General features: G+C 38.4%; 1 protein-coding gene and 1 non-coding gene across 12 annotated transcripts; both read left to right on the top strand.

The window, feature by feature from the left end:
* Nucleotides 1-101,796: 101,796 nt before the first annotated feature.
* TLE1 (TLE family member 1, transcriptional corepressor) lies at nucleotides 101,797-220,427 on the top strand. Of its 11 annotated transcripts, none has more exons than XM_020966925.2 (21): nucleotides 101,798-102,943; nucleotides 103,728-103,811; nucleotides 104,957-105,057; nucleotides 106,491-106,554; nucleotides 106,668-106,712; nucleotides 135,821-135,883; nucleotides 139,364-139,438; nucleotides 160,586-160,787; nucleotides 161,533-161,549; nucleotides 175,590-175,706; nucleotides 179,053-179,106; nucleotides 179,761-179,913; nucleotides 182,237-182,381; nucleotides 183,792-183,979; nucleotides 185,834-185,910; nucleotides 209,342-209,591; nucleotides 211,635-211,882; nucleotides 216,209-216,356; nucleotides 218,715-218,865; nucleotides 219,568-219,644; nucleotides 219,797-220,427. In XM_020966925.2, the coding sequence occupies exons 1-21, from the start codon at nucleotides 102,863-102,865 to the stop codon at nucleotides 219,902-219,904; spliced, it is 2,448 nt and encodes an 815-aa protein (XP_020822584.1). In that variant the 5' UTR covers nucleotides 101,798-102,862; the 3' UTR covers nucleotides 219,905-220,427. The 11 variants fall into 11 exon arrangements, with proteins under 11 accessions (XP_078008794.1, XP_078008791.1, XP_020822584.1 ...); XM_020966919.2 differs by having other exon boundaries at nucleotides 139,364-139,468; nucleotides 183,789-183,979; XM_020966920.2 differs by having other exon boundaries at nucleotides 139,364-139,468; nucleotides 160,583-160,787.
* On the top strand, nucleotides 180,814-180,937 carry LOC144457329 (small nucleolar RNA SNORA17). The gene has a single exon (XR_013486641.1). It is a non-coding gene; the product is annotated as a small nucleolar RNA SNORA17 (small nucleolar RNA).
* Nucleotides 220,428-288,358: the final 67,931 nt, after the last annotated feature.

Genomic DNA, 288,358 nt, shown 5'->3' with positions numbered 1-288,358 from the left:
ATATTCACTTGTATTCAAAATGAATGCAGGGTATTTTGGGGAGGAAGGGAACTGGCAGTTGGGGAAAGGGTTCAGGAGAGGCTTCATGTAGAAGAAGGCACTTGAGTTATCTTTCAAAAAAACCAAAGATTCCAAACAGTAGAGGTGAGGAAGGAGAATATTCTTGGTATGGAGGTAAAGTCACTTAAATTCCTCTTTTTCTTATTCTTCTCTGCGGTGAAATGAAGGGATTACACCAGACAGCATCTGAGGTCTCTTCCCACTCTAAATTTACGATAACCTGAGCAGTGATGTGCTGAGGACCCCTATGAGTGACAACTGTTAAATTTTCAGTAGGAGCATTTATACCTCAGAAACTGGTACGTACTAGAACTCAGAGCTTGACTTACTTTTCTGTTGATTGCCTCGACTTAAGAAAGGGATGGAGAGAATGCTTAATAATGAAGACGAAATTTAAAAGTATAGTCTTTGCACATTATTTTTTCCCCCTGATAGCTAATTGTTAAACATTTACCAGGACACTGCTGGCAAGGAGTAATGACAGGAGGGCTGGGTCTGTGGTCAAGAAACCCTAGGCTTAAACCTCACCACTGAAACTTATTAGATATTTGTCTGTGGACAAAGTCACTTGACCATTCTCAGACTATGTTTCCTCAACTGCAAAATGGGTATAATAGGCACCTACCTCACATGATTGTTTTGAAGCTCAAATGAGATTATGTGGGGGCATTTTGTAAACCTTAAAGTGTTATATACAAAGGACATGCTATTAAATAGGACAGGTAGGTAAGGCAAGGGATAGATAGATTGCTAGACTTGGCATCAGGGAGATCTGAATTCAAATTCTATCTCTGACAGTTACTAGCTATGTGACTCAGGACAAATTGCTTAACCGCCATCTGCCTGTTTCCTCATCAGTAAAATGGGGATAATAGCTCCTAACTCAAGGGGTTGTTGTAAGGATCAAATGAGCTGCTATTTGTAAAGTACTTCACAAACCTTTAAAAGCACTATATAAATGTTAGCTATTATCAAATGATCAGGCCCAACAATCTAAATCCTCCCTCCCCCTAAGGAAAAAAAAAAACTGTTCTGATTTTGTAATCTACTCTGCGTGGAAAGAAGCCAGTCATGAACAGTGTTGCTTTCTCCTTAGAAATGCCTCTACTGCTATTATTTTTTTAAGATAAACTATGTCATAACAGAAAAATCTCTGTGAAGTTCTCCAAAGAGCAATGTTTAGCTTCCAGTTCCAGCAATCCTAATTAGGCAATGCATAATTAAAACAGAAAGAGATTCCTGCCCTGTCAATGTGAGTGCCCCTGTTTATATCACAAAGAGAGAGTAAAATGTACTTAGGAAGGTTGGAGCCAGAGTGTTTGGGAGAGCTCCCTAAACAAGGCACAGCTTTCCAAATCCTGTTCCTAGGTTAGGAATGGGCAAGGGAGCAGGAGAGAGGAAAAGGAGGGGAAGAGAATATGGAGATAAGAGGCAAGGACTGTTTACCTTTTTCTTTTCAACATGATGTAATCTAGTTCAATGACTTCTGCAGCTGGTGTTGACTGAAGTACTGTTGGAGTCTTCAGCTCAGGAGCTATCCTGGGAGCTCTAGGCCTATAATTTTTCTATCCTGGCCTTCAGATGTTCTGAATCAGTACAGTAACATGTGAAGGGTTTGGAGCCATTAGGCCAGAATGAAAATGCGTTCTTGGCATGATGTGATACAAAGAGGATTCTTTTTGCTTGAAGCATGAAAGTCAGTTCACAAGCTCTCTTTCTTTGAGGCTTTCCTCCCAGACTACTGCAGTCCAAACGTGTTAATAATAATAATAATAATAATAATAATAATAATAATAATAATAATGATGATGATGATGATGATGATGATGATGATGATGATAACAGTAATAATAAGAAAAGAATAGAATAAGAATAAAATAAGAATTATTTTTTTAAAAAGGCATTGAGGAAAGGAGGGGGGAAATCCCCTATAAAACAAAAGCACATTATATTTTTTGTATATTTTCAAAATGTAACCACATTAAGCCATTAAATAAGGATCTTGTTTCACAAATTCTGCAAACTCTCCAACCACTAACCCACTCTACCAGGAATGTGGTGCCAACCAAAATATGTCAAGATTAGTAGTGCTCAATAAAATCTTTAAACCAAATGACATGCGTGCTGTATTTCATGATTGGAGTGCTTCCTGATGTCAAGGAACATACATATTAACTTGTTTAAACACAGGGATGGGCTGTCACTCTGTTTGTCAAAAGTACTGGGAAGGGAATGCAGTGCTTACCAAACCCATCCAAATGAAGCTTAACACTTTCTCTCTTCACAGCTGAGCTGAACAAACATCATCTAATTAATCCTCCCATCACCTGGAGGGAAGAGAGGAGGGAGTAGCTATCCTCCCAGTTTTATACCTGGGGGAAAAAAATGAAAGGGGGAGGGATATCATAAACCTAGAGTAGACCTCAGAGGCATTCAAGTACAAACCCCCTTCCTTTTACAGGTGAGGAAATAAGACCAAGCTAAATGACTTAGCCAAGGTCACATGGGTAGAAAGTGTCAGAAGCCAGATGTAAAGGGCATTCCTGTGACTCCAGAGGTTGCATTTATTCCACTGTACCATATTCAACTCCCTTAAGAACTCAGTTCTGGAGCCAGGGTCAGAATTTTAAAATCCTTTTGTTGTTGAAGTGTGTCTGACTCTTTGTGACCCTCTTTGGGGGTTTTCTTGTCAAAGATAATGGAGTAGTTTGCCATTTCCTTTTCCAGTTCATTTTAGAGATGAGGAAACGGAGGCAATCAGGGTTAAGTGACTTGCCCAAGGTCACATAGCTAGTAACTGTCTGAGGCCAGATTTGAACTCAAGAAGATAGTCTTCCTGACTTTAGGTCCAGTGCTCTATCTACTTCTCCATCTAGCTGCCTGATATTTCAGGCCCCAGATCAAAGACTCCAGGAAACACAAAGAATAACTACCTCCCCAAAACCCTAAATACCTTGTTTCTTCAGTACCAAAATGCTCTGAGTTTGTGGAAGATATCTGAAATCTAAAAATGGAGAAGGATAATTATCTCATTCTCTCACTGTCAACAGAAATGAGCTAGTATGTGTTTCTACCTGGCAAGGGAATAGAAGGGAGGGCATTCTCTCAGTTACCAGATACAGAAGATAAGTGATTATGTTAGAAAAAACTTTGAGTGGCTTTTGGCTAAAGAGTAAAATCAAGACCTATTTCAGTCATTAAAAGGACAGTTCAGTGGCCCTTTACTCTTATCGACTGTTGTAGACACAGTGGAGCAACCAGGGTAAAAGCTGCAACCCTGGTGACTAAAATAATCTCTGTAAGAACACAGTCAGCAGGGGCACTCACAGATGACACTGGTTGGCATCCCCTACCTATCTCCTGTCCTTGACACCTCTGCTACTGTGCCACTACTAACACCTTAAACCATTACTGAGCTCCCCAACACTTGGAAAATAATAAAGTTCTACAGAATGGAGCAAGAATTCAAAGATGAGGCTCTTAAAAATGAGTGAGGGGTTAGAGGGAAGAAGATAAAGATTTGAGGAAAGGAAGAGTGACAGCTAGGGATGAAGGAAGAAAGGAAAAAGAAAGCTGCTCAATTTTTCAATCTGACCTTAAGGCTCAAGGCACATTATATTGCTTGCCTCCAGTTCAGTCATTGCCAGGGCAACTTCGGTTTTGGTTGCAGCCATGAAATCTATGCAAACTGTTTGCTTTTTCATTTAATTACTTACCTTGCCAATTTGGTTTAGTTGGATCACATAGCCTGGCTCCCAATATTTCATGTACAGTTCAAGGAGAGTTGTCTATTATTGAAACTGCCATGCAAAGAAGAATGCACTCAATGAAGCATTAGCATACTTTGTACCCAATAAGCCAACAGATCTGTAATCTCATCAAGGTGAGCATTCCTTCCAATGATGTAACTTGCAACCCATCCATACCTGCCTATCTTGTGCAAGCCCCCATGGATGATATCCCATCAGTTCTCCACAAGGCATCTACCCAATGGGCTTGGTGCTTTCTTCAACTTCTCTAGACATCACAAAGATACAAACAGAACTCAAGGTCATCCTGCTGCTTATTTCTGCTCTTGACACATCTTTTTCCATCCTACACTTCTTTGACATCCTTTATTTTGATTCTTCTTTGACGTTCCTTATCTGTTGTGTGTTACAACTTCTTAATAATCACTTTGTGACCAATGTCACTCTCCTTTGCCTTTAAGTGAATCTCATTTTCAATTCTTCAGTAATGAAGTTCTACAACTCAAAGCAACACTGGGAGGTTATTGGCATTAAAAAAGTGGCCTTTTTGTTTTAGAGGGAAGTTTGAGGTTATTAATGGAGTTTTGCAATTTCCCACTCTCAATCTCCTGTTTAATTCCAGGACCAGCTTGTTCTCCTTTTGTCACACACAAGTGTGTTTGTTTGTATGTGTGTGTGTTTGTCTATGTGCGCATACATGCATGCATGTGTATACTGATATAACAAACTCTATAGGTGTAGCATTACCATTTCTCCCATTTTAGAAAGTCATAAATTCATTAAGCTACATTAAGGACAAACATTTTCTTATTCACCATCTCAAAACAATCTTAAAGGTAAAAAGCTTACCCCTGACTGACTTACCTAGATTCAGAACAAAATAGTTAAAGGGATTGATTGAAAGCAACTGTTAATAGAAAGCCTATGTTTAACATAATCTTCTTCACAAGACAATTTTCTCTCCTAGTCCCTGTAATCAACACTGTAATATCAAGCTAGGGATTTTTTATTATCTCTCCATGGAATTATATATCATCCCATGCACAATAATAAACTGATGGATTATCAAGCAAGATTACTGCAAATAAAATCATGTTTCCTGTGAAAAAAAAAGATCAAGCATATGTCACTTTATCTTGCAAAAGAAATATTTATATATATGTGTGTGTGTGTGTATGCATATATATATATATATATATATATATATATATATATATATATATACACACATATACATATATATTTGAGTAATTGAGTATACTTTCTAAGGCCTCTGTCCTAAACTAAATTCACAGTGAGGAGAAAATAGATATATTCCCTCATATTGAGTATTAAAATAAGATTTGGCATCATGGCCCAATTAAAATTAGTGTTCATGGACAGAACTATACTATAAGTCAGAGGGACTTGGCTTAAATCTCTGCCAATAATTACCTATATGACCTTATAAAAGACACTTTACAACTCTGGTTCTCAGTTTCTTCCCTATAAAACGCAGGGGTTAGACAAGATGACCTCTACTGTCCCTCCTGATCCTAAATCTATGACCTACTTAGGAAGAGTTTTCATATTTCTATTATTTAAAGGAATTTAAAGGAATAATAACATAAAGAGCTTGAGAATCCAAAGGGAAGAACAGTAGTCATTGTACCATAGGAAGGAAGTGATTGAAAATGTCTTTAATCCAACAGTCCAATCCAACAAGTATTTATTTGGTACCTACTTACTATACTGAAAAGTACAAAAGCAAAAATGAAAAAAAAATGGCCCCTGCCCTTGATGAGCTTACACTCTACTTCAAAAGTTGGATGCATTCAAATCAGAGAATATGATGATATACATCCTCAGGAATGAAAAGAATTGGAGCACAGCTGAACCAATTAGCTGCCTTGAGAACTCATGGAGAACAAGAAAACTGCCTTGGAGATTGGCAGACCACCCTAGTATCTTTGCCAAGAAAACCACAAATAGGGTCATGAAGAGTCAGACCTGACTGAAAAACAAAAGGATTGTAAAAAGCATTCCTCACAACAGCTTAGTAAGGGAGATAAAGCAAGGTGGTTGGTTTTGTTTTGTTTTTTTCTTTTTATCCCTGTTCTAAGAAATTAAGTGACTTGTCCACATTGAAGACATGAATATTACTAAACCATTCTATCTTATTTTGGTTTGTCCCTACAGTTATCCCTTCCACATGGGGAGGGGCATGGTGACTCCCCACCCCAATCTGGAAAAGCTGAGTGAAATTTTTTGGACCTCCCTTCATACCAGAGAAGAAATCTGTTTTTTCCTTTTACTTTTAGGGGGTGTTTACAGTACCTTGTCGTAAAATTTGGGTTAAGTATTTGGTCATAGGCTCCATGTCCTCTGCTGACCTTTGACTATCATCTTCAGCTTCCACAAAACTCCCAAAAAATTCCCACTTAATTTCTTATGCCGACCCACCCATGATTTATTGAAACTGAGATGGGAAAAATCTCAATGTGAAAGAGATAACTGTACTTTTCTTATACTGCCTTCCACTTCCTTGGACTTTAAGCTCTTTGGTCCTACTTAGGTTACAGAGAGAAGGGGAGACAATGAAGCTTAATTTATTTAGCAGTCAAATGCTAACACAAACACATATGTAACTCGAGCCCTAAAATCTATCGGTGTGAGATACTCTCCTCATTGATAGAAATCAAAGTCCATCTTCTGTGTGAGGGGTAAGACAGAAAGAGAGAGACCTCTTCAGTCTCTTAGCTTTAGTCAAAGAAGACTCTTGGGGCAGCTAGGTGGTACAGTGGATAAAGCACTGGCCCTAGAGTCAGGAGGACCTGAGTTCAAATAAGGTCTCAGACCAGACACTTGACACTTACTAGCTGTGTGACCCTGGGCAAGTCACTTAACCCCAATTGCCACACACACACACACACACAAAAGATTCTCAAAAGAAGTTCAGCTTGGACAGAGAAGATGCACATAGAGAGCCAAAAAGAGCAACTGTCTCAAAAAGAGTGACTTTCTAAAGTCTTATGCGTTTTTTAAAACATCAGCCTTTATCATTTCCAGTCAATCAAATGAGTTTATGCCCAGCCACATGGTAAGGGATAAAAAGTACTTCCACTTTGGGAAATCTGGGCACTGCCAGGCAAGCCACCTTAAAGGCACCACCATATTATGAGATGAGGCAAGCTCTGTCCACATAAAATGAAATCTAATAATGAGATCTATACATGTGGTTTTACCTTGCTACTACTTTCTAGAACCTTCTTTCCACACATCTGGATGCTAGGCTCTCTGACTTGTATCTATTAATAAAACAATCAATGCACAAGTATTTATTAAGAGCTTACTATGTGGCAAGCACTTAACAAAAGCAACAAAATTAAGTCATCTGCTACCTCACAGAGGACAACCCAATGCCACAAAGTTATAAATAACTAAGCAAAACAAAATACAAATAAAGTTTCAAATCGGTGTCCTGTCTATACAAACTATTTTCAGAATACATAAATCTACTGCAGACATGTACACAAATTATAATGAAAAATGTCAGCATCCAATTTGATTCAAAGAGCTTTTTACTAAAAGTGCATAACGACTCATGCTGAGAAGATACAGGTATACTTAATTGGATATAATTAAAATAATGATGTGTACTTAAAATAATGACATATTAAAAAAATTTAGATACAAGTGGCTGAAGAACCTATAATAAAAGTCAAAGTGATAACTATTTTTTTTGATTACCTGATTATTCAAAGAGCTAACACTTTCTATTTAAAAAGTAAAGGTGGTAAAGCCTGAATAATGTACTACAGATTTTCAGGAAGCCCCACAGGTAATATGGCCCCATGCTCTCCTTCTTTCACACTCGGTCCTTCCCTTCTTCTTAACTCTTCCCACCACACTGGCTTGTCCTTAACCAACAGATGCCTCGCCTGACATTATTTTAACGCAGGTTCGGTCAGATTTTAAAACTCTACTTTGGGCCCATATGGTGAAAAGTGCATGAATTTTTTTGATTCCACACTTTAGTGCTGATGTGAATGTACTAGGGCTCAGCTGAAGATTGAGCACTCACTTCTGAGAAATACACAGATAACTAACAAAGATAAATTGCCAACACTTAACCCTGTAGTAATTCAACTATAAGTATGGTTTGCACCTCTACTCATTTTCAACTATACCCCTTCCTCCAACCACACTTCTTCACTTGGGCCTATGAGGAATGGTGTGTTCTCTCTCTCTCTCTCTCTCTCTCTCTCTCTCTCTCTCTCTCTCTCTCTCTCTCTCTCTCTCTCTCTCTCTCTCTCTTTCTCCTCCCCTTCCCCCCCACCTCTCTGAATAGCCTAGGATCCCCTCAGAATGGTCACTGATGTGACAGTGTCTTAGACAACAAAGTCCTTACTTAGTTTCTGTCTTTTGATGACTTGGAGTAACCCCAAACCAAGCTAATTTCAGCTTTTCACCCACTTACCACAGATTGAATGTAGTGTCCTTGAAACCAGGAGCTATAATTGTTGGTCAGCTCTTGAGAGGACTTGGGACAGGGACTCCTCTTTTGCGTGCTCAAGAGGCTTCATTTCTGGTGTCCTTCTAAGCTTCAGAAAGAAAATTAGGCCTATGAGGAAACTATCACTTGCCTTTCTTAAGTGTGGAGGCTACACATACTTTATGCTTTGAGTAGTTCCCAATTTTGTTCATTTCTTAAATTTTAAATGAAAATCATAATTTTTTGCACAGGAGGAAAGGCAAAAAACTTTTTTTTTAGGTCAGGGCCCAGGATTTTGCAATTACTAAACTTATGGTGGGGAAATTCCCTCCCCTGATGTAGCTGTACAATTTATAATCACCTTTTTTGAGTCTTATAGAGTTGGGGCCTTGAGGTAGTGTTGGGGTAATAAATAGAGTAGCATTGGATTCAGGAAGACACATTCTGACTGTGTGACTATGAGCAAATCATTTAATCTCTCTATGTGCTAGGCTATAAATTGCTGAAAAAGCATGGACCTGAATTGGTTGAAGGAGTTTCCTAATCTATGAGTGTTCCCCCCACCCCTATCCCAAATCAATGAAGTTACAAATCAATCCCTATACCCAAATGGCAATCCTGTCTCTCTATCTCTGTCTGTCTGTCTGTCTGTCTGTCTGTCTGTCTGTCTCTCTCTCTCTCTCTCTCTCTCTCTCTGTTGTTGTAGTGATTCAAACCTATGATTTTACCTGTGTAGAGAATCATTGTGTTAAAATTCTCTAAGTTATGACAGTAACTCATCTGTAATTCATTTATTCTTTTACAGATGCCTAGAGCATTGGGAGTAATATGGTTTGCCTTTTGTCATACAGCCAATGTGTGACACAGACAGGCCTGTGAACCCAAGTCTACCAGACGCCAAAGTTAGGCCCCTATCCATGCCACCATGATTTCTTTTATTCAATCATTCACAGTATTTAAGTTCATCTTTAATATTCTAAAATATCTCTTCTAAATTGAAAGGAAGCTTGGTATAGGGTATTTAGATACTGTATTTGGATAAAACATACTGGCTTTAGAGTCAGAATGACCTGGATTCAAAGTTTACCTAAGACACATAATGGCTAAGTGATTATGAACAAGCTGCATAATCCTTCAATGCCCCCAGGCAACCCAGTAAAACTAAAAAAGTTACAGATAATTTGTTGATCTATGTCCACAGAAGGGATTTCCATACAATGAGTTTCTTACACTGGCAAAATTATAGAAGCCTCAAAAAATAATTCTGAACTATTTTTCAAAAATCCTAAAAAGATGCTCACTTTGGTGTGGCAGAAAGAGCTGGTGAATGAGAGGACCTAGGTTCAAATACTAACTGTGTGACCTTGGGCAAGTCATTTAACCTCTTTTATTTTCTTTTTCTGTAAAATAAGAGTACTAGACTAGATCAATCAATCAAGAAGTGTTTATTAGGTAGTGTCAAGCATTGTATTAGGTTCTGGCAATACAAGTACAAAGCATGAAATCATTCCTACTCACAAGAAGCTTACATTGTAATGGAGGAGACAAGTACATATGAAAAATACACATATATATCATATAAATATGAAGTCAATAAATACAAAATATATACAAGGTAGTTTGGGAGGGAGAGCACTAGCATTTGGTGGCATCAAAAAAGGCTTCATGCAGAAGATGATACCTCGAAGAAAGAGAGTAGGAAGGAGTGAATTTCAGACATCTGGAATAGCTAATACAAAAGCAAGGAGTGGGAGAAAGATCATCGTGTGTGAGGAACATAGAGAAGGCCAGTTTGTCTGGATTGGTAAAATGTCGGAGGTGAAGTAATATCTTTCCACATTTTGCTAGTATCTCAGGCCTGGAGTCAGCAAGACTCACTTTCTTGAGTTCAAATCTGGCCTCAGATACTTAGTAGCTGTGCGACCCTGGGCAAGTTATTTATCCCTGTTTGCCTCAGTTTCCTCATCACTAAAATGAGCTGAAGAAGGAAACGGCAAACCACTCCAGGATCTCTTCCAAGAAAATCCTGAATGGAGTCACAAAGAGTTGAACGTAACTGAACAACAACAACAAAGTAATATGTAATGAAGCTGGAAAGATGGGTTGTAGCCAGCTTAGGAAGGGCTTTGAAAGCTAAACAGAAGAATTCATGTTTTATTCCAGAAGCAATAGATCTCTGATATCCTTTCCACGTCTAAATCTATGCTACTGCGATCCTACTGTAACACCTAGAATTTACATATTATAGCACTTAACTTTCATTATATTATTTCAACCCTACCAAAAGTATGAGGGAAATAATTGCAGGTATTACTATTCCCGTTTTACAGAGGAGGAAATTAAGGTTCAGAAGGTTTACATTGTTTGCCTATGGTCATGCGGCTAGTAAGTGTTAGAGGCAGGATCTGAACACAGGTGCCCCCTAATCAAGTCTTTCTACTACTCCATACTGTATCCAAGAAAATATTTATTGTGTTTTCACTATGAAGAGGAAGTTTAATATAATGGAAAGGACAGAATTTTGAGTCAGAATATCTGGGTTCTGATACCATCTCTACTACTGCTATCTGTGTGACCTTAACCAAGTCACTTTACCTTTGGACCTTAGTTTCCTTATCTATAAAATGAGGGAGTAAACTAGATGCCTTCTGAATTTCCTCCTAGTTCTATACATAGGATGTCCCAAAAGTTTGAGTGCCATTTTAAGCATAAAACCAAACTAAGAATTTTAGGACGCTATACCATGATATTACGTACATTCTTAAATATGACATTTAAACATAACACAGAAGAGAGGGGAAGGCTGATGACTTTGTGAAATTTTGAACTCACTTAAATCCAATTCATGAGGGAGTCAAGACATAACCCTGTGATGTCATTGGTCCTATTCCAAAATGAAGCATGAACAACAAACTACAGAAAAGAGCTGGAAGAAGTCACACAGAAGACTGACTCAGTACAGTATAGATTTGTTATTCAACTTGAAATGGGCTTTCACTGAAGCAAGGCAGGTTTTTTTTATTCATCCATAATCAATTCTCTATCCACAATATCTATTCCAAAACTCCTCTTCCCTATTTAAGTCTTTCTTGCCTCCCTGGAGTTCCTTTGCCTCAGTTAAGAGCCTTGCCTCTCAATTTATTTTGAAGAATTGAGGCCATTCTACATGAGTGAGATCCCTCTTCTCCCTTTTTCTCCATCTCAAAACCCTATAATGTTACTTCCCACTCTTTCCTATTCACTCTAGTCTTTGAGAAAGTAGACCTTTTCTTCGTCAAAACCACTACTCTATGTATTCACTTGATCCCATACCCTCCCATTTTCTCCAGAAAATTGCAGCCTCAATCATCTTCTCTCTTTTGAATCTCCAATCACTCCCTACCTACTGGGTGCTTCTCTATTGCCTTCAAACTTGCCCAAGTCTTCCTTATCCTTAAAAAACCTCCCCTAGGTCTAACCATCCCCTCAAGATTTTGTTCTATCTCTTCTTTCTTTCACAGGCAAATACCTTGAAAAAGTTTTTGGTTCTTGCTGCCTCAAAGTCCTCTCCTCTCATTTGATTCTCAACCATTTTCCATATGGTTTCTGACTTAATCACTTAAACGAAACTGCTCTCTCCAAAGTTACCAACAATCTCTTGAATGGCAAATTTGGCCATCTTTCTTGGCACTCATCCTTCTCAACTTATCTTCTATATTTCACAGTGTTGATCATCCTCTCCTCCTGAATTCTCTCTTCTGAGTACTCATGATACCACTCTTTCCTAGTTCTCTTCCTACTTGTCTGACTACTTTTTCAAATCTCTCACTGGTTCATCATCTATATCATCTATATCTTCTAATGGTGGGCACTTCCCAGAATTTTGTCCTAGATCCTATTCTTTCTCTCTCTACATTCTCTTTCTTGTTACCCCCATCAGTGCTCATGATATTAACTATTATCTCTATGCAAATGACTCCCAGATGTATACATCCAGTTCCATTCTCTCTTCTGATCTTCATTTTTAAATCATCAATTGTCTATTGGACATTTCAGACTGAATGTCCCAGAGATATCTCAAATCAACACATATACAACTGAACTCAGTATCTTCTTCCCAAAACCCTTCCCTCTTCCAAACTTCACCATTTGTATTGAAGACATTTTACATCCAAATTTCCAGGTTTGGAATCTCAGCATTATCCTTACCTCTTCACTCTCTCTTATCCCCTACATCCAAATTTGTTGCCAAATTTGGCCATTTTTACTTCTACAATATCTCTCACATCCACCCTCTTCTATCCTTTCACACAGCTACCATCTTAGTTTGTCCATCATCATCTCTCACCTAGATGAGATCTCCCTCACAACCTCCTAATTGTTCTCACTAATCCAAATCTTTGACCACTCTAGTGCATCTGATACATTGCCGCCAAAGGCATTTTCCTTAAATGCATATTTAAATTATTCCACTGCACAATCAAGTCAAGTCAATGAGCATTTATAAACATCTACTTTGTCCCAGATACCATGTTAAACACTGGGAATATAAAGGTAAAAACAGTCTCTGCACTCAAGGATCTCACAGACCAGTGGGGGAGATGGCATGCAAATAAATGCATACCAAGAAAAAGATATATACAGGATAAATTAGAGTTAATATTTGAGGGAGGCACTAGCATTAAAGGAGATGGAAAATGATTCCTTATAGAAGGTGGGACTTGAAGAAATCCATAAAATCCAGTGTCTCTCCATTGGACAAAATATGAACTCCTCTGTTTAGTTTTAAAGCCATTTATGACCTGCCCCTGACATATTTTTCTAATTTCACTGGAAATTACTCTCCTCTTCCTACATTATGATCCAGCCAACCTAGTCTTCTCTCTGTTTCTCCTACTTAACAGTCTATCTCTCATCTCCATGAATTTGTCCTGGATATCCTTGAGACCTTGAATGCACTCCCTCCTTACTTCTATTTGAAGAATTCTTCTCTTCCTTTAAAAGCCACTTCAGGTGTCACTTTCTACATGAAGCTTTTCCTGATGCTTCTAACTTTTAGAATCTTCCATCCCAAACTACCTAGCATTTACCTACATTTATTCTACATATATAAGTGCTTGTTGATTTTCACATTAGAATGCAATCTCCTTGTAAATAGAGGTTGTTTCATTCATTATATTTGTATCCTAGCACCTAAGACAATGCCTGGTATATCATAGGGGCTTAATAAATGCTTGCTGATTAATCAAGTGGTGAAAGGAATTTCTACACTGTGCATTCCCTATACCAATCCCAAACACATGGGAGGGGGACGGGGAAGGAATTCATCAAATGGGGAGAGAAAGGAAACAACTCACATTATTTTTTAGGCAGAATAAATGATGTGAGTAAAACACAAAAGTAGAAAAGTAAGTAAAAAGCATTTTTGGGGAATAGCAAGGTGTCCAGTATATCTACAGTGTCAAATTTGTAGAATGGACTAGCATGTACTAAGTTTGGAGAGGTAGGGTAGACCAAAGCACAGAGGGCCTTGAATGCCAGGGAAAGTAGTTTGAAATTTACTCAGGAGATAATAAAATATCACTAAAAAGTTTTGAGGAATGGCATGACAAGATATGTACATAAGAAATATAAGTCTGGCAGGACTATAAAAGATAGAATTGAAGGGAGAGAGAATGAATACCTTGAAGATGTTATTGTAATAGTTAGGTTGATGGTAATAAAGGCTGGTGTCAGTGAGAATGAGAGGAAATGACAGATGCAAATGATATTACAGAGATTTAACATTTCTCAAACCAAGCTTATTAGCTTTCTACCTAAACTTGCTTCACATTTTGACTCAGTGTTTCTGCCATAACAACACCATTTACCCAGGGTCCCATATTCAGAACCTTGGTGTTATCTTTGATTTTTGCCTTTCCCCTCACCTCTCACATACAAAGCAACTTGTCCTTGATTTTGCATGCCTTGGCAACTTACAAGTTGTATATTATCTAGTGTGATATTGTCTTGTGTCATGTGTTTGCACTGTACCTTATACACACTCTTACAGGAAGTTTTCAGACAAAAGCTAGGTGACCAATTGTCTGTATGCCGGAGAAGTAGATTTTTTTCAAGTGTAGGTTGGATTGTACTCCTGATGCCCCTCCCAACTCTAGTTTCTCTGTTGTGTTGTACGGTAGCATGGTGTGGCCTGGCATTGCATTATGTTGTATTGTATCATATTGTATTAGTTGATATCTTGCTTCCCTTAACTACATCTCCCATATAACCCTGTGAAAGCAACTTTGGGGATAGATTTTGAGCTGTAAAGGGACTTAGGTGTCATCTGACCCAACCCACTCATTTTATATACAGGTAAATTGAGACTTGAAGACATTATATAATTTACCCAAAGTCATACAGCTAGTAAGAGACAGAGCTACGATTTGAATCCAGGTCCAATAACGCCAAATCCACACCACATTGACTCCAAATTGATGCCATCTTGTCCCAGTAGTGAGAACAAAGATTAGGAAATATTTTAGCTTTGATTTGTCAAAACAATCCAGTCCTATCGTAGTTAATATAATGCACTCTTGATTATTAATGAAGCACAGACCCTATAACACAGTACATCCCTAATGCATGCTTGTTGATGAATTATTTAGTTGGTCCATGGCTGATTATCCAGATCTCATATTATCTGAGCCCTTCGTTTTCTCCTCTTATTCCTCTCCTTTTTCACCTACCATGTGATTACTTCCCTGCTCACTGGAACCAGGTTGGAAGAGAAATGAAAGGAGATTAAATTCAAGCCAGTCAATTATGCTGATTTTTCGTAGTTTTAATAATAAGTTTCTTTAGAGAAAAGCTTGAAAGTCTTGTATGAAATGAAATTTCTGAATTGTATTTATCCATGCTGTCACTGTCCTGGTAGGACCAGAGAATGAAGAGCTGCCTTTATTTCCTGAGGCAGAAGGACAGAGGAGAGGGTATTTGATTTAGAGTCAGAAGGTCTGGGTTCCAATCCCACTTTTGCTACTTCTTACCGACGACACTTCAGACCATAATTTTCTCAACTTTAAAATGAAGGGTTGGACTAGATGACCTCTAAAGTCCTTCCTGGCTCTAAATGTGGGACCTTATGAACTACTAAAGCTTGGGATCTCTCTCTTCTCAAGTACTGCAGCTGAATTTTCCTTTAAGACTCCAACTAATCTACTGAGGTTGATCCTTCTACAAGTAGTAAGAGAGAGCAGTGGTCTCCACTTACAGTTTTTCCAAGGATTATAATTAAGTGACCAAAACTATCACACTAATCTCGTTTGGTTACATAACAGCCTACACATTTAGTGTATGTATCCATAAACTTGGAAGGTCTTTCTTTCTGTTGTTGCTATTGCTGTTGCAAAAATATTATTGAGTACCAAGCGGCCATTTCTCCATTGTTTTCACAGTACCCCTCCCTAATCCACTATCAGTGAACCACTAAGGGCAGATAGGTAGTGCAGTGGATAGAGCACATGGCCTGGAGTTAGTAAAACTCATCTTTCTAGGCTCAAATCTGTCCTCAGACATTTACTAGTTATGTGACCCTGGGCAAGTTACTTAATCCTATCTGCCTCATCTGTAAAATGAGCTGGAAAAGGAAATGGCAGAAATCCCTAAATGGGGTCATGGAGAGTCAGACATGAAAAATCAGTGACCCAAATCTCCATCACCAGAAGTATATGACAAAGAATGGAGAGATGCACAAAGAAAAGGGAAAATTTAAAGGAGATCATCAGGACCAACAAAACTTTCACTGGGGCCAGAATTTAGAGAATACTACACATGCTACATATGAAATAATACCTAAACATCTACTTTATGGTTAATAGAATTTTCTTCTTTATTGTTGTAAAGAGCAATCTCCAAGTTTTGGAAATTTATCATTTCCAAGGGCACGAAGGAAAAATAGCTTTGATCATGCAAATGTAACAAGAAGCCTTTCCAGGCTCAGAATTACCTTTATTTCATTGGACTCAATCTTCAATTAGTACAACTGTCAATGATAAAACATACTATAAAATTTGTCGTGTGTTTTCTATACATCAATATATCATCCCCACAATGACCTTGCGAGGTAAGTGCTCCAGATATTATCACCATTTTACAGAAGAGGAAATTGAGGCTAAGATAGATTGAGGGATTTGCCAAGAATCACACAGCTAGTAAATGTATGAGGAAGGATTTAAACCCAAGTCTTTATGACTCTGATACTGATGCTGTATTACTGTGACTCCTTGCTATAATGAGGTATCTCATAGGCATCTCAAAGTCCACACACCTAAAATAATCTCATCATCTTTCCCCAAAAAATATTTCCTCTTCACAACTTTTCTATTACTGTCAAGGGCACTGCCATCTTCCCAGTCACCCAGACAGCAAACCTAAGGGTCATCCTCCCTCATCCCACATATCCAATTTGTTGCCAATTTTTTTTTTGTTTTGACCTTCACAACAACTGTTAGATACATCCTCTAGTTTCTACAACCATAGCTCAAGCTGTTATTATCTCTCTCCTGGACTATTACAATAGTGTAATTGGTCTCCCTTCCTCAAATCTCTTCCCACCCCAATCCATCCTCCACTAAGCTGCCAAGTCATTTTTTTAAACCATAGTTCAAACCAAGTTATATTTATTGCTCATTGAGCTGTAGTGATTCTCTGTTACCTCCAGGACCAAATGGAAACCCCTTGTTAGATATTTAAAGCTCTTCTTAACCTGGCTGATTCCTATGTTTTCAGTCTTTATTTTCCTAGCCATATTCTATATTCCAGCAACACTGGCTTACTCATAGTTCCTATAACCCAATATTCCATGCCCCATCTCTGAGCCTTTTCCCTCAGTGTTACCCACACCTCTAACCCTTTATCTCCACCTGCTAGTTTCCCTGGTTTCCTTCAAGACTTAGCTCAATTGGTCCTTTTGAAAACAAAAGCTGAACAACAAAAAACGCAAGTCCCATCTACTCCAGGAGGCCTTTCCTGGTTCCCCCTTTCCTCTCCAACTTCCAATGCCTTCCTCTCTCTAAATTTCTTCCATCTACTCCATATATACCTTGTTCTTTATACCTACTTCTTTATACATTATCTCCTTCTATTAGAATGTTAGCTCCTTGAAGGCAAGGACTGAGTTTTGCTTTTCTTTTCTATTCCTAACCACAGGAACTGACATGTAAAAATGCTTAATAAATGCTTTTTAACTTGTCTTGACTCAAGCTGTAAATAAGATAAACAAGAATTTATAAATCATATTCTTTAATCTGCCACCTCATCCTTTTATATAGTTCCTAATACCAGGATTTCTCAGCTCTGAATAGCTCAATGAACAGGGCAAGTACCTTCAAGATACCATCACACATAAGACATTCTCTGTTGCCCAAATCTCTGCAGCATTCAAAAATAAAATAATGGGTATTTGCTCTTTTCCTTTATTTTCTCTCATTTTATTTCTTTTGTTCTTATGGCTGGTTTCCATCTCAGTTGCTAGAAGTGTGCTTAGTATTGAGGATACAATGACCAAGGAGTTTCCATTCTACTGGGAGCATAATATATATGCAGATAAATAAATACAAAATAAAAATAAGGAGAGTAAATGCTTGTTGATTGAATTTGGTTTTGCTTGGTCATGCTTATTTGTTACAAAGGAAGGCTTTTATTTTTAAACAGACAGTTGGGTGTTGAGGTGCCAATTAGGAGAGGGCAGTGATAGTGATTTAGAAAAATAAGGAAGCCAATAAAACAAAAAATACGAAGAGAGCAGAAGAATTCTAAGAAGTGGACACAAACGGGACAATGTTGGCACTATCATGTCACATTTAATATATACTTTTAAAGTATAATATGTAAAGCATATACATAAGAGACTCATGGTTTCGTATACAACCTGCTTTTCAAATTCTTCTTTGTACATGGAAATATTCATGTTTATTGTTATTTTTCAAGTTTGTAATAAAACATTTTTTAAAATAAAGGATGTGACCTGAGCAAAGGCTATTGGATTTAGCTTTTAAACCATCATTTGTAACCTTAATGAGAACAGTTCAATGGGTTGCAAGCCAAAGTCAAAAAGTGAGTAGCAGGTGAGGCTACAAAGGGCAGCAGGTATAGATAGCTTTTCCCCCAAGGATTTTGACTATGAAAGGGAAGAAAGATCTAGTGAAATAGCTTGACTGTATGGCAGGGTCAAATGAAACATATTTAAGAATGGCGGAAAAAATCATTCAAAAAAAATAAGATCAGGCAGGAGTTTTTACTGAGAAAAATGTACATTAAAAAAAACATCAGCAACTATTGATTTATGCCTCTTTTCTCATCTCTGAAATCTTTTTGAGAATAGTCTATTAACGGGAGCAGCTAGGTGGTGCAGTGGATAGAGCACTGGCCCTGGATTTAGGAGGACCTGAGTTCAAATCCAGTCTCAGACACAAAACACTCACTAGCTATGTGACCCTGGGCAAGTCACTTAATGCCCATTGTCCAACCAAAAAAAAGAAAGAGAGAGAGAATAGTCTATTAACATATTTAGAGTATCCCTTCCTGAAAACAGAAGTGAACCGTCTTTAAAAGAAGTTTTTGTAGAGCAGACCACATCTTCGTAGTCATACAACTAACTGATAATTTTGAAGAATTTAAGAACCTACTACGTCTAACGTTTGGGTCTTTTTTAAGCATTTGAGCCAGAAACAAATTAGACTTCGCAAGCTTTCCTCAAACAAGGTGTCTCCTACACATGTTAGTTAAAGTAATATAGGATTCTATATTATATGTGACTATAGAGATAATTTGATTTGATGACTTGCCAAAGCATTTATATTGAATAAGACATAAAAGAGGAAGACATATAATCTCCAGTGGCGTTTGCCAGGGCTATAGAATGTGAACTGCATGAGGTCCAAATAAAAAAAGAACTTCCAATCAATGCTTCTTCCTATATGCTCCTATTCAATGATGATGTTACTAACTGCATCAAGCTCTGAAACACTGCAAAGCCTTCTCTTTTGAAAAAAAAAATTGTTGATATCTTTTCTTTTTGCACCACTTACATTTCCTAATATATCTTTTTCCCATTCCCCTCCCAGGAAGCTATCCCTTATAACAAAGAATTTTTTAAAAGTTCAGCAAAACTGACAACCATAAAAGTCTGACACTATATTCAGTGTTACACACCAATAGTCCCTGACCTCTGCCAAAAAAAAGTACCTTCCCTTCTTTGAGGCCATTAATAATTTTATGGGAGCAGCTAGATGGCATGGTAGATAGAGTGCCAGCTCTGGAGTCAGAAGGAACTGAGTTCAAATCTGGCCTCAGACACTTATTAGCTGTGTGACCTTGGGCAAGTCACTTAACCTTGTTTGCCTCAGTTCTTCATCCATAAAAAAACGAACTAGAGAAGGAAATGGCAAATCATTCCAGTATCCTTGCCAAGAAAACCCCAAATGGGGTTATTAAGACTGAAACAACTGCACACCAAACAATAATTTCATGGCATTCAGAGTTTTTCTTGTTTTGGTAGTGGTGTTTCCATTTATATTGTTAAATTATGTGTATTGTTTTCCTGGTGATGCTGGCTTCACTTTTCATTAGTTCATTTAAGTCTTCCCATGCTTCTCTGGATTCATCAAAATAGTAACTTCTTATAGCACAGTAACATTCCATTACATTCACGTACCACAACTTGTTTAGTGCAAAGCTTTCTCAATGAAACCTATAATTATTCAAAGAGATTGCTTTCTCTTTGAGCTGTCCATATTACGAGCTGCAGCTGGACACATAGCTCATTGAGCTAGACCATCATAGCTATATTTCTTGGATAAGTGCTACAGATGGACATTTAACTGGCTCCAGAGTTGTGTGGAATGAAAATATTGGGCTGCATCACATTTGAGAAATGGTGCAGGGGTTTCAATGATCATAAATTATTCACTACTGCAATCTCAGAATTTTCCTTGCTGTGAATCATGGAACACCAAGATTTCAGAAAAGCCAGACTGCAGATAACCTAAAGGACAATGCAAAGATGTGTGGCAACTATCAGAAGCAATCAGCAGCATATTGCCAAAGATGACTAACCTGTAAAAGTAACTTGTAACACAAAGTATTATAAAAGGTGACTAGGAAAGAATATGGGATGGTCATAACAGGAAAAGAACCAGAGGAGAGCCTCTAATGCATCCTCCCCGTCATTTCATTTTTAAAATTTAATTTAATTTTTTTGTTATAAGTTCCAAACTGTGTCCTTCCCTCCCTCCCTACCCTGCACTAAAGAAGGCCACCATCTGACACAAATTTATAAATATACATTCAACCATACTACACATCCAATTCTTTATCTGGTGGAAGATACCATCTTCCTTCACAGGTCTTTTGTAGTTCATTTAAGTATTGATAATACTTAGAAAATAATACTTAGACCTTGGTCATTCACAGTTATTCTTCAAACAATATGTCTGTTACTGTATATAATGTTCTCTGGGTTCTACTTATTTCACTTCTCATTATTTCAATGTAAGTCTTTCCATATTTTTATAAAATCAGCCAGCTCATCCTTTCTTATAGCACAGTAACATCCCATCACAATCATATACCACATTTTTAGCCATTCCCCAATTGATGGGCAACCCCTCGATTTCCAGTTCTTTGTCACCACAAAGAGAGCTGCTATAAATAATTTAGAACATATATGTTCTTTACCTTTTTCCCTGATCACCTTGAGAAATAAACTTTTCCTTTCTGTTTTTTTTTTATCTCTTTGGGGTATAGACTTAGTATTGCATGGTTTTATAGCCTTTTAGGCATAGCTCCAAATTGTTCTCCAGAATGGTTTAATCAATTCACAATTCCACCAAAAATGCATTTAGTATCTCAATTTTCCTGCATCCCTTCCAGAATCTGTCAGTTTTCCTTTTCTGTCACATTAGCCAATCTGAGAGGTGTAGGATAGTACTTCAGTGTTGTTTTAATTTGCATTTCTCTAATCGATAGTGACGTAGAGCATTTTTCACAGAACTATAGATAGCTTTGATTACCTCATCTGAAAAGTGCCTGTTCACATCCTTTGACCATTTATCAATTTGAGGATGGCTCTTATTTTTATAAATTTGACTCAGTTCTCTATATATTTGAGACATGAAGTCTTTATCAGAGAAATTTGCTTTAATTTTTTCACAGTTATGATTATTGCGTATTTCTCTTCATTTTATTCCCACCTTCATTTATCCTACTCTCTCTTTCACCCTGACTATCCTCAAAAATGTTTTGCTTCTGACTACTGCCTCCCCCAATATACTCCCGTATCTCAGTCCTCCCCCTTCTCTTAACCTCTTCCCCTCCTACTTTTACATAGGGATAAGATATATTTCTATACCCAATTGAGTGTGTATGTTATTCCCTCTTTGAGCCAATTCCAATGAGAGTAGGGTTCATATGCTCTCCCCCCACATCCTCTGTCTTCCCCTCCATTGTAAAAGTCATTTTGCACCTCTTTTATGTAAGATAATTTATCCCATTCTAATGTCCCTTTCCTTTTCTCCCAGTGCATTCCTCTTTCTCAACCCTTAATTTTACTGTTTTTTTAGATATCATGCCATCATATTCAACTCACTGCCTATATATACTCCTTCTAATTGCCCTAATAATGAAAAAGTTCTTAAGAGTTACAGGTAATATCTTCCCATGTAGGAATGTAAACAGTTTAACCTTATCAAATCCCTTATGCTTCATTATTATTATTTGTATGGCTGCTCTTGAGTTTTGTATTTGAAAGTCAAATTCTCTATTCAGCTCTGGTCTTTTCATCAGTAATGCTTGAAAGTCCTCTATTTCATTAAATATCCATTTTCCTCTGAAGCACTATACTCAGTTTTGCTAGGTAAGTAATTCTTGGTTGTAATCCTAGCTCTTTTGCCCTCCAGAATATTATATTCCAAGCTCTTCCATTCTTTAATGTAGAAGTTGCTAAATCTTGTGTTATCCTGACTATGACTCCATGATATTTGAATTGTTTCTTTCTGGCTGCTTGCAATATTTTCTCCTTGACCTGGGAGCTCTGGAATTTCACTATAATATTCCTGGGAGTTTTCATCTAAGGATCTCTTTCAGGAGTTGATTGGTGGATTCTTTCCATTTCTATTTTATCCTCTGATTCTATGGTATCAGAAGAGTTTTCCTTGATAATTTCTTGAAAGATGGTATCTAGGCTCTTTAAAAAATCAGTAGACCAATAATTCTTAAATTATCTCTCCTCAATCTATTTTCCAGGTCAGTTGTTTTTCCAATGAGATATTTCACAGTCTTCTATTTTTTATTCTTTTTATTTTGTTTTATTGTTTCTTGATGTCTCATGGAGTTTCCACTTGCCCAATTCTAATTTTTATGAATTATTTTCTCTAGTAATTTTTTTGTATTTCCTTTCCAATTTGGCTAATTTTACTTTTTAAGGTATTTTCTTCAGGGGGTTTTATGCCTCCATTACCAAGTTGTCTCTTTTTTTTTTTCATTATTTTCTTACATCAGCCTCATTTCTTTTCCAATTATTTCCTTTATCTCTCTAATTTGATTTTTTAAATCCTTGTTTACTCTTCCATGAATTCTTTTTGTTCTTGAGATCAATTCATATTTTTCTTTGAGGCTTTGGATGTAGCAGTTTTGACTTTATTATCTTCTTCTGAGTTTGTGTTTTGAGCTTCACTGTCACCATAATAACTTTCTATGGTCAAGTTCTTCCGCCCTTTCTTCCTTCCTTTCTTTTGTTGTGGTTTTTGCTCATTTTTTCAAGTCTATTTCTTGGCTTTTAACTTTATGCTACAGTTGGGGTCTACTCTGGGGGTGGATGGGGCAGCTGTTTTCAGAGCTGGTTCTGAGGATCTACAAATTTTCAGTTCTTCCAAGGGGGCATAATCTAAGGAAAGGTGTGGTCACTGCTCTGCTGGCCTGTGCTCTGGTCTGTGAGTGATTACAAGCATTCTTTTTCTACCCTGGAACTATGACCAGGGTCTCTATTCCACTGTGTCCATAAACTGTGGGGTGGTGCTCCTTGCCCTGGGATGGCAACCTAGGACTGCAACCTGGAACTGAGTATGAGAAATACAACAAAGTCCTGCACCTAATGCCAGCAAAGAGACCTTATAATATTCTCCTGACCAGTTTTATGACCCCCTTACTTGAGCGTTCTGGAAGCCTCTGCTGCTCATCCCCAAAGCCCGCTGCTGGCTTGCTGGGGCACAAGAGACCTTTCCTGCTGAGCTTCTAAGTTGTCTTGGGCTGGAAAATTGTTTTACCCCTTTTTTGTGGGTTCTACTGCTCCAGAATTCATTTGAGGCATTATTTAAAGTTGTTTGCAGGAGAATTTGAATGAGCTTAGGCAAGTCCCTGCCTTTTCTCTACCATCTCGGCTCTGCCCCCTCTCATCAGCATAACATAATATATTTTCAAAATGGATAATAACTTTCCATTTATGATCAGACTGTTGGAGAAGATATTCATAAACTTGAATGCAGGGATATCTTATCTGTTTTTGTATCTCTTCCAGTTCTTAGCACAATGCTTTGTACATACTAGTTACTTAATAAATGTTTGATTCATGTAATAATGAATGAAGATATATTAAAGAAAGAAAGAATTTTTCTACTAAGTTCAAATAAAATTCTGTACTATTTCATCTATATTGTACTTTTTCACTAAACCCAGATGTTGCTTTTATGGCTAGCTTGTTTATATAACTTTCTACCACATTAGATTTTATTCTTTTGAAATCCTTCCTAGGCTCCCTGTTACTTTCAATATTTTTCCATTAATCCTAACATCACCCAAAGAGCAATGGAAAAGGCAAATAAGGATCTGACCAGACCACCACATATTATAAACAGAGGCTTGCAAATGTAAAGGAGATTATTAAAGAAATGTTTGAGCAAAAGAAGAAGGGTCTGGTCACATTGCAAGATTGAGACAAAGCCATAAAAAAGTCAATGTACTCTACCTCTGTTGCCAGGTTATCAAAGAGAAATCCAAGATAGCCTCCATGATTTTGGGTGGACCCATTGTAGAGAACTCCTCAGAGGTCTTGAAGAAGTCACACAGGATGGATAAGCGTGGATATATTTCAATTATTATTGGAGAATTGGAAGGATTATCCTCATCAGTAATATCATAGGCCCATTTGGGTAATAATCCAATCCTTATGTGCCCCTTAGAACTCTTGGACCCTCTCATTGGACTGGGCGACTGCAACGAATCCAACATTCACAACAACCATTATTTCTAGACTACTCCCTACTACAAGCAGGGTCAGTCATAGAAAAAAATGTGAAGATATTTTTTCTCAATTTCCTTCCTGCCCTTCTGACACCATCTCCTCTAGCACACAATTCCCTCATGCTTCCCCTTTTCACTTCAGTTTCCTGACTTCCTTCGAGACTCAATTCAAATTCTACCTTCTGAAATGGACTTTTCCCAACCCCTCAGATCCCACTTCCCCTCACCTATACCCATATTAACTGTTAGTGACTTCTCTCTCTCTCTGTCTCTCTCTCATACACACACACTCACTAACTCTAGCAACATTCAAAGTAGCAAATAGCAAGCACTTAGTAAATGCTTACAGACTTCCAGAATGACTTACTCATTTCTGGTGTACCCCATAGACCAACCCTCTCTGGACTATTATCTTTTTGCCAACTTAAGACTTCTGTTAACTCTATATTCTGTTCCTAGTGTTACAGAGGAAATCTTCTAATAAATCAATGAACACCAAGGTGTTAATAGTTGATTAAAGCTCAATGTGTTATACTTTCCCCAGGCTTTTTGTTTGAAAGAGAATGCTTGGAAAATGACTGAAACTCTATTGAGTTACAGGTAGGGTGACAGGTGGGAGAGGAACAAAAGAAAGATACAGTTGGTCAGAAGAGTGTGTTTCCCCATCCTTCCAGATGGCTCCTAGTTCCACCTCCCCTTGAAATCAATCCTAACAATAGAGAGCTCTAGCCATCTACTCCATTCTCAAACATAGTTTCTGAGAGGAAGGTTTTCTGATACAGTCATTACAAATTCCAGCTTATTTTTCTTCTCCACTCCCAACATACTCATACCATTCTTTCCACATCAGTTAGTCATTAGTCCCTAAACATTTATTAGGCTGCTATAAGCCAGGCACTGACTGGGCTAAGTACTGGGGATGTAAAGAAAAGCAAAAACAATCCCCATTCTCCAGGAGCTCACAGTCTAAAAGGGGCAAACAACAATGTATGAACAAGGTATAGACAAGATAAAGTGGAGATAACCTGCAGAGGGGAGACACTAGAATTAAGAGGGATAAGGAAAGGCTTCTTATAGAAGCTGGGATTTGAGCTGAAAATTGAAGGCCAGCAAGGAACCCAAGAGACAGAGATGAGGAAGTGGAGAATCCCAGGCATGGGGGATAGCCAGTGAGAATACTTTCCTCCTATGTCCAGATAAAGGAGAGAATCCTTCTCATGTGAAGTCTCATCAGAAATAAATTCAACCTCTAACCAAGGAGCATTGTGGTACCATTTCCAAAGCAGTGCAGCAAACTCTTACCAAAGGGCCAAGTAACTTGACCCAGGTCCCCAAGGGAACAACCAGAAAGCATGACTACCAGCTCCAGTCCTTTTCAGTTCTCCAAAGCCAAGATTGCTCTGGTCTTGGTTGTTGTTGAAGTGAGATACGTCGCCTGAGCTTAAACAGGCAGCTGTGGGGGTGAGTGAGGGCCAGTTAAGCTTTTAGACTGACAGGAGTTGCTGCAGATTCCCTTTCCTTCTTCCACACAAGTAAGCCTTTGGGAGAGAAAACCAGGCTGACCTGTGCTGGGGGCTACCATTTTGGTCAGGATAAATTTCCTTTCATTCAATTTAATCTCATTTCCTCTCTGCTGTGAAAAGGAAAAGCAAGATATGGAGAAGGGCCCTTCTCTGTCCTCCCAATTCGAGGGTGGCTGCCAACCAATTAATGTCTCCTGAATGTTATCTCACAGCTATGTTAATGTTATGTTAATAAATGCAATTAAGATAACATTCATGAGGTGTTAATTGGTTTGGCAGATGCACATGAATAAGAAGCACAGATATTTTGCTTTCCCTATTTATGGAGGCAGGAAGTGACACAAAGTTGGACAAAGGGAAACTTAATTTGCCTCCAGTCTCTTTGAAACAATTTATGCCTTTTCTATTAAGTAAAATTTGGGATTTTAAGAACATGCATATTTTGGGCATTTTTTTTTTTAAAAAGAGATCTAATGACTGTAGAATATTGCAGAAACAACAGAATTATCTTTTGTAACAGGAATAAACTATGTCATGTTTTCCCTCCTGAATCACAAAACCTGTGTGTATGCTTTCTTTTGTATGTGTCCATTTCATGTATGCATTGATAACAATAGAATTTACATAGCGCTGTGAAGTTTATAAATCACTTTATAAATATCTCATTTTATCGTCACCACAATGCTAGGAAGTAGATGCTATTATTATCTTCATTTTATAGATGTTAAAACTGAAGCAGGCAGAGGTTAAGTGACTTACCCAGGGTCACACAGCTAGTTAATCCCTGGGGAAGGATTTGAACTCAGGTACTCCAGACACAAAATCAAGCTTTCTACTCACTGTAGCTACCTGCCTCAGATTAGTTAGGTTTTTTGTTTTGTTTTGTTTTGTTTTTTGGCAATTAGGGTTAAATGACTTGCCCAGGGTCACACAGTTAGTAAGTGTCAAGTTTCGAACTTGAACTCAGGTCCTCTTGACTTCAGGGCTGGTGCTCTATCCACTTCACCACCTAGCTGCTCCTCCCAGATTAGATTTGAATAAGGTACAGATATGCACACATCTAAATGTAGGCATGTCTTTGCTTTAAGGTGAAAAAAAAATCCTATATAAATACTTTTTCAGAGGTAGGTTTTAAAAAACGTAAAATTTGGGGGAACTTGCTTGCAATTTTTTTAAAAAGGCCCCCAGGTAGATTATTTTAATTGGTTAATAATGACTCCCTAATTTATCCTTTTCATAAGTGCAGTTGTTCCTATATAAGATTTGCTTATCCCTCTGTAATGAGGAATAGTCTTTGTACATAGTATGTTGTAAATTAGGACCTGACACTCAAAAGGTTCACTAAATCAATTAACTTCCTGGGCTGGGCACTGTTGCAAAAACTTGTTGTCCATGCATGCTGGGGAAAGATCAGACTCCTCAGAGTTAGATCTTAAAGCTTTAAGCACAAGGATATACCTAAAACGACCATCAAACTAGGCTTCAAGAACTTGGAAAGTATGTGCATGGATCTTTCTGACTGGCAGAGATCATACCACAACTTCTATCTAAGGCCAGATTTGAACTCAGGTCTTCCTGATTCTTGGCCTAGCACTTTATCTACCAGGCCGCTTAGCTAGACAAAATACTTCTGAAGCAACAATGTAACGGGCAAACAAAATGGCATGCCTACATTAAAGAAGATGCTGCACTCCATGAGCAAAGCAGAATCACAGTATTACAAAGGAAATGTGAGGTGCTCAAATCTAGAGCCATCTCCATCCCAAATATTCAAATGGATTATTTGTGCCCAACTAGTAGTAGGGTCTTCCAAGCTTGTATTGGACTGATCAGCCATGGTCAAACACACTGTACCTTGACCCCAACATCATGTTGTCATTGGTCTTTTTCAAGTACGAAGGAAGAACAACAGAAAAATGTCCTATTTCTCTCTGTCCTTACATGCTGACTACAAGCCGTCCAGTTCTGGTAGAAAGGTTGGTGCCTTTCTCAGAGCTACTGTCAGCAGCTGCTGACAGGATTCCCACTTATTTTTATTGTGTTCACAGTACAGAAGCAGAATCTGAGAAAGGTTTTTCTTTACTTAGGCCCAAGGTGAAGCATATTCTTAGTTCCCATTTTGACTCAAAATAAGCAGATATTTTTACATACAAATGCATACATTTCCAGTTAAGGGTTATCATATATCTCAGATTAAATAAGTAAAATATATTGAATAGAACCGTGGTCATTGACTTCAATAAAATGTATACAATAACAGGCAATGGAACATATTCCAGAAACCTGGGGTTGCTTTATTATGAGTGAGAATAAGGGTTGAATTGAAGATTCAGCTTTCATAATCCCATTTTCCCAGAAAAATATTGATGAAAATAAAGCTTTTCACCAATCCTTTTGCAAACTTGTAAATTTTGATAAATCTGCAATTTTATCAATGTGGTTACTGCCTCCAATAATACAGGTGGCCTTCCATGACTTCTCATTGATGCAACTCTTCCATGCGTACTGCCATAAATCCTCCATAGGAGTTTATCCATTGTCCTAAGAGCCTTCCTTTAGATGTTAAAGTTGCCTGGATACTAATGGAGCACATAAACTGTCCATCAGTCATCCCTTGCTCTTGCCCCATGTCCAGCCCACCTTCCTTGCCAATCAACCATCTCTGATGACATTCTTCACACTGCTTCTCTTATGCAATTCTTTGTTAGCAATACCTTATAGCTTATTCACACCTTCCATATACTTTTCACCATACCCTTTTACATGACTCTCAACTTTAATTCTTTGAAAACATTGTTTTCCATGAGTCAGAGCCATCTAAAAGCACAAGAAGAATGTGTCAGAGTCACATATCTAGAGTTGTCATGGACCTTAGTGGTCATCTTGTCTCATCCTATCATTCTACAGGTGAGAATTTATTTTAATTTAGAATCACATATTTAGAGCTGAAAGTGACCATAGAATCTAATCTCCTTACTTTACGTTAAGGAAATTGAAGCCCAGAGAAGCCATGACATACCCAAGGTCACACAGCAAAACACAGATTCAGACTTGGTTCCATGACTCCAAATTTTAATTCTTTCCTTTACACTACCATTCTGCCTCCCTTATGTTAAAGAAATGATCCTTTGTTTCAGGTAAAAGCTGAGGGCCATTAAAAGCACTGATCAACTTCCCAAAGGCTATCTATACTGCTTTTCTTCTTTTATTCAGTTCTGAGCCCAGATCATTGTCCATGCACAGTGCTGATACATGGACTGATATACCACTCTATGAGTTGTTCATGTACTGAGTATCATAGTCAGTGAGGTGGTTGTTGTTGTTTATTCTTTGTTTCAAGAAGGACCAATGACAGCACAAGGTGATATCTTGACTCATGCATGAGCCTTACTCTCTCTTCCTGAGTCACTGAAATCCAGTGACAGGACAAAAGTCAAGATAACTGGTGATAGCCCAGGACGCAGTAGGTGACCTTGGCATCTATGGTGTCTGACCAAGCTCTAAGCTCTCCACAATGTCCACTTCAGCCCCCTTCATGGACTTTGGAGCACATTGTTCTCATTCACCCATTCCACCAGGAGAGGTCTTCAAATACCTGGGTAGACATCCCCCTAACTCACCAACAGTGCTGAGGCCTGTCAATTACCTTCAACTTAGTTTAACCCATCTGCCAAGATAAGAGTGTGGCCACTGTGCATGCTACAGCTTCTTTGGAGTCTCTGTAAATAGAGTACTGATTGTGTCAGGAAGTGTGTCAGGAAGACCTGAATTCAAATTTGACCTCAGATACCTACTAGAAGTAAGACTCTTAGTGAGTCACTTAACTGCTGTTTACCTCAGCTTCCTTAACTATAAAATGGGGATAATAATAGCACCTGAGGGTGGCAGTGAGGATCAGTTGAGATATTGGTCAAACTTAGCTCAGTTGGCATAGTTGACACTTAACAAATGCTTGTTTCCCTTTTTCCTTCCCTGAATAATAGGCATTCTTCAGCCACTTGGTTTTTCCTGTGTGGATATTTAAATTGAACTCTTTTGAATGGATATAAATATCCTTGAGAGGTTCTGCAATATTCTGAACCTTGATTTAATCGGTACAAAGTCATCGCAAACAGGGATACCATTTGTTTACTTTTTTTTTTAAGTGCTACAAAATGAATTGGGAATGAGCCAGTTATGTAACAGAGATGGTAGACACGCAGGAAAGAATTTCCTTCCCTTTGAAGTCCTTAAATCTTACTTTGTCATCTAGAGTGATAGGTTTCTACAGCTGAAAGGAACCTTAAAGAGTAACTCAGCATTTTATAGATGAAACTGAGGATCAGAGAAGTTGTGACTTACCAAAAGGTTACACAGCAAATTAGTAACTGATTGATTATTAAAATCCAATATTACCTGAAAACTTTATCTGTCCGTTGCTCTTTCCATTATGCTATGCTGCCTTCTCCCCTTTTCTTTGTGTAATGTCCTTGCCCCTTAAGAGTAGTGTAGTAAGACTCTGTTCTTGCTTTCAACATGTATGTATAGGTTGATTATTTCTTAGGTAACAGAGATTTATTGTCTTTATCTATTGCTGATAAGTTGTCAACGAACTTTGTGGTGAAATGTCGTTTCTGTCTCTGTCTCTGGAAGTATTATGGCCAGAAGATAAAGTGTTTCATTTTCCTAGCTCCATTCTGACTGTGAAGGTGGTAGAAATATATCCAGGCTCTGATTACTGACTCAGTGATTTGGAGATGCATCCATTAAGGTTTGTTATATCAGTAGCTCCCAGATGATCCCTGACCTGGATTTCATTGAAGGTAGGGTTTCCAAACATCCCTTTGAGTTTCTTTCAGCAGACTTTCAAGTCAAGTCAACAAGCATTTATTAAGTGCCTACCACATGCCAGGTTTCTCAAATACAGGGTCATTCAGGAAGTCCAAGTATGTAAAATCAGAGAATCAGAATATAAACCTTACTTCAAGGACTTTCATGGCATGAAGGAACTGGATACCTTTCAGGGAACTTTCCTGTATCTATGGTCTCAGATAATTCCACCAAAGAAAACTAGTGAAATCTCTGCAAAGCACCATCCCAAATACTATGATATTCTCTGCATCTATAATACAACATTCACAATGTTACAAAATAAGGTTTACTCAAAAGAAAAGAGAAACCTTCATGAATTAGCCCCCGTTAGTGTCAAGGATTTCAGAATATAAATCCAAGAGTCACTCCATCCCAACCACAAGAGGCTTTTCGGACGTCTCCGTACAAGTCATATTTGCACTCATTGTTTTTCTGCCAGTGAGTTCTCACATTACCACTTCTTATGTCTGTCCCCCAACCCTAGGAGCCTAAGAAAGGTACTTTACTAAGCAGTGGGATATGAAGGCAAAAGACAGCCTTTGCCCTCAAGAATCTCATGATTTAATGGGAGTAATTATATACAAACAACTATTTACAAATAAGGTATTTACAAAATAAATTGGAGCTAAGGAACAGAGGGAAGGCCCTGGAATTAAGGCGAACCAGGAAAGGCTTCCTGTAGAAGGTAAGATTTTAGCTGAGACTTGAAGGAAGCCAGGGAAGTCAAGAGGCAAGGATGGGGTGGGGGGGGGGAAGTGATCCAGTAGTGGTAGACAGGTAGAGAAAATGGTCAGAGTCTGGAGATTGTGTCTTGCACAAGGAGCAAATAACATTTTAGTAATATTGTGACAATACTTTGACCTTATAGACCCCCTTAGAAAGATCTTTGGGACCCTCAGGGGTCCATGGAACCCAGATGTTCTACACAATCCTTAATAAGTAACTATAAAGCCTCTGCTTGAAGTCCTCCAGTTAAGGGGAATTCATTATCTCCTAAGACAGTCTATTCCATTTATAGACAATTCTAATAGAGGAAATAATTGCTTCTCTCCAATTTCCACCTGTTGTTCCTGCTTCCACATTCTAGATCTAAAACAAGTCACCTTCCACATGACAGCCCTTCAAATAATTAAATCATCTATTATATCCCCCTAAGTTTTCTCTTATCTAGGATAAATATCCTCAGTTGTTTCAACTGATCTTCCTAGGGCATGATTTCCAAATTCCTCTCACAATACTGATCATCCTCCTCTGGATACATTGCACATTGTCAAGGCTTTTCCTAGATTGCTGTTCTCAGAAAAGAAGACAATCTCTCTCGTGCATTCTGAACAGATGAGACATAGTGGAAATGCCAACCCTCTTGATTAAAACATGGGTTTCTGATCTAGTAAGGGTGGTATGGTATAAAGAACACTGGATTTGAACTCAGAAAATCTGGGTTTTTAATCCCAGTTCTGCTACTCAATACCTGTAATTGATTCTCCCTGGGCCTCAGATTCCTTATCTGTAAAATGAGGGTGTTGGACTAAAGGAATTCTAAAGTTCCTTCAAGCTCTAAACATTATGATCACATCATATGCAGCCTAAGACTTCATATCCCAAGACCCTTAGTGCACAATGTTACAGTTTTAACAGCTTTTTTAGTCACCATGTTTTAAGTCTTACTGAATTTATAGTTCACAAAAACCCACATATTCTTTTGCACATGAACTAGTCATATCTTCCTCATCCACTCTTTGTGCGGTTGATTGTTTCTAGCCCATGTAATATTTTTTTTTTTATTTCTCCCCTACTAAATTTCATCTTAATAGCTACTGCTCATCATTCCAACCAGTTAAGAAATTTTGGGATCCCTTTTTGACCCCAATGCCATCTGACATGTTCAAACTCCTAACTTAATATTCACTATCTCCAGATCTGAACAATGTGTTATCAGCATTATGTTTTTGGGATACAATAAAGTCAGTGGAGCCAGTTTGGTCCATACAATGGCTAGGGAAATCAGAAGAACTGACCAAATGTGGGCTGCATTGTACCATCATTATTATCATGCAAAGGAATGTTAGATCCTATATTTAAGGAGGTAGGAGTGTTACCATTTACCATTAGACAATTGGGCTAATTTTGTTGCCTTTAGGGAAGTTGTATATGAGAGCCAGAGCCAGATAGATAGTAAATAAGTAAGACCCAGGGACTTTGGAAAATGCCTTATCTAGGATAGAAGAATCCACCTTCTTTCCTTTTTTGAAAAAATCTGAATAGTATCTGCCTTTGTAGTCCTATAGCATGTCTCTCTTTCTCTATACTTTTTTCAAAGATAACAATAATTATCTCCATGTTTCTATAGAACTTTAAGGTTTACAAAGCTTTTTACATATATCATTTCATTCAATCTTTATGACAACTCTGTGATAGGACAGCTAGGTGGCACAGCGGATAGAGAGCCAGGCCTGGATTCAGGAGACCCGAGTTCAAATCCAGTCTCAGACACTTACTAGCTGTGTAACCCTGGGCAAGTCCCTTAACCCTGTTTGCCTCAGTTTCCCCATCTGTAAAATGATCTGGAGAAAAAAAAAACAGCAAATTTGGGAAGACCCCCAAATGGGGTCACAAAGAATTGGTCACAAATGACTAAACAAAAACAACAAATATAATCTAGGTCTAAATTGTACAATACATACCTTATAAGTCATATAGGAGTTCAAAGGAGAGAAGGGATCAATGAGAGCTAAAGCAGTCAGGAAAAGCTTCTAGGAGAAGGAGGAATTTAAGCTAAGTCTTGGAGATGGGGTTAGATATAGGTTGATGGAGAAGAGAAGCAAAGTTCTTATAAGTGAGCTAGGTATATGCTGGTCTTATCTTCTCTATGAGATTGATGATGCTGTTTAGATGTGGCCTCTGTGGATGTAAAAGTAGGCCTGTATTATTAAATATTTTCCCCTTTTACAATTCTGATATCAAGAGGGTTTCTTAGCAGTTAAATATCTAGACATTCCTGGAAGGTTGAGTAAATCTTTAAAAAAAAAATAGTTCTACAACTTGGAAAGCCTCTGATCAATACAGTGGCCAACCAAGATTGCAGATGATGCATGTTACCCACCTGCTGACAGAGAAATGATAGATTGAAGATGCAGAATGAGACAAACATTTTCAGAAATGGACATTGTGGGAATGTGTTTTGCTTGACTATGCAAATTTGTTAGGTTCTTTTTTTAATTTGGTGAAAGAGGTAGAAGAAAAGGAGAAGGTAGGAACAGGGTTGTCCCTCTCCTCCCAAAAAATGAATAAATGAAAGAAAAACCAGTGAATCATTAAAGTATTTTTTTTTATTAAATACATGGAGAACAGAAGGGAGAACAAAAGGAACCACAAAGTAAGGGGGTAGTTTTGAAAGTTACATATTGAATTTGTTATATAATTGAAAAGGAAGATGTACATAATAGACTCATAGTTTCATGTAGAATCCTTTTTTGTGTTATTATGTATATTAAGATAGAAAGGGCAGGGAAGAAAAGGGAAGGGGAAAAAAGGGAAGAGAAGGGAATGTAAGGCAAAGGAAGGGAAGGGAATATACATATTGTATTCAACTAATGGATAGATGAGCTAAGGTCTGGGCCATTATCACTGAGTAGCAAAATAGAAAGGAAAAAATTCATATTATTATGTTTGGAAGAAATCCAGTTTAATACTTGGTACTTAAATTAATACCGAGAAAAGTTAATAGTCTTGCCAAATTCAAGCATTTCCTGAATTTGTTTATGTTATAATTTTTTCCCAATACATTTACTCATAGGCCATGCAAATAACTGCTAAATAATTATTAGACTTTATAAATGTCTTAGTTTGACATGGGTGAAATCTTCAGTAAGAAGTCAATGTACTTTTTAATCAATCTGTGAGGAATAAAATAACAGCCTTCATTACAACACTATGGATTGTTAATTTGAATTTTTCATCTAATGTCAGGCTTCAGATACAGCACCCCACACTGTGCTTTGTACCTAGGAGGCAATCAGCAAATGTCTGCTGAATGATCAAAAGAGATAATGTAGATAAAGTACTTTGAATGAATGAGTGAATAAATGAATGAACATTGTCATAAATTGATCACATATTTCATTTAGGTAGGAAACATGTTGTACTGTTCCTCTTGGCTCTGCTCAGTTCAAGGCTTGGCAAAGAGCTAGAACTAAGTAGGGTCCCTGTTGAGCCCTCACCAATTTTGGGAGTATAGAGAGGGGTACATAAGATATTCATGTAAAGTAAGCAGAACCAGGAAATTAATATATACAATGACCACAAGTAAAGAAAAAGAACACTAAAACAAGGCCAAACACTATGCAATTTCAATAACCAATCTTGTCTCTCCCTAAGAGGTAAGGAAATTAATGTCTTTCCTTTTATTGGAAAAGTCTGGACTATGGGTACAAAACACTGAATACCCAATCTAATGAACCTGCTATATTTTTGATTGGTTTTGTTTAACAGTTTCTCTTTGTTATAAGAGAATGTGCCTGAGGGGCAATGGGGAGGAAGAGAAGACAGAGTAGCAGGGAGGATGCAGCTGGAAATGACTATGATGTAAAACAATGATGTCAAGCTCAAGCAGAAATCCAGGCCAGCAAGTCATACATAAGAATCCCTGTGGGCTACATACTTACTTGGAAAACCACATATTAATATTACTTATGTTTTATAGTATCTTTTCTTATTTTGGTAAATATTTCCCAATTACATTTTAATCTGGTTCAGGCTGCATTCAGAAGTGTTGAGGGCCACATGTAAAACATCAACACTTCTTTTTTTTAAAGAAACTGAACAGGTGGAGGTCAACAACATAGCACAAATGACCTAAAACCATGAGCCAATGAGATAAGTAGAAATTGATGAGAGGCAGAAAGTAGTATCTAAAGCAGACACAAATCCAAAATAAAAAATTACAACAAAGTCTGGTGTTTGGACTGAAAGAGAAAGAAGCAAAGGTATGAGCTAAAAAAAATTTCTTGCACTTGTCTGAAGGGATCATATAAATTTTAAGTTGAAGGGCTGCAAGGCAAGGCCCTACCCTCAACCAATTTCCCTTCAGTTGGAAAACCCTTATCACTACTGCCCACATTAATTTCTGCAGAAATTGCAATGGATATATTTCCTTAAGAATACGTCTAAAATGTCTTGACTTGTTAAGATCACATTTTTATTGTTTTTGAAATCTCTTCTCTGAGACCCGAAATATATACCATTTGATTGCATGTATCTGGTTTGTTACAGTGGGGATTCTTTCTGAATAGTTGGAATGGATAGCCACTGAAGTACCTTCCAACTCTCAAATTCTGTGTTTCTGCATGTGATTTGAAAATGATGCCATTAATGTAAAAATACTCAAACATAAGCAGTGAATGAGACTCCACATCTACATAGCAACTATTTTGACATCTTAGCTTTTTATCCAATTTCTAAAATCCTCTATGTGGTAACATGGTAGTCACCATTTTCATTGTTCAAAATTATGCGTTGGATATGTTAAAAAAAAAAAAGCTAAAAATCTGTCTCTGTTATGCTTTCATATTGCCATTTTGTTTCCCAAAAGAAAGCATGTACAAAAACTTATAGATAGAAAACCAACAGTTAGGGATGTATAAGAGCCAGCTCATAGTGGCTTAAAGAGCTAATTATAAAATTTTCCATGGGAGCATTTACAGGTACCAGATATGACCAGACACAAATCAGGACTTCAGAAAACATTAATAAATTCAAATAAAACTTTAAAATGTATTATGCATACTTTTTCCCCCCAGAAAACCAGTTGTTAAACATTTATAGCATACTACTGTCTATAGTTTTCACATGAAACAGTAATTTTTTTTCCTATGACTTCAAAATTCAACAACCAGATTTTTAAAAGTTCAACCAATGGGATAAAGTAATTCTGAAATTTAACTACTCTAGGCCTTGGATTTTCCAGCTTGAGATGTTGTCTAGCAGTAGTCTGTGGATTCAGTCAATTAGTACTTATTTTTCACATTCAATAAATTTAAGTAGATTCTTTGTATTAGTTCTTGTAATATAGTACTCAATTTTTTAATTTATCATATTCTGCTGAGAAAACTATTATAACACTTAAATTATCTCCACATATACCATCTTCAAGGCCAATTACTCTGACTTTTGTAGAAGTCATGTGTTCTCTCAGTCATTTTCTTTAAATTCTTTTTCACCAAGTTTTCTTCTGCTTGTACATTTTCAAATTCCAAATTTTTCATTCCATGTTTCAGATCCCTTACATTTTTGGAAATATTCTTCACTGTGAGTCCTAAGGTATCTACACTACTGTTTATTGTCATTAATTCTGCTTTGAAATCACTGACTTATGACCTAATTCTCATCTTAATATCTTCTTTAAGAGTTATATTTCTCTTTTGAAGCAATCTGGGGTTCCTTGTTATTTCATGGAATGTTTTGTAGAGTTATCTTTTTCATTGTGTATTTCTTTATCATTCTCCTTCATAGTACAACACTTGTTCAATATGGTACAACTTATTTTTGGAATTTTTACTTATTTTTCCTTCTGTTTTATGAATCTCACTACTAACATTTCACTCTCTTGAACTTTTTGTCTTTTGGTCTTTTTCTTACACTTTCAATAAATTGTCTCTGCTTTTTATCTCTCACTCCTTTTCCCTCCCTTTCCTCTCTCTCCTCCTTCTCCCACCTCCCTTCTACTGCTGCAGTACTGACTTTTTCTCCTGCATAATTCGTTCTCAGCCACCTGAAGTATGGGATCTTGGCCCAGCTGGTTCCCTTCCTGTACTAAGCTTCAGAAGGAAAGGATTGACTTCTACAAAAGTCAGAGTAATTGGCCTTGAAGATGGTATATATGGAGATAATTTAGGTAGTATAATAGTTCTCCCAGCAGAATATAATTTTTTTTAAAATGAGTACTGTATTACAAGAACTAATACAAAGAATCTACCTAAATATTTTGAACATGGAAAATAAAGTACTAATTGACTGAATCCACAGACTACTGCTAGACAACATCTCAAGCTGGAAACTCCAAGTTCAGTTTCTATTCCCTTTTCTCTCAGGGCACAGAAGTCCTTTCTCCTCTTCTCCTCTTTGACATAGCATCTCTCTCCCACCACCTCTCATCCAAATTATACTCTCTTTCCTTCATATGGCTGGGCAAAATCAATGCCATTGTCTGATTCTTTGTAGGATTGGAGTAGGGGAGGAAGTAATGGGGTTGAGGGAGAAAGAGTTAAGACTGGGTTACTGATCAGCAGTGGGCTAAACTGGGGGTAAAGAAAGTGAATTAGAGTTTTAAATATTTAAGTTCTCACATGTTATTTCATGGGGTTCTTATTTTATATGGTGTATTCTTCCTTTTTATCAAATGGACTCAGTTTAAGTTGCCATACATTTGGCACGTACTTCCTTCTTTGGGGACTTTCTAGATTGGAGAGGTTTTTAGAAAACAACTATTCCACCTATTGTTCATCCTTTGTTTTCAAAGAGGACCAATAACATTATGGGGGATATCTTGACAACAACAATAGCAACTCCAACTATTCCACCATCTTATCAATTATACCACCTACATTAAATTTTATAAAGTTACTTAGGAGAGTTTTTGTAAAATGACATTTAGTCAGGAAACCAAGAGCTCTGATTATGGTTTTCACTGTCCTCATTTTTTATGTCTGTCTGCTTCTATAATCTATAAATTTTTTTTTGTTAGAGTTGCTTTTCTGAAATAGAACTAAACCAATATGTCAGACAATTGTTGCTTGCAATCCTGTACACTTCACTAAGTGTCATGGATATATTCAAATTCTTATTCTGGATCCACTTGGATCTTTCTCCCTAGCACTTTCTTGTACCATGCTGAGACTACTAGGGATTCATAACTACTTCATTCAGTTAAAGCATCTGTCAGAGTTTGACATCACTGTCTCCAGTCACAAGAATAGAGTTGTAGAGAGATACTAGGATCAACATACATTCAAACTCACTGGCTTAACAAATAGGGTGGGGGTCTCCTGCCTCTATGAAGTATCTTAATTCTTACTCCTCCCTGGCCTTCTATTTTTTTTTTTTGTCAAACTGCTGGAGCATAGTACATACCAGAACATACTCTCTCTTACATGCATTGACTCGCTCATTATATCCATTGATTCACACTCAGCTCCTACATAATCACATCACTCTCTAATCACTCTCACCCTCCCTGTCTGATACACACTACTAATTACTTCACACATAACACCAACTTTCCATTCTCACCCCATTCTCCAGAGACTTCCTACTCCACAACTTCAAAGGCTGGTTTGGTAGGCAGACCTGCTCCACCAATTTTCAATGTTGAGTTAATCCTGAGTACTCCTTTACATTGGGGGAGGGGAAATGTCAAACAAGCAACTAGGACCCCCAACATAATCCCTGAGGCTGCTTCCTAAAAACCTGTAAACAGTCCCAAGGTATAACTGACAGCCATGGGCAGCTGCGTGCCTTTAAGCCTCTGGCACATAGGTATTCCTCCTTCATTGGCTTCCTCAACCTATAAGACAATAGTTTTATGGTCCTAACTCATGATAACATGCAAAAAGAAATTCTTTATTTCAAAAGTTTTGAGAAAAGTGTATCTTCAAAGAGTTTATGTTGGTTAAATTGAGGGTACTGAAAAAAAATCCAATTCGTGTCTGTCTCTGGACCCATCATGTTTTCATTTGATTGTCAACTGGATAAATATTCTTTCACTCTGCACGTAAGTATTTTGTTTTTCTGTAGCAGGCAAACAAATATTGGTCTCAGAAATATTGTCTTTCATTTAAACAATTTATATCAGTCGTATTCTTGCCAGGTGAAGATGACCTCGTGTTGCCAATTCATTTTCCATTTGTGATTGTGTATGAAATGTTCCTATTTCCCAGCACTTTTACCTCAATGAGCATCAACTTAGTCTTTTTTTTCTCCTGTGCAGACCTAATTTTTGTCTTGTTTTTAAGCCATTTTCCAAAAGAAAACTGAGAAAACCATTTCCCTTCTTAAGTCCTTGCAATCATTTTGGAATTTTTCCAGGTTTTCTCCAACTGGTGCTAAACACATGGCCTTTTTGCAACAGCCAGCGATTTAGGGTTGCTGAAAGCATTGTGAATCATGGAAGAGGGCTATCTCAGAAGAATCAGAATTGCAGGTGATCCAAAGGACAATGGGAAGATGTATAGGGGGTGGAAGAAGGCACAATAACTTATACGAAGGGTAATGATTTATACCAAGAGTGGTGTAATGGTGTAAAAGATGTCATCAAGGAAATACACAAACACACAAACTATATATTCATAAGAGAAGTTGGGCTCTTCTTGTAGCAACAATAAGAAACCATAAATGGACAGCCCAAGTATTGTCCTGGTAACCTGGAGATTTCTGTTGGCTTCCCATACTGATTGAGGAGAATGAGTGAACTAACAAAACCTCACCTCCCCCTTGACTGTCATGGCCCCAGGTTCCCTGACTCAGTGCTTCAACCACATCCCTTATTATCTGCTCCTTCCAACACACACACACACACACACACACACACACACACACACACACACACACACACATTTAGATATAGATTGATAGAGGTAGATATTTTTATGGATATAGATATAGAAAAAGGGCAAGCTTAAAAATAGAATCATCCAAGACTCAATATCTACTTCTACCTATTGAAAAGAATACAAACTCCTCCTTTTTTTCAGAATACCTTCTGCCTACCTCTAAAATAAAAGTTCTTAACTTGGGGTCAATGAACCTAAGAAGAAATTTAGACCTGTATTTTAATATAATTGACTTCCTTTGTAAGCCTATAAATTTCAAATACATTTAAAAAAATATTCTGAAAAGGGCTTTGGCATACTACCAAAGGGGTCCATCACACGCAAACACACATAGTTAGGAATCCCTGGCCTAGAAGAAAACTCTGTTTCCCTGGGACCATTATTAGTCCCTTAGTCCTGCCACCATCACTCCCTCCCCATGAATCCCTACTCTTTGGACACCCCAGCTCCATTCTATTGTTAATAACTGCGCTTCATATCAGACTTCTTCCTTTCACATTCTTTCCATCTTGCACTCACGGAAACCTGTCTCCCTTCCATATTGGGAGAACCTTCTCTCATGAGACCTGACACACCAGACCAGGAAGAAGAGTAGGCCTACATCTTGAATGTCACTGCAACTTACAGACCTTCCTTTTTCTACTATCACTCAGTAACCTGAACTCTTTTGAGGTTTACTCTACCCATCAAGATAACACTACTGAGATCTGAGTTGCTGTTATCTACTGCCTCCCAGGTTATTAATACTCATTTCCCAAGGAGTTCAGTACATGACTAACAGTTCTTCTCTACCCCAGCCCATCCTCTCAGTTCTGAGGACTTCAACACACATATTCCTTCAAATACTTTGATCAGTTCATCAACCATTTCAGCTCTCATGATCTGTAATTTCATTCTACCTTGGGGATTGTCATACCCTTGATCTCACTTCCAGACTACGTCTTTTGAGAAGGTGAACTAGGCCATCTTTTGCCTCAATTCTTACCTGTCCTTTAACCATTAAATGGGTGTTGCCTCAAACAAACTGAGACTTAAGAAATACCTTAGCTTAAAAAGGCCAAGGTCTCCCACTGCATTCTAGGCCATCGCCAAGTGTCTTCACCTGTGTCTTGCTACTGGACTCTGAATGACTCTGGAGGAGAGAGTGAGGCTGATGACTTTGCACAGCCCTGCCTTGTTTAAATCCAATTCACTTGCAAATCAATGCATCACCCGCCTGATGTCATTGGTCCTCAATGTTTATCATTTGACAAACAATAACAAACAACGACCACCCTTGATGTCACTATCAATAAAAATAAGATTTTTTTTAAAAAATCCTACCCATACTTCAAGGTTCAGATCAAGGCTTTCTTCATAAAAACTCTCCTGGTCTTCCTCCTACCCCCCAACCCCCCACCCCCACTCTCCCCTACCCCCGCCCACAATTTGGAAGTAATTCCTTCTTCCTCTGAACATGCATTACACTCTGTTTGTACCTTACTTATGTCACATGCTGGCTTATTTTGTAGGTATTTTTGTACATATCTTACAATTCCTGCTAAATTATACAGTCTTTGAGGATAAGGAGTGTGTGTGTGTGTGTGTGTGTGTGTGTGTGTGTGTGTGTGTGTGTGTTCCTCAAATAGAGCAATTTTAAACAGTAAGCCCTTAGGAAGCATTTGTTATGTAGCTTATTGTTTGAAGCTACCTTGCCAGCCTGGAAGGCTGGGTCCCCAAAAGGTGACTACTATGATTCCTCTCAGGGTTCTAGGACAGATAGTTTTCTAATAATATAACCCCCAGGACCCCATTTGTGGAAGAGGGCAGGGCCCCCCTTCTCCTCAAGATCATCAGATGATATCAATTAGTTAACCAGACTTAATTAGATTTTAGAAGGCAGTATTTACTAAAGTGGCATTATTAAGTACAGCTGGTATAAAACATGTTCCCCTCCAACATCTACCTTCCCCCTATTAAATACAAAATCCAGGAGAAAGGGGGTTTAGACTGAGAAAGCCCACATGGCAGAGGAACAATTCAAAGTTCCTTGTTACTGAAAGTTTGTTCCTTCCCTTTCTGGGGTCCTCATGAAATTACTCTTAGGTATATTGTTGCTTCTCTGCTGGATTCCTTACAGACACTGAAAGTGACTTTTTACAGTGTGTCTAGTTTGTCCTCCACTCAAATGCAGACACTTGTCAGTTATTGGAATGCCAATCCTCTGATGCTGAAGTTCACAAGCTTCTACTCTGGTCAAGGTAGAGGAAGGGGAGGAGACCAGGCTCAAGACCAAGAGTCTCCCCACCCCAACCTCCATCTACCACGTGTTTCCTTGGAGGGGAGGGGGGGACTTGATTAGAAGGGCTCTGCTCCATGTTGACAGACACTCAAACTCTCAATTCTGAACTATTTTTTGTCTGATTTATCCAAACCCCACAGGTATAACCAAGTCTCTCAACCAATCTGAACCTACCTCCTTTTAAGTATAGTTGAACTACCTTTGATTGACTGGTTGATTGATTGGTTCATTTGAGGTATCCAGGATTTTCTCCACATCTAATAAACAATGGAGATTATCCTCACCTGATGAAGTTATCAGAGCATGTAGCATCTTGTCCCTCTCTTTACATGGGGTCATTGGGTGATTGACCCTCACCTTTATAACTCAACAAATGGATGAAATGGATGCTTCTAAAGTCCTTGAAAATAAGCTAACTGCTCCCTAACTATGCCATGATTTCCACAATTTGTTCAGCAAGTTCCTTATATATCTAAAGATAAACCAGCCCAATCCCATGTCATAATTGGCCTAGATTCTGAATAAATCGTATTCTAATAATGAAGGTGTCTGAAAGTGGTAGAGGTCATCAGATGGAGTAGCAAGTATCATTTCAGTGGACTTCTCCCCAGAGGCAACAACTAGAAAGATCACCAGGTCTACTGATGTCTGCTCCTTTAAGAATAAAAATCCCTTACAGAATGCCAAATGGCTAAGACTTCTCAATGTTCTCAAGAGTTTGAAGAATAAAGGGACCAATAGTCTTCTAAGGACACCCTTTGGGCTTTTGTCTACTATCAGTTGGGCACTAGATATGTCACATTTTTCTGGACTGTAATTTAAATGAGAAAGGACTATTATGCCACTCAGTAGTAGAAATTATATAGAATTGGAGTTCTACCATTCAAATAACTAATGGAATTACCTGGGGTCCTTTCTACTTACACATTATAAATCACTAGAAAGGGATAAGAAATAATAATACTTTATACTTACATAGTAATTCCCACATAAGGATCACAGTAGAACCTTGTGAAAATTAACCCTTAAATACTTATCTCCCTCTACAGAGAGGCAGTAGACTAAAAGGGCATACCATTGCACAGATTGTTAGAACAGTTACTGTATCCTTTGTTTATTTATTAAATTGTTTTTCTTCATTTCAGGAGAGGGTTCAATTCCCATAGAGCACCCAAAAATGACTAATATAAAAAACTAAAGATGTCAATAAAATAAATTTATTTAAAAGAAAAAAATAATTTCAGAACAAGTATCATTTCACATGAGATGTGGTGAGTAGATGTATTCCCATTGTACAGATCAGGGAAAAAAAAAAACTAGAGCATAAAATGCCTTGGCCAAAACTTCAAAGTCAGTCTGTGTCGATGCCAGAGAACTGCCTAATTATATAGCTTTAATTTTGTCATAAGACCAATGGAAAAGCCACAATACAAACAGCATGATGACAGTACTAGAAGAAATCAGTGGCTCTAAAATATGACTTGATCCTCTATCTGTGGGCCTTGGTCTCCTGTTTCATATGCTTGTGACTCTCCTTTATGTATTCCCTGCATGTTTTCACTCATCCCACTGAAGATGTGTGTTTTTGTGCAGCCTAGGTTTAGGAGGGAAATTTTTTATTTTTTGCTACTTATTTAATTGTCTTTATTAAATGAACTAATTATGTATTCTGTTGTTTATTAAAGGTAGACACCCTGGTGGGCCCTTTAGTGAGCTATGGTTTTAGGGAATGTAAACCCCCAAAGCACGTTGATCTTAGGGAAACTAGCCACTGGGGATCTTTGACTTGGGTGTTTCCCTAGGCACTACATCTTTGAACCTTTTAAGTTTTACAGGGTATCGTCATCTACCCATTTTTCTTGGGAATATCTAGTTCGAGTTACTGAGTAACTAAGTATTAGGATAACTAAGGTGCTAGTTACTAAGTACTAAAGTAACTAAAGGACTGGTAATTAGTACCTTATAACTGTGTATCCAGCATCATCACTATCTTTCACAAGGTCATAGTTAATACCTGACACATTTAGCTGTCAGACTGAAGGAGACAATAGAAATTCTCCTCCCCAAATACCTTGATAATAAAGGAATGCTCCCCAAATAAGTCAGAGGAATGGAATGTGACCCTCTTGGCTCAGTGATGTGGTCCCCATGAAGATGTGTGGACTGGATAACTATATGGCTTCTTATTCATTATAATGGAGTCAGACTAACCCACCTACAAATCCAGATGTATAAGTTGCTTCTTCTTGGCTGAGCTTCCAAAGTGAATTTCCTCACCCTTGTCGGAGAAGGAAAGGAAAAGTAAACATCACTTAAAGCCTATGACCTAGCTGGACCAGAAGTAGTAGCCAGAGTTTTCTGTCTTTTTGCTCTTTAACCTTGCTTCCTCACTCTCTCTCTCTCTTGACTATCCCCTCTCGTACTTTTCCTTTCCTCTTCAAGCTGTGTATGAAATTGGCAGCCCTCAGCTGAGTTTCAGGCTTTCCCTTACCTCCCTGTGCCTTCCCTTGTGGTGGCTCTGAAGGGTGGTTTCCCTTTGTCTGGGTTCTGAGATTCCATCGCTCTGGGCCGTGGTTGTTGTCCTGGATCTGTTCTGACTTGAATCTGAGTCAAGTAACAGAGGCCTGATTTCCCAGTCCAAGCTTTTAAAACCCTTCACAACCTGGCCCCAACCTATCTTTTCCACCTCATTGTACATTACTCCCCCTCTCATATGCTGAGATCCAGCCAAACTGGCCTTATCTCCGTTCCTCACGTAGGACACTCTAACTCCAAGCCTTTGCACTGGTAGTCTTCCATGCCTGGAGTACACTCCCTCCTCACCTCTGCCACAGAGAATCCCTTTCTTCCTTCCAAACACAGCTCAAACATCACCTTATTACAGAAAGTCTTTCCCATTTCCCTCTCTCCCTCACTAGTGCTCATGTGTTCACACTACTTTGTATTTAACTACTTTTTTACATATTCACATTTATTCTCCTTACTGATTCTGTATATTGGTTTTGCCTCTGTAGGCTGGACATAGTAGACACTTATGATGCTTATAGATTAAATGATTTTTTTTCCTCTGCTTAAAAAAAAAAATCTATGTTCAGTAAGACCATGTTGGATTTAGAATCTAGGATTGTAATCTACCTTAATCTTCTTTACAGAAATATATGTCTGCCTTACATGCATTTAGAGTCCTTGGAAGCTTTTTTGATAGTGGCATGTTTTAAGTCAAGAATTCCCCAAATACAAGATGTGCTATGATCCCTATTATAATCTCAATCTCTCTCTCTCTCTCTCTCTCTCTCTCTCTCTCTCTCTCTCTCTCCTCCTCTCTCTCTCTCTCCCTCTCTCTCTCTCTCTCCCTCTCTCTCTCCCTCTCTCTCTCCCTCTCTCTGTCTCTCTCTCCCTCTCTCTCTCTCTCTCTCTCTCTCTCTCTCTCTCTCTCTCTCTCTCTCTCTCTCTCTCTCTCTCTCCTCTCTCTCCTCTCTCTCTCTCTCTCCTCTCTCTCTCTCTCTCTCTCTCTCTCTCTCTCTTTCTCAAAAAGGTTTGTTTTCTTGTATATCTGGGGGGGGGGAAGGGAAGGTTTATAGAGATGCTGTGGCTATGGTTTAAAAGATCCCAGGAGATTTAAAATCATCCTAAATATCTGCTGGCACGCTAACAGATTTGGAGGGTACAGAAGATTTAATAGATGGTAAAAGTTGGAGAATTCTCTTCTTTTGGCAGGTATGGTAATACAGCATTCCAGTTGGGCTGGCAAAGATTATTATCCCCATTTTACAGATGTGGAATCTGAGGCTAAGAGGTTTGATGGTTTATCAAGAGTCTCACAGGTTAAAAAGTAGCAGCCCAATAACAAGAACCCACTTTTCCTAACTCCTTTTCCAATGCTTTTCCCTCTGCATCATGTTTATTGACTTGATAATGACACAAATAAAGTAGATTCAGAACACATCACCACCACTGCATAAATAATGAATTGAAGAAATATTTCATTTAACTCCTTCTGCTTCTTCCTTTGTTTAGCTACTGAACATGAAATTTGCACATAAGCCTTTATAAATAAATAATTAACATGTTTTTCATACGGGAAGGGGCCACAGTCTTTTGGATGGTGGCAAACCACCAACTTTGCCGCACTCTAATATTTCTAGTGGTTGCTTGTGATTTTTTAACCTCAAGGCAATTTTAATGACCTAGTGCAAGTCACCAGGGAGAATGAAGGAAGTTGGAAAGGCAAATGAAAGGGCTACATATTTATTCACAGCCTCAAAAATTACTCATTGGAGATTCTGATTGTGTGGTAAACACACTGCTTGCACCTTAAGGCGGGTGGACTTCAGTAATTCAATTTAGGTAGGAGTTAAGGTAGGGGGAATCTTCCCTTAACAAGGAAAAAAGTCTTGATATTTTACTGAGATGTTCATTTGCGTACTATCTGAGCAGAGGGCCAATTGTTAAATTGTCATTATGAGTAATAACAATAATGGTAATAATAATTTATACAGCATTTGCTTCATGCAAGGCATTATGCTAAGAGTTTCACAATTATCTCATTTGATCCTTACAACTACTCCAGGAGGTAGAGGCTAGTATCATCCCCATTTTACAGATGAGGAAACTAGGGAAACAGGGGTTAAGTGACTTGCCCAGGGTCACACAGATAATAAATGTCAGAGGCAAGATTTGAACTCAGGTCTTCCTGACTCCAGACCCAGCACTTTATCCACTGTGCCACCTCGCTGCCCCAAGTCCTATTTTTCCAGGTGCTGTTTATACCTTGAGACAGCAAATGCTACAAATCAGGGCTTAGTTTATTGTTTTGTTGGTTGTTTAAACTTAAGAAAGTGATGAAGAAACTGTTAATAATGCAGTTTAAACTGAAAAGTGTGTTGTGAGTACATTTTTGCTTCAGAGAGCCAGTTGTTAAACACTGACCAGCATACCACTATGTCCAGGTCACAACAGAACTGGAAATATGCCGATTAATTCCGAAACATGTTGGCCACAGGCAGTCTCATTTGAACAATTATTGTAACTTCCCTGGGAGATGACTGCAGTTGTATCAGCAGTATCAGCAGAAATGCAAAGTTTCCAAATGACTAATAGAGTGCCAGCAACTGAGTGGCAGGGAAGTTTCTGGACATTGCCAATGAGCTACAGGAGATAGTAGAGTGAGGGAACAACAAGGCACAGAGTCAAGGCATGGATCAACAAACCTAGACCTTACCTTTCCTTAGTGCTGAATCATGGGAATTGTCCACGTACTGAAGGAAGGTTGAACTTACCAGAGAAGAAGTCATCTGGACTCCCTAGAAACCCCAGGTTCTTTCCCCACTTGACAGGTGTCTGAAGCAACTGGGAAGCCTCCTGAGGGCTCTTTAAAATGTCTACAGGCTGGCATAGGAATCCTTTGATTATTCATTGTTAGGTATGATATGTGGCGGATGTTCCATGCTTGTTAGTTCCCAGAGGAACCCTAGCTGGGGACAGAAGCCAGAGAGCGTAATATTACTCTAGGTAGACTGACCATATGTTCTCATTCAACACATACATTGCTGGAAAATTTGGAAATTATATTTCTAGGATTCTATTATGAATACAATTTCCAACTATGAAAACACTACCATTGGAGACATCTCCCAACAGGGCAATATCTCACCCCCAGTATTAACAACAACTACTACAACAACAAAAACTCAAAAGATTTTTGAATAGACATGTAATATTTTAAATGTGGTCCCAAGAGTGATATCAGGAAAGTTGCTTGAACAATGTGTGCTGAGGTGTCTCACTCACTGTTAAATGTGTTTCCATTTATCGTATCCCTCCTTTCCTTCCTTCTTCCTATCCCTCCCTTCCATTCTTAGAGAATAACATGAAGTTTTTATCCTTTCTGTCTTTCATTTGCAAATAAACACATCTCCTCTCTTCTCCTCCCCTATATTCTACTCTTCTCTCCTCTCCTCTTTGTCTTTTATTGCCCCAAAGAGTGAGGAAAGGCTAATCTGCAAGCCCACCTGAAATGTCTTTCCTAAAACCTACTATATGTCCTCTCTCCATCACTGTCATACTTCTGATAAAGGAAATGAGATTGGGAAGAAGAAAGGAATCAGAAATAAAATAGAATTGAAAATTGAACGTTCTGTATTTATCATCCTTCTTCCTTTAGCATGTGTCTCTTGTAACACCCCATCTGCTAAAAATCTCAAAGGTGAGTGTTGTTAACTCTGACTTCTAGGTCTCTTATGAATAGTAGGTTCTCCCCAGATTTATCCCACCCCCTCATTACCCTGAGAGAAGAGGGAGGAAACCTCACATAAGATTTGGAAATTGGGGATGAGATCACCAGGCTTGAGGGAAAAGGATCAGGATGGGAGCACAGATAAGAAGGAGGAGAAAGAGAAGCAGAAACTGTAATCACCGAAATGGAAAAGCCTGGCCACTATGGTGGAAAGCAACCTGGGTGGACAAGGTCATCATCCATGGCAGGCAGATGGGAATGATGCCAGAGAACTAGAAGAAGCCCTAAGCCACAATAGATTCTCCCCAAGAAGTTAAGTAGAGTCTCCCCCCCCCCAGTTTAGGTGATACTTTAAAAAAAATTTTAATTGTATCTCATTTTGCTATCCCAGATACCAATAATAGTTTCTAAGGCTGATTCTCTCTTTTGTAAATAAATTTGTTTCCACTAGTCCAACTGATAAGAATTTACTTAGCACTCACTATGTGCCTGGCACTCTAAGTCCCAGGGGTATAAAGAAAAACAAAAATATGGTCCCTGCCCTCAAAAAGTTAAAATTCTAAGGGAGGAGACAGCATGCAAAAAATTGCACTTGTAAGATATGTAGTGCAAGTGGAAAGTAATCAGTTCTTCAATGCTACAGAAATTTTATATGAAAACCTGGGATTCCTTTTTAAATAATTTAATGGGTGATTGAAGGATGTGCTTAGGCAAGGATTCAATCAATCAAGGGGCTGGTAGTGTTTATTACTGAATCAGGACCCATCTGTCCAGATGATACTTTGTTTTGCTTTCCCTGATGCTAGGCTGGCATAGGCTAGTGAAGAGGATGGGTGCATCACCCATGCCCAAGTGGCAAAGATGGAGCCTGCATCTTTCCAGGGCACACATATTCATTTGTGTGTGTGTGTGTGTTCCTGGGCATCGTAGCCTAAAGAAGTTAGTAAAGTTGGCCTCTCCAGCTACAGAGCTCACAGAAATAACAGAAAACATCTGTATTGGAGGCCCTAGCAGCACAGGCATGATCTATCTATTAACAAGGTTGCATGATGAGCAGGGAGCCAGTGGGGATCCCAGCTTGCAATCAGAGGAATGGCCCTGATGGTTTTTGTATTTACAGTCTATCTACGATAGGACCCTGCAGCTCCAGCACGGGAGTTTAAAATGCCACCCCAGGTGCTATCAAGTCACAATTTAGCTTTCTGAATGATCCTATGACTCTCCCAATCAGAACTAAAATTTAAACTTGGGGCTCACTTAGATTTCCTCTAGACTAGCAGTTAAAGTGTGGTCTGTGGACTGCTAGGGTTTCAGAAGATCCTTTTAAGAGTTCCATGAGGTCAAAATTATTTTCATAATAATATGAAGATGTTTTAATTTCTAATATGGTAAATATTAATGGATATAACTCATATAAACTAAAGTTCTTGGGAAGAGGAGTCCTCAATAATTTTCAAGAAGGTAAAGGGGCCATGAGACCAAATACATATGAGAACTACTACTCTAGAAGCATGAACTGATTAGAGCCATGATACCTCCTAGGGTATGAGTGCTAGTTCCAAAGGCAAAACTCTGGGTTTTACCCTATAAGCAAGGGGCAGCTAGGAGGAACTAGAGGAGAAAACTCTCCTTCCACACTAGAAGCACCCAGAGAACTATTATTTGACATTCCTTAACTTGAAATTATTGTTGAAGAAAATGTCCCTTTCATTGTCCTTTCCTGCTCATAAGGGGTATTATTCAGCTTAGAAATGAAGTTGCAATAAAATTTTCCCCTAACTTTTGCTTTTGAACAATCTAGAGTCATAGGATTTTAGAGATGGAAGGGATCTTAGAGGTCATCCAGCCCAATCCTCTAATTTTACAGCTATAAGTATTACAAATAAGTTTGAAAAAAGTTGACTAGTAGAAATAGGAACCATAAAATTGTCTATTCCCAAAGCCAATTCTTTATTTAAGTATGGGCTTCTGACTTTATCAGGGACATTTGCACATGAAAATATGTTTGCTAAACTTAGTTCCCTAGATATGAAATGTAAGCCAGGAGGAACACAAACATGATTATACAAATGTAAATATGCTTTCATATACAAAAGGCCCTAATGAAAGCAAAGCCCTTACAAAAAAAAAAAAAGAAGAAGAAAAAAGCTTTTGGAATAAAGGCTAAACAAAAGTGAATTCACTGACTTTCCTGTAGAATGACTATTAGCTAGATTCAGTCTTTAATATATTTATACAAACCCAATAATGAAAATAACAAAAGATTATTCTCTGACATACATCCTAGTCATTATTTTTATTCAGACTTCTACCCAGCTATACCATATTTTGAACTTTTATGCTTTGCACCTGCTCTGGGACTTCCAAATAAAACCTGACATTTTCTGGCTTCCAAAGGATAAATATACACATATATACTTGTAAGTGTCATAGCTATAACAATGTGTTGACTCATAGTCAAAGTTTGTATGTTAGCTAACATGGAGATTATCTAGATGATCTCGAGATTAGCCTGATAACCTCAAAGTTGGTTGTAGAAGTAGTGGGGGAGGCTGACAATTTCAAGAAGTTTTTGTTTTCTTCCTTTCTTCTTTAAAAAAAACCCAGAGGGGCAGCAAGGTGGTACAGTTGATAGAGCACAGGCCCTGAAGTCAGGAGGACCTAAGTTCAAATTTGGCCTCAAATCAAATACTTGATACTTACTAGCTGTGTGACCCTGGGCAAGTCACTTAACCCCAATTGCCTAAAAAAAAAATTATTTTTAATTTAAAAAAAATTTTTAAACCAGAAAATTAATTTGTTTTTCTATCACTCCTTCCATAAACACAGCAGCCAGGGAAGTAATATGTATCTCCACCAAAGTATCTCAAAATAACAAACTATCAGAGCTGGAAGGGGATTTAAAGATCATCTAATTCAATCCCTTTGTTCAGTGCATCCCACCACCAACATAACATTTCTTTAAAGTATTGTAATGTGTATATGTGCATGTATATATGTACCAACACATAGATGCATACATACATATGTCAATCAATCAACGAGTATTTATTAAGCACCCACCATGTACCAGGCACTATGCTAACCATGACCAGATTTTAAGCATAGAGAATAACCCCTTTAGTCTTAAAAAAAAAAAAGAGAAAGAGGAAGGGAAGGAGGGAGGGAGTGGGGGGGAAGGGAGAGGGAGAGGGAGAGGGAGAGGGAGAGAGAGAGAGAGAGAGAGAGAGAGAGAGAGAGAGAGAGAGAGAGAGAGAGAGAGAGAGAGAGAGAGAGAGAGATTGTTAAAATACTTTTGTTTAGTTAGCAACCTAAAATCAATTAAAAATACATTAGTTCAATCTGAAAATTAGTGAGACCCAATTTACTAAATTATTTTCTAATTTATGTTGTTTTATTTTTTGTTCTTACTCAGAAATGTTTTTAAAAATCAGTGTCATTGTTTTAAGCTTCAAATCAAGTTCTCCCCTATGGTTGAACAGGACCTGTGCAGCAATTTTTAAATGGGTCACTTTCCACATATGGGTCTTATAAAATAGATGAGGAGTGACTTTTAAGGGAATGTGACTGCTTTTTTTTAAGATAGGACTTCTGCATAAAAATGAGAGCTGTCCTCTTCAAATAGTTACCTTGAGAAGTATCCACTTATTTCAATCATACATTCATTGTTCAAAAAATATTTGGAACTAGCTTCAGATTCCATAACACATTTTAAAAAATATCCCCAGAAACAGCAAATCAGAAATCCCTCAGAGCCAAAATTGGTGATTAAGGTAGATGATCAAGCTGGCTAACACAGTTTTGGTTGAAAACCAAGATGTGGATGTAAATCCCTAATAATGATTTGTGTGTGTGGCTCTGTGGAGGAAAAGTTCCAAAAATAACTTGAGAAATGGCAAGATCATTATCAGAACGAATGATTAACCTCCCCAGGTGACTATTTTTAAAATCCAGCACTCGTTTTGTGGTCTAAGCTCTAGAACAATATTTCAACGGAGCCATGATCTCCTAAGAAAATAGTTTGAGAAGGGCAGCTAGGTGGCGCAGTGGATAGAGCACTGACCCTGGATTCAGGAGGATCAGAATTCAAATCCAGCCTCAGACACATAACACTAGCTGTGTGACCCTGGGCAAGTCACTTAACCCCATTGCCTAACCAAAAAAAAAATGGTTAAAAAAAAAGAAAATAGCTCTAGAGCTGAAAGATACCTTGGGGAATCATCTAGTCCAAACCCATCATTTTCCAGGAGAAGAAACTGAGATCCATTGAGGCAAAACAATTTGCCCAAGGTCACCTAAGCATAAGTAGCACAATGAGGATTTGAACCCAGGTTCTTTGCCCATTGCATCATGCAGTTGTACTCTTGTACAACTTAGAACCTATCCTTTTTTCATCATATGTATCTCTTTGGTTACCTAATATGCTGGGACCTTCTTTTGACTTTCTCTGGGTCCTTTAACTCTGAATTCAGCATTCTTTCCACTGTGCCATGCAGACTCTCCAAGGATACCTTGGAGCTACTCCCAGGTTTAAAGCTTGTGGGTTGTCCTTCAGCTATCCCTTCCTCTTGTTACATAGCTGGTCTACTTCCTTCTCCAGTCACACATTTCTCCAGTGATACCCTTTTTAATGTTTCTCCTGTATCATTTTTAGGCTCATATTGAAAGCTCCAGATTGAAAGCTGGAAGGAACCTTGTATGTTCATGCAGTTCCACCCCCCTCATTTTAAATATGAGGAAACTGAGGTCCTGAGAAGCTAAGTGGTTTCCTCATGGTCACACAGTAGGAAGTGGCAGAGTTGGTATTTGAACCTATGGGCTCTGACTTCAGATTCAGTGCTTTTTCCACAGTCCTGTGTTGCCTCCATGCTGCTTACTGCCTACTCACACCCACCATATGTCTCTCAATTGACTTTTGTGTGACCTTCAACATTCTTTAGAGACTATGCTATTCCATGAGACCATAGCATCACTGGAAAAATGTTGTTCAAAAGATGGACCTCTGTTTCAGAGAGAAGTTTGGTGTTACTAAAAAACAACAAACACTGTTAATGACCAGTATTCCTCTTTCCTTAAGGCTTGGAGGGCAGGGATGGAAAGAAGGAATACAGGTACTGAATGTAATACGCACAGACATATATGGTCACCATATTCGTTGTTTTTGTTGAGTGGTTTTTCTTTGTTACAAGGGAGATTTCTACAGCAAGGGAGAGGTAGATAGAGCAAGTAAATTACTTTAGTGTCAAAACAAAAGGCATCGATAAATTTTTTGTAAAGAACTGCATTTTCCAAAAACAGCCCAGCCTGCTCTCCCCTTCCTATTGTACTCTGTGCCAGGCCCATTTCATTGTTCATCCACAGAGTTTGTCCAAGATACAAACACTGTTGAACCAGCACAGTGGGACGTACACCATCTATATACCATAGTCTCAGAAAGGTACTTCTCATACATTTTGTTTTTCCTATGTGGATAGTTAAGCCAAAACTTTTGAATGATGATGGATTTCATTTAGGAGGCTCTGCAGTATTCTTGGCCTTGGAGCAGTCAGCACAATGCTATCTATAAAACCACAACAAAACAAAACAACAAAAAACCTGAGGCCTTCATCATCTGTAGCAAGGGTTTCTCTAAATTATTTATTTTTTTTAAATTTTCAGGTAATAAGCAAGCAAACAAACCAAAAACCCCAAATCTGTCAATACTTATCTATATAATCCAGCAAAATAAATTCCCACATTAGCCATGTCTGAAAATGTATGATATTTTTACATTTTAAGTTTTTCATACACTGATCAGAATGTTAAAGTATTTCAAAGTTGCTTTTCTCTATAACATTATTATTATATAAATTATACTTCTAGTTCAATAGCAGGGGTTTTTAACCTAGTGTCTATGAACTCTTATTTTTTTTTTAATATAACTGGTTTCCTTTATAATCCTATGTATTTTATGCTTTTTAATTTTTATTATTATTTATTATGCCTTTTTAAAAAAAATGATTATAAGAAAGGATCCAGTGGCTTCACCAGATTGCCAAAGGAGCCTACCTATGTCACAACAAAAGTTAAGCCCTGATCTACATAAGATCTTTCTTCTTTTTTGTGCCAGCCATCCTCAAAGATGCCAAATACCTTCAGCTAACAGTTCTTGTGAGTTAGTTTAAAAAGTGAGACTCATTACCTTATAATTTTGCCTTCCTTAACTTGTGAATGAAATAAATTTCTATATTACCAGAAAAGGGAATAGCAGGCAAAGGGAGAAGAAGAAGAAAGTAAAATAAAAGCAACAACAATAATGAAAGACATCCTGCCTAGATAATAGGGTAAGTTATCTTGATGTCATATTTTTGCTCTTCTTCCATGAGAATGAGTTCAACATAATTCATTGGCATAGGAGACCTCTGGTAAGGAAACTTTCTACCAGTACAAATAGGAAACTGTTGTGTAATTTTTTTTTTTAATACTGTGAGGGTAAATGACTTCCCATGGTCTCACAGGCAGCATGTGTTAGAAGTGGAACTGGAACCAAGGTCTTCTGAGGCCAGCTTTCTGTTTCTTATATCAAGTTGTCTTTCACAATGTCTCATGCTGGTGATTAAAAGCAATCAAAGGAACCTCAAAGAAAAATCTTTCCCAGAGAAGAGGCATGTTCAGGACGCTCAGGGAGAGCAAACTAGATGCCATGCTGAATCAAGGTTAAAGATACCACTTCCAAGAGGCAAGTTCGAAAGTGGAGAAAGAACTTACAAAAGTACTCTAAAGACCAGATAGTCAAAAAGTAATTAGAGGTAATGCACTAGGAAAAGAAGCACCCTCAAGATGATGGCTCATTTCATGCAAATGTATCAATCAAGGCAACATTGCTTTGTTATGTGTTAACACATTATATATAATATATATTATATATATATATAATTATATATGTTAATATTGCTTAGCTATATGTTTAGCAAACTGGTCTCCCATGCCATTATGTAGCCCTTGCCTTTATGTTTGATGAAAGAGTTTGCACTTTTACATCAACTATGTTAATTTTATTGTTAATGCAGAAGGTTAGAAAAGCAATAGGAAAGGTAGATGAATACTTAACATAAACCCAGATGGAGAGCTCTAGCCCCTACTTTGACAGAATAGAATAACAGTGTGCTGTGTGTACCTCAAAATGTTCTATAGCCTGAATAGGCTTAACTTTATTCAAATCTTTTGAGAAATTGCCAACACTTTACTATAATATTTAAATAGTGATATCTAGCAATGTTCTAGCATAGCTCTCATTGAGAAACACACATGCGTAACTTTTTGTAGACCAACCAAAAAACTTGTTAGCAAGTAAATGGAAACAATTTTCAACTTGTAAAGAGAGTCCTTGAGTTTTCTATTGGCACATGGTATTAACAGGAAATGAATTTTTATAGATTTAAAGTTGGAAGGGCTCTTAGAGGTCATCCAGTCTGCTCAGACTCCATTGACAGTTAAGAAAACTGAGGTCCAAAGAGAAAGTGCTCTGCCCAAGGTCTCAGGGCTAGCAGTATGGGACAGATCTGAATGCTGAACTTGGGTCCTTTGGCTCCAAATTAAGCACTTTTGCCACTCTATCATGCAGCCTCTCCAAGAATCTAAGTCCCCATGTCTATATTTTAAATCAAGGAAAGAAATCTATGAGTAGTAAGTATATTCAAGATAAAAATATAATAGTACAGCTAGGTCCTGATTAGAGTGAATAATGAATCCTGTGAAGTGGTCGCAGGTAATCAAATTTGTACTATTCAAGGTTATAATTATGTAAAATATGGCAATTGGTTTCAATCCACTGGAAATATGCAGTGCAAATTTGAATAGTGCAACCACTTTATGGCATTCATTATTCACACTAATAGGAACTTGGCTGTATACTTTAAAAATATTTTACCTTCAAAACACATATTTTCAAAAATGAGATCCTTCTCATCAAAGGCAGATCATTTTGCAAATCTTCATATGCCAAATGCCAAAATTTTGGACAACAGGTAGAAAAAGTACTATATTTTATGTCAAAGGACCTGGGGTCAAATACTTCCTCTGTGACTTTGGGCAATTCCTGAGTGAATGGCTAGACCAAACTCTTTTGAATGATAGGGATCTCATCTAGAAGTTTTGTTATGTTCCATAGAGTATGATCATTTAAAAAAGATAGAAAAGAAAGAATTTAGCACCCACTGAATTGAGTCAATATTTACATTTATACCAGGAGATATTGCTTGATCTAAAGTCAAAACCAAACATTTTTTAACTCTAACACTGCAATACTTTTTTTTAAATCTAGAGTATAAGTACCCCAAAGTTAGGAAATTATAAAGACAAAGAACCTGTGTTGCCCTTAGATTTTAATAAGTAAAAAGCTCAAATGCTCATTAGAATTCATTTAAATCTAGGTAATTCTTTCTTTTTATTGTTATTGCTACTTTTATTTTTCCCTTTTTGTCTGCTATTCCTTTTGGGGTATTGTGCTGAGGTTGAGTGTATATGGACAACCTGAGTGCTAAACCGGTAAACACAAAATATGAAAAGAGCCAGACAGAAGCCTCCAACACATGGAGTGGATCATACCTGGAGGGTTTACAGAAAGATGTAAATGTGAATTGCACAGTATAAGGCACAGAGGAATTCATGTTTGCACCATTAACACAATACACAAACCCCAGAGATCATGAATCCAACAAGGAATATCTGGAACAAGTTTTAAAGAATAAAATTAATTTGCAAAGTACATTATAATAATGTGGAAAAATACAACTATAGAAAGAAGCACATCTTAGATTTCTGAAATACTTTACTGGATGAGAGCATATAATGTCTCACTTCACTTTACTGAGTCAAATGCTTTTTTGTAATCAATAAACACAGTAAGATATTATACTTTTTATATTTTCAGTCAACTGTATGAATGTTAAGATGTGGTTTTCTATAGAAAAATGTTTGCAAAAACCTATCTATTCCTTTTTCATATTTTCATCAAGGATGACTTCAAAATGTATGTAGATTATTCTCATAAAGATTTTACAGTAGTTCTTAATGTCTTCTTGGTAATCTTTATTCATTTTTTTTTGGAAAAATAATATTGTTGGGGCAGCTATTTGGCCCAATGGATAGAGCACTGGCCCTGCAGTCAGGAGGACCTGAGTTCAAGTACGGCCTCAGGCATTTGACACTTGATAACTGCCTAGCTGGGTGACCATGGGCAAGTCACTTAACCCTGATTGCCTCACAAAAAAAAAAAAGAATAAAAGAAAGAAAGAAAAATAATACTGTCTAGGCTGGGTCTTCCCCCATTCTTTTGGTATTTTCCCTTCTTTGAGATAGCTTAAAAACTGATTCCTCAGTGCTTTCAAAACTGTATATTGCCTCCAGCCCTGATTTCCGCTAACTGCCCTTCCCAAATTCATCTTCTTAATACGATCTTAACTTCTTTATATGGAACAGGATAATATAAAGGGCTTTCAAGAGTGAGGGAGTGCTAGCTAGGGAAATAAGGGAAGGCTTCATGTAGGAAGTGTTACTTGTGTTGTGCTTTGAAGAAAACTAGCAACTCCAGCAGTGGAGTTGAGGAGGAAGCACCTTCAAGATGTATGAGACTATTAATACAAAGGAAACTAAGCAAGAGATGGAACTTTTTTGTAAGGGAAACAGCTTGTAACTAAAATGCAGAGTGTGTAAAGAAATTAATATCAAATAATACTAGAAAGGTAGATGAGAGTCAGATTGTGAAGTTGTTGTTTTTTTTTTAATTCTAGGCTGAGGATTATATTTATCCTAAAACAAATAAGGAGCCATTGAGTGTTTTGGGGTAGAGGAATGACATAGTCACATCTGTGTTTTAGGAATGTCAGTTTGGCAATGGTGCAAAGAATTGATTGGTAACTGTAACTGTCCAGGTGAGAGATGATTAGGGCCTGAATTAGGATAGAGATTACATTAGTGAGAGAGAAGACATACATGAAAGATGTTGCAGAGGTAGCACTGAGAAGACTTGGGAAACGACTGAGTAGGGGTTTGAGGGAGGGGGAAAAGTCAAGCATGATTCCAAGATTCTGAACAAGACAGTCTTTGGAAGGATGGTGAGACAATCAATAGAAATGGGGAAGTTTAGAGGAAGGATGGAAAGTTCTGTTTGAGAGATGTTAAGTTTGAGATGCCTTACTAGTTATGTGACCCTGCTTGAGTAATTCAATTAACATTTCAGAATCTGTTTTTGTTTTGTAAAATTAAAATGCCTATATTACATATCTTACAGGCTACATTGGAAGGAAAACATTTGATAAATCTTAACATGTTATATAAACATGAGTTATTATTTTCTTGCTAGACCTTCTCTAGAGGATATTATGTCTATGTGATTCAATTAACCATAAGACCATAAAATACAGGCAGTTTAGATTTGCAGTACTGAAGCGAAGCTCCCCAGTTGACAAACTAGATGTGAGAATGTATCAATAGAAAGAACAATGGAATAGGAGCCAGGAAGGCTTGAGTCCAAATTCTGCCACAGATATGTGTGACCCCAGGCAAATCACTTAACCTCTCTAAGCCTCAGTTTCCTTATCTGTAAAAATGAGAAGGTTGGGCTCAATGTCCTCTAGGTTCCCCTTCAGTCTAAACCTTGATTATATATACTTATGAAGCAAAATGGTATAAGAAGGGATATGACAGTGAAATGGCAATATAAAGAAACATTTCAAGTAGTATTTCCTAGCACGAATTTTCATTACCCTGTACAGAAATGCTTGTCTTTGCTCAATAGTCATCACTTTAAAATGGATAGGAACAAACCAAGCTGCATTTCCTTTTTGGTGTTCTAATTTAAAGCCAATATTTTGAAATTTTCTTTCACTTTCAACTTGGTTGTTCTCATTTCACAAAGAAATCGCCACCAATATATAATTAAAAGAGAACCACAGTAAAGGGTTAAGGTAAGATCAGACACGCTGTGATTTACACATTCAAACAAACATTGGTGTAGAAGATTAAGACCTCAGAAGGTTAAAGGTTACCACTCACATTTATTGACTTGATTGCTGGCTAAGGTAAAAAACTGAAATCAATATCACTGCTATTGCAAGAGTGAAATAACAAATTGATTGTCATCAAAATAATTTTCTCTTCCCAAATAATTGAGAAGCTCTAATCTTGGCCATAAATTTTAAAGTACAGTGAATTTATTTGGAGCTAATATGCTAAAGAAGAGGCAAAGCTTAAATGGACTTGCAAAAAAGTTGTTGCACCCTCCAATGGGATCATCAGTACAAAGCCTTACATATGCTATCTGACTGATCAAAACCAAATATTTTCCTTTTCTTGGATTTTTACTACATGAGAGAGTTTAGTTAGTAGCAAGAGTAGGGAGGAGATGGGGATATAGAAAACAGTTACTGACACTGGTTAAAAAAAGAAAACAATACATTAAACTAGTGGTTCCCATAGAACCACAAGGCTAGAAGGTACCTGCAGAGGTTATGGGATTCAGCCCTCTGCCTTTAGGCAGGATAATGCCTAAATTGTCTGAGAAAGCTGGTGGTTCTCTTTTCTAATAATGTTCAAAATGAGATAAAGAGTCCATAACTTTCACTGGGAGATCTCTAGTACTTAATTATCCTTTTGATCAAAAAATGTTTCTTCTCTATGTCTGACCAAACGTCAGCTTGCGGCAATATATGTAATAACTGAATATATATATATATATATATATATATATATATATATATATACATATATATATATATAGATGTATGTATATATATACATACACACACACACATATACACACACACACACACACACACATATACATAAAAAACTTTAAGATTTACACAGAGCTTTGCATACATTCTCATTTGATCCTTCCAACATGCTATTGTTATGACTACTTTACAGATAAGGAAACTGAGGGACAAGGGACTGATTAGTTTAACTTGTTAATTAAAATAAACATTCTTTGTCCATGGTCACACGGCTGGTAAGTATGTTTGTGGTGAGATTTGAGCCTAGGTTTTGGGGACTTCAAGGCCAACACTCTGCCCATGATGCCACAGCTTTGATCCATCACCATCATCTTATTTTTCTTCATCAGACCACAGATTAATATATTGTGACTGTCCCAGCTTGATACTGAGCCTCTACTAAGGACACTTTCCGTGCCACCCTCTAGATGACAGTGCACCAACCTAATAGTGGCACGATCCAGGCCATCTTGTCCCAGCTTGTTGATATTGTGATAAGATGGAATCAAAATCCTTACTGAAGTCCAGATAAATTATAGCTATTGCTTTCCCCTCTTTCAACCAGGCTCATCACTCTGTAGAGGGAAATTAAATTGGTCTGGCATGATTTGTTCTTCACAGAATCATGTTGATTACTACCCAGCACCTTGTGCTCTTTGAGATGGCTGCAAATTGATCGTTGTATGATTTGTTCTTGTATCTTCCCAGGTAGCCAAGATAAGCTGAATAGTCTCTAATTACTGTAGTTGTCCTGTTCTCTGTTGTAAAAGGAAGGTACTTGCTCTGTCTGCCCATTCCCCAGCTCAGGATCCAACAAAAGTTCCAAAAAATAAGGGCTAGTGGTTCTGCAAGGACATTTGCCAATTTCTTAAGTGCCTGAGGGTGCACATAATCAGACCCTGCTGATTTGAATACATTCAGCTTTTTAAAGTACTCTTCAATCACTTCCTTCTCTCTCCTAGTTTGGCTTCTTACCCCATCACAGATGGCACTCACTCTCGCTTTTCTATCATTGTTGAACATTTTTTTAAAGATGGGTTAAAATCACACCAAAAGCCTCTGCCTTTTCAGAGACATTTGTTAGTAGCTTTCCATCCCCATTAAGGAAGGGGGTGGTGTTTTTCTGGGCCCTCTTTTGCATGATGTTGCAACACAACTTCCCAAATTAAGTATAGTAGATGAGGAGAAAGGGGATGCAGCCTACAAGGTAATTTATAGTTTTTCCTGGCATTTTCTCAACAAATAAACAAATAAACAAATGAGCTTTTCAATAAATGCTTACTCAATTTGGGTGGTATGGTCTTTTTTTTTTTTTTAGGAGGCAGGGGTGAAGAGGTAGAGGCAAGACCACACTTGAAGAATTCTATCTAGCAACCTGGCATGATAGTGATTTTTTTACAGGCTTATTTTTTAAATTTTATTTATTTTGTTTTTAATTTATGAACTAAAACAAGCATTTCCATAACATAGTAGAATTTTTTTAAAAGATGATTGCACAGGAAACTACAAATCTATTATGTACAACTTGCTATTCCTTTTAAATATATAATAAAGTTATCTTGTAAATTTCTTTTTTTCTTTTTTCTTCCCTCCTCCCCCACCCTAGAGATGGCTACCATTAGATACAAATATGTGTGTGTGTGTATATATATATATATACACACACATATATATGTACATATATATGTATATATGTGTGTGTGTATACATATATATATATATATATATAATATATATATATATCATTCTATACATACTTCTGTTTATCAGTTCTTTTTCTGGATGCAGATAGCATCTTCTCTCATACGTCCCTTTGTAGTTAATTTAGATATTTATAATAGTCAAAATGACTTAGTCACTCAAAGATGTCCTTAAAATAATATTGCTGTTACTGTATACAATATTCTCTTGGTTCTGCTCATTTTGCTCTTCATTATTTCAGGCAAGGCTATCCATGTTTTTCCTTTCTTTATTTTATTTTTAACTTATGGAACAAAACAAGTATTTCCATAACATTTTATAGTTAAAAAGAAGATTGCACACGAAACTGCAAATCTACTATGCACAACTTGCTATTCCTTTCAAATATACAACAAAATTATCATGTAAATTTCTTTTTTTCTTTTTTTCTGCCCTCACCCCCACCCCCAGCCCTAGAGATGGCTACCATTAGACACAAATAGGTATATATGTGTGTGTGTATACATATACATTTATATATATACACACACACATACATACACACATATGCTTATACACACATATACATACGTATACATTATATATACATATGTGTATAAAATTATTCTGTCAGTTCTTTCTCTGGATGCAAATAGCATTTTACTTCATATGTCCTTTATAGTTAATTTGGGTACTAATAATAGATAAATAGACAAAATAACTTCTTTGCTCAAAGTTGTTCTTAAAACAATATTATTGTTATCTCATACAATGCTCTCTTGGTTCTGCTCATTTAGCTCTTCATTATTTCATACAAGTCTTTCCATGTTTTTCTAAAATCACTGAGTTCATCATTTCTTATAACACAGTAGTATTCCATCACTATCATATACCACAACTTGTTCAACCATTCTCCAACTGATGGGTATCCCTGCAATTTCCAGGGCTTTGCCACCACAAAGAGAGCTGCTATAAATATTTTAGAACATATAGGTTCTTTTCTTTTTCCCTAGTTATCTTTGGAAATAGACCAAGTAGTGGCATTGCTGGATCAAAGGTTGTTTAATAACTCTTTGGGCATAATTCCAGATTGCTCTCCAGAATGGTTGGATCAGTTCACAAATCTACCAACAATGAATTAGTGTCCCAATTTTTCCATATCCCTTCCAAAATTTGTCATTCTCCCCTTCTATCATTTTAGCCAATCTGTTAGGAATGAAATGATATCTCAAGGTTGTTTTAATTTGCTTTTCTCTATATTATTTATTATTTATCCGTGTTTTTTCTAAAATCAGTGAGCTTATTTCTTATAAATAAAGGAGTTATACAGTCCAGCGTATTTCACAAAGGTTTCTCAATCCTGCATAAATTTAACTACAGTGCAGCCTGACCTCTAGATTAATGCTTATTTCATTCATCTTTGGGCTTACCAGGTATATTTTTAAAAGCAGGCTATTTAGGCCTTTTTTTTTTTCTGTGCTCCTTACTTCAAAGAAGAACCAGATAAATGAAGAAGTAAACATTCATCCTGAGTGATCCAGATAGAGGAAAAGATAGGTGAAAATCCTGAACTCTTTTGCAAATCAATCAAAAAGCATTTTTAAGCACCTACTGAGATGTGCTAGGGTGCTGGAGATATAAACAAGGCATGAAACACTTCCTGCTTGCAAGAGATTTACAGTCTGAGAAGTAAGTAGAATGAGCTTATTTGAACAAGCAGTTTAATACTTCATTGGAGAGATGCTGAAACAAAAACTAGTTGTAAGAAGTAGTCATTTTCTATGGTCAATTTCAGACAGCATCATTAAGGAACTTAACATTGCATTGATATTTCATATAATACCAGTGTCTAGGTTACTAAATTAGGTTGGAAGCTGTAGCAAATCTTTCAGGCCTCCAGGCTTCCAATTACAACACTGAAAAATAGCTTCTTACTAAATACAGCATAACCCTAGAGGCCTAAAAGAGTTCATACACTTACACACACACACACACACAACACACACACACACACACACACACACACACTTCAAGGACAATAATGTTTCCAATATAGGACACAGTTGATAGGCATCACTGAAACAATAATTTGTTAAATACAGTAGTACCTTAGAGGCTTGAGTTACTCCATCTTCTAGCACCACCCCTCTATATAAACCAGAACTTAGGCCCTGGAAAAATCTGGCTCATTATTAATTAAAGTAATAGAAAGGCTAAAGATAGCAAGGGGGAATATTATTCATCAAGCATATAAAAGATAGAATCATAGTATCATAGATTAGAGTTGAAAGGCGCTATAAAGGTCATCTACTGTAGCATCCTTAATTTTTAGAAGAGGAAAGTGAGATCCAGATTGATTTGGACTTGCCCAAATTCACATAGACTAGGATTTGAATCCAAGTCCTCTGACTCCAGATCCTAGAAGAGGTAGCACCTGTGCTGTGTGATTAAGCAAAGGAAGGATTTCAACAGGAAGAAGCACCAAGGAATAGAAGACAAGCTGGCTAATGAAGAGCAATCCATTTTGGCTAGAATATAGAAGGTGAGAAGGAAAGTAAAGGGAGAAGTGTTTGCAGATAGGCAGTGCAGGTAGATTGAAACCAGCTTGTGAAGGCCTTTAAGTGCCGGACTAAGAGACATTTATACTTTGTTCAGTTGACAATGGGAAACCACAGAAGAGTTTTGATCATGGCAGTGCTACGTTTAGACCTGTGCAAAAGGGTGAAGGATGGAAAGGGGCCACAAGAAGACCAAAACCTGAGACTATTACAGGCCACATGAGAGGTAATAAGGGTCTTAATTAGATTGGATGCAGAGGAAGAAGAAAGGAGTGAGTGAAAGAGTTAGCGACTGGTTGGGTATGGGGGAAGAGGGAAGAGTCAAAGATGACTCTGAGAACTCAAACTTGAATGACTGAAGAAATGATGGCTTTGTTAATAGAAATAGCAAAGTTGAGAGGTGTTTTCAGAAAGAAGAGGATAAGTTCTTATTTGGATTTATTGAATTTGAAGTGTCAGAGCAAGATACCAAAGGCGAAAGTAACCAACAGTTCAAAGTACCAGACTGGAATGGGGCTAGACATAACTTTGGAATTCCTATGCATGTAGGCAATAATTGAATTCACTTTAAAATCATCAAATTTTAAAGCTGGAAGGGACCTTTAAGACATTTCCTATCTATGTGAGCTCTCACATTTTTCAGACTGATTGGCTCAGGGATCCACCAAAACTGGGCACCTTCATTAGTGTAAGTCTTGGTAAATGATGAACTTTAAGCTGCAGTCTTGCAATGGACATATTCAAATAAGGTGTCTAGAAACTTCTGGCTCCAAAGCAAAGTATTTGAATTCCCTTAATGTTTAAATTGGACTAGATTTAAATAAATTCTGATATTCAGGAGGCAGCTAAGTGGCACAGTGGATAGAATGCTGGCCCTGGAGTCAGGAAGACCCAAATTCAAATATGGCCCACTAGCTCTGTGAACTTGGGCAAGTCATTTAACTTCTGCTTGACTCAGTTTTTTTCAACTGCAAAATAGAGATAATAGAAGCACTTACCTCCCAAGGTTGTTATGAGAATTAAATGAAATAACATTTGTAAAGCAATTAGCACAATGCCTGACAAAATGCTTAATAAATGCTTATTTCCTTCTCTCCTTATTCAATCAGGTAGACCATTTTCTAGATTACGTAATTCATGGATTGATAAACTTGGTATGCTTACCAATGAAGAATGAGTCAATGAATGAATCCATGAACCAATCAACAGACATATTAACCTCCCACTATGTGCCAGACACCATTGGGTTTTATAGATTTAAAAGATAAAAATTAAACAGTCCCTACCCTAAAGGAACTTACATTTTTAGAGAAGATAAAATTAATCTGGGGGGGAGGCATGAGTAGCTGGGATGAAGAAATGCCTCATGAAGGAAGTACCATTTGAGCTGAGCTCTGAATGAAAATAGAGATTCTATTTTCTTTTTCTCTTCTCGGTGAGGCAATCAAGGCTAAGTGACTTGCCCAGGTTCACACAGCTAGTAACTGTCAAGTGTCTGAGGCTGGATTTGAACTCAGGTCCTCCTAACTCCAAGGCCAGAGCTCTATCTATTGTGTCATCTGGCTGCCCCAAAAACAGAGATTCTAAGAGACAGAATTGCATTCTAGACAGGGCAACAGCTTGAACAAATGTATGGAAACAGAAGTTAATGTTGATCCATTCATAACAAAAGGAGGACCTCTATTTACCTACAATTCACACCTTTAGCACTTTCCAGTATCATTCGCACAGATGACATCCAATATAGTCTCTATTTTGTGTGTGTGTAAGGGGGGGGGAGAGATACACATCTGGATATCATAAGATAATTCTGTATTGATCTTTGGGCCAGCAGATACAACTTCCTTCCCCCACCTTTATTTAGATTGTTAATTTGTTCCTGAATATATGGCCTTATTATCATCCACACAGTCAAGGAGGAAATTCTCCCATTCCTTACCTTAAAGAAGGACTTCCTACAGAACAATAGGGCAGGGTATGGATTATCTCTTGAGGAGACTTGGCATGACTGGATTCCAGAACCTAGCGTCCAAAACTGTTGAAATCTCTGACTGACTGAGCTGGAGAGCCATGAGAGCCTCTGGAAAGAAGGTTGAAGATTATTGAAGAAGTTTTATCATTTTGCTGCTCTTTAAAACATACATCTGTCAGACATGGTTCATATATGTGACTATTACATTTTTATTCTTTATGTATAGAAATTTATATAAATAAATTTATAGTTTAACATTTATTTAGGCAATTTAACATCACAAATTTGGACTTTCAGTGTTTTATAAGTACACACCACAGGTGAGGTCTTGAACCAGACTAAATGTATTTGGGAAATGCTTAATGGAAATAAATAAAAATACAATAAAATGCAATGTTAATTTGTGGTTTCTAAGTCATGATGTAGGCCACAGGGATCTGTTTCTATTTGAGTTTGACACCACTATTCAGTCTCTTGAAGCCCCAAAGAGAGATGACACAGATTTCTCACAACTACCTTAGACCCATTACACTGGCAAAGAGAGAGACAAATTATAAATTTCAATGTTAACAGGGCTATGGAGCAACTACGAGACTGGTATATTGCTGGAAGATCTGTGAATTTGTAAAGACTTTATGAGAAGCATCATACAAAGAGCCACAAAACTAGCCATACTCTTTGACCTAGTAAGACTACTGCTAAGACCATAATTTAAAGATGATATTTTCAATAGTAATAACTAACATCTATATAGTGCTTACTATATGGCAGTCACTGTGCTAAGCACTTTACAATTATTCTCTTATTCAATCTTCACAACAATCCTGGGAGTTAGATGTTATTATATCCATTTTGCAGATGAGGAAACTGAGGCAAACAGAGCTCACCTCTGTGACTTTAGAGTCACATAGTAAATGTATGAGGTTGGATTTGAACTAAGGTCTTCCTCACCCCAGGCATTCTTTTAACTGTGCCATCTAGCTGCTATTTCTACAGGAAAAAAAAAGTGCCACAGAAAAAGATGTATAAGTGTCTGTCAGTTTGAGAATGGTTGAACAAACAGTAGCATGTGAATGTAATAGGAGTATATTGTGCTTTCCTTCTATTATTTCCAATTTATCCTGTCTATATCTTGTTTATACAGTTGTTTTCCTGTTGTCTCCTCCCATTAGATTGTGAGCTCAAGAGCAGGGACTGTCTTTTGCCTTTTTTTTTTTGTATGTCTAACATTTAGCATAGAGCCTGGCATATAGTAAGTGCTTAACAAATGCTTATTGGCTGCTATATGAAATTATAAATACAAAGAATTCAAAGAAATGTGGAAATACTTATATGAAATGATGCAGAGTAAAGTAGAATAAAAACAATACACAATCTAGCCCATGCTAGAGTTATACAGAAAGAAATAATAGATAAGAAAATGAATGAATAAATAATAACACCACATTAAAATGTGGAAAACTTCAAAGGGAGTATGGAAGCAAATAGGATGTTATTGTAATTGTCTTGTCAAAATCAATCTGCACATTTTAACAAACTGAAAAGAATGGAAGTTTGCAATATATATGTGTATACATATGTGTATACATATACATATATGATCTTTTTTATTCTTATTTGAATGTTTATTCAATATTTATTTGAATGTTTTTGTTGACCAAGTTTAGAATAAACAACAATAATAATATTACAATAATAATATTGTAATAATAAGCAGGGGAAAGCTCATGAAGTAATGACTGAAAACTAAGCTGGCTAGAGCATTCAAACATGGAAGGGAAAATCATCTGCACTTCTTCCTTCTGTTAGCCCATCTGTTGCAAAGTAAGAACACTCAAACACTCAACGGCATCCACTGCAGGGATCTAAGCATGGCCTGTCCTTGGACTCAGCAGCATTCCCTCAAAGATTCTCCAGCTGCCTTCTTTCAAAGAGCACTGCTGGAGATTTTGGTCCTGACCAAGTCTTCCTAGTTTAAATCTCCTCATGTGGGTCCATGCAGAATAATGGCCAGAGGCATATTATCTGGCTCAGTTGGCATCAGCAGAGGCTGGCAACCTAGAAAGGTAGGGCAGAGGGGATTTGCCACTGGGTTGGGTTCTTTTTTTTTTTTACCCTGAAACACTCCACGTTACCTAAACATACTACACCCTGGGTAGTCTTTTGTAACACTGTTGTTATTGTAGGTAAACCTAAGTAGGTGGGGGCGGAAATGGCTGACATCAGAACCTCAGTCATCGGCATAGTCTTTCTTACACAATGAAATCTCTGTGGAGCCTTTCCAACTTGAGTGGTTGTGACATGTTGTAGATGCCATTTGCAGCAAAGGAAAATTGTGGCATAGGGGAAATGGTGAATGTGTTATTTCATGTTAAGTATATCAGGTCCTTCCTGGAAGATACTGTTGGGGGACAGTGAAACAGAGGTCCTAGGACTAGCAACAGCTTGTTAATTCCGGGGGGGGGGGGACGACAAAGCACTAATCTTTTTCACACTACCTACTTAAATCTAACATGGAACAAAAAGGAGAGTTGTAAACTTCTCAGAGACAGTTTTTGGGGAAAATTCAAGGAAATGGGTATAGCCTAAGAAAGGAAATCTAATATTATAATAACCATATTCAAAGAAAAATTAAAGAAATGCTATTATTGTCATCATTGTCATTGTAGTTTTTTACTCTGTAGCCCAAAACAGGATTAGCAGACTGGGTTCCTGGACTGACCTCAATAAAATTCCCAAAAGAAAAGTTTAATGCTAATCATTTCAAAGCAAAGGACAATCATACTTTGTCCTCACCACAACCTACTTGAGCTCAGAAACTTGGGCTGTTAGAATTGTCCTGGTGACCTTTCCATTCAAGAAAGAACATGGTGCAGCAGGCCTTGAAAGTAAGCTCATTTACCCTCCACATCCAAGGAGAGTCTGACTGTTATGTCAGGAAGGAGACAGCTAGATGTAGATAAGACACAGTCTGCAATAGAAAGTGGAATCCATACTGGCTGATTCTTCTCTGTAAGGAGGTGCAGTGGAAAGAGTATTGAATTTGAAGTTTGAAGATACATGTTGGATACCTGATTCTGACAGTCACTATCTGTGTGACCTTAGGTCGTCAGTTTGCTCCTATATCTGGCATTGTGATATTTAAACTCTTTTGGAGAGGGACTAAAGTGCAGTGAAATTCTGCCCATTCTACAGCAAACAGTGATTGGAGTGAACCTCTCTTATAATACTGACAATCAGCATAGTGTGGAAGAAAGAGCCCTAGACTAGGGTAAAGTAGACATGTATGTGCTATCTAAATATATAAATATGGCTGGCACACTTGTGGCATTGATAAATATCTAATCTGGGATCTGGTTCACCCCTCTCCAAGGGAGATTGTGATTTCTGCCTTTGAAGGAAGCAAGAAGAAAGCCATAGCTAGACACTTGCTCCTTCCCTTCCGTATCTCAAAAATGGTAGAACTATATCTATCCACTAGATCTCAAATAAATGTATATCTAAAGATACAATACTTTAGGGAAAGTCCAGGATACAAACTGCTTTCCCTGACTGCTCTCAGGGAGAAGGTAATAACTTAATGTCACAAACTTAGCTCTTTCCTACTAAACACTAGATATAGAAAGGATCATCACAAATAGCGAATAATGAGTAAACCTATTCATACAAGCAAAGCAGTTAAACAGAAGTTGTTGTTGATTATCCTTTATTATCAAAGAGGACCATGTCATCAGGGAGGGGATGCCATGCAAAGTTACCAGCCTCCCTTTCTCCTCCAGAGCTATTACAGAGGGGAAGTTAGGAAGAGTTGAGTAGGCCAGCTGTTCTCAAAAGCATGGTCTATGGATCCTGCAGGTCACCAAATCCCTTTCATGGGGACTATTAAATTAAAACTACTTTTATAGTAATACTAAGATGTCATTTGCCTATTAACATATTCCTTCCTTTTCCAGCTACATATCTATATGAGGCTGAATTTTCTTCATATGCTTCAACCAAAATAACATATTATAACAGTTTGAATGCAGATATGAACATTCCGCTGTCTTCTATTAAGCCAGACATTAATGAGATTTACAAAAATATGTAAAACAATGTCATATTGTTTAACTTGCTAAATTTTTTGTTATGGAAAATCATTTTTTTTATTTAAAAATGTTATTTATGGTAACATGCAATGGATTTGTTATTGCTCTTTTAATGAATATGTAATTTTTTTTCTCAGTCTTAATTTCTAATGTTGTAAACATCACTGGATATAACCCACATAACCGAAAGCTCTTTGGGGTCCTCATAATTTTTAAGAGTGTAAAGCAGTCCTCAGACCAAAAAGTTTGAGACCTGTTTGGGGTAGACTAAACAATGTTGTTTAATCATGTCTGACTCTCTGTGATCCTATTTGTGGTTTTCTTGACAAACATGCTGGAGTGGTTTGCCATTTCTTTCTCCAACTCATTTTACAGATGAGGAAACTGAGGCAAACAGGATTAACTGACTTGCCCAGGATCACAGAGATAGTAAGTGTATGAGGTGGGATTTGAACTCAGTAAGATAAGTCTTCCTGAGTCCAGGCACTCTATCCACTATGCCACCTAGCTTAACCAAAGAGAGGGGGAATGATCTTACTATGGGGAGTCCATTCTTAGCAGTCTGTAAGATTGTATTAGAGGTCAAGGAATTTATTGAGGGGACCAGCTTCCCCAGAGGCTCTGAGGGTTCCAATAATCATTCAAAAACTTGTATTTGCCCATCATGACGCCTTGTCTCTAAGTCTTTAACAATTTCCTTTACAGTATCATGTGTGCTCAACACTCTCTGAGCCAATCAGAAGTCAAATCTACCTCCACTTAGATAACGCTATAGATCTTAGGTGGGAAGCTAGGTGATGCCATAGTGCATAAAGCGCTGGGCCTTATCTTCCTGAATTCAAATTTGGCCTCAGACACTTACCAGCTGTGTGAGCCTGGGCAAGTCACTTAACTCAGTTTCCTAATTTGTAAAATGAGCTGGAGAAGGAAATGGCAAACCACTCCAATTCTTTACCAATAAAACCCCAAACCGAGTCATAAAGAGTGGAACAGACTGAAAAAGACTGAATGACAACAGGTATTAAGGCTGGCCCTCAGCAAAGCTGTCCCAGGTTTGGAAAGAAGTAGGTTCTTGTTCTGGCTCTGCCACTAACTTTCCATGTGATCTTGGGCAAGTCATTTTACACCCTCATACCTCAATTTTCTCATGTTAAATGAAGAAGTTGGACTAGAGAATCTCCAGGTCCCTTCTAGCTACAAATTATAAGGTGCTTCTGAATCAAAATGTAGGTCTCTTGGCTCCCAAAACAGCACCCCTCCTCTTCCATGGTCCTTCAAAATGACAACTTATACTAGAGAAAGACTTTCATATTCCTCAGCGAACTTTTAAACAAAAGCTGTTAAAAAAAAATCTCTCAGGACACAAACAAAAACCTCAAGAGTTACTTGGGACAGAGCAAAACACAAATTGGGTGTTGGCTAAATATAAACTTTGTTTTCACAACATCAAGTTGAAGACTGCTTGCCCCAGGGCAAAATGGAAGAAAGCCATCAGTCAGCTATTTTTTGAGAAGTTAAGAATCTTTACAGGAAAAAAGTTAACTATAGCAAACATTATAATGTGGTTGTCTAAACAGGAATTACCTTGAGGCGCTTTTACCTACCCTTTCAACTTAGTTTGAACTTCAATGATGGACCCCCACTCCTGGAGGAGAGACATGGAGAACTTTTAAACTGAAACTTTTTAAACTGAACTGGGGGACAAGTTGAAGTTGCAGGTCACTTTGGACTACTGCCAGTAGAAATGAGAGAGGGGGGAGAGAAAGACAAGAGAGGGAGAGAGAGAGAGTGGGAGAGGAAGACAGAGAGAGAAACAGAGACTGGAGACAGATAGAGGAAGAGGAGAGAGGGAGGGAGAGGGAGAGGGAGAGGGAGAGGGAGAGGGAGAGGGAGAGGGAGAGGGAGGGAGAGGGAGAGGAGAGGGAGAGGGAGAGGGAGAGGAGAGGGAGAGGGAGAGGGAGAAAAGCACATTATCACCCTAGTCCAAAATTATTTCAGTAACTTCCCAACTGGTCCTTCTGCTTCACTTCAAAAATCTCTTTCTGGGAAGGATGTGATGGCTAGCCAAGGGGCTCCAGGGTCCAGGTCTCAGAAGGACAGGAGCAGGGATGGCACAAAACATAAACTCATGGATTCAGAGTTGGGAGGTCAATACTTGCATTTTCTAGATGAACCGGAGGCCCAAATCGGGTGAACCCCGTCCAAAGAGAGTAGTCAAGGCAGAGAGTATCAGGCACTGACAGGTAGATAAGTGACCAGGTGCAGAAGATCACCTAACTAAAAGACTTGAGAGACCAGGGATCCAGAATAGGAGACTCTGGGGGACAAAGGATAATAGCCACTGACATTTACATGGTGCTTTGGGGTTTTGCAAAGTATTTTCTATACAACCTCACTTAAAAACAAGCCTAGGGGGTAGGTATACAGGTATTATTAGCCCCATTTGGTAAATGAGGAAACTGAGGCTCAAAGTGCCTTGCCCATGGTCACAGCTGGGAAGTATCAAAGGCAGGATTTGAACCCAAGTTTTCCTGACTCCAAGTTCAGCAGCACTCTATCCCTTATAACCCCTTGCTATAAATACTTGATCAGGAGCACAAGCCGAAAGAGGTCAGGAAATAAGCAATAGGTCTAATTAACGGGCACCAGCAGTAAGGATAGTAAAAACAAAGCTTGATATTGAACTAGCTGCTTCATCAGGTTGAGGCCCTTTAGGTAAGGACTGAAGTAATCAGAGCTCGGGCCTGCAGGAATGAGCCTTTGGGCAGAGACAAGTAACAACACCTGGCTGGAATGAGGGGGCAGGGGTGCCAGACAGTTTCACATACTCTCCTGCACTTTGTAGGAATAGTATTCTTCCTAAAACATCACAGGCACACCCTGAAAAACTCTCAATGCCTCCCCATTGCCTTTAAGATAAAGCTCAAACCTCTTAGCCTAGCACTCATTTCCATTGCAATTTTTTTTTTAAAAATGACTGGGTTTACCTAAAGTCAAGGCTTTGGTCAACTTCATAACTTTCTCTTCCACTCCTCTCTTACACAAAGCTTCTTCTCTAGCCAGTCTGATTTCTTCACTCTCCAACCAATGTGCTTTGCACTTTCCCACGGATGTGACTCCTCCCCTTTGTGAAATGCAGTCTCTCTTTCTCCCCACCTCTCTTAATTCCAAATTCATCCTTCAAAGTTCACCTCTACACCCACTGTAAATTCTCTCATCTTTAAAGTTCTACGACACTTCTTAAAGTGCCATTTTCCTTTGCTGGCTTTTATTATTATTGAAAGTTTTACTGGCTATATTTTTTTTTCCTCCCAACCACCTGAAAGCAAGAATTGGAGTCCATGTATTGTGTTAAGTGTATTTCAAGATAATTGGTTTCCTTTGTAATACTACAGATTTTGGTGTTTTTGTTTTGTTTTGGGTTTGTTTTTTGTTTTTTTTTTTAATTTAAAAATATGATTCTGAGGAGTCCATCCATAGGTTTCACCAGATGGCCAAAGAGGTCCAGGACACACGAAATGTGAAGATCCTCTACTTTCAGGAGAGCAGGAATCATGTCTTGCCTATTTTTGTGCCGCCCACAGGTGCCCAATACCTAGCAGGTGCTCAAAAATTATTTGTCACTCAACCAACTGAGGGTATTAAGCAGGAGATTCCAATCTCCACTGAGTAAGAAAAAAGAGGAAATGACAGACTGCAGCCTGAAGAATTTATTAAGCTAGGTATGACAGATTTTCTGACAGTGACAGTTTAAAATATATCTGAGTGGGTTTCAAGGAAGACTACAGCCTTTCCTTTGGATTCCTTAAAAAAATATCATTCTCATCTATCTGGAATGGTTTAGGTATAGTCTGTTGCCTGAAGGCAAGGGGATGGAGTAGATAATCTCTCAAGGTCCCAGCCTTAGGTTTTTCTCCCTTTCTAATACTGTACATTCTTTGAAAGAAAATAAGTTAGAGAGAAGGGGCTATTATTGCTAGGGGACTTTGGGTTTCCTACCCATAAGGATATATATTTTATAGTCTCAGTCTCTCACTCTCTCTCTCTCTCTCTCTCTCTCTCTCTCTCTCTCTCTCTCTCTCTCTCTCTCCATATATATATATATAAAATATATATACACACATACATACATATATATACATATATATATTTCCTTCTCCCCCCACCTTCCTAAAAGTGAGTGAGTCTTTCTCAGCCCATGCTCATAAAAACAGATGACCTGAATCTTTATGGTAGCTAATTGTTTGTTTTTAAGTCATAAAAATGAATTCTTGCTTTGTTTTCAAAGGAACATACACTTCACTCAATCTATACAAACCCACAAGTAGGTGAAGTCCAAGATTTGAAAGATAAAACTTCATTTGTTGATTTTTCTGCCCTGAACTGAAAACAATGGGACAAAGGAGCCAGTTTGTTGATATAAGCTCTATAAAACACAATAATATTAGCCATGTAAATAAGAGAAAATAAAAGTGGCTTAACAAGATAAATTACAACAAGTCACCACATTAGAGATTAAAATATTCTGATTAAGCAAACACTAACTGGGCCAAAAGAAAGGATAAAGGAAAGAGTGATAACTTCTGATTTGGAAAACAATGGTTCTCCTTATATCTAAGGCATTGCCTAATAACAAGGATAGCATTCAGAGGCCAGCTCATACCTCCATTTGGGAACCCAGGCTCTGCTGCCATTGTATTATTTCCCACTTTTTATTTAAAAAAAAAAATCACCTCATGGTAAAATCACTGCAACACAAAACCAGCACATTCTCTTTTCTTCCTTCCTTCTCTTTCTTTCTTTTTTTTCTTTCTTCTCTCTCTCTCTTTCTAACAACTGCTAAGCAATCCATTTTGCTTGGTCTGAATTATGTAAGTCTGTGACGGGAATAAAAGGAGTTGGTGGTTTCCAATTCTCTATTTGCATTCCTGCTACTCATAACCAGCTTTGTAATTTGCTGGCCTGACTTTCCACACGATGAACAGCCTGCTGTTCTCAAGCTAGAGGGAAAACAGCCAACTTATCAGTATTTAAGATTATCCATGTACCTGTATGAACAGTAACTTTCTCATAACCTTTTTTTTTTTTGTAAGAACGTTTGAACAATTGAAGTAACAGTATGGGGATTTGCACTATTTAAACGAAAAGCATTGACTAGGCCTATGCCATTTCTTGAGTCAATATTAGATATTTGTATAGTTTTCTTTATTAAAGTGTACATCTATAAATATAAAGAAATAAAACTTCTTGAAACTTTTAACAAGTGAAACCTCTCTGGCTCACACTTCCAGTAGCCTCTTGGCAGGGATGATTACCAGATTCCCAATGACCAAGCCATATAAATAAGAACCAGGCTACCAAGGTCAGAGGTTGCCTTGTAAGGAAATTGTTCCATATCAGGGCCAGGCAGCTCTGCTGCTGGAGGGGTCCAGTTTGATGCACCATTGGTCATCCTCAACATCTCCAACAGATTCCATAGATTGTGGAATTTGGAGCTAGAAGGCATCTTAGAGCACAAAACTTATTGACTGACTAATTCAACCCCGTCATTGTGCAGATAAAAATACAGAAGCCCAGAGCTGGCAGTAGAAAGAAGCAAATAGGTGGTGTAACTTGCCACTCACCTCAGAATTGTACCCAGCTTTTTTTTCAGGCCCTGTCAGGGATATGTTCCTTAACCCCTTTCCCCTCAATCGGGGTTAGAAACCACTTGAAGTCTCTTACCTAGCAATCCTCCCACTCCCACCCCTACCCATAACCCTACCCCGACCTGGACTATGGCAAGGTTCTATTCACTGTTCTATCTGCGCTGCTGTGCTTCAGGGAAAAGAACCCTGGGGAACCTTGGCAGGAACTCTATAGCAATGCAGTAATACAGGCCAGTGGCCAGAGATTACGGGCAAGAAAAATATTGCTTCCATGTTATTAAAGCCTTTTTAAGGACTCTCTTAAGGTATAGCTCCCAGGTAAAAAGAGGTTCAGAGGTTGGCAAACCTGAAACACCATCCCTAGACCAAAATTTTCCATAACTGCTTTAGCAGATAATAGGGGAAGGTGAAATTTCTCTTTAAACTTTAATGTCTTGTGACATATTCCTGTTTGCCTTCCTCACACCTTACGCATGGGCATTGCAGCAGCATATACACAGAAACACCTCTGAGATAAAAGGAGTTGGCAGCAAACTGTGTGTTATAATTTGAGGGTACCAAAAGGCTCATCCTCTCTTATGGGTTCCTGAAACTCCCACCAATGCTTATGCTTAGTTTTGGAGGCTCCTAAGAACATTTCCCCAGTCAAACAATTCAATGAATATATTTTAAGTGCCTTCTGTATTCTAGGCATTTGTGCTAGGCATCAGTTAAAGAATAGAAAATAGTTCTTGACCTTGAGGAGTTTATGTTCTATTAAAGCCCATTATTATTAAAATAATTCTTTGAAAAGTGAGTCTCCTTTCCCCCCTCCATTTCCTTCCTCCCTCCTTTCTCTCTCTCTCTCTCTCTCTCTCTCTCTCTCTCTCTCTCTCTCTCTCTCTCTCTCTCTCTCTCTCTCTCTCTCTCTCTTCTCTCTTCCTTTCTTTCACAATGCCAAAGGATTTCTCCCATACATGATTTATTTGGCAATCAGCCTTTTCCACTTTATACTGTTATTTATCTTTTTATTTTTATCCTACTTAAAGAACACAAAATTTGCTCAAGGGAAAAAAATTAACCTACCATACAATTTTTATGCATAGAAACCAGACTAGACTCGCAATTTATAAATTGTTGGAATATTAGTTACTAAACTCTAACTTTCCCCAACTAGATTATAAGCTCTATAAAGGCAAGGATCACATTGTAAAACTCTTTATATACCTCAGTTTCTTTCACTTTAAAGAAGCAATGAGGTATAGTGCAAAGTGTATTGAGCTGGGATTCAGGAGACCACTATTTGAACTGACACTCAGTAATGGTGTGACATGTATGTCACTTTATCTTTCTACTTCCTCATCTATAAAATGAGAGTAATAATATTGGATCTACTTCAACCACTGCATTGTTGTTGTTGTGAGGAAATCACTGATATCTTTCTATATAAATATGAGTTTGCTAATATTGGGGTGATAATGTTCGTGGGTAATGGTACTGATCTGTTATCTGAAATGGACAACACGTTAAACCATTAACACGTACTGAAACAGCATGAATTATTTCATTGGATTATCCATGGTAATAGTTAATGGAACAAAAAGAAGAAATAAGTGTTGATGGGCATAGGGTCAAGAAAGGGTCAAAGCATTGGGAAATATTCTGGGAATAAGAAGCCTGTGAAGGAAGAGGAAAATGAATGACAACATCAAGATTCTAGACCCCTAAAGGATCACAGGATTACAGATTTAGTACAGGCAGGGACCTCAGAGGTCCTCTACCCAGTAAAACCTTCTAATTTTACAGATAATCCACTGGAGACTATACTGAGTCCTGAGGTAAATATGATGTAGCTGAGAGTGAGTCTAAGACTCATTCTTTCATAACCAGCCTGGCTCCAGATTTCCACTGATCCTCTCCCCCGCCCCATGGCTTGACCATCATACAGGACCATGCCTTTTTTCCTGCCATACCCTTTTCCTCCTTTTTGAGGGATTGATAATCAAATTAACCCTTCCTTTGTTCCTTTGAATGGTGTGACAATATATTGCCCTTTGCCTCCACTCAGAATCCCAGCAATTTTGACTGGTAGGTTGCCCAGTCCAAAGCCACCTTCCATGAGAACCATTTCTTTCCTGCTCTCTCATAGCTATCTATATCAGTGTTATCCCTTCAGTATTCCTATCTCATTCTTTTCCATTGTGCCCTCTAGAATCCCTATTTTATTGTTAACAAACTATCCTTCGTATTAGACCAGGGGTTCTTAACTTTTTTTGTGTATTATGGACTCCTTTAGAACTCTGGTGAGGTCTATAAATCTTTCTCAATATAATGTTTTTTAATGTATGAAATGAAATTCATAAGATTTCAAGGGAAATCAACTATAACAAAATACAATTATCAAAATATTTTAAAAACAAGTTCTCGGATCCTGGGTTAAGAATTTCTTTTTTGACCTTTGACATTCCCCAGGAAATTACTTTGTATATATTTTGAATTTGCCTATATGTGTCCTGGACCCTCTCCCTCCCCCCTCATAGAAAGCTTCTTGAAGAGCTTAGCACATAGTAGGTAGTTAACAAGTGGCTGCTGAATTGAATTGATTTGTCAAGGTTACAAAAGGGACAAAGCCAGAATTCAAACAGGAGCTCTGACTCCAAATCCAGCTCTTTCCAGTTCACCAAAAAAGAAACTTTACAGTTTTGCCCAGAGATAGCTCCCAAAACTTACACCCATTTAGATTTTGTCAGGTCCAGAGTCAGCTCTAAAATGCTTCTGCGTTTCACACTCAGTGTGGGAGATATATTACTTCACAGAATCATGGAATTTCAGACTAGGAAGGGACCAGCAAACTGTTTAAATATAGCCCCCTGAAAAATTCCCATTACAACACACCAAGCACGTGCTCACACAGCTTTTTCTTGAAAAGCTACATTGAGGACAAAAACCCACTGCCACTTGCAGATAGCTCTAATTGTTAGGAGGCAACTGACCTCTTTGAAATTTTCCCCCAAGCTCTGCCTTCTGAGGCCATATAGAGCAAATGTTCTATTCCCTTTCCCACATGACAGTTTTTCAATTACTTGAATACAACTATCATAAGTGTGACCTTGGATGAGTCACTAAATCTCTTTGGGTCTCAGTTTCCTTAACTAAAATGATAAGACTGGATTAGGAAGAGAACAAACAAGATTACATTTGTGAAATTTCGCAGCACTTTTGATGATCCCAAGTTTCACTTTGACACAAAAACACAAATTTGTAACAACAATATTCTTTCAGTGACATACTATAGCTATGGCTATGATGAAATATCAGGCTCAGAAGAATCAAAATTAAAGGGGCCCCAAAGGATAATAGGGAATAAGCAAGCTACAGCATATTACCAGTGATGCCCAAGAAGCGACTCAGGAAATACATGACCAGTAAATCATGTAATCAGGAACGACAAAAAAATTGTTGGAACAATATCAGTTGCATAGATCTCAATAGAAAGTAAAAAGAATTAGAGGAAGGTCTTAGAAATGTTGGCTAGGTTCTAAATGGAGGATTTGTGAGTTATGTCTATGGATGGGTTGTTAGGAACCAGGAGAGATGAGATCACTGATTCCGTGAAGAACTGAAGTATGCCTCTGATCACTCTGTTCCTTCTAGCTAAAATGTTCTTTTTCTGCTTTGCCTATTCATCTCCTAAGAGGTCAAAGGCCCAGCTCAAAGGAAGCCTCCTCCATGAATTTTTCCCTTATTCTACCAGTGAGAACTAGCTTCATCCACCTCTGAGCTAGCACAGTTTGGGACTTCCTGCATTTGCATATCCTACCCTATGTTATTGCTATTTGTACGTGTCTTATTTCACCCATTAAGCTGTAAGTTCCGTGACAGCAGTAACTCTGTCTTCTTCATATCCCTCTTGTGCTTTGCACATACTAGGTATTCAGAGATAATTTATCAAATGAATAAATAAGTTAGTTCATGCAACTGGTGCAATTAAATGAATAAATAAATAATAAACAAACTCAATCCAAGTGAAAAAGGCACTGTTAACAGCATAAAGATACTTTGTCCTTTTCCACTGAGAGTGTTTGCAGACATCTGACATGGCTAGTGCATGAGGGACATTTGGGGTTTGAATAGGGGAAGGGGGAGGAAATTGGTAAAGTCTGCTTACATAAAAGCTGGTGGAATTTTCCTATACAATGTAAGTATTTCATAAATCTCTGAAAACAAAAACAGTACTTGACCTGAAAAGTCAAGAGAATTAACACAATTGTCCAATCTGCATTTTTTGCTTACTGGAAAAAGCCAACCCTGCAATGAAACAGTCTTTGTTTTTTGAGCTTTGAGGGGTTTTTTTTGTGTGTGCCTTTCCAAAGTAGGCCAGATTTCAAATGAAAGATTCCAAATGAAGAGAGACATGTAGAAGAGGTTCTAAAGAGTCTCTCAGTAGACACAGAATTGTTAAATTTAAAGATAATTGAGTTTGACTTCCACCATAGAACAGCAACCCACAGCCATTAGGATTCTTATTTAACCAAGGCTCATCAATTCTCACTAAACCTTATTCACAGATTTGAGAAGCTTCAGCTAATGCTAATAAAATAGCTACTATAAAAGAAAAAGTCTCCCAGGGAAAACTGGAAATTCCCAGATTTCAAAAAATAACCTTGGACTTGATCAACATCCTAAAGACAGCCATGTGAATGGCTAATGAAACTGTATAATTTCTCTATGTGTTTCTCAAGGTCTTTTAAACACAGACTTTCATAGCTGGGGGAGGGGAGGAGAGCTAGTATGACATTCAAATAGAACAAAATTGGGACCTCACGCCATTAACCTTATGTTTGTTTGTTATTATTTTTTCTTATTAAATTATACAAATCGGCAGTGTGAAGCATTCAGACAATAAAAGTGAGGAGCAGTAGTTTGCCTTTCATTGTTTTTTTTCCCCCTTCTTCTCCCCTGCCCCCAAATACATACCTTCTTCTAAAGTAGATGTTTTGTAGGACTTCTTCCATAGGTGTAAATAATACCCAAGATATTCATATATTGAGAAGGGTAGAGGAGGGATGTGGGAGACTGGAGGTGGGAGGTATGGAGACTTTTTTTCCCCTACAGGTGTCAATTTTTATTTTACTCACAAAGCATAAGGAGGCCTTTTCTGAAACTTCTTAATGGGGGTGCATAATTAAAATTCAGGACATAGCCTCCTACTATTATCTTTCTTAGCAAATGGTTTGAGAAATGGGTGGCAATCAGCCTAGAGATGGAATACCCACAATGATGAGCTCTCAGGTCACTGTAGTATCTCCTTGCTATAATTCTCTCTGTTACAATAATTGCTCTTATTTCGTCTCCTCTGCTCATCCTCCTATTTCCCTTCCACCTTATAGTCCCATCTCTTTCAGTCCTTTTCATTTCATCCTTCATTTTGTTTCCCCCAGAGTCTAAGTCTTCTTTCACTTCCTCCATTTTATTTTGGTCCTATTACTCTTTTGTGAGGAGCAGAGTTCTGAAGAAGAGAGATGGATAGGGAAACTAAGAGAACCATGTGAAGAAGAGATATCATGTCATGTGGTTCAATCCATTTGGAAAATATTTTGAAAGCCTGCCTCATTATTCATGCCTCATGTAATGTAGATGAGTGTTTCTGAGATCTGGGCTCATCCCTTGGGCAAAGATATGTTCTCTAAAGTAGGGCATAGGGGTATGAAAAGGGCAACAAGCCTTATTGCTTTCAGGGAAGAGAATGAGAATCAGAGGATTCAGCTGGAACATTCTGGGCACAAATAGAAATAAAATCATTGTACAAGCAAGCGCTGGCTGTTGGCCAGAGTTATGATTCAACACTTCAGGGAATCAGTGATTATCTTGATGTGGGTATTTCCTCCATCAGTGTAGACTGCAATTCATCTATGCCTTCTCATCCTACATTCTTCTTTTCCATATCCTCCCATAGATCATGCCATCTATCTAAAATGCTAGAAGTATTTTTCTAGGTCTTTTCGCATTTTGCAAGTACCCTTGAAACTTTGGGCTGCCTACAATCCCTCTCTCTTTTTCATCACATGATTGTCTTACCTCCTTTTTTTTTTATCATTCATTTTCTCCACAACATCTCTTGGAATCCCATCTGATCCTATGGAATGTCTTCTCCATTTCTTGTCTGTAAGTCATTATTGTAATTATGATGCCACCTACTTGACCTACTCATGTTTCTATTGCCTGTTGGGTTACTAGCAACTTTGAACTTTTAGAGGTCATATTGTTCCAAGATTTGCAACTAAGCAGCACAGCTAGGAGAACTTTTACGTCTAAAAATAAAAATGGGTCCCTGCTTTGGGAAACAAAAATATAGCAATAAGTTCTCAAATATATTTCAGACAGTTATCTTCCCCCTATTCAACTATGGCCCCAAATCACTGTTTATCTGCAATATTTATTCCATATACATATACACATATGCACATACTGAGGTATTAAGTTAATGAATTGACTACCCAACTGTATGTAATCATCTAGACAATAGTAATTTTTCATCCATTTAAGGTTTTCTTTATGTATTTTTAGACCAATTGCTTTCGAGTACTCATAGATTTGTATTGATGATTGTATTGAGCTTGATTCAATTAACATGACAGAATCCATAAAAGCAGAACTTGTAGAGAATCTCATTATCTATATGGAATCCCTTTTCCATTTCTTTAGGACATTCTCCATGTGAGCAGTGAACCCCTTTGGTAAGCGTGTCTTCCAGTTTAAGACCTAACTTGACAACAAACAGAGGGTTGTTGAGCAGGCATCTCAAGAAACCTTGTAGAAGCTTAACATATATAAATATATATACATACACACACATACACACACACACACACACATATACTCATGCACACACACACACACACACACACACACACACACACACACATATGAGGTCTTGTTGGTTGATGGTCTTTAAGGCCCAGTGTTATTCTAGGTAGTCAAATTCTTTTTTGTTAGCGGCAAATAATAAACACATATTGCATTCTCTACACTTTTCAGGTTATAAAGGTGAAGTATTCTGTATAGAGAATATTTTGCAAAAGTCTTCCTATTTATGAGAGAGAGAGAGAGAGAGAGAGAGAGAGAGAGAGAGAGAGAGAGAGAGAGAAAAGAAAAAGAAAAAGAGAGAAGGATGAAAGAAAGAAAAAGAAACAAGGACAGAGAGAAAGAAGGAAAGAAAGTAATAGATTTTTTTGGCGGGGTACTGCTCTATGGAACCATGAGCAGATGCTGGGAAGGCTTCCCACTCCTCAAGAGGAAGGCCATTTGGAAGCATCTTGTTTTAATTAAAAATATTTGATTGCTAGGTGAGGTTGGGAAGAAGGGAATGGTAAACTTTAAGCAAACAGTTAGAAAGCTGAAAAAGATTTTGAAGCCCTTCCCCCTTCCCCAGTTTTGAAGAATCATGTAAAAACTGAAAAAGACCTTAAGGATCATCTAGTTCAGTATTTCCTATTTAGTAGTTTGTGAACCTTTAAATGATGATCACAATGATAGGGTTCACAATGATGATCCAATGGTGTTCATACTAAAATTCCTCTAATGAAACCTCATGCAGTAAAGAATTATCTTATATAGTACAAATACATTTTTCCTCTGTGACAACAATCATATACATGTTTGAAGCATAGGTTTGTTTCTGCAGTGATTCAAAATCATCATGATCACATGCACAATGATTTTGGTATTTTTGCAGCAACTACATCAAACTCTGACCACTTCTAAGTAAGCACAACACATTCTTATGATTTCTCAACCTATCATCAAATTGTTTCCAAACCACCATAAGGATTCAACATTAGATCACAGTTCCCAATGGATGGTCAGACATGTGTTCCCACTACTCATTTGCATTTTATGCACTCTGCCAGTGTAGCTCTCCTTCTATCATCCTGTAATCATATGATATCAGTTGAACAATAGCATAATTGAGATGTTACAAATGTTTACATCCTTGCAGCACAAATGTTAGGCTATTTGAAAACCACGATTACTGAGCATAAGCACTACAAGCGATCCTGAAGTCATCATGAATCATCACAAACGTTCTGCAAAAACAAACCTTATTTTGCCTATTGTATATGCCTATTGCAGTATTAAGGCTGTTTTCCAATTTAAATTTATCCTCTACTTATGTTACCATCCTTCTGCATGGCAGATGTTTCAATGAATTGGTTGGCAACACAGGTCAGTCAATTAGTAGAGTTTCTGTGAGAGTGTAATTGGTATGGCAATTGGAGATAGATGAGAAAAAAGGAGCATCTGAAGAGATTCTTTCCTTACCAAAGTTGGTTTATATATAAACATTATTAAAAAACAAAAGAATATATGCAATTGCTCTTAAAGTATATTTATCATTTAGTATAGCACTTGTCATTATACAGTAGAAAAGTAAATATTTTGTATAATTAGCTATTCATTTTCCTTGACTGGTTAGATAGTTGAAAGTAAAGAAAAATTAATTTCTATCTCTCAGCAAAAGAGCATATGAAATTCTCCTAACATTTTCTGCTACATATTTGTGTGAGTAAGCACTTTCAATTTTTTTGTTGTTTTAAGTTAAGAAAACAAAACAAAATACAAATAAGCTCTATACAAAACCAGATTTAAGTCTGTTTGTTTCATGTTGAGGCAAATATTACAAGTTTTGTTCAGATAAAAAAGTTCAACATAAAAATTAAGTTTATATATGATTATCAATATTATATTAAATGTATTTTGAGTTGTGACTTATTTTGTTAATAATGTTATTTATATATAAATTTTTAAAAATGAAGTTTAATATGAATTCTTACATATAATAGAATTACTGAATTACACAGATTCATTCTTTTAATTCTTATAGAATGTCTCACATAAAATATTTTAAATTATTTTATAATTGGAGTTTTATTATTTTATGTTTAAAGTTTTTTATAATTATAGGTAGAATAAGGTTTATACTTTATAGTTTAATTATAACCATAAATTATAATTCTATAAGACATATAATTATACATTTATTTATATGATTTATATGACTATTTATGTGTATTTTATATGTATATAATTTTGTATAATTTATATTTATATAATTTGTATAATTTGTATTTATATAACATATTTTGATAAATTTGTTTATAAAATTTATGATAGTTTACTTTGTAATATATCTATTTATATGATTATGATATAATTAAGATATAAATGTTAAACTAGAGACTTTTTAGACAAAAGTTATCATTGAAACTATAGAAAGCACCTAATTAATAAATCTCAAAGAATATTATATATTATATATTAAATTACCCTGGACTTTACAAGACATTGTTGCTGTTGTTGTTGAAAGGGGTCTGCAGAACAAAAAGCATTAAGAACTACTGATGTAGTTTAACTTCTTCATTTTATGAAGAGGAAACAGACCCCATAAAAAGGTTAAATGAATGGCTTAAGGTCACTAAGGAAAGTTTATTCAATATTTTTTAAAAATTTAAATTCATCTGAGGTGCAGTCAATGAGAATTTAGTGGGAGATAATGTGATATTTTTAAAAATCCACAAACATTAAAAAATACAAGGATATACTTCAAAATTAACATAAAATATTAATAGCAGGTAAACTATATCTATTCCCCTGACCTCTAATGTCTCTTCCAGCTCTCAATTCTATGATAAAAATGGTCTATCAGTTTAACAGCCCTATCCAAAAAAGGAAACAAGGTTAGTCCAATATGACTCTTTCTTGCTAAAACAAAGCAGGTTCTTCCTGACTCCTGCTTCTTTTCTTAGATATTCACAAACTCTCCTTTTAATATTATATCCTAGAATTTTGCCAGCTACTGAAGTCAAGTTGAATGGCTATAGTGTGTAGAATCTGCTTTATTCCCCTTTTGTGAAATTCAGAAAAGGATTTTCTCTTCATCAGTTCTGCTGCACCAACCATATTCACCATTATGTTTCTACTATTGCCAACAGTGTCCCAACCATCATTTCCACTAGTTCTTTAAGTGTCTTGCCATGCAGTTCACCTGCCCCAGGTGATATGAACTCATGGTAGGGAATAAGCCTATTATGTGCCAGGCACTGTTCTGAGTACTTGATAACTATCTCATTCATCCTCACAACAAAGACAGGTAGATGGTCTCTTATTATCTTCCCGTTTATCTTAAGTATAGAGAGTTGGCCTTAATGCAAGACATATCCCACCTCAGAAACATACTGGCTGTGTGACCCTGAGCAAGTTACTTAAACTCACTGCTCTAGCCAAATCTCTAATTCTGTAAGTTGCAGAAAAGGTGCCCACCTGTATTGATAAAGCAGGTGAATAAATCACAGGTGCAGTTATTATCCCTACAAGCTCCCTATTAGCCAGTTTTGATTCTCTTTTTTCCCAGTCCAAACATCATTCTTCTTTGACAAAGAAAAAGGATGCAATATACTAATTGACCAGCTCTACCTTCTTTCAGTTATTTGTTATCTTTGTTTCATCCACCATGAACAGTCCTATCACTTTGGCATTTCTCCTCTTTTGGTCACTATAACAACCACAAAAATAATAACATCCTATTGTTTTTTCTTGAACTTTCTTCATAAAACTCAGCTCATTCTGAACTATTATTATTATCATCATAGAACTATACTACATTGTACTCTTTTACCAGTCTTTGGTGCATCTTCAGTATGTGTCTTTTAAAATTTTACATTTGTCCTGAGTTCCCCATGCATGCTATTTCTCTTTGAAATGTCAGAATTCTATTTTTCAGGGCCAAACATTTTCCTGGTTGACTTCTATAGAATGCCATCCATTGGCTCTTACCTAACCATGTGCCAGAGGCATTTCAAGGAAGGAGAGATCACAGAGGGATCAACTGGTCAAGTAAGAAGAAGTCAGAACTTCAACTGAGTCTTTAAGCCTGGACAGGTTTCAGAGAAGTGAAGAAAGACATTTTTAGAAGGATGAATGCATATGCAATGATGGGAAATGGGAATATATTAGATTAGATCAGATTAGACTAGATATACTAGAAAAGTCACCAGACCATACATACCCTTTGACCTAGTGATATCACTACTAGGCATATACCCCAAGAAGAACAGACAGAGGGAAAGAGGGGTGTGTTTTTGTGTGTGTGTGTGTGTGTGTGTGTGTGTGTGTGTGTGTGTGTGTGTGTGTGTGTGTGTGTAATAGGAGACAGTCAAGAAACTTCTTGCTGAGATATAAAATTCTTATTGGAGAGATGCTGCTGGGAAAACAGACAAGGAGTAGATTGCGACAGCCAACAACACTAAGTGAAGGAAATTTAATGTTATTCTGTAGGCACTAGGAAGTCATTTAAGATTTTTGAATTGGGGAAGATAGTGGCTGATTAAGATAATAATAGGGCAGCAGTATGGAGAATGGATTAATTGAAATAGTGATGAAAGCTGGGGAAACCAGTTAACATTTTGTAATAACTGAGGTGTGGGGTGATAAGAATCTGAAAAAGATAGTTGGCAATGAGAATTGAAAGGAAGGATGGCTTAAAAAAATACTACACAGGAAGAATCAATAGAACATGGTGACTAATTGAATGTGGGGAACACAAAATAAGAAGCAACCATGAAATTTCTGCCTGAGGGACTCGGGGAAATGATGATACTATTGTTGGAAATTACGAAGTCAAGAGGAAGAGAAAGTTTTAGGAAGGTGATTAGTTCACTTTTAGATACAGTAAGCTTGATAACGCAGTGATATATTTAAGGGGAAAAGTTTGAGGAGAGAGTTGAAGATACAGATGTGGAACTCTGAATCATTCATTTGTGCCTGGCATATAGTAGATGCTTAATAAAGAAATGCTTTTTGATTGATTGATTGATTGATTGATCCACTGAGAGATAATAGTTGAAGCCAAGATAGTAGATAAGTTCTTAGAGACAAGAATTTACTAGATAAATGTTCAAAGGATATTATAGATGGGCAGTTTTCAAAGGAGGAAATAAAAATTACCAATCACTATATAAAAGAATGCTTGAAGTCTCTAATAAGAAGAGAAATGCATATTAAAACAACTCTGAGAATTTGCCTCCCACCCTTCAGATTGGTTTCTTAAAGGTAGGGACTGGTTTGTTTTTTGACTCTCTACCTCCAGTGTCTAACACATTGCTGAATGAATGTGGGAAGATAGACACACTAATCCATTGTTGGTGAAAATGTGAGTTAGTCCAACAGTTTGAGAAAAAAAAAAGTGACATCATACTAGAAAATTCCCCAGACCATAAATAACCTTTGACCCAGCGATATCACTATTAGGCATATACCCCAAGAAGGCCAAAGGCAGAGGGAAAGATATATGTGTGTGTGTATGTGTGTATCTATATGCATTTGTCTGGTATATGTATTTATATACATATAACCACATACCACAGTAAAATACCACACACATGTAGATACATCTATATCTATAATAAATCTATACATGTATATATGCATATGTAAAATCCCATTTTATCTATCTATCTATCTATCTATCTATCTATCTATCTATACATATACATGAAATTTTAAGGGAAGAGTGTACCCCCCTATTTGGGGAAGGTTTTTGTAACAACTATTCTTGCTATACTTAATAAATACCCTTTCTAAAAACTACTTAAATCTAGCTGATAATCAATGGACAGCATACTGGCTAGGAGTTTGCGAATGACAGTACCAGAAAACCCCAGTCCCTTAGTTATACCCTCAGAGTTCTAAGTAGTCATCTTTATTATAAGAGAGGGTTCTGTGGCGTTAGCGGAATACCAAAAAAAAAAAAAGAAAGAAAGAAAGAAAAAGGGACAAGAATTAACCATGTTTGGGTTGACTTGATGAAGTTCAATGGACAGTTTCTCTTGACTAGTGTTGGTTCATCTTTCTTTATCTTCAATATACAAAGACTCCCCTCTGACATATACTGGCTTTGTGACACTGGGGAAATCACTTAAATTCTCAGTGTTCTAGGAGATTTTTTCTAGACTATAAGTTGTAGAGAAGGTGACAGTCTGCCTTAATATAGGGAGTTCCCCAAACCCTTGGAATCGCAGGTCTAACGCCAATCCTCCTTCCCAACAAAAGATTCATTTTCACTCTTCCCCATCGTGCCAACAGCCTGCCTGACTTCAGGATTCATTCTCCGCCCCCCGCCCCCATCAGAACTTAGTATGTCCTTTCGAGTGAGAGATGATAATTTTCTTACAGTTTTTAATCTCTCTTCAACTCTTAGCATAGTCTTGTGTACATGGAAGACACTAAATATATGTTCATTGAATGAATGTTGAATAAGTGAATCAATGAGAGAATTATTATGAGGCAGCCTAAAGGGAAAAAGCACTCACTGATATTCTACAGCTGACATTCTATTCAAATATCTTACCCATAAGTGCAGAAACCTATTATGTTATTGAATTTCATTGGGAGAAAAACTGTTAGGCAATAAGTAAAAGTATTATTTTATTAGGTCTGCTGCACTAGAAGCATGATTTTGTTATGTCTTGGAGGGAAATTTTTTTCTGAGAAGCATACCTCCAATTTTATAAAAAATAAATAAGAAAATAGGATTCAATAGCAGACATTTTCTGTATAGGCATTTTATCATAAATACATGTATCTCTGGGTTCTCAGTATGTGTTCTCTGTGTATATACATATATATGTAGAAAAGCAAGGTAGCAAGAGATTAGAAGAAAAATAAAACATGACTGGACACGTCACTTCCCTTCTCTTTGCTCACATGTAACACTGAAGAAATTGGACAATATGATATCCAGAGTCCCTTCAAGCTCTAAAACCTACACAACTTAAATTCAAACAAACAATAAAATACAACAAAACTGGGCTATCACAGCTGGCAAAAGTTTAGTTTTTCCTAGTCACAGAAAAGTAGATTCTTTAAAGATACTTCCAAATATAATCCTGAGTTTGGAATCTGGAAATCTACTTTTAAAAGATGAGCAACAAAATATAAATATTGTTATTCTTGGTATATGTTCTTCTTCTTGTCTCAGCTTTCTACACTTCAAAATCTTCAGATATGGCATTTCCCAAACTTGGGATATCTCTGTAATTCACTCCTCTAAGCCACATTTCTCTCATTTTCAAAATACTATTTAAACTCACTACCTCTTGACGTTTTCCCCAGATGGACACCACCCAACTCTCTTCTTTCCAGAGTTCATCATATTAGGCTTTGTTGATTTCTTTAGCATGTACACATAATTAGTAGCTTTATGAATTATTCCTCCAATTACATTTTTATTTCCAAAGTAAATTTCTCTTTTAAAAAAATAGTATCTTATGTGGTTTAGTGGATAGAGTGATGGTTTAGGAGTCACAAAGACCTGGGTTCAACACACTTAACCTTGGCACAGCCTCTAAGGCTAACTAGCTAGCTACTGGTAAGTCATGGGACCTCTCAGTTCCCCAGGCAATTATCCAAAACTATAAGCTACAGATATGTTGCTGGGAGTTCCCTGCACCAGTGAAATCACAACTGGCACATAAATGTTTTGGTTGAATTTGACTTCCTGGTGTGAAATGTAAGAGAAAAATTCATATATACTTTTGAAACTTGAATAGTTTTATTTAAAAAGCCATACATAAATCAGAGCAAATCTTCATTGTACCAAATAAGTGTTAAGTAGAGGCACAAAAAACACAACTTGCATATTTATTATTCTGTTTTCACTGTTAGTATTCATCTCTGCCACACAGATTTCTAAAGCTTTTTGGACAGTCTCTGTTCCAGTGGCTTCCTTGACAAAGCCATCACCTAGTTCTCTTCCCACCTCACAATGCAGGTATCCCTGAGGGCTCTGTCCTAGACCCTCTTTGCTTCTCTCTCTAGTTTCTTCCTTGGTGATATCATTTGTTCCCATGGATTCAAATACTGCTGTTGTTAGATTCAAATATTATCTCTATACAAATGACCACCACATCTATATATTGTACCCTAATATCTCCCCTGGACTTCAATTCTTTCTTGTCAATTATCTACTGGATATCTCAAGTAAAAAACTTGGCTGATTTTCATTCATTTTTTTTATCTTTGTATCCCTAGTGCCAACCAAGCACATTGCTTAAAAGCAGTAAGTGTTTAATAAATGCCTGTTGTTTAATTAATCTCTTATTTGAATCTAGGTCTTCTGACTCCACCCAAATCCAGTGCTTTTTCCCACACTACTATGGTCTTCTGACTCCAAGGCCTCTGTTCTTTCCCCTATATAACTCTTGTCTCTGGGATCTCAAGCTGACAAGAAGGTATTTTATAACAATGAGACTAGCTAACATTTATATAGCTCTTTAAAGTTTGCATAAGCACCTTACATACATTGACTCATTTGAATGTCACAACGCTGGACAGTAGGTGAAGTTACCTCATTTTGCAGATAAAGCAACTGAAACCAGGATCTATGAAATATTGCTTACAGCATTCAAACTTAGGTCTTCCTGACTTCAGTCAAGTCCAGAACTCTAGCCATATGCCACGGGGATGATTCAAAACCTTCTAGAAAGCTATATAAATACGAACTCTTAATATAATGTTTAAACATTTGTCATTTTTCATTATTTCTTTGCAAAGGGTCTAACGACTTCTTTATTTTAAATATAATTCAGAAATCTGTTTTTCTACTCTGGTTACAATTAATGCCTCCTCTCTACTTCAATTCCTTTTATTTATAATCTAAGTCTGGCCCACCTATACTCTACAATCCAGCCAAACTGGCCTATGAAAGGCCATATCTCCTACCTCTGAGCCTTTGCAATGGGCTATCCCTTTTTCTTAAAATGCTTTCCCTTCTCACCTTTACCTTTTGGAATATCTAGATCCCTTCAGAGATCTGCTCATTTGCCACCTGTTATGTAAAGCCTTTCCTGATTCTATGCAGTTTCCCCTCAGTTAACTGTAAAGGCCTTGAGAATAAAGATTGTTGCTGTTGTTTCTTTTTTTTGAGGGGGGGTAGGTGGGGAGAAAGGGGTTTGAACCCTCAGAGCCCAGCATACTATCTTTCAAAGAAGTACTTAATAAAAGTTTCTTGATTGAATTTCACATTTTTTCATTGATTGAAATCATCTTCTTTTGTGGATTTGGATGGGACAAAATATGGTCCTGTTATGCTGAGTAGCAAAGCCCCGAAGGTGGTTGTGTTTCTGTTGTGTCTTAACACCATCCCTGAGCCTTTGCTGTCGAGGATCTCTGTCTGCATTGGTAAAAGTGATTTTCTTACTTTGTCTTTGCCATTCTTTGTATTCCCAGTATTTAGCACAGAGACTGACACATGGGTAGGTGCTTAATAAATGTTTATCGACTAACTCAAAAATTCTTAACACCAGTGAAATCACAGATCTGGACCAAACAAACAAAACTCAATTCATTGTATTGTTTGCAGGCATTTCACATTTTTGGAGGGTCAATTTTGCTGTGAAAATACACTCAAACACACACACACACACGTTGTATACTACACTACAATAAATTATGTCAGAATTCACACATCTGTAATTCTGTAAAAAAGAATTCTTTCCCTCCTTGCATATCTAGTCGTTACTTACTTTAGAAACAAGTTTTTGTTCACTGTTACGATAAAAAATATTATTGGGAAATACTTTATGGAAAATAGGATATTTAATGTACTGGTTTATCCATCAACTTTTTCCACACCCAGCAAAAGGGGAGGAGAAGGGAACAAGCATTTATGCAGTGACTACTCTGTGCCAGGCACTGTCAACCCAGTGAGGTGGGTGCTATTATTGTCTCCATTTTTCAGCTGAGGAGACTGAGGTAAACAGGTTAACTGACTTGCCCAGGGTCATATAGTTAGTAAATGTCTGAGGTTGCTTTTGAATTTGGGCCCAATGTTCTATCACACACTGCCATCTCAGCAAGACCCCATATATAGCAATGGGAAAAATCCTGATAATTTATGACAAGGACAACTGATAATGACTTGTTTATGTGGTTAGAATGTAAGCTCTCTGAAGACAGGGACAGTTTGGATTGTTTCTACTTGTATTCCCAACAATTAGAAACTGTTCCTGGAACATAAGAGCTTAAAAAAAATGTTCTCTGCCTCCTCCCGCCCCCCTATCCCACCCCACCCAATTTATCTTCTGTCGGTCCATCCCTCAGCCTCGATGACCTCTGAGGTCCCATCTAGCTATAACATACTAAGATGTAAATGAGGTAACTTCTCTCACACCAGCAAAATCTGGGCCTTACTTTCTGGTGCTTCCTAAGGATATCCTGGTAGGAGTTACCTGAAGGTACTTGTCTCCATAGAAACACTAATTTGAAAGCCAATGATCTAAAGAAAGGTATTATTCCTTGAGGCAGGCTGTTTACATGAATCAACATTTCTCTAATACTTGTCAGTGTTTTCTAACACTTTCTTAAGTGCCAATTGTAGCTTGCCAGTTCTTCTGAAGTGTAGAGGCTGTGAATGGGCGAAACCAGAATGGTAACCAGGTTCCCTTGGGGCTTTTTCTGTCATTGTAATGCAGAAGTTCTTTTTACTGTTTTCATTTTGCATAATCATTAGTTATTTGGAGACTTGTGAGAAGCATGGGACAGATCTATTAAGTCCTGATTAGTCAGTATGCATTAAAAGTGCTTGTTTTCCATTATCCCCCACTTCTTACCCTTAATCCACACCTATTGGAAATATTTTTATCTTGATTTTCTGCATTTGATAGTGCAACTGGAATTTACTTGCTAAAAGGGATCTCCAGGGATTACTTTAGGGGAAAAAAAATATTCTCCTGGAATTAAAAAAATGTTACAAGCATGCTGTAAGGAAACATCTGACTAGAAAAATATATGGGTGGGGCACCCCAATTTTCATCGCTTGAAACTTGTCATTTCCACTGCTCTGCCTGAGAAATATTCATTCATTAGCACACAATCTTTGCCTCTCAGATTTTGAATAAACACAACATTAGAGTCCAAGATTTAATGTGGTCTGTTTTCTCTTCTATCCAATATTAACCTTTAAATCTCAGTACAAGGAGTTATAAACTGTTTTTGCACTGTCTTTCAAAATACTGAAGAAAAAGTTAACCCAGCCCAAATCAATTTACTATTTGTTTTACTGAGGGGGAAAAAGCCAGCAAAGCAACTATGCAGAGGAGCAGCTATGAAAAGAAAATAAACTTTATCTTCCACTTTCTCATGGTTTCCAAATACTTAACATCCAGAGAATTTGTTCTTTCCTTTTATTGTGGATTTGATGGTGATTTTGAACTCCATTCTCCAAGTAACAATGCTCTAGGGGATTGCCAATGTAATGCCCTGATTTATTTAAAGATTTCCATTTTATATTAGTAGATAACCATTGGAGGTAAAATAATCGCTGCAGAAGAATTAAGGAAATAGGCTATGAAAAATCAAAACATAAGAAATGATATAAAAAAATCCAAAGGGAACTCCGGCAGCTTAATGGATTGATCATACTAGGACTCGAGTTGGGAAGACTGGACTTCAAATCCAGCTTCAGATATTTACTAGCTGTGGGACCCTGGGCAAGTTACTTTCACATCTGTCTGACTCAGTTTCTGTATGTATAAAATGGGGTAATAATAGCACCTGCACCCTAGGTTTATTGTGAGGATAAAATGAGATAATACTTACAACATGCTTTGCAAACTTTAAAGTCTTGACCTGACCCTTCATGACCCCATTTGGGATTTTCTTGGCAAAGATACTGGAGTGGCTTGCCATTTCCTTCTTCAGCTCATTCTACAGAAGAGGAAACCAAGGTAAACAGGGTTAAGAGACTTGACCAGGGCCATATAGCTAGTTAGTATCAATCCACTTCAACACCTCCCTGCCCACTAAAAAAGCACTCTATGAATGTACTCTATTATAAAGGTGGTGAACAAAAAGAGGTAATTCAGTGCAAGAATATTTGCTTATGTCAGAAAGGACTTTAGTGTGGTTAGAAAAAAAGATGAGCCTTATTTCTTTTAAATCTTTTTGGTTTAAAACATTATTAGTCAGTCTTTGAACTAGGTGAATTGAATTTCATCTAACATTTAAATTAAATGGGAGGTGAAAGCCACAGGCCCTAAAACTTTGAGATCTTTGACCCCACTCCCAACATAGATCTCTTCCTATTCCTCAGGTCCTCAGGTACATGAGGCAATAGAAAAATGTGCAGGTTCTGGAGTCACAGCACCTCAGCTCCATGCCAATCTGTGATTTAACTACCTTAGGCAAATCATTTAGTCTCTATAGGCCTCAGTTTACTTATCTGTAAAATGAGAGGGTCAGACTAGATGATTTAAATATTTGCAACAACTATTTGTTATTGAATATGAACTTTTTGTGCGTAAGGTCAACCAAAGTTTTGTCTGGTCCCAGAAATTATCAACCACAAGTTTTACATTTAAAGTTTAATGAAAAAGTAATTAAAGTGACATTCCCAAAGCATATACATTCTTTCCACTTAACAGAAAATAGGCATATCTGTTCAACGGTGGTTAAATAAAATGCTGCCAGCCTTTTGGGTAGGAGGCTCATTACATCAAATTCTAAGGGCCATGGTCTGCACTAGTTTTGGACATATGCAGGTCTAAATTTTCCAGAACAAATGTCAAACGAATTTCTCTTCAGCTACTTCTTTTCTTTACTCTGTCCTATACTTTACAGTTTCTGTCGAGCTAAATGCTAAACTGGAGACTGTGGTAGTGGTGGTGGTGGTGGTGGTATGGGAGGAAGAGGGCATTGTAATTACTATCATCAGTCTTTGGAATGGGTTCAGAAAAGGTGCCTAACTTCAGTGAGTCCCATTATTAATGGTCTGTGCAAATGGCATTTTTTCCTACAAAGCCCAAATACTGTCCTTGTCTTTCAAGGGCATCTCATTTGTAGATGTGGAGAGCCCTGGTAGAAGTGCACTCTGCTTGAACTATTTCAAGAAGACTAATCATGTCTCTATTCTATTTGTGTGAAAAATCTTAAATTAATCAGAATATATTAACACTTAGAAGTTACTCAGCCATGTGTATAATATGTAAATACATTTATATTGTTCATATATAGACACATTAAGATGCTGTGATGGTATTTATATCTGTGTGTCTATGCTTATTGCTTATATATACATATTCCTTCTGTTACAATTTATGTTTTAAAATATATAAAAAATTCCTCTCAAAGAAGGCCAAAGGATGATATTTTGAGGTGGTGGTGGTGGTTTTTATTTTATGTCATTGGCATGGTCAAGCATCTTTTGAAAAAAGATGGCTGGATCTTGAGAGTCTTATCAAATTGGAGCCAAATAGCCTAAAATACTGTCTTTGACTAAAGGGTAAATGGATAGCTTTGGGCAAGTTTATTCATCTTTTAAACTGTAAACAAAAGGGTGAGTTGTGAAAACAAACACTTCATTTCCTCGGAGGCTCATTCCTCTCTGTTGAGTTTCTTTTCTTTCCTCTCACACCTTTTCCCTTCCATAAGTCTTCCTTCCTCCTTAGCTTTGTCTCTTGTATCCAGTACAAGTACTGAAGTTGCAAAGGAGATATTTTTAATTATAAGTACTACAGTAATGAATTCAAGTACACTCATTTATCATAAAAGGCTTCCCCATCTGCCTCTAAAGTATGCTTTAAAATGTTGTGTATTTGATAACATTAACACTGAGAATTTTCCATCCGTTAGTGCTAAGCATTTCAGATGCTATTTTTTTTTTAAGCGCATGGAGGTAGTTTCAGGCAGAAACAGTACATTTATCTCTCTGTATGTGAGTGTGTGTGTGGTCTCTTTTCCTAATTTATTTGCACTTCAACCCATTGGGATCAAACTGCAATCCCTGTAGGCAAAAGGAGATTAGGGAGAGGGGACTCACTTCTCCCTCCTCTTCCCCAAAACACACACACACACACACACACACACACACACACACTCACACACACTCTTTCTCACACACCCACTTACACCCCCGAAGAGAAAGCAACTTCTCAAGTACCACAAGTTCTTCTGGCCACTGTACAAATTATTCCTGAGCATGGAGGGTTTCCAAAAGACCTAATTAGCAACTCACAGCAAACATTTCTTTGCATTAGCTAATGATCCGGCTACACTTGTAAGCAAACAGTACCAACATATCTAATCAATGCTGAAAAACCAACCAAATGCCTATTAAACATCTGGATGTAATTTTCTACTTAAAATAAAATGAAAACATGTGCAGGTTCCTTTGATCTATGCCTTAAAAAAGAAATTGTTGATAAAAAACCATACTGACCAGTCAATGTGTCATTTTCATAAAGTCTAGTCGTTTTTCTTCAAATGCTCCCAATTTAATTTTGTTGGTTTCCTGCAATCTCTAATTTTACCATATTGTGCGAAACCACAAGAGATTCTTTGGATCTGATTTTATTTGAGGTTTTACTGCTGCATGGATCTGCTACTGATTTTTTTCTACTTTGCAGTCTTTCTTTTTCCTCTTTTCTGTCTCTTTTAGTAAAGGAGCATGTTGAGTAAAAGGTTATAAAGTAATGCTGAGAAAAGTCCTTCTGGAGCCCTTCTGACAGGGTTAGGCTCAAAGAAAAATTCCTAGCTAAAAAAAATTAAATGATGAATAATGAAAGCAGTAACTATTAACTAGAAAGTAGAGAGGATAATGAAAATGGCTTTTTTAAAAAGCCTGACCCCATTATTATTTGTTTCATAAAAAAGTGGTAATCGTTTTAAGAAGATACATAATTTTTTGGATTCTATGATTAGCTGCCTCAATTAACTTTTTTTTCATTGCTCTGCAATGCAGAACAGTGAAATAAATCACAGGAAAAGATTTTCTCCTATTAAGGAAACAATACTATCTAGTATCTATAACATCTAATATCCATTTGGACATGTAGTGGAAATGCTTGTGTTATTGGTAGGTTGAAAATTTGATAATCAACAACACATGAATGGAAAAAAAAATGAACATGCGAATCTATGGTAAAATGAACAGTACCACAATCCTGCTTCCTGTGCTGGAAAAAAAAAAACTACTGTTCATCAGAAGCTCAGTTTTACATGGAAACTGCACTTAATATTTTTTTTCTAGTAAAAACATCATCCATACGTGAATGTTAAGGTTAAAGAAGATTACGTTTAACAGACTTCAAATAGAAGAGTAGAAATTATGGATTTGATAAGTGGGCACTCTATTTTCTTTTAAATAATACTGTAGGCAATCTGCACATATATTATTTATTTAAAACATAAGATTAAAGCTGCTTGATTGTTTAAACACCATCATTTGTAATGCAGTTTGATGAGAGTTTTGCAGTATAATTATTACAGTCTGACAATCAAGGAGAAAATACGACCTTGAAAAGGGGCAGAACCTTCTACATCTTGCAGGGATGCTGTTCTGAGAAAAGAAGAAACTGGTGAAAAGTAGCCATCATTAGGGCACATAATTAGAGACTTTCAATTGTAAAAGATAATTTTCCAGAGATAACACAGAAAGTCCTGGTATCTCAACAGCTATAGGTCAGGAAGTAGTTGTCAATAAAGAAACCTAGAGTTTTCCCCAAAACAGCGAGGAAAACTTAGTGATTAAAAACAATTTAATAAAAATATTACAGAACATTATTATGGGGGTGAGGGTAAGGAGAAGGGAGGGAAGAGGAGAGGAGGAAGAATAGAGGGGAAGCAGCACTGTTTTTGTTCCTGTTCCAAAATACACTGTTTTAATTTGTCTGTTTATATCTAATTACCAGCTTGTGCCAGCAGGTTAAAATTCACACCAGCCAAAGCTGGGTAAGCAGGTGTGTTGCTGTCTACCTCATCACTTATTCTCCTATATGCATGTATATCTGTGATATGTTCACACCTTCTGCATAAAACTGAACAAAATCCTATGAGTGCAGAAGAAAAACTGTTATAGATAAAAATGATGGGACAAAATGTGAACATTGCCCATCAAACCAAAATGAATCTTTGATACAGTGACCAGATGTTGCCCTCATGTAAACATCTATATGTCCATAATACAAACAGATGTATATGTATATGCATATATGTCCATATATGTACAGTTGCACTTGAAATGTATTTCTAAAAGGGGGGGAGGAACAAGGCTGAATTTATGCGATCACATAATCTGACAAAAAGATGAAGTGCTTCCAGCGACTTTATTTTCCATGTAAACAAGACAAATAGCAATGTTTGTGATTATTCATGAGTGAAAATTCCACTTATTTAGTAGACTGCAGAGATGAAATTCTGAATGTTTAAGAATTTACTATAGCCTTCAAATATACAGCCTAAAAATGTTTGTTTTTCATTTATAATTGAAGTTTGAGGCTTGATACAATCATGAAAAAATCAATCTTATAAATGTTTTAAAACTGCAACAGTGAAAGATGTTGCATAAAATGATCCTTTAAATATTTTAAGAATGATCTTTGTAAATGCAAGAATCTTTAAATAAAATGAATCTGTTTAAATAGCAAATGCCTAAAAAAAGACTTAAGTCTTTAAGAGTTTTTAAAGAAGACAATTGGGATAAAGCAGTCATTAATACTAAAAGACTCATTAACTAAATTCCACCATAAGATTCAGGTTTGTCAAACAAGTACATTTCCAATGGAAGGATATGTTACTATTTGACAAAGATAACATTCACATATGGGGCAGGTGGAAAGAACTTTATTGAACTATACTATAAAGAAAACTGAAAGCTCTGCAAAATTAAAGATTTTCAAGTTTGTATTCATACATTTGCACTGGTAGAACTGAAAACTTCCAATGCATCCTATTTATACAAAGACCTTTGAGCTGAAATTCCATCTTCTATGAATTCCAGCTATGTCACTTACCCAACACTCTCCAGTTATTACCTGAAATATTTCAGTGCTCTTTTACCATCAAAACTATTTGGGGGAAAAACAGGTTTGTCAGCACACAAGGCTGAGTTATAAGATTTCTTCCTTTCTTTTCAGCTTTTGGAAAGATTATGGTGGTAAATGGGATGTAGGGCTCTTAAGAGTTTGAGGCTGATTCACAACATAGGCTGGTTAAAATTTTCAAACTGGGTGAGTTCATCCTAAGCAAGTAACAGGACTTTTCTTCGGACACTTGTTAATTTGTGTCACTTGTCCTTTTTCTAGCTTTCTGCTAAATAAAACCACTGTGGTTTTTAAAAAGTGCTTTGAGATCCTAAAAAAAAATGCTACGTAATTTCAACGGGGGTGTCGTATGTAAAAATGCCTAGGAATGAGGCGTACAGCCACGTCTTCTCCATTATGCCTTTTCATCAAGTGCATATGCTATCCTTTTTTGTCCGTGAAAAGGTAACTATTGATAAAAACAAATCTTAAAGACATTGTTGAATGTGACCTCGCTTTCAAAGTAATGATATCAAACGAGTGGCTTCCGTGAGGGGAAAAAAATATGTTCTCCTTTAACTCCCCTCAATTCCCAATTTATAACGAGATTCTTTGCCTCACTGGGTTACTCTCACAGATATCTGAAGGTTTGCTTTTTTTTTTTAAGTGGAAAAAAAAAACCAAAACGATAGAATTTTAAAACCACACACTCCTACTGACACTGCCCCTCGCCCCCTCTCCCCTTCTCCCTTTTCTCTCCAGAACGCGCCCGCGCGCTCACTCTCCCCACGTTACTTTGATTGACAGTTCAGTACTGCCGCTCTCCTTCCCACCGACCTTCCCATCCTCCGTGCCAATCTCAGCATTCCCCCGCTTTCTATTGGCTGGCCTGGGCGTCCCGCAGCTCCTCCAGGAACGCTTCCTCGCGGAGCCCGGGAGGACGAGGCTGGAAGGAGGGGGGCGGGAGAAGAGACAGGGGAGACAGTGCCGATGGAAGAGAGAAGAGGAGGGAGAATGGTGAAGTGTGGGTGTGGGGGAAGGACGAGGCTGGTACTGCCCTGCCATAGGACGATGGGAGGCGTGTCGTCAGGATCCCACGTTGGGTCTTGGAAAGGACGATTGGTTGGGCCGGGATTCCCTCCTCCTCCTTCTCCTCCCACCCTCATCCACACGGACTCCGTCCTCAGCTCTTCGCCCCCCTTTCCCTCTCCCCGCCCGCGCCAGGGTGGGCGGGGCCGGCCGCTGGTTAGCTAGAGGAGTGTGAAACCGCGTGTTAATGTTACCAGCGCGAGAGGCGCAGGCGGCGGCGGCGGAGGTTTGAGCAGGAGCAGGAGCAAGAAGAGCAAGAGCCGGAGCTGGAGCAGCAGCGCTGGATACATTGTGTCCCGCTTCTTGAGAGGCGGCTGATTGCTACCCGCTCGGTGCCATTGATTTAGCGAGCAGTGGCAGCGGCTTCAAGGGCCGTCGAGACCCTTCCCGGCTGAGCATTCCAATTCACCTCTCCCCGGCCCCTTCGTCACTCAGTGACTCTCGATAGCCAAGAGTTTTCTCCTTGCAAAGGGGAAAAAAAAAAGGCAAAGAAGATCACCAGAGAGCGAGCGAGTGGAACAGGCTTGCTGCGTGGATTCTTCCCAATCGCACCTCGGTTTATGGATGTTTTCCCCGGGATTCCCGGGGAACTTTACTTGTGGCTGGAGCGTCGATTGTTAAAACATAAAAAGGGCGGGGGGCGCAAGGGTGGCAAAGGAAAAAAAAAGCACAAGAAGGATTAGCAGCAGCCGAAGGCATCAGGGCTGTGGGGCCGTGCGGGTGTCTATGAATGTGAGGAGATGCTGGGGCTGCGGCGGCGGCTGCTGCATGGGTGTGTGTGAGAGTCGCTCCCCGATGTGTTCCAGGCGCGAGGAGGCGGCAGCGGCAGCTGGGAGGCTGCTGCACCCAGGAGGGCTGCACCCTTCTGAGTAACTGAGAATTGCCCCAGCTGGTTTGCTTTTTCTGCTAGTAGGATTTTTCTACAACGACACAAGAATATTGCCTCCTTCTACTACCACCAACCACCTCGTCCCTCGCTTCGGCTTGTTTTAGTTGGGCTTTTTTTTTTTCAATCTTCACTCCGAGACTGCTTGAGTGCATATGCTGTGTGGCCACCCCTCCTCTCTTGCGCGCTCGCTCTCTCTCTCTCTCTGCACTTTCCTTGCATCATTACCCTTCTCTCTGTGGTTGCTGGTGATCACTTGGCTCTGAGCCTCCACCCCGGGCTGTGTGTGTGTGTGTGTGTGTGTGTGTGTGTGTGTGTGTGTATGCGCGCGTGTGTGTCCCCACCTCCTCCCGGGAGCGCCTTTGAGCCTAGCCGGCCCGAGTACGGATGTGTACGTTTATATGTGAGTGATCCTGTGTTCCCTTTTGCACCCACCAACCCCTGTCTGGGCGGCGAGGGTTGACAATTCCTTCGAAATTGGCCTCCTGGCTGCTCTTCCTGGATATCGTCTTTAACCCGAGAAGTCACCCGGCTTGCTTGGGGGTTTCCGGTCCCCTGATTGTTAGTTTGTTTTTGTTGGGGGGTGGGGCAGCGTTCTTTTGCCACCTGCAAGTTGCCCCCCACGGAGCAAGGGCGTGTGTGGGGGGGAGAAAGACTGGATTGATTTGCCCTGGACCTGCGCAGCTCGCGCATCAGAGGGGAGTGGTTGCTGGTGGGGGAGTTAACCTTGGTCCCGGCTTTGGCCGTCGGGGAGAAAGACCTGTGCGCCCACCCTCTCTCCCACCTCACCCCCGGAACTGGGTGATTCTATTGTCCACCTCAGGTCCGTCCTCTTCTTTCCGAAGCCCAGAAACTCTCCTCTTCCCTCCCCCACTCTCCGAGGCCGGGCGGCAGACGTTGGCCCCAGTGGGAGGTGGGGGCGGTAAGCAGGAAGAGAGGGAAATGTGGCTCTGAGCTCGGGGAGGCAGCGACTCACCCGGCGGCCCGGCCTTGGGGAGCCCAAGTGGCCCAACTCCGGCTCTGGTCCTGCCTGGCTGTTGTGCGTGCGTGTCTGTATGTGCGTGTAATGTCAGTGTCTGTGCGCGCGCGCTTGTGTGTGCATGTCTAACGCGCACCCCCCCACCTCCTCCTCTTGCTTGGATCTTCTTTCTTTCTTCCTGTCTTAATTTTTCTCGGCGGGATTAAAGTTGGAAATTGAGCGGAGAATTGAGCTGCCCAGGAGCAAGGCAGCGGCTGCCGTCAGAGCGATGTTCCCGCAAAGCCGGCACCCGGTAAGGAGCGCTGGGGCCCCGGGGCCCTGGGCGTGTGCTTGAGGGTGCATGTTGGGAGGAAGTAGGGGAAGGTTTTGAGGCTGGGGGAGGCGCTGTTCTCGTGCTGTGCTGGGGTATCTATTACATTTGCCCTGCGTTTGCTCCGCTTTCCCCCTGCGGGCATCGGGGCTGCTTAGGTTGGGTTCTCAAGAGTTCCCGGCCCTATTTCCCGCTTTGGGTGCGGGGGTGGGGGGGGAGAGGAGTGGAAGATGCTTTGTGGGTTTTGTTTTGGTTTTTTTACTTCTTTGACTAATTGAGTAGAGGCAGAAATTGCTTTCAGACGTTTAGCACTTTTTACTCCTGGCCAGCTCCCCCCCCCGACCCCACTTTTAATTCCTTTCTTGGCACCTCTAAAGGCGGCACATAGGCCAGTGGGGTGGGGGACGGGGACGGGGAAGCTTCTTAGATTTCTTCTCCTCATCCACGTCCCTTCTTTTCCTATCCACTATATGAGAGGGAGGTATGTAGTTCTCTCTCCTCCCCCCACCCCAGTAGCTGGCCCCCACTCAGTTCCCCCTTTGTTCAGTGTCTTATTTACATGTCAATTGCAGCCCTGGATCCAGTGGGGCCGGGGATGGCCCGAGTCCTCTTGGGTGACTCCGGGAACTGGGAGTATGGGGCCGGGGTGTTTGTTTCTCCACTTCTCTCCCTAGGCTATTATCTTTATTGCCTATAGGAGTGGCTGGCACCCATCTTTTCTACCACCTTCCCAGGCCCTTTAGGAGAAGGGTGCTACTTCTGCCTGAATTACTTAAGTATCTCCCATCTGTGTCCCCAGGAATGGGATGAGGAGGGGCAGGGGTAGATTTTCGACCTAGCTTCTACTGACTGGGAGTTTCAGCAAACCGAGTGGGGGCAGGGAGGAGGTGCTACCATCTTCCTCCCCCAAAGTAAACTGAAAAAAAAAATTAGTTTCTTTTTGTACCTGTGATAGCCGGCAACTTTTGTTTTGGTTTGGTTTGTTGTCTCACCTTGCTCACTTACACTCTCTATCTCTCCTTACCTCCCTCTCTCTCCCCTTCCCCCCTTCCCCTTTATATTACCTCCCTCCCCACCTTTCTCTTATTTCTGTACTTGTATGCACACCCATCCCACACTCCCTCCAGACGCCGCACCAGGCTGCAGGTCAGCCCTTTAAATTCACCATCCCAGAGTCCCTGGATCGGATCAAAGAGGAGTTCCAGTTCCTGCAGGCACAGTATCACAGGTGTGTGCAGCGGGTGCATTAAGTCCTGAGCCGACCCTGTCAGTCCCTGGCCTGGGGGTTGGATGTCAGCGTGGAACGTATTTGACTTGGTGGGGGTTGGGGGGCTATGTGGTTTTCTCTTTCTCCTCTTCACTGTCTTATCCCTGGGGTGGCAGCTGTATTTAGTACTTGTGTCCAGGCGGTGGCGTGTGGAATCACAGTTAAAACCTGTCATTCACTTTTCCCCTTTTTTTCCTCTTTCTTGGGTTTTCTCAGTTCTCCTCTCTTTTTTCTTCATCCCCACCTTCTATTGTTTTGGCCCCCTGTTTGCTGCTGTTAGAATGAACTCTTTTTCTTGTGTTTTGGACTTGCATGAGAACTGTCAATATTTGCCCTTCATTTATTTATTTTGCAACAGGCTGAGCCGAAAACACTGGCTCAATCAATGTATTAGTCTTGGAATGCAGGGGACAAATGCAGTGTTGAAATAACTATTTGGCTGTGTTGGGGGATAGAGTTGTACAAAGCAAAGTTCATTGTGGAAAGTTTACTCCTTTTAAACGTTTATAGTTGTTGGTCCATTTACATTGACTGGAGATCTAAAAAATAAATAGAATTTCTAGTTCTCATCTTCAGAGCTCCATTGAACTGAAGCTTCTGCATATGAAGTTCATTGTAGCACTTGTGTGCAAGTATAGAGTCACTGTCCAAATCGGTGGGAATTTTAAACAGTGGAAGAAACGTTGATATTGTGGCTTGTTAGTTGTTAACAGCTTGAAAGCCAACTTCACACTAAGAAATTGGCTTTTTTACTTTAAAGATAAATTCCGTCACAATTTAAATTCAGGAGAATGTAGAAGGCAAATTACAAATGACCATTTTAATAGAGAATATCAATGAACCTATTTTTTTTTTCAGGAATGTCCAGTATTGTGTTTAGGGCATGTACTTATCTAATCACAGAGTTCCAAAGCTTTAACCATTCCATTGGCTACCTGACAGATTAGGGAATGGTAATTTTTCATTTACAATTTTAAAAACTTAAAGGGATGTTTGAATTCATCGGTCAAAACACACTATATATATGTTTGAAGCTCAAGTTTGTGTTCAGAGGCCGGTTATCCCACACCATGAGCCTAAATTTAAATTTAACTGACCAAGAGTTAACAGAGGATAAGGCTACTTGTTAGTTTGAGAGGTTGACTTATTTTTCCACTCTCTACCTGGGATTGTGTATACTCTAAAAATGGATCAAAATGGAATGAACTGTACATAGAATTCATTTTACTTGTATTCTTCATTAAATACAAGGATAAAGCTTTTGGGTGTTTACTTTGATAGTTTATAGTTTTTCTAAATTGGTCTGTGTTTTTACTCGAAGTGCAAATATGTGAGGCAGATGTTAAAACAAGTGACATAATGTTTATATGAAGTTGCCTGTTTTGTTTTTGTAGCCTTAAATTGGAATGTGAGAAATTGGCAAGTGAAAAGACAGAAATGCAGAGGCATTATGTGATGGTAGGTATTAAAGACTTATTTTTTTTTCTTTTCACATATCATAACAAATATATTTTCTTGGTATTACTAAACATGAGTTAATGAAACTTTTAATCTGCTTTTTTTCTTTACAGTATTATGAAATGTCATATGGATTAAACATTGAAATGCATAAACAGGTAAGATTTTTAAGTAAATTCCAAATTAAGACCAAGAATCAATTTATGGCTCTAATGCTGGCATTTCCTTTGGTAATAGGTGACTTGAAGTCATTTGTAGGTCTCAGTTGCCCAGTTTATCATAGAATCACAGGCTTAGAGCTAGAATAGCCTTTTAGAAATCATCCAGTTGGACAGCCTCATTTTACAGATAAGGGAACTGAGACCCAGGAGTGGTTTGCCCAAAGTTCAGATTTGAATCCACTTCTAAGACAGTCTTTACATCCAGCATTCTTTGCTTCTGTCCTGATAATTACTTGGCAGAAGTTCTGCAGCTCAGTATGTTTGCAGAAAAATTTAAATCACTAGATAAAAGAGATAGGGAAATATAAGCTCTTCTGTTTACAGGAGGATAAAAATTGACTGTACTTTAATGCATGGATAGGTTTATGCTTAACCATTTGAATATTATAGGTGTATAGACACCTTGCCATTTGAATATTATAGACCCGAAATCATACACATGTTGTTGAGTCATAGGAAAGAGTCAGTGTGGCAGAGTGGATACAAAAGTATACTTGTAAGGCAGGACATGGGTTCATATTTGGCCTCAGATTGCCTACTTGCTAGGTCTGAGTGCAAGTCACTTAATCTCTGTCTCAGTTTGCTCATCTGTAAATAAGAAATAATAGCTGTAGTCCTTGCCTCCCAGGATTGTTAATCAGGATTGTTTTATATTATTTAAAGCTCTTTGCAAACCTAAAAGCACTATACAGATGTCAATTCATATAGTAATATTATAGTGTCTAGAGCCAGAAGGAGTCTTAAAGATAATCTATTATGCTGCTTTTTTAAGGTGAGAAAATGAAGGGCCATGCGGAAGGGAAGTGACTTGACCAGGGTCACACAGGTAGCAAACAGCAGATCTAGGCTTTGAACTCATGTCCTTTTGGACTCCAAATTCAGTGGGTTTTCCCACCACAACATATAGATCTGGTTGTACCCTCTTAAAAATGTGGTAGAGCAGATTGTGTAAAAGAGTGTCTTTTCCTTAACGTGGAAAAGGTATAAGAACTATGCAGCAAACACTGGTTTTCTTTTGTAGCTTTGTGGTGCTGCGTGAAGATACCGGTTCAGTGGCTTGTAGGTAAACATAGCTTTCAAAATAATCTAGTAGAGGGAGTCTTGAATCTGGGAGGAAAAAAAATTCTTTTATGGGTGTAGCATATGTTGATAGTAGCCGAGTTCCTAGTGGTTTTAAAAGCCTGGAAAGATTAGTGACTGGCAAAGCTCTGGTTATGACTATGAGTTTGCAAGTTCCCATAAAATTCACACTTATGGCTACTATAATGGTGAATAAAAAGAGTATTGAACTGGAACAAGGCACTAAGGACCTCATAAGAGAAGAAAAGCTAAATGATTGCTCAGCCCAAAGGACCCTCGATTGAGTAGTCATTGTCTGCCAAAGAAAGCATTAATGGCAGGGTGTAAGTATTCGGTAGATGTGCTGACGTTCACTTTTTCATCAGGAGGCTGGTACAATAAGTCTTTCAGAAATCGATTGCCTCTTAAAAAAAATTATCATTCGATGAAGTTGCACAGTTGGACACATTTCAAAGTGCAACAATACAATTCTTGCTTGATGTATATATGCTATTTCATCTAAAACTCTTGTTTCATTAAATTAAAGAGCATGGCTGACCGGCTAGGGCACAGTGGAGAAATTGATTAGTTCAGGCTTCAGATCTTCACTATATTCAAAGACTTTCATTAAGCAAGTGTGTTTCAGAGTGGAATTCTGCTTTTGTAGCTCTGAACTCTTTGATTCTTTTTAATTCGTTGCAGATTTTGATAATGCTGAGGTGTTGTTTTGGAAATCCTGTTTTCAGCTATGTGTGGGAGGAGATATTCTAATTTTCTTTTCTCAGACTGATTGTTTTTTTAAGTAATTTTCATTACAGCTTTTCTCAAAGTAAACGTCATTTTTAACGTGTTCAGGGTTGTTTGGGCTTTTTGTTATAAATAACTACTGCTTTATCAAGAGGGGTTGTAAACTTGGTGATTGTACAGGTCAGGAGTCCTGGTTAAGTTTTGGGGGGGTCATTTTATTTTTTGGTTGCATATAGCAATTCACAAACTTTTGCCATAGAGTTCTAACTACTTGCCAATTTTTTTAATGGCATTAAAAAGCAAAATTTGTATACTGAACAGAATGGATTATAAAAGGTTGAGTTTTACTTTGAATTCATAAAATCAGAGGCATTAGTAGATGTAGAACTGCTGCAGGTCCTGTTTTCCAAAAACATAAGATCACTCCGCTCGTGCTAGATTTATTGAATAATTTAAAGAATATGTAGTATTATTGTTTTTGTAAACCATGCGTAGTTGCATGACCTTTCCTTTGTCCTTAAAAGAAAAAGGAGATTAATGTGTCAGAAGTATGTGTGTGATAGGGATAAGAAATGGGTTGGGAAGTAGAGCTATTTCCCTGTGCATGTATTTCATGGGCAATTATGTGTGAGAACATGTGTGAATATTTTGTGTCTACATATGGCTATATATTATATGGTGTATTTTGTGTAACTAGTTTAGTAATTTAAAAAATGTGAAAGGCTGATATGCTCTATATTTTTTAAATAGCAAAGTCTTAAATCCTTTTAAATTCAGTTTGTATTGTAAATGATGACAGACCCTCAACTACAGTGGTACAGGATTGAGCTCTGCTATGTTTCAGTGTTAAAGTGGCCTTACATTTAAAAAAAAATCCTTCTGAATGTCACACATTAATAATAAGTTCTGAGGAGGCATTGGGTAGCTAGTAATCATAATTCTTATTAAAACTGGTGACGTCTAGCCCCTAGGGTGTAGCCAGGCTCAAATTGATGCTTTTTTTGCTGCCTGATCACCAGCGTGGCCTAAGTGTGCTCATTATGTTGTAGAGAGGCCTTCGGAGCTCTCATTACGTTTGACAGGAATTCTCTCTAGGGGGAAACTGGGCATTAGCTAGACTCCTGACAGGCTGAAATTATTCCCGCTTTATGGCTTATAACCAAATGCTAGCAAGGCATCATCAGGGGACACAAAAAATTGTCATTTCTGACAACATCTTTGTTACTGAAAAATGCAGTGATGGGGAAACTTTCCACAGAGCAGGCTTTAATGTTCTTAAGGCTTGTTTCCTGTGTGAGAGACTGCTTCCCTTCCTCGGTTGCTTCTCCCCACCCCCATCCCCCTTTCAGTGGGTTTGTTGGATTGTGTATTCTCCAATGTCATCGTACCACCAAGTAGAGACTTGATTTGGCAGTTTTTAAATGGAACTGTCATCCAAATCAAGAATGGTCCAGTTGTGGTTTGCCTACTTGTAGACACTTGGTTTGTTGTATATATTCTATGTTAATATTGTGTCAACATTTTCTCCCCTCTTTATTTATTAGTTTTTAAATTGATTACAATAAATTTGTGAAGTCTGAGTTCTGTTTTGCATTCTGAATCTTTTGATATAAAAAAAGAATATTTCATACCGTAATTCTGTTATATGCATAAGGAAAAGCTCACGTGAGCTAAAATGGAAACTACTGTTTCTCACTGGTACTAAGTTAGAGGTATGTGAGCTTTGGTTTCTTCATCTGTAAAATGGGGATAATTCTTATCACCGATGGGCTTATTAAGGCGCAAATGGCTGACAACTTGCCAGGTGCTTTGTAAACTTGAAAGTACTCTAAAGATATGTCATTTATCCTTGGTATGTGTGCAGTGAATTCATGTGACAAACTGTTAGGACTGAGTGGCTCCTGTATTTTTGGGCTTTTGTGTGTCTATTCAAAACGTCTCAGTGGCACAGTTGGGCAAAAAGCCACGTGAAAGATGACAGAATTCTATCTTTTAATGACACAGAGGCTATTGACCTACTCCTTTCGGTTTGATGAAGGCTTTTTAAGTCCTTTTTCCAGCAGTGGTGATAGAATATACATCAGAGTCACAGAAAGTTATCCCTGGAGGCAACCTGCAATGACTCAAGTCAACCCTCTTGTTTCAGAGGTTAAAATTGAGGCCTGCAGAGGATAAGGTAGTCACTCAAGGTCACCAAGTTAGTAAGTGGTACAGCTGGGAGGTGAACCCTGGTCTCCCAATGCCAAGTATAATGAGTGTTCTTGCTGTCTCCATATACACACGCTGCCTCTTTTCCTATGGTTTGTTCTGTTCCGCTTTTGAGTCAATATTGGGTAGGCATTGGTGAGGACAGGACTGAGTTTAGAGGTATTATGGAATAAGGCTAAGCTCATTGGCCCTGCAGGGGACTGGATCCATGACCTTGGTTTCATGAATAGTGTCGTAACCTAGCCGAACTGGCTCAACTAAAATTTAGCATCATGAGAGACATGAACAGAAAGGACCTAAGTCTGAAGGTCTGCTCACCACGTGACCTTCCTGTGACACTGAGCTTTTCTCTTGGCAGTTCTATTTTTAATTGCAAAAAAGCAGGATAATATTTATTCCTGTCATCACAGGAATGTTGACTACATATATTATATATGTGTGTGGATGAGCTGGGGAGGTTGTAGAGAGAAGGCTCTTTTTTGGTGTCTTGGACCCCTTTTATAGTCTGGTGAAACCTTTGGACCCCTTCTCAGAATAGTTTTTTAAAAATGTAAAAATTGAAGGAAATGATAAATTTCATCTAGAGGTTAGATGTCAAAGTAAAGATGTAATTTTTTCCCCCATCCAAGTTTACAGACTCCCTGAAATCTATCTACAAACCCCCATAAAGAGTCTGTAGACTCCAGGTTAAGAGCCCCTGGTGTAGTGTTGACACTAAGCCCTTCAGAGGAAAGGTGTTATGTTCCATTGGTCAACTTTTTGGGGTGACGGGGACAGTGAGGCCGGACAAGGAAAAAAACACGACCCAACATTTGTTTCCTATTAGAAATTATTTCAGCAATAACTTATGTGGTGGACTGGGCTAATAAATGTTCAGAGGTAGCTGTTTTATGGGTTTTGTAGAAGTTTCTTGTGTATGAAATTGTCCTTTGCCAGCTCTTATTTTTAGGGCCTTAAACAGAATTGGTTTGGTTTCACCTACAGATTCATTCCTTAAATGTGAATTTTTACTTTTGTAGCCTGGAAGTCCTTCCAGTACTATTACTTTTTCTATCCTTTTTTTTTTCTGGTTTTACACATGAGTAATATTGCTTTCTAGGTCAAAAATCTATGTCCAGGAAATGATCGTATGCCAGAGTATTGGCATTAAGGATTAAACTCCATAAGGTGCTAATAGGGAAGTAGTGCTTGTCTTGCTGTCTTGCTGTCATCAAGTATAAGAACAGTGTGTGTATGTGTATTTTCACCAGCCATGTCAATTCTTTCCAAGAATAAGGTGGAAATAAAGCTTCCAAGTGTTTGTTAAGTTTAAGATTAGCTTTTGTTCAGTGGCAAGCAGCCACAGAAAGATTCATCACTTTTGAACCCACTGACAAAACTATAAACCACCAACAGTGTGTGTTTGCTTCTATTCCAAAAGTTGAGAGGGGGCAAGTCTTTGTTTCTTGGGTGGAATGTTTTATTGAGACATCTTTTATCAATTTTATCAGTAGCCTGGAGAGAGAGCTTGAGCAAGTCATTTAACATAGTATCTCTGGGCTTCAGTTTCCTTGTCTACAAAGTGGGGGGAGTGAAGTGTGCAACTGTCTTAGGCAGCTCTAACTTTCTAGGAGTCTGTCCCATTGTTAGTGGGGGAAAAACTAACATTGCCCACAGAGAGGCCTTTAAAAAGGAACGAGGAATGGAAATTGCTAGTCCAAGCCAGATGCCAAACGAAGCCAGTCTTAAGCCAGGGGGCTTAAGATAATGTTTTCCTAACTAATGTTGAGTAATAAGCCCCATAAGAAAACCTGTCCCTTTAGTAAATATTATGTAAAGAGCCCTTGTTGAATGATACTGAGATTGAAGGCAGACCCATTTATTTAGTTAACTTTTTCTCATGAAACTCGTTGAAGTTTTTGTTGATCTCTTGTGAAAACATTGTAGTCTCCAAGAGTGGGTTTGGAAAAAAAAATAAAAAAGAATAAATTTAAGCTTACTTGAATCTCTGGGGTTGGTTAATAAGATCCTTTAATAAGACCTTTAATAGACTATTGCTGAAAAGGATTTTGAAAAAAAGTGTTTTCAATGTTTTTTTTTCACTTGTGTATTTAATTATTAAGTTTAAATTGACAGTGATTTACTTTCAGTTAAATTAGAATAACCTTTATTAAATGCCTGTGTGCAAGCATTGAGGATTTAAAAAACCCCAAAAACCTTTGAATGCCTGCCTTCAAGGAACTTACATTCTCCTGCTTCCAAGTACACTGATTTTTAATGAATTTTCTGATAGCTTTGGAAAGAAAACTTTTAAACTGAAGGTACAAATGCTTGAACTATAGGCCTCATTCTAGGGATAAGGAATAGAGTACTGATGGTGCTGTTGGGTTATAGGATCCAAGAGTCTTAGAGTTAAAAGGTACTTCAAAGAACTAGTCCGACTGTTAACTCAAATTATACATCTCATCAACAACACCCCTGACCAAGTGACCATCTGGCTTCTGAGAACTTTGAGTCGTGACAAATAGGCAGGTAGATGGTACAGTGGGTGTATCTGGAGTCAGCAAGATCTGCATTCCAGTTCATTCTCAGATTCTTACTAGCTTTGTGGTCCTGGGCAAGTCACTTTAACCCTCTGTTTCCTCATCTGTAAGATAGGGATAATGATAATAATAGAATCTACCTTTCAGGGGTTGTTGTGAGGATCAAATGAGATAATATTTGTAAAGCGCTTTGTAAACCTTAATGCACTACTGTATATAAATGCTATTATTATTCATTGTTATTACTGTCATTAAGAACTTAGTATCTTTTGAAACATAGCCTATTCCATTTATAGACAGTTTAATTATTAAGAGGGCAGCCAAGGTGGTGCAGTGGATAGAGTTCCAGGTCTAGAGTCAAGAAGACCTGAGTTCAAATCCAGCCTTTCAGGTAAGTCGTTTCACCCTGTTTGCCTCAGTTTCTTCATCTGTACAATGAGCTGGAGAAGGAAATGGCAACCACTCCAGTGTCTTTGCCAAGAAAACCCCAAATGGGGTCATGAAGAGACTGAACAACAATTATTAAGAAGTCTTTCCTAATGTTGTCCTGAAATTTGGCTTTCTTGTAACTTCTGCCCTTCAGTCTTAATTCTGCCCTAAAAACAAGTCTAGCTCATCTTTCACATGAGAGACCTCTATTCCATAGGATTCAGAACTTCCGTGCAAATGAGCAAAAGATGATCATCCAGAAAAGTTTTGAGGTGACTTGCTTAGCACTCACAAGGAGGAAACTCAGGTCCTGTGACTCCAAAACCCCTGATTGTGTTTTCTGTATGCCCCACTGTTTCCACACTTTTGAATTTGATAGAAAACAGAACCTTTTAGGAATTTTGTATAGATTTAAGCTTGGAATTCTATTGGGTCTATTCCTCTTCCAACATGGTAGCAATATTTTGACTTTTCTTTCTTCCATCTTTCTACATCTTGTTTAACATGTGAAAGAAATCGTCTGTTTAAGGAAACATCCAATCAGGATGTTTTAGTAATTTGAGAGTAATTTTGAGAGGTTTGTCTCAACCTAGTTCAGTCTTCCTTTTCAGAAATCTTTGAGGATGATGAAATTGAAATGTCAGAAAATAGTAGATACTGATGATAAGAAGCCTACAAATCAATCTGTTTAGAATAAGTTTCATGTGGTAGGTGTTAAATCCAGAAAACATTATAATAACTTTTTTATTTTACTTCAGTGTTGTTAGTTTTTGCTTGATTCTTACAATGTGTGAAACAAAAGATATTAATTGATGTTATGTTCACTGTTTGCAGCTCCATTTGTTATAAATTAAGCATGCTCAAAATGAATTGTTAGCAAAAGTTAGTACATTTTGAATACTGTACTTTAAAATGTGACCAATTTGTGAGCAAACCAAGTTTTACTTACTGCTTTTGAGTTACTCAACAAAAAGGGGACTTTAGATGCGCAAGAGGTGTTAAAAAATGTGAATTTTATATATATCTCAAATTTCCCCAATGCATAATTCTGTACGCCCACCCATACACATACCAAAAAGAAAAGGAATTCTGAAAAATTGAAAATGTTACATCTTCTATTGACCATGTCTACCAAATACTGAGAATTTAGAATTCTAAGCTTAATGAGGTTTCCGTAAGAAATTTGGAAGTCTGGTTATTGGTATGGAATTGGTGCCTATCATTTTTTGTTTTAACTTGGCTTTTGTGGAATGAGTTTGTTATTACTAGTCTTGAGAGCATGGATTTGGTTATTTTGTTTACTTTGTATCTCCTGCACTTAGTGTAGTGCCCAACAAGTAGTAGACCCTTAATTGCTTATTGACTAATTAAGTAGAAGCTAAATGTTTATGTATAAAAAGCTGTTACTCCTTGTGTATATTTCATTGGTAGAGTTGTGTATGCTGCATTCTATAGATCCCTGTTGTGTGAACCAATTCCCAGGATTTTGGTTCTTGAGAGATGGGTATCCCATGATTGTTTGTCATGTAGTAGTACCAGAAGGATGTTGCTGTTAAAAAGATGGGAGAGGGTTGGGGTAGTTGAAAACAAGCATTAATTAAGCAATTGCGAACAGTTAAAGGTTTAGTTTTCATTAAGGCTCTGATCTATGTTTGCAGTCAACTCTTAAACGAATACTATTTAAGTCCACATGGTTAGGAGATTGAGCCATAGGTTTCCCATGTGAGGGACAATGAACAGAATTAAGGATCTGGGTTCAAATTCTGTCTCTGATGATTATTATCAAAATGACCTTGGCCAAGTTCTTGAGACTCAGTTTCTTCACCTCTGAATAGAGGGGATTGGAATAGATGATTTCTCAGTTTTAGATCTATTATCCTATGATCTTTTCCCTCAAATGTGATTCTATCAGAATGACTTTTGAATGTACCACAATTGTTCCTGGTGATCACACCTACTAAATTGTAGGCAGTCTGAATGGCCGTCTGTTTTTAGTAAGTTTTTATGCTTTTCCATTTATTATTTGCATACAGCTTATTGCTATGCCTTCTGTGTTGGTGGTGTTTTTTTTTTTAACTGAAAATATCTTTTTGGACAGATTAGGAAGGTATATTTGTTAGATGTCAGTATTTGGGCCTTGGTTTCCTTTCTCTATCCATATGCTCATGTAATGCTGAAGGATTACTTTGAAGTAGAAAGAGTTGTTTCCACCTGGTTTTGCTGATAGGAAAAATACTATACACTTAAGTTTAAAATTCATGGTGTGGCCAGTCCCTTTCAATTTCTGGCCTCAAAAATGAATTCTGCAGGAAAAAATTGTTGAAGAACTTAAAATGTATGAAGGATTTCTTGCCCCTGTCCCCACAAGACTTTAATGATTTAAGAGTTACTGTTCTCTTTGTATAAATGGTGTAGCCCAGGCTGTCATAGATGATTGTTTCTTAGAAAATAGTTTAACTGGAATTTAAGATGAGAGCATCTGTACACCCCAGGAAATAGATTTGTAAATCAAAATGCTAGTCCAAGAATCTGTGTGCACTTTGCAAATGTAACACGGACAAACCCGGTTCCCTGGGGTGAAAAGCTGTTGGGAGCAATTGGTGATGTAAAGTATGGCCTGACTTTTTGTTTGGAAGTGCCCCTGAAACACAAAGCATCTCTCAGTTTGTGTAGTCACTAGCCTTTGGAGCCAGGCTGCTTAAAGGCATTGGTCAGGAAGCTGGGGCTGTCCAGAAGCCTCTTGATGCTTTGGGTAAACAGTCGGTCAAAGTAGCTTACAAGTAAGGTGACCAGTCAGTGTATTGACAAGAACAGACACAATAGAAAACTGCATTAGGAGGCAAGCCATTGGGATTTGCAGTAAATATATTACAGAACACAAGTGAATTGCCGATACTGCTTGTTTAGCAGTTTGCAAGGGCAGTGGCAGTATGGATTTTTGAATTAGAAGGGAAGGACTGTTCTTTCTCTGTGCCTGGAACATCTCGTTGATGGCTGAGGAGAAAATTGATTTAGAGAACAAAATGCTGCCGCCTTTATTTGTGCCATTTTTAAAGGCTGCTATGGATTAGTGAGTGAAAATAAAAAGGTAGCTTTCTGTATTAGGAGAAATAGGGTAGCTTATTTATCCGCCTCTTGGTTTAGTCTTCCGGCATTAGCAATATGAAGATGGAGAAGGTGAGCATCCACATCTAGGCTGCTGCCAGTAAAACTGGTGGAGGAGAACTGTCTTCACAGCTTTTTGCTCTTTGAGAAATTTGTCCTTGAGTAAATTGAGGGGTTTTGACTTAAATGACGACAGAAATCCCATATTGAATGGTTTCATGTTCTGTTAAGAACCTAATGTTTTTTATGAGTTTTATAGGGTAGTAAGCTTAACCAGTCACCAATGGGACTCTGGATAAAGGTCATATATCCATTTGTAGTACCTCTCTGAAACTTTGATACAGTTTTTAGGCATTTAAATAGTTTAGAGTGTAATGATAGGTAGTATTCTGTTTTGTTACCATGAAAGTATGTATTAATTTGGCTTATGTCAAATTGGAAATTGACCTTTGGCCATTCTGTAAAGGGAAGGTTTAATGAGCTAATTAATAGCGCGAATAACATTAGGGAGGGTTAAACTAGTTTAGAAAATAAAATGTTCAGGCACCTCGAGCATTTTAAAAGTACCAATTTACATGCAAACAGCCGATTTACTAATTATGAATCATCCTTATCCATTAAAACTAGTCCCTTAAGGACATCCACTAGACAATACTTTGTTAGCTTGGCTTTAGTTACTTAATGTACTTGAATGAAAAGACAATCCTTAAAAAAAACATAGTGTTTGGATGAGCTGGGAGTCAACCACTCAAGTCCTTACAGTGAGATTGAGGACCACCCGATCTTACCATCTGTTCTACTGCTTAGGTCTTCTAGGCCTTAACCATCTGTCTTGTTGATAACACTCTCCAGACCTCCAGGCACTCCTCTCTGACCTGCTGGTGCACCTTGAGGACCCTTTAGTCCTGCCATATACTGCCCCTGCATCCTTAGGACTCAAAGGCCCTTTTACCCACCCTGCAGTTGACCCTGCGTTGTGTTGCCTTTCCCAGTTAGTGTGAGCAACTTGAAAGCAGGAATTGCCTCAGTTTTTCTGTTTGTATCTTCAGTGTTTGGCATATGTAGCAAATGCCTAATAAGCAAGTTTTTTTCATTCATTAAGGGAAAAATAACTAAAACTTCACTGAGTGTGTGTGTGTGTGTGTGTGTGTGTGTGTGTGTGTGTGTGTGTGTGTGTGTTGACCTAAATTAGTTAGATTTTTCTTTGTTGTACCTTTTCTTCCCATTACTTCTTGGTTGGACCCTCCCTAGCATGGTAGCATTAGTTTTGCTAATGTTGTAAATTATGTAAATTGTGGCCTTTAAAGGTTTGGGTAAAAGGGATGTTCTGGATATAAAAGTAATATAGGAAATAGGCCTGGGAAGAACAGAGCTTTGAAGAAAACATTTTATGGTGGTTACTCTGTGTGTTCTCTTCTTTATCTCCAGGTTCTTAGCTTTTTGTGAGAAGAGAGTAGATCTATAAACTAAGGGTGTGGGGATTGGGGAGGGAGGAGACATGTTCCTCCCCTTCTGTGTATAGTAAACTTATGGAAGGCTTATTCTAGTTGTGTTTTGTTTTTTAAAAGAACTGAAATTGCCTCCCTGGCATGGAGTCTTTGTACTCGTTAAAAAGTCTTCCTTGACAGGGATCGTGTTGCTTGTGCTGATTATGCCAGGTGTAAGGTTGGAGAGAGGGTTGGAGTTTATTAGAGCCTGAAAGAGCTAGGGTAATTCCTTTTCTGTATGTCCTAAGGGTAGATCAGAGAAAGGGGTTCAGAGAACCCGGTCGCAGGCATTCTCGTCCCAGGACAACAGACAAGCCAAATGTTGGGTTGGTCTTTATTAGACGTCTGACCTAATCTCAACCTCATTTCCTGGAAATAAATTCCACTGGTTCCTGGTTGTCCTCCCTGCCTACACCTTTGTGTGGAATCCATTTCTTGACCCGAGGATACACTGTGGATATGATGCCGAAATAGAAGTAGGGAAAGAGGTGAGACTCCAGTGTCAGATGCCCTGAGAAACCTGAACCTTTGCCCAGCTAACCTATCAAGAAAACTATGCTGAGAGGCTTTTTCTTCCTTTCCGATCTGGTTTGCTCCCTTGACTTCACTTGTCACTTCTATGTAAATAACTCCCAGATCTTTATCTGCAGCTCTGATATCTCTTGTCTGCCTATGTGTTTTTACTTCCATGGTCACACATGGTACCTCACATACAGCATGAGTTCATCATTTTCTTTAAATCTGCTCTTTATCATTTTTCCTACATTTAATCACTTCCCCAGTCCTATGAATAATAATAGCTCGAATTTATATAGTGCTTTAAGGTTTGCAAAGAACTGTATATTTTCATTTTATCCTCACAACAACTTTGAGAGCTAGGTGCTATTAATATTCTTATTTTACAGATAAGGAAAATGAGGCAGATAGAGATGAAGTGACTTGCCAGGGTCCTAGAGCTAGTAAGCATCTGAAGCTGGATTTGAACTCAGGTCTTTCAACTCTAGGCTCAACATTCTATCTGCTGTACCACCTAGCTGTTATTTCTCCTGCCACATTTTCCTTGATTCCAGTGTATGTCATCGTACCATGTTCCTGCTTGCTTCTATTAGAATATCCATCTCACAGGTCTTCCTGCTGATACTCACACTATCACACTATTAGATGGGTCACATCTACTGAAATGGACTTGGAGTCAGGAAGACTTGAGTTAAAATCTCATCTTCACCACCAGTGAGTTGTGCAACCAGATTGCAAGTTGCTTGAGGGCAGGGGCTGTCTTTCTTTTCCGTGTTGGTATTCCCATCGCCTTAGCACAGTGCCTGGCACATAGTAGGCACTTAATAAATGTTTATAGACTGACCAAAGGCATATCACTTAATCCCATTTTCCTTGACTATAAAATGGAGATAATAAGAGCACTTACCTCCCAGCGTTGTTGTGAGGATCAAATAAGATTGTATTTGTAAAGTATTTAGAATAATGCCTGGCATTTAGTAACTTTCCCTCTCAGGGTGATTGTTAGGCTTAAATGAGGTAATGTCTAATAGATGTAAAGTATTTTGCAAGCCATAAAGCACAATAAAGATTGGTTGTTATCACCCATTTCCTAGAAAACTTTGAGGGGTAGTAGTTCTGGTGATTTGGATAAGACCCCCCTGATTGGCCACCTCTTTGGTACTCTCTTCCTCCATCTCCTTATGTAATTTCTTGAAAACTGGTCTTTAGCTCTCTATTTAACCCTATTCTTCTATAACCCAATGTAGTCAAGTTCATGGCAGTATTTTCACCCAGTCTTTGATCTGGAGAGTCTTATTTACCACTGACCCGATCACACTTGATGTTATCACACCTACTCAATCCCAGTTCATAATCTGCTATCTTCACATACAAAGAGCAGCAAACATGTATGTATATGTGAATGTTAAAGGTTCTCTTGTAACTTTTTTAGTACTAAAATTTCCACATACTGTTAATCCTGATATCTGGCCCTACCAGCTCCTCTCCTTAAAATCTTGCCTTGGGGCCCTTTCCCATTCTCTATAATGACTGCCTTTTAGTTGAGTGTCCTTTCTGTTTCTGTTTGCTTCTAGCCTTAATTTTTCTCTTCAGGTGTAGAACTTAACGTTTCTAGTCTTGCATTAGTTTCTTTCTGAGTATCAGCACTTTATCTTTGGGCCCAGATGATGACTCTTTTTATAAGGCCTCTGTTGGAAACTTTCTCTGTTGGACTAGCAGGACAAACTTCTGGAAGAATGAAGAGGCAGAAAATGTTCTGGTTATTATTTCCTCTCCTACCAATAGGAGTAAGTTATCTTGGGCTGTGTGCCCTATAAACATGCATTTGATGGTAGTTGAATTAGCTGCTTGTATTTTTCCTTAATTTTAGGGGAAGCAAGAGCAGCCAGTTTATTTTGACAGATAATAGTGTAGGGATCTTTTTTGGAAAATTCTGTTATTGGCACATGAAAACCTGACTTAATTAACCCTTTCGAAGAAAAGGTTCAGGGGCAGCTAAGTGGCTAAGTGGAAAGTGCTTCACTCTTGGAGTAAGGAGGACCTGAGTCCAAGTCCAGCCTCAGACACTTGACACTTACTAGCTGTGTGACCCTGGGCAAATCACTTCACCCCGATTGCCTCACCAAAAAACAAAAGCAAAAAACATGTCGTGGGCAGCTAGGTGTCGCAGTGGATAGAGCACCGGCCCTGGATTCAGGAGGACCTGAGTTCAAATCCACCCTCAGACATATAACACGTACGAGCTGTGTGACCCTGGGCAAGTCACTTAACCCCATTGCCTGGACAAAAAAAAAAAGAAAGAAAAGAAAGATTCAGAGTCAGAGGATACAGGTAGATGGAGAAGGCTTTGCATTTAGAGTTCCTGATTGTATTGCTAATATTATAATGAAATAAACAAAACACCTTACAAAGAAGGAGAGTTTAGGTTAGTAGTGGCAGCTGGAATTTGTTAAAGAATGACATGCTACGGAATAGCTTATGTTTTATCGTATTTGGGATGAGGAAAGGACAGAGCTGGTAGAACTCCATATATGTGTGTGTGGTTGGGCCTACACATGTTCCCGTTACAGTGGTAGGTAGATAGGGTAGGTGGCAGTTTCTAAAGATGAGTCCTTCTGAAAGTATCAGAAAGATACAAGGAGCTGAAGAGTAAAAGAATGAAAGAAGCAGCGGCCCAGAAACCCTCAAACAACCCTCTCGGTCTTTCCAGGGTGGTCTAGGTTCAGTAGCAGTGTCTACATTCACATGTGGGCTGGCCCTTTTACAGTGTTTGGTTAGATCCAGAGGAGTTGGTCTTGTGGTGATACAGAGACGATGAGAATAAGCTATCTGTGACATTTCTGGAGCCGACCAAAGTCCCAAGCTTGTAATGTCAGCTATTGATGAGGACAGTTGACTTTTTTGCCTCTATATTCATTCAGTAAATAATTTAATAAGGGCTGGGGATATGCTTGATCTAGATCAGAGAGGTTTGGAAACTCTAGGTACTCTGTAGAATATCTATATCTATCTATCTGTCTATCTATCTACACACACACACACACACACACACGTGTGTGTGTGTATATATGTGTGTGTGTGTGTGTCCGTGTGTGTGTCCTAGGTGCTTAAAAATGGTTTGTTTAAATGAATGGAACATTCAAAGATTTTGATTCAGATGTAGAATATACACACTCTTTCCCTTTTCCTGACTAATTAATTTGTAAGATGGCTTAACCACTGCAAATATAGAGCCACACACAAATCAATCTCATTGTATTTAGTAATTTAATTGTGTGCAGCCATCCATTTGCTCATTATTTTATCACAAGGTCAAATTTTTTAAAAAGCTGTTTTTCTGATTATCATGTTATGTTAGTCTGTCAGTTTTCCCCCAAGTGCTGAGATTGTTCAAAGTTTATTTGGAATGAGTACTAATTGCTTATCAGATTAAATCAAAACCTGTCTTCTGGTGCATTAAAAAAGGAGGTTTCTGAGCAAACCTCCTACTGGTGAGAACATTGGTATTGACAGGGTTTATAATTTAGGATATAGTTTGAAGGCCAAATTCTACTGTTTGTCGCATACTGCTTAATATGGCTGTAAAGAGGAGATGAATGGGGCTACTTTTCTGACTCTATTACTCAGGAGGACTGTAAATTTGATTGGCTGTTACAATTCTAGCAGAATCATTCGATTTGAGAGCAATAGAAAGATAAGATATCCAATTACCCAAATGATTTGCAGGGTTAGCCAACGTTGTCATGGAGACACGAGTTGGAACAAATTAAATTCTAAGCAATAAAATAATCTTAAAGCACGTCTGGGAACAAGAAAATTTGGCAGTGGCACTTACCTGAATTGAATCTTGGCTTGACATGATGTTGTTTGACATTGATATACTGTGGGGGCCTAAACTTTTAAAAAGCACAACATTGCCTTTGCAAAAAAAGGGGGGAAAAAAGCTTTCCCAGCCAAATCCCCAAAAGTAGAGGCTCAGCTTAAAATAAAAGTGTTTTAAGGTTAGACTTCAGCTTAAATGATGCTTAATTATAATGTTTCTAAGGATTGAAGTGCCTTAATGATTAAGCTTCTTTACTAGGACATCTGAAAAATAAAGATTTATTTAGGAGTTATATTCAGTTTTCAGAACTGCCATTTCCCTCCTTTGGATATCATTATGTATGTTAGCAGATGTAATGGAAATTGTGTGAATGTCTTTTGGTAGGGGATGGAGGTGTAAGCATGCATTTATTTGCATGTACAAGTAGATTTCTTTTTTTCTTTTTTTTTTAAATCACACACCTCTGCATTGCAAAACTATTTCCATCTTCCTAAAATCCTTTTCTATTAGTTCACTTCTTCAAGAGTACTGCTTGAAGGACTAGTAAACTAAATTTTAGTTGGAAAATCTGAATCTGCTTAGAATGGGGTAGAGTTTAAAAGGTTTATTTTCCCTCATTAATGTATTGTTTAACTGATTTTCCTTGCTTGTAAGTTGGATTTTAAAACAGTCGGGGTAGCCCAGGAGGAGAGCTTTTTATCCACATGTCTATTGGACAGATGGAGATGAAAATTGGTCTGAGGTCAAGCCATTTGCAGCATTCTCACAGCCTTCGATTTTCCTCTCATCCTCACCACAGATCATCTCAAATGATTCAGTAATGACCCAAAGTGCAACATTGACCTTTATTCCCTGGTGGATTACTGTGTTTCACTGTATAAATGGCAGGAAGTCCATTCTGTTCTTCCAGGAGTTCAGCATTATTGAGCCAGGCCTCCCCTGTGGGAACCATACAAGTACAAACCAGTGAAACACAATACTTGGGTTAAATTTGGTTTCTGTTGCTTTGGGAAATGTGAATTGACATGTCTCGAAACCCCCCATTTACACTCTTTTTGTATTTGGGCAATTAATCATAGATGATCAAAGAACTTTTTTTTTTCTTAGAAGAAAAACAAATTGACTTGCCCCCTTACAAAATAACATGTGAATTTCTGTTAGCAGATTCTTTTGGCAGCCATTGAAATTTAGTTAAAAATGTCTCCCAGTCTTAGAAACTGTTCTTGCTTGTATGATTGTGTCTTTCTTTAGAGTTACCCTATACTTCTTCCTGGAATCTATTATAATCAAGTACCTATTTTAAATTAGAAGCTGCCATAACTGGGAAGAAGGGTTCTCTAAATAATTATTTCGCAAGATTAAACTTAAGTTAAATTTATTGACTACTTCTTGTAATTGAGTTGGTATCTTTTCTGTCATTTAGATAGTGTGCTTTCTTTTTTTCTTTTCAATAAGGTTATTGATGGCTTTTTTTTTCCCCCTGGGAGTCATGTTCTCCAGTGACTCCATTAATGGAGCAAAACCAGTGGGTATTTTGTCGTCGTCTGACTGTATATGCAACGTTCTGTACCAGTAGCCTCTCATTGTTTTAAGGAGGAGATCCTTGCTCATCTCTTTTCTGGGACCAAGGTTAATTATTTCAACTACTCAATTTTATACTTTGTTTTAGTGTTATTTTCATTTATATTATTGTAGTCATTGTATATGTTTTCTAGTGTCTCCCTCCTTTGCTCTGTAAGTGTTGATTTGTCACCTTATATTTATCTGAATTCTTCATATTTATCATTTCTTACTATATAATATTTGATAATAACAGGTTCTTAAGAAGTCTTGGGCCAGTGAGCTTGTTTTAAAACTATTTTTATGACTGCATTCAGCATTAGTTTCTTTTTAGCCCTATGTATTTTATTTTATGCATTTAAAAAACATTATACTGAGAAGGAATCCATCGTTTTCCTCAGACTCCTCAAGGGATCTGTGACGAAGAGAATCCTCTCATTATGTTGCTCTTATATGGCTTGTTCAGATGGGCCCCCACTTGGCAGTTTTATGCTACAAGTACTTCAAACTTCATGTAAACACTATATTGGTAGTCATTTTATAGGAGCAGTTAACTTTTGTCATCTTTGTCATTATTATTATTTTTTGGATAAGCTATTTTTAGTAGGTTTTTTTTTCTAAAGCCCATTAGTGTTGTTGTTATACACATACATACACATATACACAGAGACAACACATATAAACACATTTTTCTGTATTTAGTTTGACTTCCTTGCATTATTCAATTCAGCAAACATTTGTTAAATACTTAAGATGCCAGTTACTGTTCTGGGCTCAGGGGCTACGACGTTTTGGGGTTTCTTTCAAGAGGTGACAAGTGGAGTCTTTCAGTTTCTACTTTGCCTTCTAGTTCTAAGGTAGCTGGACAATTTTCATATTCATATCTATCTGTCTGTCTATATCTGTATATATTTGGAGGCAATCGGGGTTGGATGACTTGCTCAGGGTCACACAGCTAGTGTCTGAGGTCAATTTTGAACTCATGGCCTGCTGACTCTAGGGCTGGTTGATCTATCCACTGTACCACCTACTTGCCCCTCTATAATTTCTTGAAATATGATGTCCTTTTTTTTGGATTCCCCTCACCCTTTTGGTTAAAAACCAAACTGGCTTCTGCCCTCAGGGAGCTCTCACTCTCTTGGATAGCTCTATGCTAGAAGTTGTTTTCTTTCTAAGAATCCCTTCCTTGTGGCGTTTCAGAGTATTAGTGTAGTCCAATTATGATGGCCCTTTTTTTGGGTTTGTTTTTTGTTCATAGCTTTCAGGTAGTCCAATGAGTCTTATTTTTTTTTCCAGTGAGTTTTAAGTTCTCTCTCTTTGATATGTTTTCCAGATGAGCCGGGTTTTTTTTCTATGGGATATTTTACATTTCTTCTATTTTTTACAATCTTTTTGACTTTGATTATTTCTTGATGTGTCATGGAGTCATTTGCTTCCATTTGGCCAATTCTCATTTTGGGGGAGTTATTTTCTTCAGTAATGTTGTTAATTCTCTTTTCATAACTTTCATAGCTCTCATTTCTATTTTCCTCTACTTCCCTTACTTAGTTTTTTGAAATAATTTTTTTTACTCTTTTAAAAAAATCTTCAAATCTTCTAACAATTTTTGTTGGGCTTGTATCCAATCTTCATTACTTTTCTAAGTGTTGCTAGTAGATAATTTCAAGTAATTTTCTTTTAATGTATTTATTTTGCTCTTCCCTGTAACCATAGTAACTCTTCATGGTCAAGTTACTTCCCACCAACCCCCATGTTACCACCCTGTTTCTTAGTGCTGGGCTCTGCTCACTTTGGGGGGGGGGAGATGAGTGGAAGTGGGGCATCTCTGGCCTGAGCTCTTTTATTTTTTTCATGTCCTTCCGATGTTTTCACAACTCGGTCTTGGGAGCCTGTTCACTTTTGTGCTTCTGGAGTGGTGTGATCTGGAGGGAGGTTTGTTGACTGCCCTCCTGGTATGAGCTCTGCTAGTTCCTGACTCAGCTTTGGGTCTGTTAGATTGGGTGTAGTTGAAGCTGAGTCTACTGCTGCTGTATCTAGTCACTGTTAGCCGCTGGGTGGCTGGGACTGAACTGTAGGGTCCCTCACTTTGGTCCTGGTCTCCTGGCCTGATTATTCCATTGAAGGCTTATGTGCAACCTTTAGGTTAGAGCTAAGTCTCCACTTTGCTATTGGGCTCAGATCCACACAGTTAAGTTTTTGGAATTTGTTTCCTCTGCTGTGTACAGCTTCTTGTTTGAGACCAGTCTTCTGCACCCCGTAACTGAGTAATAGTTGGCACCTGCTCCTGCTCCCAGCTCTAGTTTAGGGATCCAGGGGATCTCTTTCTGTCTGGTGCGTCCGTCTCTGGTGTTGAGTCTCAGCCTCTTTGCTGTCTTTGGGTGCTGAAATGCCCTCTGCTGACTGGGCTTTCTGGTCAGTCCTAAGCCAGTGTCCGTAGACCTCTCTGTCTTTCTAAACTGTCCTGAGATGGAAAAAAATAACTCATGGGAACTCTGTCTTGGCTTTGCCCATCAAGATTTGATCTGGTATCTTTTCTAGCTGTTGAGCAGTGCATAGACTGGGTGAGGTGAGCTAGGCAGAAATGCTGACTCTCACTTTGGTATCTGAACTCTGCCCCAGTGCAAGGGCTACAAAGTTAAAAATCGAACTGGCTTCTGCCCTCAGGGAGCTCTCACTCTCTTGGATAGCTCTACACTAAAAGTTGTTTTCTTTCTAAGGATTCCCTTCCTTGTGGCGTTTCAGAGTATTAGTGTAGTCCAGACCATGAGTGTTTTTAACAGCTATCTCAGTTATGCTGTTTCTGTTCTCACTAATAATCTGAGTTTGCTTTGTTTTTAGATTAGTGTGAAATGCCATTTTAGAATATACTTAACTGGCTGTTGATTTTGACCATCATCACATCCTTCCTCTAAGTAATCACAGACTTTTGAATTTATTTCAACATTATTCCACCTTCTACTTACTTTTTACTTTGTGTTCTCTGTGTGTGATACCTTTTTGTCTTATTTGCTCCCTTTCCTGTAGCCAGTCTCCTGCCAGTATCAAAACACCTTAATACCAAGACACCTCCCAAACCCATTTCCCCTTTATCCCTCCTCCAAACCCATATTTCCTTCGTTCTTTATTTAAGTTCCTCCTCCTACAAGAAAGTTTTCTCAGGTCACTTAGATTGCATCAAGATTTCCATCTTCCACAAACATGCAAGGGTTCTCCATTGGTATCATCATCATCAATCAGTCCACAAAAAAGGCATTTGTTTAGGTTTATGTGTTTTAAAATGTTGATTTGTAGATAGTGAGTATAGGGGTTAGAGGGTAGGTCAGATATGCTGGGTTTTATGTAGCATTTAGTAGGCGTACTCATGGCAACTTAATGTAGTCCATAACATTTAGTTTAAATAATGTGACAACTAATCACCATTAGCCTCCTTAAAAATTTGTAAGCGCTCTCAAAAAGCAGGCAATAACTCTTGCGTTTATGGTGGATTTTTGGCGCCATGGTTCATGATTTACCCTACAGAGTTTTTTATTGAAAAGAGCCAATTATTAATTGAATTGCAGCATTAGATAATCTGCATCTTTCTTTTAAGCCTACCAGGCCATCGTTTTACGACATGGAACAAATCAATAAGATCATATGTGTACAAGCACTTCTTGAACTGCAAAACAAGGGTGCCTGAATAATGGAAATCTGCTATTTAGGGACTGAAACAGCTGCTTTGCCTTTGTCACTTTGTCAAGGATGCAACTTTACTGAAATGACAAATTAAAGCAGAAACACTCTGCTTGGCAACAGTTGGGTCAAAACATTTAAGTCATTAATTAGAAGGAACCAAGGCAAAATTAAAAAAAAAAAAGAAAGAAAAAACACAATTGCACAATGTTGCAGACTCAACTTCATCTTGCAGAATGCAGCTGAATTCCTTCATGTTAATTTTAATGATGCTTCAAGGGGAAAAAAAAAAGCCTGATCTTGAGTCTTGGGGCCTGCCAAGCTTGTCATTTGCAAATAAATCAAAAGACCATCATTGCAGGAGCAGGAACCAATGAATAGAATTGCTTTGTCATTCTTTGATAGGCCCCACACTCAAGCCTGCTATTAAAAATGAATGTATTCAAGAGACTCTGCATTAAGAACATAAACAATTAAGGGCACTTGAGATGCTCTGCTAAGAGCTGCCATACAGATACTACAAGAGCTTTCTCATGAGAAGCTGGCCTCTGCAATGTGCCTTGCCAGTGAGCTGGGCAATTAGTGTTGCTGTTTCTGCCTAAGCAGGCTCTCAGTAGTGTGGGGCATACAGGGCCTTGTTTTTAACCCCTCCTTGTTTCCAGATAAAGCCATGTGTGAAGGATCTGGAGGTAGAGGACAAATTACGTGCAGCTGGAAACAGCTCCAATAGTTAGAATGCCATTGGAACCTGCTAAAAAGTGAAGAGGCGGAATATTAAGAAAAAACAAAAAGTGTGGTCATCTGTAATTGGGGACTAAGGTTGTGATTAGTTGAGCTGTGCCCCGGCACAGCTTTAAGAAGGGTTTCGGTTTTGGCACTTGGGCACATTTCATCATAGGTATGAAGAAAGGGAGAGGGGAGGATGAAAATTGCTAAGTCTTCTGACCCTCCGTTGATTTTCACAGTTGACAAGAGCATTCTGGCTCCTGCTGGTTGGAATTCTTTCCTTGTTGATGTTACCGGAACCATAGGTGTGTACTCTGTATTTACAAACTAGTTTAGGAGGTGATTATTCATTTTGCTGGAAGACTTCACCATAGGATTTCTTTAAATAGCAAGCCCCTGTGGGCATTTAAAAGTGTGATTTGAGTTATGTGTATGTGAGCTATTTATTATTTTTTAACCTTATACTGGGTCATCCTTATAGACACAGGTCATATCTTTCTATGTTCATTCAGCAGGTGCTTAATAGATGTTGAATTTTCAGGAGCATGTCTGTTGTTTAAAGCAAGGTGTAGGTTCTTGTGACCTGCATGTCCTAAACAGTCTATGAAGCTTCTGTGACCAAGGTGTTGAATCTGCAAGGAGAATTGGTGGTCTGAATGGCAGTTCTGTATCTAAATGTATGCAGTTAAATGGATCAGGGTTTGTTTGGTTTTTTTTCAATGAAAGGAAGGAAAATATAGGAAGTTTGTTATTGTTTTGCATAGTCCAAATGTATGAGAAAGATGCGAAATAAAAATAATATTAAGCAGTGAACACTTGTCTGGCCCTCGTGGAGAAACATTTATTGCCCTGAGACATTTAGTTTGGAGAAACTCAGGCTTTCTGGGAAAATTCTTACAATAAGCCAAATAATTTCCTACTGAAAACCTATCTTGCACAAGCAGTCGGGACTTTTCAGAACAATGGCAAAAAGCATAATTTTTCTTTTTTAGTCTTAGACTTCTCTAGGACCGAAATTGGGGTAACTTGGAATTACTCATTTGTTATCTAGCAAATGAAACCTAATGTGTTATCTATAGTAGAAGCCTAGCTTTTTGACGTTTTGATAATTCTCATGTTTCTTTGGCAATATCTCATACTTCCCTATTCTTTCCTACCCTTTGGATGATACTTCTTCTCTGGGTCTTTTGGTTGTAAGAGTATCAGCCATGGCTTTAGGGGACCTTAGAGGTCTAGAAGAGGTTAACCTCCTCTGGTCAAACCATGCTCCATTGCATTTAAGTACATAGGTGGAAAGAGCCTTTGGGGACATTGAATCAGACCCAGAGGGGACTCTATAGGGTTCAAATCCCTCCATTTATCATTTGAGGGTAATGAAGCCCGGGCAAGGTAAATTGATTGTAAACCTTAAAATGGCATATAAATGTGAGTAGTTCTTGTAGATGATGAGAATAACGGTAGTACTTTTATTGAACCAGGTTATAAGGGTGGATAAATGGCAAAACAGAGGTGACGACCCAGGACTCCTAGCCCCCTGGGCAGTATCTCTCCACCCTAAATTGTCATTATAACTTGAAATTTTTTTGTATTACCAGACAGCCTATTTTAAACCTCCTTCTTCCTGTTCTGAGTTTCCACTCCTCTACTATGGCCTGCCTCTTTCTTGATTAATATCATCCTCTAACTTTTCCTTCTTCTACTTCCTAATTTATGGGCTACTTAATGAATGCCCTTAGGCTTGGTTGTGCGTAGATAGTTTTCCTTTTTTTTTTTTTTTAACTTTGAGCAAGTCACTTTAGCACATTGGGCCTCAGTTTCCCCTCTATAAAATGAGGGGTTTGGGGATGGCTAGGTGGCGCGGTGGATAGAGCACCGGCCCTGGAGTCAGGAGGACCTGAGTTCAAATCGGACCTCAGACCAAACACTTGACACTTACTAGCTGTGTAACCCTGGGCAAGTCACTTAACCCCAGTTGCCTTTTAAAAAAAAATGAGGGGTTTGGACTAAAGGACCTGAGATTCCTTCCTGCTTTAAGTCTGATCCTCGGATCCAGAGGACCAGGAATCTTTTGTTCATACTCCCATATTGAAATCTTATCATTCATTTAATATATTCCTAAATCGTAGACACTTAAGAGCTGGAAGGGACCATAGAAGACATCTCATTTAGCTTCTCCAGTTTGCAGGTGAAGAAACTGAGTGCCAGAGAGTTGAAGTGATTTGCCCAAGATCGCTGTTCTTGGCAGAGTTTGGACTAGATCCCAGGCCTCTTGATTCTCAATCCGGTGTTCTTTCCCATGGCCCTCCCCGAGTGCCAAATGATGCCTCTTCAGAACTCTTTGCCAGTTCATTTCTTCCAGGAAGGCGTTTCAGTTTAGACCTACTTGACTCTGGTTCCTGCAATTTAATCGCATTTTCTCCCTTCAAACATTTTACAACTGTCCCCTTGTCCTGATCTTTGTTCCTTCCCTATGTTTGAATGCCCGCATTATGCTTTCTTCCCTTGTTGCCCCCCTAAAAAGAGACAAACGCAAAACCCTGAGGTTCTTCTTCGTTCCCTTCACACCCAACCCCACATCTTCGAGACTTATTAATGAACACCCAACAGTTCAGTAATTAAACGTTGATGAAACACATTCTGTATGGAGAACACTGCTTAGGTCTGTATTGAAGTACCAGAGAAATGGAGAACCTGGATTGGGCTCTACAGGGGAGATGTGGTCACATAGGAAGGAGATAAGACCAATCCATCTCTGTAATGCAGATGGCGCAACTTGTGTGCATTGTGTTTATGTTATTGTCTAAATGTAGGCATTGGTAACCCTTTCCCTCCCCTACATGGGTTTTCAGTGGTTTAAGGATCTCCCAGTGTGGAGACTCCCACTCCCTTCACGGGTAGAGATCAATAGACGAGGAGTTGTCTAAGGCAGTGAGGTGTTAAAAAAAAAAAACTTGTCCATGGTCCTACAAGCTAGTATGTAAGAGGCAGGACTTTAACCCAGGTCTTTTCTGTGTGTAAGGCTGGTCATTTATTCATTATAGCATGCTGGGTCTCACATGAGGTCTGTATGGCTCTTAAATTTGGCTTGGATAAAACTCAAAAAATGTGACTTAAAAGTGTTATCATGTAGGTATATACTGAAAGTTTTTCTTTCAAATAATTATTTTAGGGGTTTAAACTATATACATACATACATTTATATATAAATATACATATACATATACAATCTCAACCTATAAATTTGTACCAGTATAGTAACTGGTTACCTTTGTTGGTTAAAACATTGTGCCAGTGAGCTCAAGGTCATTAATTTAACCCAGACAGTGTGGTAGTTAAAAGAGAACTAACCTTGGAGTTGCCGGCATGGGCGGGCAGGAAGGGGTCCGGCCCTGGGTATATATAGCCTACCTCCTATATTTACCTTCTTACCTTTGTGACCATAGGTAAATGATTTGATCTCAGACAGTCACTAGCTGTGTGACCCTGGGAAAGCCTCAGTTTATTCGTCTGTAACATGGGGATAATAATAGCATCTGCCTCTCAGGGTTGTTGTGAGGATAAAATGAGGTAATATTTGTAGAGCACTTAGCACAATGCCTGGCATATTGTAAGTGCTGTATGAACATAAACAACCGTTGCTACTACTACCACACTTATTACACCATCACCACCTCCTCCTCCTCCTCCTCTTCCTACTAGCATACCTACTACTATCTCCCACTGAGTCACATTTCTCTCATGTAAAAAATGAAGATATCAGTTAATGCCTACGTTAATATAGTCCAGTCCCCTTAGAGCTCGGTAATGTAATTTGTGTACAAAGCACATTCCATTCATATTGTTGCTAGTATTTTATATGCTTCATTTGTAAAGGATCATACTTAACTAAAACATACATGTTATATCCATGTAGATTGTATTCGTGTGTACGTGCCCATGTGTATATTTTTAAGTAGCTTTCTATCTTCAAAATTCTTTGGAGGGAGAGACTATGTACCTCTAATTTCTTTTATATCTCACTACACTATGCTTATAGCCTAGTGTTAAACACATATGGACACATGCACACATATGTATATGCATGTATATGTATGCATGTAATTCAAGTCATGTTCACTCACTAGATCCTAGTAAAATATCTAATCCCCTGGCCTTTTGTCATTTTAGATTTACAAATCCAGTGGGTAACAACTCCTAGCGTTCTATGTATTTAGTGTGGTTGATCTTACATCTCATCGAAGTGAGGAAGAGAGAAAGCAAGTCTAATTAATTGTTAAGTCTCTCTTCTCCCTGGGAGGCAGCCTCAGAATTAAGGCGAATTCAGCCTTAAATATGTTCCCTTCACCGGAGCTTCTATCTCGGCACTCCTATCAGCACCCATCGGTTGGATGACTCACAGAATCAAACCAATCAATAGATTTCCTGAGCCTTAGTCTTTCCCTTGAGCTTCAGTTCCACAACCTCAAGCCTTTTGAACGTTTTAAACAGGCTGTCCCAAAGATCTCTCAAATGCTGTGTAACCAAAGTTGAATTTAATCTGTCCCCCTAATCTTTCCCCTTTTCTGGACTTCCTCTTTATGACAAAGTCACCTCCATCCTTCCAGTCTCCTCAGTTAATAAACTCTGAATTATCCCCCTCTTCTAGATTGTTACACCAGCTTCCTAATTGGCCTCCTCACTTCAAGTCTTTCCCACCTCCAACGCATCCTACACACTGCCACTAAAGTAATTTTCCTGAAGTTCAGATCTGATCATGTGACTACCCTGTTCAGTCAACTCTGATGGCTTCCTTTTGGGGCTCTAGGTTAAAATATAACCTTCTTTTTTTTAGCTTGTATAGCCCTATACAACCTGTCTCTAGCCTTTCTTTTCAGTCTTACTGGGAGTTGTTCTTCCTCTTGTCATTCTTTGATCTAGCCAAACTGCCCATCTCTGTCTTCTTCTCAAATGACCTTCAGTCTCCCATCTCCTTATTTTTGTACTGGCCATCCTGTATGTATTTTCTTCTTGTCTTATTTCTGCTACTAGGAGCACACTACTAGTATACTTACCTCAGAATATCTTATATTTAACTACTTGGAAGATATTTCTATTTATTCACCTTATTTATGCTCTGTCTACTTATATATATGTACTTACTGTATCTCCTCTTAGAATGTAACCTTCTTGTGAGTGTATGAATTGTTTCATTCCTTGAATTGATGTCCTTACTGCTTAGCAAAATGCCTTGTATACAATAGGTATTTAATAGATACTTGTTGATTAATTGATTGTAATTCTCAGATTTAGTCTTGTGTCATCACAAAGATAAACCAGAGATTCTTCATCTGGGGTAGATAGATCTTCCAAGGAGTCCACAGATACATTTCAAGGGGTCTATAATCATGGATGGGAACAAAAATTACATCTTCATTTCAGTATAATTGGTTTCCTTTGTAATGCTATGTATTCTGTTTGATGACTACTAAAACATCATTCTGAGAAGGGGTCCATAGGCTTCAGTAGGCTATCAGAGGGTTAAGAACCTCAGAGCTAAGGCCTCATGTCAACAGTATTTCTTTCCAAAAATTTTTTGTTTTAATATGTTTTTATTTCATTAAATATTTCTCATCACATTTTAAATTATTTAAACATTTATTTTTATGAATTGAATTTCAAATTCTTTTCCTTCTGCCCCTCCCCCACACCTTGAGAAGGCAGATAGTATGTTGATTATACATATGAAGTTATGCAAAACGTATTTCCATATTAACCAAATTGCAAGAGAAAACAACCCCTTCTCCCCCATTTTTAAAGTGTGCTTCAGTCTGCACACAGAGTTCATCAGCCCTCTCTCTGGAAGTGGATAGCAATTCAAAAAGTCTTAAAATCTCAAGTTGTCTTCAGCCACCTGAAAAATGTGTGAAATTCATTTAGATTCTTTTCTTGTTTTTGATAATATTTGTAAAGCATTTAGTTATGTGCCTTGCATGTAATAGGCACTTAATTTTTTTCTTTTTATGGAGAACGGGATGGTTGGTGAATGATTGCTGGAAGAGAAAGAAACAATAATCATTTCCCTCCTGCCATGATGCAAATGATCACTGGACTAGAATCCAGGAGACCTGCATTACCCCACTAACTAGATGTAGTTTTACTATCTCTGGGTCTAAGCTTTCTCATTTGTAAAATGAGGGGGTTAGACTTCATGAGACGTGTAAGTTCATTTATGGTAGCCTTAAACTTAAGAATGACATAACATGCTTTGGTTTCCCCCTGTACTGCTTTGGAGGAACGTGATTACAGGCGTAATGGTGGTATTTTAAGTTGCATTGACACTTGCCTAAAGACTGACCACTTTGGTAGTAGGAACCCCCATCAGTAAGTATTAAGTATGTGTGGCCTTATTTTATGAACTGCAATCTCAAATTCACTGGATTTTGATAAGTCACTGAGGAACAAGGTTGATAGGAGAGAATATGGTGGTTGGTTCTTTTGTCAGTTATTCTTATTCCATGGGTCAGAACCTTAAATTGGATCTTGCACTAGATTTGTAATTCTTGTAAGCAGTGGAGGAGAAATGCTTGGCTTATTAATGATTGACTCCGTTGGCAAGATTTATTGCTTAGAGTTTTAGACATTAAAGGGAACTTGACCCTTCCCCTGCTTTTTTGGTAGCACCCTGGGGTCTTGAGTTTCCTCAAGGGGTACCATAAAATTGTCAAACTGGAATATTTAAGTGATTTATAGTTCATTTTAAAACATGTTGGTATTTCAAATTTCATAGTTATAAACTGGAAAATCAGACACAATAACCCTTAATTCTGAAAAGGATGGGAATCACTTGGTTAAGTTAGCCACATAACTTCTGTCTGCCCGTATCTTGTCTTAGACATTAACTATTTGTTAGTACAAAACAGTGAGAGTTAGCAAACCATGAGTATAGCATTCTCAAATCTACTATTATCTAATTAAGAAACCATGAAGCCATGTAAACTATAATAGCTCAGTTTATCCTTCTGTAAAGTGGGATGAAATTCAGCTACCCACTTACCTCATTAGGGTGTAAAGATTAATGATGCAACTTTGTAAGGCATTTTTAGATCCTCAAATAAAGAAAGTACATAGTATTTGGGGGTATGAAAGCTTTCTTAGGAAGTGGTTATAAGTAGCCTAATTGTTTGTATGTTGTTTTTTTTTTTATCTCTACAGACTGAAATCGCCAAGAGATTGAATACAATTTGTGCACAAGTCATCCCATTTCTGTCTCAGGAAGTAAGTAAAACTGTTCAGCTGTTAAAGTGCAATTATGTTGCTTCTCTGTTTGCAAATTAGCTAGTTTTAAGATGTTAATTTTATCACAACGAACAAGTGTGAAGAACATCTGTTACAGCTGAAGTGTGCAAACCCCCTGCTATTCGGTTGAACAGATCTGAGGGCAAGCTGCTGAACTGGCGACAATAGCTCAACTTCAAATTAATTCTTTTCAGAAGAAAACTGCAAAATGGCTATCAAGATAAAGCTTTTTTTTGAGCTGCAGTAGTAACTACTGATCACTCACATGCTCCTCATTTTTTTTTAATTAAAACAAGAATTTGTCCTGTAATGTTAGCTCTAAAAGTCATTTTTTTCCCTGCATCTGTAGGAAGTAAATACACATCTTACTAGATCCCAGGGTAAACCTTAAATGTTAAGAGGCACAATGCGTCTGAGATTATAATAGCACCTCGCTTTTATATAGTTGTACTCTTTACAAGAAAAACTCAGAACTATCATGTGAAAGATACTGGGCATAAAGGTGCTTTGGAAGTATACATAGGGCAGCTAGGTGGCGCAGTGAATGGAGCACTGGTGAGTTCAGATCTGGCCTCAGACATTGACTAGGTTTGTGATCCTGGGCAAGTCACTTAAAATCCAGATTGGCTCCAAAAGAAAAAAAAAGTCTCTAAACAACATGTGTTGTAGAAAGAGTACTGGGTTTGGAGTCAGAGGGCCTGGTTCAATTCTTGGCTTTGCTGTTTTACTGCCTTTCTGACCTTGGGAAGTCACTTCAACTCTGGGCCTCAATTTGCCAGGAGGAAGTTGCACTGGTTGAAGAAGGTCCAGTGTGATTTTTAAATTAAGGTTTAGGGTCAGTAACCATCTAGACAAATATCTTCCTAAGGGGCAGCTGGGTGGCACAGTGGATAGAACACCAGCCCTGAAGTCAGGAGGGCCTGAGTTCAAATCTGACCTCAGGCCAAACACTTGACACTTACTAGCTGTGTGACCCTGGGCAAATCACTTAACCCCAGTTGCCTAAAAAAGAAAGAAAAAACAAATATCTTCCTAAGTAATAGGTCTTTATAAATGACACCCATTGACTTAATATAGATGAGCTTTTTGTTCGGCATCCTGTATACTTGCCCTTTTGATCTGGTGATGTTTAAAAAAAAAAAAGGGTGCCTGAATTCAGATCCTCCATCTATTGCTAACCATGCAGCCTGGATTGAGTCCCTCAACCGCTGGGGATGTGAGTTTTCTTGTCCCTAAGATGGGAGATTTGAACTGACTGATTTCTTCCTAGCTCCAAAAGTTCTGTAACTTTTAAATGGGGCTGTTTGCTGAAAATAACACTTGGTCGTTGCTTCTCAGTCCTCCCCATCTCCCTTTCCCCTCATTTGTCTAGATTTTATTAAGTGTACTCTTGAGGGCAATGTGATATATTCCCTAAATTAAAATGATTATGGGGGTAGAGATGGACATACAGTATCCTCTTATGGAGATTGGGGGTGGCAGGAGGGAGATAAGAATGAGAAGGAAGTCCAAATAAGGTAACTTTTTAAAGCTGGAGGTAGATTAAGAATTGGTAGAACATATCACTCTAGGCTTTACTTCTTTATCTTTGAAGAGTTAATTTTGCCCTTTTAAAAACTGCTTCTTGTCTTCAAGTCTTTACATTTTGCTTGATGAGGTAAAACTCAGTATGTGGGTGGGTCGGTCATTTTTACATTACCTCGCTCAGTGTTTCATGCACATTTTGTGTTTATGTAGTTTGTTTTAGGACCTCAGAATATTCTTGCTTTGGGGGGAACTCAGGAGTTAGGAAAGAGTGCAAGAGGTTACTAGGTGGCATAGTGGATAGAGTGTTGGACTTGGAGTCATGAGTTCAAATCTTGCCTTAGACATTTACTGTCTCTTTTATTTTGAGCAATTCACTTGACTTTTGTCTACCTCAGTTTCCTCATCTGTAAAATAGGTTTAATAGCAACATCTGCCCCTCCCCCACCCCACCCTCCAGGTTGTTGTAAAGATCAAATGAGGTTACATCTATAAAGTGCTTTGCAGACCTTAAAGCACTGTATAGATGCTAGTAATCATCATCATCTAGCCCACCCTAAACAAGAATCCTTTCTGTGATATCCCCCCAAAGCGGTCATCTGTCTAGCCTGTGCTCTAGTGTAGGGCTTCTTAAACTTTTTCTATTCCCAGCAGCTTTGGCCCCTTTTCCATGGCAGCAGCATTTCATTTTCCTTGGCATTGCCATGGCCTGAGGGGCATGCGTAGTGCAAAGTGCGCATGCTTTGTGTTCAGAGCCAAGGCTGCAGTGAGGTTGCATGATGTAACACAGGCAACCCCTCCAGAAACACCTCGGATTAATTGCGCATTTGACTTTAAATTAATTTTTGGTTGTGCATTTAAGAAAGCCTTCACTGTTGCCAAATTTTTTATAATGAGGTCACAACCCACAGTTTAAGAAGTGCTGCTCTAGTGAGGGAGAGGTGAAGCCCACTATTTCCAGAAGTAACCAATTCCACTTTAGCATAGCTCTTGTTGTTAAGGAAATTTTCCTTTCATTGAATCCAAACGTGTATCTTTGCAACTTTCAACCATTTTTGCCTTTTGGGACCAAACGCTACTCCATTTTTGTAACACACCCCTTCAAGTGCATGCAGACATCTATCATGTCCTCTCTTCAAGTTGTCTATTATTCTCTGGGCTCAACATCCCCTGTTCTTTTTATTCACCATCATATGGCACAATCTTGAAACCTGTTAGCTTTGTGAATTTTTCCAGGTTGTCAACGTCCTTAAAATACCCCTTACTGAACATACTACTCTAGATGAAGTCTCACTAGGAAAGGATGCTGTGAGAAATTCACCTCCAAATTCATAGGAACTATGCCTTTGTTAGTGTAGCCTAAGATGAAATTAGCTTTTTTTCATTCTTTTAATTTATAATCAACCTTTAGTTCATTCATTAAAATCAGATCTTAATTTTTTTTTCTGATGAATTGCTGTCTTAGCTATACCTCCTCTCCATTTTGTACTTGTGAAGTTAATTTTTTGAGCCCAGGTGTAGGATTTTACATTTATGTCTTGAAATTTCATCATAGCTGATTCATTCTTGGTGTTCTAGCATCTTTCCCACGTATTGGTCTAAAAAAAAAAATCACAAACAGGCATCAGAGAACTTGGTGCCCCCAGGTATTGGTGAAATACAGAGCTCTTAAAATAGTCATTTCTAGGTTCCCTCTGCTTAATGCTTTGCATTTATTTTCGTGTATTAAAATAGCATACAGGTTAGGGAGCCTATGAGGATGGTGGGTTCATTTAAAACCTTTGCCTTTGCTCTGTGCTATATTTAGCAAGTGTTTCTTGTTTACTTTCCCTGTGCTTAAAGGTTTTTGGAAGGAACAAGTAAAGAGTTCTTGGCTTACTTATCTCCTTGCCTTAACTTGGCTTAACTCCTTGCCTTCTCTCCTTACTTCCAAAGCATCAGCAACAAGTGGCTCAAGCAGTTGAACGTGCCAAGCAAGTGACCATGGCTGAGTTGAATGCCATCATCGGGGTACGTGGTCTTCCAGGGCTCCCTCCTACAGTGTGTATAACCAGCTTTCATTTCTTATTGATTGCTAGTTTGCCATAAAGATATTTTTGATGTCTGATGTAATTGTGTAGATGATGTGTATTTTTATCGACTTGTATTTTTGATGGGGGAAGGGGAGGGGAAAGAAAACCTTATTTTGCACTGGTACGATAAATGTGGTTTGTTTCCCTGCTCCAAGCAGGCATTCATTGCGTTAGCAATAACAAGACTTTTAGTATCGCATTAGTTAAACAAAAGCTTCTAGATTGGTAGCCTTCTAAATGTTTTTCTTTCCCTTCCTCCTGTGGCATGGGATCAGCGAGGCTAAGGCTGAGCTTTACATTGCTTCAGTTCATTTAGTTATCTTTGCTTTTGCCTTCTGCTTTTCAAAGTACTTGGAACCTGTATAACTATTCACCCTTCTTCCTCTTTCTTTCTTGTACAACTTTCATGAATTTTAAAGGGGCTCACCAGTGAAAAGAAATTTCTATTGCTTTTGAAGAAGTGTTAATTGTCTGACATAGTGTTCTAATAGCCTTTCACCAAGTTTTTGATTTTAAATATGCTGAGATCAGTTAATACTCCTTGCTTGTGACTGGTTGTCAATCACAGGTCATTGGCTGTGCATTCATGAACTTGGTGAACCGTGCATTCCTTCCACTGCATGAGTCCATCCTCTCCACCCCCCACCTGACATAGAGTCTCCAGAATGTTTCTCATGTTTTCTGCCCTTCCAGTCGAAGTGAAAGAAGTAGCCGAAACAAGGAGCCGTCCTTTCTGATTTTATTCATATTGTGAGCGCCCCGAGCGGATTCAAATTACTCATTTATCAATTTATGTTAATTGCTTGTGAGAAGATGCCCTGCTGGTCTTTATGGTTCCCTCAGACACTTTGTAATGATAATTAGACATGCTGCTCTACGGATTAGCAGTGCCATAGTCCAATGACGTCTGCAGACAATGGGACCAGTTGATCCATCTGTGCTTAAAATTACATCCCAACTGGAGATGGAGAAAAAGCATAAGAGCCAGGGAGGATTAAAAGAATGAGCCTCAGCTTGAAAAATTCTCCTTTCATCAGTTTCTCAATTGCAGATCTGCAGTCAGTTTGCCCATGGTAAGCTATTGGCAGTCAATTAGGTGAAATAAACTGGGAGGGTGACCTTCATTCCCTTTTAATAGCTTTTTCCTCCCTGAAATGGGGAGCTTCAGTGGATTTTCAGCTTAAATTTTATTCAAGCTGCTTTATTACACTTGACAGCTTAGCTCTGCATAAACAATCCCCCCCTCCCCCAAATCCAAGCCCTGCTTCCCCCGGCCCCCCCTCAGTATCACATTTTGACTGTTACTTAGTCGGCTCTCTAATCACATTCAACAAAAAAACACAATTACATCTACATTTGTCTGCAACCTTCTGTACCTTTTTCTTGGGGAATGGATTGCTTTGTTCTGGCATTCCAATCAGATATTCATATGAAGCTGTGCCATGTACAGTGTTTGATTTGGAGAGGGAATAAGCAGTTATATAGTGCCTACTGTGTGCTGGGTACTGAGCTAAGCCCTTTACACATGTTATCTCAAAGAATAATAGTGAATTCTAGTTGTAGTTTGATCACAACTTCTTTCCAAAAAAAAAAAAGAATAAGAATTTATTTTGATTAAAACAAAATATAGGCAAGAAATTCCCCAAGCATGGAGTTTATCACACTAGTTTTCCTGTAAGTTCTGTATGTTTCAGCACAATTTATTAATAGTGAAATTTTGTAATAGATTCTTAGACATATACAATCTCCTTTTATTTCAAGCTCAGAAAAATATAATTGAAAATCTTGAGCTTTACCACCCCCACAAACAAAAGAGACCAGTGTCAGGAGTTCTTTTAGAAGTGGGGGCTTAAGAGTTACCTGAATTACTTTGTTCTGGAAAACTTAATGTTTCATTAATACAGAGTATGGCAGCACAGCAGAAAAGCTACATCAGTTAAGTGTAGGCCATACACAAGACTTATGGCAGCCAGTTGTCTTCAGCACACTTAGCAATCTAATCTTTTATAACTGATCATTTTAAGTACGTATTAATTTGTCAGAGAGATCTTTTTATGGTTGGATGTGATCAGTAATGATCCTATCTGAAACCGTAAGTTTCATGCTCTGACATATGCTTGATTTTACTTGAAAGGGATTGTGTGCATCCTAGAAAATTGGAGTAGCATAAAATTGGGTTGACAATTCAGTAGACCTTTGCACCCCATTCATTGAACATGCAGTGTGTCAACCTCTCTCCCCAGAGGGGAGGAGGCATCAGGAGGCTGTCTGTTCCAACAAGCAGCAGCTGTACACCAAAGTAAATGCAGCCTGGTTTGATAGCAGCTGTCAGTATTGTTCAGGGACCTGACTTAGTGTAAAGAACAATAGAAGGGGCCATGCCCTTAAACTGCATCGTCTTTCAGGCTAAGAAAAGAAATAGTAATTTAACGGTTTAGACGTCCATTACAAGTGTGAAAGATCATGAAAGAGTCCTCTTTAAAATGCAAATGAGGAGAAAATTCTCAGTTTAAGGTACAGTCAAAGAACTTTAGTGCTCAGTAGTGCTAAAGATGTTACTCTAAGGTAAACTTGGGGGTGGGGGAGTTGGAAAAAAAGGTTAGGTTTTCTTTACAGTAGAAAACTTAACCTGGTTAAGCATCTATGTATTCTTGTGTTCTTAATACTTGGATCTGAAACTAGGCAATCTGGGGAGAAGGGAAGTTTTAAAATTTTTCTTAATAGATGATTCAAAATACTGTTAATTTCTCTTAGAAATAAACTCAATTCTTGTAGCTAGAACAGTTTTGTTAATATATTTCTCTTCTGTTGTTAGCCTTTTCTCACCCCCTTCTTGAGAGGGAGGGAGACTGACTCTTGAAATTTTATATTCCGGGCTTTGTTTTTCTGTTTTTGGCTTTGAATATTTCAGTGGTGAAGGAGAAAAAGCAAATTTGATGGCTTCGGTAGAATAATGATTGCATGTTTACCTGTCGAATGCTGCTTTTTAAAAGCTATTTGTTATTAAATGGGTTGTGTTCTTGGAACCATAAAAGGGCTATTTAATAATACAGAGTCCTTAATGAACTCAGGGTTTGGTCTGGTTTGACACACAAACCACCAAGGCTTTAGAAGAACAAGATGAGCTGAGGGAAATGAATATATATGAATGCAAGCACTTGAGTATCAGATTTCTACAGGCAGTCCTTACACTTAGTGGGCTATTATTCCTGGAAAAACTGCTTTTAAGCTTGACGTAAGTCAAATCTAAATTTTTCCGTAGAAACAGTAGTAGGATGGAGGTTATATACCTATGTACCTAACTGATGTTCAATCCTTTATAAAATGACTCCAGACATATAAAAGGGAAGATGAGTTATGTACAAAGATGAGAGCTGTACTTGGAGTCAGGAAGACCCAAGTTCAAATTCAACCTCAAACGTTTACTATCTGTATGACCCTGAGCAAATTTAACCTTTGGTTTCTTCACTTGTAAATGGAGAGTATTAATAGCACTATCCTCATAGGGTTGTAAGGATCAAAGGATAATATATGTAAAATTCTTTTCAAACCTTAAAGCAAAATATTACGTTGTCTAACCTGACATATAACCAAAAATTTTTGCACCTGGGACAAGGAGTAATAAACGGGTCCTCGATTGGAGGATAGGGAGGCAGTAGAGAAGGCTGGGCAGGGGAGGAACTCACCTCAGTTTGCCATCTGGTACCCTCTTTTTAAAAATAATTGTTATTGGTAAGTAGCTGCTAAGCTTTGTTTTTATGTTGCCGAAGAACTTCGAATTTCAGTCCTCTCTAAATTTGGTGTCCTGGGTGAAGTGACAGTCACCCTTCACTTAGTCATCTCTATGGCTTTAGCCCACTTTGCTTTATGATGTGTGCAAGGCATGCCCAAACTTCATCTTCACTCACTGTGGTAAGGCAGGGAAGGGGAGAATGCTGGTTCTTGACTCAAGAGACCTGTGTTTAAATTCCATCACTGACTTTAGCCTGTGTGGCAAGGAGGAAGTTATTTTCAACTCCCTGAGTCTGTTTTCTCATCTGATAAAACAGAGATAATAATATTTGCACTACCTACTTCCAAGGATCTTTGTGAAGAGCACTTTTTAAACCTTTAATGATATACAAATGTAAGTTAAATGTGAAATTTTAATGTCATTTATATTTTGACTAGTTAACTAGCATTAGACCATCCCAACCTAGTGATTATCACCTCATTATTCAGTCTGTCTTTTCACCTTTCCCTGCACTTTCCCAGTATCAGACAATCCCATTTTCAGGATTTTGTCCTCATTTCTTTCTTGTAAAGCACCCCTAACTATTCCTGTCCTTGGAATATCCAACTCTCAACCTCAACTGATACAGCTGTGCTGAGTCTTCGCAAGGGTTACCATAATAAATATTTTTAAAAGTCATATTAATAAGAATAATTGGCTTCTGTGATTAAAGTACTGGCCAAGTTGGTCAAAGACTGACTGGTTGGCAATTCTTCCCCTCCCTCATTATGCCACTGTTGTTACTTTCCTATATATTTCCACTTTTGTAGTATGTTGTCTGGATACTAACTTTCCCAGTAAAATACATTACCTAATTGCTTCTACAATTACAATTCTACAATTGTTGTTTATATATTATATGCCCTCCAATCTGTGAATTTAAAAAATTGATATCTTTAGATATAATTGGTTTCCTTTATGATCATATGTATTATATTTTAGGCATTTAAAAATCTTTGGAGGGGCAGCAAGGTGGTGCGGCGGATAGAGCACCCTCCTTGAAGTCAGGAGGACCTGAGTTCAGATCTGGCCTCAGACCAAATACTTGATTTTCACTAGCTGTCTCACCCTGGGCAAGTCACTTAACCCCAATTGCCTAAAATTAAAAAAAAAAAATCTTCAGATAAATGGTCCATGGGCTTCACCTGATTGCAAAAGGGGTTTATGACACACACACACACACACACACACACACACACACACACACACACACACACACACACACAAAATAGGTTTTAAAAACTTATGCTTTAGTTGATCTGTTTGGTTTTTTTTTTTAGGTCTAGCATAAAACCTCCTTAAAAATACATATACACTGATCAGGATTTAATGCAATAGTAATGCATGTTGCATTTAAAATGATGCACTGTTATATGATTCAGAGTTCTTTCCTATTGCTACTTTATTTTACTGTAACATACTAGACGGTAAGAAAAGTCTTCATCAAGGTAATGAGATTATTCAAGGAAATTTAAAGAGGTATCCTTGATTGAGGTGAGGCAGGAGGTGGAGCCTGGAGGACTTTGAACCACTTTTTCCACTCTTTGGGAAACTTGGGGATTATCTGTTTAACTGTTGTTTTTCCTCTCTGAAAATTTCTCTGTAGGCTTTGGAGATCAGGCTTTTGACATTTTAGCCTCCCTAGAAATAGGCTTCTTTGGGCTTCCAGAGTTTTACAGGGCTTACCTGCCTTTTGAAATATATGAACCAAACTTTATTGCCTTTCTCTGTTTCAAAAAATATATTCTTTGATCCCTGTCTGGTTGTTTCTTCACAATGTCAAAAAGCCTCCAGGTGTTGACTTGAGCAATAGCCAAACTCCAAAGTTCAGAGTTTGATCGTGAATGTACAAGAACAGAAACTGTTTGTCCCTCCTGCATTTTTGCCACAAATCACAGAATCTGAATCTCAGGAATTTTGGAGCTGGGATTGGATTGGATCAGAACTGGAATTTTAAATGATCTACTGTCTAAGTACTCTAAGTTATTTAGCTCATCCTCTTTGAAAAGGTATGTGACTTGCCCATGGTCACATTAAAAATTTTTGCTGCTTTAGATCTTTTCTTGTTATTTTACGTCCTGTGTATACTTATTTTATATGTATTTGTCATGTCTACCAGTAGATCATACTAAGCTCACTGAGAGTGAGAATTGTTTGGTTTTTGTCTTTGGAGCTTTGTGGCTAGCACAGTACCTGGCATTCAATAAATGCAAGTTGATGGCTCAGTATTTATCACTCTCCGCCTGTGTTGTGGAAACTCCTCTACCTGTTGTATGTCAGCCACTCATCTGTGACAGGTTAGAGTTGCCTCAGACACTGAGAAGCACAGTGTCTTGCCCATAGTCTCACATCTAGCATGGGTTCCCTTCTTCCAGACCCTTCCATTGTGACCCCAAATGAGGTCATGGAGAATCAGACATGACTGAACAACAAATTTATGTGTGTGTGTGTGTCTAAACTCCTTGATGTCAAAGACTCTTTTGTTTTGTCTTTTTATCCTCAGCACCTTGCACAGTGCCTGGCATTTAAGAGTTGTTGTTGAATGGGTCCAAAGTCGGACTTGAGCCCAGGCTTTCTATCAGCAAGGCGGATTGGTCTCATTACTTTATTATTAACTACGTGACCTAGCTTGCTGTCCATGTTTCTGAGCCCATTCCCATCTTAGTTCCACCCACGTTTATGCTGTTAATAGTCTGGGGGTTATCAACTCTCTCAAGTCAGGGGAAGCATATCAGGAAATATATCATGGAATTTCCAGGCCTGCTAAGTGCCATAAATGGAAAATTAACTGAGTATTCTAAGTGCAGTTACTAGAATTCAAAGACTACTGTTTATATTTTCTTTTCTTGGACAGGGCTTACACATATTTCAGCATTTGAATTAGATGCTTTTCTTCATGCAAGAATGATTTTTAAGGTGTGTATCACTGGAAAAGCATTGCTATTCAGCACTTTCCATGATGCAAACTCTTAAGTCGGGTTACAAAAATGTGAGGTTCTTTTATTTTTTTAAACTGGTAAGGAGTAGTTTTTAGAAACCAAAAATATAATGTTTGAAAAGGAGATAAATCATTGATTTCAGTATCCAGTATACATGTAGAGGAGAATAGTCAAGTTCCAGGTACAAGGCAATTAGATTTTTGAGGTGGGATTTGAAGGAGACAGAGAGAGAGAGAGAGAGAGAGAGAGAGAGAGAGAGAGAGAGAGAGAGAGAGAGAGAGAGAGAGAGAGAGAGTGTGTGTGTATGTGTGTGTGTGTGTGTGTGTGTGTGTGTGTGTGTGTACGGGCTTATAGACTTGGAGTGTTTTTGGCCATCTAGCCAGAAAAACCAGATGTCTACTACGTGATGTGGTCACGTTAGCCACAAGAAAATCTGTCATCCCTTTAGTGATGATACAAATACCTGATGGCAATGAGTTTCAATGATTACTCTGATCTTACCCTGATTTATTTAACAATAGCTTACCTTCTTTGAAGGGTTGATCTAATTGTTTCTTTAAGCTCTGCATCAGGTAGGGCTAGTCCATGCTACAAAGCTAATCAATAATCTCATCTGTTATGCCAAATTGGGGGGAAATTTTGTATGTTGCTGATGCCTTGAAGGCATATTAGGCTTTATTTGACAGATAGGCATCTTTTTATGTTTCCTAATGAAGGCATATATGAAATGTGGCACAAAAGCTAGAAACTTATCTTGGGTTCTTGTTTCTTTGCCCAGGCTATCTCCCATGACTAGAATATACTCCTGCATCTTTTCTACCTCTAAGAATCCTATTTTCTTCAAAGACTAGTTTAAGCACCTACATGAGACCTTTTCTAATCTCCGCTAGCTGCTGGTGCTTCCTTCTCTGAAATTGCTTTGTGTTAACTTTATACAGAATTTATCCATATTTATATGTATGCATGATATTTCTTTTGATAGACTATGAGGTTCTTGAGGGCAGGGGCTGTTTCATTTCCATGTTTGTATCCACAGTACTTGGCACATAAAAGCTTAATTGATTATTCACCTTTGGTTTTTAGTATTTTAGGGGGAAATAAATGTTTTTGTCTGATTATACTCTTAAGACAGATTGAGTTGTAGGCCTCCTAAAGGGCTCTCTATTGTTGTATGAGTTGATTGGCTAAAGGATTAGCAAGATGTTGGATTATTTTTTCCCCCCTTGGATGTGGCTGACAGTTATCTCTGGGATTGTAGTGTGTGAAGTTTAAGAGGATGAGGTTAACCTCTTGAGGGTTTATTCTTAGGAGTATGCAGTTAATCCTTGGAAAGCCTATAAATACCTGGGATGTATGTGTTTCTTTGTAAAAACAGGAATACAGCCTAAAAGAATAATGCCTACAACTACCAGAAAGAATGCACTAAACACCTGGAGTAACACTCGAGGTCGTCTTTGTCAGCTGTAATCTGTTTGATGCCAAGCTCTTTATATGAGTATATCTTAATAGGATAGTGATTTATTAAATTTCCAAAAAAAGAAAGGAGTGGGGGGGGGAAGAAACTGCCAAAAGCTTTTGATGCATCCTACTTTGGGTGGAGTGCAATAAAATGTTAAGTTGTACTGCCAAGAATCATTCTCTGACAAGTGCTGGGATTCCTTCAGATCTTCGGTGTTCTTCCATAGAGTTAAGTTATTCCATGGGGTTTTGTGCATCTCCTCGTTGGAAGGTTGTTGGTCAAGGACTGGCATAAATGCTAATGGGATGTTAATGTGAGAGCATCTACAAGTTATAGAAAGATGGGAAGAACTGTAACTGTTAGAGCTCTCTGTGATACCGCCTTAAACAGTACTGACAAAGGAGCCACAGGGTGACAGAAGAGTAGGCAGAAGGGAGCAATCATACATTTTTAGGGCTAAAAAGAAATTTCAAGGTCATTGAGTATAACCAGCTTATATTACAGATGGGGACATTGAGGTCCAAAACCTGGCCAGGGTTTAACCATCTGTCTCTAGTTAGTGGCTAGAACTTGTAGACTTGATGTCCAGGTTAAATACTGTTTTCTTTACTCACCACATTGAGTGATATAACAGCGGTCATTAAGAATGCCATTATCTGACCCTGGGCAAGTCACTTAACCCTGATTGCATCACCAAAAAAAAAAATGCCATATCTTTCCTCCCCTTCCTCAAATGTTATTGATATCTTTTATTTTTATGTCACCTTCATTTCCAGGTACATCCCTTGTCCTCACACCTGCCGAGAGAGTCATTACTTGTAACAAAAAAATAAAAAAGAAAAGGGTGGGAGGACTGGACTAGTTCCGGAAAATTAACCAATGCATCAACTAAATTTGACAGTGTATGTAGTGTTCTCCACCCATAGCTCTGTAGAGAGAGTAAGGAAGTGTATTTTCTTATCTCTTTGAGCCAAACATAGTCATTATAGTTACATAGTGTTCTATCTCCCCTCCCCCCCTTTACATCATTGAAGCCATTATGTATATTTTCCTGTTTCTGCTTACTTCCCTTCCCATCAATTGATATGGCTTCCCATGCTTCTTAGTGGTTTTCATTAGAATGCTACTTCTAAGAGATTCCTATTAAGTTGTTAAGAATTCTTGTTGTTAATGATTTCAGTCATGTCTGACTCTTTGTGACCTCATTTGGTGTTTTCTTGGCAATGATACTGGAATAGTTTACCATTTCCTTCTCCAGCTTATTTTATAATTGAGGGAAACTGCAGCAAACAGGGTTAGGTGACCTGCCCAGGGTCACAGAGCTAGTAAGTATCCGAAGTCAGATTTGAACTCAGGAAGATGAGTCTTCTTGACCCCAGGCCCAGCACTCTATCCACTGCACTACCTAGCTTTTTAAGTAGCACAATGAGAAACAAATATTGGAATAATTTGCCTTCCCTTCATATATAAAGAGGCTGCTAACCAGTTAGTGGAGCCTACTTTTTAAGTTGTTTTTTCAGTAGCGGTGATACCTTTGAGTTGTACTGTCAATAGTCTTACATGATTCTAATTGTAATCAACAGTGCACATGTTTACCCTGTTTTTTTAAAGAGACTTGGTAGAGTTGGTAGGACATTCCATTAGTAGTGAGAGAGAATGGAGTAGACTGGCCTGTAATCTAACCAGTACAGCTAAACTATTGCAGACAGTGAGAAATAGTATTGTCTTGAATCACTGTCTTGATCAGAATAGTCAAGGCTTTTACAGAAATGCATGAACTTGGGGCAGGTAGGTGGCGCAGTGGGTAGAGCACTGGCCCTGAAGTCAGGAGGACCTGAGTTCAAATCCGGCTTCAGACCAAACACTTGACACTAGCTGTGTGACCCTAAGCAAGTCACTTAACCCCAGTTGCAAAAAAACAAAAAACTGAAATGCATCAGCTTTGTTAAGTGGAGAAATAGTCTTATAAATTGATTATTATTAATATCCCATATTGTATTAGATGCTTTACTGTATAAACTCAAGTAAGATTTATATTATTTTCAAGTTCTTTAGAATACTACTACTTGAACATGAAGATAAGGGAGAAAATTAGAATTGCTTTGCAAATATCTCATGTTACCCTTACAACAACCTTGTGAGGTAGGTGCTATCTTTATCCCCATTTTACATATGAGAACACAGATTGAGAGAGGGTAAGGGACATGGGCAGACTGGGGTCACACAGCTGGTAAATGTATGAGACTGAATTTGAACTTAGGTCTTCTTGACCTCAAGTCCAGCACTCTTATCTACTACCCTACCTATGGGGAAAGTGTTTACTTACATGTCAGAAGTGGGTTCCTCATCTCAGAATCCCCTGTACCAGTGAAATCACAGGCCCAATCCTTATCCATCTCTTTGGTGTCTGTAAACTCTTCATGTACCCCATTGTTTCTCATCGCATTGATTATTTATCAGTATAATCTTTAACTGAGGCTGAAGCCTTCAAATGGAATATTTTCTTTTGATTCTTCTTATTTGAGTAGTTTGAGAATTAATTGGATCTACTGGACAATTTCTGTTTATTTTCTTCCGTCCCTGTAATGGGGAGAGGCAATTCACCCAGTGATAACTTGTGTAATAGTAGCAGCAGCAGCAGGAGTAGTAGTAGTAGTAGTGGAGTTGTGTGTATGTGTATTTGTGTTTTCTAGTTGTCAGGCAATACAATAGTGAGATATTTCCATTTCCAGAAAGCTCTATTCACTATGTAAAATTGCACAATACAAACCACAGGGCTTATGGGAGGGAAATGGGGTTAGGAGCACAACACTCAAACACTTTGTCAAAGACACATAGAAAAAGATAGGAACTTCATTTAAAAACAGTAGCACAGTATCATAACATGTTAAATATCCGAGAAATACCTAAATGCTACAATAAATAGTGGCAGTGTCTGTAGCCTTGGGCTGCTGCTTGGTGTCCTGATTCCCAGGAGCTCAGGCTTGCAAAGTCTTGAGTGACAACTTGGTTTGGTAAAGATTTGAAATTCTGAAGTTTGTTTATGGAAATGGGTGTCAGAAGCATCACAGCTAATGAATTTTTGTGAAGTGGTGCAGTTTTCTGTATTCTGTCCTTGATTCTTGGGGCTAAAATCACACATAAGCTAACCTAAAATTCATGTTATGATCAGAATGTTCCCTAATATATCAGTCGTGTTAGAACAAATTCATGTTTCTGAAACAAGCCTTGTAGAAGAGCTGATTATACTTAAGCTCTTCCTTGTTTGTTTACAAGGTCTTATGCCATTTGTTTCCCCTCTCTGCACCGTAAAAACAGTCTTTAAAAGAAAGAAAAGAGCAAGAGATTGTGTAATGAGTTCAGAGTAGCGATTTGGAGAAAATATACACTAATATAAATTTTTGAACTCGAGTAACATTAAGGGTTAAAATAAATTTTTCATTCGTCATATTAACTGTTAAAACCAGAGGCAAGGGTTCAATTTTTGCCCCTGTTTGTGACCATCATGATTGTTTTCCCCACTTTGGGAAGTGGTTATTTAAAATTTTGTGTGCTTGCGGCTTTCTCTGGAAGACATGGACAAAGAGGCATTATTCCTTTGTGGGTTTTGAGGTCTCATTAACTCAAGATTTAGTACGTTTTACTCATATCCTTCCCAAATTTGACATGTTGGGGGAGGAGGATGAGAATATCAAATTCCATTGTCGTCAAATCCAAACCATCCCATGCTTGCTTTTCACCATCAATATGTAAAGGGTTCCACAGTTGATTCTTTTCTTTTTCTTTTTTTTGTATAGCAGAATATGAAGTTTGTTGGGGGGAGGGGGAGCTGTGGAGGGTGATATGTTTTAATCTTACAGTAGTATAGTTAACTCTAGAAAGTGGATGTGCATTTTTTATGAGTTGCAAAAAGGAGTTTATATGGGGACAGAGGAGTAGTGAGAGTGGAATTAAAAACATACACACACACACACACACACACACAAACACAAATCACCTTGATGGGACCAGAAATTCTAGCACATTTAATGGGCATACAAAGACATGAATTATCAAAATGTGTCCACACCTCTGTTTTTACAAATGAAGAAACTGAAGTTCAAAGAGATCAGACCACTTGCTCAAAACTTACACAGACAGCAAGACCAGACTAGGAACCTCGGTCCTCTGATTCTAAATTGTTAAAGCTAGAAGCACTGGTTCATCTTAATGTTCAAAATTAAATTCAGTGCCATTATTAAGTTAAAATGGGTAGAGGGGGACCAGATTTTCCTCCCTGTGATTTATAATATTTGGCAGTTCACTTATTTGCTTGGACAAACATTCCAAGAATCAGAGTTGGAAAGTTCCTAGTAGCCCACTCCCTACATGAAGAAGGGTCTCCTCTGTGATATGTATGGTATGGTCATCTCACCTTTGCCTGCAGATCTGTAACGAGGGATAACTTACCCCATTTCCCAATGCTTTTCTCTTCCACATTTACCTCATACCTGAAGTCAGTTATGTCTTCTCTAAGGTTTTTTTTTCTAATCTGTTAAACATACCCATTTCCTTCAACCAGTCTTCATGTCATGATCTCAACTCTCTTCACCATCCTCCTGAGAATCCATTTTCCTGGATGTTTTCCCACATATCTATGTCCTTTTGAGAAACGTTGCATGCAAAATTGAACAAGATACTCTAGATGTGTTCCAATATGGCAGATATAGTAGAATTGTCACCTTTTTGTTCTTGGACCTTGTGCTTATATCTCAGTGCAGCTTAAAATCACATTGACTTTTTTGGCAGTCTTGTAATACACTTGACTTCTTTTGAGTTTGCAGTTACCAAGAAAACAATTATAAAAAATACCCCAAAAACCAAACCCAGATTTTTTTTGAACATGAAAAAATGCTTCCCCATATTATGCTTCTGAAGTTAATTTTTTCAAGCCCAAATACAACAGTAAACATTCCAATTAAATTTCATCATCTTAGATTTTATCCAGTGTTCTAGCCTGTTGAGATCTCTTTGGATCATAACTATTTTCCGTTGTGTTTAGCTGCCCTTTGTAGTTATGTGTCATCTGCAAATGTGATAAGCATGCTATCTATGTCCTTTTCCAAATCATTGATAAAAATGTTAAACAGTGAAAATCCCTCAGGCATTCCACTGGAGAACTTCCACGTAGACATTGAACCATTAACTTTGAGTCTGGCCAGTCAACATGGCCCCTAATGGAACTGACATCTATTCCACCTTTTTATCTTCTCCCTGTGAAAAGCTTGAGAAGCTTTCTCAAACACTCTGCTAAAACCTCAGGAAACTATATGCACTGTATCTCCCTGAGTTACCCATCTGGTAGGCCCATTTTCAGAGAAATGGGGAGGGGGGAATTCAGTGAGTTTGACATGACCCATCCTTAATGAACATGACTCCTTTTTGTAGATGTTCACTAACCATTCCATTAATAATAGGTGCTAGAATTCTTCTAGGAGTCAGAGGTAAGCCCACTGGCCTGTGGTTTTTAGAGTAAAGGCTTGCTAAAGTGATATAATTCAGACCTAACCCTCTAGTTAGAAACACCATAGGATTGAGATCGTTATTTATAAAGTCTCTCACATTAAAAAATTTAATTTATCATAGCTTTAGAATTGAAAGGTGATTCAACATTTAGTTAATTATCTTCCTTTTACATTCCTTGTTTTTGTTGCTCAGTAGTTTCAAGTCATGTCCAACTCTTTGTGACCCCATTTGGGTTTTTCTTGGCAAGGATGTTGTGATGGTTTACCATTTCCTTCTGCAGCTCATTTTATGGATGAGGAAACCGAGACAAACAAGGTTAAGTGACTTGCCCAGGGTCACACAGCTAATAAGTGTCTGAGGCCAGATTTGAACTTTTGTCTTCCTGACTCCAGGTCTGGTACTCTGATCTCTTGCACCACCTAGCTGCCCCCTTGTTTTACCATCACCTTCATTTCTGAATACATGTTTTTCCCTGTCCTAATAGGCCATTTCTTATAATAACAAATAATGAAAAAGAGGAGAGCAGTTTAGCAAGACTAACCAACATGTCAACTAAGTCTAATGATCACGGTAATGTTCTTCTACTCATCATTGTCCACTTCTGTGTAGAAAAGGAGGGATCTCTGTTTTCTGTTCTCTATGAGACAGGCTTGGTTACCCTAACAACACTGTATTTAATTCTTTTTTGTTGTTATTCCATTCACAGTGTTGGAATCATTATGCATATGGTTTTCCTGGTTCTACTTCATTCTTCATTAGTTCAGAGAATTCTTCTCATGTTTCTGAATGTTCCACAAATTCATTGTTTATTATGACACAGTAATAGTTCATTACATTTACATGCCAGTTTGTTTAGTTGTTCCTCACTCAAATGGGTACCTACTTCATTTCTAGCTCTTGATACCACACAAAAAAAAGTGATGCTATGAATGTTTTCTTTTTATCATTCATCTTCTTGCTTAAGTTTCTAGTGGGGGGCATCTGAGTCAAAGAGCCCAGAGATGGACATTTTGGTCTCTTTCTTGGCATAATCTCACTTTCTCTCCCCCAGGATGATTGTACCAAGGTGTACAGCTCCTTAGGAATCAACAGTTCGTTAGTGTTCCTGTCTTTCCATAACCCCACCAACATTAAGTATTTACTTCTTTAACTCTCTTTGACAGTTAGCTGGGTGTGTGAGGTGAAACCTCATCGTTGTTTTGATTTGTATTTGTCATTAGTGAATTGGAACGTTTTATATGGTTGTGATGAATACTCAGCACTTCTTTTAAGAATTAATTGTTCATATCTTTTAATCATTGGGGAATGGCTCATCACTTACATTATTGTTAGTTTTCTATATACTTTAGTTATCAGAGATATTTTCCCCCATTTGATTGCATTCCTTCTTAATGTAGTTGTATTGATTTTGTTTTTGCAAAAGCTTTTCAATTTATTTTTTGTGATTGCTTTGTTTGGTTAGACATTCTCACCTGTCCCATAGCAATAAAAGATGCCCATCTCATTCTCTTGTGACTTTTCTTATGGTTAAACATCCATTGTGAGCTTATTCTTGTATAAGGTATAAGACTTTGATCTAAATCTAATTTCTGCCAAACTACTTCCCAGTTTTCTTAGTAGATTCTGTTAAACTGAATTCTTCTCAAGTAATACATGTCCTTGGGTTTATTAAACACCCTATTATGAAGTTCAGTTGCTTCTGCTCTATCCTTATCTAATCTGTTCTGCTCATCTACTTTTTATGTTTTTTAACCAGTTTTGATGGCATACAGCATAATTTGAGATGTGGAAATGTTGTTCCATCTTCATCCCTACATTTTTTGGTTATTTTCCTTGAGATTTTAGGCCTTTTTTCTCTTTCCAGATGATTTTTGTTGTTACTTTGTCTAGCAAGTAGTCTCCTTGGTGCTGATTGTTAACTCACTGAATTGGTAAATTTATTTAGTTAGTATCATTTTGTCAGTGGAACCACCCAACTATGAACAGTGAATATCTCTAATCATTCAAGTCATTTAATTTTTTAAATAGTGTTTTGTGATCGAGTCTGGAGAAGTCTTGTGCCGTGATATGCTGAAACCTAAATAACTTAATGCATTTTTTCATTATTTTGTGTAAAACTTCCATTTTTATTTCCTTCTGAATTGTGTTAATGCTATATGGGGATGTAATTTATTTTTGTGGGTTTATTTTCTATTTTGCTGCTCTACTGAAGCTATTCATATTTCCTTTGCTCATTCCCTGAGGTTTTCTAAGGAAACCATGTCATTTGGGGACAATTTTGTCTCCTCTTCAACTATATTTATGTCTTTGATTTCTTTTTTTTTTTATTACTATTGCTAACATTTCTAGAACACTGAAAAATAACACTGAATATATAAGAATAACACTTCAAATAACACTGAAGAAAAGAGGCATCCTTTCTTTACTCCATATTTCTTGCAAAAGGTGCTAGTATTTCTTCATTGAAAATAATGTTGGGGGTAGCTAGGTGGCACAGTGGATAGAGCACCGGCCCTGAAGTCAGGAGGATCTGAGTTCAAATCTGGCCTCAGACCGAACACTTGACACTTACTAGCTGTGTGACCCTGGGCAAGTCACTTAATCCCAATTGCCTAAAAAAGGAAAAGAAAATAATGTTGTCTTTTGGTTTTAGATACATACTTATTTTATCATATATATCCCCTCTTGGTTCTCTGCCCGTCATTCATTTAGTTTAAATAGTATGCATACCTTTTGCCTTTTTGTGAAGGAAGAAACTGTCATTAGCTCTGGAGAGAAGATATTTTTCAAAGAATGTGTAGGTTTTTCTGTTAACTTTAAAAAAATCTATTTTTTGCTTTCAAGACTTTGCTTTATTTCTGTAGCATCTTCTTAGGAAAGTTCAGAGGAAAAGAATAAACAATTCAGTCTTTATTCCCTCTTCCTGCCTCCCTCTTACATGGGTGAGTAACATGATGGACTGGAAAGTTTTAAACACTTGCCATCTGTGCCCTTGGGCAAATTATTTAACTTCTTACTCTCAGTTTTCTCATTTGTAAAATTGAGATAATAGCATAACTCATGAAGTCATTCTGAGAGAAGTACTTTACAAAACTCAAAACAATATGTGCGTGTGAGCAAGTATTATAGAGATTAATTTCATTACGTTTATTCAAGGAATTTAGTGGAGTTCATTATCACTATCCTTCAAGTTTTACATACTATTCTTCTTTATATTCCAACTAAACCGGACCACAGCTGTCCCCTGAGTGTGACACTCCATCTACCACATCTGGCCCATCCCTCTTTGCCTGGAATTTCCTGGCTCTCTTTTGGAAGTCTTGACTTCCTTCATTGTGAAGTAACACCTCTTCTATAAAACCTTTCCTGAGTCTCCTGATCTGTGATTTAAAAATGAAAACAGCAACAGTTACTCAGTATCTTTTCTACATTTTTCACGTCTTAAGAATTGGTTCCTTTCACTCTCACAATGATATCCTATGCATAGCATGCGTTACCTCTGTGTATGGTCTGGTACAGTGCTTCCCATCCTTGCTGTCTTTTGTGCCATTTCTATCATGTCTTCAGCATGTTGGATATTGTAATGTAGTCTCAATATAATAAATGTTTATTGATGGATAAATAGGGTGACTTGACTGTCTTTGGAGAACGTGCCTTGTAGAAAACTTGACTTCTGCTGATTCTTCCTTGAATTAGCTGCCTAACTAAGTTGCACGCCAACTTGTCTGTCTGTGACCTTGTGTGGACCTCCATATATAAAAATTTGGGTTAACTGCTCTTTCTAGCACACATCTTTCACTTTCCCAATCCTCTTTCTTCCATCCTCTTTCTTCCATAGTGGGTGCCTGGGATGCCACCCTCTACATTCTCTCTTTATTTTTACCACAGTGACAGCCTAACGATATTTTCTGTCTTCCACTCATTTTGTTGTTGTTGTTATGTGACCCATTTGGGATTTTCTTGGCAATGATATTGGAGTGGTTTGCTGTTTTCTTCTCCAGCTCATTTTACAGATGAGGAAACTGAGGCAAACAGGGTTAAGTGAGTTGCCCAAGGTCACACAGCTAGCTAGTAAGTGTCTGAGGCCAGATTTGAGCTCAGGAAGAGGAGTCTTGCTAACTGTAGTCCCGGTACTCTAGCCACTGTGCCACCTAGTTGTCCATTTCCACTTCGAGACTCACTGAAATGTTACTTCCCCATAAAGCTACTGTTTGATCTCCCCAGGAGAAAATCATCTCTCCTTACTTCACTCCGTTCTTCTGGGACATAGATCTGTTCTGTAGTACTTAAAGCATCCATCTCTACATTGTAGTTTTTTGCTTTGTCATGCCTCTCCCTACTTGAATGCAGTCTTTGAGGGCAGGGAACCTCTCTCTCATCTGGGTTTTTTTTTTTATTCCCCACCCCCTGGACCTTGTACTTAGTTGTCCTATTAAATGTTTGATTTAAATGAATGTTAAGTGATTGTGAACCACTCTGTTGCTTCTGTGGACTGCACTACATTTATGAGCTTTTTGCTCAGAAAGAGCCGACCATGCTAAATACTGAAGGTCAGACTCAGGATCACAATTGGGGGAAGGTAGAAAAGGATAGGCGTTAAGAGTGATTGACATTCAGTAAGCCAGTTTATTTGCCATTTCTACTTAATAGTTTTTTGTTATCTCCATGCCTAGCATGGTGCCTGGCACATAGTAGGCACTTCATAAAATCTTGTTTGATTGATGTATTGGGTTCAACCACCACCCCTCCAGTCATAGCTTCATAGTTATTTTGAATCAATTTACATGTTAGCATTTACATTGTATGCCTTGGATTTAGTATTTCTAAAACTTAGTGAGGTGAGAAAGTCTACATTTCCATTCCTAACAATAATGAATCAAAAACAAATGAGTTGAATACCTGCTTGTTCTGGCATAGAGCTAAAAACCCCTAATCCTTTTTTGAAAGGCATTTTGGTGAGGAAAGCAGAGTCTACTGTAGTTGAACTTCCACTTTGCCGCCGCCCCCCCCCATCAGTGCTATGGTTAATTATCCACTGCAGTTGCTTGTGTATGCATCATTGGGTTCTCCTTCCCCTCCCCACCCCTCCACCCTCCCCTCCTCTCCCAACACCCTCCCCCAAACCGGACATAGCTCTTATTCTCCAAGTAATGATAGTAATTGGTGCTAGGACAGACCTTTTACTCATCCTTCTCTGAGCACATTTCTTATGGCAGGTGTCTAGTTTTTAATTAAGTGCTAATGAGCATGCCTAGCAGACCGTGAGGCTGCTGCCAGCTTCTCCAGTTTTATGTCTTGCTGTTGCTGAGCCCCTTAACAGGTGACAGAGCAGGAATTAGTGACTTTGAAACGACAGGAAGGTGATTATATGCATAAAATAATTGTTACTGTGATCTTAAAATGGTAAATGCCTCGTTTAGATACACTTTTCAAGAATACTCTTCTTGTCGTCCCTGGTCTGTCTTTGTCCCCATTTTTCTTCTCATTAGGAATGGTTTCACTTCAGGGGTGAGGGAGATTTATGTGGAATGTGGTCAGTCCCCTTTTCCCAGCTATGGGTGGTTTGTTTTTCAGATGATGAGGAGGGGGGAGGTTTACCAAGGTTTTTATAATTCTATGCAAAGATTTTCCTGATTTCTGATGATAAATCACACGATTTTACCTTATTCTCTGAAGGTAGAGAGATTTGAAGACGGTATTTATTGTTCTATTTAGAAATCAGTGAGAAGGTAGTGCTTGAGGCCCTTACAGAAGAACGGGCATGATTTAATGCTGTAGGAACCATCTAGGCGGGCCATCAATAAAATAAGCAGTTGAGGCCCAGGGAAGTTACCACAAATCAGAGCCTTAATTTTGGGATCTGACAGGGCACCTTAGAAATTAAGCTTTAATCATTTTTACTCTTTCTTCTAAACCTAGTTTTATACCTGGCAGCTGAAATATGGCTAAATTTATGTTGCATTGCCTTTTCTTGAGTATTTTTCATTGCACACAGTAAGCTATTAACTGTAATTTGAGAGAAAAGAATACCTTTTTAAATGTGGGCAAATTTATAGCAGGGTAGGGAGGAGGGGGTGGGGTGGGGGTGGTACAGTGTTGTGTTAGAGAGGGAAGCAACATGGGTAGAAGGAAGGGTGGGGGGCAGTCTGGGTGGAGAGCAGAGACAAGAGTGTAGGCCCTGCTGCTCCTGAGCTGGGTGTCTTTGGGCTTGCCACTGAGCCTCAGTGTGCTCATCTGTAAATAAGGAAGGTGGACCAGATAGTCGCCGTACCCCTTCCCTCTTTCAGCCGTTGATTATAGGGTAAATTACCTAGACTGGCTAGGTGTGCTGCTTTCATTCCCCGGGGAGCTGGTCATTGCAGAATCAGTCGTGAGTTGGAAGGGACGGTGGAAGTCATTTTGTCTTACCGCTGCCTAGAAGCCTTCTTCTCTACAAAATTTCTGACAAGAATCACCCAGATTTTCTCCCTGCTTGTTTCCTTCAAGTAAACATGACTTGAGTCCACAAGGGAGAGGCCGTTCCGTTGTTGGGCGGTTCTCATTTTCCAGTTATTCTGATGTATTTTGAGCCCGTGTCTTGTCTTCCCGCTGCTTCGAGTAGTTGGGCCTGGTTCTGAGCTCTGGAGCTGAGCAGAATAAGCTTAATCCCCCTTTTCCACATGACAGCCCTTCAAATAAGAAAGCAACTGTTCTGCCTCTTGGTTTCTTTATTCCTTTTCAACAAGGGAGAAAAATCAGTTTGGCTGTCTTTGTCACTTTGGTGTTAGATTAATGCCAAGGGTGTGTGGTTGAAAGGAGATTAGAGATTAAACAGATTCATAAATGGAGGTCCTGGAAACTTTGCCACTGATTCTACCCATTTAAATGACCTGATCAGGCCTATGATAACTAAAAGTAACTAACTTTTAGGGTGAATCATTGTAATAACAGCTGATATTTACATAGGCTTACTGTGTGCCAGACAGTGTGTGCTGAGTGTCTCATGCTGTTCTCAGAACAGCCCTGGGAAGTAGATGTTGTTATTATCCCCATTTTACAGAGGAGGAAACTGAGGCAAACTGTAGATAAGTGACTTGCCCAGGGTCACACAGCTAGTAATTGTCTGAAGTCAGATGTGAACTCGGTTCTTTCTGACTCTAGGCCCAGTGCTTCTACCCATTGTGCCACCTAGCATCTGGGGATCTAGGATTATAGTTCAAGAAGAATGGTATGGATGGGAAAAAATAATATGTGAAGCATGATCCTGGAATCTAAAGAGTTAACCATATGTTTACTTTTTTCTCCCTCTTCTTCCCTCTGTGTCTTCTTTCTCTCTCCATGTTTTATTCCTCTTACTCTTTTTTCCTCATGCCCTTATTTCGTGGTTCTGTTCTCTTCTGGGAATGACCAACTACAACCTGCCCACAGCAGCAGCAATTGCAGGCTCAGCATCTCTCTCACGGCCATGGACCTCCAGTGCCTCTAACACCTCACCCATCCGGACTCCAGCCTCCTGGGATTCCACCCCTTGGAAGCAGCGCTGGCCTCCTGGCCCTCTCTAGTGCATTGAGTGGGCAGTCTCACTTGGCAATTAAAGATGACAAGAAACACCATGATACAGACCACCACAGAGGTGAGAGGCATGGCAAGCCTGATTAGGACCTGATTCTTTGTCAAATGAATATTCATACAATGCTGCAAAGTTGTGTCCATCTCCTAAAGAAATCCCAAGTTTATATAAAATGAGAGAAAAGGAACTGTCGAAAACCTTTTTACCACTGAAAAACTGAAGTTTTCAGTGTTTGAAATGATGGGGATTTGTAGGCTTTCTCCCACTCTATAGATTGTGGGGCTTTTTTTTTTTCCTTTTTGACATCTTGGCAACTGCTTAATGTAATGTCAGTGGCCTGCACCATATTATGGAAAACTGTTAACTGCTTAATTGGGTGATTTTCAAAGAAAGTAATGTTGTGAAATGGGGTGAAATGAAAGTTAAATTTTAAAGTGAATGTGTTCAAATGAAAGGTTAGATAATTGCATCTGTTACTACTTAGTTTCATAGGCTTTAATTCTAGTATGCATTAAATATTGGGCAAAATTGCACTTGACTAATTTTTGAAGAAAAGTAATTTATTCTGTCATGAAATTAAAAAAATAGGCTTTGTGTATGGTTAAACTGTAAATCTTATGTTTACAAAATACTGTAATTTTCAGGAAATCACTGTATTAGGAATGTGCAATGACTTATATAAATAAAAGCCATTTTTAAAACTGTTCGGGGCTTGTGTTCTAATTTTTCCCCCCTTTTTTTTATTTCTGTTCTTGCCTCTGTGTCTGAACGGGCATGTCTGTGCGTTTCTTGGTAACCACGGGATCAGACAGAGAACCGGGCACAGTAAGTACTAAAACTCCTAACATAAAAATATTCCATTTTTCCAACACTTGCCCAGCCTTTACTTCTCTTTCTCCTTTCTCACACACACACACACACACCCACACACACACACACACACACACACACACACACACACTCTTTTGTAATGTTTGTTTTAGTTTTTTGGGGTTTTTTCTTTTTTTTTATTATTGTGGGTGTTTTTTGTTTTTTAAGTGAAAATTTTGGTTACTTTTCTGAGGTCTTCAGTTTTTTGTGTTAGGCCAGAAGATTTTGTTTAAAAGCTTTGTTAGTAGTGGAGAAGTACAGTAATTGCTTGCTATGGTTGTTGAATGTGTTTAAGTGTGTATTTTTCTCAGACCCATATCAATAATAAACTTATATCTGTGCGTGGGGTTCAGGTTGTATTGAAGAGGTTGTGCAGATTCCTTTTAAGGGAAACCTCCAGGTGAGAAATCAGAATTCATGGTGAGCAAATGTTACTTCTTACTGAGTGATTGATTACACCCTTATGAATATGTCTTAGCCACTTGGTTCACCCATGCACCAAAATTTCCCTTGAGTGTTTGCCTTTGGGGCATGAACTTCAATTTAAATAAAATTACATTAACATCAGTATCTGAGTTAAATCCTAAGAAAGCAAGGCAGTTTAGGTGAAGATGCTATGTGCATATAGGTTACATTTAACCTTGATCCATTTTACATTCTCCACAGCTCCTACATGTCTCCTTTCTGGCTGCCACTATTTGATGAGACGTAGGCCTTAGAGATTAAAATGGTAAAAACAGACTGAGAGCAGGAGCTAGCATTGCCTGCTATTGTGATTTCTCTTTTGGCCCCTTTCCTGTTCAACCCCATCCCCACCCTACCCTCACTTTTGAGGCTTATGAAGATTGAAGAGCTGTGAGCATCTTGAATGTGATTATTATTGTATAGAATAAAATAAGATGCTCTGCATAACTTTTTTGCAATTTTCATATCAAAGATCTTTGAAGCTTTAGGAAAGAGAATACCTAAATACTTAGAAAAATGAAAAACCTAATTCCTTTTTTCCCCCCCTCCCCACATAAGACTGGAAGTTTACAATAGTTACTCTTGAAAATCTTAGTGAAAATTTTTTTTTGTTGAATTGTTGCCAGGGAGACTGATTTTGGTGAGCCCCTCTGTTAAGAGTTTTTTAAAAATTCCTGTCAGATACTCTCTCTAGAATATGCAAAGAAACATCACAGTTAGGGAACAATGTGCATGGTGTCAAATGATGAAGGGAAATGGAACTTTTAGTATTTACTGTCAGGATTTGTACATTTTATCATCCCTGAATGTTTCCATAAATTGTTAGCATTTTCCTTATTCCTACTTTTTCTCTAGAACAAGAATTCTTAAGCTTTTTTTGTGTGTGTCAAAGACACACAGGTCTGTGAAATCTGCAGACCTCCTCTAAGAATAGTGTTCTTAAATGCAAATAAAATACACTGGATACAAAGGGAGCCAGTTATAGTGAAATGCAGTTATCAAATTGTTTTTAAAAAGTGTTCATGGATCCCAAATTAAGAATGTCTTCTCTGGAACATCAAAGGGAGATACCACCATTAGACTAGATAATATTAACAGCATATGAGGGGTTGTCTGACTAAGGGCTTGTCCCTGACTATAAAGAAACACATAAGTGTACGTATGTGTATTTGTATGTATGTTCATATGTGTATATATGTCTACATGATAATAGCTAATATAACATAATAACACTTATGTATGCCAGGTACTGTGCTAAGTACTTTATAATTAGCATCTCATTTGATCCTCACAACAACCCTGAGAAGGTCAGTGCTATTATTTTCCCCATTTTTACAGATGAGGAAACTGAGGCAGGTAGAGGTTAAGTAGCTAGTAAGTATCTGATGCCAGATTTGAACTCAGATCTTCTAGGGCCTGCTGCTCTATCCACTGTGCATATATACACAGTATGTATACTTTTTAAAAAAATCCAGTAATTATATAACACTTAAATAAGAAGACCCATAGCACATCGGTTGGACCCCTGTGATGAACCGATGAATGAAAATGAACAAGGTTGCATGGTATAGGAAGGCATGAATGGGTTACAATTTGCATCATATAGCAATGAGGTCAAACTCCAGGGGAAAAATTGAGATAATGAGATATCCAAAAGGCAGTGACATTTTACATCTCCTGTCTAGCATGTGTATGTAATTGGTTGATGTGACCTACATATACATATGTGTGGTTTGGGACATACTAATGGGAACAATTACCTGTGATTTTTAAAAAACATGAGGGTTTTTTTTTCCCTATGTCAGTGGCATAACTAAGAAATTATTTACACATTTCTAATAGTGGCATGGGATTCTCCTAGGTTTCCCAGATTGGCATGTATTTTATTTTGCTACTTAACCTCTGGTTTATATATTGAGAAATTGAGACATTTTGGCAGGATATGGTTTTAGAGGCTGAGGAGGGAGGAGTACTACCCTTAAGTTTAAAATTGTTCTTTACTTTTTTTTTTTAGCCAAGCTCTGTTATTCGTTTTTAGAAATCATTGAATGAACTTCCTGGTATTGCAAAATGAAAATGCAGAGACATTGCATAAACCAATCAATAAACTAATACAAATAAATCAAATCATTGCTTATTGACCTTTCCATTGTATTTTTAAAAAATTTTCTGTTATCTCAGGCAGAATCTATAACATTTGTTGTCTTAGTGTTTTCAGATTAAGAATATAACAAGAATATCTAGTGTCTATTGCCAGATTAGTTCATAATATTATGAGCCTATAATGCAAAGCGGGCAGGTGTTAAACAGTTTTGTGATCTGACCTTTTCATAGACCTGCCTTAATTCTCCTTCATAGTAAGTAGGTGAGTGCTGCTACCTTTTCATCAGTATAATTTGGCTATTTTTTTTTCTTTTTAAAGGAACACATTTATGATTCTTGCTGAGTATATTATCTGATACAGAGTTTAATATGACTTAAGAGGATACGTATGGGTGCATATAGGAAAATATATTCATCAGTACCTTTTTTAAAAAAAAGTAAATGTTATAATTTGAAATACCAAGCCTAGAACTTGGCAGACAGAAACATGAGTACATGCAACATAATGATAATGCCCACTGGCTATTTGCAACAGGGGTTAAGAAGAGTTATTTGTTTTGTTCTTCATTAGCTTTTTCTTGCCCTTCCCATATTAAGCAGCCCATTATTTACATAAAGTGTAAAAGCTGGACCCTTAGACTGGGACCAAGTTGTATATGTTGGGGGAATGAGGAGGGGGATGTGTCAGACTTATTTGTTCATCTTCATTTTCAGTTATTTAAACAATTTTTTTTCAGGAGAATTGGGCAGTTTTATATTTATGTTGGAAAATTCAGATCAAACTTGATAACTTTTATGACCAAATTCACTCGGTGTGAACAGAAGTTGCCAATAAGTGAGAATTCAGGTAGAATTCCTGTTCATAATATCAGGTTTCAAGGGCATGGTCTTTAGATCACACAGTTCATCTATCCTAAATCTGATTGTTTTTAAATTGAGTCTTGACAGAAATTGTAAGGAATTGCAATTCCAAGGAGCTTTTGTCACACAAATTTTCAAGAACCTGAAAAACTTTTCTAAGGTGTTTGTAAGGTTGAAAAGTTACTAGAGTTATGACCATTCAACAGGGAAACCCAGGGCTTACTGCAACAGCATTTAGCAGTCATAAAGCCTTAACTTCTTAGTATTTGGAATTGATTTGAAAATTAATTAGACTCAGTCTTTGTTTCCAGGTTCTCATGGTACAAAAGGTTCATATAGAAAGATTTAGAATTAGTGGCATTTTCCTTGTTCCACTTTTGAAGAAGGAAACTTGAGTTGGTCATTGGTGCTTAAGCTAAAGGGCTTAACAGATGTTTGCTTATGTGAGCATCCAGAGGTGTAAAATTCTCCTTAAGTAGTTCATAAGTGTAGTCTGGAACAGGTGAAAAGTAGAAATACAGAAAATAATTGAATTTTGAGCTAGAAAGGGACTTCGCAGCCATTATTACATTTAACTCCTTCAATTTACACATTAGGAAATAGATTTAGAGAGGATAGGTTACTTGCGGAGGTTGGTCAGCCAGCTAGCTAGTTAGTGGCATTGTCTGGTACTAGAAATTGGGTCTGCTGATAAACTTGGGTAGAATTCTTTCCACTATACCATGCTTTTTTTTTTTTAAAGTTTACCTTTTTTGTGTTTATACTTTGACTGAGATGATCCTTCTTGGGGCTTTTTAAAAGATACACCCCTTGTGAATTTATTACCTACTGGGGAAAATGTAATTTCATTTTCCTTTTCTTGCACATGTATAATAGGCACTTAAAGTATCTGTTGGATTTATTAACTATTTTTATTTTTTATTTTATTTTTATTTTAAATTTATTAAGGATTTATTTTTAACCATTTCCCTCTTTTATGGGGAGAAAGGGGAATCTTTCTTTATACCATAGCAGAATTTGTGCTCCTTGAATAAAAGAAAATTTAATATTGTATTAAGTAAAACCTGAAATTTCTCCATGGTGTAGGATAGTTTATATCAAACTTGAAGTACTTGTGACATGTTTAATTCATATTTCAGAGTCAGTGTTCTGTAGCTTCTAAATTAATAGTGTAAAGAGCTGTCTTGTCAGAGATGATAATCTCATTTTTCATATTGTTTGTGTAATCTAATTTTTCAATATCCATGGATAGCCTAGAGAAAAGCCATATTTTGGGTACTTAAGATCCCTTTAGTTTTTGTTTTAAATCCTCAGTGGTCATTTATGGGTATTTTAAGGTCTGCCATCAGTATATAGGTATCCTACGCCGCATTCAACAAAACTCTTCATACAGTCTTTTTCTGTAGCCCATTTTTTAGAAGTATAAACTCTTTGAGGCAACTATACCCCTGAAGTGCGTGAACGTGTTATGTATGTGATGTATTTACACAAGTGGCTTTTGCTTTCATGTAGCCCTACCCCTGTAATATGACACTGATCTCTCCCTTCCTACAGTAACTTACCTCTGATACTCACATTTGCCAGAGGGAACAAAAAGAGGAAGAGATGTTTAGCACTATGTATAATTCTCAGTCTTACCTATACCAAGGAATCAACAGAAAAGAATACATGAAGGCATGAGATTTCATAGTTTTTTTTTTAAAACATGATGGAAAACACTTTAAACTTAGTTCCTAAAGAGGATGAGAACCAAATATTCATTAGTTGAGCCTAGTATATGCCATGTACTGTGCTAAGGGCTTTAAAGATACTATCTTAACATTGTCCTCACGAACCCCTGTGAAAAGTAGGTGCTATTATTAGTCCAATGTTCCTAATAGAGAAGGCTAACATTCAAGTAGAATTAAAGGCCCCTTTGTTTAGTGTGTGTGTGTGTGTGTGTGTGTGTGTGTGTGTGTGTGTACACACACACACACACACACACACACACACACACACACACACACAGAGGATGTCCCAAAAGTCTTAGTGCAGTAAGGCTTTTGGGACCCTCTGTGTATGTATGCATGTGTGTACTCAGAGGCAGAAGGTAGCATTTTATGGAAACTTTAGTACTAGTTAAGGGCTAAATATTGTATATATTAGGTTGTTATTTAGTATACTTGAAGTAGTTGGTTTAATTACTAACGAGTGTCGCAAAAGAATTAAAATTTGTAGATAAATGATAAATTTCAGGGAACTTGACCCTAGGTTCTCCTAACTTTAGATCAGTTCTCTACATACTATACCATCCTGCCTCCCCCCAAGCCCCACCCCCACCCCACCACTTTTTAGGAATGAGGAAGCAGAGGCCAGGACAGGTTAAAGTGACTAGACAGGGTTGTGCAGGTCCATGATTTGAACTCAGGTCTGTAACCTCAAACTCAGTGCCTTTTTCTGTTGGATCAGTCAGTTAATTATTAAGTACATATTATTGAGTCTACCCAGATTTCACAGTTTCTGCTCCATGATCATAGCAGCGGTATTTTTTTCAATCCTGCAGGTGAGGAATATAAGGGATTGAGAGTTTCACTGAATTGTTCATGAAAACCGTAGGGCTCAGCCTAGTTCTTAGACCATTATTTCCTATATTGGAAATAGGTCTCATTTTGGTCTTCTGAAATTATGCTGTGGATAGAGTGCTGGGCCTAGAGTTAGGAAAACCTGAGTTCAAATCCAGCTTCAGATACTTAGTAGCTTTGTGACTCTGGGCAAGTCACTTAACCTTTTTTTTGCCTCAGTTTCTTTATCTGTAAAATGAGCTGGAGAAGGAAATGGCAAACCATTCTGGTATCATTGCTAAGAAAGCCCCAAATAGGGTCATGAAGAGTTGGACACAACTAAAACTACTGAACAGCAATGAACTCATGCTTTACCGGATGACCAGGAGAATGACAATATTGGTTTTTGGCAAAATACTACAAGCAAAAGAGGTTTTAAAATCATATGACGCTTACAGTTAAGGCCTCACATTGTGAGTCATTTTGAGGAAGCAAAGAGATATTTAGAGGACAGGAGAAGCATGTTGATAAAGGCACAGAAAGTTAACTTAAGGTCCCTTGTAACCAATTAAAATTTTGTCTTTGTTTTCTTGTTTCATAGATGTATTAATTTCTATTTAACCCATATGGATTAGGAATATACCCTGTAGTGTTGTATACTATGTAAGAGCACACTGATACTTGCCCGTATTTTGAGCCTTTTAAATAGATGTACATCTTTTAGGCCAATCCATTGGGTAGCCAAGGCTTCGAGGTGTGATGGAGCTGCTAAATGAACAGATTTGCTCTTTTGCCCTGTCTTGCTGATAAGTGAGGATTCAGCCTTAATGGATTAGAAAGTCAATCATGTAGTCTTTAAATGTACAGCAAAATCTATGAATGACCAACTGTGCTGGGGGAAAAAAAGTATAGCTTGTGGCAATTATTTAATTGGTGCCAGGTGTAGATAAAGAAGGCACACAGATGTGATGAGGTGCGCTGTCACCTAATTGTTACAATGTTTGGTGTAAAGTTAATTGTCGATGTGTAGAGTGTGCTAGCAAATTAAGTTCCCACTGCCGGAGTACAACAGGATAAGTGAGGTATCATGAGCTCCCAGTCTATACCTCTGACACAGATACTTTTCTTGTGGTTGGAGAAAGTCCCCAAGGGTAATCAGCATGGCAATAAAAAAAAAAAATCCGTTTGAGTGATATGCGTTATCTTCACATTAAGGAAACCTGCCCAGCTCTCAGTGTACCCATGAGTGAGTTTTTCTTTTATGTTTGCCACTGATGGTTTCATGGTTTGGATTTGGTTGGCAGAAAAGTTTCTTTCAGGTCCCAGGATATTTGAAGAGTATAGAACAAATATTCTGGTAAGTGACAGAATGTAATGGTTCATTGAGTTTGCTTTTTTTTTTTCCCTGGAGTTGTTTATAAAAGCATATTAGACCATGTGGACGAGTATTAATGTTGAGTGGGAGAAGAGTAAAATACAAGGAATAAGATGGCCACTTAATAGCTGTGTGACCATGGGGAAGTCACTTAACCCTGATTGCCTTGGGGGGGGGGAGAATAAGATGCAAGGATCAACTTTATAACTACTTTGATATATCATCTAGAATGGGTAGTTTCCAACTATTTTGAATATGAGGACCCCTTTTAACATCAAAACATTTTTATGGTAGTTTTATTCACTTAGTATTCATTAATAAAATACCATTTTCAAAAACAGAATCAAAAGCAGCTTTTTGTCATTGGGTATTGTCCTCAATCAGTCCTATTTATCAATTGAAAAATGGAAATGCATATATTTTCAGGGAAAATTATTCAGTCCACAGAACACGTGTGTAATTGTTTATGATGCTGATAGATACACATGGATTCCTGGACATACAGATACATTGTAGTCATTCTGAGCTGGCTGGCCTCCCCAGAATGTGAAGTGCTGGAAGGGCCCTTAGCATGTTGGAACCCACTGATTGAGATATTTTCCCCCTTTATACTTTAGGCGAGTAGCATCCCCTGGGTGTCTGTGAGACTGTAAGGATAACCAGCTTTATTGTTCCTTTAACTTAAGGCTCCTTCCAGCCCAGCCAGGTGAGCTGTTACTCAATTGTTAGGTTACTCAATTAAAGCTATGTGACTTAAGTAGAAGTGTTATTTCCTGTTACCTTTGGACCTTTATTTCCATTATATAACCAGAGAATCTATTGAACCCTTCAACCCAGAACATTAAAACCTTTTCCTAATTGGTGAGCTGGATGGTGCAGCACATTCAGGGAAGGGAGGAAGAGGAACTGGTACATGTTTCCATAAAATTACGTTGCACAAATGGCTTTGAGAGTGCTCTGTAATGTATGGTACATTAGCCCATTTAAGATATTTTAAACATGCACTTATTCACACTGTGCCATTTTCTAACTGGCACATTCCCCTTCAGATCCATCGCATCATTGCTATTAGCGTTAGCAAGGAGGTTGCTTTACCCCCAACCCCCCACATTTGTTTATATTCTGTCACAAGTCATCCACTTTCATGGGTCCCATAGCGGTCTTGGTTTTTGACTTCTCTGTAACTGAAATGCTTAATAAGCCGCAGGGGCACAAATGAGAAAACTCCCTGCTATGGGAGCTCAGGCAATTTCATGTTTACTTAACTGCTCTTCTCATCAATGAAACAAGCCCATATTTACACCATTGTTCTTGTTACCATTAAGCATGTGGTATGGGTGTGCATGAATACAAATAAGGCATGCCATTCTGGGGCACACTTAATATTTATTCAGCCCAATAATTTGTTTCCAGCTGTGGTACCAAATAACATTTTGTGATAGAAGTATGTTTTGGGTTTAATTCCCTCATATCTTTTTAATTGAATTTTCTTTCAATTAACAAACACTTTCTCTTCATTCTACGTTCCCTTTTCCCCTCTGGCAAAAAAGGAGGGGGCAGGGAGAAGAAACCCTTGTGAGAGATGGGTAACCAACAGAAGCAAATTCCCACGTTGGCCTTGTCCAGCTTGGACTTGTCTCATTTGTATATTTAGTTCATCACCTCTCTTTCAGGAGGTGGGCTGTCTTTTCTTCAGCTTGGCTTCTCTCAGTTTTGGTTGGTTATCACAATTGGTCAGAGTTCTTAAATATTTCAGTCTTTCCACTTTCATAATGTTGATGTTATTGTATAAATTGTTCTGATTTTGCTCACTACATTTCATCAGTTCATACAAGTCTTCCTAGGTTTCTCTGAAAACATCTCTTATCATTTCTTACAGAACAGTAATATTCCATGACATTCATATGCTGTAATTTGTCCAGCCATTCCCCCAGTTGATGGAGTGCACCCCCTTGGTTTTCAGTTCTTTGCCATGATAAAAAGAACTACTGTACATATGAATCTTTCCCCCCTTACTTTGATCTTTTTTAGGTCTAGTTGTGTTATCTCTGGGTCCAAAGATCTGTATAGTTCAGTATGTGCTATTATAAGTCACAGGTTTGTAGGAACCAAAAATGCTCAGATTGCTCAAGGGGCAGGGATGCAGTAGTTTTTATATGAAGGCAAATTGATTTATTTTGCAAAATAAAATAATAGAGGATATGTAATACAGTACAAAGAGCACTGGATCTGGACTCTTGAGAACATGGGTTCAAATCCTAGTACTGCTACTTACTACTTGTGTGACCTTCAACAAGTCAGTTCACTTCTCTTGGCCCTCAGTTTCCCCCATCTGTTAAATGGGGGAATAGAGCTCTTATGTGCCAGAGTGCATACAATACTGGTCTTTGGGTCTGGAAAGCCTAACTTTGAATCCTGCCTCACACATTTACTACCTTTCTGACATTCAGAGCAAGCCACTGATGATGATAACCATTTCACCGGATTATTAGGAGGCTCAAATAAGGTAATAGAGGTAAAGTGCTTTGCAAACCTTACATGTATAAATGCTAGTAATTATTATTTTTTTAGATCTCAAAGGGCCCTGTTTAACTCCAAATCCATGTTTCTGTAAAAAAGTTGATATTTGTAGCTCTTCCCAAAACATCTTTTGCATCTAATCTCATTAATGGCCTGCAGTTCATGGGTTCAACTAAGATTTAATTTTTAAAATATCAACATATAGTGTGGCCTTTGGGGCTAGAATGGTTTGTAAGATGAGTCCTTTATCACTTGGGGTTCTCAAATATTAATTTCTGTGTCTTTGTGTTTGGGTATACTGAGATGAATGAATGATGAAAGCAAACTCTTAGAAATCTGAAGGGACCATGATGTACAACCTGAGAAGATGACTAATTGGTCTATGTATAGTATTCAACAACACACTTAAAATGACCATAGACGGCTATAATAAGTAGAACGGGTACATAAAAGACCCACGTAGATTTTAAGTAGTGTCTTTGTGACAGTGTTATTATCTAAGTATAAAGACATTAGAATATGAAGTTTAAAGAGAGACACTATTTAATTTTACGTATTGATCTCTTCTAATAACTTCATATCTAAGATAATTTCTTTATCATTTTCTTTCTCTTTTACACATCTATGGTTACAAGTGAGAGTGCCTGGGAATAGAGAGTGCTGGACTTAAGAATTAAGTCATTCACCAGACATTTACGCATGGTGTGGCCCTGGTCGAGTCAATTTAACCTCTGTCTGCCTCAGTTTTCTTCCCTGGAAAATGAAAATAACAATAGTACCTATGTTCCAGGGTTGTGAGGATAAAATGAAATAACATTTATAAAAAGTGCTTTGCAAACTTCAAGACGCAATATTAATGCTAACTTATTTTTATCCCATGTCTAGAGTATTTCAGGGGAAATTCTTTTTTTTTAAAAAAAAGTTTATTTAATATTCAATTTTAGGTTCTTTCAAAATTACTTGTAAAAAGTCTCAAAATGACAGAATGACTATTCAAATGAAGCCAAACACTGAAAAAGGGGAGAAGGCACATTAATACATGTACAAAGAATCTAGTGTTCATTAATGTGATATTTTTTGAGTCATAGCATTATAGGTCAAGAGCTGGGAGGAACTCGGAGCCTGGTTAGCCCCACCAAATCATTTTGCAGGTGAGGAAAATGAGACCCAGGAAGATTAAATGTGATTTGCATTAGGGGTAGCACAGGTAATACAATAATCACTCAAGGCTGAATTTGAATCCAGGTCCTCTGACTCCAGAGTCTATGATTACTCCCCCTACTCACTCCTTTAAATAAGTAATAAACACACACACACACATTTTACACACTAAATTGCCTATTATTCGCTTTTGATTTCTAAGGACAGTAGTGGCTGAGTGGAATTTCCTTCATCTTCCCTAGTTAAATTGCTTGTATCAGAAATGATGAAATCAGAGGCAAAACAAAATTAAGGAAATAGAGAGGAATGAAAGACAGAATGAGCTCTGTTTCCTCTCACTTACCCCTTGGTGGGACATTCACAGATAGGAATATGGGCTGTTCTCTGTATGATTCTACTGGCAAAACTTGTTAGACACTATTGTGCTATGAATTTGAGTACTCCTGACCCAGAATCCTTAGTCCAGGATTTTCAAGCCTGTTTCAGACCCTAAATCAAGTCTACAAGTATTTATTAAGCACTTACTATTTGTTAGGCACAGTATTAAGACCCTGGGGCCTATTACCTATAAATTCATTTGACTTACCTGGAGATTTTGTGATTGTGATCTTTTAAATCCCGTAGCCAAAAGTGGCCAATTTGCAAATGGTTAGGCAGGTTAATTAGCCCAGCTCTAATTAAGAAAAAAAGAAAAGAAAACTGCTTTAGGCCATTTAGAAAGGAGCATTAAGTTTATGTATTTGGAAGGGCTCAACAAAGACCTGTTGTAGTGTATTTGGGCTTTTTTTTTTTCCTCTGCCTTCTTATTCCTCAGAACCAAGTTCCTGTATTCTGAATCTCTCATAAGTACTTTCTGGTGGATTCCCTTGTTGTATTCATTGTGCCTATTGGAGAGGCATAATGTTGCTAGTCTAAAGTGATGATTTCCCACAGATGTACCTCTTCACCTAGTGGAGAGGAGCATTGACATATTGACTAAGCAACCTGTTGGAAGCCAGCTTTGCATATTGAGCTAACATTTGATTATTTCTACCTTTTCTGCTTCCACCCTCTACCCTCCTCAGCTCTCGGGTGGGGATCTGGCCAACAGACCAGTTATTTTTCAGCCCACATTTTGTCAACGTAATTAGTTCAATGATCCAACAAGGCCACCTTTCAGCCACAAAATACTGTGGTGAAGACATTACTTTGAATTTCTTTGTACTGAATTGCACTGGGCCCCTCTCCCCTATGCTTTTATGTAAGCCTCCTTGGCATTTGGTTAGCTTGAGTGGTCATGAATAAAAGAGCTTGGAGCTAGCTTTCAGATACAGCCCCTTGAAGTAGGCCAAAGAGGATTCAGATTGCCTGCAGTTCCCTCTTTTCTTCCTCCTCCTCCTCCTCCTCTCCCTGTTCCTTCTTGTGGTTGAGTGTTAATGTTTAAGAGGACTAGAAAGCTCCCATGGTGGCATCTTTGGTTTTTCAGGGGGGAGTCATTCAGAGTCCAATGAACTGGATGTTGTGTGTCCCTCCCTCCCTCCCCCCCTCGGCCTTGCCTTCTGTTCTGGTAAACAGCTAGATGATGCAGTGGATAGAGTGTTTGGCCTGGAATCAAAAAGATTCATCACCTTGAGTTCAAGTCTGGCCTCAAATGCTTACCAGCTGTGTGACCCTGTTTGCCTCAGTTTCCTCATCTGTAAAATGAGCTGTAGAAGGAAATGGCAAACCACTTCATTATCTCTGCCAAGAAAACTGCTAATGGGGTCTTGAAGAGGCAAACTGGATTGAACCATCACAACAAAAGGAATGAATATTCACAGCTTTTTAAATGCATTGTAAAATATTTGCCCCCCAAAAACCAAAGCCTTATAATCTGAAGTTTGTTTTTAAAGAGGAAAACCTTTAAAAAAGGAAAGGTGGATTGCCCCCAAACTTCCCTACTCAATTCCCTGACCCTCTTTTAGAAGGGGGTTCTTTCTTTGTGAAAGAACTGCATTACTCTCACTCTCCCCCACCCCCACCCCTTCAGCTTTGTTAATGGCCTGAACACATCACTGCACAAATTGCCCCCTTGCATATGCTAATCCTGCACTTTAAAAGAACTCATTGTAACATGTTGTAATGCTTTAGCCTGAGGGGAGGTAGGGATTGAAGGCATAAGGAATCAGGGCATGTGACCCCAAAATATCTAAAATGCCTGTTTTCTTTGAGTCAACAGTTTGTACTTAGCATATCTGAATGAAAGGAGGCTATGTAGTTTGTGGAAAAGATTAGTCTTTGCTCTTGTCTTCTGTGCTGGGGGGCCTCCTCATTTGAGATTCACTGTGACAGAATCACTTTTTTTCTTGTTGTTCCGTTTTGTTCTTAAATTCCAGAGCTGCTGGTGAGTTGAACATTAAAGGTGGAAACGCCAAATCTTATTTCCAGCAATAAATTGGAAGGAATTCAATTTGGCTTCTTCGTTATTGTGGTGGAAAATGTGATTTGTCTTTTAGGAAGCTAAATTGTGAGCCACACCCATCTCCTTTTGAAGAGTTTTCAGTGTCATTCTGGCAGCACTTGTGTTCATCAAAATGCCTAGGAAGGTTGTGTCTTCCAAGTTTTAGTTCATTTGCCTTTTTTTCCCCTCTTTTTGCTCCCAACCAGGAAATCACTAAAAATGTACCCCCAAAATGTATTTTTATGAATAAATTTGTAACCTTTTCTCTCTAACAATGAATTGAGTTGAATAGGAAGCTGAATGGTAAGGTACAGAGTCAACCAGCTGAAATGCTTGATTTGGGCAAAGCCAAGGTCCCTTCTCTAAAATGTGCGAACTTCTTTAAATGTTTGCTTTGAAAGTCTTTTGATGATGACTTGAATTAAATGGAATAAAAGGCTGTGTTAGGTATCACATTCCCAAAGCATCTGTCACATCCCATTTTGAAGTTCACAAAGAACAAAGAAATCTTGAAGAAATTTTTGATTGGCTTTTTTTTTTTGTCTTGGCAGAGTAATTCTCTCTTGGTACCAGATAGCTTAAGAGGAACAGATAAGCGTAGAAATGGACCTGAATATTCTAGTGACATCAAAAAAAGAAAGGTGGATGATAAAGACTCCAGTCACTATGTAAGTAAATAATTCATGACAGGTGCCCTGTTTATTTGGGTAGTTTGGTGCCAACTGAAGGAGATGTGTAGTAGAGAGCTTCTGAGGGATAATCAAACCCCCTGTTTACCTAGCACTCTGGAGGGGAAATTGATCATTGTACCTTGGAATATTTACTTTTAAAACCTATATACCACCTGTCTCAATTAACTAATGCTGTGCTTTATCAATCCTCAGGTTTGGAGGTAGATGAGGGCTAACACTAAAATATAATATCAGGAAAAAACAGCATTTTCATTTGATGTTTAAAAAAATAATAATGTTAGTATTAAACTGGTCTGTTAGACCATGATGGAATTGTAATGGAGTTGGGTAAAGGACTAAACCTCCTGACAGTTAGGGTTCATTGATATTATAGACCATTTGAATTAGACCTCAAAGATCATCCAGCCCACTGGTGTCAAATTCAAATTGAAATATATCTCTGTGGGTGGCATATTGACTTACGAAACTGCAAATTAACATTATCTTTGTATTTTTATTTATCTTGTTAAACATTTCCCAGTTACATTTTAATTGGGTTTGGCTACACTCCAGATATTTGCCTGATGCTAGAGAGTTTGACACCTCTGATCTTACCTAATTCTGACCCTGGAGAAGGCTTTAGGCCTGGAGTCAAGCAGACCTGAGTTCAAATTCAGCCCCAGACACTTAGCTGTGTGACCCTAGGCAAATCACTTAACTTCTGTTTGCCTCTGTTTTAATGGGGAAAATAGTGCCCAAACTTGCAGGGTTCTTGTGAGGATTATATGAGAAATTTTTTTTGGAAGTAGTTAGCATAGCCTCCGGCACATAGTAGGTGCTATATAAATGCTTATTTCTCCCATCTCTAGCTTTGCCACTTACTACCTATCTCATTTACTCAACTATAGTTCGTCATCTCCTAAAATGAAGAAGTTAGAGTAGATGACCCTGAGGTCCCTTGTAGCCCTAGATATGTGGTTCTTTATTGAATAGATGAGGTGTTGGAGGTTCTGAGGTTTTAGAGACATTGCCTGAGGCCTGATAATTAGTTAATACCATTATTTCCACTAAACCGTTTCTATATTAGGAAGTGGAGTTCATGCCAAACTTATGTTTACAACCAATGTGACCTTAGGCAAGTCTCTTAACCTCCTTAACCTCATTAACTCATTGTAACAAGAGGAAGTTGAACTAGGTCATCTCTGAGGGCCTTTCCAGTTCTACACACCTTTAATTACCTTGGTCATTTGTGGCTCGTACAATGAGAAACTTGGGCATATTCCCTAATGTGGTAAATCTTATTGCTCCATAGAGAGATTATTTCCCTATTGTCGAGGATATAGTGCAAAATTTAGACCCATCTAGCTCCTCCTGCTTTTCCAGTCTTATTTCTTCTTATTCCCCTGCCCAAGAATTCCTGAAATTGCCCCCGCAATGGTGTATCAGTTGTCCCGTATTCCTAGCCTCAGCACAGGTGATCTGGGAGGAACACCCTCCTCACCACTACTTCTTAGAATCTTTGGTTCCTTTAAAGCGCAGGTGTGCCACCCTTCCCCCTTCCCTCACCACCTCAGCTTTTTCTTCTTTCGAAATTATTTTCTATATATATATATACACACACACACTATGTTGACTTACACATGAATGAGTTCTGTCTTTCTAGTAGGATGTAAGCTCCTTGAGACCAGGGACTTTTTCTTTTTTAATTTTCTCCTGTGTTTTTATACTTAGTAGGTGCTTAATAAATGGCTGCTGAAAGGATTGCTACTTTTTGCTCACATTCCAGAAGGACTAACTCCCCTCTTAAAAAGTCTAGTGAATGGAGACAATTTCTTTTCTTTTTTTTTTTAAAGCAACGTAAATTGACTTTAAGGGAAACCTAAACATTAGTTCTCTTCCTTATCTTGGCTTATAAAGACCATCCTAATCAATAACTAGGCTTGTGGTTACTTTTTTGGTTAAGTAGGGAATGAACCAAACTATGGTGATTTTGCCCCTTAATGGAGGATTGATTTACAAATGACTGTTCTATTTCCTATAGGATAAAATACTAACTCCTTAACCTAGTATTTTAAGGCACTTCTTAGTCAGCACGTTTTTATTGAACTTACTATATGCCAATCATTAAGGGGTAGGGATATTTAAAAAAAGGCAAAAAATAGCCCTTGCTCTTAAGGAGTGTTCTAATGGAGAAAACACTCTGTAGATAATTGGTTACACACAAAATATATTCAGAGTAAGAGAAGGCAGTCCGAAGGAGGGGGAAGGCACTAGCTCCCAGGGGGCCAGTTGACCTGTAAAGGCCTACAAGAAATGAGATTTCAGCTAACTCTTGAAGGAAATTAGGCAGAGCTATCAAATAGAAGGTTATTAGGGTAATCCTGGCAAGAAGTGATGAGAGCTGGAACTAGATAGAGTTGTGGTAGTGTTACTGGAGAGAAGGAAAAGTAAACTAGAGATGTTAGAAATAATAGTAGAAATGACAAGATCTGACAACAGACTGGTTGTGTGGATAGAGTAAGGAAGCTCAACATCACAGGCTTGCTTGACTGTACCTGGTGGTTCTCTTGATAGGGAAATTAGGAAGGGGGGAATGATTTGGAAGGAAAGACAGTGAATTCTATTATTAATCTGACTCCACTCTACCTTTCCAGTCTCATTTCACACCTCTCTTTCCTGTATTCTTTGTTCTGAGCCAAATTATACTCTTAACTATTCCTCTCTGACCTTGTTCTGCACTCCTCTTTTCTCCATATAGTCCTACTTAAAAGTCTAGAACCCACTCCCTCTTCCATATCTTTTGTTACTTTCTCTTCCTTCAAATAATGATTCAAGTCCCATCCTCCACAAAACTTTCCCTAATGCTTCTTCCCTCTGAAAGGGATTTCTCTCTCCTTCAGCTGTCCCAGAACACTTCTTTGACCCATCAGGTTCTACTTGAGTTATACTCAATTTTGTGTATACATTGTATTTTTCTTTTCTTCTCCCACCCCTATTTTGATTCTAAGCTCTTTGAGGAGATGAACTGTCTTTTTATCTTTTATAACTCCAGTACCTAGTGCAGTAGTAGTAGATGCTTCATAAATGCTGGCTGAATGTAACTACTGTTGTTTTAGAACTAGCATGGTATCTAATAAAGCCTTTGATATCCTTTTTAAAATTAAAAGAGAGAAAGAAAAGGAAAATGCCCTGATTTATATCAGAATATATATATATATATTTTAGCTTATCAAAAGGAAGATTGTGACTTCAGTAATATACCTCTGGTAATGCAGATTAAAGTATAGGATTTGAATACCTTTGACACTCTGTTAACTAGGACTATTTTAAAATAATTTTTTAGGACAGTGATGGTGATAAAAGCGATGACAACTTAGTTGTGGATGTGTCCAATGAGGTAATTATTCTGTCAGTCTCTGTCATCAAAAATGTCTTGAGATCTGAGTAAAAGTGTTTGATAAGTCCCCAAAATAAATTAAACAAAGGTACTTTCTGTCATTATTACTCAGTAAGAAAAAAAGCTCATTGCTGGGTCATGGATAAGGCAATAACAATCTGACCCAAACTTTATGGGATTGATAGTTTTCAATTAAAAACAAAACCAAACCTAATTCAGTTCCTTTGACTTACTAAGTCTGGTTTGTAGTATTATTTTCCTTTTCTAGCCCTTAACTTATGTTTAGCCTTGCCACCGCAACCACCACCACCACCACCACCACCACCACCACCACCACTACCACCACCTTCTCGACACACACAAAGGATACTCATGTGTATTAAGAGGGGCAGGTAAAACTCCTGGCTTTCTGTCTGCCTAGTAATGGCTGGGAGCTTGGTTGTAATCACTTGCTGTTTTTAGTTATAATACATACGTATACCTTTGTTTACCTTTTGTAAAAATACATATTCCCTAATTCAGAAAGTTTACAATTTGTCAGATATGGGCACTTTTACCCCTTAGGTCTGGGGAATTAATTTGGTTATGGGTAGGATTGGTTAAAAGTGTCGTGGATCAGCTAAATCTTTGAAAATTTTGGTTATTTTTATGGAGGATCCCTCATCCCCACGGGCAAGCCCTGCACATTCGCCTCGGGAAAATGGTATTGACAAAAACCGCCTGCTGAAGAAAGATGCCTCAAGCAGTCCAGCATCCACAGCATCCTCAGGAAGTTCTACTTCCTTGAAATCCAAAGAGATGAGTTTGGTAAGTTTTGCGAACTACCTTAGGCCTCCTTGGAGGGTATTCAGTCAGTTTTTTCCATAAGATCTCTTTTCAAAAACATTGATTGGCAGAGAGTTTTTTAGAATAGGTTCTAAATGTTGAAACTTGAACCTTAGTTGTCTTCTGCTTACCAACCAAACTTGGTGTGTAGAACTGTATTGTTAACCCCCCCCCCCAAATACCAATCCCTGAAGAGAACACCTTTACCTTGCTGTAACTTATTATGTGCACTTAACTTTTTTCCTATGTATCAAGTTTTTTTTTTATTCTTTTTTTTTTGTACTACATTTTTATGTTTGATGCTCTGCTGTTGTATGGTATAAAATTTCAAAGACAGAGTATACAATGTTTAAAGTTCCTCTCTCTAAACCTTAGATCTAGGGTATGTAATGGTCTATTTCCTCCAGGAATAGGTAACTAGAAAAACTGCTTAAGTCTGGGTCTGGGTCTGGGCCCTCAGCTGGAATTCATTTGTGGACAGCTAGATGTTCTGTGGGTTCCAATACAGGGCTACATCTGAGTTGTATGTCTTTACACATTAAAAAGAGAACTAAACATAATTTCTGAGTATGTTGCTGTCTTGTTGAGGGGATTTGTGCTGGCTGCAAAGGGCCCAGAAATTTTAAAGAGGAAATTCTGGTAAGAAAACCACAAACTTCCGGGGGGGGGGGAGGTTCCCATTTCTTTCAATACTGTAGTTAACTGTGTGGTATTTTTTAACCCAAGTCCATGCTGTCTTTGGCTAAGGAACTGAGAATGTGTATGGGCATGCTAAAAGATGCATAGTCAGTACTAGCACTAATATTAGTGAAAATTTAGTCTCACACATATATACATATACATACACGTATATGTATGCATAGCCATATGTGTACACACATTCATGTATCCATGTACACACATGTGTATGCTTATACATATGTATGGTTTACATATAATATATGGTTTATGTATAAACTCAGAACTAAGAACTGTAAGTCATCAGAAGATTCTGGAGCCCATAAAATGTTGATGGCAGGAGAGTAGTACCTTCTAGAACACTTATATTAGATGTGCCAGCCTTGGCTAATTTTTTGTAGGAAGAGTTAGAAAATGTACAAGCTCCCACTACTAGTGCTGGTAGATACTATGTCATTACTCTCAGTCAAGAGTTCTTCATCTTTTCCGTGTCCTGGACCCCTTTGGAAGTTTGGTGAGGCCTCTGGACCCCATCTCACAATAATATTTTTAAATGTACAAAACAAAATACATCCATCAGATTACAAAGAAAATCAGTTATATTGAAATACAGTTATCAAAACATTAAAAAAAAAAGTTCATGGCCTCTAGGTCAAGAGCCCTTGCCCTATGTAATTTTAGGCTGTTGTGTGTCAGTGATCCATTTATTTCTTCCATAATCTCTCCCACCTAAAATTCACAAGAGAATGCCATATCCTTCATTCAGGATGCATGGGATCATAAATCTAGAGTTGGAAGGGACCTAAGATGGAGAGACTAATGTTGACCACCCGTGTAACCTTGGGCAAGTCACTTAATTTCCCCAGTGGTGGGGGTAGGAGGGTTTCTCATTTTTCTCATCTGTAATATGGGAGGGTTGGATACTTTGTCCTCTTAGATCCTTTGCAGTTCTAGATTTATGATTCTGTGAACTTCCTTATCCTAACAGACAAGGAAATTAAAGCACCAGAGATTGAACTGACTTGCCCAAGGTCACAAAGGTAGAAGTAAGTAAGGAGCAGAGAGGCAGGATTCCAATTTGGCCCTGTTCCCACTATATCACTAGGATCTGTGTTGTAAGCCCCTTGGATTTGAAATGGTACTTCTGTGGCTTTCTTGAAACTGGTGGCCCCATAGCTTTCCAACCATTGGTGTTACCCTTGCTGTTACTGACAAGTGAGAAGAAGGGGTGTCTCGCCTCTTAAACGGGAGTTGGTGCTTAGTTTGGGGGGGGAGGGGTGTGAAGTTCTCCCTTCATGGCCCCTGGTCCTCATTTTAACTTGTTGTTAATTGAGATGTCAGTGATTCAGAGAACATAGACTTGAAGAAAAATACTGATAAAAAAAATCTGTGGAGGAAGAAGTGTGATCGTGTTCTGCTTTTCTAGCTTGAATTTTAATTCTGGCAGAAAGAGGAAAGGTCAACATTTCTCGCTCACAAGTTAATGCTGTCAACATTGTGTGGATTTATGAAAATTGGCCGAGGGAGTAGCTAGTAGGTGCCCAGTGTCCCAGCTGCTGTTGTGATAAATTGTGTAATATGGCTTGGATTAAAAATAATACTCATTTAATTTGTTTAATGATACCAGCATGAAAAAGCCAGCACGCCCGTTCTGAAATCCAGCACACCAACTCCTCGAAGCGATGTGCCAACCCCGGGCACCAGCGCAACTCCAGGACTTCGTCCAGGCCTCGGCAAGCCTCCAACAATGGACCCCCTTGTTAACCAAGCTGGTAGAACACATTGCCTCTGGGTTTTTTTTTTCTTTTTCTTTTCTGTGCTTGATGAGTCTCCCTTTAATCTTATTGTAATGTCATTTCTCCATGAATATTAAATGTGCTTATTTCTCCTCTCCTTCATATCACTGAGAAGCCGTGATAAGAAACAGCTGTTCTCTGTTGGTTTTCGGCAGCTGCACCCTTTTCTGCCTCAGACTGTTTACATTCGGCTCTTATTTTATTTCCAAATAATCCAAATGGTAGAAGCTCCAATAAAGTTTCTGATAATTATTCTGAATGTAAGCTCCTTACCAATCTATTATTGTGTCTGAGTTAGTTAATATTTGTTGAGGCGGCTTGGCGTGTTAGGCTTGAGTGTGCCTTCGGCCTCTTTTAGTTGGTTAGTTTGCTGGAGGTGTGTCCCTCAGGAGATGGTGTTCTCTCCTTCAGAGGAAGTGAGGGATATTTGAACTTCAAAGCTGGCCTATGAATAAACTTATAACTCTCAACTTTATCAACCTCATTGGGAAAAGAAACAGCTTGGGCACAGAAGAAAATAAATACCAGGATAATCACTTCTAAAACCGTTCTTTAGTTTACACAGAACCATGGTTGACATTTCATTTATATGGAAAGTTTGAACGGGGAAAAGGTTAGATTTTACCAAGAAAATATTCCTCGGCAGTGAGGTCAAGTAAATACTTTTATTTCTGTAACATAAACTCCCTGTCTGCAAAATGGGCTTATAATTAATATTTGATCATTCTTACTCAGCAGGTATTTTGTCTAGACCAGGAATCTTAATCTGGGGCCTGTGAACATTTTGTTTTGTTTTTAATATTTTGATAGCTGTATATCAGTATGATCGGTTTTCTTTGTAATCCTATGTACTTTATTTTATACATTTAAAAACATTGTAAGAAGGCTTCTCCAGCCTGCCAAAGGGGAGGGGAGTCTGTGATGAGGGTTAAGAGCCCTTGGTCTAGACAAATGAGAAGAAGGTAGTGTGTTAAAGTGACAGGTCTGTCCTTGGAACCAGTAAGACCTGGGTTCAATTTCTGCTTCTTATAGTTACTATGTTATTAGGAGGAAGTTAATTTCTTTGTGCCCCAGGCAGCTATTTAAGACTATAAATGACAAATTGATCAGTGGAGGGACTTTTCATACTTTTCAGTTCTCTGCTGTACCCCACTCCAATAGACAGAGAATGAAAAATATTCATGAAAGTGCTTTATATGGCGCCTTTCCTTTCATGCTACTCAATTTTGAGCTCTAAGGAAAAAAGGACTATATGCATTTTCCAAGATGGCATTCTTTGTCTTCCTTCCCATATCTGTCACGTATATGGAAAAGGCGATAATGGTATTAGAGGTCAGATTCCATTTGGAACATTGAGTTACCACAGTGTTTATTCCTTTCCAGCAGCTGGTTTGAGGACACCTCTGGCAGTACCTGGCCCATACCCTGCTCCATTTGGAATGGTCCCCCATGCTGGCATGAATGGCGAGTTGACCAGCCCTGGAGCAGCTTACGCAAGTTTACACAACATGTCTCCCCAGATGAGTGCCGCCGCAGCTGCAGCTGCCGTGGTGGCCTATGGACGCTCCCCAATGGTAGGCCACACACTGCTTCCATCTCAGTGGGATGGGTTTTGGTTCAGTGAGAAAAGCTGCATGCTTCATTTAGCCCTGTCAAACTCCTGGGTTGGAGGAACACCAAGGGCTGACTGCTTCCTTGTGTGTCTCACTTTGCTACATGGTCAAGAATAGCAAAACCCCACACCTCAAAAACAAAGAGTCTCACTGTATTTACATACATTTTCCTTTCTGTTGGCCTTCATCAGTGATACGGTTCGTTAATAAATGCCAAACTGTTTTTGTTTTACTTATTTTGTGGATGAAAAAAGGTAATATTAGGAAGCTACGAGGGACTTAACCGGTTGGAGACATCTGGTTTTCCTCCACCACAGTTGTGTGGGGTATATATGTGTGTGGGTGTGGGTGTGTTTTAAGACTACTTAAATGAAAGTTCATATAAGGCTTTGAATTGTTTTTTCAAGTTTTTTTTTCTTAAGTTGGAAAATAAAATAAAAATAGTTATAACTTGATAAACATTCTGTATATGGAATTAGAATTCCCTGGCTTCAAACCTTGACTTTGCTACTTAACCCATGTGTCCTTAGGAAAGTCATTTATTTCCCTTGGCTTCAGTTCCTTATCTTTAAAATGAGGGGATGGATCAGATGACTTCTAAGGTACCTTCCGGTCTAGCCTATGTCCATTTAAAAAAATCATCCTTTAAACTAAATTGTGTAGAATGTGTATATAAGGTGTCCTGAGGCCTCTATGATTAAAAAAACATTTAAAGAGATGAATTCCTGAGAATGTCTTTAGTCTTTCTAAGGGAGAAGGGGAAATCTCCATACTATACCTTCATAGCTAGGCTCTCTTCTCTCCCCTGCCCTCCTTTCGCTCTCCCTCTCCCTCTTTAAAGTCAGGAAGATTGGTAAGCAGATTTGATCATATTAGTGAAAGGGAAAGGAGTTTATATATGTAGTACTGACTCATCTCTCCCTGGTCCCCTGCAGATGAAATACTTGATTGTAATTTGATAGTATTATTAAAGTAAGTTTGTGTTATATGGGTACACTCTGGTAATGGTTGGGAATATTGGCCCGGGGAACGTGTTTGGCAACGGGAGGAATGGAGTCAGAGATTAATAATTGACCATAAATAATGCACAAAGTAGATGATCTATCAGATGTTAACTGCACTTGAGTTGGACATTTCGTGGGCTCTCTTAGTAAAGTCTAGGTCCATCTACTTGTTTGTATAATTTGTGGGCGAGAAGGTGGATAAATGGAGAATTATAAAGTCTCAAAGAGTGGCATGGGAAATTGATTCTCATCTTAAGCATGGTTTCTTTGTTTTTGTTTTTTCTTCAAAATAACTGTGTTGCCTGTGGTGTTTGGAGAATTATATTGCCCCTGTGGGCGGACTTGTAAAAGACAATTAAGAAATGCCAGTATTCTCTGGCATATTTTCTGAGTGGGTTAGGGGTAAAAGAAACTTGGGCAAAAATCATCAAATGTTGTCCTGCTTTCTACTCTTCATGTAGTAGGCTCACGAATCAGACAGACCTGAGTTCAAATCCATCCTCAAACACTTACTATTGAAGTGATCCTGGGCAAAGCACTTAACTCTGTCTGCCTCAGTTTGCTCAACTTTAAGATGGGGATAATAATAGCACCTACCTCCTCTTGTGAGGATCAAATGAAATAATATTTGCAAAGTGCTTAGCGCAGTGCCTGGAACGTAGGTGATTAATAAATGTGTGTTTCCTTCCTTCTTTCGTTTAAAAAAATATAAAAGTTGTCAAAATGATTATCTTGTCACTTGCTGTATCCAGTTCTTCCCTAAGTCTGAGATATTCTTTCTTTTTCTTGTTTTGTTTTACCCTTTGTTCAGGTTGGTTTTGATCCCCCTCCTCACATGAGAGTACCTACAATCCCTCCAAATCTAGCAGGAATCCCAGGGGGCAAACCGTAAGTACCTTTAACTCTTTAGTAGTTTTCTAAACAGGGGAGGAGACTTAGTGATTGGTGTCAGCAAACAAAACTTCCAAAGGGATTACTGGCTTGGGTGTTTCCAAGGAGATTTCTCATGTCTTAGCTCAGTAACTGCTAGCATTTTCTATTAATACATAGCTAGTAGGTGTAACATATACCGTATATTGTTGGTAACCTCATGATTTTAACTGTTTCTGGAGAGAATCTGTTTATAGAGAGGGCAGCATTGGTCTGCAGGAAGATATAATGTACTTAGGCGGCCGTTTTCCCAGAAGGATGCTTTGTTGTTCATTCAGAGGACAGAGGTTAAATTTTTCAGTAATAAGCTTTCATCAGCTCATAACATTGAAAACAATTGAGATTATCTTTTTTATTCATTGCTAATAGTGGAGCCAAGCTACCACTTTACTTTTGGCAGAAGTGAAATTTTGATAGATGATGGGGCTACCAGATACTCCATAATTGAAATTTAGATATCACAGGTTTTATGTGAATACTTGGCAAATTCAAAAGGGCAGAGATAGAGTAGTGAAATAGAGCTTTTGGGGAAAAGGGAAGATGATTATTAAAATATAAATGCCCTGTGTTTTTAAAAAAAAATGTATAAGAAAGCAAAGGGTTACTTTATCTTTGAAAAAGAAGAAAAACAATTTTAAAGGAATCCTTAAATGTCAAATTCTTGAATGAAGTAAAAATTAACTGTTAATATTTTTATTTAAGAACTTTCTCCTTAAACCTCTGTGCATGTGCCTTCTGTTTCCCTGAAATCTAAAGTGTAATTTTATGTAGATTTTATGAAAACCTTCTTAATAGGTTTTAGACTTGAATATTTAAGTAGCATATAACTTAGCAACAGTATGATAAATATTACAGCTAAATATTCCTGACCCTCCAGCCTTTTCATATGTTTCAATCGATTAGTCATATTGCATTATGCTGACTGGTTCTTTTAAAATACACCCATTCACAAACAGTGTGGTTGCAAATGGAACCATGTTGCAAATGGACCACCTAAACGTGTAAGGGGAAAATTGAATCTCTGACCCGTCTTAGAAATCAAATTCCCATTACTCTACTTTTATGTGTATTAATATCTATTATAGTGAAAGTTGATCCCTTAAAATGGTGCTGTTGTTTATACTAGGTAGAAGTGTTAAAATTTGAGGGTGGGAGCTTAGTATAGAGAAGAGAGTTAAGTGAAAAGAACTAAATAAATAGTAATGCTAAGATTTTGAATATATGGAGGCAGTTGCTGTGTGTTTGCATGAAAATAAACCGAGGTGGGGATTAATTCTGGAGCCCAGAGCTTGCTTCAGCTTGTTCTATCCCCAGTGTGATTTTAGTACTGGAAAGAACCTTAGGCATCATTCTGTTTGTCCCTTATGGTTTTGTTTTTTGTTGTCATTTTTTTGAACCAGGCCTGTTATTTCATTAGTATAGTCAACTCTTTCTGCCAGTACAGGTGGATATCTAGATAGTCGCATTGAGGCACTGAAAAGTTAAGTGATTTGCCCAATGTATCTGTGTCAAGTGGGACTTTGTAGCCTGATCTTCCTGACTCCGAGGCCAAGGTTCTACTTACTATACTATACTGCCCTCTGGTTACACATGAAGAAGTTGAGGCCCAGTGAGGCAAATGACTTGGTCAGGGTGCCTTCAGCCTCAAATATAAAGTCTTCCCTTTGGCATTTGAAGCTTTTCAAACCTGACCCTTTTCTGCCTTTCCAGTCCTACATATAAATGTGTGTGTGTGTGTGTGTGTGTTTGTGTGTTTTAAACTCCTTTCCATATACTTTGAGATCCAGTAACATTGGACTACTTGGGGTTCTTCAACCATGACTTTACCTTGGCTGTCTCCCATTGGTAGAATGTTTTCCTCCTTTACCTGCCTTCAGCATTCATTCTCTTCCCTTCAAGACTCAGCCCAGATACCACCTTCAGCATGTGGCCTTTCCTGGTCTCCCCAACCCTCCCCAGAATGTGAACTGCTGGAAGGGCCCTTAGCAATCCATGTAGTCACCTTTAAAATTGAGGGCATGGAGGCACAAAGCTGAGCACACAGCTAATTTGAAGAACTGCTACTCCCACCCAGGTTTTTGGACTCCCAGTCTTTTTGCTGTACCATATTGCCTCTGAATTTAAATAGCTTTGATTTGTAAGTTAATATTCAAGACTAACTCAGCTATGGGGATTAACTTCCCAGAGAGAGCAAGGCAGCTAGTTTAACTACAGAGCAAGTCTTCCCTTAGATGTGCTAAAAAAAAAAGTCTGTATCATTGTGGTTTAGACAATTCAAACCTGTGTCTCCTTTGGTTTTTGGATGTGTTAGACTGCTATCTCCTTCCCTTAGCCTGACCTCTTTATTAAGACTACCATTTGGGTTTATGCCAGATTCATCGAAGGCCCATATGTGTGGGATAAGTATTATAATACTTTTGCTTTTTAAAGAAATAATTTAATATCTTTTGTTTTTATATCACTTGCATTTCCCTTTATTGTCATTCCCCTGTCCTTTCTCAGGATAGCCATCTCTTATGATAAAGAATAAAAAAATGAAAGGTGAGGAAAACTAAACAGCATATTTCAGAAGTGCTGTAGATGCAGTATTCCACACTCTGGTCCTCCCTCTCCCCACCCCAGAAGCAGGTGGAGGTGGCTTTGCTTATCTCTTGTTTGGATCCAGACTTGGCCATTGTAGTTTTTGGTATCGTTCTTTCCATGTACATTGTGTATACATTATTTTCCTGGTCCTACCAACTTCACTGTCATTAGTTCATATGAGCCTTTCTTAGCTTTCCTTTTGCTTTTCATCTTTTTGGCAGCATTGTGTTCATTTCTGAGGGGGACACATTTTGAAGAGGTTTACAGATTTGTGTGTACCTAGAGAGGGTAATAAATGTTCACCTTATTAGTAAACTCCCCAGGAATAGGGAGGGAATTGTTATATTTAAGCATAGCATTGTGCACACATCTGTATGTATGGTGTGTTTAATAAGGGTTTATTATATTTTATTTTGGCATATTAGTGTTTGGAAGAGTCTAGAAATGCATGCATTTATAGCCAACTGACTATGTAAATTGGTGTTACTGACATCAGTGGTACAAACTGATAATAGCTTGGTTTAAGCCTCCAGCTTACAGCTGCTCTCTTTTCTTACAATGCAACATGTGTAATTTAAGAATCAGCTACCCCCACTGTTTTGGGTTTAATTTTTTTGGGGGGAGGTGAGAGAAGACTGAGTCTTTGTATCTCATTCAGGCTAAAAATGCTGTGGCCACCCCTGCTTCCAATCCCACTTCCAGTTTAGCTTGGACAAAAGCTTTGACCTGCTTTGTTTCTAATCTGGTTCAGTTTGCCCAACCATAGACAATCTGGGAGCCCTCCATATTGGTGTCAGACTACCTAGATACTCAAATGGGTATCTACTGCAGAAGCTATTGCAGAACTACTGAACTCAAGCAATCCCACTAGCTGCTGTCTTCCTAGTAGTCAGGATTATAGGCATGCATTGCCATCCCAGCTGAGTCATCTTGTGCATCCTAAAGTACTTTTTGGGGGGGGGGGGTAGCTAGGTGGTGCAGTGGATAGAGCACTGGCCCTGAAGTCAGGAGGACATGAGTTCAAATCCAGACTCAGACACATAACACTCACTAGCTGTGTGTGACTCTGGGCAAGTCACTTAACCCCAATTGCCTCACAAAAAAAAAAAACCCCAACAAAAAACAACCAAAAAGTACCTTTTTGAATTTGGAGTTATATGGGGGAAAACATTCAACTTCATTTGAGATAAGATTGCCTCTTAGCAAAATATGTTTCATAAAAGAAAGAGAATTCAGTGCTAGGCTTATAGCAATAAAGACAGCTCATTGAAGAGGTGCTCCTTTGCCACTTGTCTTTTGTTAACTGATTTTGCTGTCTTTTCTTTCACTTACCATTGCTCAACTTCCACCTTCTTTGGTGGATTTGAAAATTAGGGTGATGCCATTTTTGCTGACTATGTAGCAGGTCTTTTTTTTTCTGTCCATTATCTTCTACAAATCTATGTCTTAGTGGTGAGGAGTTAACAGTGATACGGGATGGGTTTTAATTGAGCTAGTTTTTCTACCCTCTGGCAAACTGGAAATCTATAGATGATTTCGGTGGGATGTAGGGTAGGTCCTGGCCTTGCTCCAAGAGCTGATGCATTTGAGCTGTTGGATAATTGTGATTTGCTCTCCTGTTCTCCAGAACTCACTCCCACCACTCCCTCCCCTCCCAATGTATCTTGGCAAATTTAGAGTATACAAATGCACTGCCGGATAATAAAAGTAGGAAAGGAAAACTCACTCCAGTCTGCACTGGCAACATACATGCCACCAGTTCCAGAGGGTGATAAGTACCTGTATAAACATAAAGCTTCTACTTCCACCACTGGAAATAATTCATATCACTTACCCCTGGGGGCAGTAGAATACTAGTAGTCTGACTCAATTCATTTCAGCAAACATTCTGCTACTGACACAGTGGCTGGAGTGCTAGACTCAAAGTCAAGAAGATCAGAATTCAAATCTAGGCTAAGATACTTAGTAGTTGTGTGACCCTGGACAAGTCACTCAACTTCTGTCTGTCTCTGTCCATAAAATGGAAATAAAAATAACACCTACCTCACAGAGTTGTTTTGAGGATCAAATGGATTAATGATTGTAAAGTGTTTAGCACAGTACCTGGCACATAGTAAGCAATGTATAAATGTCAACAATCATTGTTGTTATTATCATTATTATTATTAAATGAGGCAATTTGTGTAAAGCACTTTGCGAACCTTAAATGTTTATATGTGTATATATATATATTTATATTTTATATATATATATATATATGCACACACACATACATACATATATACATATATGTGTTATTATTAAGCATCTGTTTGCAAAGGACTGTGCTACTTGCAGGAGATACAAAGATGAAATATACTACTATCTTTACTCTCTAACAGCTTATTATCAGATAGAGATAATCTGGCATATAAACAAAAAAATGGTTATTCTCAATGGAACATGATTAGAGCAAAGAAGAGATCACTTTTAGCTGGTGGGAGTAGAGGAAGTCTTCATGGAGAAGATGGTGCCAGGGATGGGCCTGGAAGGAAAAGAAGAAATCCATTAGATTTTTGCTTTTTATGAAAGAATTATAGTCTAGGCATGGGAAGAAGTATTCTTTGCAAAAGAACAGCTTGTAGGCCAGGTTCAGGGAGACTAGTTGGGTTAGTTGGGAAAGCTTGCCTGGGACATAGCATTGTCAAAGGGAGCAGAGTGCAAAGGACAGCTAGGTGACCTGGTGGCAGAATGACCTACTGTGAGGATACGCCTTCCTCTGTCTTCCTTCTCTCCCTCCCCTAGGCTCCAGAGCACACAGGGCACCCAGTCATTGCTATTCATACTGCTTGGTGAGTTGGGAGTCACCAGTTCTAATCCTTGTGGTGAGGTGGAGAACCCCTTGCTGCTGCATCCTCTGAGCCTTGCATTGTGCTCTGCCTTCTGCACCTGGCTTGCTGATGTTCGCTAAGGACCCTTGGGTCTTGCCATTTATTTTCTCCCTGCCCCTATAGGACTTTCAGGCCTTCTTCTGTAGCTGAACTCTCTTTTGTGTATTGTCTTTCTCAATTGGAGTATGACCTTCTTGAGAGCAGAGGATGTCTCGCTTTTTTCTATTTTTATTCTACTGCTTAGCACATATAATAAAAATTTGATGAATGTTTTTGCATTATTCATACTATTAGAAATCAAACTTGTGAACTGATTGGATGTGGGAATGAGGGAGAGTAAAGAACCCAAGAAGAATCTTTCAACCCTGGGGAAATGATGGTGCTCTCAGGAAAAATAGAGAAATGGGAAGAAGTTGGGGACTGATTGGGGTAAGTAGGAGAGATGAGTTTATTTGGGGATATAGTGAAGAAGAGACACCAGTAGAACATCCACGTGGTGACCTCTAGCAAGCAATTGGAAATGAGGGATCAAGACTAGATGCCTAGACTTGGAAGTCATCTGCATAGAGGTGATAATTGATGACTTGGGAATAGATGGGATCGCCAAGGGAGAACGTACTTATTTCTCAAATGTAGGCTTTGGCTGAATAGCTTAAATAACTTACTCATCTTTGAGACTTGGGAGAAGTTAGGCATTTTTACCAGCTGGGTGATATTTTCAGGCTATTTCCTCATATCAGGATATTTTACTCATCTAGTGATTAATTTAGCTGCTTTGCCTGCTTCTGCATTTTTTTTAGAAAATGACAACAGAATTATTGTGTGTGATGAAATTAAGCTAAAATATTCCTTCCATTTACCCTTCTCTCAGATCTTACACTTGAAAGATATTAAACTTCTTAACAATGCAGAAATATTAACCATTGGGAAACCTCCAAATGAGTTTGAAATATCATGATCAGCCTGTTTTTTAAGACTGGGATGAACCAATAAATATGAACACACTTTGGAAAAGTAAAAGGCTTAATACTAATGAATAGTTTTCTGTAGAAAATGAAGAACATCAAAGTAGAGCCCGTTTGCTTGGCAACCAGAATGATTTTTGCCTTCTGCTAATCGGACATGTTGCAGAACTATGGGTCTGTTTTGTTTTGGTGACAAGTTAAAATAATAACAATAGCCTGATGTTTTTTCTCTCTTCAGTTCTTCAAAGTTTTATATTAAGCATAGCTTCCATAGCCACTTTTTGAGAACATTAAATTGGTTGGGCTCTTCTGTTAGGAGAGGGACTAAATAATCCCAGCATTTCTCTTGAAATAGACTTCCTGTCACTTTTTCCTGATTGGGAAGTCAGCCTGAATGACAACAGTCAAAATATTCAGGAACTTGCTATATTATTTGGTGGTTGGCTTGGCAGTGGACTTTTGGCTTTGGTTCAGAGTTGGTGTAGAGTAGTAGGTAGAGATCTGGGTTCAGGTTTTACCTCGGCTAGATACTGGCTGTATGATCCTCGTTCACAATCTCCTAGGGCTCTAGATAGCTCTGGAACACTATTAACTTGCAGGGAAAATGCTAATTTATGTTAGTGTCAAGAGTTTACTCAGGAATTTCCTGTACCAGTAAAATCCCAGGTCTAGGCCTATTTTATCCCTGTGCCTTTTTGGAGGAGGAGGGATGAGGGAATATTCAGGACCCATGATTTCATTGATTTGGGGAGTTATTACTAAGAGAACTTCTACCAATGGAAATCAGCAATTATTTTGCATCTGATAATGTCAGAGAATTGTCTCGGGGCAGCCACTAACAAACGGTCACATAAAGGGGAGGCAAACCAGCCTGGCTGAAACAGCAAGGCATTCCTGAAGGAGAAACTGGAGGAGGCAGTTGTATCAGGCAAGGCAAGTCAAACGAGCATGCTCCTCCACATTGGCTGCCATCTTCCCTCACATTCTAATGGAGCCTGCCCAGGACCCTGAATCCAAGAGTCTTAGGAATAGTAATATTTCCAGGCCAGTGCCCTTGGGCATTGTTCTGGGAAACAACCCTTATAGAGAGCAGCCTGGCAACTGCTCCTGAAGATGCTGCAGGCACCATCTACTGAAGACCCAAAAAAACAGCCCCTGGCACGGTCAAATGGGTCAGCATCAGAAACTGATAGGATTTTATGAATAGACATGACATTAAATAAGATTTGTTATCATCTGCTTTGTCACTATACCCTAAGGCCCATAGGACTTTTCCATCTGACATGGAGCTAAAACCTTCCTTGTGTGTTGTCTCTCCCATTAGAAGGGTGAGCTCCTTGAGAGCAGGGACAGTCTAGAAAAGACTAGAAATAGAGATGGAAAATTTGTTTTCCTGTTCCTTAGTGCATTGCTTTGCACACATAACTTAATTAATACTTCATTCATTCAGTGAGAGGTCATGTCATTTGCCAAGAAGTCCCTTGGCCAGAGTGGGTCAGAGGCAGGATTTGAACCTAGAACCCTGATCATCCTGACTCTAAGACCAACCCATGCTGTTGAACCATGTTGTCTCTCTTATTTGTTGCATGCCAGGGAAAATGCCTCATTCCTTGTTATTGTGTCGAACTCTAGAAGGTAAAGGTTCTTGTTTGGCATGGAATGGGAATCAGGTAAAATTCTGAGAGTCTATTTTAAAACTTACTTGGTACTTAATCCTTTAACGGACTGAAAACATGAGTATTTTTACTGGGAAACTTTAACGTCTGACTGTGAAGGATTCTGTAGTGAGTCACTAGTTTTTTTTTTTCCCTTGGCCTATGAATTTAATTTAAAGCTTATGACTGAAATTAGGTCAGTCACTAACCTTTGCATTTCTCTCTAGTTTATTTGCTGTAGTCCTTTTCTGAGACAGTAACTGGGTCTGACATGACCCTTATCTCTCAGTGTTAGAATCAACCTTAATTCTTCATTCCGTGTGAGAGGCAAAAAGGGCCATTTTTGAATTCTGGAAACCAAAATACTGTAACTGGAGAATTCAAGAGCTGTGAAGTGATGACATTTTCCAGATGAAGAAACTGATCCTCGTATAGGTTAAGTAAGAATAGCTAAACTAGAAATAAGGGTGTCCTTTGTCTTCAGTTTGTCACTCACTGTGATTTTGACCGTGTCACTGCATGTATCTGGGTTTTGTTTTCATCACTGGCAAAAGGAGAGGGTTAGATTAGATGTTACATAAGGTTTCCTTCCAACTCAAAGATTCTGTCCTAAATCACATAGTGAAAGAACTATGGTTTAAAACATAGGTCTCTTGTTTTCTAGGATTGTTGTCGCCACACATTTTTAAATTAGGAACTTTATATGGTAAGATGGCATTGATAAAACACATTGTGGTAGTTAGTCTGTCTAGATGTTTTAAGTACCAACTAAATAATAACATTAACAGCATTTATACAGCACTTTAAGGTTTACAGAACACTTTACAAATATTATCTCATTTTATCCTCAAAACAGTCCTGGGAGGTAGGTGCTATTATTATCCTGTTATTATTCCATGCCTAACAGTCAACCATATAAGGCCACTAGAACAATGTTGATGTTAAAAAGATCCTCTCTTTGTTTCATGGAAAAGTTTTAAAGAACTTGGCTGTTTCCCAAAGGCAAGATTGCCCACTCTTTTCCCTCTATTCAATTTTAGACTCATCTCATGGTCCATTTGCAATATCTGTCATTATGAAGATGGACAAGTTCTCTATGTTGTCTACCCAAGCATATAGCATAGTTGGGATAATAGGTATTCTTTATCCACTTGGTTTTGGTTCTTTGGATAGGTAGGCCAAACTTTGAGTGATTATGAATATCTTTTAAAATGTTCTATAGCAGAAGTTCTTAATTTCCTGGGGTCTATGGACTCTGGACAGATTATGGGAGCTCTGTAAAATTGAGTGAGAAAAAAATTGCATCTTTATTTTCACTGTCTAATTAAAATTTAGTATTACCTTTGGTTATGAATTTATATACATATATATGTGTGTGTATATGTGTGTGTGTGTGTGTGTGTATACACACACATTCTGGGAAATTTAGCGTTGCCTTTATTTGTGAATTTTAAAAAAAATATTCTGAGAAAGACCATAGCATTTACCAGGCTGTCAAAGGAATCCATGACACACAAAAATATTAAAGACTTTTATATAGTGGTTCTGGGTCTGAATGCACAAGAATGTCTAGAGGACCTCACTATTTATAAATAATCAGTCTTCAGTTTGAATTCTGTGCTGGATCACATCCATGACAATGGCAAACATTTTTGGTGATGTTATGTCTCCCTATTTTGTGACTTCCTTGATAGTGACAAAGGGCTTGTCAAACAAGCTTTGTGGCTGTTGAATCTTAATGTATTTCTGCCATATGCATGGGAACCACATTGTTGGATACGACCCTTTAAGGTGATGTTTTTTTTGAATTGCATGCTTTTATTTTTTTTCTGTTGACAAACATTAAGCACAGTGTGATCTTGCTTACCATCCATCTTTCTGACGGTTGTATGATGGCAAAAACATGGTCTGTTCTGAAATAGCATTTGCAGAAACTCAACTTTTCCCTTCTAATGCCCTTAGTATGTATGAAGATTATTCTGAGTAAAAACATGGATGGAAAAGTGGGCATTTGAGTTAGTAATTAATTATTGATGGTTTTTCACTTTTCTTTCTTCCTTCCCCCACCCCCCACCTTCCTTCAGTGCCTCCCTTCCTTCAGATACCTCAGTAGTCTCTAAATTGTGTCTCTATATATGCACATCTGGAACTGTGAAATGTGGTGGCTAGTAAACTAGCCATTACAAATTGAACAGGCAACCTCAGTAGCGCTGTGGCTATACCTCCTGAACCTCACTGGCTGCTTTAGTGAGTCCTATTATTCATCACTTTCAGTTAATATCCATCACTAAATCTTGGCATAGTATAATATTCAGTTTCAGTTAATAGCAATAGTTACAAATGGTTCTGTCTGTTTTGATCTTAATCATCTCTAGCTTATGGAATCTTTTCTCTGTCTCTTAACATAGTATCTTTTAATTCCGTTTGAGATGGCTGCTTGAAATTTTTGTTAAAGCAAAAATACCGTTTATAGGAGTCATATAAACAATTTGTGTTTTCCAGGAACCATATTGGGTGGAAGATGCAAAGAGACAAGTTTAGGTTTGATATCAGGAAAAACTTTCTAACAATTATATATAACTGTCCAGAAATGGAATGGGATGTTTTGAGAGGTGATGGGCGCCTCCTTCTTAGAGGTCTTCAGATAGAAGGTGGATAATCATTTCTTGGGTATGTTACAGTGAGGGCATGTCTTCTAGGGCATGCATCTAACTAGGTAGCTGATTTAAGTTCCTTCCAGCTCAAATTCTGTGATTCTCTTTTCTTTCCTGGTTTAGAGGCGCATGATTAGTGCTTTTTTTTTTTTTTTAAACCTAAATTCTCTTAGAGATCCTTGTTCTCTCTTTTGGTGGAGGAAAAAAGAAGTCTGGTTTATAGACATTTGAGATAGTAGTCAGTGATTTGCAGCATCCTTTGTCACACAGGAGGAAATTTAAGGTTGAAAAATACTCAAGCCCATTGCTTGTCTCTTTGTTGTTGGCTGTGATTATGACCTCCACCATATATAGTTAATTCTCCATTACGGGAAGGTCTTTCTATGACTGAAGCTCGTGTGTTTCAAGTAGACCTGCGACTTAGTAAACACCTGTTTTCTCTTTGTACACAGAGCACAGTTCACTCTTATTAATAATAGCTGTTTCTACTAAGGGAAAGAAATAAACTGCTTCTTAGGAGTGCATTCTTGTTTTCCAGTCCACTGCTGTTGCCAGAATTCCCATTGGGGGAAGATCTGCTCTCTGTTACTTCACCTTCTGCTATGTACCTAATAAATGAAAGGTCCCTTGCTTCTAACCAGTTTTATTCCATTTCTGTTTTTAAATCTAAGAAGCCTGGTAGAGTTCATTCTTTTCAGAATCTAATCCAGTTTCCAGCAATACAAGTGACCCTGGCCCACTGCCACTTGACCCTGAAAGCTACAGGGAGTGTCATTTCTCTGAGGCTTCATTGTCACCAATTAGTTGGTCTTGGCACTACCCACATTCTAGGAGCAGTGCAGCAAATTATTCTATCTCTTGGTAGTTTGCCACATTCTTGTTCAAATGTCTTTCAATAACCCCCTTCTTCTGATTTTCTTTTTTTTGACCTTCTATGTGTCCCCAAGTGCCTCCCTTCTCCCATCTGGCTGCCATTTTGAAAACTTCTCTGTTCCCATCCACCTGCTCTTTCAGACGGTGTTGTGTTTCTGAACCGGTCTTTCCTTTACCCCTCTTAATGCCCTTCTCTGTGTCTGTATGTATGTATATATACACATAACTGGTTGAGGGTATGCTAAGCACATTAAATTTCCAACTTTTAGTGAAGCATTCTCACTTTTTCTTTTAGCTATTATTTTTATCTAATACTCAAACATACAAAATGCTTTATCCTCGGTTTTGCTTAATTTCTTTTAGACAGATAGGGAAATGCATTTTATCTGCTAGTATGCAGTCCTTTCATTTTTCCTCTGGTGTTCTTCCTGTTAGATCTGATTAATTAAACAAGTAAGTACTTATGATCTGCATCCAATCAGTAATACCTTTTCTTAGTGCTGTCGGTATTATTTCCATTGCTAACTCACCAGTGTCGGGTTTTCTGGCTCTCTGGCTTCCTTTTTCCTTCTTCTGGCCTCCTTCTGCCCCCCAATTGATCCTCCAGTTCCTGGCCCATCATTTAGACAACACCAATCAGTTACATTGTCTGGCTTAGTGCTCATTTGATTAGGCCTTCCAGCACGGCAGGCGGTTTTCAAGCTTCCTCTGAGACCCCCTGTGACTAATGTATTAACATTCATGTGGGTTTCCCTTGGGACAGAGGAGTGCTTACTTCTCCTGGCAGTCACTCATTGCACTGTGAATCCATTTTAAATAGTTGCAGTATTATGATCATAGACCTCCTATACAGTTTAAAGCATGAGACACCTGGAAGATGAGTGGGAGTTATCCAGAGATGTGCATAAAAAAATCTTTCTCCCATTTGTGCCTCACAGGCCTCTTTTAATCTGGAATTTCTGACTCACAAAAGAATGAGGGTCCAAATTCAAACAAAATCAATTTCACTCCCCTTTAAAGTTTGAACTGTTTGAAGATGAACTGTCCAAAGAACCATTGAAACTTTTATGTGACTACCCAAATCTGGTGGTGCCCACCATGCTTTAGGGAGGACAGAGAAATGAAGGTGCGCAGATGCTTCTCAAGGATAAAGCACAGAACATTCCTCTCCATCAGTTAGCAATTTTTCTTAGCAAATGAATTTAAACTCACCCAATTTTGTGAAAATGACTTGATGGGTGTCCATTTCCTTCTAAATTTTGTTTGCTCCTGTTACTAGAACATGACACCTGTTTCCCATAACCTATTGCTGTAAGAAAAACTCAGTATGATCTTTCACAAACGAAAGCTTATGTTTCATATAGCCTAGGCCTCCAATTGGAGGGGAGGGCTAATCACTTGCTTTTTACTGCGTAATTAAGAGGTGTGTTCTAGTTTAGGGAGCTATAATGTTCTTATCTTGGAACATCTTGTAAAAATGGAATATTACTGAGGAAACTTAAGGATACCTTCAGGACAAGGCCTCAGGCTCTCTGGCATAATATGGTAGAATTTGTGCTGCATTTGTGTCTCAAGCCATCAGTGTAATTCTCATTACGCATAAATTATTTAGATAAAAAGTAACAATAAGGATTCAAGCCAGATTGCCCATTTATTGTCAGTTATTGGATTCAGTTTGCCAAGAGATAACTTACATCTGTAATAGGTTTCCTTTGGCTTTTCAGTTATTTTAAAGGTACATTGGATTTTTCTTAGAAAATGATGGTATGTATTTGACTTTAAGCTAAAGAAAGCATATGTTTGAGTGCTGGTTAGCATATATTCAGTCAGTTGTATCTTCTTTCCATTCCTTCTGCCATTTCTCTGATCCAGGCCCACGTTACCTCTCAAAAGAATATTGCAGTGCATTAATACATTGTTGATGGAGTTGTGAATAATTGGTCCAACCATTATGGACAGCAATTTAGAATTATACACAAAAAGTTGCTAAACAGTGCATGCTCTTTGGACCATCTATAACACTACTAAGCCTGTATTCCAAAGAGCTCAAATGAGGAGGGAAGGGCTTTCTATATACAAAAGTATATTTATAGAAGCTCTTTTTATGGTAGCAGAAAACTGGAAACTAAAGGGATGCCCATCACTTAGGGAATGGTTGAACAAACTGTAATATGAATGTAGTGGAATACTATTGTGCTATAAGAAATGAGAAAAATAGATGACTTCAGAGAGACATGGAAGGACTTGTACAAACTGATGAAGAATGAAATGAGTAGAACCAGAAAAACAATTTGTACAACACTATTAAGGTAAATAACTTTCAATAGTCTTAAGAGTTCTGATCAATGCAGTGACCACCCTTGATTCCAGAGGACTGGTGATGAAGTATACTACCCACCTCCTGACAGAGAAAGGATAGATTCAAGGTACAGAGTGAGGCATTTTTTTTATAACTTCCAATTTGTCTCTCCTCCTTCAATTTATCCTTCATGTAAGCTACCAGATTTATCTTTCTAATGTAAGTTACCTGATCATGACTTCCCACTGCTCTAAAACTATAGACCGTTTCTTCATATTGGCTGCTAAATGAGGTCTCAATTTCTTTTTTTGATTTTTAAGGCTCTCCACAGTCTAGTTGTTCCCTTATTCCCTACTGTGACTTCAAATAAAGTAGTTACTTTTTTCACAAATATGAACATTTCATGTCTCATGATCTTTGTACACTTGAAATACTCTTTCCCTTATCGCCAACATTGCAATCCCATCCCATTCATAAGAACGTTGCACAAATGCTGATTACACAGAAATACAGAATCAAGTTGGAAGCAACTTCAGAGACCTTAACTAGCCCATAGGAATCCTACTTCATTAGACTGTAGTGACTGATCTTTTCTTGAAGTCTTAATGAGGGAGAATCCATACTTTAGGCCAGTTGGAATTGTTTTGTTTTTAATTAATGAAAGGAGGAAGTTCCTAACAGCCAGGCTTATCCAAAAAATAGAATGTCTTGCCTTAGGAAATAATAGGTTCCTTATCAGTAGAAATCTTCAAATCTCAAGATAGGTGAGTCAATTATTGGTATTTTGTCTCTGCCTTTTAATTTATTCTGTCACTTCTCCCTCCCTGCCATGAATTTGAATTCTTCAAAATTTGTTGTCCTTTATGGCAGAGTTCAGTCATTCCCCAGCCACTGGGTACCTAGGTTGTTTCCAACTTTTTATTTCACAGAGTATTGCTAAAAAAAATTTTTTTAACAGATCTTTTAGCTTCCTTGAATGTATTATTGTTGTTATTTTTTTTTATCTTGGTGAGGCAATCGGGGTTAAGTAATTTGCTCAGGGTCACGCAACTAGTAGGTGTCATGAGTGTCAGAGGCTGGATTTAAACTCGGATCCTCCTGACCCCAGGGCTGGTGCTCTGTCCACTGCATTACCTACCTGCCCTAGCCTCGTTGAATTTAAACCTAATAGTGCAATCTAAAGATTAAAAAGTATAAATGATTTTAAAAGTGCAAGTCATTTTCTAAAATGATTGACCAGTTCATAGTTCCACCAACAGTGAATTAGTATACCTGTTTTCCTTCAGCACTTCCAACAGTGAATTTTTCCATCTTTATTATTTTGACAGGGATAGGAAATAACTGAGTTGTTTTCATTTGCTTTCACTGATTTGCCAATTTTGAGCAATATTTAGAGGATTGATAGTTTTTATTTGTTCTTAAAAACTACTTGTTTGTATGCCTTTAATCTTGGAGATTTGTGTTTGTAGCCTTTTTGCTATTCTATCAAAGTTCACTTCATCTCTCATAATATCTATAATACAGCTGGGTGAGTTTTCTTCCTGTTTTCACAGTTTTGAAAGTGAAAACCTTCCATTCTTTAGCTTCCCCCTCCCACCCCCCCCGACCAAATAACTTTATATTTGGAGTGAATATTTAATTGATTATATCTAGGTAGTTTATCCATTTGGAATTCGTTATGGTATATGGTAGAAGACAGTGTCCTGAACCTAATTTTCCCAGACATTTTTGTTGAACAGAGAGTGTCTTCCTCAGTAGATTGTGTTCTTGGTTTTCTCAAGTATTAGATTGCTGATAACATTTGCTTCTAAATCTTGTGTATCTAATCTGTTCCTTATATCTTACTGTTTTATCTGGTACCAGATGGTTTTTATAATTATCATTTTATGTTTTGAAATACAGTCATGCCATATTCCCTTTCTTAAAAAAAATGCTTTCCCCTGAGATTCTTGACATTTTGACTTTTCCATATAAATTATTACTATAATCTCTCATTTCATAAATTTATTTCCTAAGAGTACTGACTGCTATGGCTTTTTTTTCTTAAAGCTGGTACTTATTAGTATTGACATCTTTATTAGCATAGCCCATACACAAATTGTTAAAATTTAGTTACTTATATAGGCATTTTCCCATAATTCCATATTTTCCATACTTGTGTTTGTGTTATAAGTTAATTCCCAGATACGGAATGAATGAATGGAAAGGCTTTTATTAAGCACTTATTCTGTGTGAGACACTGTGCTATAAGAGCTAGGGATACAAATAGTAAGACACTCCCTGCCCTCCAGGTACTTACACCCAAGTAGGTATAGACAGTACAGATAGGGGTGTGCCCAATGAAGGGTTTGCGTGTTCATGGTTGCGTGGCTTGGATATGACCAGGAAATGGCATGGTAGGTTTGGAACTGGGGAAGATAAGGCTAAGTCTCACCGATTAGAGTACAGAGCCCCAGGAGCATTTTGTTGCTACTTGAGATGGTATTTCTCTTTCTATCCATTATTCATGGCGCTTTTTAGTAAAATATGGGGGTTAATGATTATAGCCTTATTTTGTATGTTTCTACTTTGCTGCAGTTATTTTTTTATCCTTTTATTTTTCTTTTTTTGCTGATTGTCTAAGGTTTCTTAGGAAAACAGTCCTCTTCCCTGAATTTCTTTTTCTTGACTTATGACTATAACTTCTCTTTCTAGTACTGTATCAAATAATAATGATGACCTTGTGCTCTGGCCCTAGAGACAGGAAGACGTGAGTTCAAATCCAGCCTCAGACACTTAAAAGCCGTATGACCCCAAGCAAGTCAGTTAATGTTCTGAGTGCCCTTGTTTTCCTCAACTGTAAAATAGGGATAATAACAGCACCCAGAGTTTCTGTGATGATCAAATGAGATAATATTTGCAAAGTCCTTAGCACAGTGCCTGACACATAGTAGGCATTATATAAATGCTAATTTCCTTTCTTTCTGCCTCCCCTCCATGCTTTACTTCTAATTTTATTGGGAAAATTTCCAGTGTTGCCTCATTACAAATAATCTAGCTCTTAGTTTTTGATTAGTGCTTTCGAGCATATTAAGCATAGTCACTTTCATTTCCATGCTTTTTAGTGTGTTTTTATCTATTGATACAGTCATGTAGTTGTTTTGCTTTTTTGTTTTTAATATGATTTGTCATGCTAATTGTTTTACTAAATGTATTCCTAATTTAAATCCAACTTGGCCATAATGAATATTTTTGAACATATTGCTATGATCTCTTTGCCAATAATTTTATTTAGTTTTTTTTAATTGTATCAATATTTATTTACTATTGATACTGGTCTTCAATTCTGTTTTTACTGTGTTCTAATGGACAGTGGGAGGTAAAGGAATCACCTTTTCTGTCATAAATTCTGAGGTGCAGTGGTTACTTCTCTCCAGAGTTCCCATTATTACTATTTTAGCAACTTAATTCCTTCTTGTTAGAATCAGGTCTAAAATAGGAGTTCCTTCTTCATTTCCTATTTTTCAAAAAAATAAATTCATTTGTATCAAAGAAAATCAAGAATTTACTAGGTGCTTTTAGTAGGGAGAATTCCAAAAAATTCCTAGACAATTAAAATCCTCCATTCATTAATTTATCGTGCTCCTGCTTAGTTTGTGATTTGTTTTCCAGACTCCTCATCTATTGCATTCTTCTGTCCAAGTGGTCTAAAGTAGGTGTATTTCAGTCATTTTCTTGGTGCCCATGTAGTTCATGATCATTTCTGTGCAGATGTTTATTATATCTACTTACGACAACTGCGTATCTCCAGTATTTCAAAACACCTGCTGATCATCTTTGCCTCCATGCCACAGGCATCACAAACTCAGCATATCTAAAACTAAACCCATTATTTTTCTCCCTAAACCAGCCCATTCTCTTAAATTTGCTATTTCTGTCAATGTTACCCAGGTTTACAGCCCTGTCATTCCCAAATCTTCGTTCTCACTGACCAGCCCCCCTCCTTCAATCCTCTACATCCCTTCCTGGTTTTATCAGTTCTACCTTCTCAGCATTTCTCCTGTTTGTCCTTTTCTCTGATCTTATATTAATGCCATCCTTCTTCAGGTCCTTACCACTTCTTGGCCTGGACTATTGAAGTAGGTTGTATATTGGTCTCCCTGCATCTACTTTCTCCCCTCTCTAATCTACGCTCCACACAATTGCCAAATGGATATTCCTAAAGTGCTGGTCTGACCATATCTTTCCATTCTTGTTCAAGACATTACCATGGCTCCCCATTGCCTTTAGGGTAAATAATAAATTTGTTTTGACATTTAAAACCCTTCAGTGTCTGGCTCTGGCCTATCTTCCCCAGGCTAATTTGTGTACACACACACATAGATACACACACATACTTCTATTCTACAGACAATCTGGTCTACCTCCTGTTGCTTATGCACCATGTAATTTAAAGTCCTCTTAATCATATTTGCAAGACAAGTATATTTTAACCAGCCTTGTTCAGTTCACGCCATCTCTTTCCAAGAACTATGTTTCAAGCCATGGTTCAGAAATAGGAACCCTGTCCTCATCCACCGCCTTCTTAATTACCTTTTCCCTTTCAAAATCTGCTTTTCTCTTCAAAAGCCCTTGCTTTTCACTCAGTAACGGTGAGAAAAACACCACCTGTGATCCTAAGAGGCATAGTTTCTTAGCCAGACATAATCCCCAGCAACCTGAGTACTAGCTTTCATGTTTGAAAAGGCTTAGGAGGCTCTTTGTCACATTCTGGATACATATTCTAGGAAGAAAGAAGACCTTTATTATTGACAAGACAACAAACGCCTACCTTAGTCCCCTTCAGCATGGAGTCACCCACCAATAGTCCCTGTCTTTTCTTCCTCTGAGCCGTATTAGATGACCTCTCATCTTATGGGTTTCGTGTGTCTGCCATCCTTCCCTTGTAGCGTAAGCTGCTTCCTCCTGAGAAAGGTATAGTGCATCTTGGTAAAGAAAGAACTTGATACCTATCATTTAAAGTGTTTATTGGACCTTCTTTCTTTTCTTCCCATTGTTTCAGGCTTCTACCATCTAACCTCTTAGGAATCACTCTCATTCTTCAGATTTTGTTTTCCCTTTGTATTCACTTTGAAAAAAAATCTTTGATTTTTGCAGTGAGCATTTCATTTTCCCTGATAACTTAGAACATGGAAAGGGATCCCTCTAAAGATGTATTATACATAAAGCAATTGCTGACCATGTCAGAGAGACAAACACTATAGAATTGATATAGACTACTGCACAATTCCCCTTGTTTTCCATACTTACTAGATATAAGATCTTTAGTCGTCTGACCTCCATAACATGTAGATCTGCCTAGATATTTTAACTATGGGTAGATGATGTTGTTACTAATAAAATAAAAATCGCTAGTAGTTTTTTGTCAGGTATTTTGTCTACCAGGAAGCACTAATAGTACAGCTGTGGTTACAAGAATTTTTTTTTCCTTAAAAGGATATACAAAGTTCTGTGTGAGACAGTTTTCTGTTTTCTATGATAGTTATTTGTATATGTATCTTAGCACCTCTACTAGATTATAGGCTCCTTGCGGGAGCAGACACTGGCTTATTTATCTTCATATTATCCTCAGCACCTAACAGTATAATTTGTACAGATAATGTCCAGTTGACATTAAATTTTTTTGAATGAATAGCTGAATTGTGTATATATATGTGTGTGTGTGTGTGTGTGTGTGTGTGTGTATAATGTGTGTCTATATATGTACCTATATATACACAGTTTTAAAGTACATGTCCTTGTTTAAATTCATATCAGAAATTTGAGTTTTGCACTTTGAAAAAAGCAGCTGTTGCATGCATGGTATGTGATAAGTGCAAAAGATTTCAAAAAAGAGCATAAGCTTAGTTCACAATGAGAGAGAAGAAAAAGTTCTTGTTTTCCATTTGTTGTGGTGTGGGCACTAAGAATAATTTTAGAGGTTAGGCCTTATAACTGAAAATATCATCATGTATTCTTACATTTGGAATAGAAAGGTAAATTTGAAGAGTTAAAATTGTATCTGTTTTTGGCTGGATAATGAAGCCTGGTAGCTCTTTTCCTAGGAAAGTCTGTAGCTCTTGAAAGAAAATGGAAGAATTGGTACTAATGGAAAATCTAGCTCCTACTAAAATCTCAGTGACTGGTTAATTACCAGAGAAGCAGTGTGGTATAGGGAAAGAACCCCAGCTTTAGAAAAGGTCTGGATTTGTATCCAGCCTCTGTTACTTCCTAGCTCTGCAAGGTAACTCACTTAACTGATGAAGTCAATTTTCTCATCTGTTTAATGGGGATAATGATAATCTCTACTACCTCCCTTCACAAGGTTGTTGTGAAGATCAGATGAGATCACATCTGTAATGTACTTTGTGAACTTTAAAGTACTATATAAATGTCAGTTATTATTACTGCTTTTTTCAAATGAGATAATGTACTTAAAGTACTTTGTAAACATTAAGTCACTATATAAATGTCTTCTTTTATTATTATTAATGTGGAGAACAAGACTTCTAGATAGTTTAATATTTAACTTCTTTCTGGGTTGAAAGAGATAAGAGACTCGACGGGGAATAAAAGAATACTTGGGTAATAATAATTAGTATGGCATTACAACATGCCAGAAACAGAAAGAATCTTAGAGGAGTTATTACATCTAACCCCCTGATTTTAAGAATGAGGAAATTGGGGCCCTTGAGAAGTTGTGGCTTGCCCCAATGTCACACAACTTGGTAAAGCAGCAAACCCATGTCTTCTGAGTTAAAACAAACCAATACTCTTTCCTTTAAAGAATGATTGGACAAACGATGTCACTCTTATTTAAAGTGTGTTTGTGGGGGGTGCCACTCAATATTTTAGGTGCCCAGGGCATAGTTTCTAGTGAATAATTTTGACACATGATAAATTTAAAGTTGTCCTTTGTCATAGGGAAAAAGAGTCGTTGAGGTGGAGGGAAGAGAGGTTATTGAAAGGAGTGGGGAAAATTGTCCTATAAATGGAAGAAAAACAATCATAGTGTAGTCTTGAGTAGAAAAAAATCTTGTTCCATAGAGCTAAGTACTTTGCCTGTTGAAAAGGAAAGACCTCATTGGCAGGCAAATGCTGCTGAATGAATGGAAGAGAGTGGAAGAAAGAACATACTCTACTCGGCACAGAAAGCCATATGACAGAGTGACTTTATGGGGATGTAGCTTAGTGTTAAATGTAGAGCCGAATAACCCCAGGCAAACATGGGAAGGAGTATGTTGAGAAGCTTTGGTTTTTGTTTTTTGTTGTTTTTTTTTTTTTAACATAGCAATATAATGTATCATCTGAGTAATTTAAGGAAGTTTAGAGGGTTTTTTTTTTCATTAAAGTATAGGAACTAGCCATTTCAACTTGTGGTAGGAAATTATAGCTAACACTAAAGTAGAATGGTTTTTATGTTCCTTTGAAAGCTCTTTCAATATTTTATCATGGAAATAGGGAAAAAAAAGAACCTTTTATGGGATTGTATGGATACTCCCAGCTTTTTACTTAGAAATATACTCAAGAAGGGAAAACATTTTATAGGATAGTCAGAAGGGTGGTTATTCAGTTTTGCAAGAGGAAAAAAGGTAGTATAAAAGCATTTTCTACATGACTATAAAATTCAGGATTTGAGGAAGACCCTTTTTAAAATTGCTTTATATTTCTAAAAGCATATACATTAAGCCAATGCTTGGCAACTAGTAGGTGCTTAATGTTTATTAACTAACACCAATTTGTGCAATACAGAGAATATTGCATTTGGAACCTGGGTTCAGTGTGCCATTTATTAGCTGTGTGATTATGGGAAAACCATTTAATGTCTCTGGCCTCAGTTTCCTCTCCAGTAAAATGAAGGGGTTAGACTAGATGACCTATCAGGTCCCTTCTAGTTATAAATCTATAATCCTTGTGATAGACAGGTGGCATAATAGAGTTTTGTCTGCACTTGGAGTCAAGAAGAGAGGAATTCAAATCCTGCCTCAGACACTTACTAGATGTTGGCAAATCACTTAACCTCTATCTGCCTCAGTTTCTTCTGTAAAATGGGAAAGATGATGGTGCCTACAACTCAGGGTTGTTGTAAGGATCAAATGAGATTTGGGGTGTGTGTGTGTGTGTGTGTGTGTGTGCATGCACAAATACTTATGTGCATACACACGTAAGTGTGTATACATATATATGTGTGTGTGTATGTATATATATATATACATACATACATATATATATACATATACATATATAACATACACACACACATGTCTTGTGTGTATATTAAAAAATCACTTTTGAAACCTTAAAGTTCTGTTAGTTTTCATCATCATCATCATTTGATCCTCCTAAAATCTGGAAATCCATTTTACATATCAGAAGGCTACCATCTTTGTTTTTTGGTGGAGAGATGGATGGATAAATGACTTGTCACACAGAAAATTAGTGGTAGAATGGGATCAGAACCCAGTTCCCTTTGTCTCTTATTTTAGCCCAGTGTTCTTAGCACTACACCATAGAGCCTCCTACAGCTACAAAATCATTGGCTCCCCTTATGTATAAACGTGAAAACTTTAGCTTTGGAAGTACTAAGTTTCCTTGGCAAATAAGGTATGCAGAACAAGTGGTGTTGGGTCTTTTGAGATTTGAGATTAGAACTACAAGAAGTGTGGCAGGCTGAGCTTTGGAGTTGTTTTTTTGTTTGTTTGTTTTATTTTGGGTTTTTTTTGGTTTTTGATTGAGGGTCCAAGGCAGGTAAAGAAAATAGAAGAAAGTATTGATCCAGCTTTATATTACTAATAATAACCCCTTCTATACCTGCCTAGTAACTTCTTTGATTCAGGCCTCATTACTCTTCTTTTTCTTCACACTGGTATCTAGAGGGCTCAGTGAATGGTTACTAGGTATACCAGCACAGATTTTTAGGAATGGCAGATGTCTTATCTTCTGAACCACAGGAATTCTATTTGTGTCTCTTGGTTTCGAACCAAACATTTAACAAAATGATCTTTGGAATGAACAGACAGTGGGTATGTTGGCTTTCATAGTTTGTTTGTGATTGTGCCTTAAATATTTGCCAAGGGCAACAGTATTTAGTCAGAGTATATGATTTGAAAGTTTTGTGTTATTTGAAAATAAATATGCAAACACATGGAAAATAATTGCTTAATCTTATTTCATCAAAGACATAACCCAAGATGGTGGCCTTCCTGTAGCTGATAAATTTCTTTTGCCATCTATATTAGATTTATTCTGTTACTATTTAATTCTTCAACTTGAATTGATTTCAAGTGAGGGTGAAATAAGTATAGTCAAGTAGAGTCAAGTAGAGGACCTATTCAGTGGCTTTATGTCTCTCAAGTTAGTTTTTTAAGACTTAGTGACAGATTTCTTTATGATGAATTTTTTTTCTCTATTCTCTCTTATATTCCTTTTACCCAATACCTCCTCTTCTCCCTTACCTGCCCCTCCCCAAAAGCGCGTACTCCTTTCACGTTACTGCAGATGGTCAGATGCAACCTGTACCTTTTCCCCCCGATGCCCTCATTGGACCTGGAATCCCTCGACATGCTCGTCAGATCAACACCCTTAATCATGGAGAAGTGGTGTGTGCAGTTACTATCAGCAACCCCACGAGACACGTGTACACTGGTGGGAAGGGATGCGTCAAAGTCTGGGACATCAGCCAACCTGGCAATAAGAGTCCAGTCTCTCAGCTGGACTGTCTGGTAAGTGAGCAGGAACTTATGCACAAGGGTAATTTCTCCTTGGAGACTCAATAAGGAAATAGCTGTCCTGGCTTGGATTTTATTCATATTATGAGGAAATAGAGGCCAGTTCTGTTTCCTGTACTTAGTACTTAGCTTGACTTTTTCCCCTCCTTAGATTTAAAGGCTTTATTTATGACTACTGTGGGTGATTTAATCAAATCCCACTGCTGCTATGACCCCTCCCCCCAATAATTCAGATTTACTTGGATTCCTGTTGTAAGAGAGTTTCCCAGTTTCGTTGGACAACAAAATAGCATAAAAACCATTCTGAAAAATGGACAGCCTCTAGAGAGACTTTAGGGGTGCATGAATAGTTATCACTGTCTTCTGATAAGGAAAGATTAATAGGTACTAATTATAAAGACTCTTAAGTGTCTCAGTTACAGAATAATAGATACTATCATAAAGACTCTTTACATGTCTCATTTAAGAAAGAAGGGCAAAATATTAATTCCAGAGGATAGATGATGAAATGAACTTCCTGCCTCCTAGTAGAGATGTGGTAAACTATAGGTAGGGCATGTTAGATGTGCTTCCTATCTCGATTATGTGTTAATTGGTTTTTCTTCACTTATTTTCTTCGTTACAAAGGAGGCTTTATGGGATGGGACTTTATAATGGAAAATAGCTGTCCAAAAAAGGCATTTAAAAAACTTGAAAATTGTGATTTTTTATTTAAAGGTAAGGAAGTCGGTAAGCTTATCTCTAAGAATAGGACTGTCATTTTGTAAATATCATGTGAAGGGAAAAGATAGAATATGTTCTGTACTGTGGTTATAACTCTTAGATTTATAGACAACATACCATTTGCCCTAGACAAACTGCAAGAGGCCTGTGCTGTCTAGATGATGCCTGCATTCACTCTCTAATCACAGAGAAGCCCTGTGAGTTACACACTGCCTTCTAGGGAATATGAGTTCAAGAAGTTGCTGGGAATCCAAGCAACAGGTTTTTTGGTTTGTTTGTTTTGGGGGGACATTGGGTATCTTACCATTTAAGCCACAGGAATTCTTGTCATTTTTCAACCAGATCATTTCATAAAATTCTTCAGTTTTCCTGGACAAAATTCAGACCCCAAACCAAAAACCCATGCTGTGTGTGGTATTTTGGGCTACGTAAGGTAGATTTAATTTAAATGTTGACAGAGTCACTTAGCTAAAGTTTCCATGGTTCTTTGAATGGTTGACAACAACTGTTCTTAATCACTGAAAAAATCCAGAAGAAAATCTGTAGTATTGCTTCAAAAAACACATGAATTTGTTGTAAATTTAATGGATGGATGGAGGAGTTTGAAGTACAGAGAAAGTCCTTTCCTCCTCTTGTTGGTGTGACTCACCTATTTTTGTTTTATTTTGTTGTTGAATATGTGTGATAATATCTCACTGATTTTGAGAGTAGAAAAGATGAGAACTTTCCCATCATCTTACTTTTGCCTTTCAGGGTGGGAGACCTAGTACTTAATGGATATGTCCTCTTATAAGGACAGACCTGTGTGAAATTTTTTTAAGTAAAAACTTACCTGAGTAATGAAGACATAACACACATCTTAGGAAAAAGGCTGAAGAGCTATGAGTAACAAAAAATGTGTATCATTTCTTCATTATTCCAGTGGTAATTCACATTCACAGGGTATAATGAGGCAAAGGATTTATAGGCCAGCTTTGAACAGGTTGCCAAAGGGGAAAGTTATTTCTTAGAGAAATAAGCTTGCAGCCATATGTTTAGTTGTGGGAAAGTGAGAGTAATATGACCCTGTCTACGGCGTAAAAAAATGGACAGAGCAGGGAAGCAAAAGCTATTCATCTATATCTTAAGGTGAGTTTGTGATGACATTTGAAGACAGCAAAGAGCAGTTGGGATTCGAATGTCCTATTTCCTACACTGTTTTGTCACCTGAGACATCCCAGATCTTCAGTCTAAAACTAAACTAGTGTTAGGAAGGATGGTATTATTCCTTGTTGGGTAGTGCACTGTAGTAATTGAGCAGTGTTTATTTCACAGAACAGAGATAATTACATCCGTTCCTGTAAATTGCTACCTGATGGCTGCACCCTTATAGTAGGTGGAGAAGCTAGTACGTTATCTATTTGGGACCTGGCAGCTCCGACCCCACGCATCAAAGCTGAGCTGACATCCTCAGCTCCCGCCTGCTACGCCCTGGCGATCAGCCCTGATTCCAAGGTCTGCTTCTCCTGCTGCAGCGACGGGAACATCGCAGTGTGGGATCTGCATAACCAGACATTGGTCAGGTAGGCGATTGTGGTCCCTGAAGGAGGAATTTCAGAAGAAGCATTGTTTGAGTAAACAATTCAGAAGTTCCTGATCTAGAGGCTGCCTTTGGTAGTTGTCAGTCAATCAACCAGCATTTGTGAAGTTCTTATTATATAGCATGCGCCATGCCAAACCCTAGGGATGTAAAGAAAAGGCAAAAATAATCCCTGCCCTCAAGGAGCTTACATTCTAACGGGGGAGACATGGACATAAAAAGGTATATGCAACCTATATATATATATATATATATATATATATATATATATATATATATATACACATACACACACACACACACACACACAGAGGGAAGGAGAGGGAAACATAGTCTTGCTGAAGTCCAAGCCACCTCTGAACTGGGAAAGGCATCCCGTAGGAGGTGGCATGTGTAGCTGAGTCTTAAAGGAAGCCAGGGATCTTAAGAGATAAGCAATAAGGAGAGAGAGTGTTCCAGGAGGTATGTGATGGGCAGAGCCAGTGCAAAGGCACAGAGATGACAAGATTTCATGGGTAAAGACCAATACTCTCTAGACTAGGGCTTCTTGATGTTTTATTTTTCATAACTTTATTTCAGTATAAATTTGGCTTCCTTTGTATTTTACTTTATGAATTAAAAAAAAAATTATGAGAAGAGTCCATAGACTTTACTGGACTACCAAAGGGTACCCATGATCCAAAAAAGATTAAGATTGTGTGCCCTAGACCATTGTAAGGCTGTCACCATGATCCCTGCCCTGAATTTTTACAGTTTCTCTTTAACCATCTTCACCCCAGTTTCACCCCAGTTTTCCAGTATTTGTATTTTGCCTGAGGAGGGATGAGCATAGGTTATGAGGGGGCTTCATTGGAGCTTTTGCTTTAGTTGGAGTTGTTGTTTGCAAACATTAGAAGCTACCTGCTAAGAAATGATGTTATAAACTGGTCCAGAATTACTGGAAGAACATATTTCAAGAACATGGCCCTGCAGCATGTTTTTTTTTTTTAAGTGTTGGTGTTTTTCAGGCCCAAGTAAAACTTACACAATAAGCTTATTATATCTAGCAAAGTCCTTTTGTCTGAGGGCCTTTCTGTATATTATCCTCTTGACCTTTGTGCTTGTTCCGGTCTTAAGGGAGTGATTTTTTGTTCTTCCTTGTCTGTGGCTTCCCTGCTCTTTATCGGTAACAATGATTGGCACCTAATAAGTTAAAGAAGGCATGGCTTCATTTTAAAATCAATTAAATGTTAAGAATGAGATTGAAATATGTAAGAGATGTTTTGTTTGCTTTTGTATCTCTTGTTATGCTTCTTTGATACCTACCATCCTTTTGGAGTTTACCATCTCTTATATGTTTTAGTGTATATGCCCGAGAGTAGGATAAATTTCAGTATCCCATTTTATTTTCAAGCCACATCTGTAGAAATGGGGTTAAATGTCTTGGAGGCAGACTCTATTCTTATGCGTGGGTGTTAACATGGCAGTAGAATTAATTTCACTGATTTACAGGGCAAGCAAATGAGACCTGATGACAGTACTCCAGCTTTTATAGCAGACTTAGTTGGATGCATGCGTGGATAGATGGATGGATGAGCCATGAGAAATTTGCATTGTGGATCTCTGTTTGCTTAAGTTTTACCATTTGTAAAAACAAGACTAGAATTGCATGACTTTCACCAATACAGGGATGTTTTCATATAATCACAAAATCAGTTTCTGGGCTATGTGTGGTACTTCTTTAGATACTATATATATAGTAGATCTAACAAAAGGTATAGGGGGGTGTGTGTGTGTATATGTATGTATGTATGTATGCATATGTGTGTGTATGTATGTGTGGCTTTGACTGAGTATAGGCCCTTTCTTCTAAAGTTTCTTTCACAGGTGAAAACTCCTAGAGAGGCTTAGGTGTAGGACATATAAGCAAAAAAAAAAAAATTACCAAAGCTTTTTATTGGCAAGCATATAACGAAATACATTTAGTGGGATAGTAACTAAAGACTAAGTCAAAGAATATGCATGTTTTAGATAGTGTGAAGTAATGAAGCTCATGTGAAGTAAAGTCTGCTTTTATGAAGATGGTAAGATTTGAGAATTTGAATAATTGATAATAATAACAAGCATTTATATATAGCTCTTTAAAGGTTTGCCAGGCACTTTATATATTTATAGAATCTCATTTGATCTTCACAATAACCCTGTGAAGCAGGTGCTACTATTTATTCCCAATTTACAGATGAAGAAACTGAGGCAGACAGTGGTTAAGTGATTTGCCCAGAGTTACATAGTAAGTGCTTGAAGCTAGATTTGAACTCAGATCTTCCTGATACCAGGTCCACTGGAATCCACTGCACTGCTTCAGGTCTTAGAGTATGATTCTTAAAAAGTTGTAGAGACATTAGTGGTAAGAGCAGGGGGTGATCCAGGAAGTGACACGGTCCAGATGATCCTGTTCTCAGGGGCTTTGAAAAGCAGAGAGTTCAAACCTTTCTCCAAATTACATAGGGTATAATAAAATGCCTTCCATCATCTATCTTTGTTTCCCCTACAAGTTCAATATCAAGGCCACTTCCATAAAAATCTTCCTTTGATGCCTCATCATCATTATCTGGAGGTGACTTTGGGATCTTGAAAGCTATGCCAGTAAACCATAAGCTCTAGGCATTAGTCACTGAAAGATTTGTAGTGTGACCCAACTGACAAACTTTGTCTGTTCTCCAAAGACCAGCCTTGCCGGGTGTGGAGAGGCTTATCACCAGGTTGACCCTGGGTAATGAATTGGTCAGCCTGAGCACTGCACAGAGTCCTATTGAAACATGGATGAGTTGGCTGTTTGTAATCTTCAAGCAAAGATTGTTGGATATGTTACAGTCAAGATGTATTTCTTGTTGGACCAAATGGCCACTTAGGTCCCTTCCAGCTCTCGAGCTCTGTGATTCTTTAGCACTTAGAATCTAAAAGGGATTTGGAGGTCCTCTTCTGTATTGTAATTACAAGACCTAGTTCATTAGTACTCTGACATCTTCAGCAAATATAATTTAGGCTTCTCTTGTGTATAAAATGAGAAGCTGAGAGGCATAGTAGATAAAGAGCTGGGACAGAGCAAGCAGTACTAGATTTCAAGTCAAATCTTTATCCACCACCTGTTTCCATCACCACCTCAGTGACACTAGGTAAACCTCTCAGTAAATGAGATAACTCTCTAAGGTTATAAGTTGTTAAACAGTTAGCAGTCTGCATGATTTGAGAGAATTCCTTCACCAGGAGTTGCTCACCAATGAAATAATAAGTATGATTTTACTTTTTTAAATGCATGAGGTACTGTCCATGGATATAATGGGTATCCTATTGCTTGTCTTTTCAGTGGGTCAGGGAGGAGCTGGAGAGAGGAAGAAAATTTGAAAATGTAAATAAAAAATGTTTTTAAATGTGTAAGGATAACTAAACACGAAGGATAAAGAGTTGAAAGAGGTAGATTTACATCTAATTTCAGTGAGCAGGGGCAAACCTAGCATAGTACTTTACCTATAGTCTATGCTCAAATGAGAGTGTGTGTAATTCCTTTGAGAATATTGCATTTGCACTCCACCTCAAAATAATGTCTTGCTGAGATTCCTGCCATTTTCATTAGCAGTTGGCTTTTGGCTCTCTTTTGCCAAGCTTGAGGTCAAGAGGACTGAATAGAACTTGGAATGACCCTTTGTTACTGGGATTTAGGATTTCCTAATGCAAAGCTCTAACACTGAAAACAGAGTTGAGTAAATATGTGAGCTCATAACCCACTGGCACAAAGGGCATCCTTTTGTTGACTCAGTCATGGTAATGGGAGAGTTTGGTTTTCTGGATCCTGTCCTGGTAATGTCGCGAAACCTTCTGTATATTTAATGTGACATTTCACAGATGGCTATGAGGGTGGCAGGAGATGGTGGATCTCATCCATTTATTAAGCAGGTCTTGTCCTGTTACATCGTGTTCACTTGAGGATGAAATTGGGATTTTGCATGTTGCCCTTTTAAAAAAATATTACAGGTATGAGGGGAGTTAGAACTTCTGAAAGAATATTTTTGGGGGAAAGCTAATAAAGAACTATTTAACTTCTTTTGTTTAGTTAGCTGAAATAGAGTTCCATTTCCTTACTGCTTGCATCACAAAAACCATTTTGCAGGTGCAATTTCATATCCTACCCAAGGGAAGGGTAGTTTCATCTTACAAATCAGCAGACACAGAAGAGATGACACATGCCTACAGAGTCCAAAACTAACAACACAACAGTGTTTACCTTGAGCTCTGGCAGGAAATCATTATTCAATCGGGTTTGTTTTATCAGGCAATTCCAGGGCCACACAGACGGAGCCAGCTGTATTGACATTTCGAATGATGGCACCAAGCTCTGGACGGGAGGTTTGGACAATACGGTCAGGTCCTGGGACCTGAGAGAAGGGCGGCAGTTACAGCAGCATGACTTCACTTCACAGGTGATGAGTCTTTCTTCCCTTTCAATGTGCAAGTTGGTTTCTTCCAGATAGTAGAGGCCCAGGCAAAGGAGTGGCTAGGTTGTGATTTCCTTTTTTAAAGAAGTAGAAACACCCTCAGTTTTCAGAGTGCCATAGGCCAAGGCTCATGAAGCATAAGTTGAAACCAGTCTGCTCTGTTCTGTTTCTGCATAATTTCATTCAAGGAATTTGAGTAGTGAAGAATACACTGTTTTCTTTAAGCAGTATTTGAAAGTCTGTTGTACATATGCTTGCTATTTTAATGTAGGTCAAAAGATGATTATTTGATTAATATATAAATAGTGCTAGGAAAATATGCAACAGTGTTCTCATTGGAGAGAAAAATAATCACAGCAGCCGAGAAAGTTATTCGTTTTGCTTTCATCAGGGAGGATAAGAAACACAAAGCAATCTTAGGGGATCCCGGTTCTGTTACTTATCCCTTAAAATGTATTTGTCCCTGATTAGATAAGTGGAGTTTTGAAATTAAATGTAAGAAGTGGAAACCTCAGAGCTTTGGGATAATTTGAAAATTACTTAAATAGTGAATATCTCCCATGGTGAGAGTGGTGTGGAGATGTGTCTAAATCTAAACTAATATTTGGAAAAACTAGGAAAATTTCATCCTCAGTCTAGGAACAAGGCCACTGCTGCTGCTTCTAATGGCTTAGAATGGCAAAACTGGTTGATGGTCCTCTAATTTAGAAAGTATGGCACAATCTCAATCTCTGTTGTCCTGTAACTTTAATACCTAACAAGACCTTTGGCCCATACCTTAAAACTACATTGGCTAGGGCAAAGGTAGGAGGAGAAGCATGGTGCCCAGGAATTATTTCATCCAACTTCAGGCAAGCTCCCATTCTCATTAAGACTCCTAGATTTTCCCCCAAGTCCTAGAGGGACCCCAGACACATTGTCCTTTGGTGAACTTTCAAGTTCTAATCAGAGTTCTGGGAAAGTCCCCCCTAGAATGAACCAGCATCATAAGGCCAACCCCCACTCACCCAGCTCTGTAAGTCTTGTATGGACCTAAAGTAGACCTTACTGAAACAGTTGCAGAAAACTAGTGTGTATTCTCTTTTAGGCTGTTGCCATACCTTTGGCATGATCAAAATTGATCAGAGATTCATTTTCCATTGTGATCTGGGGCTGATTGTCAGTCTTACATGTGCAGTTCCCCTGAGGGGCTGCTTCATCTTTATCCACCTGTATTTGTGTCCTTTGCCCACATAGGGTTTGAGTTAATGCCACATCAGTGAGAACCCATGGCACATGCAGAAAAGCAACAGTTTAGTTTTGCTAACCTCCAGGATGAACTTTACAATACAGTCAGTCTTTTCAAATTGTCATGGATGTATGATTGAGGGTCACAGTGAACAATGAGGCAGGAAGACTTCAGCCATGTTAGAAGCGGGGCCAAGAACAGAAATTGTGCAAAGCCAGCAAGGGGAAGAAGAGTCTTTCCTTCCCGCAACAGATCACCAAATTGATGAAACAAAAAACAAAACAAAACAACACAAAACAGTGGAATAACAAAAAAGGAAGCCATGGGTTGTTGCAATCTTTCAAAGACCCTGAGTTACTAGAAGCAGCTGGTTTTAATGATTTCTCCATGACTTCTCCCCAATAAAAGGAATAGAGGACTAGCTTTATCAAGTCTTTGAGGGGATAATGATGTAATGTTTCCAGAAATTTTGAATTCATGGGGGCAGTATAACCAGGACTTCTAGTTTTCTTTAAAGATGTGATGAAATAGGAAGTAAAATACACATAAAAATTTTCACACCAGTATTTTTCCTTTTCTTTGAAGGTGGGGGAAGGGGAATGGAAAGTAAATTATATGTAAAAAAAAATTTAGCATCCTTGACTCATCTGGATTTACTTTCTTTTAGTTTAGGAAGGTACATAAAAATGTACATTTTCTACGTGCCTTTCTTTGTTCCTATCATTCTCATGTTTGTTGCCTTTAGAAAAGTGAAAGCTTGGAAAAACTGTTTTAAATTTTTTCAGCTCTTTTTAGGGGAGGACCCCCAGAGTTTTGAGTGAAATTTAGTTTTCCCAAATCTCTACATTTTTATGAAAGAAGGAAAAGCATAGACTAATGTTCATTTCATTTCCTTTATGCTTTTTTCTGTTTATAAGGCATTTCTACTGAAAGTCAAGCACTATGATAATTAACACATTTTTATATTTTATACATTGTTAAATGAGTTTTTCCCATCCATAGCTAGTAGAGATAGAGAAAGAAGTCTAAATATAGATATATCCTAGTACCATTCATCCTCTTCCCCTTCATACTTTTTATGCAGAAGAATTAATTGACTTGTTGGCTTTTTATAGATCTTTTCTCTTGGATATTGCCCAACTGGGGAATGGCTAGCAGTGGGCATGGAGAGCAGTAATGTGGAAGTATTACATGTCAATAAACCAGACAAGTACCAGTTGCATCTTCATGAAAGCTGTGTTTTGTCACTAAAGTTTGCTTACTGTGGTAAGTAGAATAGAAAACAAATCCTTAGGACATACTTAAAAAAAAAACCAACCAAACTAACTGAAGCTCATATGTCAGAACAAATGCTATTCTTGAGTTAAGCAGCTGGATGTAATAATAATAATAATTTTTCCATTGTGTTAATAACGCCCTCAGAAACTACTAATGGGTGTCTGCTTCAATCCTTTTAACTAATGAGAAATGTTATCTAGACTATGGAATTGCATTCATGTAGATTTGCTTTTTTTTAAGGAAAAATTTTACGCTTTCCCATCTCTACTTTGTCTACAAAATATACATTGGGAATGGTAGAAATTTCCATTATATTATGACATCTATGTCTATATATCCAGTCCTAATCTCTTTCATGAATTCTAGTCCCACATCTCCAACTGGCTGTCCTATCAGTGGTTCAAATTCAGAAAACAGAATCCATTTGCCCCATAAACTTGCCCTTTCTTTAGCCTTTATTGTTTTAATTGAGGCAGTATCCACCTAGGTTCATAGGCTCTCATAGTCATCCTTAAATTTTCGTTCTCTCTGACCAGGGAGTTTCCTGTTCAGATATTAACAGCCAGATATTAAAAGGATGCGTGTAAGTTTAAGTAAATCTTAAGTAAATTCAGCATAGGTGTGTTATGATGGGTTTGGGGATTTTTCTGTTTCTTGTTAAAACTTTCCATTTACCCTTTCTACTTACAGGTAAATGGTTTGTGAGTACTGGAAAAGATAACCTCCTTAATGCCTGGAGGACCCCCTATGGAGCCAGTATATTCCAGGTAGGAGCTCCTTTCCTAGAAATAATTACAGAAATGTAACTTGTCCGTGATAATCTGTGGCTCTCCCAATATGTGAAACTAAATTTGAATGTGGTCTGTTTTTTATCTCTCTCTCAGTAATGTGTCTTTTTTTGTTTTGTTTTGTTTTCTAGTCCAAAGAGTCCTCATCAGTGCTTAGCTGTGACATCTCTGTGGATGATAAATACATAGTCACTGGCTCTGGAGACAAGAAAGCTACAGTCTATGAAGTAATCTACTGAAAACATGATGTGGTTTTAACTTTTAGAGTTGAACTGGGCCAAAATGTTTTGAATTTGTAGAAGTAGAAAGGTTGTAACTTAAGGAACAAAAAGAAGAAATCTGATGTTTCCAAACCTTTTCATGAAACTACTCCAAGTCTACAAAGACAAGGCAGCATCTGGCAAACTAAATAAAGGTCACCTGCCTAGACCCCAAGGAAGCATGGAGGCAAAAATGAATGGACAGATAGCCAAGGTCTTAGGATTCAGAGACTGAGTCTGTTGAGGAATGTTGGAGCCTTTTACTTTCTGTCTCTGTGACCTCCTAGAGATCGCTCTCATTGCCTGAATATGTGAGATGACCTTTCTGTTCTTTGCAGTTCAACTTGCATTCTGTCCTATGTAGAGCAGTGGTGTCTCCGATGAACTTGTTCCCTGGTTTTGCATCTTGTGATATGTTTTTTGTATTTTTGTTGAAGGTTAAACATTTGTATAAATTGTAAATATATTTGGTTTATTACAGTAAAGGCTTTAGTACCAACAAGTGTTTTTCCCCCTTCTTTATTGAGTGTTTGTCAGGGTGTTGGGAGTGGGGTGGAGGCATTAATATGGGTTTTATAAGAGTCCAAAATGTGTGCACAGAAGCCTTAAAATGAGCTTTTTTGTGTAATTAATTTGTATTTGAACTCTCATATTGTACCTGTGTAGCCAACCAGAGGTGTCTCTGCTGTAGACTGTGAACTGTGTCAAGGCTATAAATGGAAGTTTGCTGGAGATAGAGGGTGCGGGGTGGGGAGAAGGGGAAGAAGTGGGAGAGAAGCTTTTGAGAAGCTGGAATTATTTCTTCTGAATTAATTCTCCCTACCACATTCTCATGACTAGAACTCACAGGTCAGAACCTTGAAGGCAAGTGTGGTATAAGAAGAAGAGCACCAGTCTCAAGAGCCAGAAGACCTGAGTTAAAAGCCCTTACTCTTATTTAATAACTCTGTGACCTATAGAAAAATCACTTAATCTTTCTGAACACCCAGTGTATGTATGAGTCAAGGAGTCCAGAGTTCAAATGTCACCTTTGATGTTGATTACCTGTGTGAGCATGAGAAAGTCACTTAACTTCTCCGAGGTTCAAGTAGCTCTCTAAGGGTACGGTACATAGAGGTGGGTTGCAATCTACCCATTCTCGACAAAATTCCAGGTCCTAAATATATTGTTACAGGATCATCAATTGGCCAACAGTTATTAAATGCCTGCTGTGTGCTAGGCACCTTGTTAAGCATTGCAAATGCAAAAAGAGACAAAAGATAGTCTCGGCCTTCAAGGAGCTCACCATCTAATCTGGGTGACAAAATGCAAACAAATATAGACAAAGGAAGTTATGTACAGGATAAATAGGAAATAACAGAGGGAAGGCTCTCTAATGAAGAAAGGTTGGGGAAGGCTTCCTATAGAAGATGAGATTTTAGTTGGGACTTGAAGGTTCAGAGGTTAGTAGAGTTGAGGAGGGAGATCTTTCCATGTATGGACATCAGCCAGAGAAAATACCTGGTGCTGAGAGGGAGTGTCTTGTTTGTGGGACAGCCAGGTCTATGCCACTGGATCAAAGAGGATTATGGGGGGTGGTGTAAAGATTTAGGAAGAATGAAAAGGTAGGAGAGGGCTACGTCTTGAAGGACTTTGAATACCAAAGAGCTTTTTTGTAGACAGTAGGGAGCCAGGTGGTGACATGATCAGATTTGAGCTTTAGCCAAATTACTTCAGTGGCTGAATGCAGGCTGAATTGGGATGTGAAGAGACTTAAGGCAGGACAACCTAACAGGCTAGTGCAGTAGTCCAGGCATGAGGTGATGAAGGCCTGAATTAGAGAGATAGTATTGTCGGAGGAGAAAAAGGAGCATTTTCAAGAGATGTTGCAAAGGTGAAATGGACACGTTTTAGCAACAGATTAGATATTGGGGAGAGGGGTGTTGAGAGAGTGAGCAGTTGAGGATGACTCCTAAATTAAGAGCCAGAGGGATTGGGAAAATGGTGTTACAATAATAGAGGAGGTAGGAGGGGTATAGGAGAAAGATGAGTTCTGTTTTGGACATGTTGAGTTTAAGATGACTGTAGGACATCCAGTTTGAAATATATGAACTGCAGTTGGAAATGTGAAGTCAGAAGTTGGAGAGTTTGGAGCAGGAAAGGTAGATTTGAGAGTCATCAGCATAGCAGTGGACATTAAATCCATGGGAGCTGATGAGATCACCAAGTATAGTAGTATAAATTGAGAAGAAAAGAGGTCCCAGGACTGAATGCTGAGGGACACCTACTGGTAGAGGGCTTGATCTGAAGGAGGACCCAACAAAAAAGACAAATAGTCAAACAGTTTAGACAAGAACCAGGAGAAAATGGCGTCCCAAAGAACCTAGAGAAAAGAGTGTGAAGGAGAGGATGATCAACAGTGTCAAAGGCTGCAGAGAGGTCAAGGAAAATAAAGATTGAGAAAAGGCCATTGGATTTGGCGGCTAAGAGATCGCTGTAAACTTTGGAGAGAACAATTTTGGTGTAATGATAAAGTCAAGCCAGATTGTAAGGGGTTAAGAAGAGAGAGACTGGAGGCACCTACTGCCTTTACTTTTCAAGGAGTTTAATTACAAAGAGCAGAAGAGACAAAAGACGGTGGTGGGGATGAAAGGATCAGTTGGGTTTTTCAGGATGTGGGGAAATACGAGCATGTTTGTAGGTGGTAGAAAAGGAACCAGTAGACAGACTGAAAGTGATAGAGTGGAGATGACGGAGGGGGCAACCTGTTGGAGAAGACAGATTAGAGTTGGACTGTTTGAACAGGTATAGGGGTTAGCCTTGGTAAGGAGAAAGGCTACCTTACCGTGTGAGACAACAGTGAGGAAGAGAGGAGAAGAGGGAACTCATGGCAAATAATCTCAACATTTTCTGTAAAATATGAAAAAAAAAAGTTCTCAGCTGAGAGTGTGGAGGGAGCCAGGAAAGGTTTGAGAAGGGATGAAAAGGTTTGGAAGGGCAGCTGTGAAGAGTGAGATAGTGAGTTGAAAACAGACGTACAGTAGAATTGCCCAATAGTAGTGAGAGCCCAAATGTAACATAAATTTATAGTGGATTCAGTCAGAATAGTTGCCTGATTTTATCCATCTTCATTCAGCAGCACATATATAGGTGCACAGGTGGCAAATGGCAAGAGTGATCAAAGGTTGAAACTTGGCTAGGTGTAATTGGTGATAGAAAGGGGGTAGAGATTCAAGAGAGTAGAACAGTGTAGAGATGAACTGGTTCATCAAGAGGCCAACATGGGAAAAAGAGAGTGGCTAGTACAAGGGAAATGGGGTAGGAGAGAATTGAGAGATCGGGGAATTGAAGATCTATGTGAACAGAGTAGGGTTTGGAAAAGGAAGGCCAAGGGAGAAGTGAAAATCCAATTATGGTCAATTAAGGAGATTTCAGATTTCTTGAGCCCTAGAGGTGGTACGTTTGTGGGTGATGGCAAGATTCAGGGTGTGACCATCTTTCTGTGATGGGTAGAGTAGCTCATAAGAAGTGAGTAGGTTAAGGAGCATCATGAATGCAAACTAATGCAAACCCAGACATGAGAAGTCAACAGGCTCCTGCCTCTCTTTCAATACCACTTGTTTAGTGAATTAATAGTTACTTTGTTTCATTACACCCAACCTCATACCTTCCTTCAAATTCTTTGACTACAACAGTCAGTGGGGAACATTGTCATTGACAAAATCTGTGACATCATTTTAATCATAAACCAATTTAAACAAACTTCACATAGCTTGTAGCTTGAAGAAAACTAACAGTGTACCTACACAATAACTTTTATCACCTGATTCAGTGTTTCTAATCCCCAAAGGGCCACAAGGTTCAACTTCCTTAACTTAATTTCCTCTAATGATACTGTTTTTCCTGTTGAGCTTTATAGAAGAATTATGGTAACTTCCAAAGCTGACTTTTCTTACCAGATATCTATCTATTCATCTCTCTACCTACCTGCCATCCATCTTATATCCATCCTTTTTCCAGTTTATCCAGTATGCTGAAAAAAGCTTGAAACTGCATATATTCATTAGGTAGTTAACCAGTTACTTTAAGAATTATATAAGCCAACCCTTCTAATTTTTGTATGGGTGTATATTTTTTAAGTGTTGTCTTTTTAAAAACAGTTTTAGGGACCACTTTTGTGGTTCTTTTCAGTTAATTTAGAAGCCTGAATTAGTGATTCCACTCACTTAATGTAGTCTGATTTCTTGCTTATTTTATTTTTTCCTGCTTTACAGGAACAATGTTCTAATCTAGACTACATGCTCCCTTTGGAATATAGTAACCTGGGGCCATGGTATTACTTAAAAATTTTTTTAGCTCAGACACTAACAGCAGTCATTATTTCTTACACTCCATCCTTCAAGATGGTTTCATTAGAATTTTCTCCACAGATATTTTTCCACATTCAAGTCAGTCTTTCTTTTGCATTTTTCTGTCTTGAAGATTTCTTGTCCTTTTAACGTGCATTTGCATTTTTCTCTTCCTATTCCTTTTAAGTATATGGGACCCTAAACTCTAGAAATTTGATTAATCAAAGAGTAATACTTTGTAGTTCTGCAGTTTTTCAACCTATCTCCTGCCCTTAGTGTGAGTAAGTCAAAGTCATTGATCATCCCTCTTAACTGTTTTCAGTCAGGTTACTCTATGCCAGAAAGCACCAGTGGCAGAAAGTCTATTTCCTCACTTTGTTTTCTGAAGCTAGGAGTCTCCTTGATGTTGATACCACATACTGAAAGTCATCTAAACAATCTATCATGAGTGTTATTTTGAAACACAGGCTGACCAAATATTTACTTCTATCTTAGGAGTTGCTAGCAGTGTTTTCTCCCATTGGCTTACCCAAATTTTTTTATTTCCCTTTTAAGAGTTACAATTCTGCACCAACATTTCTTATCAGTCCTAGAGAATGCTTTTTTAAAAATCAGTTTTAAATATGTTCCCAAGTTTGTTCCATTAGATTTATAATTTCATTTATGCACTTATAATTTTATATTTTCCGTAACACCTTTATTCATAAGCGGTGAACATAAAAGTTTAACGTGATCTCATATTGCATGATGGTTTTTGGCCTTCCTATCTCCAAAATATATTTCCACTATATATCTTTTACTGTAGAGCTCTGGAGTGTGCCTAGTGAAGCCCTATGAAGACTATTTTCCTACTTTTTCCATTCAAAAAAAAAATTAGTAGTTCTCTTACAGTGCACTCAAAACATATATATAGGGTTTAATTTGACCTTGTTAATGTTCTATGAGGTGTGGGCAGGAATTTTCATTTTGCAAAAGAAAAAATTACAGAGGCTTGCTTGAGTTGTCCCAACAGTTTAGAGAAGAGGAAGGAGACCTGAGCTTTTATTCCTGGGTTTTGTTCTCCTTAAAATGAGTCTTTAATAACTTTGAACCTGATTCTGTTGTCAGAAAAGATAAGGCTCCTTAAGTCCTCTTCTCCCAACAACTGGCATGTGAATTGCTTCATATCCAGAAACTCCACCTGTATTTTAGAATTCAGTTTTTTCTCCAAGTTGCTGAAGTCATCCTGCATAATACTGCAGCTTGCCAGGGAAGATTACTTCTCCCCTCTGCCTAATTACTGTTTGAAAGAGTTTTTTAAAAACCCCTAAAACCTGTTACTTTCAGAGGACTATCACCTCTTTAGCCATGTTCTTTGTTTGGACACCTGGCAAACAAATGATCCTAAGCTCTTTATCTGAGCCACAGATAAAAATCTTTACTAAACTAATATAAGACCCTTTGTTAAAAGAAATTTGAGTGATGTCCCTTTAGACCTGGATCTGTGATCACTGTCTTAAGTTTCAGAGCCTCCTTCCTCTATGGGTTAAGGATCAAATTAGCAACAGAGTGTAGGACACAGCTTCTATCACCTTTGAACTGGAGTTGACATTTCTTGTTTTTATTTCCCTTAAGAGTCTTGGCCTCTGGGTATTTGTAGTTCCAACACTAAGAACTCCAAGTAAAATGAAGATAGAATAGGAATCCTCACTACAAGGGAATTCCTAGAAAAGTAATTTATTTTCAAATCCACCTCTTGGAACAGTGTGAATTCTTCAAAGTTTTGAAAACCTAATGAAATGATATTTTAATGACAATAAAAACTGAAGAACCAAAGAGCTAAAAGGGTTCTCATACAACTCCGTTGTCTCCTGATCTGATTAACCTAAACAATCACAGAGAGAGATATTTGTCCTATTAAAGATTAGTGTGGTCTTGTGTTTAGAAAGTTGGGATGACTTTAGAGATAGGGAAACTTGCCTTCAACACTAACAATAGTAATGATAAAAATTAACATTTATATAGTGCTTACTACATTCCAGGCACTGTGCTAAGTGTTTTAATATTATCTCATTTGATCCTCACAACAGTCCTGGGAGATAGGTGCTATTATTCCCATTTCACAGATGAGGAAACTGAAGTAAACAGAGATTAAGTGCCTTTCCCATGGACATACAGCTAGCAAGTGTTTGAGGTCAAGTCTGAACTCAGGTCTTCCTGACTCCAGGCCCAGTGCTGTATCCATCATACCACCTCGTTCATCATACTAGGAATGTGGTTTTGGGCAAGTCATTTAATCTACCGGTGCTCTTCAACATTATAAATTAAAGAGCAGTTGTGATGTGAATTGGTAGGGGAAATTCACAAATTTAGAAACTATCCACTACTCTCCAAGAAACAAGACTGTCAGACTTTATAGTCTGAGATTAGCTGCTGTCCGAACCCTGGATGGAGAGAACAAAAAAAAATTTTTTTAATTCATCTTTTAGTATGTGTTAAGTGCTGGGCACGTGGAAAAGTAGAGAGATCCTGCTCTAAAGGAGTCTGCATTCTAATAACACACATAGAAAGGTTCTAGAGAGGTAGATTTTTGATACGGTGTAATAAAGAACCTACAATGAACTTTCCAGAAATGGAATGGGCTGCCTGATTCAGTAAGTAATGTCCCAAGGGTGGTATTCATAAATAGGCAAAATGGCTGCTTGCAAAGGTCAAAGAGGGAATTCATGCTTCAAGTTAGAATAGAACCTAGATCATCTCAGGTCCATTCCAACATTGGAATTCAAGAACTCCTTTGGAGCTGCTTGTGGACAATTAGCATATCATGTAATATCTTACATTTTCATAAGGTGGTATGGAATCATGTTAGCTTGTAAAATGAGGGCTCTCTAACTTGCTAGGAAAATAAGAATTGACAACCCTTTTAGGCCTCTGACCCCTTGTGGTTGGCTGAAAAAATATAACTTAAAAAAAATAACCCTGCTATTGGCACATTTGAGCAAAGGAAGTGGTGTTAAGAAAGTTAAATTCAGGGACCTGTACGCACAACCCCTCTTCCCTTTAAAAAAATAATAAAGTAAAAAAAAATTAAAAGCTTCCTCATATAAAGATATATGAGTAACATCCTACTTGTACTCAAAACCCAAGATGGATAATGTAGAGCTTTATCCCAGGACACACAGTTCGTTGTGAGGTTGCCACTTTGAGCTGGACCCAGGCTGGCAGTCTACTGAACTACTACCAGATGGTGGTAACTTGCAAAAGAAATAGATGGTCTTGGGCCAGTTTCAAACAGGAGAGGGTCCACACCACTGAAACCACTACTGTCACTGGCACCCTTGCTGTTGAATCTGTTCAGTGGTAAGCATGCATTGGGTGGTGCTTATGAAGACTGGCCTTTGTTTCCAATGCCATCTGGCTTGGCACTTTTCCCTTGAAGTAAATAAATTAACTCAAACTTACTTCATCCTTTGAAAACATGACTTTTTTTTTAAAGTGTGTTACACTTAACAAGCATGCACTGTGTGCTTCTCCATAGTAAAGCAGGAAGCAGACTTTTATGCTCTGTCTCAAATTTTCATCAACTAATGTTAATTGTGCCTTATGTCTACTGTGTGTTGGCACCATTTAACTATTTGGACAAAGATTAGAGAGGGCATGAAAACAGTTTTTAACACAGGCTAAGTTGTGATTGCCACAGTCCCTTCCTTTAATAGGTTTATGCTGTTGTACCTGTGAATATGAATGTATTTCTGTTGGAATATTGGTGGAAGTTTACTCTCAGAAACTTGAGAGCTGGGCATGATGGTGTGGGCCTTTTAATCTCTCTGCTACTGGGGAAGCTCAGGCTGGTGGATCTCTTGATCTTGGGAGTTCTGAACTGCAGGAGTGCTAATGCCTATAGGGTGTCCTCATTAAGTCTAGCACCAATATGAAGAACTCCTAGGAGTGGGTGGTCACCAAGCTGCATAAGGGTAGGGCATGGCAATCTAGCCCAGGTCAGAAATGGAGCAGGTGAAAGCTTTGTTGTCAGTCAAGAGTGGAATTGGCCGGTGAGTACTTCTTTCCTGGGTGAGACAGGGAAACCCAATCTCATAAAAAAATGAAGGAAGGAAGAAAGGAAAGAAGGAAAGGAAAGAAGAAAGAAACTTGAAGAGTGTTAACCATTTATTTTCACTTAACATGAATGTGGCCATAAAGTGGGCTGGACTTGGCAACGGGCTTATGAGACCTGGGTGCAAATTCTATGACTATGGGAAAATTATTTAAGTTTTATGTACCTAGGTTTCCTTATCTATAAAATGGAGATAATACCTATAGTACCTAATTCCCAAGATTGTGAAGATCAAGTAAAATAATACATTTCAAGTCTATTTCAAACTTTAAAGCTCTCTATAAATGTCCACTTTTATTATTTGAAGGTCCATTTTATTCAAGTAGCCACTGTCCCAGCTATGAATTGGACCACTTATTCTCTTGCTATTACATTTCTTCATCCTAGTTTTGGGTAGAAGAAATAGATGCCCTTGGTCATTCACCTAATCCAGTTACTGTTTGAGTGGTTGACACTCAAAGGTTTTGAAAACTATTTCTGAGTTTGGCAGCTCGAGTCAATTGTGGGCTGGTGAGAGAGGAGAATTGGAAGGAGAATGAGAGGTTTGAAAGAAGGGCAGAACTTCTCTCATCATTTTTTCTTTTTTTCCTTTCCAAGTATTTCCCTCTAATTGTGACATTAGCGGCAGAATTGGGACAAGATGGATCAACAGAGTATACATTCCCCACCCTCACCCTTCTGTATTGACCCAGTCTCTGCTTTAAGTTGGTCTACATATACCCCTACCTTAAAGTAAAGGAGTGCAAAGCCAATTTAATTTCTGCAGGTGGCTCTCCTGGTGTGTCATGTGCATGAAATGAGAAGCATTGTTCCTACCCAGTGCTAGCACCTTGATCAGTGGTTTTCTTCTTTTTCTAAACCTTTTCTTAAAGCAGATTCTGGCGGAAGGTTTCATGAGAGTGTTTTGTATGGGAAGAATAAAGAACAGGAAGAAACTGTTTCCTTTTCTCCAATCTAAACCATCAGTATCAAAGTGAAGTTCATCTGTTCAGGTCTTTGCCCTTCTGGTTTTCTTTCTGCTGTTCTATGAAGTGACCCATATCTTGCCCCCTGCAAAAGGACAATTCATAAGAAAGACAAAGCTCTTGTTCTTCGGGTGAGAGATTCATTGGTTGATTGCATCACATTTTCCACTTGGGAGAAAATTTCTTCTCTGGGTTCCAGTGTCTGAAGAGACATTAGTTTGCTTTTCAATTTACTTGCTCATCCTACTGAATCCATTGCATAGCACTCTGGAATTGTAATAGTGCTAATACATAGCTTCACATTTAGAATGTAAAGTACTATTCATCCTTAATAGTTAGTTTAATAGTCATTCTTTTCTTCCCCTATAACTTCCTTAAAAATTTTTTAATCATGATTTTCAGGGAGTCATATGACTTTTAAAATATTTTAAAATTAAATGAAAATCCACTTTCCCTTTCTCCCGTCTTTCCCTTTACCTCCATTAAGAAAGCATGAAGGGGCAGCTCGGTGGCACAGTTGGTAGAACACTGGGCCTGGAGTCAGAAGAACCTGAGTTCAAATCCAGCCTCAGTGTGACTCTAGGCAAGCCACTTAATCCCAATTGCCTCACCCCCCCCAAAAAAAAGCATGAAAAGCAAACTCCCAGTTACAAACATGTATGGTCAATCTAAATAAATTCCTACATTGGCCGTGTCTGAAATATGTACATATACATGTCTGCATGTATATTCTCAATCTATACACTGAATCTCTTACCTCTCTATAAGGAGATGTCTTCTATAACTTAGAAAAATTATGTCTTCTATAACTTAAAAAAAATTAAATCAAATAGCCATTTTAATGTCACTATATGCTCCATTTGAAACATAATAATAGGCTAACATTTATATAGTGCTTTAAAGTTTGCAAAGTTTTAATAAATTTAATAAATTCCCACATTGGCCATGTCGAATATATAAACATGCCTCAATCTGTACTCTGAGTTCCTCCTCTCTCTTAGCTGGATGTAGATAATATGCTTCATCATGAGTCCTTTGGAGCTGTGGTTAGCCATTGAGTTGATCAGAGTTCCGATAGCTTTCAAAATTGATTGTTTGTAAAATATTATTGTTATTGTATAAATTGGTCTCCTGGTTCTGTCACTTCACTCTGCATCAGTTGATATGTCTTCCCAGACTTCTCTGAAACTATCCCCTTCACTATTGCTTATAGCATGATAATTCCATCACATTCATATACCATAACTTGTTCAGCCATTCCTTAACTAATGGATATCCCCTCACTTTCCAATTCTTTGCCTCCACAAAAGAAGATGTTATTAATATTTTTGTACATGTGGGTCATTTTCTCTTCCTTTAATACCTTTGGGGTATAAACCTAGTAGTAGTATCGCCATAACTGCATATCAAAACATACACAGAGTTTGATAGCTTTGGGACATATTTTAAAATTGCTTTCCAGAATGGCCACAGCAGATCACATTTCCAACCAATAATACATTATTGTACCTGTTTCCCTATAGTCTCTCCAGAATTTGTAGTTTTCTTTTTTTGTCAATTTGCCAATCTGTTGACTATGAGGCCTCAGGTCATATTCTAAGACCAAGGGGCAGGTGAGTTGCTGATTGTCACCAATGGAAGAACACCCATAAGTTCCCATTCCTGATAAAATCACAAGTCCTAGACCTCTACTATTGCTTTTTTTAAAAAAAAAATGTATGCTATATAGTGTCAATACTTGAAAGAAAAACACCTTGGTAATAAAATATTGATTTATAGATAAGAATCAACTAACAGACCCTCTTATAAAATGTGAAGAAAAACTGAATATGACTTTGTAACAGGAGTTCTTAACCTGGGGTACATATAACTGCTTCCCCCCAACAAGAGGGGTCCATGAATTTGGATGGGGAAAAAATTGCATATTTATTTTCCACTAACCTTAGTTACCTATTGTAAACCTATGTGTTTTATTTTATGCACCCAAAAACATTCTGAGAAGGGGTCCACAGGCTTCACCAGATTCTGCCCAATGGGTCCATGATATAAAAGAAGTTAAAAATCCTGTTCTGCAAGAAAAGAATTGAATAAGAGCACGAAATCCTATTTAGATTGGAGGTGCAAGTGGCAGATGTGAGATTATTCAGTATGGCTAGCATACATTAAGTCCTGTGCCAGTAATCATTTCCTGTATAGCAAGTCCTCTTGAACAATCAGTTGGCTTGATCTTTAAATAAAGGTGAACCTTCTTTCAAAGTTTCAGGATGCTTAAAATTCCTGTTTAATACTGTCCCTTTTCACCTCCTTCTGCTGTTATCAGGAGCTTTGGGCCTGGCTGGCTTTCATCTCAACCAGCTGTCTACTAAGATCAGCAAATAAGAGTTCCTGATCCCAGCTAATGGGTGGGGATATCTCTGATTCTGTTGCCAGGGAAACCAGCATCAGATGGGTGCAAAGCAGGTTAAGGGTTTCAAGCATCCTTTTATTTTTATTTTTTTTTAATTTTAAAGGGAAAAAAAATCCCTCAACTTTTCTTTTTCTTTCTTTCTTTCCCCCCACCAACAATCTAATGCCAATTTCCATGGAAACAGGATCAGAAAGGCCACTGGCAGTCAGAGACTGAGAGTAAACTCACATGTGTCTCTAGGCTGCTGCCTGTCTTTTGGTATCTGCAAATGCCAGTTAATACAATCCCACTTCAGATCACAGGCTTGGCACTACCTTCATTTATTTTAAGGAAGGACTAGATAGGTTAATTGGACAAACATCCAAGATAGATCTTGTGTATTAACAATCAACAATCAATGAACATTTATTAAGTTTCTTCCATGGGCCAGGCAAGGCTAATGAGACCCAGTTCATGGCCAGTGAAAAAAAACATTCTGGAAAAAAGGGGAGAGGAGGAAAGGAGAGAAAAGAGAAGAGGAATTTTGCTGATGGATTAAAAATCTTTACACAGGATTTGTATTGATGTGCAAATTACATATATACCCTGCCTGGTATACCATAAAACATGGAATAGGAAAACAAACAAATAAACAAGTTATTTTTAAAGAGCATATAAAATTAAAAATCTAAAGAACATATTGAAAAACAAACCAAATTACATATAATTTGTCATTATTATAATTCACATTGCAGTAAATACTAGCAAAATGCAACTTTACAAATTGCAGTTTTTTGCAGATTGCAACATTTCTATAAATGCAACACATATAAAGTTAACAAGGTGCAAAATGCAACTTTTTTTCACTAGGATGTTAAATTTTATAATTTTGACATAAGGTCTTGATTATTTGAAAACTAAAGGAGAATACAGTTAGAAGTATTTAAAATAAATTATTTTTGGTAAAATATGTATGTAGGAATGTAATCTTTTGTAATGAAAGAATAATTAATAAATAATTATATGCTATATACATAACAAAATTATATATTCTAAATTCCCAAACTGAAACTTTATTCATAAAAAGCTAAAATTTTAAACAATTGATTTTGAAAAGTTGCAACTATGCATGAGATGAGACTGAACTGTTATGTTATCAAATTACAGAACAGAGTCAGAAATCCTCAGGAATGACTGGTTTGTAGCACAAGTTCTCAAGCCATTATTTAGGATTGTGTTTTCACTGAAAATTATACATATATATATATATATATATATATGTATATATATATATGATCTAAATATATGTGCATGTACATATAATATAGTCACAAATTACATTAAAATATAATTATATTCCATTCTTAATGTGTAATTAGTGGTTCTTTGGTTGATTAGAGTCTATATTAGTGGACAACCGATACAATTTTGTACATTTTCTTTGAAATTCACTATTTTTTTTTACAATGATTGTCAAAAACTACTCATGAATAATAATACTACTGAGAAAGGCAAAACCAATATTTAACATAGTAGAGCTGTAAGCTTCCTTCTGGACTGTTGGCTGGCTTGATCATTTGTACTGGCTCCCCAGCTCTCATTAACTCCCCCCCCCCGCCTTTATTTGGGCCTAGTGCCAGGAATTGTGCCAGCTGCTCAGGATATCACAATAAAAATGAAACAGTGACTGTCTTCAAGGAGCTTACATTCTAAATGGACATACTTATATAGCAGGTCTATATGAAAAATAAAAATGAGGCCATTAGGAGAGAGAAGCACTAGCAGCTGAATCAGCAAAGGCTTCATAACTGACTATATCAAATAAGAGGAGTATCATTCTAGAGGAAAAAGAACCCAAATATTTGTCTTCTTCCGTAAGAACTAATTTATCAATGTGAAATAATAAAAGCTAACATGTAAATAGCACTCTACAGTTTATAAAGTGTCCTAATATATATTATCTTATTTGTTTTGTTTTCTTTGCTAGGCAATGGGGTTAAGTGACTTGCCCAGGGTCACACAGCTAGTAAGTATCAAGTGTCTGAGGCCAGATTTGAACTCAGGTCCTCCTGACTCCAGGTTCGGTGCTCTATCCACTGTGCCACCAACTGACCCTATATTATCTTATTTGAACCTCACCAAAAAAAAATCTTATTTAGGAGATATTCTAGGTATTACTATCCCCATTGTATAGATAAGGAAACTGAAACTAAAGGAGGTTAAGTGACGTGCCTAGAGTCATACAGGTAGTAAAGCTGTAATAAGGAAAATCCATTTTTCTTATTCAAAGTCCAGAACTCTTATCTTTCATACCAGGAATGGGGAACCCACGTCCTTGAGGTTACATGTGGCCCTCTAGGTCTTCAGGTGTGGCCCTTTGACTGAATCCAGACTTCGCAGAACAAGTCCTTTTATTAAGAGGATTTGTTCTGTAACACTGGGACTCAGTCAAAAGGCCACACCCAAGGACCTAAAAGGCCACATGTGGCCTCAAGGCAGCAGGTTCCCCACTCCTGATTTACACCATAAAGATTTAAAAGATTTAAAGCTCTATTCTGTATGATATATTTTGTCTCTCTAATTTCCAGATTAGTACCTAAAAGAGTGCTCTACCATCTAATTTGCCCTTTTAATTTGGAGTGATATCTCAGGTTTCAGATGTTTTGGCTTCTTACTAAGTTTGTGGTCCCTTGGTATGTAACGTTCGGAAATTTAAATCTTACACAGCTGAATAATTGAAAAGCTGTGTGATGCTAGCAACATATCACACATCTTGTTTCTTGGGCATCATCTTTACGGCAAGCTTATTCCCAGGTACATGAGTTACCAAAAAGAGTGGTGTTTTATATCCCAACCATCCTGGCATTATTCATTGGTAATGGAGTAAAATCAGCATCTGTAGGATGCCATTCTCTGTCTTACCATTTTGTAAGTGTTATACACACTAGGCACGGTCCATTGTTGTTGTTGTTGTTGTATGATGTCCATTTCTTCATGAACCCATTTAGGGTTTTCTTGGCAAAGATACTGGAGTGATTTGCCATTTCATTCTCCAGCTCACTTTACAGCTGAGGAAACTGAGGCCGAGTTAAGTGACTTGCCCAGGGTCACACAGCTAGTGTCTGAGGTCAGATTTGAACTCTGGTCTTCCTGACTCCAGGCCCAGCATTCTATCCACTATACCACCTAGCTGCCCTGTATGGTTACTTACAAATGGTCAAATTTCACCCTGGTCTTTCTTTTTTTTTTTTTTTAGGTTTACTGTGAAATTTGAAAGATTTATGGGACCAGCCTACCAATGTATGCTCTGTATACAATGCACCTTTTTCCTATCACAAAGTGCTTACGTTGGTCAATTAAAGAACAGATATATTTTTCCTTCTCTCTTAGAAAGTAATCTTCTTTTTGTGGTTTTTCCACATTTCATATGAATTTTGTCAAACTTTTCTGGAATTTTGAACTACTCTTGTTTGTGATCAGCACATTTCAAGAATTTCAAATCTTGAATTTGGCAATAGTTTGAAACCTCTAAATCACTTTAATGATTACACAGTACAAGTACAGTAAAATCCCTTTCACTCTATAATGAAAGGTAGGGAAATTTGGGCAAATGACAGATCATTCTGGATTAAATTCTAGCTTCAATGCTGATCTCTGTGGAGCTTTCATATTAAACTTAACAAGGTGAACTTAATTAAACTTAATAATAAGGTGAATAATTAGGTAATAAGGTAATAATAAGGTGAACTTAATTAAACTTAATAAGGTTCATAGTGAAAAGTTCATGGTTTGTAAGCAGCCTTTTCTGATATGTGTATCATTTAAATTTGGTAATTACACAATTAAGGGTATCATATAGTCAGAGGCAGGATTTGAACCCAAATCCTCTGTCCCTAGAGGCAGTGTTCTTTCCAATGAACCAAGGCAACATCATGAAATAGACTTCTGTACAAATTGTTCTTAATGCATAAGCCAACATATGTGTCCTGTAATTACAGATGACAGATTGAATTCAACCAACACTAAATGTCTAGTAGGTGTAACGCAGTATTCCAGGTGCTAAAGATACAAAAACCAGAAGTAAAACAGTTTGTGCCTTCAAGGATTTTACATTTAAAAAAAAACCCCTTCTAAATTGCTTTTGTTTTTATTTTTTATCCTACTGGAAAAGCAGCTGCTTTCTTTGGGATGTTATCAATATATTTTATAATGTTATTAATTTGGTTTATTCAATTTATCTTGAAGGTCACTGTCTTGCCACTTTCATGGTGCTGATTTTAGACTGAAATTAAGCATTCATGACACTGGTGTATATACAACTCACAATCATTTCCATATTTCCTTTTGATCTAAACCAAACTGATTTACCTTTTCTTTATTTTTAAATAAAATTTTATTTTTTTAATTAATAAAAATGTTTTCCTCCCACCATTGTACCCATTGGTAGGAAAACTAAAATGCTTGTAATGATATTTATAGTGAAGCAAAACAGAAGCTGTGATCATTTGAATAATCACTTTCTGGAAGCAGATACATTCCATAAATCTTATTTTTAAATTTAATTTTTCTTAAGTCTTTCCAAGTAAGTTGTCTTTATAGTATTGTTGTTATTATATAAATTGTTCTCTTTGTTCTACTCAGTTCTCTCTACATCAGTTTATAGAAGACTGTCTAGGTTTCCCTGAAACCATTTCTTTCCTCATTTCTTACAGCTCATTAATATTCCATTACATTTGTATGCCATAATTTGTTCAGCCATTCACCAATTGATGAGGACCCCATTAATTCCCAGTTTTTTGACACTACAAAAAGAGCTACTATAAATATCTGTGCACCTCTGGGTTTTTTCCTCTTTCTTTGATTTCTTTGTGATATAGGCCTAGTAGCAATATCACTGGATCAAAGGGCATATAACTATTTTGGACGTAAATTAAATTACTTTCCAGAATGGCTGGACCAATTCACAACTCTACTAACAGTGCATTAATGTTCCAGTTTCCCCACAGCCCCTGGAACATTTGTCATTTTCCTTTTGTATTGATGTGACCAGTCTGATAGGTATGACTGAAACTTCAGAGTTTCTGTAATTTGCATTTCTCTAATTATTAGTGATTTGAAACATTCTTAAAAGTTTGGATTTCATTCTTTTAAAACTGCCTGTATATATCCTTTTACCATTGATTTGTTGGAAAATAGCTTGCATTCTTAAGAAAAATTTGAATCAGTTCCTTCTACATCTTGAAATAAAACTTACATCAGAGAAACTTACTGCAAAAATCCCACCCCATCGCCATTACCTGTTTTCCTTCCAATTTTAGCTGAATTGTTTTCATTTACAAAAAAAAAAAACCACCTTTTTTAATTTTATGTAATCCAAATTCCCCATAATCTCTATCCCATGTTTGGTCATAAATTATTCCCCTATTCATTGATCTAAAAATTAATTTCTTCCTTGCTCCCATAATTTTTCAATAATATCACTTTTTATATTTAAGTCAGTTGCCTTTGTAACTCTGGACAAATCACAACTTCCCTGGGTTTCCCTGGGATAACCAAGTGGAAATATCCTACAGGCAAGTGAAAATATAGAACTCGAAGTTGGGAGAGCACTGGGGATAGAAATACAGATTTGAGATTTAACAACCTAATAAATAATATAGTACCTGGCAAACAATAGGCATTTAATAAATGCTTATTGATGGATAACCTGTCTGAGAGCATTAGTATAGAAATGAACTGAAATCTAAAACTTAGAGAATACTCATAGTTAGGGACCAGAAAAAGGAAGAACATTAGGAAATATGGAGACAGAAAAGATCTATTCAGAGTATTGTGATTATGATAGAATCATAGTATTGCTTCAAAAGTAGAAGAGAGGGGCAGCTAGGTGGTGCAGTAGATAGAGCACTGGAGTCTGGAGGACTTGAGTTCAACTCCTGCCTCAGACAAATAACACTAGCTGTGTGACTCTGGGCAAGTCATAACCCCAACTGCCCTCCACCCCCCCCCAAAAAAAAAGAGTAGAAGGGACCTTAGAGGCCATCTAGTTCAATACCTTCAATGTTAAAGATCAGGAACTAGGGCAGGAGCAGGCTAAGTCACTTAACACAAGATCACACAGGTAATAATTAGGAGGGACAGGATTTAAACTCATGGCTTCTGACTCTTAGTCCAGTAACTGTCTGTTGACCATCCTGACCCTCGATACCTCCATTGATTATTTAACTTTTCAAAGATCCTCCTGCCTTTAGTGCTATTTGAGATTTTTTTTAAATGGCAAACCACTTTAGTATCTTTGCCAAGAAAACCCCAAATGGGGTCACAAAGAGTTGGACACAACTGAAAGGACTAAACAACAACAAACAAAAATAAAAGTGATTTAAAATTAATTGAAGAAACTTTGGAATACCCCTTGAGATAACTCCAAGCTCTCCCAAAACAAGGTTAGGATTTACTGATGATCTGAACCATTTAAAAAAATTGATGAAAAAGGATTTATTAAGTGCTTTCTACAGGCCAAACCTGGAAATACAAATACAAAGGCAAAGGCAGAGCCTGTCTTTAAGGAGGTTACATTTACTGTAATGGTGAAAACAACATACCTAGGGCCAGAGAGAGACCCTTTTTCCAGAAAACTACAGAAATAGCAAGTGTGGCCATGAGGGAGTAGATGGATGCACCCAATCCAGGAATAATTACAGAGTTGATTTGATCATGGTTCGAGAGAATAGGGAATGTAGTAAAACATAGTGGCTTTTCTGAAATAATGATATGGGAAATAGTCACCAATCAGAAGAGCTGGGATCAGGGCCAAAGTTTCTTCAGGCAAGCCAGACAGTTGGCAAGGAGGAGATGGCCAGAGAGTAGGGAGTTACAAAATGAAACTTCATTTATTTGGAATAAAGGTATATGTGCCAGGGAGGGGGAGAGATTTGGAGAAGAAACAAGCCAAAATAATTGAGAAGATAAAATTGCCTATTTAAAAACAACATAGTTTTATTATTTTTTCATGCTATACAGAATAAACTGTTATTACTTTATTGAGGGCTATTGATAAGTAAAATCAGAAGTTACTGAAAAAATTAAAATTCACAAAATTCATAAATTAAATATTAGTTCTTAGATTCATTTTTAATAAATATGAATTATAAATGTTATATCTGAATTTGTACAAGTCTCAAATTAATAGGCTTTAAATTAATGAAGTATAGTTTAGACACAGTATCTGAAATACAACTTTCTCCAGAACCCACCTATTACTCTGTCTTCCATGGTACCATGGACCACTGGAGACCATTTCTATCTCTACCAGAGAAGATATTATAATCACTGAAAAAGGCTGTTTCAATTAGCAACTGAAGTCCTAGGCACCGTTCAAACATGTGGACATTCAATCTTGAGCCATACACCAATTAGCCTATCAACAAACATTTATTAAATATCTATCATATGAATTGAAGGACTAAATACTGTGGAATATACCAAGATAAACTATGTAGATTATTTGGAGTCAGAAGTCCTGGGGTTCAAGTCCCAGATCTGCCATTTACTATTTGGTTGACCTTGAATAAGTAATTAAAATTTTAAAATAATTAATTTTTTTAAACATTCTTTAAAACAAATTTTTGAGTTCCAAATTCTCTCCCCCATTCTTATCTCTCTGATACCCAGTGAGAAAGCAAGTAATATGATGTCAATTATACATGTGAAATCATGCAAACATATTTCCATATTAGCCATGTTACAAAAAAAAAAGATAAAAAACACCAAGAAAAATAAAGAAGGTTAAAAAAGGATACTTCAATCTGCATTTAGAAGTCATCAGTGCTTTCTCTGGGGATAGCATTTTTCATTATGTGTCCTCTGGAATTTCTTGGTTAGTTGCCTTGATCAGAGCATCTAAGTCTTTCACAGTTGATCATCATTACAATATTGCTGCCACTGTATATAGTGTTCTTTTCCTGGTTCTATTCATTTCCCTTTGCTTCAGTTCATTTAGATCTTCCCACGTTTTTTTGAAACTATTCCCCTCATCATTTCTTATAGCATAGTTGTACTCCATCACAATCATATGCCACGATTGTTCAGTCATTCTTAAATTGATGACTGTCCCCTAAAAAAAACAGCTGCTATAATATTTTGTACATAAAGATCCTTTCCCTTTGATCTCTTTGGGATACAGTAGTGGTATTCCTGGATCAAAGGGTATGTATAGTTTTATAGCCCTTTTGGGCATAGTTCCAAACTATTCTCTAGAATGGTTGGATCAGTTCACAACTCTACCCACAGCTCATTAGGGTACCTGTTTTCCTCATCCCCTCCAGCATTTGTTGCTTCTAATAGGTGTGAGGTGATATCTGAGAATTGTTTTAATTTGCATTTCTCTAATCATTAGTGATTTAGACCATTTTTTCATATGACCATAGATAGCTTTGATTTCTTCTTCTAAAAACTGTCTGCTCACATCCTTTGACCTTATATCACTTGGGGAATGGAAGTATGTACTGTAATCAAACAATCATTAAACGTTTAGTGTGTGCTAGATATCTACTTGGGCAGCTAGGTGGTACAGTGAATAAAGTACCAGGCCTGGAATCAGGAAGACTCATTTTCCTGAGTACAAATTTAAGTAGGATAGAAAGGAGTTGGGTGCAAAAGATGTTGAGTTAAAAAAAGAAAAGCAAGATTTGGCAACTGATGGTATAGTTAGAGTGACAGAGAGTGAGATGTTGAGTCTCCTTATATACCTAGGAGACTGGAAGAATTGTGTTGTCTAGTAATAGGATAGTTTAAAAAAGGGTTAAGGCTATGGGGAAGAGATAAGAAATTCTTTCTTGGACATCCAGTTTGAAATGTCCATTAAGCAGTTGGTGATATAGAACTATGGTTCAAGGGAGAAAGTGGGCCCAGATATATCTATATCTATACATCTATATGTATATCTCTATCTCTATTATCTATCTATCTATCTATCTATCTATCTATCTATCTATCTATCTATCTATCTATAGTGTGTGTTTGTGTGTGTGTGTGATCTACTTAGAGATTAAAAAATAAATCCATGGGAACTAATGAGGTCACTAAGAGTATATATAGAGAAAAGAAGAGTTCCCAGAACAAAGCCTTAAGAATATCCAGAGTTAGGGGTCATGATATGGAAGATGATTCAGCAAAGGAGACTGAGAAGGAGTGATCAGACTGTTGGGAGAAGAACCAGGAGAGTTATGTCATGAGAACTCAGAAAGAAGAGAGTATCTAGTAAGAAAAGGTGGTCAACAGTATGAAATGCAGAAGATAGGAGAAGGATGAGGAATAAGAAAGCACCCTAGATTTGTCAAATGAGATCATTAGCGATTTTGGAGAGAGTAGTTTCAATTGAATAATAAAGTTGGAAATCAGATTGCAAAGGGTTGAGGAGTAAAGGAGAGGAGAGGAAGTGGAAACAGTGAACATCACTTTTTTCTAGGAGTTTGGCTAAAAAAGGGCAGACAGATAAAATTGGCAGTGTGCTGCCAAATTTTTAACAACTGGCTCTAAAAATACAGGACACACTTTTGAACTTGAGCATTATTAACATATCCCCCATCACTTTCTTGAGTTTAACAATCAGCAAAATAATAAATCAAACCTTAATTTGCAGCATTTGCTGCTTTTCAAGATGTAAATGCTCACAATGAAAACGGAACAATCCCCTAAGCCCTAGAGCTGGCTCCAGCACCTCCCCCAGTGATAGCTTGTGGGGATGATAGAGTCTAGTGAAGGAAGAGAGAGACTTTGACATAGTTGAAGGGCAACAGGGAAAGAATCAGTACCTAGAGAGATATTGAAGATCAGAGAGAAAGGAGATGAGGTGGAAATCTGGTAGACAAGATGGAAGGTTATGGGATCAAGGACAGTGGGATCAATGGAGAGGGGCTGGCCTTCCGAACAAGGGCTATTTCATCATCTCCTCGTTATAAAAATTGGGATGTGGGATTAAAGGATCTTTAAGATCCTGTGAAACCCTAAAATTCTTTGCTTCTGCAAATAAGACAGGGTACCTGCCTTTAAGTAGTTTGTGGTTTAATTAGGGACATTAAAGCATTGACAAACGAAATGGTAATGCAATCCAATCCAATATAACAAACATTTGCTAAGCACCTGCTACGTGCAGGGCAGTTTGGTAGGTGCTAGGGATACAAAGACAAAACAAAATATAGTCTGTTTTCTTACCATATGGTACTTCTCTGTTCTACCTACAGTTTTGGAATTCTAGGACAGTAGTGTGAGTCTCAAATAGAAAAAGGGCCACTAAACTATACATAAGGATCCCTATGGGCCTCATATTGACTTTGTTTTAAAATGTAACATTATCTTATTATATTTTTGTTTAATATGTTAACTATTTCCCCATTACATTGGAATGTGGTTCAGGCCTCACTTGGGTGACTTGTGGGGTGAGTGTTTCACATTTCTGTTCCAGGGCAAGGAAGAATGAGAAATGAGGTTCTGGAGCAGTGCTAAAAGAAATTTAAATAAATGAGTATATCTTCTAAGGCTTTAATGATGGCAGCAAGTAATAATACAACATACGACTGTGTGTTTGAGGATAAAGGAAGGGCGACAAGTGAGATGTATACACGTTCAAAAGAATGGTGTTAAAGAATAGGTCAGCCCATGGCAGGTGGAAATAATTCTAAGGTTTCCAGGCTAGTGTTAGGGCAGGGGGTGGAAAGATGTCTAGACAGTTGAGTTGTCTGCTGCTCCTAAGACAGTTGGGGGATGAGAGTAGGTGAATGTAATGCAGAGAAAACAGGAAAGAGGAGAGTCTGACATGGGGATCTGTAGCAAATGAGAATGATGGGTGTAGTTTGAGAGGCAAAATTTGTGGCATCCTTAATGAATGTAAATGTGCTTGGGTGGGTTGAGAGTAGTATAAGCCCACTGACATATGTATGTGATTGGTGTGACACTGTTGGGGTGGGGTTAGGCAAAGTATAGAGATGGAAGGCTGGTGAAATAAAACTAGACCGTATGGGCTTATGATGCGCAAAAATTATGATCTATGTTATAGAGGTGAGCAAGGCAGCATGGCATAGTGGCTACTGAACTGGATCTAAAAAGCAAGACCTGGGTTCAAGTAATATTTCTGACACATGCTAATTACATGACTGTGGGCAGGTCATTGGGCAAGTCTCAGTACTCTAGACAATTCTGGAAGATAATAAGTTGCAGAAAAAGTGCTGACTTAAATTAGGAGAAGGAATATCCTCACCTGGGAGGGAGTACCTTAAAATGAAATCCTGGGTCTAGTCCCTATTCCTTTTCGGGGATTATAGCAATTAAGAACAATGTTGTGGAAGGTAACAATTATAATGATAATTTTTAAAAGTAGCATTTATATCGTGTTTTAAGATTTGCAAAGCATTTTATATATGGCAACTCATTTGATTAACTCTGTGATGTAGGTGCTATTACCAAGTGTTTTACAGATGAGTGAAGTTTGTCACACAGAGGTTAAGTGACTTGCCCAGGGTCACATAGCTAGTAAATGTCTGAAGCAGAATTTGAACTCAAGTCTTCTTGACACCAAGTCCTGGACTCTATCCACTGTACCACCTAGATGCTAGGACAAGCAGGGCTGATAAATTCTTTTTAATAAGCCAGGGAAAGAATTAGAAGTGCTAAGCACACCTGGGGTCAGGTAAGGAATTTATATGTGAGAGAAGAGGATTCTGTGGTCAGTTTCTTTCGGTTGCATTGATTTCCTTGGACAGGCCATTGATTTCTTCCCCTCACTGATTCTTTTTGCTGTCGTTAGAGTCTTCCTCGCAAGTTCGTTGAAGGTCATTTAGATTCATTTTGTCTCCTGCTTGGCACTTCTCCACTGGTGCTTGGCTTTGCACTCACTAATCACGCTTGCTGACAAGTGATTACCCATGAAAATCTTTAACAGTAGAGGGCACAGCTTCTGGGAAAAGGAAAAATGTGAACTTGCACCCACGCTGTATACTTAAAACATTGGTATTAGATGATAACATTAGATGATGGAAGTGGCAACATTTGAGGGGGGAGGGTTGTTAAGAGCACTATACACATGGGAAAGCCATACCATAATCATTACCTGCATGCATATAAACCAAATACGCTGTTTCCCCTGCGATAAGTACGAGAGAGAGATACTGTGAGATAAATCTCCCTAATTTTTGGCACAAGAGGATTTTAATCCTAACTATTCTATACATGGGGTCAGCCTTATGCAGAGATGGAGTTATAATAATTTTCAATCAGTAGAAGTGTTATTGTCCTTTTTACAGATGTGAAAAGGAATGGAGAAGTCAAGTGAATTGCCCCAGAATGCCCAGCTAGTAAATGCTAGAGCTTTAACGAAACCACAAAGGTCTTGTTTCCCTAAAGGGAGACAATATATTGTCTAGGTTGCTACTTCTGTGTGTAACCTGTTTCCCAGGGCAACCACCCCTTTATCCCCATGCTCAGGGCTTGCATGGACCATGTCCTGTTTTGGGGCTAACCTAAAAAAAGTAATATTTGCCTTCTGGCTTATTGCCCAGTCCTGGAGTTTATTCCGGGAAAATCTCCAAATAACTAGCATGTGTCAAGGTTTCCACAGATGTAAGCTGAAGGGGTCCTCAGTTTCCATTGAAGCATTCAAGGAAACAAATGCATATTGGGTATAACCCAAGCCTTATTTCGCCCCTCAGAAAACAGAGCCACAAAAGACTCACCGGAGTGCATAAACAGATACCAAAGATGTTATGATAAATAGGAACCTGTAAACACAAATAGAAAACAGAAAAAGTGGGCCTAGTAACTCCTTTTCTAGGGAACTGAATTCAGCATTGCTTCTGGAACAATATTTTAACATTCTTGTGATTCTGAGCTTCCCCACAAGGTCCTATACAGTCCCTCCCAAACTCACAGAAATGTCAGTGGTTTGGATTTCCCCAGAAAGGCAAACACATTTTAGATCTGCTATATGGGCAGCTCCCTGCCTATTGGACCTGCACCGTCCTGTGTGAGATATTCTTTCCCTAAGAGAGTTGCTTCTGAGGAAAGACTTTTTTCTAGAAGGCCAGGTCACTAAACTTTTGACCTTGAGGCTACTTTCAAGGCAATAACTAGGCTAACACTGCATTAGAAATCTTTCTTTGGCTAGAAGACTAAAGTCTAGCTAGGTTCATACTGCTAAGGAAAACAAAATTGCCCATGGGATTAATGAACATTGTCCATGAATACCCCTTTCAGGCCATATAATCTTGCCTTTACCTTGTGCTTCTGCAGGAATTCTAATTGTTCCAGCTATCATCACTTCTTGGACTGGGAAAGTCACCTCCCAGGCACTCTCCTCTCAGACTGAATGTGTTAGAAAGCTATGGTCAAAGGTAGACTTTTCCCAGTATTTTTCCAGAATCTCTCTCCAGAGTCCTAGCCAACTAGATTAACTTGAAGGCAGCTCCAGTTGTTGAAATCCAATCAGGAGCCTTTCCTTCAACAAGAAGACAGCAGGCACACCCACACTATCCGTGGGGTGGTACTCATCAGATGTTCTAATGAAAGGCTCATTAACCTAGAAATCCATCAAGTTGACCAGTAACTATTCTGATCCTTTTTCCTGTGTTATGGTGGAAAGGGCCAAGAGAATGGCATTCTGAACAAAACCAATTCCTTCATGATGACTAAAAAATCTTTACTTGATATCGTCTCAGTACCCAAAACCTCACTATGGAGATACATATATATATATAATATATATGTATACATACGCATACATATATATACACATGTAAATATAGATGTAGAGAGAGACCCACACTTTGTTATTATTAATCTCTTCTCTTATAATAAAATAAATATTCTAGAGTAAACACAATAAGTCAGTCATTTACACTTTAATGTGAATTAGTCCCACCTTATTGTGAATTAATTTCATCAGATTTCATTCTTCCTAACGCTCAGCTGAAATCACACTGAATTTGGAGTGTTGAAGGAGGGATGGTGTATCTTTCATTTCAGAACTTGGACTTGGGAGAAGATCCCTATTAAGAGGTGGGGAGGAAGGGAGGAAGAAAATGGGTCTAGGCAGGCATAAAACAGAATGTGAGAAGGATAATCGTGTACACCTCAAACACGAGGTGGAAATGTGTGAGAGACAAACTTAACTGCTTTACTATTTTACCTGGGTTTGGATCTGGTCCCAAAGTTTCGGAATCTAATATCAGTGCAAAAGCATGGTAGCTATGTAGAGCAAAATGTAGAACATTAGGCAGGGAGTCAGAAAGACCTTGGTAAACATTCTCTCTGACACTAACCCTGCGACTCCGGGCAAATTACTTAATCTCTTAGAGCCTTTAGTGACTCCCTAGGGCACAGCTCCTAAAATATCAGCTGTCAGTCACTAAGCATTACTATATATAAACCAGGAACTGTGCTAACTTCTGAGAATACAAAAAGAAGCAAGACAATCCCCAAGGAGCTTACAATCAAATGAATCTTGTGATATGTTTGTACTCTGGTAAAATCTTGTGATATGGCAGTACAGTGGAAAGAATATTGATTCTGAAGTCAGAGGACCCAGGTTCAAAATTCTGAAGCTTACTGCTGTGTGAATTTGGGCAGTCACTTAACCACCTAGACTTGTTGCCTTATTTGTAAAATGAGGTGGTTGGACTAATCAGGGGTGGGGAACCTGCGACCTCAAGGCCACATGTGGCCCTCTAGGCCCTCAAGCTCGGCCCTTTGACTGAATCCAAACTGATTTGTTCTGTGAAGTTTGGATCCAGTCAAAGGGCCGCACTTGAGGGCCTAGAGGGCCACATGTGGCCTTGAGGTCACAGGTTCCCCACCCCTGGATGCTCTCTGAGGTCCCTTCCAATTCTTGATCTACGCTCCTATGCTCTGACAAGGAAGCCCCTTCCCCTCCCATTGAAGGAGTTTCTCACCACTCCTGCTTTTTTCATGGTATTCCTCCATGCCTGTAATGCTTTCCCTCTTCACCTTTGCCTCCTGGCTTCCCTGGCCTCTTGCCACAAGTCTCTCCCCACTCCAGTCTATTCTCCATTCAGTTGTCAAAGTGATCTTTCTAAAGTCTGACCATGTCACTCCATACCTGGCATTCTCTCCTTCCTCATCTCCAATTCTTGGCTTCCTTCATGTCCCAGCTAAAATCCCGTCTTCTGTATCTCCCTTAATTCTGGTACTTTCTCTCTGTTGATTGTCTTTAACCTATCTTGTGTTTATCATTTGTACATACTTGTTACAGGGATGTTCTGGAGGCAGTTCAAACCGTCTTGAGAGAGCTGCTTGTTAAATTTTCAGTATGAGCCCTTTGGAAATTGGCATACTTTACAAATGGGGTTTGATTTATTGTTTTGTTGGTTGTCTACACTTAGGAAATGATGGATAGTATGTTAATAATTATACTTATACTTAAAAGTGTGTTTGTGTACTTTCCCTCCTCCTGGAGAGCCAGTTGTAAAATATTTACCAGCATACTTCCTGCTTGTTTATATGATGTCTCCCCCATGAGACTGTGATCTCCTTGAGCACAGGTAGTATATGCTTATGGACCACTTGACTAACTGACCTCCTTCAAGACTGAGCTCAAATCCCACCTTCTATAAGAGATTTTTCTCAATGTCCCCTTTCCCTTCTCCTTTGTCCTTCTTCCCTGCTTCTCCCAGGTCTTTCTGAAATAATCTTGTATTTAAATTTCATTTATCTTATATGTACATACTTAGTATTTGCATGTTGTCTTCTCCCACTAGAATGTGGGATCCTGAGAGTAAGGACTTTTTTTTTCCATTTCTTTGTTATTTTCAGAGTTTAGCACAATGCCTGGCACATAAGTGCTTTAAAAATGCTTGTTGATTGACTTTACTGGACATAGTTATTCCTTTGTGTATTGCTGGGGTCAGCCAATATTGAAGACCATAATTCCCTAGTCTTCTTCCCGTGCCCAAAGTTACAAAGGTGTGTGTACCTTATGCAGAACTGCCTTATCTGTAATTTTTGGATTTGGATTAGTATGATTAAAATAACACATAGTTTGGAGATTAAGTAATGGAATGCTATTATTCATATACCTACTAGACTTTAATCTCTTTGAGGTAGGGATTCACACACCACCCCTATCCCTTCAACTAGCAGTGCTTTGCACACAGTTGGCACTTAATAAGTGTCTGTGGAATTGAAAATGAATGCCTTGTGGACCCCCAGGTCAGTTTACAATTGTCAAGGAGAAAAGCTGCTTTTTCTAAATGGGCTGTATTAGCGACTGTGGGGAGAGCCAGGGAAAGAAGAAAGCAAGCTTGGGAGAGCAGGCTGGAAAGGTCACAAAGGGAAGTTAACCCGTAGCATAGAAAACGAAGAAATCACTTGTTACATCCCTTGTCACGGGTCTAATTTGTTTAAAATCAAATCCATCTGTTCATTTCACACTCTTCGTTCCACTTGCTTGCTACAATCCACAGCGGATTACTCCATTACTTTAAAAACTGGCTGCAGTTACAATAAGCTAATAACTTATTTTGTGGTTAACTGCGTCAAGACATTCTGGAATAGCACCAACATTTCCTTTCCTTAAAAAAAAAAAATCTCTTGAAAGATCCCAGTAGTGTTGCATTTTGACCCAACTAATCCCTTAAATCGGGTTTAAAAAACATATTGTTTACAAGTTCTGAAAGTTTTTCCCTATCACTGGGGAAAAGGTCTGCAGTGATTCAGCCTCTGCCTTCCCACTTGGTGTTTAAATAACCTGCATGTCAAACCTACATTTGCTTCACATGCTCTGAGCCATTACTAATGACTTTTGGCCCAACCAATTCCACTTTCTGATGTTGAAATCTAAAATTAAAATGGCTTGTATTCCTTCTCAGGAAAGACTTATCATTTTTCTATGCAATAAACCAGGGCCCCAAGAGGCTTTCACTGGAGTTGTCTCAATCCCCTGAAGGTATTCCAACCCATTAAAGTATGAGCAGTATTTTGGGTTAGCTAATGAATCAAAGGAACATGTGCTTGTATGCAAGATACAATTTAAAGGAACATGTAATTGGTGACATTCCGTAATCCATTCATGGGAACATTTGCTGATGGGGAAAATATTTGATTTTTTTTGGATGTGAGCCTAATTCTGTATCAGTCCATAAAAGCTTGTGGGGGGTCATTATTTTTGATTTGTTAAACATGATTCTGAAGGCAGAGCAGCAATGGAATTTGTGATCTTGTCATGGCAGCTGATTAAGGAATGATTAGCTGGCTTTTTCAACAAGCTTGGATTTGCACTACTTGTGGGTATTACCTCTTTTTTCTCCCTTCTTGTCAAGTACATGTTATTGCTTGCTGCTGTCCTCTACTCCTGTCTTGTTTTGAACAGCTAAACACGTTGGAAAATAGAGTATTTATGAAATTGGATATTAAAATGGCAAGTGGTTTAAAAGTGAGGAATGAGTGTTGAAAGATTCCTGCACATGTTCACAGTAATTTTACATTTTTCATTACTGAGGTAATTAAAAAATTCCTTAGGGCTGAATTATAGTAAAATTTTATGTATCCTTATCCTAAGCATAAACTAATTCTCTTTCCCAAGGGATAAGCTTAATTTAAATAAGAAATATTTTTAATTCCACCTAATTTATTCACATTATGAAAAATGGACATGCCATACTATTTGTATTCAACGCCATTGCTTCCTAAGAATTCTTGCTTGTAGAGACAGTCTGATAGAAAGGAAATAGCACTGTAATCCTAGCATCTCATGCAGCAAGGGACCTCAGAGATCAGGTTTAACTACCTACCTGATACAGGCATCCCCTCTGCAGCATCCCGAGAAACTGGGAATCCAGTGTCTGCTTGAACACCTTTAGGGATGGAAATTCACTACCACTCAAGAACATCACTCCATTTTTTGAGTAAGGCTAATTGATGAAATTTTTTCCTTCTATTGAGCCACCACCTTTTAACTTTCACTTTTTCACCCTAGTTTTGTCCTCTTGGACCAATGGATTAGGGGCCTGGAAACCCCCCCCCCCCACTTTCCTTGAACTTTCCCATATGGGTAAATCTCTGGGCATTTGCCTGAGGCTATAATTCTCTTTACTGGCCCATCATTGTGGCCTACACCAAAACCTCTGATTCTCTGTTACCTCTAACCTAGCCCAGCCCTTCATTGTCTGGATGGCCCCAGGTTACTCCCCACCTTTAATTCCTTCTAGATTCCTTCCATGTGGCCCAGGTCTCTGGCATTCGCCTGGCATCCCAGCCTACTGTCCACTCCCATCCAGATCTTCCCATAAATCTTTTTCCTATAAAAAGAGTTAATTTCATCTACCAAGGGGCAGATTCTTAGAATCTCACCCACCTGACCGGTGTTCTAATAAACCTTGTCTTTGGCTGAAAGAAGGGTTAGGTGGAATTCATTTGAGGCAGGACCCATGTTGCTTGCCCTTGAATTTTGGGGTTCCCAGCACCCCTAGACTCAACAGGACCAAGCAAAACAATTTCCTTTTTTTTGGGGGTGAGGCAATTGGGATTAAGTGACTTGCCCAGGGTCACACAGCTAGTAAGTGTCATGTGTCTGAGACTGGATTTGAACTCATGTCCTCCTGACTTCAAGGCCAGAGCTCTATCCACTGCGCCACCTAGCTGCCCCTCCACTGTGCCACCTAGCTGCCCCCAAGCAAAACAATTTCAATACCTCTTCTATATGATAACCCTTCAAATACTGGAAAATAGCAATCACGTTTTCACCAAATCTTTTCTCCTCCAGACAAAGTCCACATTCCACCATTTATCTTCCTCGTGGTTCTTGTGAGGAAATCACTTTAAAACCAAAATTCTGGAAGAGAGTAAACCATTAAACATAATATAAAAAATATTTGATTTTTGTCTGTGAGGAACCCCGCTATGAAAATCCTTTCACTCTCCCCCCTCCAAGGAACAGTACAGCCAGTCTATGACTTGGATAAATCCTGAGAGTTAGTTGAGGCCCATAGAGGTCACACAGCTATTCAGAATTCAGAGGCATAGTCTGGACCCAGCTTTTCCTAACTCTAAGCTCTGCCTGCTACAAAAGGGGAAGTTATTATTATTTTCAGGTGTGCAATTCTAGGCAAGCCACCTAACTTTTCCAGGCTCCACTTCCTCATCTGTAAAATCAAACTAGTAATACTAACCCTGCCTCCCTCATTTGAGGATCACATGAAATAATGTGGGGGAAAATGCTTTATAAATTGTTCACATTCAAATGGAAGGTATTATTTATTTAAATGACTGGTACACAAAATTTTACATATTAGCCATAAATGAAAATTATAATCTTTCCTTATCAAATGTCTCCTTCCCTGTTGCTGACAAATATTTAGAGGCTTCCCTTATCCTAAATAAAATAAAATAAAAAGTCCCTTAATTTGACTTCAAGTTATTATACTGTATCTCTCCTTCATGTTCTAGCCAAACACCTATAAAGCATTGTCAAATCGAGTTTTCTCCAATTCTTCTCTTCCCACTTCTTTCCCAGCTTCTGACAGTCTGGCTTCCAAGCCTACCACTTACCTTTAACCGCTCTCTCCAAGGATATCAACAATTTCTTAACTGCTCAATTATAAACTTTTTTCCTGGCCCTCATTCTACTAGACTTCTCTGGTGCTATTGACTGAGTCTTGTTCCTGGATAGTCTCTTTTGCGTTATACTAGTCTGCTGTGGATCTCCTATCTATGTGACCCTTCTCAGGTTGCTTTGTCAGATGATCATCCATCTCTCACCCAAGTCTTTTTTTTGGTGATGCCATCAGCTCCTGGATGTTCAATATCCCCTGTATGCAGATAATTCTCAGATCTACATATCAAGCCCCCATCTTTCTGACCTCTAGTTCTAAGCTGCCAAATGCCTACTGGACATCAACTCAAATATTTTCCCTCTAACTCATGTTCAAAATGGAATTTATGTATTTCCTCTCAAATCCATCCTTCCTCCACACTCAACTCTTAACTGAGCCCTGTAAAGGGCTCCAACACTCTCCAGATACTCAGATTGGAGGTCTCAGAGTCATCCTTCACTGTTCCATCTCCTTCCCTGCTACCCTGGCCCCCTGGCCCCACTCTCTACACAACATGGTGATTAAAACAATTCCAAAAGACATAGTTTCTGGGTAATTTAATCATTTTATTAATAACGCCAACAAAAGATGGTCATTTGGCCATCTCTCTTAGACCAGAGACCATCATGGCGTCCAGCTCACAATTTACATACCCTTCAAAGAGTAGGTGTTCCAGAGGGGTGGCAATCAACTCTGATTGGATGAGAGTCTTGGGGCACTTGACCTGTATCACCCAAATCTTGGTCAGAAAGACATCAATCTCCATAGCACTTTTTAAGACAGAAGAGAGGATCCACATTTTCCCAGACCTTTCTGAGTAAACACAATGAGCAGGAATACACCTATTAACCCAAACTTAAAATGTCTTTCACTGTCTTTTTAGATCTTGGCCTGGATAAATCTTTAAGAAAGATTTCCCACACTGGTTGGTGCCTGGATGATGAAGTAGAAAAGAAGAAAAACCTTGATTCCAATATAATAATTAATCACTAAGTATAAGAAAGAAATATTCATTTCTCATAGCAATCAGTTGCTAAGTGTGGTTGATTTTATCTTTACCACATCTCTTGCATCTGTCCCCTTCTCTCTGCTCCCTGCAGGATTTGGGCCCTCATCACCTTCCACCAAGACTATTGCAATAGCTTCCTTATTGTCCTTCCTCTTTCCCATTTTTCCTCTCTCCAGTCCAAACTCCTCATAGCTGTCAAATGAATATTCCTAAGACAAAGATCTGACTACTGTGTTTTGTTTTTTTTTTTAATCTCTCAGGGGATTTGGGGGGGGGCACACTGAGAGGGTGATTGGCAGTACCTAGCTATGTGGAGCAGCCATGGGACTTTGGTGACAATGCCTCCTGGGGGAGTGGAGAGGTGAAAACAAAAGGGGCAAGCATCAGAATATATTTAATACCATTTTGTTTTGTTCTTTAACTGTAGGTGCTTATTCAAGTGGCTCCAATGCTGAAAAAATTTATGTGTAGAGAATATGGAGGAAGAGATAGTCCTTCCTCTCTTCCCCCATCTTACTTCAGGTGGGTGAGATGGGTATTTGCTTTCGAAAGTGTTCTTTTGTTCTGTTAAAGACTGCATCTGACAGATATTATCTTATTCCTTATAAACATCTGTGATTGACCCTGTCATGTGCATTTCCTTCTGTCCCTTTGTTTGTAGCATGTGGGCAAGTAACAGCTCTGGGAGCTATATAGAAGAGGGCGACCTTTCCTAATGCTGGTCTGGGATCATAAACCTAGTCTAGCCCATTGAAGGAGAGTTTTCATTCTCTAACTGGGGCATAATTGTGAACAATTTTGTGTTTGAAAGCTACATTCTCAAGGGCAGTTTTATTAGGAACTAGACCATGAGCCTAAAACTGGTGACCTCCAGGATTATACCATGTTATTACCCTGCTCAAAAATTTCAGGGGATCTCTGTTGCTTCTAGGATAAAATATAAACTCCTCAGCCTGGTTTTTGAGGCCTTCCACAATCTTGTTCCTACCAACCTTTTCATACTTATTTCAAATTATTGCCTTCAACATGCCTAACATTTCAGTCAAACTGGACTACTGGCTGTTCTCCAAACTCAATATGTCATCTTCTTTCTCTAAGGTGACTTTCATTTATACAAGAATAAGGAAAATCAGTGAGAAGGAGAGATTGAAGCAACATGCTTTGAGAGATATAGAAAGGAAGTGATCAACTCATCAAGAAGGATTTATTAAGCGTCTACTTAATAAATAAGTGTCTAGTAAGTATCAGGCACCTATGCTAGGTGCTGAGAACACATGGCAGAAATGAAGCAGTGGAGCCATTTAACCCTCTGTGTGCCCCAACTTCCTCTTCTGTAAAATGGAGATAATAATAGCACCCAGGGTTGTTGTGAGGATTAAATAAGATAATATTTGTAAAGCTCTTTGCAAATCTTAAAGTACAATATAAATGCACTATTTGTTATTATTACTGTAGACAACAAGTTTATACAAGACACATATAAATGAATACAAGGTCATTGGGAGGGGACAAGGAAGGTACTAGTGATGAGGATGGGATCTGGGCCCCGAAAAGGAAAAACCCTGGACTTTCCCACATGGCCAAATCTCTGGTATCTGCCTGAGGCTATAATCCTATCAATTGTCCTTTCCTTATTGCCTTTGCCCAATCTCCCAATTCTGTTACCTAGCCCTCCACTGTCTATTACCTCCAGATGGCCCCTGGCCACTTCTCACCCTTTATTCTATCTAGACTCCATTCTCCCTTGGCCCCATGGTCTAGGTCCCTGGTGCTCTGTTCACCCCAGCTTACTGGCCACTCCCATCCAGATCGTCCTGAGCCTCCTCCTCCAGTCTTCCCAAACTACTTGGCCACTCCTAGATCCCTCCCACAGTCTTTTTGTATATAAGGTCCATCTTGTCTCCATTAAAGTGCTCAGATTCTTAAAATCTAGCCACTGCTCAGATTCTTAAGATCTGGCCCACTTGCATTAGCAATACAAATGCTTAGATTCCTTAAGAGTCTGGTCGATATGGCAGATGTTCTAATAAACTTTGTCTTTGGCTGAAAAAAGGCACAGGTTAAATTTATTTGGGCAGGACCCATGTGTTGTGATTTTGGGGTCCCAGTACCTCTAAGCCCCTAAACCTCAATGCTATCAGCCATCTGGGGGTACAGTCACTTGGGTGAATAGAAATCTAGGTAGCCTTCAGGGAAGAAATTTCATGAGTTAGCGAGAAAGAGATCTGAACATTTTCTTAATTGGCATAGCTTATTTTAAATTCATCAAAGGTGGGCACCAACTATGAATAGTGGCATTTTTGCTCTCAGTGGCAGAACTGGGAATATCTGTACCCTGGGTGAGTTCTGGGAGCTGCCTCTCCATCTTTCCTGTTGTTGCTGTTGCAGGGAAGGGCTAGAGATGACTCAATAGCCTTGCCTCCATGCTGTTCCCTGTTGCTGCACTATTTACACCTGCCTAGTTATGTTACTTTATGTGATTATGCTAATATTATTATAATAGTGACTTCATAGGTCATATTGCCCGAAGCATTGTTGTTTACACATTCCAACTGATAGTCTCAAGATGAAAATAACTGAGCAGTATATTTGTTACTACTAGCAGTTGGATTTCTAAAGTGAAAATGACTTCGAAAGGCTAAGGTATTTCTCATAACTTCTGTTGTGCAGTGGAAGGAGACTGTGAATTCGGGAGTCTGAATACAGTCATCCCTTCCATATCATGACTTTCCTCCTTACAGTTTCTATATATCGTGAGTTAGCATAAGAAATTAAATGGGAATTTTTGTGGAGTTTTGCGGAAGCCTCAGACTACATGTGAAGGCCAGCAGATGACAGAAAAAGGTTAGAAACTCAGAAATGCATAAAACGTATGTATAGTATCATACAATATCTCCTCTGGTACAAAGAGAGGGCCAAAAAATTTGATGGGGATTTTTCAGATGAGGGGGTGCCAAACCCCTAACCCCTCTATGGAAGGGATAGCTGTATTAGCTGAAGCTCTGTCCTGACTTGTACAGCTTTGGGGCAAATGAATTTGCCTTTTTGGAACTTTTTCCTCATTTACAAAATGAAGGGATTAGAAAGATACTCTCAAAGGGCCTCGAGAGCTCTCAAATTCTGGTGAGTCTATGAACTTAATGTGGGCACTGAACATCACCCACCTGTTTCATTTTATTTAGTCAATTGCTTCTCACCTTTTGCTCAGTAGTTGGTTGATTGTTGTCCGTGCTCGAAGAAGACCACAATGACATCACTATGTCTGGGTCAAGGTACAGTGTGTCTCACTGTGGCTGATCAGACCAATGTGAGCTTGGAAGGCTCTGCCACAGGGTGGGCACAAATAGTCCGTATGAACATTTGGAGTGGAAATGTCTCTAAATTTGCGCATCTCACATTTCTTTTGAGCTACTGAAATTCTCACAGAGCACAGTGTCTTCTTTGGAGCAGGTACACCATACTGGCTGGTCCTGTGCCAGTGTCTCCCATGTCTCACAATAGCCTGTGAAGACTAGAAAAGGAATATTGTGGGTTGTAATAATGATGATGATGATGATGATGATGACAACAGAAGACATTTATAGAGTGACAGGATTCTTGTTTGTGTTTTATTTCTATTATTTCTTAGTCTGCTAACTCAAGATTACAGGATGCTAGCTTTGGAGCTAAAAGGAATGCCAGAGGCTCCTTTTTTCAACCCCCTTATTTTACAATTGAGAACATTAAGGCTTAGGGAGCCCCAGGGTCACACAAATAGGAAATATGAGAGGTAGGATTTGAAGCCAGGTTCTTTCTGCTGTACTACACAAATTCCGGTGAATGTTTTAATTCTATTTATAGCCTTTGTTATTCCTTCCCTTCCCCCTTTTTTTTAAAGGCAACGCAAAAAAAAAATAATAATGATCTAACTTATTTGGACAGTTAAAAAAATTCATTTTTCTGTACAATGAAGCTGTGTAAATGCTACATAAGAGTCTTTCCTGTCTTCTACCCTCAAGGCTCTCTTTATTTTAGCCAAAGGCCTCAATCAGACCTGTGGCCCAGAAGCTTCTTCATCTTTTTAAACACCTCTCATTCCTGTCCATTGCTTTTTAAATCACTAATTTGTCTGTGATGGTACAAATGTCTCTGTTTTAGATATTAATTGTTTCTACAAAGCTATTTAAGAGAGTGTTAAGTCCTTAATATACGTGATCCCTTTTTAATGGCAAATTTCCAAGGAAGTGCTACAATAGGGGAGATGGTGATGATAAATTCAAGAGGAGGAATATGGAATTCAGAGAGCAGCTTGAATGATTTGCTGTTAGCATGGGGCCCAATAACACTACAAAGCTATAAACTCTGTCGATCTAGATTGCCCAGTTAGGTGGCAGAGATGCAATTTGTCTTTTCTGAAGTCGCCTGCTGCTTGCTAGCTCCATCTCCTGTCACAGCCTATTAGCTCCCCAAGAAAATTGGTGGGAAATTGCCTGCAGATTGTAGGAAATTGCATCTCCAGGCCCTGGAAAAAATGTGGGATAGCACAACACTGACCCTCCCAGAGCAGCTATTAATACAGCAAAAAGTGACCTTTGACTTGCTGGGGAAACGACTTGGCTATTTGCTGAATAAAGACTGTATTATATGTGGCCAAAGGAGGGTACAGATGATTATCCTAGCTAGGCTTGCTGCCAACCTGCTTTTCAAAGCTTCAACATTAGTTAGGGGGGTTTTGCGTTTGCTTTTGGTGGGGCGTCTTTGAGTGTTGGGACATTGAAAGTGAATGATAGTCTGGTTATGTCATACTTAAAGTACCTTTTTCCTGGTTCAGAAATTATCGAAAGGAACTACTCAAGAATCTGTAAAGCAAAAAAACAGAACAAAAACCCTCTCAAACCTCTGCAGTAAATCTTTAAAGAAAAATGAAAAACCCTGTAGTAACAGCACACACGTGCATTTTCTGTTGCACTCGTCTAATTTTTGGTGCAGATTGATTGGATCTTTTTCCCTCTTAATTTCATTCTCCTGTCCTTCTCTCCTAATTTCAGAACTATTTTCTTCAAAGAGCAGCTTCAGAGGCTGAGAAATAAAGGTAATACAACGTTTCACAGGAATATGTATTGGGCATATTTTAAGCCTCATTAACATTCTCTAACAAAAAATAAAGATCTGACATGCGATTTGTAGCCTTACTCTCCTTCCTAGAGAGAGCCAAGCTCTCATTTCTTGAGGAAGCTTTGTGGAGTGATACAGCTGTTGGGCAGCTGCTTCTGAGAAGGTACAAAAGTGACTTCAGTCCAGCGAGTTCTAGAAACTTTTCTTAGTAGCCTGAAAGGCATTTTATCATCTGTGCTGCTGGCTAACAGGTCCAAAGTCGGAGCATGGATGTGTTATGCCATAATTTTTAGGAAAATAACCCGATGGGCACCTTCAGATTTGAATATGAAGACAATGTTGCCCATATATTAAATATTATAAGACAAAAACAAGATCTTAACATCATACATACTCTTCTCATGTCTCACAGGTTTTGAACTGGAAGAAGACTTAGGCATCTCATAGCTCAAGCTCTTCATTTTATAGATAAGGAATATGAAATTGAGAGAGGGCACAGGACTTTCCCTAGGTCCAACAGATAGTGGCAAGGCTTAAATTCTAACCCAGGTCTTCTGCTGCCATTTCTCATGCTCTTTCTACTATACAATATTGCCCTACTCCTAAATGAACAATGATATAAAATACCCTTCCTTCTTTAGAAAGCCTTAGTAAATAATAAGAAATGAGAAAGCCTTGCTCCAGGTGGAGCAAGTCTCAGCTTTTCCAGAATCGTGAGATTACATAATGCTTTAAGGTTTAGACACAGCCTTCATTACAGGGAGGGAAGGAGAAAGGAAGGAAGGAAGAAAGAAAGGCAGGAAGGAAGGCAGGCAGAAAGGGAGGAAGGAAGGTAGAAAAGAAGGAAGGAAAAAAGGGAAGGAGGGAGGGAGGAAGGAAGGAAGGAAGGAAGGAAGGAAGGAAGGAAGGAAGGAAGGAAGGGAAAAAGGAGAGGCATCCCAGTAAATGCAAATGCAAAAATGGAGACATTCTCAGCACACTTGGAGTTTAAATTCTAATGAGAAGAGACAATATAAATAAAGGAGTGGAGGCTGGAGAGGAGAATTTTAGTCTGGGAAGTCACAAGGATGATAAGTGGAGTCCTATGGCAATTGATTAACATTTCTTGGAATGGTAGTGTGGATTTGATTTTTGTTCCCTGAGAAAGAAGCAGGAAGTGAGTGGAGAGGTGCAGTGAGTGGATACTTGTTTATCTGGAAGGAAGTTGGTGAAAGTACTTCCTGGTGGATCTGGGGATGCCTAAATTTGGTGAACTCTCACTACCGAGAAGCGCAAGGTCCAAGGTAGGAGCATGAGTGCTGGGTTTGATGAAGAGTGTGGAAAGGAGCAGCATGGCAAGAAGATTCTGGAGAATAAATATTGTCCCTTTTTGTAGAGGGGAAAACTAAGGCACAGAGAGGTTTAAATGACTAGCTCAAGGTCAAAAGTGGTAGTGATGGGGTTTGAGCCCTGGAAATTCTCCCCGCCCACAACTTTCCCACATAGGGTAAATCTCTGGGCGTTTGCCTGAGGCTGTAATTCTCACTGTGGCCTACACCCAAACCTCCATTTCTCTTTTACCTCTAACCTACCCCAGCCCTTCATTGTCTGGATGGCCCCAGGTCTCTTCCCACGCTTAATTCCATCTAGATCCCTTCCCTGTGGCCCAGGTCCCTGGCATTTGACTGATGTACCAGCCCTTCTTCCCAGTCACCCCAGCCTACTGTCCTCTCCTATCCAGATCTTCCCACAGATCTTTTTCCTATAAAAAGAGTTAATCTTGTCTACCAAGAGGTGGATGCTTAGAATCTCACCACCTGACCAGTGTTCTAATAAAACTTGTCTTTGTCTGAAAGAAGGCTTGGGTCAAATTCATTCAAGGCAGAACCCACATTGCTTGCCCTTGAATTTTAGGGTTCCTAGCACCTCTAGACCTCAATAGTGGGAGTCAGGATTTGAATCCATGTCTCCTAGTTCTTTCCACCATACTACACTGATGGGATGATGGGACCTGGACCCCTTAAAGGAAAAGACCATGTCTTTGAAAGCAATCTGGTCCCTGAATTTTCCCATATATTTCAACCGCTCAGATTACTGGCACCTCTGACCAAGGCAACTAACTGGCCCACCCTAGCCCACCTAGATCACCTAATTAGTTTACCTGATATTTCTTTCACTATCAGTTTACTTGACATTTCTTTCACTCTTGTCCTACCCCAGATTACTTGTCCCAGACTACTAACCACTCCTTAATCCCATCAGGCTCATTAGCCTATCTGATAGTCCTTTCTCTGTTGCACCTGGTTTACCCTAGACTATTTACTATTTCTCAATCCCATCCAGATCCTTTCACTGTCCTTTTTGTATATAAGCATCTGTCTCATCCTCATTAAGTTGCAGGTTTACTAGGAACCCTGCCCACTTCTATTGACATTACAATAAAACTTTGTCACTTGACTGGAAGAAGGTTTGAGTGTGTGAATTCATTCCAGGCAGACACTGCTCTGTACCCTGACATTTTGGGGTTCCCAGCAACCCCAAACTGAATCAGCACTGCCCTAAAGATAGTTGGTCTCTTATGTTTGGTTCATGTTTCTAAAGAGATAAGATGAGAGAATATCTAGGGATACCCTTGGTTTATGTCTGAATGAGGGGACTAGACTGGAAGGATGGTTGCAAAACACAGACTTTACATTTCTATTCAAGTCTACACCCCTTTCTTTCTATTAGGGGATTCTCAGGTAACCCAATGTCCTATTCTCTGGATACACATCACAGAAAATGCCCAGAAACCTAAGGCTGCAACTTCCATCTCCTAACAGTTTCATACTACAGCTGAAAACAACTAATCAACCAGTATTTTCTAAGAGCTGATTATATGTGCAACCACATATGTATGCACACATGTATGTATGTAAATGAGCATGTGTGAACAAAAGAAAATAAAGACCAATTTCTCTAACCTAAAGGAGTTCACAGAGAAGTGAATGATGTTTAATCAGGTGGGAAGAATGATTGCAGGGCTGGCCATGCATTGTGAGGTAGGACCAGGAAAGCTCTCATAAGATATGGTTTCCTAAAGTAGCAGCACCGAGGACAGTCTAATGTATGTGTGTGTGTGTGTGTGTGTGTGTGTGTGTGTGTGTGTGTTTGGCTGGGAGGGTGGTGGTCAGCAACAGAGAGGACCCACAGTAGGTGTAGTCACAACAGAAGACAGCAGCCTATATTCCAAATATTCTTATGGGGAGAATGACTCTGGAGGACAGTGGTTAAAGCAACAAATATTTCTTAAATGCCTGCTCTGTGCCAAGCACTAGTCACCCAAAAATAAGAGGCATGCCTTGCTGGGGAAGTAGCATGTCAGTGGTCTGGGAAAATTCCCAAGCTCAACAGCAAACAGTTAGACTATTGGAGAAAGGGATAGATGATGCTTACTCTGTCAGGAGGGTCCCACAAGGGCACTGCTGCCATCTAATGCTATCTAGTCACTTTCCCTTGCTAACCCCACCCCATCCTCTAATTACTGGGACAGATTTTAGGAATTGCCATTCCTGTTACAAAGGTGAGATAACCCTACCTGCTTTCCCATAATGGTTAATGACATTGAAGCAATATGATATAGTAGATAGAGCAATGGTTATGGAGTCAGGAGGCACTGGGCTTGAATCAAGTTACTTTACTTCTCTGGACCTTAGCTACCTTATCTGTAAAATTAGGGTGTTGGGCTTGATGACCTATAAGGTCCCTTCCAGCAGTAAGTCTGTGAATCTATACCAAATATGGGCAAGCTTTGAGATATTTATTTTGGAGAGATTTTGTTCAAACCATTTTTCCTATAAAATTGTATTTCTATCAAAATTTAGTTTGAGAGGCTCCTCTAAAATTCAGATTGGGACCTGACTCTAACCTCTAGATAATTTGCAGGGGATGGAAGAGGGGTGGGGGAGTGGGTTCTGAGTACACTTAAACATCATTTCTGAAATCAAACTGATGATATCCTGTATAGCTTGCCTAATTCTACATCGCCTTTACATCACATTGAAGGGCTGGAGCAGGGGAGATGATCAACTAATCATGGTCTAGAATAATGGTAAATGACTTTTTATCTCCTGATTACTCTTTTTCCTCCAGCACTCATAAAATTCACAGCCATCTAGGATGAGTTTTGAATCCAATTTTATTTGCAGGTGTGTGACATGGCAGCCTCCTGCTTTGTGTCTGCAAATCCAAAGTGGTAGTGTTTCCCATGATTTCTGATTTTGGATGAGTTTTTCAGGCCATAAGAAAAAATGGATAGCACTTGAGACAACTTTCGTTCTTTCTTTCTTTCTTTCTTTCTTTCTTTCTTTCTTTCTTTCTTTCTTTCTTTCTTTCTTTCTTTCTTTCTTTCTTTCTTCTTTCTTTCTTTCTTTCTTCTTTCTTTTTCTTTCTTTCTTTCTTTCTTTCTTTCTTTCTTTCTTTCTTTCTCCTTAACTACTGTTATGAGATTGCATGATTACCTCCAATTTACAGCTGAAAAGACTAAGGTCTAGAGAAGTTTCATCTTACCAAAGGTCCCAATGTAACAGATGTCAGAGCTAAGATCACGCTGATTCCCCAAACCTAAATGGAACTCACTGGTTGACAGAGCATTCACATAATCTCAGGAGAGAAAACAGATTGCTTTCTAGCCCCTCAGGATGAGATCATCACTTGCTTTTCACTGGTCAGATAATTAAGTAAATATTAGTTGCCAGAAGATCATCCTTCCCTTTTTCAATAAACATTCTCCAATCTCTGTCTCTTGGGAGAAAACAATAGTTATATTTCCTTTTGTTCTAAATCTTAACTTCCAGTCTAGGGTCTTTCCTTCATCATTGTGTTTTAAGAAGGGTTAGATGAGAGGATTAATCCAATTCTATTACAGCTTTGTAAGACTACATTCCCCAGAAAGATACTGGTTGTCCCAAACATTAAGCCTAGCTAGAACTTGGAGAGTATGTTACTTGCTTTCTCCTTTCCTAGAATTCTTTATTGAAAAAATTTAAGCGACTTGCAGTCAACTGTGTGTGAAGTAACGTTTGGTATGATATATTAGTTGACATGGTCATTGTGTCAAAAACCACAGTGAATCTAGAAATAAGAGGAATATGGTGGCAGTGGGGTGGGAAGTGAAGCATAACTCACCAAATTTACTTTCAATTTATTGTAAACACCTTCATAACAATTAGGCATTTCTAAACAGTGAAATATTAAATTGGAAGTCAAGTATAGTACTTTCTTGCCATCTGTAAGTTGTTTACTTCTGAGTAGAAGATCATACCTTGAAGTCAAGAAGACCTAGTCTTAAGTGCTGCTTTTGATACCTATTAGTTATGTGAATCATGGGTAAGTCATTTAACTCCAGGAAATGCTTTATAACTATAGTTACAAGTGGGTTGTTGATCTATATTAGTGCAGAGAGTTTTTATCCTGGTAACTTACCATGTGAATAAAATCATAGACCTAGGCCAGGGATGGGGAATCTGTGGCCTTGAGGCCACATGTGGCCCTCTAGGACCTCAAATGTGGCTCTTGGACTGAATCTAAACTTCCCAGAACAGTGTTGGATTCAGTCAAAAGGCTGCACTTGAGAACATAGAGGGTTACATGTGGCCTCAAGGTCATAGGTTCCTTACCCCTGCTGTAGGCAAAAGAACATTATTCTATTTCCAGTTTATCCTGTACATAGCATGTTTGTAAATAGTTGCTTGCATGTTGTCCTCACCACATTAGACTGGGCCCATTAGGCTTGAGAGCAATGACTATCTATTTCTTGTTTTTGTTTTTGTTTTTGTTATCTCTTGTGCTTAGCACAGTGCCTAATACATTGTAGGCTCTTAATAAATGCTTCTTACAGACTGGCTTTGATGTCAAATCCCATATACTTTCTACTACTATTCTGCTTCCATACTAGCCTGACTTTACCTATCTCATTTCTGCTATTTCTTCAGTATGGTAATTGCTATTTCTTGGATATAATAGTAATCATTTTAACAATAATAGTAATAGCTAGCATTTATGCGACACTTTGATGTTTGCAAAAAAAGCACTTTACAAATATTGTCTCATTTTATTCTCACAATAACCCTGGGATGTAGGTGCTATTATTATCACCATTTTACAGAGAAGGAAACTGAAGCAAACAGGAGTTAAATGTGCCTGGGATCATATAGCTAGTACATATCTGATGCAAAATTTGAACTCAGGTCATCCTGACTCCAAGTTCAGCACTCTATCCACTCTATCCACTTTAAGGTTTGCAGCAGACTTCACATGTCTCATTTAATACCTTACAAGAACGCTGAGAGGCAAGTTTTATAGGTATTTCTTTTTTATCATTCTTTTACAGAAGAAGAAACTGAGGCTCAGAGAAATTATGTTTTGCCCATTGTCCCATAAGTAGTACTTTTCAGAAGCAGGATTTGAACCCCAGTTTCTTTTGAATTCAAGTCCAGTGTTTTGCCTCTCAAAAAGGGACTCTAGAAGTGTCTGAGCATATATTAGACCACAGGCTTCAGAAAGATCAGACCAATGTTCTTTGAAATGTATATATTTAGCAGAGCATAGGCTTGATTTTTCTGGAAGCTGGGTTTAGTGGTTGCTTAGTTACTTCTTTCAATAACAAGGAAGTAATGACAGGGGCAGAGAACAGCATGGGATTTGGAGTCAGAAGGGCTGGGTTTGAATCCTGACACTGTTTCTAACCAGCTGTGTGTCTCAGCTAAATCACAACTTCTCTAAACCTTAAGTTTCTTCATCTGTAACATAAAAGGGTTATGCTCAAAGACACCCAAGGTCCTTCTGGCTCTAAATCCTATGACCCTCTAATACAACATAGCAAAAAGCCCAGCTATTATAGAAATTCATAAGCTGAATACTAAAAAATTAGTAGCTCAATCCATGCAAAGTGCTGACTTGGTGTCTAATCCCTTTGTTATCTGGCCTTTTATGACTCATAATTCCATTAACCATAGCTTCCATATATCCATGTTACAAAAGATGTTATCTTTCACTATTTTCATCTTTCCCATTCATGTTGATACCACCTTAAGCAAAAAGAGATGAGAGCTTGACCTACTAGGCTCCTAAATAAATGGTCTCAAACTTTTTAATCATGGACCCTTATCCGGAAAACATTTTTTTAGTATATATTCCCTAACCTATCTATCTATCTATCTATCTATCTATCTATCTATCTATCTATCTATCTATCTTTCTATCTGTCTATCTACACATAAACATATAATATACCTGTACTACTACACTAATAATTATGTCTATTAGAAAACATATAAATACACATTTTTAAAGGATGAGATAAAAATGAAATAATATTTGATTTTAGAGTCAGTAGGGAACCACAGGAGTTGATTGAGTGGGAAGGGGGGAGGAGTGACATTGCCAGACATGCTTTAGGAAAATCATTTTATTAACTATGGGGACAATGAATTGGAGAAGGGAGAGATGAGGTAGAGAGAATATGTAGCAAGCTATTGCAATAGTTCCCATGAGAGGTAGGGTGGTGGCTCTGTGAGTGATGGGTAAGAGACAGGACATCGGAGATGTGGTGGCAGAAATTATAAGGTTTGTCAACTGATTGGATATGTGGGATTAGGGAGAAGGAGAAGTATAACATGATGCTTAGATCTCATCAAAGATGATAATCTTGGTGACTAGAAGGATTGAGGGGTGCCCTCAACAGAAATAAGTTCAGAAGAGGGGTGGGTTTGGGGCGTAATAATAACATAATAAGATCTGTGACAATATTGTAACTTATCTATACCTGTGCACTCTATTCCATCAAAAATGAAAAGGAGCAAGGTAGGATTCTTACTCAATAGAAGCTGCCCTGGAACCGGAGTCCACTCTTAGAAAATATGGCAGCCATGTGATGATCTGGGGAGCATGGGTGGGAGTGTTGGGGATGAGATAGAGCAATTTTCTGAAATTGTAGCTATTCAGCTGCTGTTCTATATAGCCAGGTGGGGATTAGGTTTCACTATTCTCCGAAGTTGTCCTGAGGGTCCAACTTCCATTGGGAAGGCAGTTGGGAATTTATGTAGTAGAAGGAGGGGACAGAATAAGGAAGTGATGGAAGATAGAGATAGATATGATTGTGTTAGAGAAAAGTTCCTCATTGACTGTCATAGGCAGTGTGAGATGAGACCCATCTTCATATCTGTAGTTTGGTCCATATACTCTTTAGAGCCAGGAATCTCTCTCTCCCCCTAGCCCCCACTTGGGAAACCACAGTCCTAAATGATCTCTTGTTCACCAACCTCTCTTCTCTCAAATCCACTATTCATATTTTCCTCAACCCTTCTAATTATATGTACGTTGACAACAGTTTCTTTTTTATTGAATCTAACTTTGTTATCTCTAGTTCTTAGCAAAATGTCTTGCATAGAGTAGGTGCTTAATGTTTATTTAGGTGAAATTACCTCATGACTTATGTGCATTATGGTAGTCCTAAAGCTCTACAAATACCAACTGTGTTCAACATAGTTGTAATGATATATAGTGAATTATATTCTAATTGGTAATTCCTTCCAGATCTAAAATTCTACTATACTCTATATAATAGCTTTAATAACCAAAATAATAATCTTCCACTAAACCCCTTTTCCAAAGCTTCATCATGTTGGACCTGAGTTCTCACAGGCTATATGAGCTGAATATAAGCTCTTATGGGTCAAGATGAAAATTCATCTCAACTCAAACCAACTCTACAAATGTTTATTAAGTGTCTGCTATTCAAGGCATTGTGCTAGGTACTGGAAATGCAAATTTAAAAAATTGTCTTGACTCTCAAGGAGCTTGCATTCTAATGAGACAAAAAGAGAAAGAGAGCTCAGCATGGGCCCAGCAATTTGCTATATCTTTACTATGAGAACCATTCTAGCTAACTATGGAAAGGCTGATAATCAGAGGATTCACCATCGGGTGATGTGTGTGTGTGTGTGTGTGTGTGTGTGTGTGTGTGTTTGTCAACCATAATACATTGAGATAATAAATGAAGACTAATACCTTACAGTATCAAAGAATGCCTCAGTCCTTGCCCGTGCTTTCATCACTTCACAGCTGGACTATTGCAATACAGTTGGTCTTCTGGCCTCAGTTTCTTCTCATTACAGTCCATTTACCACTTAGCTGCCAAAGTGATTTTCCTAAAGCACAAGTCTGACCATGTTACTCCCTCACACAGTAAACTTCAATGGTTCTCATTACCTCCATGATCAAACATAAAATCTTCCGTCTGGCATTTGAAGCCCTTCATGACCTGGCCCGTTCTAACCTTTCTAATCTTCTTAAACTCTATTCCTCTCCATGATTCTACTATCAAAAGACCCTGTGGCCACTTTGCTGTTCCTTGACCAAGATATTCTATCTGCCAAGTGACTATCTCCCATGCCTGAAATGCTCTTCCTTCTTGCCTTGTCCTCCTGACTTTGCTTCCTTGAAGACTCAGCTCAAATCCCTCCTTATATAAGAGGTTATTCCTGAATCACTCTCCTATCCCACGCTTCTCTCTAAGATTACCTCCAAGTTACCCTGTATCCATCATAATTTGTACATGATTAGGGGCAGCTAGGTGGCGCAATGGATAGAGCACTGGCTCTGAAATCAGGAGGACCTGAGTTCAAATCTGGCCTCAAATCAAACACTTGACACTTACTAGCTGTGTGACCCTGGGCAAGTCACTTAACCCTAATTGCCTTAATAATAATAAATAATAATAATAATAATAATTTGTACATGATTGCTTACATGTTGTCTCTCCCATTAGAATGTGAATTCTTGAGGGGACAGCCTATGTTGTTTGTCTTTCTTTGTATCCTTAGTGCTTAACACAGTGCCTGGCACATAGTGGGTACAGTGACTTATTTTTGACATGCCAGATGACCACATTTGCTCTTGGAAGAGAAAACCTTTCCTTGAATGTTATTGCCATGGTTGCATGAGATTGTGTCACTTTTCATGGGGTATTGTGGGGCTGGGCATTGAGGTTCAAGTATCAGATAGCAACCCTGAGTCATTAGAAATGCTACCAAGGGCTTAAGAAGAAGTGATGGGTGCTTTAGTGGGAGGAGGAGAGAAGAGAGTGAAGGGGGATGATGTGTGGGTTCAGGCACTAAGGGACTTAGTTGATACAGGTACAGTATTTGCATTCCCAATTTGGCCTTAAGCTGCACCACTTGCTTCTGAACATTTCCACAAGGCATTGCCATTTTAGTTATTTGTATTGCAATTGATTTTATTTTTCCTTGCTGAACAGACGGATGCACAGCACAAAAACAAAATATGCCCCCTTATTGCTGCCTTTTCAGCTTGGGGGGGTGGTGTGATTTTTTTTTTCCCAGTTAAATCCTATAAAGGGAAACTTAGAACCCTCTTCTGCCAAGACTATTCAGTACATGTCAGCTGTGCTATTTTTCTTTTCTTTTTTTAAAGGCGCTTTAAAAAAAATAGCAAATGTCTTTCTTTTTTCACGACTTTAAAGTCTAAGGTTTATCCATAGCAATTTCCTTTGCTTTGGTATGAAGCCTGAAAATACGCCACGAGCAAGGCATTTCATCAAAAGTAAAACATTGCCAGTTATTTCCTGTGTTTCCAGCTCCTTAGGAGGTCCAGGCCATTGCACCACTCTGAAGCTACTCGTGTTATGAGGAGCAAAATGAAAGAAAACAGAAATTAAACAATAAGACTGCTTCAGTGCTGATCAATTGTCTGACTATCCCAAGGTCCTCAAGATTCCCTTTAGAAAAATAACTTTAATTTAATTGCAGTTTATATGATTTCTTGCTCCGGGTTTTCCTTTTGCCTTTTATTTAAGAAATTGATTCCCAATTTCAAATAATTTTTTTGGGGAGAAGAGTCTGTTTATCTTTTTTAATGAAACAAACAAACAAACAACAATAAACATAAACCAACTTCACAAATGTCCCATTTGCTCCAAAGGCCAAGAAATTTTTAAATCTTATTTCAAGGTTCCAGAGAGGCACTGTGTTACAGTGACTTCTCTCTCTTCTTCACATGTGACACTTTGGACCTTTGCACTGGTCATCCCACATGCCTGGAACATAATCCCTCTTTACTTCTACCTAAGTGAGTACATATCTTCCTCTAAAACTCAGCTCAAGTACTATGTTCTGAGGGAAATCTTTCCTGATCTGCCTCCTCCAAACCCAACTCCCCCACTGCTAATGCCCTCCTTTCCAGGTTATCTTGTATTTAACTACTTTGTATATATTTGTATTTATTTGATTTATATTTGTGTTGTTTACATTTTTACACGTACTTGTCATCTTCCCCGTTAGAATGTAAGACCCTTAGAATGTAAATAGGGATTATTATTTCATTCTTTGGACTTGTATCTCTAGCATAGAGTTCCTGGCCCATAGTAGAAATTTTATAAATGCCTGTTGATTGACTGACAACTTCCATTGCCTCAGTTCTCTTATCAATAAAATGAGGGAATTGGACTGGGGCCTCTCAGTTTCCCTGCAGCTCTCAATCCGTGATCTAGCATGATTCTTGATGCTTCCAAGGTAATTGTTGCTTACAGTGCCCGTGACATCAGAGGTAAGAACCCAAAAAGATTCATCAAAATAATACCCTTTCCCATCCTATAAAACATACTGTGCCTCTGTTGCATGATACAGCCTTGGTATTCTGAACTGAAAAACTGGAGGTGACTGGGGAGGAGGTTACCTGTCTCCTAGATCATTCATTCCCTTCATTTTGCTGCTAGGTCTAAAGATCAATTACTCCCTCCATCTTGATTCTAATGTGTCCTTACCTCTTTTCCCTTCCCTCCCTCTCTAGCCTCTTGAGTATCTTCAAGTTGAGTGCCTTTTCTTGGGTAAGAAAGATAAAAGGTGTCCATAATAAAATACCTTTGGCATTATTGGCTGGTTTGCTTCTTCTGTAAAAATCTATTAAGTCTCCTCCTCCCCCTGCCCCCTCCACAAAAAAAAAATCAATTGAAGCAAATTGAGGCAATTGTTGTTACTACTGTTTGTCATTCATTCTGAAAGAGGACCAGTGACATCAAGAGCATAATGAGTTGGGTTTGAGTGAGGCAAAGCTGTGCAAAATCATCAACCTCACTCTCTTCCAGCACCAACAAAATCCAGGGGCAAGACAAAGGTCAAGATAACTGGTGATCACCCAGAATGCAGTGGGTGACCTTGGCCTTCCTAAATTAACATTTTTCCCAGGTCTCATTTTGTCTGAGGCCACACCCATTCAATGACTAAGCGCTAGGTAAGAATTGAGACAAAAGATGGCCCAATTTACGACTCTAAAATATCAATCTGGGAAGGGAAGATCCTCAGAATTTTTGGCCAGACCAGAAAACAATTGGTATTTCTTTTCTAAGCCATTAAAACCTAAACAGTAAGCCACAAAGCTTTGCGTTAGGCTTATTACTGGTCATTCAATGAAAGCCAGAATGATTAGACTGGGACAATAATTAAGAGAGAGGATGCCCAAAGAACTTGGGTCAGGTTAATGCCTGCTGGGGGTTAATACAATTTTGGGGTTAATTCCTGGATTCAAGGTATAGTTATATCTGGAAATATCCCATGTCATGACCCTTTTATTTTATTTTACAACCTTTTCCTAATACTTCAGTCTGAAGGACTTTGTAAAGTGATGCCATGATAAAGGTTGTCGTGAGGGTCAAATGAGCTAACATATGTAAAGCTCTTTGTAAGCCTTAAAGTGTTACATAAATGTTAGTTATTATTGATGTTATTTTTTATTATTGTTGTTATAGAGATCCTGAATCCAAATTCAACCAAGACAAAGGTAACCTGCTTTTCAGCATCTTTTTGGGGGGAAAAGTTTTTTTTTAATTGGGTCACCTGCCATTCTCTCATTTAGTGCTTATTCCTTTATACTAAAGGCAGTTTTACCCTATTTTCTTTCTTTTTGGGAACCAGACCAAGAAATAACCAAATTATCCAGTTACCTTATATTAGAGAACAAATACGAATTGCATTAATGGCTCTTTTAGTCAGGTTAGAACTAACTAGATTCTGTTAGCTGACATTTATAATAGGAGAGATGTATTAGCTCACTTCTCCATTGCTGAAATGACTGCTTCCTCATCTGGTATTTTTTGGACTCTCCCTGAAGGACTCTGATGATCCTGTCCTCACTCCATTTCACCCCTCCACTAAAAAATTTTAAAGCCTGACACCTGCACCCTGTTGGCATCACAATACGTGACAGACACTTGGAGGAAAGAATTGGGTCTGCAAATGAAGGAGGGTTAACTCACACTGGTCACAAAGCTCTAGATTTGCTGCCACTACTACTAAGTAATCATACCAAGCAGCATAGGCTCTACTTTCAAAACTCCCTTTGGAATTGCCTTAGAACCTGGCTAGGATTTATGACCTCTCTTTAAGGCATACTTTTCAGGGGGATACTAGGAGTGGGGATGTCTGGACACGGGATTTCATCAAAGTAGGGAATTTGGGTAGAGAGACTCTCTATACTGATTTAGATCAATAATTGATCTGTGAAGGTTGCCTAAGGGAAGGTAAAATCACCTGCTCATAGTCACATAGCTAGTATATATCAAAAGAGGGCCTGAACCCAGATCTTTCTCACTCTAAGGCCAGCCTACCACACTACCTCTCTGTATTAGTGACACTGTATCAGTTGGTAGTATATATATACTGTAATGTTCATGAAAATAACTTTGTCACACATGATTCTGGAACATGGATTTCCATGACCAAAGAATTTCTCATTTAATAAGCAGTCTACTGGTGATCAAAGCCTCCCCATATTTAGTTAGGTTCCTTCTTGGACAGAAGAGTCATAAAATTGTAGCTGTGGAGCTGGAAAGGAGCTGCAGGGCCAGATCTAGTCTAACCCCAGATATAACCCCAGATCCCCTCATTTTGATGTTGTGAAAGCTGAAGTCTAGGTGTTTAAATGGCTTGTTCAAGATTACACGGGAAGTAGTCGTTAGAAGCTGGTGTTAAACTCAAATCCTCTGACCCCGAAGTCTGGTAGTCTTTCCACTGTACCATGCTATCTCTCTCTATGACCTACCTGAAACCTTTTCAGCTTGGTAGAACTGATGAGAACTTATTGTACTGGCATCATCTTTGGGAACTTTATGTCATCTCTACCCCATAAAGAGACATCTGGTTAGGGTTTTGTGTAAGACAAGTATCACATCTTCACCAATGAAGGGAGTCTCTTAAGGAATTAATGAATAGGTCATTAGAGTGTGGCAGGTCACTGGAGATTGGTGTCTACTGAGGACCTTTTATTGGAGGCCCAAGGGTCCACAAGATGGTGACTGAAGAAATCACTTTATCCTATTCATGTGGGAGTGGGAAGAGTAGAAGCAGCCTGAGAGTTGAGAATTTTATAAGTGGGTTGAAAGGAAGATATGAGGAACCCTACGGGAAGTTTGAGTGCCACTGGATGAAAACCACCTCCTTCAGTGTGGGGAAGGCAGAGTGTGGATGCCTGTCCCTGCCACAGATTCCATGCTGTAGTGGCATGGCTGTCCCTCATTAAAGCAGCACACTTGTTCGTCCTTACATCTTCCCCTCAATCCACTCACTTCTTGTCTCTCAGGAGGCTTTGCCTCTCCCCTCTCTCAAAGGAAACGAGCCATTCCAATACAGTCTGATGGGACCCAGAGGCACAAAGACACAGTGATTGGGGAATTTCTGTCTCCAGTGACATTGGTCTCCAATAAGAAGCTATAAAAGTATTACAGTCTGACTCCAGAGCAGGAATCCCAGCCAAGTACCCACACTATTTCATTGTTGCCTATGCTGTCCTGAAAAGAATCTACATTATTTTAAGCCTACCTTTAGGATCACTGAGACCTCATACAAGATTTATTATTTTTTTTCTTGCAGCAACTGAGACAAGCTCTCCAGGTGAAGAAGAGCTAGGTAAATCTCCTATTTCTATACAAATGTGTAAGCTGATCAGGGGGCCCCAACTTCCCAAGAAAGGAGCCTAAGGCCAGTCAGCTCAAGAAGAAACTTCAAACTTAAGAAAGCTGCCTGTGTTTACATTACTATCGCAGCCTGATGACCCCAAATAACCCTTTGTATAAAAGTTGACAGAGGCCATTACAAAAAGGATTATATTGCACTTCAGCATATATACACATCCTAATTGGGATGGGGTGAAATAATGATCTAGACATAGGATTGTTGCTCTGTGCTCCGTTTCCAATTACCAGGGTGTGGAGCGGGTATAATCACTTTGTTAACATCAAGTCTATTAGGAGTATACTTTCAGCCTGTATCCTGAGACACATAAATTATTATGGAGGCCAAGGTGTAGAGGTGGAAAACAGGTCTACGGTGCTTTGATCCTGGCTGATGTGGCTCTGTCTTTATACAGGCCTATTTTATGAATACAGCAGTAAGATAAAGCAGACGACATCTCACATATAATCCTGGTTGTAGATCACAGCTGAATAAACCGCTCCTGGAGTTTTAAGGGTCAGCGCAGTGTATACAGAGAGCAGCAGTGACCTATGGAGTAGTCTCAAGACATAATAAATACAGCCTTCATGCTTTTTTTTCTTTCCTTCCGCTGATTCAGGTATTTTCAAACACTGTGGGGCTCCTCCATGGCTGCCATAATTCAAATCCAGCAGACCATTGTAACAGAGCAAAGTTTCTCACCAGGCTTTTAATTTTGGCTAAACAGCATAGAGTAAATTCTAAAAATGTCCTAACATATCTGGTGCCTCTTTTTTTATATACTTATGTATGTCTTATTTTCTCTCTTTTTCTTTCTCTCTGTCTCTCTCTTAATTAATTTGTTCCATAAATATTTATTGAATAAATAATAAAAAGAACTTGAATCTTTAAAAAAATAAATAAATCTAAGATACGGATTTAAGACTGAAACAACTTCTGATTAAGACTGCTAACATTACAAGATACTCCCTAACTTGGTGCTTCAAATATATTTTTTTTCTTTTAGGACCTGAAAACATATGGCCTAGACAAATAAAAGAAGAATAAAAAAACCCCAACAACAACCAAGGACTTTCCATGAGTTCTCTTATGACGAGGAAGTGGATTTCAGACAGTATAAAAATCAAACAAAGCACCAGTTCCTTGAGAGCAAAGACTGTCTCGCCTTTGTATTTCTTCGTAGAGTGTTCAGTAAGTAAGAGTAATAATATAGTAATAGCAAGTCACTTGGAATGGTAGAGAGTACTTTGCATGCCTTTAGAGTCTAGAGGACCTTGGGTTCAACTATTTTGTCTAATACTTATTGCATATATAACCTCTGGCAAGTCACTCAACAAGGGGAAGGGAAGGGAGCATGCACCAGGCATTGTACTAAGGCACTTTACAAATATTGTCTCAATCCTTTCAACAATCACTATTAGTATCCCTGTTTTACATTTGAGGAAACTAATGTAGACAGAGGTTAAGTTAACTTTATTTGCCTAGGGTCACATAGCTAATGTCTGAGGCTGAATTTGAACTCAGGTTTTCCTGACTCCAGGCCCAACACTCTCTACACTGAGCCAGTAAGTTGCCTCCACCTCCCTGGACCTCAGTTTCCTCATCTGTAACAATGAGGTTGGATTCAAAGGCCTCCAAAATTCTTTCCAGCCCTTGATTTATGATCCCAAGATCTATTAGACTTAACTGCGGACCTCAATATTTAACATATATCTATATATATCTATATATCTATATATCATGCTTACATGATATGCTCTTTTCCCATTCACATTCAGGAGGGTACTCTCTCTGTCTTCCCCCAGTGAAGAAAATCTTGCTTTCTTTATGTTAAGTTTTTTACAATATGTTATTAACTTAGATGAGAGAGCTTTGGACCACCAGGGCAGATCTGTTCTGAGCTTTACAATTAGACTGGACTTTTCTTTTGGTGGGTAGTGGTGCAGGTACTGTTACAGAATAGTTGTGTTTTTTTTTTTCCCCATTCTCTCTAGGGTATCACAACAAGCTGTTTAGCTTTGTTCTTCATTCATCCAAGTCCCATCAGTGCTAGTTAGAATTCTAGCCAAAATAGGCTGGGCCAGGGGCAGCTAGGTGGCACAGTGGATAGAACACCAGCCCTGAAGTCAGGAGGACCTGAGTTCAAATATGGCCTCAGACCAAACACTTGACGTTCACTAGCTGTGTGACCCTGGGCAAGTCACTTAACCCCAGTTGCCTAAAAAAAAGAGAGAAAAACAAAATAGGCTGGGCCCATATCCATCCAGAATCCATCTCTGTGACATACACACACACACACAAAGACACATTAAGCAGCGGAATCAGGACCAGGTTCTTCCCACCTAGGTTAAAAAGGCCCATCAAGTTCTGTTATGCTGCCAGCTTGCTTTACATTCTAAAATAGAGCCCTCTGAGAACTGGGCCATTTTACTGGTCAACTTATGATTTGCTAGTAGATTCACACTTCCTGCTCGGGGGCAGAAAGGGAGGAAAAGGGCTATGAATTAGAGGCTGTTCAACAAATGAATGGGGATTGTAAATTGAGTGAGCCTTTCCAGTCTCCCTCGCTGACCTATTACTGAAGTTTGCTGGTCTAAAGAGAGAAGCTTAACAAAGGACCCCCTGTCACCGGTCAGAATCCACAACTGTACCAAATACAGTGTTCCCAGACATATGTAAGAGGTATGGACAGGAGTCCAGAAAACAAAACACAAATCCCTTCCTCATAACCTACTATAACCTAATCCAGATGGTCAAGTTTATGTGTTTTCTTTAAAATGCAAACTGTCTCCAGTGAATTCATTAGAACCACATTGGAGCTTTCCTGCCTAGTAGTTAAAATTTAGGCCTGCCAAGTGCTATCCTTCAAAAAGAGAAATGATCAGATGTTTAACATTATTTAAAATTCAGTCACTGACATTTGGGTAAAGCAACCAAACAGCATAAAATAAAATCCAGATCGACAGGGTCACAAGTTAGAGCATTACTGGGAATGCCTCATGCTAGGTAGAAAGTTAGCTTTATTGGCAAGACAAGTGGACTTGAGAAATAGACCTATTAACAGGAAAAATTGAAGAGAGGATGGGTGCTGTGCTGATGGAATGGTTCTAACTCCACGAGTGGTGTATAAACATCATCGTTCACGCCTGCTAAGACCTATGGTGAAGTTTAAACCACCTGAAGTAGTGGGCTGTAATGTGTTGATTACTAACCCATTCTGCTTGGTGACCTGTATGGTTGGAGAAGAAAAAGGGATGAATGAGAAAAGGGATGAAGTGGAGAAGCCTTGCTGGGAGGCTTGGGTATATCAATTTGTGTTCCAACACGTCTCAGAATGTTTTTGATGCATTTAAACAAACCAATCAACTGACCAAAAAGTGATGGCTACCTTGCCTGCTTGAAAATCTCCCCCAGCAGACAGTCATCCCTCCTCAACTCTTTCCCACCACCTACTGCTATTCCTCTGCTCTAGCCTAGTGAACCTATTTATTTGTTCACTCATTCACTGATTCTTCTATTCATTCACTGATTTATTTTCATCCTTTTTTTGTATGATTCTGTTGCATCTCCTGATTTTGAACTTTATCCCATGACCAGTTTCTCTACTCACGACAATCCACTGCATAGCTACCAAAATATCTCCCTTTTTTCCTTTAAGGCCTTGTTCAATTTAACTGCCCACAAAGCCTTTCTCCCCTGAGAGGACTGAACTAGCAGACTCCTGGAGAGAACTGTTTATGCTTTCTGCCTTTGCTTCTCTATTGCCCACTCACTTCTTAAACCCTTACCCCTTTCCTTTGAGCCCCAGCAGCTGACTGACTTGTGGGTAACTCCACAGTTACCAATGATCTTTTTACTCTTGAATCAAATAGCCTTTTTTCAGTTCTCTTTCCTCTTGATTTTGCTGTGGCTTCTTACACTATTGATCGCTCCCTACTCCTATACACTCTTTCCTGTTCTGTGTTGCTGTTCTCACCTTGTTCTCTTACTTGTTTACCTGTTCTTTCTCGGTCTCTTTTACTGGATCATTGGACATCTCCTAGCCCCTTAACTTAGATGTCTCCAAGTGGTTGTTATTACTAAGACTAAGGCTCTGCACCAATGCACCAACCTTTGGTTGGTCATGACACCCTTAGCAGTGCATACATACTGCCTTTCCTCAGGGAACGATGTCCTCGTGCCTCAGATTGGGGTCTTCTAGCAGCTTGTGCTTCTATGTCCAGGGTTCTGTCACCATGGTACTCCTCTCCCAATATCTAGCTCTCTTGTACTTTCTCCTGGCCCAACTTTACCCTTAGTCCTCATTATCATCATTTTAACTCTCCAAACCCTCCCTTCCACTTCTTTAGTTTACCCCAGGAATGAGAATTCCCAATTTTAACTGTCTCCACCACCACCACAACCCCTATCACTCAATGTAGTTCTAATTCCTGCTTCTGGTAATCTCACTGCTTTCTGATTCCCAAATTTATATATCCAGCTGGGTGGCACAGTGGATGAAGTTTTGGATCTGGAGTCAGGAAGAACTGAGTTCAAATCCTGTTTTCTGCTTATTAGCTATGTGATCCCTGGGTAGGTAACAACCTCTCTCAACCTTAACTTCCTCATCTGTAAAATGAGTGATAAATAAACCTGGGGCATTGATCAATAGTAAAGGATCAATAGCAGTGAAGTCTTGTCACCCCACAAGTGCTCAAATACCTCCAAGAGTTTCCCATTTCCCCACGACAAAATATAAATTCCTCAACCTATCATTTAAGGCCCTTCACTTGCTGGTTCCTACCTACCTTTCTAGCCTTCTTTCATGCAACTCTCCTTCATAAAACTACATTCCAGCCAAACTGGACTAATATCCTCAAACTTGAAATTCCAGTTCCCATCTCTGCACAATCGTGCAGGCCACCCTCCCCATGTCTGTGATGCCTTCCCTCCTCATCTCTTCCTCTTGGAATGCTTGGGTTCACTTCAAGTTTCAACTGAGGTTCTATTTCCATCATGAAGTCTTTCCTCATCCCCCTAGTTAATGGTCTTTTCCTCCCTAATTTATCTTATATTATCATTATGTGTAAAGATAGTATCCTCCAGTAGAATAATAATCACTGACATTTATTAAGGATTTTAAGGTTTGTAAAGCACTTTATATAAATTATCTCATTTGAGCCTTGCAATAATTCTGTAAGGTAGGTACTATGGAAATTATTACCCCATTTTATAGATGAGGAAACTAAGTCAGAGAGGTTGAGTGACTGGCCCATCACTACATAGCCAGTAAGTAATTAGAGACAGGATTCAAACCCAGGCCAGCCCGACTCCAAGTCCAGTACTCCATCTACCATACATGTTCCTTGAGGAAAGGACTCTTGTTTTTTATATCCCCAGAACTTTCCCCAGGGCATTGCACTTAGGCATTCAATAAGTGTCTGTTGAATTTAATTCAAGCAGTCCCTATCTGTCTCCATGCTTCAGGAGAGAAAAAAATTTCAATCAACTAAAGATGTATTTTATTCTTCACATTTTCCCTTTAGATAAGAAACTCTGTAAGGACAATTAACTTTAACAAGCATTTATTAAGTACCTACTAGGTACCAGGCCCTGTGCAAGGCCCTGAGGGTATAAAGTCAAAAACTAAACAGTCTCTGCCTTTAAGGAAGGAACATTCTACTGGAATGACAGGGACAACCACTTCTCTCTGTTTATATCAAGTGTCTGCCCATTTACCTTATAGGCATTCAATAAATGTTAAATCAATTTGCTTCAAGAGCATTCAATAGCACATATATTCTAGTGAGTCAAAAGCTCACTCTCTTTTTTTTTTTTTGGTTCTCAGTACTTTTGTTGTTGTTGTTGTTTTTAAATATACACCTAACCAGGTCTGAGTGGTTGGATGCCTCTGAAAATTGTTCTCAGCTTGCTAAACAAGAGTGCCACATGGTTACAGGATTGTATTGTAACCATGCCCCAGGTTTACAAATCAAGGAAATTCCTCTCATGTTGTACAAATGGTTGGTTTCTTTTCAATCCCTCCTGTTTTTTTCTTTTCTTTTCCCTCTTTCTCACCCCCCTGTCTTTTTTTTTTTTTGAAACAAAGTGTTCTTGTGTAGCCCAAACACTTAGAAAAGGATCAATAACGGTGAAGTGCTGTCTTTTTTTCAGCTGAGCAAAGCTGGACAAATGCAACTCCAGAAACCTTGCCTCACACCCTAATTGAGGAAAGTGTCAACAAGTAAGAGTTGAATAAAGGTTATACATGCTCACTGCCAGGGGATGGCATTGGACACACCAGCATGAACACTGCCTTTCCAGCTTCAGGCTTTCCGTTCTCACTATAGCTTAATGGTTCACAGCCCTTTTATGAGACAGCGGTGTAACAATGAGCCTTTATGACAGGCTGACTCTTTTTTTCCCCCTTTTAAATCTCGAACTGTACTATATAAAACATTCTGTCTCCTATCATTCTATCAACAAGGCCTGAATAGCCAAGGCAAGTGCTCCTAGAGCACTGGTTTATTTCCTAGGATTTTTTTTTCCACAATAAAAGAATAAGGGAGAAAGACAGTTCAGTGTGTGAAAGATGGCCTTTGTGTGAGGTCCTTGGTCAGATAATCTCATTCCAAAGATCTAGGTGACTGGAATTTCCCTTCCTCCCATCCTCTTTCCCCACCCCCACTTCTCATACAAATCCTTAAGCATTAACTCAGGCGGAAAATGAGTCTACTCTACATTTATCTTACTGAATGGCAGTCAACTCCCGCCTAATCTTTCAACATATATTTGTTCAATGGATCAACAGATTGTGTAAGCAGCATGACGGTTGGATTTAGAAATGTGTCTGCTCATGTTTGGTTTGTACTGAACCATTGACCATTTTGTTTGTGAACCCATCATAAATTATATCTCTGCGTAACCCAGAATAAGGGAAGGGGACAGGAGATACTTCCTCAAACAGGAGGGAGACACTTTATATTCACTGCCATTTTTTAGCATCTGGTATGCTAACTTCGTGTTTGCCTTCTGGAGTCGTTTGTTTTTCTTTTTTTAAACATGTTTAAACCCCAGCTCCTAATCCATCCATCATTGAAACTATGTCATATTAATTCTTCTGCCTCCTCTTCTCCCCTGTAAATACAGAAAGGTTAGCATAATAAGAAAGTAGGCACTAATTAACGGCAACTCACATTTGTGAGGCACTTTACAAGCTAAATAGCGCTTTACATGTATTATCTGATTTGATCCTCACAACAGTCTCTGTGAGGATGGTAACTGGTAGGGTTGTGGATTTGGAGCTGAAAGGGACTTCAGATACAATCTAGCCTAAGCCTCATATTTTACAGATGAAGAAACTAAAGTCCAGAGAAGTTATTGTTGTATTGTTGTGTGGTTTGTCCTTCGTTCTTGAAGAGGACCATGGCATCAGGAAGATGATGCCATGACTTGCAAGTCAATTGGATTTAAGTGAGGGTAGCCAGAGAAGTTAAGCGGTGGAGCAAGTATTTCAACCCAGGTCTTCTAACATCAAATCTATTGTTCCTTTGACCCTTCACTGATAAGACTTATCATCATTTTATAGTTGGTGAAACCAAGGCATGGTAGATGATTGTGATGGAATACTACTGTGCTATAAGAAATGGTGAGCTCGATGATCTTAGAAAAAAGATGGGTAGACTTGCATGAAATAATGAAGAGTGAAGTGAGCAGAACCAAGAGCACATTGTATATAGTAATAGCAATATTGTTTTAAGAACAGCTTTGAGCAACTAAATAATTTTGATTATTATAAATCCCCAAATTAACTACAAAGGACATATGAAGGAAAGATGCTATCTGCATCTAGAGAAAGAACTGATAAATAGAAGTATACATAGAATGACTTTTCACACACACACACATGCATATACTTGCGTTTAATGAGAGCCATCTTTAGAGTAGGGTTGGAGTGGGTAAAGGAAGAAAATAGGGGAAAAAAAAATGTACATGATAATTTTATTATATATTTAAAAGGAATAACAAGTTGTACATAATAAATGTGCAGTTTTTTGGGGAGGCAATTGGGGTTATGTGATTTGCCCAGGGTCACACAGCTAGTAAGTGTCAAGTGTCTGGTCTGAGACCAGATTTGAACTCAGGTCCTCCTGACTCCAGGGCCTGCGCTTTATCCACTATGCCACCTAGCTGTCCCTAGATTTGTAGTTTCATGTGCAATCTTTTTTATTACACTATGTTATGGAAATGCTTGTTTTATTCCATAAATTAAAAATAAAATTAATAAATATAAAAAAGACAAGTACCAGGCCTCATGATGATTTTAGTATAGTAGGGGATACATGAAATGTACAAATAATGATAATACCAGACAACACATATGATAAACTCAGAAAGGAAGGACAAGGTAAGCTAGGGTTCCAATCCAGGTCTTTTGGCCAGTTTGTTACGGTGGTGAGAGGACAGGATTTACAATTAGAAAGGTTTGATATGTTCAGGCTATGTGGCCCTGAGCAAATCACAACCTCTCTGGGACACCAAGCAAGCTTTTAAGACGATCAGTTGCAGGGCAGTGAAGGATCTGACTTGGTAGAAGCATTTTCCCCCTCCCCCACTGGGAGGAATCACAATCCAGCCTTCCAAAGAAATCACGGCTCCTGTCTTTAAACAAACACATCAACAAACAAACAAGTACAAGGCCCTGCTGAGGAACACAAAGAGCTTGACCCCGAGATGCTAACAATCTAGGGGGAAGATGAAACAGTTCTCAGACTATCAAATGGACCTATGATCTCATTGATTTGGGAGTTCCCTCTGGTGAGGCTGGATCCTCCTGCCTTTCTTTATATCCCTAGCACTTAGTAAAGTGCCTGGCAATGAGTCGGCTCCCCTAATAAAGGGTTATTGACAGACTGACTCAGATTGCAACTCATCTCTGCTTGTCCATCCCATGGGGCTCCCAACCATTCCCTCCCATAGATTCACCACAAGAGGTCCACCCCCCCAGGCTTCTGGAAGCCTTCCTCACTTTCTCCTGACATTGCCAGGGTCTGAGCCAGCCCATCCTCTCTCCCTGCCATATAATTCCTCATGATGTCTTTTACTGCTGTTCTTCAACACTTTTCACTGGTTAAGTGAAGCAATCTGCCCTGACCCTCTAAGCACCTCCTCGTTGTCCTCTGTGTGATAATTTGATAATAATTTTTTTTAACCTTCAGAGGCAGCGTATTCTGCATCTTCCTATCATATAACAACACTGAGATTAGCAATAGCAGGCTGTATGTGGTAAGTGCGAAATGGAGCCCCAGTTAGGATATTTTGCCCTTGTGCCAAATTCTGTTGGAGGGAGTGGCAGGGGCAGAACAGAAGCCATTGCAAATAGTAGCATAGTCTCGCTGGGAGAAGGGACGACTGTCCCTTAGGGTCCTGCCCCTTGTGACCAAAGGAGGACTCTAGGAGTATGATACCAAGGTAATGCTGGCCCAAGGATAGCTGGGCGTTGGCTCACATTGGAGGACTGGGAGGCAAGGTAGGAGGATGGTGGCTGCTGGAGAGGACAAGGTAGACTTTGCAGAGAAGCTAGGTCTTAAAGATAGATTTCAGAGAGGTGGCAAGGAGAGAGGGCTGGGGAGAAGAGAACATTAAATCAGAGGAAAGACAGAGAGGAAAGGCAAGAGGTAGAACTGACTTCAGAGGATTAGTGTCTCTAGGTGGTACTGCTGTAATGCCTAGTAGGCAAAGTAAATTTGTAGTAATTAATAATAATTTACATAGAGTTTTAACGTTTGCAAAGCACCCTGTTTTGGTCAGGCTGCATACAGCTTGAGTCTGGTGAGCAAGCGCACCTAGAGATAGCATTCCTATTGGCCCTTCTCCTTAGGCAAGGGCCAATAGCAATGCTTTTCCTCCCATGGGTGAGATGTCACTCACAGGTCTGAGGTCAAGCCAGGCCCAAGCCCAGTGCAGCCTGTGATCTGATTTTATCCTTAACACAACCCTTTGAGGTAGGTACAATCATTGTCTCCACTTTACAGATAAGGAAAGTGAGGTTTAGAGAGGTTAAGTGCTAATCCCAATAGTCCTTTATTCCACAGCAGATTATGCATTTCTAGATGGTCCATGCACTCTGTTTTGTTCTTTATTCTTTTATTTCTCCACTAATTGACCTTTTTCTTGGGCAGGGACAGATCAAAGAACTGAAACCTGTTAGATCTGATAACAAGGTTGTTGAGAGAGAAGGTTGAGATTATTAGTTAAAAGAGCATTAGTGCCTACAATAATTACATTAAATTTGCATAAATATTTTTGAATTACATATTTTCACATTGCACTGTATGGCCCAGAAATACCTTGCTATTATTAAGCCAATAGTATATTATTAAAGTTAATAAATTATATCATATATTTAATTTTTATTTTTGTACTTGTACTTTAAACTCTTCTTTCTCATTTTACCCTCATGACAATGCTGCCAAGTTGCTATGGAAATTATTATTATCTATGTTATTGAATATGTATTATTATAATATGCTGGGCCTTCTTCAGTTTTCATCTTTCTTAAATTTAGGGCAACATTTGATACTGTTGACTATATACCAATCCTCCTACCTAGACACTCTTTCCTGGGATCTTGTGTGGAAACTTAATAAATGTTTACTGACTGACTAGAATTGCAACCCGTTTTCAGCTTGTCCACCTTTGGGGCTCTTGACCATGTCCTCCCATAAATTTATCACAAGAGGCCATCCAACCTGCTTTCCCCTACCTCCCTATTCTCCTAATATTACAAGGGGTATGAGGGTTTTCTCTGGTTCTCCTCTCTGGCTACTTCTCATTGCGGATCATCACGTGGAGTCAGGAAGACCTGAGTTCAAATGCAGCCTTAGAGACTTACTAGCTGTGTGACCTTGAGCATCGCTTAAACTCTATTTGCCTTGTTTTCGTCAACTGTAAAATAGATATAATGGCACCTACCTTGCAGGGTTATTGTGAGGCTCAAATAAGATAATATGTGTAAAGTGCTTATCACAGTGCCGGGCATGAAGATACTATATAAATACTAATTTCCTTTCCTTTCCACTTCCCATCACAAGGCATAGGGATACCCCAGGGTTCTCTCCTGAGCCCTCTTCCCTTCTCTTATCCACTTGGTGATCACTAGGACTTGTGGATTCAATGATCGTCTTATTGAAGATGACTCCCAGATCTATATATCCAGTCCTAGACTTCTGAACTTTCATCTAGCGTTACCAGCGGCTCCAACTGGATGTCCCGCAGACATTTCAAACCCTGTAAGTCCAAACCAAAATTCATCCCTCTCCTTCCCCACCCACTGCCAAACTGTCCACTCTTCTTCAATTCCCTGTTTCTGTTGAGGGTTCCACCATTCTCCTAGTCACCCAGGTCTACTACTTTAGAGTTATCCTCAATTCTTCCCTCTTCTGTACCCTCATATACAATCAGTTGCTAAGTTTTGCTGGTTCTATCTCCGTAATATCTTACATATACATCCCCTTCTCCCCACTTAATTTAGGCTCTCTGTCCTGCTTTATTGCTTTATTAGTTCCCCTAACTCCAGTCTCTCTCCTCTCCAATCCATCCTTTATATAGACATTACTAAAAGCACAAAGTTGACCATGTTCCTCCCCAGCTCAAGAGGAACCACTGATTCTCTTATTACATAACTCTACCATAAAGCTCATATTTATCCAGTACTTAAAACCTTTTTATAATCTTGCTCCAGCCTGCTCTTGGATCTGATTCCTACCTCTTCCTTGCCATTGTCTTTCCTCCATCCATATTTATTTTGTATTTGCTTTTCTGTGTGCATGTTATTCAAACTCTTCCTCCCCTTCTCCCCTAGAACGTAAGCTCTCCAAGGGTAGGGACCATTTTGTTTATGTCTCTTTTATCTCCAGCACTTGACATGGTGCCTAGCACATAGTAGGTGCTTGATAAATGCTTACTGAATGGATGAATATATCTTCATTTTACTGCCAAGGAAACGGAGTCACAGAGAAAGATTTTTGCCTGTCGCATGATTTGTTACTGATTAATCTGGTACTAGAGTTCATTTCCTTCCCCCCCCCCCCCAATTCTGGCCTCCAGCTTTTCCCACTAGATCACATACTTTTTTTTTTAGACTAGAGGTCTAGTAAAATTAATAACACGCACTGAAATGTTGGGTGGAATGAGTGGATGGAAGTAAGGGATGGAGATAGTCTGTCCACTGGACTGTTAGTCTCTAAATAATTGAGGGTTTTTGTACAATTAAAATCAAAACAACTGCCCAAGAAAAAGGCCTTTCGTTTGTTTGTTTGTTTTGGGTAGAGGAGCTGGTTTTGAGATATACTAAAGGATCAGGTTCTAGGTGAAAGCCTGGGGGAAAAAAACCAGGTTATTTTAAATACCAGTCTATGGTCATCTAATCTGGGTTCTGCCTTAGAGTTCCTGACCTTGACAGATGAATGTTTGTCTTGTCTTGCAGGCCATTTCCTGGACATTTTGAAACCATGAAACAACGGTACTCTTGCTTTTCTAGATCCTTTTCGTGTGTGTATAGTTGTCCTTCATTAGAATGTAAGCTCTTTGAAGGTGACTATCTTGCTAGTATGTGCTTCATGAATGCTTTTTCATCCATCCATCCATCCATTCATTCATTCATTCATTCATTCATTTCAATAAGTATTTGTTAAGCCCCTGTTATGCTGTGCTAGGCCTGGGGATACAAGGACAGAAATCATAATCCCTGCCCTGAAGGAGCTTACCTTCTACTGGGGTGGGGGGAAGAACACCATATAGGCATATAAATAAACACAAAGTAATTTGGGAGTGTTGGTGGTGAAAGGGAAGGCTCTAGCACCTGGCAGGAATCAGGTATGACCTTATATAGGCCTTAACACTTAAATTAGGCTCAGTCCAGAGGCTAGCTTCACAAAATTCTCGGAAAGAACCTGTAGAAAGAACCTTGTCTGCAAGCAGAGCAGTTTAGACTCTTTGAAATATTTTATTAAACTACAGGGAAAAGGAATTTCTGGCAGAGAGGATTAAGAACTGACTGGAATGGACAACAGTATTTATTGTTAAAGAGTTACTGAAATTGAGACAGTTATGTTTAAGAAAAAAAACCAAAACACAAAACCGAATGAAAAACAGAATGTCTTTTTGAAAAAAACACATGGGAGTACCTAGTAGCATCCTCTCTTTGTCAGGCATTGCTAGGCCAGCCTGTGCACTTTCTTCCCAATTATTTGCCTGCCATGGGCGACTGTTGAATTTTATCACTGTTTTTGTCCTCAGATGACTGAAACCTCCATTTGTCTCCCTCTCCGCACCCCTCTTCCCTCCTTCCAATGCCACCCCCCCCCCTTCATTCTAGAGGGAGGAGGAGGGCTTAGAAATTGCCCTTGAGTTACAATGGCTTCTAAATATTAGCTCAGGGACTAGGAGGGCTCAGCATGGCCATGTGCTGTTGTTTGCTAGAATAAATAATTATACAAAGGCCTTGCTCTTTTCTCTCCTCTGTCTTTTGACAGAGTTCAGACCAGGGTTATTTGCAGGTATCCTCTTGAATGCAACTGAAAGCCTCTCTGCATATTGCAGGCTTTTCAATGTTGGGTTTTTTTTTCCCTCTCTCACACCTCCATATCACTTCTTTTTTTTCTTTCTAGGTTCTTGGCCTGGTTCCTTTATTTCTTTCAAACAATAGCCAGCTCTTCAGTGCTTTCCTCCCTCCCCCCAGCCCCTATTTCTTTTCAAAGCAGCACTGATGCCACTGTGGCTGACTTCCCAATTCACTGCCATCTATAATTACAGTTTGTTAAATATTTATAGAGGAAAAGCCACATAAATGAATAAACTACCTGATGCATATTTAACCATATAAATAAATATCCTAAGAACTAACTGCCAAAAATCTATTGAAGATTTAAATTAAAAGAAAAAAGAAAAGCTAAATATATACACTGCTTCTAAATGCCTGGAGGATTATGGGTTGAAACCCGGCTGAGCTCAGTTTGCTTGGGAGTGCTTGCTCACTCATGCACCTGCTTCTTCTTTTTGGTCTCTCCCTCTCTTTTTAAAGAGTAAATGACTTACAAGCTGAAAGCCATCAGAATCCTGCTTTCCTACATGTATCATACATCACTCTTGCCAAGCCCAGATTACAGTACATTATTAACCTACTCAATTACAATGGAACTCCTATGGAAATGCCTATTATGGCCACATTAATATCCCATTAGTTCATCATGTTAATGTTATTACAATGGTTACCAAAGGAATTGGGGTTGATTGGTAGCTAATTTTGAAGGGTTACTGCCCCAAATACCACTGGGGAAACTCAATGGTGGAGGTGGAAATTTTTCCTTTGCCTTCCCTTAAAAAAAAAAAGACAAAGAAGAAAGAAGGAAAAAAACCATAAATATTCCCTGCAAAAACAAAAAAAAACAAAAAAACCCAAGCAAACACCAAATAGGCTGCCTGGGTCTCCAAATATAAATCTACTTTGTTAGCCAGAGTCATTACACTTGTCACCTTGAATTGCAATTTCACAACATCCTCATATTATAATGGCAAAAGATGGCTAAATTGCCTTCATTAGAGCACATAAGATATAACAATTAGTATGTATAATTAAATTATTAATGGTAATGATATTACTATGTCTATGTCTGTATATTACACGGGGGCAGATACTTGTTTATCTCTTCTCCAAGGAGTTCAATCCAATATGCAAATAGAGTCAACTATTCCAGTTTCTGTATGAACCTGTATAGACTGTAAAGCGGTGGCCCCCAAGCTATGGAGTTTGAGGTTGTTATAAGAAGCTGCTGCAAGTCCATGTACACATTAAACATGGACAACTGGTCATTATGCATTTTTATAAAATCAGCTCACACTGATAGTGTGGTTACTAACATGCAGTGTGGCTGGCAAATTAATTTTGGTCTTTTAAGATGTCCCTTATCCTTGGGAAGGCTGGGAACCACTGTAATAAAGTGAGACACAGTGCTTGATTGTTCTAGCCCATGAAGAATATCATGTTCCTAAAGTAATACTCATTCACACCTGTTCTCTCATCTTCCTCTTCCTCCCAACCCCACTTTCAATACAATTTGCTTGTTCATTCCAGAAGCATGAAATCAGACTAGGCAAGCGCATTCTCCACATCTGTTTAAAACCATCCACAACCTGGCTCCCAGATTTAGTTGCTTAAGTTCCACATTCCATCTTCTGTTTCTATGTTTTTGAATCAGATGGATCCCCTCCATGGCTGGAAAGCTGGGTAAGTCACTAAATCTCTCAGTGCTCTAGGCAACTTTCAAAACTGTGGGTTTCGGGGAGGGTGCTGACTTGCAGTGATAGAAGCTGACACACCTAGGAGATCCCTATACCAATGAAATCCCAAGTCTAGTCCCTATTCCCTGTCTGTAGTGCTTGGGACAGTGCCTCCAGTAAAGCAGGCATTTAATATACAATTGTTGAATTGTTATCAAATCAGAAGAGACTGGAATGGAGAGTCTATGAAGGGGAATAACATGAAATAAGGATAGAAAGGAAAGTAGGAGTCAGATCATGGAGGGCATTAAATACTAGAGTCTAATAACTAGACTGTGGAATTTCTAGAGGCAACAGGGAGCTACTGAAGACTTTAGATGTGTATCTTAAGACCCATGCCTTGAGATTATTTTTGCGGAAGAAATCAGATTTTTTTTTACTTAAATGCATCTTTGAAATCCAATCAATAATTTCACTGGTTTTCAATCAGTAATTTTAGTGGTTTGGGGGTTAGAAGCACTTCCATACACACACACACACACACACACACACACACACACACACACACATACATATATAAATGCACATAAATATGCATTTATAAAAATGCAAAATGACCAGTTGGCCGTGCTTAATGTACGCATAGACTTGCAGCAGCCTCTTATAATAACTTCAAAGCCCCATAGCTTGGGGATCACTGCTTTACAGTCTATACAGGTTCATA

This window comes from Phascolarctos cinereus, unplaced genomic scaffold, assembly GCF_003287225.1.
Source record: "Phascolarctos cinereus isolate Bilbo 61053 unplaced genomic scaffold, phaCin_HiC Scaffold_4;HRSCAF=312, whole genome shotgun sequence".
Lineage (NCBI taxonomy): Eukaryota > Metazoa > Chordata > Mammalia > Diprotodontia > Phascolarctidae > Phascolarctos > Phascolarctos cinereus.
Note: the sequence above shows the minus strand (reverse complement) of the source record. Positions and strands in the feature narration are given on the sequence as shown.

Bases quoted from the DNA above. Each gene is read 5' to 3' on its own strand.
- TLE1 (XM_020966918.2), top strand. From the start codon at position 102,863: ATGCGCGCGTGTGTGTCCCCACCTCCTCCCGGGAGCGCCTTTGAGCCT. The intron at 139,469-160,582 runs GTGTGTATAACC...ACCTGCCCACAG, and splicing joins TTCCAGGGCTCCCTCCTACA to CAGCAGCAATTGCAGGCTCA. The intron at 179,107-179,760 runs GTAATTATTCTG...ATTTTTATGGAG, and splicing joins TTGTGGATGTGTCCAATGAG to GATCCCTCATCCCCACGGGC.